At 40.6% G+C, this 233,336-nt stretch overlaps 1 protein-coding gene and 1 long non-coding RNA gene across 13 annotated transcripts; both read left to right on the forward strand.

Moving 5' to 3' along the window:
- The first annotated feature begins 3,637 nt into the window (after positions 1-3,637).
- LOC121135939 lies at positions 3,638-7,147 on the forward strand. Its single transcript, XR_005873054.1, has 3 exons — positions 3,638-3,828; positions 4,681-4,789; positions 6,082-7,147. It is a non-coding gene; the product is annotated as an uncharacterized LOC121135939 (long non-coding RNA).
- A 2,979-nt stretch (positions 7,148-10,126) lies between these two features.
- On the forward strand, positions 10,127-222,166 carry Chd9 (chromodomain helicase DNA binding protein 9). Of its 12 annotated transcripts, none has more exons than XM_021232466.2 (40): positions 10,127-10,300; positions 29,075-29,204; positions 101,724-103,339; positions 122,342-122,673; positions 137,891-138,002; positions 141,826-141,972; positions 142,381-142,449; positions 142,529-142,584; positions 143,563-143,680; positions 148,078-148,164; positions 149,190-149,327; positions 150,936-151,057; positions 154,161-154,404; positions 159,300-159,476; positions 162,290-162,433; positions 162,541-162,796; positions 163,643-163,853; positions 165,669-165,864; positions 168,487-168,654; positions 169,435-169,614; positions 172,626-172,736; positions 174,232-174,425; positions 174,823-175,022; positions 178,339-178,498; positions 179,063-179,152; positions 184,285-184,388; positions 185,334-185,451; positions 186,037-186,094; positions 188,234-188,276; positions 191,379-191,598; positions 197,599-197,801; positions 201,979-202,866; positions 203,512-203,672; positions 204,763-205,035; positions 205,855-206,023; positions 208,771-208,910; positions 209,435-209,590; positions 212,806-212,934; positions 216,800-216,904; positions 218,750-222,166. In XM_021232466.2, exons 3-40 carry the CDS (start codon positions 101,885-101,887, stop codon positions 219,623-219,625), a joined length of 8,610 nt encoding a protein of 2,869 aa, XP_021088125.1. In that variant the 5' UTR covers positions 10,127-10,300; positions 29,075-29,204; positions 101,724-101,884; the 3' UTR covers positions 219,626-222,166. The 12 variants fall into 12 exon arrangements, with proteins under 12 accessions (XP_021088125.1, XP_021088120.1, XP_021088126.1 ...); XM_021232461.2 differs by having other exon boundaries at positions 10,130-10,300; positions 209,396-209,590; XM_021232467.2 differs by having other exon boundaries at positions 10,130-10,300; positions 204,763-204,987; positions 209,396-209,590.
- Positions 222,167-233,336: the final 11,170 nt, after the last annotated feature.

Genomic DNA, 233,336 nt, shown 5'->3' on the forward strand with positions numbered 1-233,336 from the left:
TCCCCTCACTAATCTCCATAAGGAGAATGTCGTAGGGGGCAAGGACTCAGATCCCTCTTTTCGTAAAAGTCTATGAAGATCACGGTGAACCTCCTCCCAATCTGGAATATTTAAGCTTCCCCCCAGTAATGAACCATGGACTGGCTCGTTCGATGGATTTTAGAAAGCCTTCTAGGGTTTTAGACTTGACTGCAGTCCCATGTTCTTTAAGTAACTTTTTTAGTTGATACTGTAATGATTCTAGCTTCCCAGAACTATTCCCCATAGTTTCTTAACCCCGTCCACTTACCTTGCTTTCACGATCTCAGTGGGACCTCCAATTGTCACGTCTGCAGCGTGGCCTGTGTCCGAGAACGTGCGGAGGGTGTCGGGGATTGACAACACAGAGACTCGTTCAACGATATAAAGAGAACTTTAAACAGGCTCCAAAAAGGTTCAAGAAAAACTTCCTAAGAAAAGCTCCCACCAGAGAAGCTTCTGCTCTCTCCTCTCCCCTGGCTGGTTCTGCTCTGACACCAGAGGTGGATGTGTGTGGGTTTTTGAAGATGCGTTTAGTCTCTGGACAAGGTCGAGGTCAGGGCGGTTTCCGTGGGAAGGCCTTTCCCAGGAACTTATTGTATCATTTTTAGTAAACATGTTTTTACTAAACATTGTCTTACAGCTGCCTACTCCCAGGCAGAAGGGGAAGTGGCCAGGAACTTATTGTATCGTTTTTAGTAAACATGTTTTTACTAAACATTGTCTTACAGCTGCCTACTCCCAGGCAGAAGGGGAAGTGGGTCTCTGCTCAAGGTCTGGTGTTCCCACAGCCATCCTGGTCTATAAGCAGATGCCAGGTCAGCAAGGACTGTTACACAGAGACACACAGTCTCAAAAACAAAACAAAACAAAAAAGAAACCACAAAAACAACAACAACAAAAAGATATCCTTAAAGTACCTAGGTTGGATCAATTAAGCAGTCCTGTTCATAATCCCATGTCTGTCAGCAGCTGCTGTTTGCTCATCAGCATTCAAAACATTCAAAATTAACTCAACATACAGGATCCAGACTCCCTGGGTATTTCCCATCTATATGTGGCTTATTCTTTTTTTTAAATATATATTACTTTTACTTCTATCTTTAAATGCTTTATTATTTACAAACTATTTATGTTTTTCTGACTGTCTATATCCTTTCCCTTTTTTTTCTTTAACATTTATTATGTAGTGTTCTACCTGCATGTTTGCCTGCACGCCAGAAGAGGGCACTAGATCTCATTACAGATAATTGTGAACCACCATATGGATGCTGGGAATTGAACTCAGGACCACTGGAAGAGCAACCAGTGCTCTTTTTTGTTGTTGATGTTTTGCTTTGTTTTTGTTTTTCGAGACAGGGTTTTCTCCGTATTGTTTTGGAGGCTGTCCTGGAATTCGCTCTGTAGTAGACCAGGCTGGCCTCAAACTCACAGAGATCCCCCTGCCTCTGCCTCCCGAGTGCTGGGATTAAAGGTGTGTGCTACCCGGCTATGGTAGAATTTCTTAAAGGAACACTCTCTCTCTCTCTCTCTCTCTTTCTCTCTCTCTCTGTGTGTGTGTGTGTGTGTGTGTGTGTGTGTGTGTGTGTGTGTGTGTGTGTCTCAACTTTCTCAGGCCTTAGGTGGATATTTGAGCCCCACACTGGAACACCAAAATGTACCTGGATTTTTACTCTTTGAAAACCCACCACCCAGCTCCCAAATAAATCACCCAGAGACTTTTTTCTACTTATGAATGCCCAGCCTTAGCTTGGCTTGTTTCTAGCCAGCTTTTCTCTGCCTGCCAGCCCCACCTATCCCTTTCCTGACTCGCTATTGGCTGTTCAGCTCTTTATTAGACCAATCGGGTGTTTTAGACAGGCAAAGTAACAGCTTCACAGAGTTAAATAAATGCAACATAAAAAGAATGAACACATCTTTGCATCACTAAATAAGACCCCACCCAGCTAAGCTTCCAACTTATGAAAAGGAATTAAAGAACAGTTTAGGTCCAGGCATGGTGGTAAATGCCTTTCATCCCAAAACTCACAAGGTAGAAGCTGGCAGATCTCTGAGTTTGAGGCTAGCCTGGTCTACAGATTGAGTTTCAGGACAGCCAAGTTTAGGCAGTGAAGGAAACCATCAGAAACAGAAAGCTATCTTGAGTGTTATAGCTGATGAGGGCCAAGGACAACTCTTCCACTTATGACTTCAGGTCCAGCTTTCACACCTCCTCAGGCATTGATGGGTATTGGTAGGAGAGAAGAGCATTTCCCCGCCACCCATGCCACCATAAGACAAATGTGTAACGGGGACAGCTCTACCATGCTCACAACGTCGGGGCCGGCTCACCCACACCTCTGCCAACAAAGCAGACCCTGTACCTCACCTGGGAAGCACACTAGAGCCAACCCTGTTGGTAGAGGTGTAGGTGAGCGAGTCCTGAAGTTGTGAGCAATGAAGAGCTGTCCCTGTTGCTCATCAGTCAGGTGGCAGCATGGGTTGGAGAGAGACCACTCCCCAGCAAAGCTTGAGGCACGTGGAAAAGCTGGCCCTGAGGTCATAAGTGCAGGAGAGCTGACCCTGGTCCTCATCAGCTGCAGCACTCATGATCAGGAGAGTGGCCCCTACATCTCTCCTGGGCAACACAGCAGAACTGGCCCTGAAGGTGCAGGTGTGGGGGAACTGACTCTGAGGATCTGAAATCTGGAGAACTGGCCCCACCCCTTGTTCATCCTGCAAGGGCAAACACTGGAGGGCCCACCCTGATAGTAAAGACCGGGGAGAGCTGGAGGGCTGACCAACCCTGCAATTACCCAGGCCCAGAAGCAGGGTCTACGTCCTGACCACCCTAAAATCCACCCGGCCTGTGATCTGCTGGAACCCTTTCGGTGGGGGAAGTCGTTCCTGTGGACCCAGGGCTGCAGGATCCTGTGACACAGGACAGCAATGGGATGTCCAGGAAGAGTCCCTGTGAGGAACCTGCATCAATGGTGTAGCAGAGACCAGGCGTTTCAAACCAGACCAACGATTCTTTTCAATAAATGCCTGCCTGTAAAAATGTATGGATAAGAGGGTTTATAGTGTGACTCACTTGTGTCATACTTCAACTTCCAGGAGGAAATTTCCCCCTTCTTCTGTTTTTTTCTCCTTAAGATTTATTTTATTTTATTGAAGGTGTGACATAAATCGGGAGACATAATATGAAGATATGAAATACACAAAGAATAAATAAAAACAGTTTAAAAAAAAACACACACAGAAAGCTGATGAAGATGTAATTGAACAAGGGGGCCATGTTCCAGCCCCAGCAAGCAGCAGCTTTGACCACATGGTTCTGGATTTAGAGTCAAGGATACAAGAAAGGGAGCTCTCTGCCTAAGGAAAGCCGCAGAGACATATTATTTACATTTCAATGTTGTCTTATGAAGAAACACCATGACCATAGCAACTCTTATAAAGGAAACATTTAATTGGGGCTGTGTGGTGATATTTTGCTTATGACACAACAAATAAAGCTTGCCTGGAGATCAGAGTGCAAAGCTAGCCACACTAGTCAGCCATAGAGGCCAGGCAGTGGTGGTGCACACCTTTAAGCCCAGCCTTTGGGAGACAGAGGCAAACAGATCTCTCTTAGTCCAAGGCCACCCTGAGCTACATGAAATAGATCCATTCTAAAAGAGAAACAGAGCTCACACAAAGGTGATCTCAGCACTTGGGATCCCACACCTTTAATCCCAGGAGGAGACATGAGCTCAATGCAGTCTGAGTGGCAGTGCAGTCGGGAGCAGTCTGAGATTCAGTGGATCTTCAGTCTGAGCATTAGTAGAGGTGAGAACTCTCTAGCAGCTGGTCACTTTGCTTCTCTGGTCTTCAGCTTTAACCCCAATACCTGTCTCTGAGTTTTTATTATCTGTGCTACAGGCTGGCTTACAGTTTGGGGGTTTTAAGTCCATTGTCATCATGGTGGAACATGGCATCATGTAGGCAGACATGGTACTGGAGAAGGAGATGAGAGTCCTACATCTTGATCTGCAGGCAACAGGAAGTGAACTGAGGGTCACACTGAGCCTGATCAAAGGAGACCTCAAAGCCCACCTCTATGGTGACACACTTCCTCCAACAAAGCCACACCTCCTCATAGTACTACTCCCTATGAGCTTATGGAGGCCCGTTACATTTACATATGTATAATACATGTTATATATAATGTATAATTTCATGTATAATGTGAAAAGGCACAGTGGTAGTTTCCTTGCCTAGCACATGTGAGGTCTTGGGTCCAACCTCCAAGTTCTGGTTCATCTTCACATCAGCTCCCCTGGTGTGCTATCCCGCCTGAGCGTGTCTGAGAAAGTGTATCCAGACAGGATTAACTGAGGAGAGGAAGTTACCCTGAATGTGCATAGTACAATCACCAGTGCAGGGATCCCAGGCTGAATGGGAGGGAAAAAGAAAAACGCCAGCTGAGCCTCAGCATTTGTCACGCCCTGCTTCCTGACTGTGGATACAATGTGACCAGCCACCTCTCACTCCTGCTGCCATGCTTTCTAGGCCACGGTGAGAAAGGAAATGAAGTCAGAACAAAACAAAGGGAGGAAACAAATGCAGAGACCATCTGCAGAAAATAGCTACTCACCGTTATCTGGTAAAACAGCTGCTGGCAATTACCCTGTTTTACAGAAGGGACCAATAGCCCGGACTTTCACATTCCTTACCTGCCTCTGGAGACAGGCCTCCTGGCCACAAGAAAGGAATTTCTCCTTTGATCTCAGCCTTGGGATCTTCTAAGGTCAGTAGACACATAAGCCCACCAATGATGAAACCGTTTGTAATAATGCTGAAAAGCCTCGTCAATACCATAAATACTGGAGCCTCTGTGCAGTTGCTCAGGTACAGAGACAACTCCATGGAGCCCATTGACGTAATAAACTTCCTGATCCTCCACTCCATTTCTGGGCAGCTTCCCTCCGTCAGTTTCCTGTGACAAAAAAAAAAAAAAAACTCCTTAGGCCATGAGACAAATTAACCTGCCCTTGAGCTTCTGTCACATATATTTTGTCACAATGACAAGAAAAATTACTAACTCACCCCAGAACAACAGAAGAAGAAGGGAGAGGGGGAAAGGGAAAAGGAGGGGAGGGGGACGGGAGGGGAAGGGAAGGAAGGAGAAGAGGGGAGAGCAGGGGAAGTGAAGGGAGGGGAAGGGAAGGAAGGAGAAGAGGGGGAGAGCAGGGGAAGTGAAGGGAGGGGAGGGAGGGGAAGGGGAGGAAGGGGAGGGGAGGGGAGGGGAGGGGAAGGGAAAGGAGATGGGGAAATTCCCAGCCTAGGGCCCAGGATAAAGGCAAGGTCTGCTGGATGGACCTTCTTTTTTTTTTTTTTTTTTTTTTTGGTTTTTCGAGACAGGGTTTCTCTGTATTGTTCTGGAGGCTGTCCTGGAACGCGTGCTGTAGACCAGGCTGGCCTCGAACTCACAGAAATCCGCTTGCCTCTGCCTCCCGAGTGCTGGGATTAAAGGTGTGAACCACCGACGCCCAGCTGGACCTTCTGAATGGCCTTCAGCCTTTGCTTAAAATCCCAGTGAGTTTTCTCATCAGTGGAATGTGCTAATAACAACTGTTCCCTGGGATGTGGGGATGAATTGATGAGGCCATGCCTGTGACAGCCTGCTCTTTGACCTTGTGACACATGAAAGGAAAAGCATTTTTAAAGGGGGTGCGGTTCAAGATATAGCTCAGCTAAACCAGACAACCTGAGCTTGGTTCCCGTGAGCCACGTAGGAGGAGAACTCCCACAAGTTGTCCCCTGATTTCCACACACACACAAGAAACAAATGCGGCTGTAACAAATGCTAAACATGAAAGTCAGGTGTAGCCTTTGTTATCAGTTACTTGTCTTGTTTCTGTGATTAAAGCAATTTAAGGAAGGGTTTGTTTTGACTCACACTTTGAGGGTGCAGTCTGTCATGGCAGGGAATGCACGATGGCGGGAGGGTTAGGCAGCTGCTCACATCACATCCACAATCCAGAAGGAGAGAGATGAATGCTGGTGCTCAACCCACTTTCTCCTTTTTATTCTCTCCAGAACCCCAGCCCATGTGACGCTGCTGCCCACAGTTAAGAAAGGGTCTTCTCTCTTCAACCTAATCTACAATCAATCATTCATAGCTTGTCTCCTAGGTCCTGTCGAGTTGACAACATTAAGTATCACAACCCCAGACCAGAAGGTGTCCTGTCAAGTTTCAGCCATTTATAAACACACTGTGACTCCCAAAGTCAAGTTGTCATCCAGCACACTGGACCTGACTCACAAGGGCCAAGCACACGTCCTGGGATGGACACCCAATCCCTCGCTTCCTTCGTCCCTTTGGTGTCCCTGATGTCTCAGGTCCTGCTGTCCTGCTGCCTGTGCCCACAGGGTCCCTATTTCTACACCTATCCATTTTGGATAATAGTGGGTTTCCCCCTACCTCCCTGTGTATCATCAGTTTACAAGATGAATTCATTGTTTCTAACATCAAAACTGGGTAGCATCTCAGAGCATAATGAACTTATTTTAAAAAAAAAACAACAGGTAACAAAATTATCCACAGGAAATAATGAGCCGAACAAGAAACTGAGAATTAAAGAGCCTGGTCCCTCGATCAAGGTCTGCTGTACACACCAGGAGTTGATCTGTGTGTGCAGGTGCTCCTGAGTCGAGCCTGGGGTACACAGTTACTTCAGCATTACAAATCCTACTTTCTTCACTGCTAATATGAGAAAAATAGTAGTGCCTACTGAATAGGATTATTGTGAGGGTTAAATTAAGTCTAAAGTCCTTAGTGTCCAATACAGTATAAAGATAGTGGGCTTGGAGAGGTGGCTTAGCAGTCGGGAGCACTTACTGTTCTTCCAGAAGACGCAAGTTTTATTCCCAACATCCATGTCAACTGGCCTACAGCCTCCTATAATTAACTCCAGCCCTGAGGGATCAAAAAGTCCTCTTCTGGCCTCTGTGGGCACCCATACAAATATGTGGGTGGGAAACATTCATAGGGACATAACACCCATATATGTGGGAAATATGTTGGTTTTTTTCTACAAAGGTAGTAAGCCTAACTGACAAAAGAAACTGCCTTGCTGAATTACTCTGGTTTTGTTCACCAGTGACACACACATAAATAAAAATAAATCTCTTTTTAAAAAGTTATTGTTACTGTTTGGTGTTTGTGGGATTTTCATTTGTGACAAGGTCTCTTGTAGTTCAAGCTACTTCCTCAACTTCCTGCATCCTGCATCCTGCTGGTACTAGAGGCGTGAGCCATCATGCCTGGCTCTATTCTTACTACTACTGTTGACATTATTTCTACCGAGCAAACTGTGCCATCTCCCAAAGAAACCACAACCTAAGAGGAAACACATTTGTTGATAGCTGCAGTTTCCAAAACAGCATGGTTCATAGAATAGGAAAATGCTAGGACACCTTCCAGGGGAAAGCCCTCGGTGCTCCAACCGCAGTAGGTCATGTCAGGCATCAGCCTCCCTCCCAGGGTGAAGCTGTGATCTAGGACTTTGCCCAGGCATGCACTGGGACATGGCAGAGAAGAGAGAGCTGTGGTCATGACCAACCAGGGCAGTGGAAATGACTCAAGGCATTTGAAAGTGAAAGAATTTACCTGCCAGCTGGTCCTCACCACCGCTCAGCACTTCTCTCTGACTTGTTCACCTTCCCCATGGCTCTACCCCCCACCAGCCCCCCACCCCCCCAACCCCCCCACCCCCGGCAATGAGCAAGCTGGGACTGGCCCCTCTACGACACACCTACCACCTCCATGCTGCTCCCTGCCCTTCTAGGCATTGCCCACAGGTCTCTCCTTCTTACTTCTGCCTTTGATATTCACTTTGGCCAGATTACACCAGCACAGAGTCCACAGATAAAGGAGGCACACACGAGCGCGCGTGTACACACACACACACACACAAACACACACACACACACACACACACACACACACGGTGACTGCAATGACGACAGGGTGGGGTGACAGGATGCATGGCCTAGACTTTACATTTTGAAAATTGCCTCATGGTTCCACTGGTGACACTATCACCAAATGTCACAGGGATAACCGCCAGGAAGTTTTCTGTATAACTTAGCAGCTCAGGGATCTACTGTCCACCCCTTCTGCCTCTGGGGCCCTGAAAATAGGTACTATTTTATAAATACTGTACTTGACATTGAAGAACTCAATTGTATCACACTGAGTGTGTGTGTGTGTGTGTGTGTGTGTATACACCCGTAAAGTATGTTAGCATAGGGCAGGTATGTTAACTCGGGGTAGAGAGAGTACTTGCCTAGCATGCTTAAGGCCCTGGGGTCCATTCTAACCACAACAAATCATTTAGATATTACATTAAATGTAAATTGGAAAAAGGCAGAATTTTTTTATTTTAATAATTTTTTTATAACTTTTCTAAAGCTGGGCGTGGTGGTGTACATCTTTACTCTCAGGACTCAATTTTAAGGCCACCCTGGTCTTCATAATAAATTTCAGGTCAACAAAGGGCTACATAGTGAGACCCTGTCTGGAGTGTGTGTGTGTGTGTGTGTGTGTGTGTGTGTGTGTGTGTGTATTTGAATTTCCAGCAATGTATTTTGATCATATTCATCACCCAGCGCTTCCCAGATCCTACTCATACAACTTACTGTTGGTTGTCCCGCTGTCCCGTCAGTCCCCAGGTCCCCCCACCCCACCCCTCCCACCCCTGCCAGTTTGTGTAGGTTTGCTATTCTTGGATGTGACCCCTGCCCTAACAGTATGGCTAATATACTATGGTGTCAAATCATTTAAAGAAAACTGACTATCCCTCTCCCATTGGCTATCAAATACCAGTAGCTCCTCGGGTGTAGACCTTCGGGCCCACCTTCCCACTCCGAGCTGGAACTTAGTCGGGCTTGTGTTTCCCCACGGTTGAGTTCAGGTGGGCAACCGGGAGGCCGAGGTTTTTGTGTTCTTCTCGAATGGATCCCTGGTTTGCACAAGTGTCTGGTGTACAGATGCTCAGTTCATATTCACTTAAAGAAGACTAGATGAGACATAAGTGTATTAGATAATCGACCACTTAAAAACTATATACCGTGTGTGGCAAGCACCTACATTTCTGAGGCCGATTTGGAGCTCATTGTGTAAACCAAGCAGAGAACTCACAGGTCTGCCTGCAGTCTGCCTCAGAGTACAACCAACTCTCTACCTCCATAATTCTTTGTTTTTGTTGTTTGCTTGCTTTTTGGTTTTGTTTGTTTGTTTTGGTTTTTGCTAAATCCACTATTTTTGTAACACTCTTCACCATGTCTTCATTAGAAAATACTGAAAACCCTGATGGGCCTGACGATCCCCTCAGCTCTGCCAAGCGTGGTAACAGGACTTCCGTGAGACAGTGGACTTCATTTAGTGTCATCTGATCTTAATTATCAGCTAATTAGTTCTCAGCCTGGAGCTCTTCTCCCTCCAACCGGGGAGACATTTGGAAATCTGAAGGGGTGTTTTTGGAGCCACAGTGACGAAGGGGGTGGCTGCGGGCCTGTGAAGCTAGAGTCGGAGTCGGGGATGCTATTTGACCTCTAGTACCAGCCAAAGGCATGCTAATGAGGTTCCGGGAGAAACACCACCTGGGTGGCCAACTCCCAAGGGTTCTAATTGTGTCTCGCGGACTCCACCCCCGCACTGGCACCGGCTGGGTGTTTTATACAGGTCAGCCTAGGGTAACAGAAGGATCAAAAAGCAAGGGAACCGGTGGGAAGTGAAAGGGAGGGCTGCTGATAGGGACCCGCTTCCCTGGACTTGAAAAAACCCCAGTCCCGGACACCTTCGGATGCTCCCAGCGCGTTTAAAGGAGAAACCATGCCACGCTAGGCTGTCCTCAAAGCTGATGGTGGAAGGGAAAGATCCACGAGCCCTGCCAGGAAAATCCCAAGGTGGATCCCAGGTCAGAGGCCCAGGCCTGACCACTCCTCCACGCCTCCAAGAAAAAGTACAACGAATTCCGTTCCCCCACGCTCCCCAAGGGGTGAAGGTGGTCCGGCCCAGGCCGGATCTGCGCCCCCGGGCTCCGCCGTGTTGGAAGCCGCCCACGTGGGAAGGCCCAGCTGCATTTCCGCCCTGCACTGCGCTCGCACCTCCCAGCCCCTGCCCGCGCTACCGGCCCGCAGCCACTAGGTGGCGCCTGCGCTCTAGTGGGCGCCTGTCTGGAGCCGGCGAGGGAGACAGATGGAACCAGAGTCGTAGGGTTCCGAGGACTGGAGGACAGCGCCGGCAGCCAAGGTAGGATTCCTCGGGCGTGTCCCTAGAATGTCTGAGGCTGGGGTGGGCTGGCGGTCGCGTAGCTCCGTTTGAGGTCTGCATTGATGACCAGCGAGGACAGAGCGGCCCATATGCTGTTGCCTCAAGAGCACCTGGAGCTCCTGCAGTCCCAGAGCCGGGCCTAAGCTGAACAGAGCCCCAGACATACTCCACGAGCCTGGGCCTCTGGAAGGCACGCCCAGCCCCCACACAGCAAGTCCCCAACCCAGAAAGGAGGTGCTGCTGTCCTAAGGTGCCTCCAACCTGAGCTGAGGGGTGAGCAAAGTACCTAGCACTTCTCAAACTTGGGCATGCATTGGCTGTTGGTTAGGGAGCAGTAAGACGTGCTGCTGTGTGGGTTCCACAGCCCACCCCCACCGCGAAACCCAGATGTAATTGTTTTGAGTTGGACTTGGGAATCTGAATATTAAGAACTTCCCAAGGGATCCCAGCTTGCAGCCAGATTCGAGGGCCCTTTGACCAAAAGAGTTCGAGAAGAACCAAGGGTGTCTATCACAAGCCCCGAAGGCTTCTCCTCTTCCCTGTCCTCCCTCTTGCCTTTTCAGCCAGCAATTACCTCTGCCTTTGGGCTGACAAACTCAGTGTGACAAGCCAACACCCCACCCCGAAGGATGGAACTCAGAGAAAAAGAGCCAATCGTGCACAGTGTGAAAGGGCTCCCCGAGTTGGTAGGAGAGTGGGGTTCTCCTCCAGGCTAATCCCAGATAAGTGCCTGAGGTGACCCGGGCTGCTCACATCATTCTGAGAAACGGAGCCAAACCAGCCAGGAAGAACCTCTCTACCTAGTAAAAATGGCCTCGTGCATCTTATGTAACAGCCAAGTGTTAGTAGTGAGAGTCTGGAGTCTCCAGAGCCAGCCCCTCCCTTATTCATGACCTTAGATAACTCACTGAACCACCGCGCCTTCAGTTTCCACATCTATAAAATGGGTACAGCAATATAAAACTAGAGTTGCTGTGGGAACCGTTAAGCCTGAAAGCCGGTGTTTACAAAGGATTCTGTGCTGGGCACTGCACTTCCTGTGCACTGTCAGCCTGAACCCTCACCGTGGTTGAACCCACAGGGTAGCAGGTACTGAACAGAGAAGTGCCCCATCTGACAGCTCAAGTACCATAGATACCCCGCTCTGGTGTCCTAAAGCTGGTTCCCAAAGGACTTGCTGAAAGTTATCAACATGATCAGAGGCAGATTCGGGGCTAGGAATGTGGCTTGCCAAGCATACATGAGGCACACACATACGCCCACAAGAAACAGATCCCATATTCGTGCTCTGGGCAGCCTGAGTCTAGCCCATGTATAAAAGGAAGTCTGGTGCTGAGGAATGTGAGGACAAACCCCTAGACCAGGGTGGACCATGCAGCGTCTCCAGATCCCTTGTGGGACAGGAGCCAAGCCGTTCTATGAAAGTTTCTCAATCCCTCAGTGGAACTATGATCGTTATCCAGCATTTACTGTGTTCCAGGCAGGTTTTCTGACAGTAACAATAAATGTGGGTAAGACGGGGAAAAACCAGCCGTCAGTGAACTCACACCCAACAGCGAGAAAAGCTATAAGTGCACCAGGTGCGCATTGTTTTTTAACAAGCTCCAAGGCTTGCTAAATCCTGTTGTGCCCCCGAAATCAATATCCCTGGTACTTTCATGGTCGTAGATGAACTTTTCACAGCGTCAGAAATGTCACGCAACACTCCTGTCCTGAGCTGAGGTCCAGCAAGGAGGTTTGCCATCTCATTTCAGCTCTCGATCTGCAAACAATTGCTGGCTTATGATAGCTCAACTTCTGGTTTTCTGGCTTTACTATGGCTGTACAAGAGCCACATGTATGTTGTGCAATGTGAGCTCTACTTCAGTTTCGATCTTGGTCTTTCCTTGGACTAGCAGTTTGCAGAAGGTCCCTTTCTTGTTATTCAGGCCAGCAGCAATGAGCTGCATCTCTCAGGCAGCCGTGTGATCAGAGGAGGAAACACCTACAGGCTCCAGCGTGCCCTGTTGCTGAGCTGGCATGTTCAACAGGTTGGGTGCATGCAGGATACCACTGACCTACAGTGTCTTCAGCTTCTGATTGGATTGTGGGTAGTGAGGTCCATCACAAGTAGAGGTTATTTATGGAAATTAGTATCTGTTCTATGGTCTGTTGGGTACCACAATGTGTGTGTGTGTGTGTGTGTGTGTGTGTGTGTGTGTGTGTGCTTTTTCTTGGTGACTTGACTGATTACAGTGGTCGCTGATCCTAGCGCTAGAAGGCTGACTGATGCCCCAAAGCACAAGAAGTCAGTCTTATGAGAGAATTCATGTTGGAAAAATCTTCATTGGGACAAGGGTTGCAGGGTTGTGGGCAGAGCCCAGCGCTAAGGAAACAGCTTATGTTAAGTACAGTCTCTTTAGGACCGGGAAAGTCACCTGGCAGTAGAGTCCACCTAGCCCTGAGTACAAGGCCCTGAGTTCCATCTGTAGCACTACATACACGCACAACAAGAAAGCATAAAGCACCCACCATTGTGGATTGATCTCAGATGGGGGGAAAGTGGGAGATGAGGTACCCCAGGCAGGAAGCACAAATGTGTAAAGGTCTGGAAGCAGCCAAGATGGGGGGAAGGTTGGAGACTGGTGCTGACCCACGGGGGGGTGGTCAGAGGGAGCAGGGTTACGCTGAAATGGAAATAATGCTGGCGGAAGTCTGGGCCAGGTGGCATTGTGTTTGGTGGTGGCCAGATCTTGTTTCATCCGATTAGTACAGTCACCCTGGCAGGCTGGTCAGGACCATTTCCACCTTTGACAGATGACAGAATCAATGTCCTGTGCCAGCAAGAGAATTACTTGCCGAGTGTGATGGCGCACGGCTTTAATCCCAGCATTCTGGAGACAGAAGCAGGTGGATCTCTCTGAGTTTCAAAGCCAGCCTGGTCTATATATTGAATTCCAGGACAGCCAGGACTACATAGGGAGACTCTAATTTAAATAAATAAATAAATAAATAAAGTACTCAAAAATTACATAGGTGGGATGTCCCAGGGTTAGGAGTTATGACTGTAATCCTTAGCCTTGGGAGGCAAAGTCAGGAAGATGGTAAATTCAACGACAGCCTGAATTACTTAGGGAGTTCCAGGCAAACCTGGACTAACCAGTGAGACAATGTCATTCTTAAAAATGTTACTCTGGGGCTGGAGAGATGGCTCAGAGGTTAAGAGCACTGACTGCTCTTCCAGAGGTCCTGAGTTCAATTCCCAGCAACCATGTGGTGGCTCACAACCATCCGTAATGAGATCTGGTGCTCTCTTCTGATGTGTAGATGTACATGGAGGCAGGATGTTGTATTCATAATAAATAAATCTTAAAAAAATGTTACTCTGCTGGTAAGTAGCAACACCCCCCCATACACACACTAGTACCCCATCTTCCCCCACCACACACCAGTACCTCACTCCCACCCTGCAGCCTGTCTGTTAAGCAGACTTTCAGGTCAGATTCAGGGCACTTCTGGAGGTTTAGTTTGATTAGGGGAGGCATCAACGACTAAGTGCCAACAACAAACATGAATGAGATCAGCAGGACAACAGCAGAAAACCGAGTTTGTTTTTTTTTTTTTAAGTAAAAGTATTCCTGATATAAAGACATCAGTGCCTCATTGCAAGACTCTGGGGTGGCTGCCTTGGCACACGGATGTACTGTTTGGAAATGAAGCTGTGATCTGAGTGTCCCCGAAATGACTGGGCTTGGCATTCAGAACCCCCATCCACAAGTAGCCAGGCCTGAGCCCGCCTCTTGTCCCTGATTATGAACCATGGTTCTGCCCACCTTTTCTGTGAAGGTCTTGACCTTGGCGAACCATATGACTCTAGTTGTAGTTATCTAGGTCTGTCTCTGTAGAGTGACTGTAGGCACACATTGGGGTTAAAGAAATGAATCTAGCTGGGTTTCAGCTTCATAGTCACTGAAGTTTGGGGTTTGTATAATTGGAAAGAAAGCGTCTAAAAAAATTGGGAGCGTGGGCATGGTGGCTCATACCTATAATCTTTGCACCTAGGAGGCCAAAGCTGGAGAATCCTACACATTTAAGGCCAGCCTGGGCTTGAACAACAAAACCAAACAAATAAAAAATTTGTTTTTGTAGTGAACAAATTCAGACCCGGCAGTGGTGGCACACGCCTTCGACCCTAGCACTTGGGAGGCAGAGGCAGGCAGATCTCTGTAAGTTCGAGGCCAGCCTGGTCTACAGAGTGAGTTCCAAGACAGCCAGGGTGGTTGCACAGAGAAACCTTGTCTCAAAAAAACAAAAACAAAACCCAAAACCAAACAAACAAAAAGAGCAAATTCAGGGCCTTTCCTGTGTTAAATAAGTCCTCTACCACTGAGTTACTAATTTCCCCAAACTCACCCCCCAACACCCTCCCCACCCCCATGTCATCCAAGGTGGCCCAAATTCCTGGGATCAAGTCTCAGGTTCCTAAAGATGAAGAACCGCAGTCATGTGCCCCCCCTCTGGTTGGCTTCATGGAGTTTTTAATGTATCTTAAAGTATTACCCTTTTAATCTTTTTTGTTTTGTTTTTTGAGACGGTCTCTCTGTGGCTTTGGAGGCTGTCCTAGAACTAGCTCTTGTAGACCAGGCTGGTCTCGAACTCACAGAGATTCGCCTGCCTCTGCCTCCTGAGTGCTGGGATTAAAGGTGTGTGCCACCACGCCCGGCTCCCTTTTAATCTTTTAACCTTTGCAAAGGTAAAAATCCTTAACTTCCAGAGTATACAAAAATGGACAGTGTTTGAATATGAGCTAGGGTTGTTTTGTAGGCTATTGATCCAGAATTTTAGGACCTGAAGGTCAGAGGGAAATGGTCCATGAAGAGACGAGGTAGCCTAGGGTGTTTCCCCTGGAGTCTGCTATTGGCTCTGGGTTGCTGAGAACTCATCCTCTCAGACACATCTGGCTGAGCAGCTGCTAGGCTTACTTTGTGGCCAGAAAATGACCTACGGCAGAAGGAAGTGGGAGGCACCGAGCATCTGGGTGCTCTGGGGAGAAGGGACAAGGCAGCCACAGCTTCTGCTACACAGGGTGTCTGACCTTGCCCTCTAGGGGTGCTTCTCATTGGCTGGGTATCTTGTAAGATGATTTGGGTGGCACTGGAGATGGGGAATCAGGACATAAAGGGCTTTCCCGGTCTACGGTCTCCCTCTTGTCCTGCCCGCCTCGCCACCCTCAGGCCACCTTTCTTAGAGGAACAGGTGCTCTACCGCACAGGCCTTTCACTTCCTTGACTCGCCAGATTCTTCTTTCTGACTGCAGTCAATTAGTGGAAGGCTCAGGGAAGTACTAGAATGTTCCAGGGCCTCAGACACATTAAGCAAGAGCTTCTACTCCCAGCCCTCTAGAATGCTTCTGTGATACTTGGCTTCTCCTTTTTTAGTTGGACAATACTTCTCCAGTTGAGTGTTTAACAGGCCGGAGTAATTGGGATTACTTAATAGCATTGCTAAAGTCATTACAATTTTGAACAATCCCCCAGCACCTAAGCAAAACAAAACAAAAGTAACCAAGATAGTTACTTCCTCCTCTTCCGACCCAGAATGCTAGAGACTCAGACAAGAGGATCCCAGTCTGCAGCCAGCCAGGGCTAGATGTGGAAACTGTTTCAAAAAACAACAGCAACAGTAACAACTGAACCCCTCGAAAGCAACAATTAAAAAACATTGTTTCATGTTTATCTTTATAGTTGCCATCCACAAGGGCCAAGCCTAAATGGTTTGTAAGAGTAGAAATAATACAAAGTTTCCTTTTGAAATGAATTACTGTGGGAGGACTCTGGCATGAAGACGGGAATCCTGAAGAGGCAGAGGTCCAGGCTGTGGCAAACTCCTTTAGTCCTAGTCCTCAGGAGGCAGAGGCAGGGGCTGGAGGCCAGCCTGGTCTGCATAGCCAGTTCTTGGCCAGTCAAGGCTACCTAGAGAGACCCAGTCTCGAAACAAAACAAAAAAGCAGAGGCAGCCTAGTAGCCTAGTAATCCCAGCATTCTGGAGGTAGAGACCTGTTCAGCAGGACAAGCTGCCTAGCTGGAATCAGCTAACTCCTGTTTCAGCCAGAGATTTCACCTCAATAAAGGTAACTGTGAGTGAGCCAGAAAGACACTTGAGGTCAGCTTGGGCATGCACATGAATGGGCTCCTGCACACAGCTGTATGCAGCATGCATATGCCCATACACATGAAAAACCCAACCAGTGGGGGGGGGGGGTAGTAGTGGCACACACCTTTAGTCCCAGTACAAGGGAGGCAGAGGCAGGCAGATCACTGAATCTGGGGCCAGCCAGCCTGGTCCACAGAGTTCCAGGATAGCCAAGACTACATAGAGAAAAACCCTGTCTTGAACATCCTCCCCCCCAAAAAAAAATTTTTTAAGAGCAACAAGAGCATAAACGGATAGAAAGGACATTTTAATTAAGGAAAAGTATTAAATAGCAAGGTAGGTGGTATAGAGTGCAGAGAGATGGTTCAGCAGCTTAAGAGCCCTGACTGTTGAGTCCCTAGCACCCACATGGCAGATCATAACTGTCTGTACCTCCAGTTCCAGGGGGCTCGATACCCTCTTCTAAACGCCAGGCAAGCTCATGGTGCATATGCATACATGCAAGCAAAAAATTTCATAGGAACAAAATAGATAATTTTAAAAGATAGGTGGTATAAGAATTTACCAGCTGCCGGTCAGTGGTGGAGCATGCCTTTTGCATGCCTCTGCCTCCTGAATACTGTGTCACCCACCCTACCAGACCAGTCCTAGTTTTAGTTTTTTTGCTTGTTTGTTTTGGTTTTACGAGACAGGGTTTCTCTGTATTGTTTTGGAGGCTGTCCTCGAACTCACAAAGATCCGCCTGCCTCTGCCTCCTGAGTGCTGGGATTAAAGGCGTGCGCCACCACCACCCGGCCCTAGTTTTGGTTTTTGATTGTCTATTTGTTTGTTTGTTTGAGACAAAGTCCTGATCTCAAACTGAGTCTTCTTGCTTCATTCCTCCAAGTGATGAGATAACAGGCCTGTGTCACCTCACCTGGCTATTTAATTGTCACATAGTAATTAAGCATGTTTATGGAACGTGGTATACTATTTCGATATTCCTTTATAGTATATGATGATTAAATTAAATCTCTCTGTAAGTATTTACCATTTCTTTGTGATCTAAGCATTGGTTCCAGGCCAGTCTGTGTTACACAGTGAGACCCTGTCTGAAAACTACCTTGAGAAACAGAACAGTGGTTAAAAGCTCTAACCATTCTTTCAGATCTCTGGGGTTGTGTTCCCGGCACCCAGCCATAGGGCTTCTCACAACTGCCTCTCATTCTGCCTCCAAGCGGATTGGATGATTCCTGCCAACAGGCACTTGAACTCACATGCACATACACGTAATTAAAATAATAAAAATAAATTCAAAACAAGTAAACAAAGTGCGTCTCCTGTGAAACTGTACCACTTAAACTCCTCTCTACCTTTGTCTACCCTGCCCCTGTCACCGATCTCTGCTGTTTATACCCTACACCTGCAAGACTAACATTTAGGGTCTGGGTTTTTTTTGTTTGTTTGATTGGTTGGTTGGTTTTTTAGCTTTATATACCAGTGCGAACATGTAATATTTGTCTCTCAGAATCTGACTCATTTCACTTAGCATAATATCCTCTGGGTTCATCCACATTACCATAGTGAATTAATTAATTTCAACAGGGTCTCCTGTAGCCCAGACAGACCTGACTTTATTATAGCCCAGGTTCTCTCAAGACCAGGAATTACAGCTGTAACCCACTACACCCAGCAAGTAGCAAGAATGCTACCACTATATTATTATTAATCTACCTCAAATGGTTTTTAAACACTTCCTGAGATAGAGTCTTCAAGGCAGGCCTCAAACTCAGGAATCCTCCTGACACAGCTGCCTGAGCAGCTGAGAATACAGGGCTGGGCCACCAGGTCTATTTTCAAACGTAGGGCCTCTGGAAGGTTTGCAAGTGTTCTATTCCTGAGCTCAGTGACAGCCTGACTACTCTCCATTGCAGGGCTGCACTGCTCTAAACAGAGTTGACCAAAACAAGGGGAAGGGGGGAAATGATACTTGAATGATTGAAGTAAAATGTGATTTTATAAAGGTTCCTCCTTTCTCTCCCTTCTTGCCCTCTGGGAGCCTGACCACAGGGGAGGCCTGGCTCACCTCTGCCTTCCCCTCACCTCCTTCTATCTCGAAACTGAAAAAGAAAAAAAGTTACTTTAAAAAAAATTAAGTTGCATTTTGTTTGTTTTTGAAACAATGTCTCACTATATAACCCTGACTGGCCTAGAACTCACTATGCAGACAAGGGTGGCCTAGAACTAGCTATGAAGACCAAGCTGGCCTCAAACTCACAGAGATGTTTATCTCTGACTCCCGAGATCTGGGATTAAATGATTGCACCACCCACCATACCTGGCTGTAAATTTTTATCTTTATTTATTTAATTTCCGAGGCAGGGTTTCTTTGTGTAGCATTGGCTGTCCTGGAACTAGCTTTGTAGATCAAGCTGGTCTCCAACTCACAACGTATTGGCCTGTGCTGGGATTAAAGGCATGTGCCATCACTACTGGCTTTATGCTATTTTACTTTCTGTCATCACTGTGTATGTGTGGTGGTGGTTGTGGCAGGGACAGTGGCAAGTGGTGTTTAGAAGACATTTGGCTTTCTCCTTCCACCATTTAATCAGAGGCTCAAGCTCGGGTTGTCAGGTTTGCGGGGAGGCTGGTGAGGCAAGCTGCTAATCCCATACTGCCCCTTCTCTTCTTGTCTTTCTTTGAGACTGGAATTCACAATGTAGTCCAGACTGGCTCTGAGCTTGAGGTAACAATCCTGCCTCTGCCGCCCTAGGACTAGATTGCACATGTGTGCCACCAGGCAGGCGAGGCGGGGCCCCTGGTTCATTTCCCGTCCTCTGTATCTTCTCCCAAGAGGCTTTCTCCTGCAGCCTCCGAGTATAACCTCTCCACCTTCAGTCACACAAGTGCTGATTTCCACGTGGTGACAGGACACCCTGTTCTCCTGGATCTTTGCGGCTGTAGCTTGAACATTGTTCTGTTCTCCATCCTTGGCCCTTTCCCCCAAGCACAGGGGCTCCTCCTTCCTTATTACTTTTCTTTTAAGTTTACAGTGTTGGTTTGTTATTGATTTGTTCTTTCTCTCAGCTGTCCCCAAATTCATCCTGGACCAGGGAGGAGTACTATGGCTGGGTCACAGATGTACTGAAGGCTAGTTGCTTAGTCAAGTCAAAAGGGAGGCAAGGCCGGGGAGAATCTCCCAGGTAGAATGCCTGCCTGTGCTTGACCCTGGTTTCAGTCCCCAACACACTGCTCGTCATTAAAAAGGATGGGGAGCCATGCTTTCCTATGAGGGAGAAATCACTCCTGGTCCATGTCACACAGGCTAGAGGTTAGTGGTCCAGAACCTTTGCACGTCATCAGGAGCGGAGATTCTCCTGTGTACTCAGAGATAATCAGACAGAAAGGGAGAGACCAACCAAACTCACCAGAGGCTGGTGAAGAAGCCAGACCAGGAACATTGAATCACAATGGGAGAGGGAACTGCAAAACAGCCTGACCCCCTTCTGTGAACCTTGTCAGCACATTCCTTCCCCTGTGGGGAAGGCCGGATGGAAGGGCTCATTCTAGTTAGAAGACTGGCATTCATGGAATCAAACCAAGGTGAGCAAGACAAATGATTTCATAGCCAGGATAGCCTAAGATGTTTGTGTCCCCTTAGAGGAGCCCAAAACTGCAGCTCCCCTGCTGTTATTCACCATCCCTGGGCCTGTGGCTGATTGGTCAATTACTGACCTGTTTCCTTCCTGTTACTCCAGCCTGAAGATCCTTAACAAAAGAGTATCCTGAAGGGGCTAGGAGGTGGGTGACTCAGTGAGTAAAGTCTGCAGAGCAAGGATTGAGACCAGAGTTCGGATACCCACACCCACCTAAAAAGTCAGACATTCCTGTGGGGGGTGTGTGTGTGTGTGTGTGTGTGTGTGTGTGTAACTCAAGCCCTGGGAGTATATGGAAATGGGCAGATCTCTGCAGCTTGCTTCAAGCTCCAAATTCATTGGAGAGGATGGCTCAATAAATAAAGGGGGGGAGGGACTGTTAAGTGGCTAGCAGGTAAAGGCACCTGGCCAATCCAAGCCTGATGATCTAGATTCAATCTCTGGAACCCACATAAAACATGGAAGGAGAGAACTGACTCCACAAGGGTGTCCTCTAACCTCCACATGGTGTCATGGCACACCCCCCATGATGATGATGATAATAATAAATAGACATGAATTCATGTACATATGTGTACATTCATATGAGCATTTACATTCAACACGGGGGGGGAGTAAGGAGGCATGGTAAGGAGAAAGAGAGACTTCCTGGAAGCCCTGGCCAGACCTCAGAGTTGCCTGTGTTGCTTAACGAAGTTTCCAGAGCTGCTATTAGCCTGGACAATGTGAGACAACACAGGCTCTCAGAGGCGTCCCTTGGCTTGCTTTTGAGCATCTACCGTATTATTTCAGTCTGCCTATTATTTCCACAGCTTTCATTAATGCAGCCTGCCTGCTTGCTTTCTCTTTTCTCATTGTTAAGTCTTGATTTGATTTCCAGGCTTGCTTGGCCGGCTTTGTCCCGAGACACATCCTGTCCCGTCCTTAAGGACTTTGGCAGATCAGTTAACCGTGGATGTTGTATGTGTGGCTTCCACTGGAAAATTACACATTTTAACCAAATGTATAACTCCCAGCAGCAACTTTTTGCAGTCAGGAAGTGCTTTGCTAGCTGAGGATGTAGCTCAATTGTTACAGTGCCTGCCTAGCATGCACAAAGCCCTGAGTTCCATCCCCAGCACTGCATAGAACCATGTCTGGGATTCCAGCTCTTGGGAGGTGAAGGTAGGAAGATCGTCAGTTCAGGGTCATCCTGTCTAAAAACAAGAAGAGGAGAAGGAGGAGGAGGAAGTTTATTATGATGTATGCTTTGTTCTGCTATTGAGATGGCAGCATTGTAGGGGTTTTAGGGAGGTTTTGTTGTTTTATTTTCAGTTTATTTGTGAGCATGTGCATATGTATACAGACATGTGCAGGCCACATTATGTGTGTTGTGGACACGGGAGACTACTTCGCAGAGTTGGTTCTTCTCGTCTACCTTGATACAGGGTCTCTCTCTTGTTTCTGTTGTGTTTATGTGCACTCTAGGCTGTTTCCTATCTCCTCCTCCAGGCAGGACTGGGATTACAGATGTGAGCCACCTTTTGGTTCTGGTTCTGGGGCTCAAATCAAATCTTCAGATTTGTAGCAGTGTTAAACTCTTTTTTTTTTTTTTTTTTTTTTTGGTTTTTTCGAGACAGGGTTTCTCTATGGCTTTGGAGGCTGTCCTGGAACTCGCTTGGTAGTCCAGGCTGGTCTCGAACTCACAGAGATCCGCCTGCCTCTGCCTCCCGAGTGCTGGGATTAAAGGCGTGCGCCACCAACGCCCAGCCCAGTGTTAAACTCTTAATGACTGCTGTCTTTCATCTATGACCTAGGAACAACATACAAGGGGCTACTGGAGAGCACTAGAATCTGCATTTGTGTGCGTGCGCGCGCGCGTGTGTGTGTGTGTGTGTGTGTGTGTGTGTGTGTGTGTGTGTGTGTGTGCTAAGGATTGAACCCTAGGCCTCACACGTCCTGCATTTGCTGCTTTTGAATATTGTTTTTGCCACGGTGGCCTTCTCATATATTCCCAGTCCTTGAGGTGCTGAGGCTTGAAGACCCTGAGTTCAAGGCCAATCTGTCCAGGTATGGGGCAAGAGCCTGTATCAAAATAAAAATCCAGGCAGACATAAATAACAAGGGAATTCAAATTCCTATTATTTTGAAGCAAGAAGACCCTCAGCCAACCGTAGGGTCTGTTCAGGGCTGCATCCCCAGCGTGCTTGAGGCCCCGGCTTCCATCCCTAGAACTGCACAGAAAGCACATGCTGCCACAGTTCTCCCTTTTGCTCACATAGAGACCCTCTAACTGACCCAAATGGAAGAGAAAAGCATGTGAAGAATCTGAGCAGGTGGCGCTCTGGGGGCTTCCAAGCCTCCTTGAGCCCTCTGAGAAGAAAAGTGACCCCTTGGTCTAGTGGGCAGGCCAGTCTAACAAGCGAAGCTGGGTTCTCACCCTGGGAAGGCTGCAAGTCCAATGGAAGAGGTACTGTTCCTGACCCCGGGGAGCCTGGTAAAGGAGAACACACACTCTTCCCGCTGTGACTGTTGTCCCCTGCCAGGCAGCGGGCAAGACAGGGAACCGCTTCAGCCAAGCTCCACTGTTCCAGGACAGGAGCAGCTTCTGAATGGGCTTTTTGTCTATTTGTCTCAAAGGTTAATTTTCATTTTTAATTATGTGTAGGTGTGTCTGTGTCTGCCAGTGGGTATGTGTATGTGAGTGTAGACGTGGGACCAGAAGAGTCAGAAGCTCCCCTGAAGCTGGAGTTATAGACGGTTGTGAGCTTCCTGGTGTAGGTGCAAGCAGGGAGCCAAACTCTGGTCCCCTGGGAGAGCAGCAAGCGCTCTTAACCACTGAACCATCTCTCCAACCCAAAATTTGCTTGTTTTTAATAGAACACATGCTGCATGTGCACGTCACACACACACACACACACACACACACACACACACACACACCTCTCACTGTATGGACCAGGCTGGCCTCAAAATCACAGAACCTGCCTCTGCTTCCTGAGTGCTGGAATTAAAATCTCATGCACCACCATGCCTGGCTTTATTGCCTCTTTAAAGATCGATTCGTTGATTGTGTGTGTCTACATGAGTTTTGTACACTACACCCCTTCAAGAACCCCCAGAGGCCAGAAGAGGGCATCTGATTCCTTGAAACTGGTTGTAAGCTACCATGTGGGTGCTGGGAAACAAACCAGGTCCCCTGCAGGAGCACTGAGATCTCTTAACCACTGAGCCATCACTCCAGTCCCGAGAAGAGACCTTTGTGGGGTTGATTGATTCTCTCCTTCCTTCCACTGTGTGAACCCCAGATACGCTCAGCTCATCAGGCGTGGCAGCAAGCTCCTTTACTCACTGAGCCATCTCTCTGACCCAGAATGCATGTGGTCTTTTTAGGTGGTTTAAATGTACAGAATTGGTACAATAGTCCAGAGTTATCATATAACCCCAAAGTTCCCCATTTCAATGTCTTACATTACTATGGTACATTCTTATGGTTATCCAGCAATGATATCCTATACAGTATATTTTTGTAGTAGTGGTGATAGTGCTGAGCTTCAACAAGCATCCTAGCTAACTCCAAGTCCAAATACCGACTTGTTTGTTGTGGTTCTGGGGACCGATCCCAGGTCTCGTGCATGCTAGGCAAGTGTTCTCTCTAGCATTAACTACACTGCTACTACCCGTACCACTACCACTATTCTCTCCAACCCCCATCGATGCCCTTCAAACGATTTCTTTAAAATGTATTGATGCTCAAGACCCCTGTAAGGCTGGGTTGTTGGTGGTCATTTATGTCTTGCCCACCGGTTACCAAATAACTGACACAGAGGCATAATATTATTCATAAATGCTTGGCTGATAGCTCTGGCTTGTTACTAACTCTTACATTTAAATTAACCTACATTTCTTATCTGTGCTTTGCCACCTGGCTCATGGCTTGTTATCTCATTTTTTCTATACATGTCCGGCTTCCTCAGTGTCTGGCTGGCATCTCTCTCAACTCCACCCTTCTTCACCCCAGCATCCTTGGTTTGGCCTTCCTGCCTATACTTCCTGCTTGGGTACCCACAATTCAAGTGACAAATCTTTACAGTGTGTTCCACATCACTGGTGTATACCCCACATCCACTTCTTGCTGCCAGACAGCGCTCCTGAGCAAGTTGGTTAACCTCTTGAGCCTTGGTTTTTCTCAGTTAAGGAACAGAACCAATATTTCCACCTGACACGGAAGCCTCTTGGATACCGTGAACATACCATGGTCCATGTAAGCATCACTTGTTACTAGTGTTAGTCTGGCCTGCAGAGTCCTTCTAGATTTCCTTCTAAGGTAACAAGCCTCGTGGCAGTGAGTCACCACCTCTCTGGTCACCTCCTCTTCCTTCCCACCCAACACTCTCACCTACCTCCTGCCTCCCATCACATCACACTCTGACAGACAAATTGCCTTCTCCGTGGTGTGGCCACCGCCAATTCGCACCTTTTATTCATTCTCATCCCCTAAGAGCAACCACTTGTGCTGGTGACACTACTCCAGAGCCAAGCAGCAAGGCCCCTTTCTTCCTTGGAACAGCCAGAGCCACAGACACTCTCCTGCCTTGCAGCACTTACCACCTCAGACTCTGTGATAGCCAGGGCCACTGGCCTCCCTCTGAGCAAGACTCCTCTCTTGTCTCTCTCCTGCATGCTCTCGCTGACCTCCTGGTGCAAGCTGGTGGCTTGGCACCTGTGGTGAGCTTTGACCGGACAAAGACCCCCACATCACTTGCATTATGTCTCCATGAGGCTGTAAATTTTCTGGTGGTAAAATATACAAGGCACAGAATCTACCTTTTTAGTTCTATTGAGGTGGTCACTGGGCCCGTCTACTTATTTCCCATTTGAATGACTTCTTTGAAGACATAGCTGTTCAAGTCTGTTGCTCCTGTTTTATGCTGTGTGTGTGCACGTATGTGTGTGTTGTGTGTGCATGTGTGTGTATGCACATGTGTATATGGGGTGTGTGTGTGTCTGTGGTATGTGGGTATCTGTGTGTGTGTATCTGTGGTATGTGGATATATCTGTGTGTGTGTGATATGTGGGTATGTGTGTGTGTCTGTGGTATGTGGATATATCTGTGTGTGTGTGTGATATGTGGGTATGTGTGTGTGTGTCTGTGGTATGTAGATATATCTGTATGTGTGTGTGTGATATGTGGGTATCTGTGTGTGTGATATGTGGTATGTGGATATATCTCTGTGTGTGTGTATGTGTGTTATGTGGGTATGTGTGTGTGTCTGTGGTATGTGGATATATCTCTGTGTGTGTGTGTTTGTGATATGTGGGTATGTGTGTGTGTGGTATGTGCATATATCTGTGTGTGTCTGTCTGTCTGTCTGTGATGGATGCATGCATATGAAGGATAGAGTCTGACTTCAGTGTTTTGTCCAATCTTCAACTTTTTTCTTTTTTATGTCTTTATTTATTTATTTTATGTGTTTGAATATTTTGCATGCACATATATGTATACCACATGCATGCCTGGTTCCCACAGAGGTGAAAAGGGGGTCAGATTCTCCAGTTACAGATGATTGTGAGCCATGATGTGGGTGCTGGGAATTAAAACTGGGTCCTCTGCAAAAGCAACACTCAGCATTCTTAACTGTTGAGCAATCTTTACAACCCTTTCACCTTGTTTTTTGAGACAATGTCTCTCTCTGGCTCTGGAGCTCAGCAATTGGCTTGACTGGCTGGCCAGTGAGCCCCAAGAATTCTCCTATCTCCACCTCCTCAGAGCTGGATATGGTTGGGTAAATGCCAGCCAGCTTTTTACATGGGTCCTAGGGATCTAAACACAGGTCAAGCCCTCATGTGTACAGAGCAAGCATTTAACCAAGCGAGCCCTCTCCGTAGCTTCATTTGCCCACGTTTCCATTGAGCTGGGTGTTTTGTTGTTTTTTGTAATTCTATCATAATTCTGGATTATCAGTTCCTTGTCAGTTAGATGAACCCCCATCTTACAGTTGCCTTTTCAGTTCTTCATGTTATTTGAAATAGACAAGTTTGTTATTCGTGGTGCTTGATTACTTTTTTTTTATTATTATTTTGAGACTGTCTTACTCTGTAGCCATTGATGGCCTGCCTGGAACACCCTGTGTAGCCTAGGCTAGCCTCAGATGTTCAGCAGTCTTCCTCCCTCAGCTTTCCAGGTGTTGAGACTTTTACAAGTGTATGCCACCACAACTGGCTCAGAAGTTTTAATATTAATTAATTAATTAGAGACAGGGTTTGTTGTAATTCAAAACAGCGCCTGTCAAGAGCTTGGGTTGAGAGATTTTCTTATTGGGAAAGTGAATGGTTAAAGTGGTGAGGGGAGGGGGGAGACCGGCCTCTGGAAACAGGAGCAGCAGAAGAAAGAGAGACAGAGACACATGGATAGAAAGAGACAGGGACGGAGAGGAGAGAGAGGCAGAGAAGCAGAGAGGATGATGGGAGGTGGGCAGGGCCCTTTTTAAAGGGAACCCAGTAAATGGGCACAGGTGATGCTCTTAGTGGTTGCAGCTGAATATGTAGCCTGTCAGAACCCCAAGGTCAGGCCAGGACAGAGCCTGAATACTAACAGGGTTCATCTGTGTTAGAGCTCTGACTGTCCTGGAACTTGCTCTATAGTCCAGACTGGCCTTGAACTCAGAGATCCTCCTGTCTCTGCTTCTCAAGTGCTGGGATTAAAGGTGTGCATCCTCACTCTTGGTTTAGAAGTTTTAAGTTTTGATGAAGCTTCAGTTCATCTCTTCTGTTCTTTTGCTGTCTGTTCTTGCAGTGTTGTGTCTAAGAAACCATCACCAGGGTCATGCTATAAAGCCTATCCTCATCTCCTCTGAGGGTTTTAGTTTCCACTCTAAGATTCAGACCTTTGGCATATATTAACTTCTTTCTGTGTGTGATTGTCAATCAGGGCCCAGAGTCAGTCTTTGTTATGTGGGATGTCCCGTTTCCCAAATCACTTGTGGAAGAGACCATCCTTTCTTAGGAGTTCTAGGGCCATGCTGAAATCATTTGACCAACCCTGCAAGGGTTGGTTTCTAGGGTTGCTCTTCTGCTCTACTGGCCTAGACATCCTTCTCTACACTGCTACCCTATTGTCTTGAGTACTGTGCATTCAGTTTGAAGCCACGATATGCATAAGCCTTACAACCTTTTCTTGATTATTTCAGCCACTTAGTCCTCTGAGATTCGTTATGAATTTTCGCACAAATATCTCTGTTTTTGCCAAACACTACTGGGGCTGGTATACACTTATCCCAGTTCAGTTCTAAGGAGACTAAGCCTGGAAGATTGGGGTTTGAGGCCAGCATGGAAGCAAGATTCTGTCTCAAAGTGAAAATTAAAAGGCATGGCTGTGTAGGTCAACTTTTGCCTAGCAGGTACAAGGTTTGGATCCTTAGAACTGCAAAGCAAAGCATTATGCCTGGTATCTTTATGAGACTCAGTCTGTAGGTTACTTTGAGTTCTATTAGTATCTCAGTATTGAGTCTTCAATGTCTGGGACATGGGGTTCTTTCCATTTCTTTCTATCACATATGTGTGTGATATACCCGCATCTGAGTATGCAGGTATATGTGTCTTGTTTGCACACACAGACTAAGAGGAGGGAGGATATCAGGTGACCTTGGAAAACTGGGTCTCTTCCTTTTGTGGGTGGCGGTGAACACAGAAGGAGCTCCATGAAGGCTGCTTGTCCACTCCCAAGTGCCACCACTGTACCAAATGTGCATCTCCACACCCAACCATGTGATGGCCAAGTCCCCCTTCTGGTGTTCCGTGTCTCCGCTGAAGATGAGGAAGTCATCAAAGGAGACAGTGTACAGCAAGAAGGCGGGGAGACTGGAGAGGGCCAGTGCTACCCGCTGGCCATCAAGCAGCTTCACACTCCACGATCAAGTTCCTGCTGCCCCACCTTGCCTGGTGGCTCCAGCACAAGCTGTGTTTTGCCACCAAGGGGCTCAACACTTCCTTCTAGACCCAGAGACCCCCAGAGAGTCGAAGACAAAAAGAAGAGGAGGAAAAGAGAAGGATGAGGAAGGAAGAGAAGGAAGGAAAGACAGACAGACAAGGTTAAGTGGATTCAATATGTAGTGCTCAGCTACTTAGGTGACTAGGGCTTTTTGAACCATGAGTTCAGGACCAGCCTGCCTGCATAGTTCAATTCCCATTCATATTCACTCTCCACCCGCCTGTCTTAGGAAAGCTAGGCAAGTATCCTTCCACTTAATCACACCTCCAGCCACCCAGCTACTCCTTCTCTTTTTGAAAACATTGATTTATTGTGTGTGTGTGTGTGTGTGTGTGTGTGTGTGTGTGTGTGTGTGTGTGTGGCAGGGGTGCTCTTGGGGGAGGGGTGTGGAGACCAGAGGTCAGTCTGCAGGAGTCTGTTCTCTCCTTCTATCACATGGGTCTGGGGATTGAACTCCAGTCCTCAGGCTTGGCAGCAAGTGCCTTTATGTGCTGAGCCATTGCAATTGCCCCCCTTCCTATCAGAAAAAGATAAAAATCCCAAACTTGAGTCCCTTTATATTCTGCAGTCATTTTGGCCGCCCACCCAGCTCTGATTTCAAGAAACATCCGGGGAGTTTGTCTTTTTGGAATAGGAATGGGTAGCATACCATTGCCTCACACAGACCCAGCAAAGGGATTTCAGAGGCCCATTATTGCTGTAGACCTAAGACACCTATCTCCCCAGGACATGCCATTGAGAGCAGTCAGAGCTGTGAGTCCTCTGGAAGCCCAGCATCAAAGAACCCTTCCAACCGCCACAGGAACAACAGAGAACAGAGGAAGGAGCAGACCAGGTCCCTTCTCCCACAGCTCTGTTTGAAGACTGTGCTGGGGACAGAATTGAGGGACAGAGTGCCTCCAGCCCCCGTGCCTGGGAGGTATCCTCTTGTCACTCTCCGGTCTGGAGCTTCGTGACAACAGACACACTTCGAGTTCTTTTCCAAGCCCTGGGTTTATTTTGCTTCTTGTTTTCCAGGCCTGTGGGATACTTCTGTAGCACAGCCACACACACACAGCCTGTTCTGTGCCGCTCCCAGTGACTGCAGAATTCATGGGCTCCTGAGTCTGAGACAGTGTCTGTCTCCTTTCCTACCTCGTCCTTCCAGGTAAGCCTGTCTCTTATCCCGAGCTGGAAGCCCCCTCTGCCACAGGGCCAGCTCCCAGGCTGCTTCTTCCACCCCAGCTGCAGCTCCTGCAATCCCCAGCCAACTCCCATTCCCATTTCCATGGCAACCGAAGCACATTTCCCATCCCTGCCTTTCTACTTCAGAAAGGAAAGGGATGACATGTCTCCTGTTCACGCTCCTGCTGGCTCTCTTTCTTTTCTGTCTGTTTTTTTTTTTCCCTTTGGCTGGCCCGCCCTGTGGACTAGGCTGGCCGGCCTCAGATTTATTGGCATTCCTCCTACCTGGTTTCCAGAGTACCAAGATGATTGATTACAGTCATGAGCCACCATGGCTGGCTTTTTACTTCTTTTGTTGTTGTTTTGAGACAGAGGCTATACATAGCCCTGGCCTTGAACGCACTACGTAGACATAGACGAGGCTGGTCTCAAACTCAGAGGCCCCCCCTGCTGGGATTAAAGGTGTGTGCCACCGCTGCCTCTTTCGACTTCGATTTTGTTTCTTTTTTGTGTTTTGAGTCAGAGGCTTATTTTGTAGCCCAGTCTGGACCCAAAGTCATAGTCCTCCTAGCTCTACCTTTTAACTTGCAAATAAGGCAGCCGTGAACACTTCTATATTAATGCCTCTGTAATTTCTGGACTGGAGTAGCACAGGTGATAGAACGCTTGTTTGCTTAAGTAACATGCACAGAACCCTACGTTTGATCCCAAGCACCTTTCTTTTTTCTTTTCTTTCTTTTTTTTTTTTTCTTCTTTTTTTTTTTTTTAAGACATGGTTTCTCTGTGTATCTTTGGAGCCTATCCTGGAACTTGCTCTGTAGCACAGAGCTGGCCTTGAACTCACAGTGATCTGCTTACCTCTGTCTCTGCTGGGATTAAATGTGTGCACCACCACCTGGCTCTTTTTGTTGGTTGGTTGTTTTGTTTTAATACAGGCTCTCACTATGTAGCTCTGGCTGACCTGAAATTCACTGTGTAGATCTGGCTGGCCTTGAGCTCACAGAGATCTATCTGTCTGCCACTACCTCCTGAGTTCTTTCAGGGTTTAAATCAGTTTGAAGGGTGACTTTGTACTTTGCCAACCCAGAGGAGTGTGAGGGCTTTTGTTGAAGTGCTCTGATGGTGCTAACTTGTAGCCCTGGGGTGTCTGTTTACTCACCATCTTGTCTGGAGAGGCCAGAGGTTGCCTGGCTATATCATTGTAACATCTCTGGAAATGAGGCCCTCAAGTAAAGCATGATTCTTCAGTTGTTTGAGCAAGATTAGTTAGATGTTCACTCCTGGCATTAGATAGCTCTCCCCACTTGCCTTAAGCTCACAGAACCGTGGTGTGTGGCGTGACGGATCTGGGAAAGCTTTCCCTGGGCACAAGCTTGGTGTCTAAAGCTTTTTTATTGCATTTGTCCCCATGCATGCACTCAAGTGCCCGGTGCACATTGGAAGTGAGAGGACAAATTACAGGGGTTGGCTCTTTTCTTCTACTGTGTGGGTCAAACTCAGGTCATGAAGCTTAGCAGCAAGTGCCTTTACTCACTGAGCCATCTGGTTAACACAGTTCTATTGGCTATGCATGCCATCGGACTTTCATTCTGTTGCCTGTTAAAAGTGTAAAGTTCAGGCCTAAAAGCTGTCTTCTTGCATTCATGGGTGCACCGCGTGACGTGCACCCCTGTGCACATGCGTAGGCATCATGCACAAGTGCAGACATGTGCACACACTAAATATTGTTGGTTTGTCGGGTTTTTTTTGAGACAGGGTCTATACAAGCCTGAAACTCACTCTGTAGACCAGATTTGCCTTGAAGTCACTCACTGCCCCGCCTGCCAAGTGCCAGGGTTAAAGGTGTGTGCACCACCATGCCCGGCTCTAAATGCTTTTATATTTAATGAAAAACAAACAAGCAAGAAAGTGGGGGATGGACAGTGGCTAGGAGCACTTGTTGCTCTTGAGGAGGATGCAGGTTCAGTTTCCAGCACCCACATGGTCATTCGCAACCATCATTCATTATCTCTAGTTTCAGGAGACAAGACACCCTCTTCTGACCCATGCAGGTGCTGTATATGCTTGTGATATACACACATGCATATATGCATACATGCATGCATACATACATACAAGCAACACACACAGAAAATTAAATAAATACACCCAACTTATTTTTTAGTGAAAAAAAAAAAGCACAATGCAGAGTTGGGAGTACCTACCTAACATGTGTTCACTCTCTAGTCCTGGAGAAAAAAAAAGTTGATTGTGAACTGTGTTAACCTCCACCCTTAGGGCACATAGTATCTTGTGTGTTTAATTCATGTGATTGGTTTCGTTGTTGTTGCTTTTGGCTTTTTAAGACTGGGTTTCTTTGTGCAGCCTTGTCAGTCCTGAAACATGATCTGTATATCACGCTGGCTTCAAACTCATAGAGATCCTCCTGCCTCTGCCTCTGCCTCTGCCTCTGAAGTGCTGGGATTAAAAGTGTGTGCTACCGCCATCAGACTTGAATTCATGTATCTGCATAAAATACTTCCTCTCGTGGCATCCAGGAGTGCAATTAGTAGATGGGCTTTGCTTTGGTTCCTAACGCTAAAGTACTTAAAGCCTTCAAATTTCCTGAATGACTGTAGTTGTTATGTTAATGAAAGCCCCCTTCAATCACACCTGTCAGTATGCTAATGTCCTTAAAGTTAGGCCCCTTGTCAGGCTGGTCACTGAACTGTTAGAGCCTTGGAACTTTCTGGAGCACTTGGCCACCTTTCTCTGCTCTGTAGATCATCTGGAAGGAGGAGAGGTAGAGAACATGGGGTTGAATTGAGCAGGGCACCGGGCAGTTGGCTGACCCACAGAAAGGCAAGGCACTGTTCGATGTCCATTTGCCTGGTGCATGTCTCTCATTTGGCTGTCTGACTTGTATCATTTATTACAAATTGGCAAATGCAAGTAAAGTGTTTCCCTGTGTTCCAGGAGTCTGTTAGTCAAATGGCCACCTTGAAGGGTTTCTGGGAACTCCTTGATTTTGATTTGTCTGTTTGGGTTTTTTTGGGGGGGGGAGTTCTTTTTTTTCCAAGAAAGGTTTTAACTGACCCAAATAATCATGGCCAAATTAATTAAAGCAAGTTTTTTTTTATTGTGTTCATGGGGGTCTCCGCCTAAATGGGGCTCAAGATGTCAGCACTGGATATGGGGAAGGTAAAGATTTTATGGATGGGGGTCTCCAGATGGAGGGTTTGGCAGGGAAATAGGTGGTCTTACAGTAGCATGAACATAACAAGGTAGTCATAAGAAGGTAGTAGTAACAATAGGCAGTTATAGTAACCTTTTAAAACAAAGGTAGGGTTGGAAGATGGTCATAACAACTTTCTGAAACAAAGACATGGTTGTGGTTTCCTGAAATAGGCAGTAGGGAGCCATTTGTAGTTAAGGTTACAGGTGGGGCACAGTCCAGTCATAAACAGCAATGAGCCTACTTTGTCTTCACTATAAAATGGCTTTCACGCCTAAGATGGAGGTGGGCTAGTTCATCACAGGGTTTCTCTATGTAGTCCTAACTGTGCTGGAACTCACTTTGTAGACCAGGTTGGCTTTGGACTCACAGAGACTGACCTGACTGCCTCAGGAGTGCTGTGATTAAAGTCATGCACCACCTCACCTGACATTATTTATTTATTTAAAGACAGGATTGCTACATACTCTTGCATTGATCCTATCTCTGCTTCCCAAGTACTAGGATTACAGAACCATACCATGCCCTGCTCCATGTTAGAGGTACTATGTATAACTTGGTATCATTTTTTGAGGGGTACTCGGAGTGCATCTATTTCTCTTCATTTTCTTCAAAAAATTTTTAGATTTATTATTTATGTGTATGAATGCTTTGCCTGCATGTATTGGACTGGAGTTATAGATGGCTGCAAGCCATCCTATGGGTGCTAGGACTCGAACTCTGGTCCTCTGCAGGACTAGCAAGTGTTCTCAACTGCTGAGCCAATTCTCTAGCCCCGCTTTGTTTTCTTGAGACAGTATCTTGCTGTGGACTTGGCCTGGGACACAGTTCTCTGGGGACTGCAAGGTCCATTGTGCGAAAGAAGTTCCTGAAGTATAGGTGGTCTTTGGAACTGTGCCTTTAACCTGTGGTCTCTAACGCCAACTCCAGGTAGTCAGTATTAGAACTGAAACACACCGAAAGCACCAGCTAGTGTTGGAGAATTGGTTGGCATGGGAAATGCACATACACACGTTTACTATTAGGATTCTGTGGGTAGAAACATTTGGGGGAGCACATTCTGGCAAGAAAGCATTTTAAGAAATCAACACTCATTATGTCTGACCCTACCTATGCCCTTAACAATGTAGATAAGAAAGAGACAAGTGTAAAGCACTAGAGTTGGTTATTGGTATAATATTCTTTTCTCTTAAAAAGGAAAAAAAAGTGTGTGTGTGTGTGTGTGTGTGTGTGTGATGGGAAAATAGAGTATGTGCACCTCCGAGGGAGAGACAATGTTTGTTTAAACCTGGGTCTTTGTCTCTACAGCACGCCACCCCACCCAGCCCTGCTGTCCAGGCGAGCGGGGCCTTTTTAAGTGACTCGTGATGTGTTTTTTGAACACAACATGGGGGAAGAGCCCCCACGGTCTGTTCAGCTCTCCTCATGAAAAATACAAGCTGGGTTTGAGTGAATGACAAAGAAATCTGTGGATTCAGGAAGCATAGTAAATACCGTGACTCTCTGAAAATGTGTACAGCCCAAACAGCTTTTTCCAGTCTGGAAAAATGAAGAGATTTTGTCTGTGCAAAACCAGCCAGGGCTCCGCCCCTCCTCCCTTGCTCCTGCTCCACCCCCCACCTCCTGGCAAGGCCTCCCACCCTGCCCCAGACATTCAGTCATAGCTTCATCCTGTGTGACTTGTAGTTGCCCAGGAAATAACATTGCCCAGGCTCTGGGGACAAGCACCAGCCACTCCCAGACAGCTTTCCGGGATATCTGTCAGGGTGGGGTTTGCCAGGCATCCCTGATCTTGGCCAGGGCTGGCTCACAGCAAGGTTGTGTGGAAGGTAAAGTGGGTTCAGGGTCCTTTAGTTTATTCCCCTCCCCCTTCCTCCTTTGGGTTGGAAACAACCTTTGTCTCATTTCTACTTCTATGCATTGGTACTTGGTGGGGGTGGGGGTGGGGGTGGGGCAGCTAGCCAAAGGCGGTATCGTAAAAAAAAAATTCACAGGGTTGAAGATGGATTGAAAAAAGCTCCCAGTGGCCTTGAATGGCATCCAGGTGGGAGCGAACTTGATACGAGCAGAATCTCTGTTGAGAAGTATGCGAGGTCTGGTTCCGCACCTCGGCTTGACGGCACATTTGCATAACAATTACTCTGCTCTCTGGATGGTGTGCTGTGGGGGAGGTAGAGCAAGAAGGCGCCCACCCAACCCCTGGAAATGACAACGCCAACCTGAGGTTCTAGGTGCTGGGAATAGGAATCAGAATTTCAATTGGTTGAAGGCTGACTCCCTTGAATAGGAAATGTTGGTTTTCCTCGCTGGTGGAACCACAGCACCTAGCTCAAGCCTGCCCAGGCAGGTAGTAGCTGTGTCAGTGACTGAGAGAGCTAATAATCCTGGATACTTTTCTTCTTTGTACCTCTGTTTCCTCTATAAAAATATATATGCAAAATCGGGCATGGTGATGGATGCCTATTATCCTAGCCATTTGGTTAATAAACCAAGAGGATTAGACATTCAAGGTCATCTTCTGCTACTGCGACAGCTGGAGGCCAGCCTGGGCCCATCTCAGTAATAATATGACTTAGGTTTGGCCTGTGGCTCAAGACATATTTAGATATAATCCTAAGGAAGTGAACACAGGAGGAGCAGGAGTTCGAGGCCAGCCTCATCTGTGTGTGCTAGTGGGGTGCAGTGGCAGAATGAAACACATGAATGTCCTTTGTAAATGAGAATTTAATAGGCAGTTTGTCTCAGACTCTTTGCTTTTGATCTTTTGTTTAGTTGCATCAAGGTTTCCTGCATTCTCTGCTGGTCTTGACCCTTACTAAGTAGCCAAGAATGACCTTGAACTCCTGCTTCGCAAATGCTAGGATTAGAGGTTTTTCACACTGTGTCCCTATAGTGTGTTTGTGTTAGTGTGCCAGTGTGCATGTGTCTTTCTTTGGGGCAGACCTCACAATCCTACTCTTGCCTTCTGAGTGCTGGCATAACAGTTGTGATTATGGTCGCATGCCACTATGCCTGATTAGGGAGAGTTTTATTTTTTAAATGCTCTTAGGTAATGTTCTCAGCCATGGCTGATATTCACTACCGTGCTGGCTGCATACTTGGCCTCGGGACTCCCAGGCCGAGCTTGCCTTACCTACAGCAATAGATTTTGCTGTAGCACTGGGGGACCCAACCTCCAGGCCTTTGTCAGTGCTGTCTCCTTTCCTGACCAGCTCTCCTTCCCGTTTACCTGTCCTATCCCAATCCACCCTTCAGATGTCACCTGAGATGACTTTCTCTAGGATCCAGTCCCAGCTCCTCCATTCCTGCCTCTTAGAGTGGCTTCCCTTGGGTCCTCTCTGCTTCCTTTTTCAGAGTGCTCACTCTGTTGAATGACTGTGTCCATCACTTGGCAGCCTTCTTTTTCCCCGTGGACCCCTGAGGACAAGCTTTGTCCTTCCCCCTTTCCGTTTTACTGGGGATTGAGTTTAGGGACCTACTTACTTTAGGCAAGTACTCCTCCACCTCTAAAGCTATATCCGTAGCCCTTACTAAGTAGCCCAGGCTGGCCACGAGCTCGTGATCCTCTAGGCTTAGCTTCTTAAGTAGCTGGAATTATATCTGTAAACCATCAGGCCTAGCATTTTTGGTTTTGGCAGTGCTAGGGATCAAACTCAGGTCTTGTGCATGCTAGGCAACCGTACCATTGAGCTCCAGCATTGCTTCGAGTTCCACTGTAGATCGTAGTGCTGGATAATAAAATTCCTCCACAAACACATATTGAATGAGTACAGCGTTGAGTTGGGAAATGGGCAGTGAGTGGCTGGAGTCACGGAGGTAGCATTTACTGAAGTATGAGAAAGAACACTTCTACCAAAGTGGCCTGCATACAAGCCAGGACTGTAATACCGTGTTCCCACACCCAGGCATGTCTGCATGTTCTCTGCTGAAGGCAAACACTTGTGCAACACACTCTCCCTTGCTCTGAAATCTCACCTCTTGTCATCTCCTCCCACTCGTCTTTCTCATCCCTTAATACACAGAGAATTGCTACCTGGCAGCAAAAAGGTGATAAATAATACCAATAATATCAGGAGCTCGCCCTTGCCTGCTTGCCTACGGTTTTGCCTCATTCTCTTACTACTCATTTAATTTTTTTGGTGGGGGGGTAGGGTAGGGTATATAGGGCCTCACTCTGTTACACTGGCTGGCTTGGCTTCGAACTCGCTGTGTAAAACAGACCAGGGTGGCCTAGAACTCAGAGATCTGCCTCTGCCTCCCCATTGCTGGCACCACCCCATGCTATCTGACACTTACAGGCTGCCAGGAACTCGCTATATAACCCAGGCTGGTCACTGCTTGGGATCCACCTGCCCTACTACCGCTTCCCATACCACCACAGTACAGCACAGTACCTCCATCCCTGAGTTCATTCATAGTCTGTCTCTCTCCCTCTCCTGCGCTTACACTCCAGCGCCATTCCATCATAAACACAAAACAAGCAAAGAAAAACTTACTCTACATGGGCATGGTGGCATGCACCTTTAATAACAACATCCAGGAAGGGAGGCAGAGGCAGGCGGATCTCTGAGTTCGAGGCCAGCCTGGTCCACAGAGAGAGTTCTAGGACAGCCTCCAAACCTACAGAGAAACCCTATCTGGAAACAAACAAACAAACAAACGAAAGTGTTGAGGCCAGGAATGTAGCTAGCATGTATGAGGCCCTGAGTTTGATTCTAAACACCATTAAAAGAGGAGGAGAAGAAGCTGCAGCAACTAACAGTTTAAAATGTGATTCCCCAAACTCTTTGCTTTGGTTTCCTTCTTTATTCTCTCAGATATGGGAAACTGTTTTTCTTTTCTTTAAATATATTCTTTTTAAAAAATAGTCTAAGTCGCCCGGCTTTGGTGGCACACGCCTTTAATCCCAGCACTGGGGAGACAGATGCAGGCGGATCTCTGTGAGTTTGAGGCCAGCCTGGTCTACAGAGCGAGTTCCAGGACAGGCTCCAAAGCTGCACAGAGAAACCCTGTCTGAAAAACAAAACACAAAAAGCAAAACAAAAAGCCCAAGTCCTGTTGCGGTGCACACCTGTAATCCCAGCAAGACCCTGTCTCAAAAACGAAAAACAAAAGCAAAACTGAAGAACATCGCTTTAAATATGCAGATATTGGCCACTTCTTGGAGTGTGAAAGCAAAGAGGGCATCGCTTAGATGTGCAGGCGGGCAGATCTTACAGTGTGGTCAGGGGTTGGTGACGCCTGCTGCTCTTTCTGAAAGGAAGTGTTCTAAACTGGCTTGGGAGAGGAAGAACATTCTGATGAGTGGGGGTGTCATTGGTTAGCACCACTGGCAAGGATACCCTGTGATAAAATCACAGACGTGTGAAGGCGGGTCATGCGGGGGCCAGTGAGGAGCCCAGCCTTCCTTGCTGCTGAGAACCCACCTCAGCAGCATTCTTCATTCAATTCCCCTGGCCTCTTCTCTCCAGCTCCCTGAAGTCCTGCAGACTCAGCAGGTAGGTCAGCCTTCAAATGGTGGGGTATTCCAGAGCGCGCAGTCTGCTGTACAATTTGGTTTGCTTTGACTCACCATGCCAGCCTTTGGAATCTCTTTCATTCAGCTCTGTTCCCAAGTTAGGAGATGTCATATGTAGTCTTGCTCTGCTTCTGGAGGAGACGGGGGACCTGGCAGCATGGTTCTCCCACTCTTCCATAGTTACAGCTAGATCTTGGCTCAGAAGTCACTGCCTGTGTGAGGCATCCTCTTTTTTTCTTTTTCTTTTTCTTTCTTTCTTTTTTTTTTTTTTTTTTTTTTGTTTTGTTTTTTGAGACAGGGTTTCTCTGTATTGTTTTGGAGGCTGTCCTGGAACTCAGTCTATAGACCAGGCTGGTCTCGAACTCACAGAGATCTGCCTGCCTCTGCCTCCCGAGTGCTGCGATTAAAGGCGTGCGCCACCAACGCCCAGCTCTTTGTGAGGTTTCTATTGCTGTGATAGACACCATGACCAAAGGCAACTTGAGGAGGACAGGGTTTAGTTCACCTTAACAACTCTCTCAGGTCATACTCCATCACTGGGGGAAGTCAGGGCAGGAACTCAAGGTCTCCTACAGAGACCACAGAGGTACACTGCTTACTGGCTTGGCTTGCTTCCCATGGCCTGCTCAGCCTCCATTCTCATGCCATCCAGGACCAGTTGCCCAGGGATGGCGCTATATCCAGTGAGCTAGTCCCTACCACATCAATCATTAATCAAGAAAATGCCCTTCCCTAAACACTTGCTTTCAAGTGCAATCTGATAGAAGTGTTCCTCTCAATTAAGATTGCTTCTTTGGCAGGGCCGGTTGTACACTTTTAGTCCCAGAGCTTGGGAGATAGAAGCAGGCATTCTACATGAGGTCAGCCTGGTCTACGTGATGATTTCTAGGCCAGTCAAAGCTACATAGTAAGATCTTGGCTTAAAACAAAATAATCAGCCTGGCGGTGGTGCTTTAATCCCAGCACTCTGGAGGTAGAGGCAGGCAGATCTCTATGAGTTCGAGGCCAGCCTGGTTTACCGAGTAAGTTCCAGAACATCCAAGGCTACACAGAGAAACCCTGTCTCTCAAGAAAGGAAGAGAGAGAGAGAGAGAGAGAGAGAGAGAGAGAGAGAGAGAGAGAGAGAGAGAGAGAGAGAGAGAGAGAGAGAAGAAATCAATCCATCAATTAAGTTTCCCTCCTTAGATATATCTGTGTCCAGTTGACAAAAATCAACCAACACCCTACCCTCTGTGGAAACCACTTAGTCTCTAGTCCCTACCCCAGCTGTCTGTCTTTTATATCTGTTATCCCACCCCACCCCCAGACATTTAAGTGGCCTACTAGATCCCTGAGGGCTTCCGAGGCCTCCTGACCTCCGTCTGGGAGGAGTACCTTCTATCCCCAGGGCCCCTGGTGCTTGTACATCCTGTCTCCATCCCCCTCACCACTGATGTGTCTGGTGTTGCAGTGCAGAGAGCTGGTCTGACTTCTCTGAGGGGAACGTTACCATTAGATGAAGATGTAGGGTAAGAAGCAGGCATGGACTTGCTCCTCAGTGCCCAATGACACACCCACTTCAGGAGTAACCCTCTGGGAACCCTGCCCATGTCCTGCCCCCGCCCCTTCCATTAGTGATTTTCAAAGGGGAAGTCTCAGCCAGCCGGAGGGAGCAGATGGCTGGGCTTCGGGCCCCCGGCATCATGAATGATTGGAGGGAGACAAGGCTTTCCTGTGCTGAGTAGCTCCGGGTCCCTGCACGCCTCCATCGCTCAGACTGTTGAGGTGTGCTCTCCTGAGAGTCACCTCGGTGATTGAAAACTGCTCTCCTTGCCCTTCTTTCACAAACAAGGAAGCTGGAACAGAGCTAAAAGAGGCTTTTTCATGCACTTTGGGAAAGAGTGAGCAATGGAAAAAGGAAATTGAGAGCTTTGGGGAGTTTACAGCAGCCCAGCACTGGAGTTTGAAATAGGAGCTGGGAATCCATATGTTTGGGAAAGGAAAGAAAGGAGCAGCCACACGCACAGAGCTTCAAGGGTATGTGCGGAAACAGTTATGGGAAAGGGGGTAGGGAAGCCCACGTGGGTCCCCCTTTATCAGACCCAGATGTTCAGGCAGCAGCTCTCATGATGCCTGTGAAAGGGTCCAGAGCCTGCTGGGCTAGACTGTATTTTCTTAACTACCAAGAAGCACGTGAAATCAGTGGCTGGGCGCTTTCCACTGTGCGCTCAATGACTCCCTGGGGTCCTGCTGGGGTCTGTGCCATACCAATTATGTAGAGGCCTGGCTGCCTAGGATCAGGGCTTAGAAGTGAATAGGACCAGGCTCCCCGGGGAATGACAGAGTCCCTAACAACCAGGAGCTGCTGAAGCTGCCTCAGTTGCCTCCAGGAATTGGAAACCCAAGGTCCAACTCAATTCTGTCCTGCATCAATGACTTAGCCTCTCTGAGCTTCTGCTTTGCTTTCTTTAAAGTAAGTGTGCGTGTGCGTCTGGGTATCTGTATCACCTGTGAGGTGTATACAAGATGTGTAAGAAAGGCTCTTTACAATAAATAAAGCCCAAAACATGATATTAAAGATATTCACCATAGCAGTTCATGGTGACTTGAGCCTATGATTGAAACTCTTTGGGAGACTGGGACAGGGGAATTACTGAGCCTAGGAATTTGAGGCCAGTCGGGGCTTGGGTGACAAAGTGAGGTTGCATCTCAAAAATGAAATCATGAGCTGAAGAGATGGTTCAGTGATTATGAGCACTGATTGCTTTTCCAGAGGCCCCAGGTTTGATTTCTAGCACCCACATGGTGGCTCACAGCTGTCTATAATTCCATTTCCAGGGGATCTGATACCCTCTTCTGGCCTCTGCTGGCACCCATGTAGTACACAGAGATACATGCAAAAACAAACAAACAAAAAACACCCAAACACATAAGTAAGTATTTAATTATTTGGTCAGGGTGGTAGTGGTACATGCCTTTAGTCGGGAGGCAGAGGCAGACAGATCTCTGTGAGTTTGAGCCAGCCTGGTCTATAGAGCGAGTCCCAGGACAGCCCAAGTTACACTGAGAAACCCTGTCTCAGAAAAGAAAAGGGAAAGGAAAAGGAAAGAAAAACAAAATTAAATTATTTGCTACACTTTAAATTTCGCTATAAGGCCAGCGAGACGGTGCCATGGATGGTGCAGTTGGTAAAAGACTCTTGCCACCAAACATGGTGACCTGAGGTCAGTCCCCAGAACCCACATGATGAAGGAGAAAGCCAATTCCTAAAAGTCCTCTGATCCTCACATTCATACATACATCCCAAATAAAAAAAATTATTACCATAGGTCATCAAACACGCTCAAGCAGGCTGCACCCCTAACATAGCTTCCACAATTATGAGTCCATGTCAGTTCTATTCCATCATCCCCCAATTTCTTTGTCTCTCGGTTATTTTGAAGCAACCCTCTAATATTCTATTACTTCTCCCAAACACTCTTTTTGTTTCATTTCTCAGTGGAGACCTGGCCATCCTAGAACTCACTCCTGTAGACCTTGCTGTCCTAGAACTCAGATATCCACCTGCCTCTGCCTTCCGACTTCTGGGCTTAAAAGTGTGTGTTATCCCCACTTGGTGTTTTATCCCATTTTCAAAGTCATGTGGCTGAGTTACAGCCTCAGCCACTTGATATCCCTTTTTTTTTTTTACCATCCCCTTTTTAAACAGTGACATATCTCCTGTCCCTACCATGTACCCTAGTATTCTTTTTTTTTTTTTTTTTGGTTTTTTATGAGACTGGGTTTCTCTGTATTGTTTTAGAGGCTGTTGGTCCAGCCTGGCCTCAAGCTCACAGAGATCCGCCTGCCTCTGCTTCCCGAGTGCTGCGATTAAAGGCGTGCGCCACCACCGCCCGGTGTAGCCTAGTATTCTAACTCCTTACTACAAGGCTATCATGACCAACAGTAGTCCAGGATGTCAGCCCTGAGAGACCTGAGTAGTGTTTGTATCATTTTTGGGGGGGCAGGGGTCGAGACAGAGTTTCTCTGTGGCTTTGAAGGCTGTCTTGGAACTAGCTCTTGTAGACCAGGCTGGTCTTGAACTCACATATATCTGCCTGCCTCTGCTTCCCGAGTGCTGGGACTAAAGGCATGCTCCACCACTGCCCACCTAGTGTTTGTATCTTATCAGGTCCTCTTATCTTATCTCCATGGTTTCCAGTTGTTGAATGGGTTCGTAGCCAGACACGGTGGTCTACACCTGTGATTCCAGCTCTTAGAAGGCAGAGGAAGGAAGATCATGAGTTTAAGGCTAGCCTCAGCTATATAGCAAGTTTGAGGTCAGCATGGGCTACATGACACCTTGTCTCAAAAATAAAAAACGAAGCATCTCTGATGAGGATTGAGTGATGATCTGACCTGTGGGTATAGGAATCTGTCACTAAGAGTCATTTTATTGGTGTTTCTTTAGCAGAGTAAACGTAGTAAGTTTTCCCCGGATCCCATGACCTATGTAGTCTCAGGTCCTTGGCCACTTAGCAGTGTTAGATAGGGGATCCATGACAGGGAGTGGGCCTTAAATCCAATCAAAAAGTGCTTGGTCCCTACCATAGCATTAGTGCCGCCGTTGAGCCAGCATATCTTGCAGCCAGGTCACTGTTAAAGGTCACAGGGTTTGTACCTGGGCGATGCTGGTTACCTTTTTCCTCCTCCTGGCACAGTGAATGGTAGTTAGGCACCAGCTCAATTTCTCCATGTTCTATGTGTCTCTAGCGACAGAGTCTTACCATCAGAGTATAAAGAGTGACCAATAGCCTCATCAATAAGCTATAATGTTTGAAAGGGGAGTGTATGGGATCCCTTTGACTCAACCAGATGTAACCCCAGTCCTGGCGCTGATGCTTTTACCTGTCGGCTTGAGATGTCTAGTTGGGGCATTCTTTGAACTATTACGTGGTGACTCCACTTCAATGCTTTTCATATATGTATGTATTTTAGGAGGTTTTACAGTAGTAGGTTTGCATATGGCTTTTCCAAAGGCCTTTAGTGTTTGTTGTCCCCCCCCATATTCCATATTCCCTCCTCCCTTCTTTACTCCTACCTTCCCACCCCTTCCTCATTGAAGAAATGCAGTCGCAGTAGCTCACCAGGCCACAACTGCAGCTATGTAAGTCTGTCTGCATTTCCAAAAAGTGTGTTTTCCTCAATACTTTGGGTTTTCTCAGTATTTTAGACTTCCTTACTCCTTCTCTAGAACCTCCTTCCCTGACATGTGTGTGCTTGTCTGCAAGTGTCTGACCTCCATGGCATAGCTTTTTCCTTTTCTTTCCCATCCTCTTTCCTCTGGGCAGCTACTGAAGTTCATGACTGGCTTGCCCTCAGGGTCTTAATGCTAATAAAATTGTCCTTGAACTTCCAAAACTATAGTAAAAAGTAAAGGACTAATATGGTAATTTACAGGATTCTTTTGGTAGCAAGTGACAGAAAATTCAACACAAAATGTCTTTGAGGAAAATGTCAGCTCAGGAGCTCATCTATTTTTTTTGGGGGGGGGTTGTTAGGATTTCTCTGTGTAACAGCCTTGGCTGTCCTGGAACTCGTTCTGTAGACCAGGCTGGCCTGAAACTCACAGAGACCCACCTGCTTCTGCCTCATGAGTACTGGGATTAAAGCTGTGCATGAGTCACCACTGTAGGGCTCCAGGATCTCATTTAAGCAGGGGCCTAGAGGCTGGCATGGTGGCTACGCCTTTAATCCCAACAGCATTCAAGAGGCAGAGACACGCAGAAGAGGCCAGCCTGGTGTATATATAGTGAGTTCCAGGACAAGCAGCACTACATAGAAAGACCCTAACTTTAAACAAAAACAAAAACAAAAACAAGGATTTATTGGTCGACTTGGTGTGCATGAGATCCTTGGTTCTATTCAAAACAAAACCTCCATGGATGGATTCAGAGTTCAATTGTTTGATCAGAACCTGAATTCTTATATTTTGTTTATTAATTTTAATCTTGGGCAGTTGTAACAATACGACAGCATCAGTGCTAGCCCATGTGTCCTTACATGTTTCAGGTAGAAGGGGGTTTTCTTTCCCAAGAGATCTAGAAAAAGGCTCATTGACCATGTCTGGGTCCCATGATCTTTCTAGTAGCCAACAAAAATGAAGCCCCCTTAATGTATGTTGGCTAGAGTTACTGTGTCTTCCCTGAACTGGGAGATTGAGGGTGGCTCACACAGGGGAGGTGGGTGAAAGCTATGTTATGGTTTGAATGTTTAAAACTCATAGTTTTGATTTTTGGTGCTGGAAATGAAACTTAGGGCTTCTTTGGCGGCCAGCAAATTCAATGCCATAGAGCTACATACCCAGCTTCTATGTGTTGACATTGAATTGCCACTGTAACACTTTGAGAGGTAATTAGGTCATAAGGGCTCTGCGCTCCTAAGGGGTTATCAGGAGAGCCAGTGAGTTATGGAGCAGGGCCTGAGCATGATGACATCTTTAGTTTTAGCACTCAGGAAGCAGAGGCTGGTGGATCTCTGTAAGTTCAAGCCCACCATGGTCTACATAGCATACCTAGGAAGCACCAGGCCAGGCCTGTCTCAAAAATAAGAAAGACAGAAAGAAAGAAAGAAAGAAAGAAAGAAAGAAAGAAAGAAAGAAAGAAAGAAAGAAAGAAAGAAAGAAAGAAAGAAAGAGAAGGAGGGAGGGAGGAGAGGAGAGACGAGGAGAGGAGAGACGAGGAGAGGAGAGAAGAGGAGAGGAGAGAAGAGGAGAGGAGAGAAGAGGAGAGGAGGGAGGAAGGAAAGGAAAGGAAAGGAGAGTGAGAGTTTAGCTGGCTTTTACCTGCCCATGAGTGATATTACAGCAGCACAGATGCCCTTCTCAGAGCCTTATTCTTAGACTTTTTATCCTGCAGAACTAGGAGGCAAACAGATAGATAAACCCATTGTTTTTTGTTTTCAAGACAGGGTTTCTCTGTATTGCTTTGGAGTTTGTCCTGGAATTCACTCTGTAGACCAGGTTGGACTCAAACTCACAGAGATCCGCCTGCCTCTGCCTCTGAGTGCTGGGATTAAAGGCGTGTGCGGCAAATGCCCAGCTTGATAATCTTATTATTTATAAATTACCTACTGTATGGCATTCTGTTACTATGACAGCTATCAAAATGCTTGTGGATGGGTATAGTTCGCCAAGCTAAGATGCTACTGCAAATGCCTAGTGGCACCTCATGAAATTCTACTTCTCTCCTCTCACCTTCGGGTTAGCCAATGTTTCAATTTCTTTGTTTTTCAAACAAACCTGTGTTGCCCTTGTTGGCCTGGCACTCATTCTCCTATCTTCAGCTTTTCCAGTGGTGGGATTTAGAGGTATGCCACAGAGCCCGGCTACTCATATTTGTATTGCTGTAACAAATGTCTGGCCAAAACAGCAGAAAAGATGTGTGCTTTTATCATTCGTTTTTGTCTTTTGGTCCTGGGGACTGAACCTAAGGCCTCACACATGGTAGGTTAGAACCAGCCACTGAGTTCAGACCCTAGTCCAGGAAACATTTATTTTGTTCATTATAGTTCATAGTCAGCTGGCTCTATTGCTGTGGGCCTGAGTGTCATGGTAAAGGAGACTGCTCACTTCATGGGGACCAAAAAGCAGCTTCATGGAGACTAGAAAGCAGACAGACAGACAGACAGGCAGGCAGGCAGGCAGACCGGAAGGGGCCAACACCAAGACAGAACTTTCAAAGGCACATTGCCAGTGACCTCTTCCAACTAGTGCCACCTCCCACAATTCCACATCCTCACAGCATCAAGGTATTTCCTGTGGAGTGGGGGAGGGACATGCCAAACACAACAAGCAGACAAGCAGGGTATGGTGGGGCACACCTGTAGTGTCCCCACGGGCTACTACTCTTCTTTTTTTCACTATCAAGTCTTGTTTAAATGTTGAACCCATCAGTGGATTAACAGTCGATTACAAACACCCATTGTGATCCAATTGCCCCCTGGAAATGCCCTCCTACAGACCTGGAGCTGAGCTTAATTAGTCGCTCAGGCGTTCCTCTATTTAGGCAAGTTGACACTGAAAATTAATCATCACAGTCATGGAGTACTCCAACCCTCTGAACCATCCCCACCAGCCAGCCAGCCCCATCTTTCCATTTTGCAGGGAGGAATTCAAAGCACAGAGCTGTCACACAGAGGACAGTGTGGACTTTGCCAGCGCTCACCCAGCGCTACAGCTGGTTCAGAATTCTCTGCAGATCTGATGGGATACACAAGGTCTGACATTGGGTTTAGGTTAGCTGCCAGGGTGTGTTTCCTGAGTAAACAGTCTGGGGTGGTAACAGTCGGTCATGTCAAGGACCCGTTGTTAATGCCCTGGCAGGTGGCAAGGGAAAGAACTGGTGTATAGGCAGGACACTGTCACTCCAGAAACACCCTCTCATGACTGGCTCTTTTTATTCCAAGTAGCTGAGTACAAAACTCGGTTTTCCTTGTGGGGTCGGGGAGGGACATGCCAAACAAAATAAGCACACAGGCTGGGGTATGGTGATGCACACCAGGAGGCCTAGGTGTACTGTTGAGGGGGAGGCAGGCCGATCATGAGTTTGTAAGGGGACTTTGTCTAAAAGAACAAAACAGAGCCGGAGGAGGCAGAGTTGCCTTCTGCCTTCTCCCAAGAGAACTTGGCCCTGAAGCCAAGAGCATCCCTCACCAGGATGTAGAAAGAAGGTGGGAGGTCAGATGGAGGTGGTTTGTACAGAGCGTAAACATCCTCCTGAGTATGTTTGAAATCTCCAAAGAATCGTCCAGAAAAACTAGCATCCCTCTTCTGCGTCCAGGTTCTGAACACATAGAGATGGCAGTGAACCAAAGTACACCTTAATTGCCACCTAACTAATGTGGAGAAGGGAGCATATTGTGAGAGCAGAATTAGCTTCTTTTTTTGTTTGTTTGTTTGTTTTTTTGTTTTTGTTTTTCGAGACAGGGTTTCTCTGTATTGCTTTGGAGCCTGCCCTGAAACTCGCTCAGTAGACCAGGCTTGGTCTCAAACTCACAGAGATCCACCTGCCTCTGCCTCCCGAGTGCTGGGATTAAAGGCGTGCGCCACCACCGCCAGGCCAGAATTAGCTTCTTGGTTGAGCCTTGGAGAAGATCATTCCAAAGGCTTCCTGAGTTCTCCATTCCATTGCCTTGCATAAGGAGTTAAAGATGGAAAGTGTGCTCTGGGAAAGCCAGAAGGAGTGCACAATAGTGACTGTAGTATGCTATTAATCTTTCTGCCCATCAGTTCGTTATGGGGACAGGAATTGCCTTTCCTCTATCAAGGAGGTGGTCGGGGTTCAAGCGTGATCATGTGTCTCAAATCTGGGAGGGTGGGAAGGCAGGCGAGGCTCAGAAAAGGCCGACTGTTTTTGTGTCCAGTTCAGTTCATAGCAGGTGGCCTTGCTTTTCTCCAGGCATGAAGCCCAGGGCCCCAGAGGGCTGCTGTGCTGTGTATCGCTCTTGCCTCCAGCTGTAAAAATTTGGGAGACTGTGGGTGTACAGCAGCTTTCTGGTTTCTTGGCTGCTGCCCAGTCTATGTTCCCCCACTTGGGGGGTAGGGGGGTGGCTGACATCCTTTTCATGGTAGTGAGTGCCACCCCATCCCAACCCCCATGTCCTGTTCCTGCAGAGCCTGGCTCAAAGTTCAAAGCTGAGATGGCTCTGTTGAGTAATTCAGGGACACTGCCTGCCTGCCTGCCTGCCATGTAAGGGGTAAGTCGCACTCCCACACAGGCATTTGCCGAGCATCTGTTGCCCTGTGTTTTGTGGTGTTCAGCCTGGGAACAGGCTAGCCACCCCAGCCGACCGCAGTAGGGCCGCGCTTCCTTCCTTTCTCTGCAGCCCCTGGGCTCTGGGTCTCACACACAGCTCTGTACCCGGCAGGTTTCAGATCCACTCCCAGGCCGCTTGGCGTGGACTGCATCTGGATTCACACCAACCCCTTCCTCCTGGGGGTTCAGAGTGTTCTTGGAAGGAAGCCTGGGAAGGGAAAGGCCTTCCCCAGCATTCCCTGGCCAGGGGTTGGCTGACAGCATAGAGCAGAGCTGCCAGGAGCTCTGGAGTCAGACAGGGCTGAGTTCAAATCCCTGGGTGACCTTGGACGAGCTGCTCTCTCCACTTCGGTTTCCTCATCTCTAAAAAATGTGACAGTAACAAGACCGGCCTCCTGGGACCGTCATGGGAATTTGACAAGATACTAATTGGCCCATATTGCCCTGCATCTGGCCAGTAGGAAGTGCTGGAGAATTCGTACTCTTGATCTTCATGGAGCAATTTCTGCCATCCAGGAGTGTGGCCACAGGAAAGAGAGTGACCACCACTTTTACTGACCCCAGGTCCTCTGGAAGAGCAGTGTGTGGGAGCCGTTTCTCCAGCCCCCACCACAGTGTTTCTAACCTGACCAAGATCCAGTTCTATACAAGGAATCTTGCTTCTCTTCTCTTAGAAGTCCCTGCCTAGTGTGCTGGTGCTTCAAATGGGCCAAATGGTTGGAGCAAGTAAGTACAGGGTGAAGGAGCAGGGAGTCTGGCCAGCAGTGTGTTCCAGGACTGTTTCCTGAGCTCTAGGCAGCTATTTCTGCCCCTCCATCCCCCCTCCCTCCTGACGTTCTCCCTGCTCTCACTGGATTTCATCCTGTCTCCCTCCCTCCCTCCCTCCCTCCCTCCCTCCCTCCCTCCCTCCCTCCCTCCCTCCCTCCCTTTCCTTTCCTTTTCACCTTTCCCCCAGACCTCTTTCTCTCTCTCTTTGCTAAAGGGAGATTGCCTCCCTCTTTCCTTTCCTTGTAATATCCAAGCTGCTAGACCATCCCTTGAGAGCCCTTCACCCAACTCTGAGAGCAGCGATTCCTCTTTCAAATTGAGTCTGTCCCCTGACTCATTCATTAAAATGCATAGGGCTTGTGAGCAAACTGCATAATGATTCTCCGCTGAGGAAGGCTGAGAGGCAGGCAGTGCTGCCAACTGCCAAGGCAAACACTTGCCCCCAGCTGCGAATCAGGCTCATTGGCTGTCACGCCCTGGGAAGGTTGGGGGCTGCCGTTCATCTCCAGTAAACCAGTCAAGCTCTGGAGAGCTGAAGCCTGGCCAGACTGTAGTCTTGGAAGCAGTGTTGCTGAAGAGAGTTCAGCCCATGACCTTTTCTCAACCTCCCTCCGCCCCCACATCACATAGCTCATTCATTCATTCATTCGTTCGTTCATTCATTTTAGAAGCAGGGTCTTGCTTTATAGCACAAGCTCGTCTTGAACTTAGGTTCCTGCTGTCTCATCTCTTGGATGCTGGGATTACATGTGTGCATCATTTATATATTTTAAAACTATTTACTTCTTTCAATTATGTGCATTTGTGTGTCTGTGTGGTGCCTGTATGTGTGTGAGTGCAGGTGCCTGTAGAGGCCAGCTTGGTTTTCTGGAGCTGAAGTCACTGGGGGTTATGAGACACACAGTGTGGTTGCTGGGAACAAACTGGGGTGATCTGGAGCAGTAGTGGACATTTTTAACCAATAGGCCATTTCTCCAATTCCTTAAATTAATATTTCAATGAATAATATACAATGCATTCTTTTTATCATTGTTTCAGTGCTGGTCAGAACATTTTCCTTTTTCAAAATTTTATTTTACATGTATTCATGCATGTATGTCTGTGCACCAAGTTCATGCAGTGCCCAAGGAAGCTAGAAGATGTTGAATCCCCTAGAACTGGAGTTACAGAAAGGTGTTAGCAGCTGTGTGGGTGCTGGGAACTGAACCCAGATGCTCAGTAAGAGCAGCGAGTGCTCTTAACCCCTGAGCCATCTCTCCAGCCTGAGACAGGTGCTTGCTGCCAAAGCTTGAAGCCTGACTTTGATTCCCAGAACCCACATAACGGAAGTAGAAAACCAACTCCCATAAGGTGTCCTCCAACCTCCGTGCAGGTGCACCCCTGTGTGTGTGTGTGTGTGTGTGTGTGTGTGTGTGTGTGTGTGTGTGTACACAGTTCTCAGCAAAACTATCAACATTCATCTTGTATACTTCCTCAGCTTCCTCTACCAGGTGTATCCCACACCAACCCAACCAGGCATCCCCCCACCCCCACCCCATGAATCTCATTATTTGAAAAAAGTCCCTACTGGCTTTTTCTTAGGAAGCAAACAGGCCAACAAGATTGCTTCCTGTATACAGGTTGAAATTAGTTTCCCAAGGCATGTGCCCTTTAAGTCTGCAGTCTTAGTAGGAGGAAGACACCAAAATCCAGTGCTTCTTTGTGGCTGCCTTGGGCACTAGGCCCACATGTGTTCTACTTTTAGGTCCTGGATCAATTCATAAAACTTGCATAATAACTTTTTTACTTGGCTGTGTGACCTTGGGAAAAAGTACTGACTTCTCTGAATTGCAGAATGGGACTAATAACTATAGGGTCCCTTTCATTGAGTTGTTGTCAAATTAATTCAATTGAGATTACCCATTAAGGTCTAATCAGCATCTTTGGCAAGATGCAGTTAATGTTAGTATCATCATCATCAGTCTTACACCTCCTATGCTCCAGACACTGTCCTTGGTCCTCATCATCAGTCTTACACCTCCTATGTTCCAGACACTGTCCTTGGTCCTGAGGGTGAAGCAATGAAGCATTGTTTGTTTGTTTCCTGTTGTGTTACATGGTTCTCATTAATGCATTTCACTTAAGAAAGGGCGATATGGCACTCGGGAGGCAGAGGCAGGCGGATCTCTGTGAGTTCGAGACCAGCCTGGACTACCAAGCGAGTTCCAGGACAGCCTCCAAAGCCACAGAGAAACCCTGTCTCGAAAAAACCAAAAAAAAAAAAGAAAGAAAGAAAGAAAAAAAGAAAGGGCGATATGGTAGCTGCTGTTGTTCAACTGGAAAGCAGAGATTTCCACACTTAAGCTAATGGAAACAGCAAGATTCTGACCAGGACTCTTCCTGGCTCCAGCACTCTCAAGACAGGCACTAACGATTGTTTTGGGGTACAGAGGAGGAGTACAAAAGCAGCTGCCAAAGCCATGAGAGCCCGAGCCCAGCAGACTCCAAAGACTGTTCTTTGTTGACTTGTCAGAGCTCCAGCCCATGATGCATGTCTGTCAGCAAGAACTGACAATGTGTTCCCTTGTCTGGTGCTAACTTCATGGGTCCTAAGGAACCCTGCTTGTAAATATAAAGAGAACGGGGGGGGGGGGGGCAGTGTCATCACAGCAGGCAGCTGGCTCCCTGAGAACTCTGCCCCCTGGGCTGATCAGAGCAGGAGAGAAGAAGGCTAGGACCCCAGGCTCTACAACCCCTGCTTGATCCTTCACCACGCCAGCTGGAAGAAGCTCTATTGTCCACACCAGTGTCCCCCAGGCAATGGCCGAGCAGGACAAGACTAGCACTAACTGAGAGTACCCCTTAGAGGAAATGAAAGTCTTGCCAGGGGAAGTGACTGGGGCAAGACGGGCAAAGGCCAGTACAGCATTTGCATTTAATCCCAGCCCTGGGGAGGCAGACACAGGTGGATCTCTGAATTTGAGGCCAGCCTAGTCTGCAGAGTGAGTTCCAGGGCAGGGAGGGCTACACAGAGAAACCCTGTCTTGAAAAACCAAAAACCAAACCAAACCAAAACAAAACAAGAAACAGAGAGATAGAGATAGATAGATAGATAGATAGATAGATAGATAGATAGATAGATAGATAGAAGATTGATAGTATCATTTTGAATGACCAGGCTTCTTGATCAGTAAAACTCACTCTACTTCCTGACCCCATGTGACAGTTCTGAAGTTTCACAGCATCATGTAGCTGATGAGGGACCAAAGGCTTCCCACATCTAAGGTCAGTTTTTTCCCACTTCCAAAGGTAGGGTAGGTTTTTCTTGTGGGGGGGCAACTGAAGACAAGGTTTCTCTTTGTACCAGCCAAAGCATCCTGGAACTCACTTTGTAGACCAGGCTGACCTCATACTCACAGAGATCTGCCTGCCTCTGCCTCCCAAGTACCAGATTTAAAGGATTGTGCCACAAAGCCTGACGTCCTTTTTCTTTTTATCCCTCCGTGTTTGATTGAATCCTGCACAATGCATACCTGATCATTTAGATTTGCCTATATGCTTAGAATCTGTTGAGCTCACTGTAGATCCCCCACCACCTATTGTCCTGCTCCATTACCTTGCCTTTCCTACCCATCCTGAATCTTGGATTTGCTATTTCTTTGCCTTTATTTCATACATTTTTCTAAAAGAAATTCTGGCTTTTTTTTCTCTTAAAATAATACCCTGCTACATGTATCCTTCTGCAAATTATATGTAGCCTTCTGGAACGTACTGCTTCCCTTATACTATTATGTTTCTAGAATCCATGCGTGTTGCTGTGTGTAGCTGCACTCTATTTGTTCCTGCTGCTATATTGTAGTTCCCTTTCTTGTGTCCTATGCATATTTATTCTCCCGCCAGTGGACAGGAGGGCTGTTACCAGCTTTCTGCTACACTGAATGAAAAGATCTGGACATTGTTATACAGGTCTTCTGGAAAACAGTATGAATTCGCCAATTTACAATCCCCACAGCAATGACCTTGGTGATTTGTATCTTGCTATTCTTCCCAGCTGGAAGAGTTCTAAAGGGTAACTCATTGTGTTCACATTGTGCCTGCTGACTGCCTGAGTAAGGTTTGTAGCTGTTTGGTAGTTCAGTGGGGACCTTGAGGACCGAATGAAGTACAGTGTGCCTGTGAAGTGTCTCTCCACTGTCACCATTCCATTCTCTTATGTAATGAAGAAGGCACCAAACCACCTGGTCACCGAGTTAAAGGCGGACACTAGGAACTGAACTCAGGTCCTCTGTAATAGTGGCAATCACTTTTAACTGCTGAGCCATCTTTCTAGCCCTATCAGTAAATTCTTTTATGAAGTTTCTCCTGTTCATAACCATAGGAAGGGCCATATCAAATATCAAATATGTTTTAGATGTACTCACAATTTTGCTTATAAACAAAGCTTAAGGGGGCTGGAGAGATGGATCAGTGATTAACAGCACTGTCTGCTCTTCCAGAAGACCCGGGTTCCATTCCCAGAACCCACACGACAGCTCACAACTGTCTGTAATTCCATTTCCTAGGGATCTGACACTGTCACACCAATGCACATAAAATAAAGAAAAAAAAAACAAAGCTTAAAAACTTTTAAAATGTTCAAATATAGCTCATCTAAGTCATAATCAGTGATGGGTTCTCAGTAGATGTGTGGCAGACTTGAGGAGCTCACTGTGAGACAGACCTAACCTACAGATTATTCTCAAATGTCAAGAGGTATTCGAGAATTCCTTCTTTATTTAAAAAAATACCCTGTTACTATTTTTCTGTTATTAATCACAATTACTACCTCTATTGTACTGTTTATTTATTTATTTATTTATTTATTTATTTATTTATTTATTTGACAGGGTTCCTCTGTGTAGCCCTTGCCGTCCTGGAACTACTTCTGTAGACCAGGCTGGCCTTGAACTGACAGAGAAACAGCCTGCCACTGCCTCCTGAGTGCTGGGATTATTATTGCATCTTTTACTGACTTGTATAATTGTCTATACCTTGTTGACTTAGCACTCATACATTCTTGATGCCTGGCACACAGATCGCCCCAAAAATGTCAGTGGGATGACTGAAATCCAAGAATGAATGAATGGGTGAATGAATGAATGGGAAATGGAGCACATCATGAGAACTGACTTTAGTATTCTGATTTTGTGCTTTTTAAATTTCGTAGCCAGCTAGTTTTTCATATTTCACACATTTCTCTAGATGGGTCAAGAAGCTGAGAAGACTGAGATTTTGTGCTTATTGGGGCTAAAAGATAAAACAGCCTTAACCTGGACACCCAGAGCAATGTCTTACTCTCTTTTCCTTTATCTCTTATAAAGCAGCACTGAACAGTCTGCCTCATCAAGTATAGACTCTGGCAAAGAAGCAGAATGTCTTTGTATCCTAAACAAAACAACAGAAAACTCCTGGCAGCTTGCATATAGCTGGCATTATCAGCCTTAGGTGTCCCGACCCAAGGCACCCCATTACACAGGCAAAACATCGGATATTTGTGTAACAGGTCCTTAACCCCTGGCAGTTATGCTTATTACCAGAGGGGTGGTGGTGCACTAGATGCAGAAAGTAGAAACTTCCCTCCCAGTGAGGCATCATCATCTGTGGCTCACTCAGTTCTCAGAGCTGGGCCAAACAAGTAATTATAGCTTCCCTCTGTGGTGAGCAGGGCAGGAGGCTGATTTAATAAAGGAAACCTGCTGTCTGTCTCCAGCCTGGCTGTGACTCATGGAGCCCGGGAGTCCCAGCAGCACTACCCGAAGAGGGTGGTGAGCGGCTGGGGGTGGGAGATGAGGGTGGCTAGCACAGCAGCCAGAACCCCAAGAATGAGGAAACTCCCTGCTTGGCGGGTAGGAACCGGCAGCTGGAGCCAGAGGAAGTGAGTCTGGGACCGAGCAAGCAGCTGCTGCCTCTCCCCGGAAAGAAACCTCCTGCCATGTGGACACCTACAATAAAATGGGTTAGTGATTTTCATATTCAAAATCGGGAGAGAGCAGGGCACAATCAGATTGCCGCCGATAGGGGTAGCTGCCTCTGTGTGATATGCCAGTGGCCTTGGTTTCTCTGGAGGTCTGGGTGAATGGAGTCTGGATTGATCCAGGATGTTAATTTGGTTTCTCACTTTGGCTGGGAGGTGGCTAATGAGGTGTTCACAGCCGCAGAGACAGTGGGAGGCGGGTGGTTTTAGCTGCTCGTGGGATGACAGCTGCTTTGGAGAGGATTTGGATGCCACCTCAGATAGGTCACCACAGGTCATCTTATCCTTCCTTCGGTCTCCAGCAGCTTCTTCCTCCTCTGCTGATAATCAGCCTTACAGGCAACTTGACCTCCTCTTTCTCCTGCAGGCCCCGCCGGGAGGGGAGATTCCAGAGCTGCCCCTCCCTCCCCATCCTTCCCGCTGAGTCACCACACCTCCGGGTCAGGTGATCCTCCCCTGGGTCCTTTCGAGAGCACCTTGACCTATATTCCGAACTCGGGGACAGTAGAGTGTAATTGTCCAGAGACCAATCCGCCAGGCAATGGGCATGGTGCCCTGGCAGCCCAGGCTGCAGACTGGCGCCCCGGGCAGCGGGAGGGGCACTCCCTCCCCGGGAGCCAGCAGCCGAGAGAGGCCTGGAAATGGAAAGTTAAGAGGTTGGAGGCGGGTGGGTGGCCCTAGAGGGTGGTGGCCAGCTGAGTCAGCTGGGAAAGCTGACAGCCAGCCACTAGGAGCTGCTTGAAGACTTCCTCCTTGTGTGCTGCCAGCTCAAGGCCAGGCCTGCTGTGAGGAGGTAAAGCGGTGCCGGACAGATGCCATTGTGGCTAGTGACATTATCACCCACCCAAAGGGGAGAAGTGAGGAATGATGCAAATGATGGGATAAACCTCGATGACTCATCCAGTCAGTCAGCTGCCCAGGAAAGCTGCCCCTCCACCCCACAGAGAGGCTAGTTCCCATCCCCACAGCACCCACAGAACGGCCTCGGCTTATCTTGTGTATGGGTTCTTTGTGCAGTCCTGTGCGGTCTTTTTGTCCTCTGGATGGGAGGGTGATGGGGGTGCTGTGGGAAAAAGGACTGAGAGAGAAGCGTTCAGAGTCAAACCGAAGCCCTGTCCCCGGGCGTAGTGCCTGAAAAAGGTGGCAGCCAAAGATCACAGTCCCTTTTTTGAGTTGGAAAGAGCCCTGAACTCAGGCATTCTTTAAAACCTTCCTTCACAGCCAGCAGTACCATTCGTGACCTTGCAGAGTTAAGTCCTGGGTGTCCTTCTTCATCAGTAGGGTGGGTATTTTAGTAGAACCCCTCCACTGAATCACAGTGTCCATATTAAATTAGACTATTCCTGTAGGGTTTATTTCTTCTGTGTAACAATTAGGTTCCTGAGCCAGCTCTTGGCGGTGGCAGGCCTGGAATGCCAGGTAATTGGAAGGCTGAGACAGGGTGATCAAAAATTCAAAGCCAGCTGGGGGTAACTTAGTGAGACCCTGTTTCAAAATAAAAAGTTAAAAAAATTAAAATGAAGAAGGGCTGGAGAGATGGTTCAGAGGTTAAGCATTGGCTGCTCTTTCGGAGGACTCAGATTCAATTCCTGGCACCCACATGGTGGTTCACAGCTGTCTGTAAATCCAGTTCCAAAGGGTTCTCTCCAGGCCTCCAGGGACACCAGACACATGCATGATACATAGACATATATGTAGGCAAAACACCCATACACAAAATAACAAAAATAATATTAAAACAAGAGCTGAGATCCAGGTTTGGTGGTTTACACCTGTGATCCCAGTACTTTAGAATTAGAGTGGGGGAGAGGGTCAGAAGTTGATAGAATTCCTCAGCTACACAGAGGATTTGAAGTCAGCCTGGGCTACATGAAACTGTCTCAAAAAGGGTAGAGGGAGAGGACAAGAGAAACTGTCATCACCAGACAGCTCTACAGGTTAGTCATACATTGTTTTATTACCTTATATAAAAATGCTGCACGTTTATCACAGTTTAGGTAAAAATCTGCAGATGAAGCACAATCTTTAATTTTGCTTTTTTTTGTTGTTGTTGTTTTCCCCTACCAAGCCATGCCCTCAGCCCAAGCACAGTTTTCATTTATTTGGAGACAAGGTTTCATGTAACTCGACTGAGCTTGAACTCACAAACAAGATGGCTTTTGCACATGTGTTCTTCTGCCCTTCACTTCTCCAGGGCTCGGATAACAAGCCTGTACCATAATAACTGGTTTATGCTATGTTCAGGATCAGCCCCAGGTTTTCATGCATGCTACGTTAGCACTCTTACCAACTGAGCCATATCCCCAGCCCCCAGCTTTTGTTTCTTTAAAGATATGTTCTTTTTTTTTTTTTTTTTTTTTTTTTTGGTTTTCTGAGACAGGGTTTCTCTGTATTGTTTTGGAGGCTATCGGTCCAGCCCGATGTCGAACTCACAGAGATCCGCCTGCCTCTGCCCCCCCCCCAGTGCTGGGATTAAAGGCGTGCGCCACCACCGCCTGGCGATATGTTCATTTTTTTAATGTGTGAAGTGTGTGTGTGTGTGTGTGTGTAAGCGAGTGTGTGTGCATGCATGGTGCCTGAGGAAGTAGAAGATGGTATCAAATCTTCTGGAACTGGAGTTACGGATGGTTGTGCACCACCATGTACATCCTGCAACTTGAACGCTGGTCCTATATAATAGCGACAAGTACTATTAATCACTGAGGCATCTCACCAGCCCCCATGTTTTAAGTATGGATGTGAATTTAGGAAGTTAATGCCTCAAATGTAGTGAATGCTAGATGGTAGGGATGGAGCTAGTTACCTGGATTGAAAGGATGATGAAGGAAAGAAATTAGACAACTGTCTTAGGGTTTCTATTGCTATGAAGAGACATCATGACGATGACAACTCTTCTAAGGAAAACATTTAATTGGAGTAGCTTGCTTACACTTTCAGTTCATTGTCAGCACGGTGGAGAGCATGTCAGCCGATGTGGTGCTGGAGGAGTAGCTGAGAGTCCTACATCTTGCAGGCAACAGGGAGTCAGCTGAGACACTGGGCAGTATCCTGAGCATAGAAAACCTCAAAGCCCACTTCCACAGTGACACCCTTTCTGTAACAAGGCCATACCCACTCCACAAAGCCACGCCTCCTAGTAGTGCCACTCCTATGAGATTATGGAAGCCAACTACATTGAAACAACCACAGCAACCTTAGATTTATCATGACACTATGCCCGAAGTTCAGGGCCCTTTAGTTGCATGCCTTCTCAAAGTCACACACTTTGTTTAGTTCAAAGTATTACTGAGCTGGTGAGATGGCTCAGTGAATGTCTTAAAGGGTTAGGATTCTTGCTGTGATAAAAAAAAAAAAAGCCTTAACCCAAAGCAGTTTGTTGAGGAGAGGGTTTATTTGGTGTCATGTTTTCAAATCACAGTCCATCATAGAAGGCAGTCAGGGCAGGAGTCCAAGGCGGGACCCTAAGGCAGCAGCTGAAGCAGAGCCTCTGGAAGAGAGCTGCTTACTGGCTTGCAGCTGCCTTCTTACAGCATCCAGGACCACCAGCCCAGGGATGCTGCTACCACCAGGCCCTGTGGAATGGACCCTCCCACCTCAGTCATCAATTAAGAGATGCCCCATAGGCTTGTCCACAGGCCAGTCTGTTGGGGGCACTTTCTCAGCTGAGGTTCCTTCTTCCTGAACGATTGTGACTTATGTCAACTTGTGACAACTAGCCAGCACGGTGGGTATGGTGACTTGCTGCCAAGGCTGATGACCTGAGTTTAGTTACTGAGACCCAGACGCTAGAAGGAAAAAACTGACTTCCAGAAGTAGTCCTCTGGCTTCTACCCCTACCACATACACAAAATAAAGAAATAGTAGATAAATGTAATTTAAAAATGAAATGAAAATTCCAGGGGAATGTAGGGCCTTATACATGCTAGGTAAGTAACTGCTTTATCACTGAACCATCCTAAGTTTGTTTGTTCTTGGACATATAATCCTGGCTGCTGGTACTCACTATGAAATCCAGTTGCCTCGGCTTCCCAGGTCCTGGGATTATAGGTGTGTTTCTCCACACTGAGCTCTGAGCCCCACCTGTTAGACATTTCTTTATATTCTTTTCTAAAGCTAGTCCCCATTGTAGTCCCCAGAATAGTCTATACTTGACACCCCACCAAGAGACCCTGGAATTGTTTAAGATTTATAAGCAGTGATGCAAATGCTAGTGGCTTAGGGGACACGACATTTTCCTATTAACTCCATCCTGCCTTCCAGATGTGACATTTGCTGAAAGAACCATGTGTAGGCCAGGCAAGGACAACGTCATAAAGAATGACAGCTTGGAGATGATGGAGTTCAAGAATTATTGGGCTAATGCTAGTTGACTTTTAGAGTGTACTCTGCTGCTACAGGGCTCTAAAGTTTTCAGAAGGTCTGGATCTGGCTGATGCTGGTTGCAGAATAATGGAGAAGCTGTGGTTTCTACCCTAAAGCTGTCACTCATCCAGACTGGTCTTTATTGATGCTGTGCATAGTTTTGGCCTTTTGTGTTGCCTTTTAGATCTATTTTGTCCAGCCTCCCATGTGATGTGTAAATGCAGCACCCCAGTCAAGTCCTTCCTAGCTCTTCATTTAATTTACTTAAGTCTTAGTTTCTCTGCATTTAGGATAAGTGGTATATGACTTTAGGCCTGTTTAAGTTTGATGAAGGAACGGAGAAAACCCACCCTGTTCACCAGTTTTAAGTCCCTTGTCTCAGATGATAACAATTGCTGTAGTTTACACTATTTTTTAAAAGGATTTCTCTGTGTTACCCTGGCTGTCCAAGAATTCCATATTTAGAACATGCTGTCCTGAAACTCACAGAGATCCTCCTGCTTCTGTTTCCTGAGTATGAGAATTAAAGGCCTGTGTCACTATACTTCTTAGCCTTTTTAAATTTTATTTTCATTTTGGTTTTTTAAGACAGGGTTTCTCTGTGTATCCCTGGCTGTCCTGGAATTATCTTTGTAGACCAGGCTGACTCTGAAATCTGAGATCTGCCTGCCTCTGTCTCCCCAGTGCTAGGATTAAATATGAGTGCCACCATACCTGACTTAAAAAAGTTTCTATTGTTTCAAACCCCATCTCACTCCTTAAGTCTACCTTGGTCTTGTCCCTTTCATTAACTTACCTCAGCTTCCTGAGAGCTGAGATTACATATGGCATTAAAACATTTCCATTGAAAACTGGGCAGTGGTACCTGCCTGTCATCCTAGCATTCAGAGACCAAGGCAGGAAGATGGTGAGACAGACTCCATATACCTTATCGGAGACTGGCTCCATATACCTTATGGGATAAGGGAGTAACTTGGTGTAGTGCCTGGTCAACATGAGCAACCTAGCATGGGAAGAAGGAAGAGAAGAGTAGACAGGACAGGGAGTGTGATGAGTGAGCCCATCCATGAAGTGTCCCTTGTTGAAGCAGGATGACTCAACGCTCAGGACAGAAAATGCCAGCTTGGGAGTTTGCTCTGTGAACAGCACTTCGTGTAGCTGTCCTTACTTAATTCTCACAGCATCTTGTGGCTAGTGTTAACCCCATTTTTTCAAGCAGATAGCTAAGGCTCCAAGAGGCTAGGGGACCTGCTAAGTTATCCAGCAGATGAGGAGATAGGACTAGAAAGCTCTGACCAGTTTGCACTTCTGAACACAAACAGCTATCAAAAGACATTTTGCACAATGTATGTATAGTGGCTAATGGCTATAAGTCACACACCACTTGGGAGTCTAACATAGGAGTATTATTGTAAATCTGAATGCAGCCTGGCCTATGTGCTCTTACATTACCTTGTCTTACATGAATCATATTAAACTGGGTGGTGGTGTCACACGCCTTTAATCCCAGCACTTGGAAGGCAGAGGCAGGTGGAACTCTGTGAATTCAAGGTCAGCCTGGTTTACAGAGCAAGTTCCATGATGACCAGGGCAACACAGAGAAACCCTGTCTCAAAAAAACAAAAATGAATGAATGAATGAAGATGGGGAGATGGCTCAGTTGGCAAAGTTCTTGACCTCAGCTTGTAACACTAGCACAATGTAAAACCCTGGTGTCTTAGTATCACATGCCTGTAATCCCAGAGCTGGGTAAGCAGAGCTTTAGGAGGACTGCTAGAGAAAGCTGGTCAGTCTAGCCGAGCTAGCAAGCTCCAGGTTCAGTAAGAGGCCATGCTTCAAAATGCATGGTGGAAAGTAATTGGAGAAAACAAGAATACTGACCTGTGGCCTTCACATATACGTCCATACAGAAACCAAAAACAACAATAAAGACTAAAACAAAGGTGGATTCCTTGTTCTTCTCCTTCCTGATGGTAAAATCAGAGCTTGCACTGCCAGGATGATGGGCTGTTTGTTTCCTGATGGTAGCTAAGAAAGATGTCATGTCTGCCACTGACTGTATGACCAAATTAAGCACGCCTCTGAATCAGCCATCTCCTTCTATAGTCTGTATGCCAGAGTACTAGACTGTCATGGGAGGAAAGAGTTGAAGTTCTCGTTTATTGACTTGTTGTGTCTTATGAGATAGTCTCTTTGACCTGGACTCTGTGATCCTCATGCCTCTGCCTCTTGAGGACTTGGATGACGGGAGTGAGCCCCTGCTGAAAGCAAGACTTGTTGGAAATTCTCTGGAAAAGGTGAATGTATTCCCTCCTTTTCATCTCCTGAATGAAGAAGAACTTCATTAATTTTAAAATATCGTCCAATTTAATATTTTGGGGAAAGGAACTCAGGGCCTCACGCATGGTAGACAGATTCCCTGCTACTGGGCTGCATGCTCCCAGCTTTGTTTTTTTTTCTTTTTTTTTTTTTTTGTTTTTTTGTTTGTTTTTTTACATGAATACGTACACACACACACACCTGTGGAGGTCAGAGGGCACTTTCAGAAGTTGTTTTTTTTTCCCTTGTAGCTTGTTCTCTCCTTTCTTCTGAATTACATTCTCCAGACTCACTGGATTACAAGATTCTTGGTTTTTGTTTGTTTCCCCTTGTTAAAACACAACGTCTTTTAAACCCTCAACTCTTGTCTCACCCTCTTGAGTGCAGGGTTATAGGTGTGTGCACTACTATGCCTGAGTTATTTAGTGTAATTTTCTCTTTAAAGGACTGATTTTTCAAGCCAGGTGTGGTGGCACAGCACTTTAATCCTTGGTAGATCTCTATGAGTTAAAAGCCAGTCTGGTCTACGTAGTGAGTTTCAGGACAGCCAGGGCTATATAGAAGAGACCCTTCTTCAAAAGCACAAAAATAAATAGCAATAAAATTAAATTTTCTTTAGTTTGAATAGGAATTATATTTTCTTGCCTTAAAATTCAAAAGGATGACAGGGAGACTGGAGACGTCCCTTTAGCCCATCCCAGTCATCCAGTGTTACTTTCTACAAGCATCAAATCATTGGTTTGTTTTGTTTCATTTTTTTACATTTTTAAAAATTAAAATTAAAATATCATTCACCTTCCCCATCCTTTCAACCCTTCCTGTGTCCCACCCTCAAATTCATGGCTTCTTTTTCTTTAGTTACTATTGTTACCATTGTGTGTGTGTGTGTGTGTGTGTGTGTGTGTGTGTATGTGTGTGTGTGTGTAAGTAAGAAATTATACTGGGGGTGGAGAAATGGCTCAATGGTTCAGAGTACCTGCTGTTCTTCCAGAGGTCAGTTGTCAGCACCCAGATGGCAACTCACAATCATCTGTATCTCCATTTCTAGTGGATCTGACCTTTCTTCTCACTTCCATGAGTTCCTGCACACATGAGCACATTCATACACCCAGGCACACATTAAAATAAATATTAAAAAAAGAAAATAAAGCTGGATGTTGTGGTGCATGTGTTTAATCCCGGCACTCAGGAGGCAGAGACAGGCAGATCTCTATGAGTTTATGTTCAGCCTAGGCTGGCTAAGGATACTTACTGAGTCCCTGTCTTAAATACATACACACACACACCCCTGAAGAAAGAAAGAAGCTATAAACTTAATTGTGTGTGTGTGGTATATGAGTGTGTGTGGTATATGAGTGTCTGTGGTGCGTGAGTGTGAGGTATATGAGGTTGTAGGGGGGTACTTACTCTTACGGAGGACTACAGTAGGGCATCACTCTGTTCCCTTGAGTCAATGTCTCTTACTGAACCGGAGGCTCCTTCTTTTGGCGAGGCTCCTGGCTATTCATCAAGCTCCCAGGATGCAGCAGTCTCCGTCCCTCAGCTGTGGGGTTACAGGTGTGCATGCTCAAACCCTGTTCTTTCATGTGGGAGCTGAGGAGTCCAGCTCAGACTTCATGTTTGCACAGCAACCATTCTTTTCCCTTTGTGCCATTTACCCAGGTCCAGAAACTATATATTCTTAACTTATGCCCCACCCCTTCTCTGGTATCCTGCAACCTGATTTTCTCATTTGAAACCCATTCTGGTTTATTTTGTAGAGTGTTTCTATTTTGTTTAATGATGTTGTTGTATTCTGTTGCTTGAGTATTCCATTTTTAGGTTAATGAGTCCCCTAAAGCAGTGGTTAGCATGTTTCCCAGCCTTAGCTGATACTTAACACTGTAACGAAGCCTTGTGTGAATGTGATTCTGTAGGCTAGTTTGCAACTTTTTTGGTTGTGTTTTGCTTTGGTTTATGTTATTTTATTTGAGACAAAGTCTCTCTGTGTAGTCCTGGCTGTCCTGGAACTCTACATGTAGACCTGACTGACCTTGAACTCATAGAGAGCTGTCTGTCTCTGCCTCATGAGTGCTAGGATTAAAGTTGGGCACCGCCCACCATCCACACCTTGCTACTTTGTATGTATGTGTTTTAAGATCTCACAGTCCAGATTGGCGTATAACTTCCTATGTATACCAAATGGCTTCAAATCCTCCTGCATCAGCCTCTCAGGTACTGGGATTCCAGGCATGCTCCACTACAACGGACTTAGTTTGCAATTTATAACTGAGACTAGGTTTGAGGTTCTGCTGAAAGCTGTGTGCAAAGGGACTGGAGAGTTTCTCTCAACCTCTAGCGGGACTGGAGAGTTTCTCTAGCGGAAGGCGCCTGAGATGGTTCCGTGACAGAGGGCCTGTTTAGCCTGCACCAGGCCTTAGTGTAATCCCTAGCACCAAAAAAGTATGCAGAAAATTTCATAAGTGCAAGTATTTCAAAGACAGATCCACTTTTGTGTTCTGACTTCTTTTGATGTGTTAGGTCCTGGGTTTTAAGTTTCAACCGGCAGTGTCTATCTCTGGTCTCAGCGGTGATCAGAGCTGTTCTGAGTAGAGTGTTTTCGCTGGGTCAAAGTGGTCTTACTGTTCCTTACTGTCCACCTGTGCCAACATCTGGCCATGCTGACCTGAGGATTCCTTAGGCGCTTGTGTCTGACCTTCATGCTGCGCTGGGTTAGTACACTAGAACCAAAGGTTATGGTTCTATGAGATTTGCATTTGGGAAATGTTGCAGAGTTCTCTAAGTGGGACTTGCATACGTAGTAAAAAGGCATAAACACCAACAAAAATACTGTGGTAAGCAGCCATTTCCCAATGGATGGCTAGAGGCGGTGTTGTAAAGTAGTTAAGACATCCTCTGCAGCTTCCTGGAGTGAGACAGGATCTCCCTCTATAGCCGACTCACATCCAGGTTTGCTCAGAGGAAGGGAAGGATCACAGTCTGGGTAAAGATGCCCCTGATAAATACAAGCCACAGTGTATATGTGGGGTAGTTCTGTGTGCCACCCTTCACCCCCCCCCACCCCTACCCTCAATGCTGGAGATATAGTGTAGTATTTGGGGAAGGAAGGAAGGAAGGAAATCATCACATTCGACATCCTAGACTGTTTCACGTCTCTTCTAGACTCTTAAAAATAAGGCTGATCCCTGCCAAATTGCTTCCCTGTTCTGCTTCTGCGTCGTATATTTAGCCAGTAGGTTATTTCAGAGAAGCTAGCAGCAGTGTAATGGAGGAGAAAAGGCTAAAGCAGGAAGTCCTCAGCTAGGGCCTGGCATTGGCTCTACAAACTCCCTGCTCCTTTGGTTCTTATTCCTAAAATAGGAAAGGAGCCATGCGCATTTACTGCAAAAGATAGGTGCATGGCTGAGCCCAGGGATTAAGGCCCATGATTGCAGGTAGAAGTTGGAAGCCTGACTAGGATACAGCATGGTCCAGGCCAGTCTGGACCATTTACTGAGATCCTATCCCATAGTTAAGAAGTAGGACTCGGGAGGCAGAGGCAGGTGGATCTCTGTGAGTTCAAGGCCAGGCTGGACCGACAGCCTCCAAAACAATACAGAGAAACCCTGTCTCGTAAAACCAAAAAAAAAGTAGGAAACCGGGAGGTGGTAATGCACGCCTTATGTAGTAAATGAAACGTAACACAGATAGATGTACTCACTACCACCATTCAGAAACTACCAAACCTTTTGAAATAATGGTTGCTCTGTCACATGGGCTCGGGTAGGACAAGTTCATTTGTTTAACAAACATTTATTGAGTACATACTGTGAGCCCGGGTACTGTCACAGTGCTGAGAATATGGCGATGAACAAATAGAAAGTTTTATGCCCTGGAGCAGAGGAGGGAGAGAGAGCAAGAAAAGGACGACCCTGGAATCCAGCCTGTTTTCACCACAGAGCTAGGAATGGCGTGCTTTGGTGCAGGAAACAGGCTGCTGGGGGTTTGGTTTCATTGCAGATCAACCAAGGCAGCTTGCATAGGCTAGGTAAGGCCCCAGCCCTGAGCTAAGCCCCACCTCTCTGCTGTGTGGTTTAATCTTGCTCCTTGGAGGAGGAGGGAGGGAGGGGAGGAGGAGTTGGGCCTGTTAGGAAGTGTGCTGCTGTCTGTGGTTGGTGACATACAGAAAGCAGAGTCAACAGCCTCAGCAAAGCAAGCAAGGTGGGAAGCCGAGTCTTCTACCCCTCTTTCCTCTCTATCCTTCTTCTTTTGTTTGCGTTTGTTATGATGGTTTGATTTGCTTTTAAGAGCTGGCTTCATGGCTAAAAGCAGGAGCACTGACTTTCTTCCATAGGGCCCGGGGTTCAATTCCCAGCACCACCTGGTGGCTAGCCTTCTGTCATTCTGCTTCCAAGGACTCTAACAGTTTCTTCTGGCCTCTACTTCATGTGCATGGTGTGCAGATAAACACTCAAACAAAGCACCCAGCACGTAACATAAAAATAAACGTTCATGTTGTCCTAGAACTTCCTCTGGAGCTTGGACTGGCCTTGCCTTGAACTTGCTCATTTGATTTGTTTTTCTGTTTTGTTTTGTTTTGTTTTTGGTTTTTGTCTGTCTTGTTTTGTTTTGGGGTGGTGGTGGTGGTGGTTCAAGACAGGGTCTCACTATGTAGCTCTGGCTGACCTGGAACTCATTATGTAGACCGGGCTGGCCTGAAACTCAGAGATCCGCCTGCCTCTGCCCCCAAGTGCTGGGATTAAAGGCGTGGGCCACTACACCTGGCTTTAGGCTTGGCATAGTCCTTCTGCCTCAGTTTTCCATGTGTTGGAATTACAGGGCATGTGCCAGTGCCCTGGAGTTTCCTTCTCAGCTGCAGAGGAAAACGGCAGAACTTCTGACAGACCGCACTTCCTCCATCTTGGAGATCGATTGGACCCCCCATACCCTTGATTTAATCTTTGCTCTAAAATTCACTTCTTCCAAAAGCTTCCATGGCTATAAACTTTGGACCACAGCGATAAACATAGGTGTTCACAGGTTCAGACAAAATGGTCCCAAGCAAGTGTAACCCAACAGAAACAGGTAGTCTGTGACAATGCAATAGATGTGGTGGCCTTCACTCTGAGGATGGATTAAGAGCTCAGTGTTACCAGATTTCTAAAAAGCTTGAAGTCTAAACTTTTAAGTAAAACATTCTGATTTTTAAATGTTGGCAATTCAGGTGTGCAGGTGAGTTTATGATCTTTGACATAAACAAATTAGTTTTGCATAACAAGGAGCATTATTAAGAAAAGGCAGGCAATCCCTCAACTAGATGATGGGACAGACTCAGTAGACTTCTTAGGGGAGGTCTAACCCACTCTGAGGAGCAGATGAGAGAGGTGTGTGCGTGTGGGGGGGATTAGGGGAACAGGAGCAGAGGAGGAAGGAGAAACTGGGATTGGAATGTAAACAATACATTAATAATAAAAAAAGGAACCACAAAAAATACCATTAAAAAAAAAAAAGGCAGGCAAGTGAGAGGTATGGTGGCATATGCCTTTAATTGAAGCTCCTGGGAGATCAAGGCGAGAGTCTTAGGCTTATGGCCAGCCTGGGCTACAAAGAGAGTCCCTATTTCACAAAACAAGGAAGAAGAGGCAGGCAAAAGGCAGAAATTTGATCAAACTGATAGTTGGAGAATGTGAATGTATTAGGGAGTTGACCCGCTGCCAGGGTTCTGTCCCATCTGCTCAGTCCCCAGGTTATTTTGGAGAAAGTAGCAACCTGTGAGTCATTCTAGTAGAGTGGGAAAGATGTTCCATGGCGGGTGAGCCCCTCCACCCAGAGCTCTGATTTCCTCTTCTGCAGGGTGGGCTGGACTCAAGGGCTTTCAATATATGTCCATCTAAACCCAGCCAGTCTCCAGAAAAGCCTCCCTGCTGGGGAATGGTGGGGGACCCCCAAGGCTTTCAGAACCTCAGCTCAGCCTTTGTTCTGGTTTTTCCTTTGGTTTTTTTGCTTTTTCGGTTTTATATCTTGGACTTCTGCCAAAAGTTTAAAAATAAAATCTTTCTGAAGAGTTTCCCTGCTTTTCTAAAGTTTGAAAATCTGGATTAGAGGCTCAGCTCTACTGGAAGGTGTTATTAGCTTTTCTCAGTTTGTCTAGTGGTGCTTGTCTGCTTCCAGCCAGTTGTCACCAGGTCTGTCCCCAGGCACAAATGAAAAAGTAGCTATCAAATGCTATAGGGAGAGCTGGGGTGCAGCTCAGTGGTAGAGCAAGGGCAAAGTCATTTCATACACCCACACATACATGCACACATGCGTGCACTACACACACCATACACACATGCATATGTACGGATGCATAAACATAAACATGCACACAGACACATGCAGAATTATAGGAAGATTCTGAAACATTAGTTCAATAGTTTTTTTGTTTTTTTCCAAGACAGGGTTTCTTTGTGTAGCCCTGGCTGTCATGGAAATAGCTCTGTTGACCAGGCTGACCTCGAACTCACTGAGATCCTCCCGCCTCTGCTTCGTGCTGGGATTAAAGGTGTTCACCATACCACCTGGCTTTTTTTTTTAACTTTTTAATTGGAAAACAGATATGTTCTCATTTCTAGCATTATGCTCTTTATAAGCAACATAACCAATCATGTTTGCTTTCCTGGCCATACATGGCTCTGTATCCATATGGTGGTGTATCTGTCTGGATGGTGGTATATCCGTCTCTATGGTAGTGTATCCGGCTGTGTGGTGGTGTGTCTGTATGGTGGTGTATCTATCTATATGGTGGTGTGTCTGTATGATGGTGTATCTACCTATAGTCCTTGTTACTTGAGAGGCTGAGATAGGACTTAGATTCAGGAGTTTGAGGCCAGCTTGGGAAACAACAAAACCTTGTCAAAACAAACAAATAAAAACATAAGGAGCCACCATCAATGAGAGAAACAAAGCCACTAGCAGCAAAGCCTTGTGGAGACATGTGATTTGATAAAACACATCAACATTTCCCAGAGATCTCCAGCCTCCAGTCACTCTGTTCAATCTAAGCAATACCAATAATCGCTTTAAAGTGTTATCTAGACAGCTGGGTGTAGTGGACCCCGCCTATAACCCCTGCACTTGAGAGGCCCACAATAGGAGTATGAGAAGTTCAATGCCAGGCTAGACTGTGCTTTAAAAAAAGAAAAAAGAGCTATCATTTGTTGATAACAATATGTGGTGGCTATGTATAAGATTCAAAATATTAACTGTGTAAAAAAAACAGATATATTTTTGTCTTTGTTTGATATTAGAGAAACTAAGGCTAGGTGAGGTCCAGGCTTGTCTGGGCTACCCAGACTGTAACGCATGCCTGTCCGACATGTTTTCTCCTGCTTCCCTCTGAGGTTTCTGGTGACTTTGAGAAGTCAGGTGGCAGGAGGACTCTTGTTTGAAGCTATCTTCAGATCCTCTAGCCAACTGCTTTCAACTTTGGCTTCTTAGCTACTGAAAACACCTTGAATGGAAGTTGCTACACACAGCTGTTTTTGTTTGCTTCCTTAATCTTGACCGATCAGAGGATCCATGAATTTAAATTGTCCCCTCCATTGACCTGGATTTCTTCTGTGGAAATGAAAGAACTTTAGATCTGGGGTAGACTCCATTATTCCTGCTGGGGTGCAAAGGAGCCTGTTTTCCACACCTAGTTTAAGGGCTTCAGGGTCCCTCCTGGTGAGTATATGTGGAGAAGATTTCATGAAGCCACACAATTATTGATTGCAGGACTTTTTAAATTTTATTTATTTTTTTAAACTTAGCACTAGCTGGGCACAGGGGATCCTATCTAGTGTCTTTCTTCAGCTGTTAATCTCCTAACATGTAGCTGCTTCAGGCAGGGTGGGGCAATATAATTAGCTTCCTAAATTATGGCCTTCTATTCCATCTAGTAACTTTTTCCCCCCCTTCAAGACAGGGTTTCTCAATGTAGCCCAGGCGGTCGTGGAACTCACTCTGTGGACCAGTCTGGCCTCTGCCTTCTGAGTGCTGGATTAAAGGAGTATGCCACCACCTCCTGACTCCACCCAGTATCTTAACTAACCTGTTGAACACAGAGACACGGTCTCACTATGTAGCCCTGGATGGTCTGGAACTCTCTATGTAAACCAGTCTGGTTTCCAACTTACCCGATCTCCATTTGCCTCTGTCTCCCTAGTGCTAGGATTAAGGTGTGAGCCATCATTCCTGTACAAGACACCATCCCCTCTCCCCCAGTCTGTAAATTTTAGGGATTTTCTTTGCCCCCCCCACCCCCCCTTGCTGTTGGATCTCCACTGTATTCTAGCTGCTTCTGCTGTGAATGGATGGTGTTTTCAGATCAGAGGACTTGATGAACCTGAAGCAGGCCTCAGCACCTATCTAAGAAACCCGAATTCCAGCCCAGTTTTCTTTCCCACCAAACAGTGAGCACTGTTGTTTTTTTCCTTTAAGTTTGCCTCCAAGACAGGAGACTACTAATTTTCACTTGCACACGCTAGGACTTTGAGAGAATGCTATGAGTGTGTTTAGAAGGAACAACCAGGCAGGCAGCATAGGTGTTTTTCTCACTTCATGGGTGAGAAAACTTGCTGATCAGTTAGTCAGTGACAGCTTGCAGTGTGGTTCAGATAACTCTCTGTTCATCCTGTATCCTTTGCATTTTATTGTAATCCTCTGGCCTTTTGATATTTGCTAGTTTGTGTATTGTTGCTTTGAGACAGTGTCCCACTGTGGAAACGCATAGGCCTGGCTGGCCTCTACTCACTCTTTGGCTAAGGCTGGCCTGAGCCCCATGAGCCTCCCAAATTCTGACATTAGTAAGGCATTTGTCCTTACTAATTGGAAAAGAAGGGCTTCTAGTTTCATCCCATTGAAGGCCATTTCACCCCTCCTTCTCTCCCCTTCTTTCTTCTTTTTTCTTTTTCTTTTTAGACACAGGATCTCACTTTGTAGCCCAGGCTGACCTAGAAATCACAGTCCTCCTGTTTCTTGAATGCTGGAATTATAGACATGCTTCGTCCTGTCAACCACGTGGGGCAAGGGCGCTGCTACCCAGCGACACCCCTAAAGCAGCCTAGAGTGGTATTTTCCTGTCTTGTCTGCACAAGTCACCATGTGAGGAGTCTTCACATCCTGATGCCAAAACCTGTCACCTCCAGGTGTGGGTAGAGTGAAGACAACGTCCAAGTCTCTCTCAAGATGCTATTGTGCCGTTTCTTCATCTGTTTTCTGTTGCTATGACAAAACATCTGAAACTGAGTAGTTTAGGAATTTATGTAGCTCGTGGTTCTGGAGGCCAAAGGCATAGCACTTGTGGCTGCTTAGTCATCTAGTAAAGGTCCTCTTACAACATCATGATGAGACAGTGGGCACCACATGGTGAGATAGAGCAAATTAATTGGTCCATATCGGTCTTATAAAGCCATCGGCACCATCACAGAGGCCCCCAATCCCATCTAATCCTAGTTTTAAAGGCCCTGTCTCCTTCCTAATGCCATCAGCATATGGAGTTGAGGAGTATCTATCCTGTGAGCCTTTGAGCGACATATTCAAAACATAGCCCACAGCAAGGCTTTTAAATGTTTCATTGTTTTTGAGGAAGGGTCTCACTATGTAGCCGGACTGGCTTTGAAATTATTATGTAGCTGAGTCTGATCTCAGATTTTTGATCCTCCTGCCTGAGGATCCTCCTGCCCATGCTGAGATTATAGGTTGGAGACAGAATGTTTGACTCACAAAATAAGGTTTGAGGGCTTCTTAAAATTTTTTTTTTACTTGTGGGATTTGGTGGCATATACCTTTAGTCCCAGTACTTAGGAGGCAGAGGGTGGTAGATCTCTGTGTTGTCCACACAGTGAGTTCTAGGACAGCCACAGCTGCACAGATACACCCCATCTAAGAAAACAGAAAAAAAAATTATTTTTATATGTTAGGGTTTTGCTTTCAGGCCTGTGTGCGCACCACATTTGTGTCTGGTACCAGCGGAGGTCAAGAGAGGGCATTGGATTCTGTGGAACTGTAGTTACAAATGCTTGTGTCACCATGTGGGGTACTAACCACCCAACCTGGGTCCTTTGCCAGAGCAACTAAGTGTTCTTAGCCATTGAGCCATCTCTCTAGTCCTCCCTCCCCACCCCACCCCCACCCCCACCCCCACCCCAGGTGAGAAATGGTTTTTTTGTTTTTGTTTTTGTTTTTGCGGGGGAGGGGGGTTTCGAGACAGGGTTTCTCTGTTTAACTTTGGAGGCTGTCCTGGAACTAGCTCTGTAGACCAGGCTGGCCTCGAACTCACAGAGATCCGCCTGCCTCTGCCTCCCGAGTGCTGGGATTAAAGGCATGTGCCACCAACGCCTGGCCCAGGTGAGAACTTTTGATAGAAGTTTGTTTTTCCCATTTCTGAGCCCAGAGCATCAAGCATGTTAGGCAAATGCTGTACCGCCCAGGTATCTCAGCAGCCCTGTAGCAGCAACAGTTGTTCTGCTGGGACATTGATGAGTCTTAAGGAACAACTCATTTTGTGTCAGCCGCACATTTATGGAAAAGTGGCTGCTGGGAAATAGAAACTGTCTATGCCTTCAAGCTATTTTCTCTTCTTTGTTTCTTTTCTTTTCTTCTTTTGGTTTTTCGAGACAGGGTTTCTCTGTTTATTTTTGGAGCCTGTCCTGGAACTCACTCTTTAGACCAGACTGGCCTCGAACTCAAAGAGATCCTCCTGCCTCTGCCTCCCGAGTGCTGGGATTAAAGGATGTTCGCCACCACCGCCCGGTTATTTTCTTCCTAGTAGATTTAGACAAATAATACATAGGTACTCACCATGAGATACGCGGTAAAAAGGAACTCGGACAAAGCGAGGCTGACAGGAGGAACCAAGTTCCTCTCCAGACCTGGGGATGGAGGAGGGGCATCTAAAGCTTCTTTAAATAGATGAAGAGGCCCAGACAAGGAAGGCTGTGTGCTTAAGGAGGCAGAAAAGACTCATGCTGCTCTCAGTTATCTAGAAAGGGATTAGCAGATAGTGAGAAGTGGCAGCCCGACCTTTCTTATCATTTACACAAATGACTCAGTATGTCCTTGCCAAATAATATACATCCTCTAGGAATCAGGGTAATGTGTGCTAGACAACAACACTGTCACTTTAGTAGCCTAAAATTGCCTCTGATGAGAAAAGTTTCGACATTCCGTTAAAGGGGAAAAATGCATTACAGATTTGATATTCAGAGGATTTTGTCTAATCCCTTAGTCTTTTATCCTCTTGCCAACCATCACCTGGAAATAGGCTGTTAGTGTGCAGGGATACGGAATGCATGCTATCAAGTGTTGGGAGTATAGCTCAGTGGTAGAACAGGTGCAAGACCCTGGTTTCAATTGTCAGCACTGAGAAGAAGGAAAAAAAAAAGAATACAGTAGAATCCAGATTGTCAATGGCCCTAGACATTTGGATTTGGTTCTCTGATATACTCCCCCCATTGTGTGTGTGTGTGTGTGTGTGTGTGTGTGTGTATACCTTTCTGTCTCTGTGTGTCTTTATCTCTCTCTCTGTCTTTCTCTATCTGTCTCTGTTTCTCTGTTTCTCTGGCGAAAGTGGTTGTGATAGTAGACCCCACCAGGGTATCAAGCATAGGGTCTCATACAGATGTAGCTCAGGCTGGCCCTTAATTTGCTGTTATTAAGACTGACTTTGAAACTTGGGGTCCTCTCACCTCTACTTCACCGTATCCTGCAATGTCTTAGCCAAGTTAGCCCCACTTAATCTGCCCCACTCTCGAAAAATCCTGAAAGGACACCAATAAAACTTTTTGTTGTTAACTTTTTTAAACATTAAAATAATTTTTATTTTATGTGCATTGGTATTTTGCCTTCATGTATGTTTGTGTGAGATCTTGGAGTTACAGACAGTTGTGAGCTGCCATGCGGGTGCTGGGAATTAAACCCAGGTCCTCTGGAAGAATGGTTAGCCCTCTTAACCTCTGAGCCATCTCTCCAGCTCTTGTTGCTTTCGTAAAAAGTTTAAATTGTATTCTATGTATGCTTTGCCTGCATATATGTCTGAGTACCACTTGTGTACCTGGTGTCTACAGAGATAAAAGAGAGCATTGAGACAAAAGAGAGCATCAAGCATCAGATCTAGTGGACAGGAGTTACAGGCAGTTTTGAGCCACCATATGGGTGCTGGGAATTGAACTCAAGTCCTCTAGAAGAGCAGCCAGTGTTCTTAACCCCTGAATTGTCTCTCCAGCCCCCAAAGGAATTTTCTTTCCTGCCTGTCCTTCCTTCCTTCTTTCCTTCCTTCCTTTTTCTGTTTTTGAGACAGAATGTTGCTCTGTAGGCCAGACTGGCCTCAAAGTCACCAAAAAGTCCTCCCAGTTTAGCCTTCTCAATGCCAACCAAGATTACAGTAGGTCACAGTCCCCAATGTTCAGAAGTGGTAATTATATAATATTACCTGGGTTGTGGTGATGGTGACATGAATATACATGTATATTCAAATCACCAGGTTAATTGTCACTAACTGTGCATTTTTTAATATACTGGTTATATATAAATAAAGTTGGGGGAATGAGTATAATTTAAAAATTGTTTTTCACATTAAATTTGCAAATACAAGAATAAAAGAAAAAATAAGTAATTATGAGGCAGGAAAAAGACTGATGCCACTCATGGTGGCACTTGCTTTTAATCCCAGCACCTGGGAGGCAAAGACAGGATGAGCTCTGTGAGTTAGAGCCCAGCCTGGTTTACACAGCAAGTTTTTGGACAGCTAGCACTATATAGAGGGACCCTTTCTTAACCCCAACCAAACAATATTGGCCCTATAACTGAAAAAAAAAAGGGGTAAAGGGTAGGACTATGGTATGGTCATTGTTAGAGAAAAGGACGTGGTTTTTGTTTTTCGTACCCATGAGAATCCAAGCGGAGAGCTTGTACATGCTAAGCAAGTGCTGTCCTGCTGAGTTACCCTCCAAGCCCATGTGTGTTTTATTATTAGCTAATATGGACGAGTTTTGGGAGTTCTTCCTTAAACTAGATAAAATCGAGGTAGTGATTCCATGGAAAGATGGTGACTGAATTATGAATCCTCCAACCCCTCACCCCCCCCAATAAAAATGAGAGAGAGAGAGAGAGAGGGAGGGAGGGAGGGAGGGAGGGAGGGGGAGGGAGGGGGGAGGGCTCCAGGTTCCATTTCCTCTTGTTCTGAGTGATAGAAAAGACAGGGTGGAGTAAGATGTGACTCAGTTGGTAGAAAGCTTGCCTGGATTACATCCCTAGTACTCCATAAAACTGGGACAGTGGCACATGTCTGCCATCACAACACTCTTGAGGTATAGCCAGGAGAACCAAAGTTCAAGGTTGTCCTTGGCTACATGATGAATTTGAAGACAATTTGGGATAGATGAGACCCTGCCTCAATAATAAACAACCCAACTCAGGATGGGTTTTCAGGTGTTTGTTTTTGTTTTTTTTCCTTCTAAAAGTAAGATGACTATAATGCAAAGGAACTGATTAGAAAATTATATTAGTGGGCTGGAGAGATGGCTCAGCAGTTAAGAGCACTGACTGCTCCTCCAGGAGACCTGGGTTCACTTCCCAGTACCCACATGGAAGCTCACGATACTGTCTGTAACTTCAAGATCTGACACCTTCATACAGACATACATGCAGGCAAAACACCAATGCACATAAAATTAAAATAAATAAATTTTATTAACAAAGAAAAATAACATTATTATAGTTTTCATCAGATTTTTATTTTGTTTGTTTGAGACATCTTACTATGTATTTCTATCTGGCCAGCTCAGAAGTTATTATGTAGTCCAGGCTGACCTCAGACTCAGAGAGATCCTGCTGCCTCAGTCTTCCAAGTGCTGGGATTAAAAGCATGTGCCAAGATGCTCAGCTCCATCAGTTTTAGCTGAGTGATATGGATCACATATACTTATAGAGCACAGCAACTACAGTACCTATAAGTGAGGGCTATTGACAAAATTAATTATGAAGAGTTAATGAGCTGATATTTGCTTGCTTTATAAAAAAATTTGCCATGAGGTCAGAGGATGGTGTCTATCATGTTAATTGTTATATTCCTGGCAATGAATATTCCTGTGTCTGACTTACCAATAGGTGTGTTGGATGCATTCATTTTTCAGGTTTCATCCCAATTTAATGAATCTGAATTCCTCCCAAGCTAGATGCAGATCCAACTTTTCCACAGTAGAAGCAAATGCATAGATAGGGAATCAGGTACTCAGGGGTAGCTTCCAAATTTCTTTTTCCTGAAGATCTTCTAAGGCTATGACAAGCAGCTGTATCTAAAAGCTCACAGTGTGAGATCTGAACTGTAAAGCAGGAGGAGGCTTTGAAGTATCTTCCCAGATAGGGGAAGGGCATAAACTAGATAAAGCCTGAGCATTCTAAGATTTGCCCCTCATCAAATGGGCCTAGCAGAAAGAACCCAAAAAGCATCTTCCTGGCTGGACAAGCCCTTTGGTGATTGTCATTATCTGCTGGCACTAGATTGGAAAACAGTGCTAACTAAGCATGCTTCGAAATGATGGGTAGTGTGTTTAATCTACTGCTAACAGCTTGTCTGCACTCTACTAACTTAAAAAAAAAAAGCCTGGAAAAGAAACCTAAAGAGCTTTCTAGTGATATCCTTCACTTCTATCTAAGAAAAGCCCCGTGTTCCTCACTGAGTCAAGGCATTTTCACAACTCCCAGGAAGCTACTGGGAAATGAACATATACTCATTGATGAATCAACCAGAACCCTTTTTGGATTCTTTCTCTGGAGTAGAATATCTGAGTTACTCAAGCTACCTTCAGTGTAACAGAGAGATAGACATGATGGTATTTCCTACAATATAATGGAATAATATATTCAAGTTAGGAACTTATATACAATGTATAAATGTATAGCATACTTAAGAAGCATGCTTGTAGCCTTAACAAGTACTTATTATTTTTGTCTTTTTTGTTATTTTTTCTTTTTTAGAAAATTTATTTATTTTTTAATGAGTATGAGAGCTTTTGGTACCTGTGGAGGTCAGAAGAGAAGTGTGGGATCTCCTGGAACTAGAGTTATGAAAGGTTGTGAATCACTTTGTGAGTATTGAGAATTGAACCTTGGTCCTTGGTGAAAGAGCCACAGCTCTCTCAACTGCACAGCCATCTCTCCAGTCCCTTGTTCATTTTTTTGATGAAACAGGATTTCTGTCTGTAATCTAGTCTGTCATCAAACTAACTGCAGTTTTCCTGCCCCAGCCTCCTGAGGGCTGGGGTTACAGGCTGCTATCAGTGAGCGTCACACTTCCAAAGCTTATCCTTGGACCATGTATGGGTGCTTAATTCTCTTAGAGCTGGATAATAGATCCCACATACACACCATGGTTTGCCCTTTCACCAGGTAATGGACAGTTGGATTAGTTATACTTTGAGATTCTGAGAGTGCGTTCTGCTGTGGACATTTGTGAACATGTTTTTGTTTTAACTTCTTCTGTGTTGCTGTGTCACGTGGTAACTGTTTGACTTTGCAAAGACATGTTTTGCATCATTTTACATTTCTGCCATCAATGTAAGGCATCCTAGTTTCTCCAATTCTTCTTATTCTTTTGTTTTTATGATTGTATCTGTCCTAATGAATTGAAAATTGGTTTTGATTTGCATTTTTCTAACAACTAATGTGTTGGGTTGTTTTCAGACTGTCTTATGTATTCCAGGGTGGCCTCATACTCAACTATGTTCACAGAATGACCTGGTTTTGATCTTGACAGTTTGATCACCATTTTTCCATGGAGTCACCAGCCAGTTTTCATTCCATTACTGGGGTTTTAGGAAGAACTTCCAAAACTCATCCGTATTTGCTAATAATAAAACACACATGGGCTCGGGATGTACCTCAGTGAGATAGTACTTGCCTAGCATATATAAGGCCAGAATGCATCTGATTTATCTTAAGACAATATCCCTGAAATCAGAGCTGCTGGTGATAGTTCCATGTATGACTAATGGTTTTTACCTATTACAGTTTGCTAGGACACCAGGCATGGAAAATGGACTAGAAACAATTAAGACTCAAGACTGGTAAACTGAATCCATGTATAATGGAATAGTCATAACAGCCTTGTGAAGGAAGACAGTTGGAGAATCCATACTCCTAATTACACAACTTTCTCCAAAGCCATAGTAATTAAGAGCGTATGACAGTGATGTAAGGACAAACACAGGGATCAATAGAACAGATCAAGAAGTCCAGAAATAAACTCTTCCATGTATGTTCACTGAAGGGTTGAGACATTTCAACTGGAAAGCACAGTCCTTTAAACAAATAGATACTTGGGCACACTCATTCTAGAGAATAATGTTGACTCCCCCCTCAAACTACACCAAGAAACCAAAGGGACCACAAGACTGTAATTAGGAAGATGCAAACAGGAGTGAGGAATAAAGTCTTTGGGACCTTGGATTTGACAGGGGTTTCTCACAAATGTCGTACAAAACAAACTGACAGTTTGGAAAATTTGGAGTCCCAATTTGAGTAGATAAACTGAACTTCATCAAAATAGGAAAACTTTTGTTTCTAAGGAAACCAATAGAAAGTGAAAAGAGGACCCCAAGAGATGACTCAGCAGGTAAAGCACGTTGTGTTAGCTTGAAAATCTGAGGCTGATCACTGAAACTCATGATAGAAGGGCAGAACAAACTCCCTTGGGCTATCCTGACCTCTAGCCTACCCTCACCCCACAATAAATAAATAAATAAAGATAATTCTAAAACATCTTAAAAAAAAGAAAGAAAGTGAAAGGAGGCCTGAAGGTATCACTCAGTTGGTAGAGGTCTTACCTAGTAAGTACAAAGCCCAAGGGGCCAGCCTGGACAACAGGAGATCCTGTCTTAACCTATAGAATATTGTGGGGGGTTGGGCACCATGGTTCATACCTGTAATCCCCATATTTAGGAAGCAGAGGCAGAAGGAAAGGTCAGGGATTCAGTCATTCTCAGTTACTTAGTGAATTTAAAACCAAAAGAAAGGAAGGGAGAGAGAGACAGAGAGAGAGAGAGACAGAGACAGAGACAGAGACAGAGACAGAGACAGAGAGAGAGACAGAGAGAGACAGAAAGTAAATTTTGGGGACCAAGCTGTCTTGCTTTGCAAGCAAGTGTCCCAATAAATTTCACTCTGCAATGATAGATCGGTGTCTCTCTCATTCTTCCATGCCATGGCAGAAAGGGACCCATCCTTGTACTCTAGGACTGGGGCATTTGGGAATATATGGATATCACTATTCAGGGTCTACTAAAATAAGTTCTGATCCCGAGTTTTGTAATTTCATGCTTGAATGAATGTATCAGTTTACTCCCAAACAGTACTAAAAGGAGGTACTAATGAAATAAGGTTTTTGTTTGTTTGTTTGTTTGTTTTGTTTTTGAAACTTCATTTGTGGTATCAAGTACAAGAAACCAGTACTCAGTTTTGGAGGTGTATCTGGAGAATTACCATTTTTCAAAATCTGCAGAAAAAGTTTACCAATTTGCTTTGTGGGATATTGTTTTGATGACCTAAATTGAAATGTCTTTGCAGGGAATTCTCCCTTCGAAGGTGTCAAGTTACTTACTCACTCCTTCAAAATAAAAGTTTTTATAAAGATGGAATTGGAAATTCAAGCTAAAGGATGGATGCAGTATGATTAAGAGTTATAGGCATTGAGACCAGATAGTTCTGTTTTTAAATATTTCTGTCAATGACTGTGTAACTAGGACAAAATTCTGAACCTTCTATTGTGTATAAAATGAGAAAAAGAATAGTTTCCTCATTCACCAATTTTAAAGACTGTTAAAAAAAAAGTAAAGGTAAAATGAAATAATCACTATCAGCACAGTGCTTGGGAACAGTTACATTTCAGTAACTGGCATCTGCCGTAGGATGCTTCATTAAGAGAGTGGAAAACAGCTGTGTCATTGCACAGGCTTCCTAGTGATCTGGATCATTGTGTCTATAGGTGTGAGGCCTTTCTGCTTTAAGATGCACTGTGTGTAGGAATGGAGCTGTTCTTTGGAGTGAGAAGGGTTCCCTGCCTAGGTTCATTGTGGTTATCACTTGGCTTTGAACATCCCATGGCCTGGTAAGAACAGTCAGCCGGTATTAGTAGATTTGGTTTTGTTCTTGTTTTGTTTTGTTTTGTTTTGTTTTTTTGAGACACTGTTTCTCTAATGTAGCCCTGGTTGCCCTGGAACTCTCTGTAGACCAGGCTGGCCTCAAATTCCTAGAGAGCTGCCTGCTCCTGCCTCCCAAGTGCTGGGATTAAAGGTGTGCACCACTATCAAAACCCCTCTGTTACTAGGTTTTGATGTTGTTCATATAATGGAATCTTCCTAACGTCAATTAAAGTGTAGCATGGACCACATTGCTTCAGAATCATCCTGAAGTTTTGGCGTGTCCACATATCAAACTTTATCACTTCGAGAATCGACAGGATTGAATAGATAAGTTGGCCCCACTTGTGATCTCAGCAATTGGGAGATACAGGTGAGGATGACCACAAATTCAAAGCTATCCTAGACTATATAGCAAAACCCTGTCTCAACAAAACAGAACCAATCAGTGAAAACCAGTTAACTATATAGCCAAAATAGGTATCATCATAGATGAACCACACCAGAAATAAGTTCTCCAAAACTTGATAGTTTAGGGCCAACAAGATGGTTCAGTTAGGAAAACATGACTTCTGGCACGTCTGATGACATGGTTTTGATCTCCAGAGCCCATATGATAGGAGAGAATTGATTCCCTGGAGCTGTTCTGTGACTGCTACACACATGCTGTGGCAAACCCATGTGGTCACACAATAAATATGTGTAATGGATTTTTAGGTTTTTAATAATTTGAACTTTAATATCCTGTATCATAAAAACACCAAAAAAGTAAAAACTAAAAAGGAAGTTATTTGGTAGAACTACGGAGAAATGTCAGTCTTACAGTGATGGAAACACACACACACACACACACACACACACACACACACACACGTGCGCGCGCGCACACACACAAACCCAGACTAAGTTAGAAAATAGACAGTACTGTGGAGACTTGTATTATACGGATAAATTCTACACATATTTGAGGGCACTCACAGATTGTAATGGAGTACAGCAATGGTGATAATTATTGATGCTCTTTAATCACTAACTATGCATAATTTCCAGAAAGCTATGTTCAGAAGACCATGAGTTTTCCATCAGAGATGGGGAGGAAAGTAGCCAAAAATTTTCATCTATATGGAATAACTTCTGCAATACCAGACAAATGGTACTGACCTTAAATTTGATGCACATTAAGTTTGCAAAATACAACACGCTACAAATAAACAGTGTAGGGAGTTCAAAGTTCTGAGAGCATGACTGCTCATCATCGTATTTTGTCAGTGTGGTTCTTGTTGTTACTAAGTATCCTTTAGGGGAAGCATAGCTGTAACTATAACCTTTCTTTCTGGTACCTTTTCCTTCCAGCCATCAGGATCTCAGATGGGAGGATTTATTCTGGAGCTCATGAGTATTCCCTCATCTAAAGAATGAAATGACTTAGGCAGAAGATGTTGCTCCCTGTAGAGTGTTGATTAGCACGTGGAAGGCCCTTAAACACTTGGCTTTAGTGATGACTCAGCTGGCAGGAGCGCTTGCTGCCAAGTCTGATGACCCTAGTTTGGTCATCGGACTCCACATGGTGGAGGGACAGAGCTAACTCCTGCCAAGTTGTCTTCTGACCATCAGATACCCCCTCCCATAAATAAATGTCTAAACAATTTTAATTAAAAAAATAAGTCACTTGACCATGTACACCGCAGCTCTCAGGTCAGACACAAAGCAGAACAGTGTTCCTGTATGAAGAAGCCTCACAGTCAGGAGATTTTGGTTCACTGGAGGATGCATGTTAAGACCCACCCACACTGTATTTGAAATCAATAAGCATTTTTGAACAAACATAGGTAGGTTTACTGAAGTTCAAGCATTCGGTTATTTTGTCTATCTTAAACCTAAATATGGGTTGAAAAAAATTAGGTTATAAGGTCAGGTCTGGGTCTCAAAGTAGAGACTGATAAAATTTTAGAGCCAGAAGGCTTTTAGAAGGTGTGTCTAGCCTCTTCGTTTTACAGAAGAGAAAACCAGGGCCCTGAGACATATTGAGACAATGTAGGTCACTCAGTTAATTAGTGACAGAAGGAACTCCTGTGTCCCAGAGCCTTCCGAAGACAGTGGTTTTCAAGTGCATGCTCAATTCCTCGACCAGTGTGGCACGCCTATCATTTATTTATGCAACCCCTCTTTCGTTTTCCTTCCCCTTTCTGGTTCGTGAGTCTTGAACCAGGGACAGCCCTCTCACTCGGGGCACGCTGTGGCGTAGACTGGGACTCGGTCCTGGTGCCCTTTTCGCAGCAGGTGCTCCGCACCTGGCTTTAATAGCTGCATCATCGGTGGCGGCCTTCACGGGGCTCCGGATTTTACTGCACACGCGAGTCCCGGGAGACTCAGCGCGGACGGAGGACATGGTGGGTCGGAGCCCACGCGGCTCAGAAGGGCTTCCAGAGCCCGCGTGAGTGACCTCGGCGCTGACCCCGCGGGCCGCCGGCAGCCGGGGCGTGCCCGAGGGGCCTGACGTGGCGGGGCCTGACGTGGCGGCGGGGGGAGTCGGCTCTGCACTGCCCCACGCTCCGGCCAGAGGGCGCCCGGCCACAGCCCTTCCCCGCCCCGAGGCCGCCCGGGGCTGCGCGAAGAACGGCAAAGCGGGCCGCCCTGGAGAAGAGCAGCAACCCCGCCTCCCGCTGCCCTTAGTCCGAGGTCGGGCCGGGGGCCGGGGACCCGGGGACCCGGGGACCCGGGGCGCGGAGCTGCGGAGCTGACCTCCCTTCTGGGTAGCCCTAGCTGGACCGAGCGACGACCCGAGCTGCACCGGTCACGGCCACCCCTACGCGCCCGGGCCAATCAGCGGCGCGGGCACAGATATGCAAATGAGGCGCCGGTTGCTGCGGGAGTGCCGCTCGCAGGGGCTGGTGGGGTCGCGCTGGGGGAGTGAACCGGGCCAATCAGGCGGGTGCGTGGCGCGCGGGGGGGCGGTGCCCCTGCTCGCCTCCCTCCTTCGCTCCCGGCCGGGCGCTGACAGGGGGGGCCTGGCCGCGCAGCCGGTAAGTGCCACCTCTCGCCGCTGCCGCCCTCCGCCTCCGGCGTGGGGAGGACACCCGGGGCGCCCCGGGACAGCGAACACCGCTCAACTGGTAGAGACTGGCGGGGGAGGGTCTGTTAGCCCGGTGGTCGCCAGAGGCCGCCTCCGCCCGGCTGGTCGCGCGTGTCAGTCTAGCGAGGCGAGGCGAGGCGCGGCGAGGCGACGGGCAGCGGGGAGCTTAGCTGAGGCGGTGAGTACGTGCGCCAACCGCCTGCCCGCCCGCCCGCCCGGAGCCCGGGCTCCCCACGCTGAGTGAGGGGTGGACAGCCGGGGCTGGGCGCCGGAGAGGGGGTGCTGCCCGCACGTGCGGCCGGGCGCACCGGGGCCCGCCCGCCTGTCATGGCTGCGGTGCTGCCCTCGCCCCCGGTGGGGGACCCGGGGTCCGGACCCGGCGCCGCGCCTGTTGCGTGGGCCGGAGGTGAACCCCGATGGGCCGGGCGCTGGGCGGGCGCTGCTCATGGCCTTCCCCGGGGCCGGTCCCCGCCTAGGCTCGGGTTCCCTCGTCCCGCAGCCTTGTCCCCCCCACCCCCACTAGCTTGTCTCGCCTCTGTGACTTGTGACAGGGCATTGCGCGCGCGAACACTGGGTGCCCCCGGCACTCCCCAAGCCTCGCCTCTGGGTTCCTGACACTGCCTTCCCCATGGTCCGGGGGCCACCTCTAGGGCCTCTCCGCCTCTGCTGTGGGTCTCCGCCAGCTGGGGCTTCTGCTTTCTTGGTGTCTGTCAGGGTGTGGGACATGTTGGGTGGCTCCAAGGCTCTACTCACGGACATCCATCCTGAAGCCAAGCACGGACCCGGAAAGCCTGGGTGTCTTCCTGGCCTGTCACAGCTGCCAGCTCAGAGAGTGATTTGCTTGTTCCTTTTTTGGTTTTGTTTTGCCTGTTAAAAAGGGAAAGCAAAAACTTTTCAGGACAAAGTAGACACGAATTAAAGTTGTGACACATTCGAGGTATTAACAGTGCTGCTGTACTGTTACTTTCCTGGGAGTTTGGTCCTGATACTGATGTGATTTTTATCCATTTACTTGAACTTGCCCTATGCAATAAAGTTTGTTAATGAAAACCACCATCCCACTGGGTTGGAGAGATGGCTCAGTGGTTATGAGTGTGCCCTGCTCTCTCAGTACCAGAGTTCAGATCCCAGCAGCTACATCAGGCACCCCACAGGCATGTGTAACTCCAGCTCCTAGCTGACTTTTGTGGACACCTGTACACGCACGTAGGCACACATATAAATAAAAAATTTTAAATCTTAAGAAAAGAATTGCACCGGGCGGTGGTGGCGCACACCTTTAATCCCAGCACTCCGGAGGCAGAGGCAGGTGGATCTCTGTGAGTTTGAGACCAGCCTGGTCTACAAGAACTAGTTCCAGGACAGCCTCCAAAGCCACAGAGAAACCCTGCCCCCCCCAAAAAAAGAAAAATATTGCTATCAGAATTTAGTTTTCCAGTTTTGTTGCCGCTTTTTTTTTTTTTTTTTGGCTTCCAGTTCTCTAGTTCTTCCACTTAAGATTTGAACAGAAAACAGGGCTTATATTATGTAATGTTACTCAACTTAATTATACCTGAACGGTAGTTCATTGTGAAAGAATCACGAAGTCTACAAACACGTGCATACACAGAATACAAACTTGAGAGAATTTCACATTTTGAGGATGGAGCGAAAGTTTTCAGTGTAAAGGATGACCACAGCCTTTCTCTTGAATTTACAAAACTTGAATTTAGATGTCCCTTTTTCCTAACAGCAGGCAGCACAGAGCCTTATGCTGGATGTTGGATAAGCGTTACATGAAATTCATCTATTGCTCTGAGCAACTTAACCTGTGTTATATGTTTCCCCAAAGACTTCTGTTTCCAATGTTCCTTTAACAATTCACACAAAGAATTGGGAGTGTACAGAACTTTTCTTTTTCTCACTGGCTTTAATAATTCACTAGTCCATGAGTGGTGGCATAAGACTATAATCCAAGTACAGGAGGATCCTTGCAATGAAGTAGGTTCCAACCTAACTAGGACTACATAGCAAGTTCCTCTCTCAAAACAAACAAGCTGTGGTGGCTCATACCTTTAATCCCAGCACTTAGGAGGGAGAGGCAAGCAGATCTCTGAGTTCAAGGCCAGTCTGGTCTACTGAGAGTGAGTTCCAGGACTGCCAATGCTGCATAGAAAAACTCTGTCTTGAAAAACAAAACTAAAAAAACAAAGACAAAACAAACAATACAAAAATTCACATTAAATACAACAAAGTATTGACATGTGTCAGCCCTTACAGTTTCTGAACTACAGACTGTGTAATACGAACAAATGCACTGCGGAACAAATTAGTTGTCACTCAAAGTTGATTAAGAGTAACTTTATCATTCTCTGATTAAGAATAACTATCATTCTGGAATCATAAATATCCAAGGATACGGATATTGTAGTAAAAAGAAAACATCATACACACTCTAGCTTGTGATTGATGTTTTAATGGCACAGAAATACCATTAGAAAATAACCAGGTGCTGGTGTAACATTAAAACCCACTTCTTGGAGCACTTGATGGAGAGAATGAGTCAAAACTATGTTGTGTCTTAACTAGCTAGCTGTGTAACTATAGTCAGGTGTCTTTACTCTTGTTAGCCTTATATTTTTTCAAAGGTTTATGTCTATTATAGGTATTTTGTCTGCATGTATATCTAGTGCACACCAGAAGGGAGCACTGGAATTCATGAAACTACAGTTGTAGACAGTTGTAAGCCAGGATGTAGGTACTAAGAATTGAACTGAGCCATATCTCCCGCCCCAGCCTTATATTTCTGTTTCATCTAATTTCTTGGCTGCCAAAAGTGGTAGTATATACATTTAATCCCTGTACTTGTGAGGCAGAGGCATGTGGATCTCTGAGTTTGAGGCCAGCCTGGTCTACATAAGAGTTCCAGGTCAGCAAGGGCTACATGATGAGACTCTGTATCAAAAATGAAGTAAAATCTGTTTCCTCCTACTTTAGAATTTTAGGATTCTAAGTACCCCATAAGATCTGTCACCTGAAACACACACACACACACACACACACACACACACACACACACACACACACACATTTTGTGTTAAGAGCTCTTACCTCTGCCTCCCAAGTACTGGGATTAATGCCCATTATGTGTGTATTTAATTTTTAAGCTTTGTTTTATGTGTACAAGTGTTTTGCCTACATGAATGTAGGTTTACCATATGCCTGGTTGGTGCCTGTGGAGGTCAGAAGGCATTAGACCTCCTAGAACTGGGCTTATAGATGACTGTGAGCTACCATATGGATCCTGGGAACTGAATCCATGTTCTCTGGGAAGCAAGTGATCTAACTGCAGAGCCATTTCTATAGCCCTTTTAAAAGATCTATTATTACTTTATGTATATGAGGATTTTGCTGGCATGTATAGTACCATGGGATGCCAGAAGAGGGAGTCATATTCCCTGGCGCTGGGAACTGAACCCAGGTCCACTGGAAGAGTAGCAAGTGCTGTTGACTGCTAAGCCATCTCCAGCCCGAAGATTGTATTGCTTTGGAACCTGTCCTGGAACTCGCTCTGTAGACCAGGCTGGCCTCCAACTCACAGAGATCCGCCTGTCTCTGCCTCCTGAGTGCTGGGATTAAAGGCATGCGCCATCAATGCCTGACCTGAAGATTTTTTCTTTTTTAAAGAAGCTGATCTAGTGGGGGGATTTTATCAGGCAATGGAATAGTAAATAAAGGATATAGGTAAAAATATAGAAGATTGATGCAGTTAGTTAGAGTGAATGGATGTTGATTAGTGTTTGAAAAGGTTTAAAAGCTAAAAATTGCAGAAGAAATTTGTGAACATTTCACGGAAAGATTTTACTTTTAACCTTTTAAAGCTTTGTAATTGTAGTCTCAACATGGGACATAGATTTCTTATATGATTAGCATTTTTATGCTTACTTTGCCATTGAGAATTGCCCATTAACCAGCTTTATACCTGTTTTTGAGAACTCTATTTACTTCCTTATTGGGACTTCATGCTATAGCTTTCCATTTCTTAGAACTTTATCGGTCTGGAATACTCAGGTTTAGATCTATCTTATAAACGAAGTCCTCTCTTGTTATTGTGACCCTTGAGATTTCTCCTTCCAGTTGTACATTTGTCTCACTTATTTGACATACTACCCATGACCTCTTGACTTTGTATTGCCTTTACGTTTTCTGGAACATTTTTTGTTAAGAAACATGGAAAAGCTAACCAAATGGCACTGGGAGAAAGGGAGAAGGGGCAGCCACTTTTAGTTGTAATTCATTCTTTAGATGCCAATGGATTTGTGTCCATTCACTCATTAAGCAGATTTTGCTCCCTTAATGTAATTTATTCGATATGATACAGTAAGTGATAAGATGCACAGTGATTTATTTTAAAGATTTATTTATTATGGATACAGTCTTTTGCCTGCATGTATTCCTGCACACTCAAAAAGGGTACCAGATCTCATTATAGATGGTTGTAAATCACCATGTGGTTGCTGGGAATTGAACTCAGGACCTCTGGAAGAGCAACTAGTACTCTTACTCTCTGAGTCATCTCTCCAGCCCCACACAGTGATTCTTGCCTTCATGAAATAGAACAAGTAAATAATTGTAAAGTAACAAATTTTGATGAGTCCAATGAAGAAAAAGGACATTGTCATGAGACACAGTTGTGAAGGATTTTAGATTCTGTGGTTAGAGAGTATCCTATGTAGTGGCATTTAAGTAAAGACATTAAGCAGTGCCAACCTGATCTATAGAGCAAGTTTCAGGAGAGCCAAGGCTACACAGAAAAACCCTGTCTTCAAAAACAAAAAGAAAAAAGAAAAAGAAATCAGAAGAATAAAAAGAGAAGGGAATTTTCTGTGAGAGAGAAATATGTTTGAAGACTATAAGGAAAGAGCTTTATTTTATTTTTATTTTTTTGAGTACTGTTTTGGAGCAAGTGTGGTAGCATATCTCTGTAATCCCAGGACTTGGAGGGTGGGGATAGGAGGATCAAGAGTTCAAGGTTAGTCTTGACTCCACAGTAGTGTGAAACCAGCCTGGCCTACATAATGAGAATTTGTCTCAGCAAGCCACTTGGAAGATAACTTGGAGAAAGACAGGAGTGAAAGCAATGACACTGTAGAAGTGTAGTTGTCTAGGTTAAGGCATCTTGGTAGCTGGTACTAGGGTAGCAGCTGTTAAAATAAAGCTGCAAAGCAAAGTAAAAGGTAAACATACCCTCTGAATGTTTTATAGATATCTTACTGATGTATGTATTTGAGAGAACGTGAACAGCTGATGTGCTTGGAGGTGGGATGGGGTGGGAAGCAATTGACAGCTTCTTGATGGATTGGATATTAGGAAAGGTGTCAACAATGTTTTCATTAAGGATTTCTGGCTTAAGGAACAAGATGGATGGTGTGAGATTTGCTGAGATGAAGATGAGTTGAAGAAAGGGTTTGACCAGAAATAAGTTTTGAACACCATCCCCAGACCAGTGCTTCAGATGGTTGAGTCTACCTTTATGTGAATGGTAGGTGCCTCGGGATAGGCTGTAGTAAGATATATCCATAGTGTATTTTTTTTTCTGTTGCTTGTTTTTGAAATTTGTTTTGTTTGTTTTAAGACAGTCTCACCTGACTGGTCTGGAAGAGCTGGTGTAGACCAGGCTATCCAGACTCAGCCTGAAATCAGTGCAGTCTTAGCTAGAGGTTTGTATGAACACACCTGGCTTTTTTAGAGAGTATATGTTTATAAAAAGAAGCATCAAGTTTCATATTTATATTAGGATTTTATAACTAGGGGTTGGGGACCTGACTTTGCAGTTGAGAGCACTTACTATTTTCTACCAGAGTTTGAATCTCAGAACTTATATTAGGCAGCTCACAAATGCTTGCAACTCCAGTGCTAAAGGATCCTATGCCCACCTCTGGCCTCCATGGGCACCTGCGTATACACATGTATGCACACATACACACATTCAGTTAGATAAAACTTTAAAACTTTTCAAAAAATCATAACGGAGATGATCGCTTTTTTTCCTCAGATGATCTCTTAACAATAATATACTTCAATTTTTGAATTTTTTTTTTAATTTTGAGACAGGTTTCTCTGTGTTGCCTTGTGTGTCCTGGAACTCACTCTATAGACCAGATTGGCCTAGAACTCTTTAAGATCCACCAGCCTCTGCCTCTCAAGTGCTGGGATTAAATGTGTGTGCCACCACCACCCAGCTGAAAATTCTTGTAATTTTCAAATTATATGATTATATTGGGTGCTGGAAAGATTATATTGGGGGCTTATTTGTTAAGGGCACTGACTGCTCTTCCCATCCTCCATGTAGCAGCTCACAACTGTCTGTAACTCCAGTTCCAGGGGATCTGACATTCTCACACATATATATGCTGGCCTAACACCAATGCACATAAAATAAAAATAAAAATATTATACTAGATATGAAGTTTTGAGGGCTCAGTGGGTAAAGGTATTCACCACCAAACATAACAGTTTGAGTTCAGTCCCCAGGATACACATGGTAGAAGAGAGAACCACTTACAAGTTGTCTTTGCCTCTCCATATATGGTCCCCCCCAACATAAATAAATACAATTAAAAAGTAAGGTAAACAGTAGTAGAATAGTCTAACATTGACCTCTAGTTCCCATACACATGCATACTCACTCATGTGTGTGGACACACACATATGAACATATACATGTGCATAAGTAATAAGTAAAACTAATGTAGGAATGTTTAAAACAACCTTTAAAATTTTTATTATTTGTATGTGTGTGCCTTGGTGTGCATTTAGAGATCAGAGCACAACTTTGCCGAGTTAATTCCCTTCTTACACCTTAATGTGGATTCTTGACAACCCAAAGGGACTTAAGACTACATTTGACATGCCTGTTTAGTTTTACAACTGAAGCAATTAAGGTACAGAAATATTGAATTGCTTGAGTTCCAGATATTAGTGAAGACTGAGAGATTACCTAATTTAATGAATTCACTACTTATCCAAGTCTGTAACAATATGCTTACTGGTTTTACTGTGGTGAAAGTACCTTCAAATCAGCAGTATACAGACATTAGGAAGTCCTTTTGTAGACTGAGCTGTTTGCCCTTTTTTGTTGAGTGAAGTCTACTTCCGTTATTTATAAATATTCCCTTATATTTCACTGTAGTATTTTGTTGTTGATGTTTTGCTTTTTGAGACTGGGTTTCCCTGTCTAGCTTAAACTGACCTGGAACTCACTTTGTAAGCTAACTTGGCCTTAAACTCATGACCTTCTTCCTATCTTAGCTACCCACATGCTGCAGTTATAGGCATGAGCCACTGTGCCCAACTTAGGTAGGTTTTTGAAAAACTATTTTTTCTTAAATTATGACAGATGTGCAGAAAAGCATATAAATCATATGTATACAAGCCTGTGATTTATTACAAGGTAACCACGTCTCTGAAACTACCACCCAGGTTTTAAAAAAATAGCACATTATCATTAGCAGTGCAGAAACTCCCCTCATAGACCTTTCTAATTACCACTCCCTTTCTGTCTTTCCAGTGGGGACCATTATCCTGACTTCTGTAACTATAGATTAGTTTTGCCAGGTTTTGAACTTTATTAAGTAGAATGAGATACTATATATTCCTTTGCATAGTATTTCTGTGAGTCAGATGTGTCCATGTAAGGAACACCACTCTATTTATTCTCATTGTGTTTATTCTGATAGACACAGTTTTAGTTTTTTACTATAATTTGTAATACAGATGTGAATATTCATGATGTTGTCTTGATCAATGTGCACAAATTTGGTTATAGATATGTACATGTGCAACTGGCAATAATGCAGTCTTGGTTTCCAAATGTGTTCCAGTACACACATTTTAAAATGCATAAAAGTATTAGTTTTATGTGGTTTTCTTAACCTACTAATATATTTGGTAAGTCTTCATTATTTTCCAGAGATAAATACCTACTTTAACCTAAGTTAAATGTAGTGTGAAGGAATATAAGATAAAAAATATAAAGATTATTGTAGTTAAAGAAATGAGACAAGGTAGATGGTAGCCTGGGCTATGGGAGAGTTTGTCTCAAAAAACCTAAAAACAGTTAAGTAAGCAATAGTTCAGACTAGCTATGCCTGCTCCCCAGCCCTCTGCCAAAAAAGAAAAGAAAAGAAATGGGAAAAGAAGAGGAAATAAGTCTACCCTAGGAAAGAAGGATAGAATATATTAAAATATCGTATTGGCCGGTCTTGGTAGTATATATCTTTAGTTTCAGTACATGGAAGGTAGAGACAGGCAAATCTCAGCAAGTTAGAGGGTAGTCTGGTCTCCTTAGTGAGTTTTAGACCAACCAGTACCACATAGACAATGTCTCTGTCTTTTTAAAAGATATGTGCCACCACGCCTAGCTTTGATTTGATTTTTTTTCTTTTTCTTTCCTTCACTTTTTTTGTTTGTTTGTTTGTTTGTTTGTTTTGTTTTGAGCCATGGCTGACCTGGAACTCAGAAATCTACCTGCCTCAGCCTCCTGAGTGCTGGAATTAAAGGTGCGTGTACAAACTTTTACTTGAAAGCAAAATCTGTACATTAAAAATAAATATGGAAGGTGAAATCGTGTACTGCTAAAGGGAGGAAAGGAAAACCTACAGCTCTCTCTTTCTTTCAATGGCTACAGATTATCAATATTCTAAGAAACTTCCCTGGAAAACCCCTGCTGTGCCGCAAGGTCTTGTGTAGAACTGACAATTGAACGTGTTCTTTTCATAAGCGATATTTGTGAATTTAAAAAGGGTCACAGGGCTATTTTTGTTAAATGTGGCAAAATATCTATAGCTGTATTTGCCATCTGTATTAGTCAGGCTTTTCTAGAGTAGCAGAATTTAAGAATGAATATATATATGTGTATATATATATATATATATATATGATTTATTAGAATGACTTACAGGCTGAGGTCCACCTAATCTGGACCACTGAAAGTCCAAGGATTCAATAGTTTAGTTGCTCAGTCCACGAGCTGCGTGTCTTAGTTGGCCTTCAGCTTATGCTGGAATTCTGAAGAATTAGGCTTTAATGCTAACAAGGTAAGAGCAAGCAGACAAAGAGCAAAAGCTCCCTTCTTCAGTGTCTTTATATAGACTTCCAGCAGAAGCATGACCCAGATTAAAGGTGTAGCTTCCTGCTTCAAGATCTGGATCGGAAATGGATCTATGTACCTCAAATAAAGCAAAATTCCCTCACAGGTGTGCCCTTCATTTTTGGATTCCAGATGTAGTCAAGTTGACAATCAAGAATAGCCATCACCATCACCTTACTAAATTATTTAGATGTGTATAGTTTTAAAATATATTTTTTATTTTACATGTATGAGTGTTTTGCCTGTGTGCATGTTTGAACACCATGTACATGCCTGGTACCTCTGGAGGTCAGAGAGTGCAGCAGATTTGGAACAACTCTAAGTCAGAGATGGCTAGCTTGTGAGCCTCCAAGTGGGTGCTTTGTGACCAAACCTGGGAGCAACAAAAGCTCATAGCTGCTGAGCTGCCTCTCCAGTCCAAGGTGTTCTTGTTTTTGTTTTATTGTCAGTGTGCCATGGTAGTTGTGTGTAGAGACCAGAGGACAGCTGTTTTCTACCATCTGGATCCTAAGGATGACACTCAGACCCTTGAGCATGGCCTCATGTGCCTTTACCCGCTCGCTGTGTTAGTTTGCCTGCTCCTGTTTCAGTACGGTTTTTGTTCTGTTTTTAAGAAAGGGTCTCATGTAGCCCTGGGTGACCTCGCTTGAATTTTTAATCTTCTGCCTCCCAAATGCTAGGATTACCACAGCTGTTTTTGTGGTGCAGGGTAACAATTTTTAAATCTATATATCAGTGGGGGACCTATAAATCCTGGAGAGAGGTGTTGTTCAAACAAATGCTTTTGCATCTCAGCTTTTGAAGTAATTTCCAAAGATAACAACATTTTGTTTTCTGCTTTAGCATTATTGCATTTCTGAAAATATGTACTTACTATGGGCCAAGAATTTGTAGTATATATTTGGAATTAAAAGACCCACCCATCCTGTTTAATAAAGAAAACAAACTTGCAGGCCAAGAATGATCGTCCAGTGTGTAAAATGCAGAATACATAAAGTCAATGCATAACAACATACACACACTCTGTGTATGTGTGTGCATAAAACTTTGCAAAACACAATGCCCAAATTCAGTCTCAAAGATAGTTGAAATGCCAGACCATGAGTGGTGATCAGACATCATCTAGCAGAACACCCATACACATAAGAACAAATTAAAAACTTAGTTGGATAATAAGTATAGTGTAGTCATGATACTATTTCAGGAGCTCCCCAGAAAATTTTCATTTATACTTAAAGTCCTACAGCCCAATGAGAGTGTCTAATTACTGAGTTACTGTGTTTTCGGACTTTGAATGTATTCTTTCTAAATCCTGTCACTTGTGACTTAGATGGTCAAGTGAGGAAAAAGACTTAGATACTAAGAACCAGCAGATACAGGGCTTGGCAGTGAGGATTTAAACCTGTTCCTCTTCTAACTATGCGGTGACTGACATGTATTTACCAGATATTTTTTCTGATTTCTCAGTAAAATCTGTTGTGGTTTTGAGACAGGGTTTCTCTGTGTAGCCCTAGCTGTTCTGGAACTCACTATATAGACCAGATTTGTCTTAAACTTGGAGATCTGTCTCCTGAGTGAGTGCTGGGATTAAATGCATGGAATAGCACCGCCTGGCAAATCTAATTTTTTTTTACAAGGAAATGTGGATGTGTATGTATCTTATATGTGCCTGGGATGGCCAGAAGAGGGTGTCAGGTTCTGTGGAGCAGTTAGGAGCCACCCTGGCATGGTGTGAGAAACCAAACTTGAATCCTCTGGAAAAGTAGGATGTACTCTTTACCACTGAGCCCTCACTGTGACCCTGAAAGGATCTTAAATTAAATGTTAATTCATTTGTTTGTTTGTTAGTTATATGTGTTTTTGGAGACAGTTTCACTAGTTAGCTCAGACTGACTGGCTACTTGCTTCCCTCTTCCCCTCCCAAGTGCTAATATACTAATGCTATTATATTTAGTTTTTAATGTATCATTTTGTATTTTCATGATGTGTGTGTGTGTGGGTGCACATTGGTGCCACATTGTACTCATGAGGAGGTCAGAGTACAGTTTTCTGCAATCTGTTCTCCCCATCCGGTTTTTGGGATCTGGGATTGAACTCCAGTCAACAGACTTGAGGGCAAGTGTCCTTTAACCTGATAAGCCATCTTTTAGGACTGTTTTTTGTACTAAAGAGTTGGAATTATAAGTAATACAGATTATCATCAACATGTCAGGGATACACAGCAATTATGTAGTTCTAGGAAATTATGAATTATATTTTGAAGAGAAAAAAATCACACCCACCTAATGCCTAACACTTGTCTATTTTCATGGACCTAACTTCATAGTTCCATATTTTTCTTTTATTTAAAATTTGGACATATAGGAGTTTTTGCATGCATATACATATAGTCATAGGACATGGGATCCCCTGGAATTGGAGGTATAAAGGTTGTGAACCACCGTGCAGGTGCTCGGAACAGCACTCAAGTTAAGACCATGTCTTGTGTCCCTGGATGATCCAAGTTTGGTTCCTAGCACTCACACCACACAGTTTACAACAACTCTAGGCAATCCAGTGTTCTGTTCTGGCCTCCTTGTGCACTTGCATGCACACATATACACAGACGTGCAAACATACACACTTAAAAGTATCCTTTAAAAAGTTCATGTCTTTCATCTGATTTGGGGAGTTTTCAATGTCTTCATTGTCTGCTTCACTCTGCTCCAGGTCCCTCACTGTGGTGCTGTCATTGTCTCCAGTCTCAGTCTGTCCACTTCTCTTCGTTTTTCTCTGTATTTTCAGACTGCATGGTTCCAGTGGTCATGTTCTCTGTTCTCCTTTGTTTGGTTAAATCTCCCTCTAGTGAATTTCAAATTTCTTGTTCTTTTCAGCTCCACAATTTCTGATTGGTCTTTGTAATAAATTCTCCTTAAGTATTAATATTTTTGTTTTGTTTATGTCATTTTCCAAGTTGCTTTCACCCTTGAGCCATGACTTCCATTAGCTCTCTGAGCATATTTAACAGAGTTTATTAATTCTTTGTCTACTAAATTCAGTAGCTTTCTTAGGGAACGAGTCTGCATGTCTTTCTTATTTTCTTATATGTATATTAAAGTGTGTGTGTGTGTGTATAAAACAGACATATTCAACATTTGATATTGCAAATCTGTAAATGCAGTTATTTTAAGTCTTGGTCCAGAATTTCCTGTTCTTGATGGTTGAAGGCTGGAGTCCATCCTATGAAGTAACTGTATTTCTTCTGGGTGGTCATTGAAGTCTCATCTTTATCTTGTATTCAGTCTCCCTTTTCCATTATTTCTCTTAGTGCTAGAACTGAACCTAGGCTTTCTTCCTTCACCTTAGATAATTCTCACTGCTCTGCCAGGATTTTAATACAGATTTTTTTTAACGATAGGAATTTACTTTTTGTTACTTTTCTCTTCATTCTCTTAGTTGTTGTAAAGCTTTGGCTATTTCCTAGTTCCTGCTGAGGATGGTTTCCGTGATTCCTGCCTGTGTTTAGAAACAGTGGAGGGAAGGGCGTTTGAAGCTGCCTACTGGGCCCTTTGGCTGACATCACTCTGCTACCATGTGACTGAAGCAAGGGAGTGATCAGGGAGGAGAGCAGGATCTGTGGGCAGAGAGCTGTTCAGGTGGGAGTGGAGGGTTATAGCACAGTCAGAATGAGGAGTGCTGCTTTTATTGTGGGTGCAATGCAGAGTCATGGAGGGTTGTGAGGGAAGTGACCTGATACAACTGGCAGAAGGTCACACCTGCTCCTTCCTGTTTTCATATGTGGCCCGGTGAATATTGGGGTTAGCTTCATACCCATTATACATGAGGACAAGCCAAGTATTGAAGTTGAGGCAGAGATGCGATAGATTTAAATTTGGGAATTACCAACAGGTGTGACATTTAATACCGTGAGACTACTTAAAATTATCTTGAGAGTTTGCATAGACAGAAATGAAAGAATCTAATCATCAATACTGAAGATTAGATCACTGCCAAGTGCCCTCAACACTTTGAGGTTAGAGTGCCCCCAACACCCCTACATTCAGCAGTGGTTTTCAATCTTCCTAATGCTGTGGCTCTTTAATATAGTCCCTCATGTTATGGTGACCCCCCAATCATAAAATTATTTTGTTGCTACCTCATAAGTAATTTTGCTACTGTTATAAATTGTAATGTAAATATCTGATATGCAGGATATCTGATAAGTAACCCCAAAGGGATTGAACCCCACAGGTTGAGAACTGCTAATTTATTGTTTAGAGTCCCCCCCCCACTACTACCAACATTTATAGGTTACAGTCATTTACAGAGTCTGAAGGTGAACATTCAGAAAAAAGGTGAAAAATGAGGTGAATTTCTGTTTCTACCATTAAGCATTTCAAAGAGACCTCATTGGTAACTGAACAAACACTGCTGATAGATAATTTAATTAAGCAGTGAAAAATTAACTGGGCAGGGATGGTGCATGTCTTTGATCCCAGCATTCAGGAGGCAGAGGCAGGTGAAAGTGTGTGAGTTTCAGGACAGCCAGGGCTACACTGTCTCAAAAAACAAATAAACAAATAAATAAATAAATAAATAAATAAATAAGGAAAGGAAAGAAAAGAAAATATCAGTATGTCTTTGGCTGGGTCAATTTAGGTGATAGTAACAAAACTGATTTTAAGAGATTAAGTGGACATGGTAGTTTATATGTATAATCCTGACACTCAAGAAACTGAGGCAGGATTGCCCTCAGTTCAAAGCCATCCTGGGTAGCTTAGATTCGGTCCCAAAAGTAATAAAAAGGATTAAGGATGTGACTGACATATATGATAAGTCCCTAAGTTCATTCCCCATTAACACACACAATACATTTTTTTCCCCTTTTTGAGACAGAATGGCCAGGTGGGCCTCACTCTAGTTCAGGCTAGCCTAGAGTTCATTGTACAACCCAAACAGGATTTGAAGCAGTCTTGTCTCAGTCTTCTGAGTGCTGGGATTACAGGTATGAGTTCTCATGCTTAGGGGAAGAAATATCAAAAACATTATCTTCCCATAATGTCTGTAATGGTTTAGGTGGGGGTTAGTTGGCATACTTCAGTTTGTAGGCAAGAGACTATTTTTCAGTAATGTATATATCTAGCCTATCAGGTAACAGTTTGCAGAAAAGAAGACCAAATCAAAAAGTAAATAGAAATACCTGACAGTTTCTTACATATTTTAATCCTTAATTATATGCAGCTTTTAGTAGTCTTTGTTGCAAATTAAATAATGACACAATACTGACTCTATTTGTAGATTTATACATTTTTATTTAATATTTATTGTTCAAAACTCCCTGAGCCTCCTGTTTTAAAAATTGCTTTGTAAGGGGCTAGAGAAATAATTCAGTGATTAAACCACTGATCTTCTAGAGAACCTGGGTTCAGTTCCTAGCACCCACATGGTGACTACCAACCGTCTATAGTTCCTGTTCCAGGGAACTCAGGGCCCCTTCTTCCAGTTTCTGCATGTACTGCATGTATCTGGCACACAAGCATACAGGCAGGTAAAGCACTCATATCCATAAAATTGTGAGGTGTTTAAACCAAATAAATCACATTTCAGGATGCTCTAAATTAAAATTTCCATTTCTCCTAATATTTTCTGGGTTATTCTGTTACATTCTATCATAAAGTTTTTCTCAGTCACTTATTCTCAGTAATTATAGTAAAGGTGACATCTTCCTTTGATATGGAACAACATTTTAGTATGTATTACATAATTAGTCATCATATCAAGTACTTAGGATAGGTAGTGGGCTTTTTGTTAATTTTGTTATTTTCATTTATTTTTACTAATAAGGAACCTTGTAAATGGCAGTACATTATCTCCTAGAGTTTTTCTTTTATGACAGAATCAGTAAGGATCCTTGTTACTCTTTTTTTTTTTTTGTGGAACCAAATGCTGGTGTCTTTTTGTTATATGTTTGTTTGTTTGTTTTTTTAAGATAAAGTCTAACTCTGTATCCCTGACTAGCCTAGAAGTTATAGAGCTCCACCTGCTTCTGGTTCCAGAGTGCTTGGACAAATGTTCTGTTTGTTTGTTTGTTCCCCCCACCCCCATCCAGACAGGGTTTCTCTGCATAGTCCTTTCTGTCCTGGAACTCGCTCTCTAGATCAGGCTGGCCTCACACTCAGAGATCCACCTGCCTCTGCTTCCTGAGTGCTGGAATTAAAGGTGTGTGCTACCACTACTACCACCTGGGATCCTTTTTTAAATTAAAATATTAATTATTTGTGTGTGTGTGTGTGTCAGAATGTAGATTTGTGTACATGAGGTGCACTGTCCACTAAGGCCAGAAAGAGGCTGTTGGGTCTCTCTGGGCCAAAGTTAAAGACAATTGTGAGCCATCTGATTTGGGTGCTGGGAACCAAATTCACGTCCTCTGTAAAAACAGTACATAGCTCTTAGCAGCCAAGTCACCTCTCTAGTACCCAAGTGTTGGATAGTTGTACCAGGAAAGCAGAACCAATAAGCAAACTTGAAGTCATTTAAAGATACAGAACTCGGGCTGGAGAGATGGCTCAGAGGTTAAGAGCTCTTCCAGAGGTCCTGAGTTCAATTCCCAGCAACCACATGGTGGCTCACAACCATCTACAATTCAATCTGGTGCCCTCTTCTGATATGCAGATAGAACACTGTATATGTAATAAATAAATAAATCTTTAAAAAAAAAAGATACAGAACTCTATTTAGGACAGGCATCAAGAGTCAAGCTTTCAAGTTAGTGTGTGTGTCCTTCACTCAATCTCCAAGTGAAAAACGTTACATCATATTCCCTCTTAGGATGGAAGGGTCAGGTAGATAATAAAAAAGTGGAATACTTAGGACTTTTCCATCAAGATACAATGTATCCAAGCACTAATCATTTCTGCTTTACTGCTTGACTGTGTGTGTGTGTGTGTGTGTGTGTGTGTGTGTGGTTGTTCTGTAAATTGTACACTTGATGTTAGTGAAGAGACTGAAAAACAACAGCATTGTAAATAGTCACTGTGCTGATGGGCAGGGAATTTACTTTGCTAGTCAGTGTGGCCCGGCCTGACTCTGCTTGCCTAGCATCTTTTTTTTTTTTCTCAGAAACTCACCATCTTGACATAAACAAGTCATTCTTAGTGCACATAGCAACCATGCAGGGTATACTTGTGTCAGGTCCAGGAACAGAAATTAAGGAAGACCACTAGGGGAGTGGAGAAAAGAAAAAATTGGCTAACAACACAGGGAAATTTTGTTTTGTATTTTTTCTCCTGGTTTTCTGAGACAGAATTTCAGTTTGTAGCTCAGGCAGCAGCACTCTTCTCAGACTCCCCAAGAGCAGGAATTATGGGTGTGTGCTACCTGGCTAGCTAATTTAAAACTTTGAGTGAGTGAAATAATCACAGTAGCTCAATCTTACCAACACCCCCAGCTTACTTTGAAAAGAATTTTTGTCTTGAGTCATTTAAAAAAAGTTTTTCTTTTTGCTTGAGTGTGTGTTGTGTATGTGTGTGTGTGTGTTTTGTTTTTGTTAGAGTCTTTTTTTTTTCCCCCTGAGACAGGGTTTCTCTGTGTAGCTTTGGTGGTCCTGGAACTCACTATAGACCCGGCTGGTCTTGAACTCACAGAGATCTACCTGCCTCTGCTCCATCCCCCTCCACCACCACCCGAGTGCTGGGATTAAAAACGTGCACCACTACTGATAGGCTAGAGTCCTCTTATGTAGCTGTCCTAGAACTTGCTCCATAGGCTGGCCTTGAACTCACAAATGTGTGCCTCAGACTACCTAGTGTTAAGACTAAAGGCATATATCACTCACTACACCTGACTCACAGTGGAATTTTTTATAGCTTAAAGAAGAATGAAGTTATATTGTTTTAGAAAAACAAGGAAGCAGAGTGCATGTGCACAGGGTGCTATGCTTAAGTAAAGTTTATACTTATATGACATTATGAAGCCTTGTATCATTTAGGATACTATTTAAAACAATTTTGGTGATGTACTTTACATACTATATGATTTAATCTATTTAAGTGAACAATTCACTGGCTTTTTCATCCCCTCTTTTTAAAAATTTTATTACTTATGTGTATCTTGTTTGTACATGTGTATATAAATATGGTATATGTGTATATATGGTTTCACATGTATCATACTTAATAGCAAGCAAATTTATCTGCCGAGACATCTCACTGGCCTCATTCTTTCCACTCTTTTTTTCTTAATTTCAAAGATTTATTTTTATTTATGTGTATGTATCTGTTAGTATATGTCATATTTGTCTGTGTGCCCATGGAGGCCAAAGACAGCATCAGGTCATTCTCTGGAGCCTGAGTTACAGGCCGTTGTGAGCCACCCAAACACAGGTCCTCTAGAGGAGGATTGAGTACTCTTAGCTGCTGAGCCATCTCTCCAGACCCTCTTCCTCCTTTCTAATGACAGAGTCTTTCTCTTTAATCTAGGCTGGCTTCCAACCTATAATTCTTTAAGATTTACAGCTGTGCATTACCACACCCAGCAGTGGTTTCTAGTAATCACAGAGTTGGTTGGTTGGTTGGTTGGTTGGTTGGTTGGTTGGTTGGTTGGTTGGTTGGTTTGAGACAGGGTTTCCGTGTAGCTTTGGATCCTGTCCTGGAGCTCACTCTGCAGACCAGGCAGGCCTGTAATTCACAGAGATCTACCTGCTGCCTGCTGAGTACTGGGATTAAAGGTGTGTGCCACCACTGCCTGATCTCTATAGCTTGTGGCTGGCTTGTGGCAAGCCTTACTAAATCATATAATGTATCACCACACTCACTGATGAGAATGTGGCCTTTAGAAGCTCTTTAAGGTAGCCTTTGAAGCACAAACATTTTTATTTTAATTTATTTATTTTTGAGACAGTCTCTCACTAGGTCACTACAGCTGGCCTTGAACTCCCATTCCTCCTGTCTCAGTATCTGAGTAGATGGTGCTGTTCATTTCAACACCACACTGGTTGGTTGTGGGGTTTTGTTTTTGTTTTTGTTTTTGTTTTTTTGAGTCAGATCTCACTAAGTAACTCTAGTTTTCCTGGAATTCACTCTGCAGACCAGGCTGGTCTTGAATTCACAGAGATCCTCATGCTTCTACCTCCTGAGTACTGGGATTACAGATGTGTCCCACAACACTGTTTTTTTTTTATTGTAATCTGTGTCTTATAAACTTTTCATATCAAAACTTTTCATTTTGCTGAAGTAAAAACTAAGTTTTCTTCTGACTAGTACTATAGGAGCATTTTGCAGCAAATATTAGAGTATATTATAAAGTATAATACTATGAAATCCTAAAGCTACACTGTAACATGGTCTTTCTGTTTTTATTTTTGTTTGCTTTTCCAAAATCAAGGATGAATAAATTGTTGTTAGCTATTATCTCCATTTTTTCCCTTGTTATTTGTGCTTAGTGAATAATTTTCTATTCTGCAGTTAAAGGGCCAACTTTAATATCTAGGTTTTTATTACCAGTTTATTTAGCTCAGGTTCTTGTTTGTTTTCTATTTTGCTTTTGAATTGCAGCATTTGCATAATTCAGTAAATAAAACAGGCACCATGTATATTCATAATGATTTAGCAGTTTCTCTAGAGATGGAGTTATTGAATACAACTGATTATAGGAAGATACTTGAATTTCATTCACAGATACCTAAGTCCTTTGCTGTTAGGCTGATTTTCCGTGGTAGATAAGCAAAGGTACCATGTGAACTATGTGAGGGTATGTTCCAGCATACTTCACAGCACATTTGTGTTAGTCTGTCTGCTAACCAAACCAAATTCATTTCTTCTGGGTCACTTCATGATATCTTGAAAATTGTGCTTTTGGTATTTCTGCATGTACCCTATGGAACTTAGAGCAGGTGATCATAGTCTACTTATTAACCTGAGGACATCTGACACTGGCTCTCTTAAATGTGTAACATTTTAAGGGCAGTGCCTAGTTATTGTAATCATGTAGATATTTCATTCTGTAGTATTCTTAGGGGTTACTTTACATTCTTTTGTCATAATATATTACTTCATAGTAAAGTAAGAATGCATTTTTACTTTTAAATAGTTTTGTCCCACAGGAGTCTGCTTTCTTCTGTATAGAATATTAATGATATGTTTGTAATGAATTATCACACACAAAGTACTGTGTGTTTTATTTATATGTTTAATGAATATCTACTACTAAATTTAAATTACTTTTATTCTTCTTTTCCTAGGATTCTGACACTTTGAGACATATTATGTAGAGCAATAATGAACACTGGCCTGTTTTGGAGTAGTTGATGATCCTCAGAAATGATAAAGGACTGCTTGCCACAGAGAAGCTGAAGATAGTCTCTTTGGAGTAAACAACCCAAATTGTCACTGGAGTTTCAAAATGACAGACCCAATGATGGATTTTTTTGATGATACTAATCTTTTTGGTGAGACCTTAGAAGGCTTGTCAGATGATGCGTTTGTCCAGCCTGGACCTGTTTCACTAGTGGATGAATTGAACTTGGGTGCAGAATTTGAGCCTTTGCATATAGATTCACTAAACCATGTTCAAGGTACTCCAACACACCAGAAGATGACAGATTTTGAACAATTAAATCAGTTTGACTCAATGAAATTTCATCAAGTTAATCAGTCTTTTGGTAGCCCAGCTGAACATGTATTGTCTCCTCACTCTCAATTTAATTGCTCTCCAATTCATCCCCCAAACCAAGCCAATGGCTTGTTTCAAGATGTAGCAGATGGCAGTCCAATGTGGGGTCATCAGACAGCCACTGGCCTTTCTAATCAAAATGGATCTCCTTTTCATCAACAAGGACATTCACACTCTCTACATCAAAATAAGAGCTTTGTGGTGCACCACGATTTTGCCTTATTTCAGACCAGTGAACATCAAACACAGTGTACTTCACTTCGCTCACAACAAAACAGAAGTAATCTTAACCCAGGGCAAAATTCTCTTGGCCAGTCTAAAAATTTTATAGACGTCAATGTTTCTGGTCCCCACAGAGTTAATGCTAACCACCCACCACACATAACTAATGCCTCCTCTTCCCAACAGTCTCTTTCAGTGCACTTTTCTCAAGCAGCAAATCCCCCAGTACACTTCCTCAAGTGTGGCAATCATCAGGAAGGAAACTTTAACAGACCTTCTCCAAGTATGACTTCCTGTTCTGTCAGCAACGCACAGCAGTTTCCTGCACATTACTCCTTCTCCAGCGGTCATGTGTCACCAAGCAGTCTCCTTCAGTCATCTGCGGTTCTTACACCCAGTCATACAAATCAGGCTTTATCTGATTTTGCTGGAAGTAATTCCTTTTCACCTCATAGGGGAATTAAGCAAGAATCTGCTCAGCATATTCTAAACCCCACTCCATCACTGAATTCAAATAATTTTCAAATTTTACATTCATCACATCCTCAGGGTAATTATAGTAATTCAAAATTATCTCCTGTGCACATGAGCTTCCCAGATCCTGTTGACTCAGGACCTCCAATGGGTCATTTCAATGACCATGTGGAAACTAATGGGTTTTCATCTTTAGAAGAGAATTTACTTCATCAAGTAGAATCTCATACAGAACCGTTTACAGGACTTGACCCAGAGGACCTCCTTCAAGAGGGTCTCCTCCCTCAATTTGATGAATCAACATTTGGACAAGATAATTCAAATCATGTTTTAGATCATGACCTTGATCAACAGTTTACTTCACATCTTGTATCACGGCCTTCTGACATGGCTCAAACTCAGTTGCAATATCAGGCTCGGAGCTGGCCTTCCTCATTGTCTAATCATCAGCATTTACACAACAGAAATCACCTATGTTTACAGCGACAGGTATGTAGCATTCTTGTTTTTATTTGGACATCTGAAGATGAGTAGGCTTCTACTCAATTTTAAATGAGACTTATTAAAGATTTCTATATTGAGTGCATATTTTGAAAGGTTTATCTTGCTATTAAAATCATAATAGAAGCAATTCTTTGTATTTTGGAACTGTAAGTTTTAATATGTCTTGTTGCTTTTGTGTTTACTTTTAACAGGTTATTTTATAAAAATTAAACCTTAGTAACTGTGATGATTAAATAGTAAACAACAGTCTGGAGATGTTTTAGTATGAAAATGATAGGCGTAGTTTTGATATTCCTATACAGGCTCATACAGATTTATCAGCAAACTTAGTATCTCTCTGATCACTGGGTAAAACAGAGGAAGAAACTTAGAAAACAGGCACTGTGGAGTTCACCTCTGTGATCATAGCTTCCAGCTGTCTGAGGCAGCCTTGCAAGTTTAAGCCAGTTTGGGTATATTAGGAAAGCTGTGGAGAAACAAAACACACGTTAAAAACCCAGGAAATCAAAAAGTGTAAAGCCAAGGTAATGTGGAACTTTAGTTAAAATTCAGTGTGTCGAAAAAGTAGAACATTTGTTTCATTCATTGGAATGTTCATGCTTTCAAAAAATGACTTTACATTTATTTATTTATTCTGTGTGTGAATGTATGTGGAAGCATGCATGCTGAGGTATGTATAGAGGTTGGGACTCCTTATCTGGATTCTGGGATCAAATTTGTGTTACCAGGCTTGTCAGCAAGTACTGGTACCTATTGTGTCATCTCATCAGTTCTAGTGTTCATGCTTAAATCTGGTATGTTAGTGGGTCAGTTTGCAATGTGCATGGCTTATTAACTGATAGACTCTTTTGAAAAACATTTTGGCACAAGCATAGCAAAAATAATATATCCAAAAATGTATTTGTAAAATGTATTATTTTATTTTATGTGTGTGGGTATTTTGCCCGCGTGTATGTCTATGTTCCATGTGCTTGCACAGTGCCCACAGAGGACAGAAGAGGTTGTTGGATCCCCTTGGGCTGGAGTTACAGATGGTTGTGAGGTATCATGTAGGTGCTGGGAATTGAGAATGAGTTGTCTGAAAGAGCAGCCTGTGCTTTTAACTGCTGATCCATCTCTCCAGCCCCCAAACACATTTCATGTGGAAACATCACGTCTTATTATCACATACTAATTTAATATATTAATGTCGCCATTAAAAGGATCTTGAAGACTAACGCTGAGAAAATGTTAATGATGCCACACGAGTAAGTTATAAATCTAAATTATGATCATAGTAAAATAGTTCAGCGTGCCGATATTTGTAGCAGACTCTGCATTAGACTCTTAGCTCCTCATACTTCAGATGTGTGGCTTTGTTAGTTATATAATTTCTATATTTATATGTTTTCTCATTTTTATGTAAATTTATTTATAGACAGGCATAGTGGCCCACACTTTTAGAGGAGGTAGAGGCAGGCAGATCTCTTGAGCCCAACCTGGTCTACAGAGCAAGTTCCAGGACAGCCAAGATTACATGTCTTGAAAAACAAAACAAGAACAGAAGCAGATTTATTTATGTGAGTGTGTGTCCTCAGAGGCCAGAGGGGGTTACATCAGTATGTGGCATCACAGTCACTGGAAGCCACCTGAGATGGGTGCTGAGATCTGCATTTGGGACCTTTGATAGAGCAGCAAATACTCTTAACCCCTGAGCTTTCCAGCCTGTTTGCTGATCTTTAAGTATAAAATAGTGAGCTAGATTATAGTGGCTCATGCCTTTAATTCCAGCATTTTAGACACAGAGACATCTGAATCTCTGTGACTTTAAGGCCAGCCTGGTCCACATAGAGTTCCAGGACAACCAGAACAACCAGGACTATACCTGTCTTTAAAGTGTGTGTGTGTGTGTGTGTGTGTGTGTGTGTGTGTGTGTGTGTCTGTAATATAAAATAGAAATGTCATCTATATAGCACATGTTGGAAAAGATTAACAAAAGATTTGAAAATATTTGGAACTCTTAGATTATAGTTAGGTACTTAATAAATGCCTTTCTAACTATACTTTTTTATACTAGTATTCTAATATGCAGATGAAAATATACCAGAAGGAAACAGGTTGTTTAAGGTTAATACATTTGTACTTTTTTCTACCTGTGTTCTGTAATTTTTGTCGGGGGAGAATATTACTCTTCTGACAAAAACATATTAAATATAATATTTTGTGAAATATTACTAAATTATTGGATTTTTTTGTGTGACAAGGGCTCAATCTATATAGCCTGGTTAACCTGGAACTCACTATGTAAACCATGATGGCCTTGAATTCACATATATCTGGCTGTTTCTGCCAAGTGATATGTTCCAATATTTTTCCTGTAAGAATGAGTATACAATAAAATATGGATTTTTTTATTTTTTGAAACCAAATCTCATGTTTCACAGGCTGGCCTCAATGTCAAAGTCACTGTGGACAACCTAGAACTATTGATCTCCTTGCTTCTATATCTTGAGTGCTAGAATTATAGAACCATAGCATCACACCTGGTGAATTAACAAAGGACATGATAGGCAAGCACATTACCACTGTGCTTTACCCTTAGCCTTCTTTTTATTTTTCATTTCAAGACAGATTTTTGTTTGTTTTGTTTTGTTTTAAACAGGGTCTATATATCTTGGCTAGTCCGTAACCTGGATGTCAGTGATCTGACTGCCTCTGCCTCTCAAATGAGCTACTACACCTGGCTCACTAAGTTGCTTAGGTTGGTTTTGAATTAACTCTGTAGGCTAGGCAGTCTGTAAATTTACATTCCTTTTGCCTCAGCTTCCCAAGTGTCTGGGATTACAAGCCTTTGCCAACAAGCGAAGCCTTGTTTTATTTCAAAAACACATTTCAATACACTGATTTTAAAAATTTTTATTAGCATATTACACATAACAGGAAACTTTGTTATCATCTCTTCATGCATATAATATATACATATATATATGCATGTTGTATATTCAATTGTCGTGCATATAACTTATTTTGATTATATTAACACTGTTTTAACTTTTCTTGTTTTCCACTATTCCCTTTCTACTATTCTCCTTCCTTTTTTCAACCAGTCTCCCTTTTGCTTTCCTTTGTTGTGTGACCTAATTGTTTTCATTAGCATTGCTTACAGGAGCATGGGTGAGAGATTATTTACAGAGACTTGGACACCTGGCTAGTAGCTGTTACAATGATGAAAATATCTCTCCCTCCCTTGCAACTGCCCGTAGATTCTCAGAGAGGGGCAGGACCTGTGAGCCTCTCCAGCCTTTATGACTGGATGTTGTTGATGGATCTAATCATGTACAGGTTTTGAAGAGGTAATCACAGCTACAGTAGACATGTTATGCCCAGGAGACAACATTCCACAACAGTTCCCTTCCCTCCACTGTGACAGTGTGTATGCTTCCTCTTGTGAAATGTTCTCTGAGCCTTGGAAGGGGCAATACAGAGGTTGCATTTAGGGCGGAATGTTTAGCATTCACTTTTCCTCAGCAGTAGTTAGTTGCTGTCCACCACGAAAATACTGCTTCTTTGACTTAACGCTGACAGCAGCTATAATCTAATGGCATGAACAGGATTATTTAGAAGGCAATTTGGTAGGCACATCATATCCACCTAGGAAACAACAGCAGTAGCTTCCCCAATGGGCTGTAGGCTCTTGGTGAGGTGTGGGGCATGTCAAATCTAATGAAACAGTGGTTGTTTATCTTTATAACAGACCTGTCACTGTTGCACCAGTGACACAGTGTGGTTGGCAGATAGTAGTATAGCACACAGCTATAAAAACCTGTTAATCAGGGCTGGAACGACAGCCTCCAAAACAATACAGAGAAACCCTGTCTCGTAAAACCAAAAAAAAAAAAAAAAATCTGTTAATGACAATTCTCTCCCAGTAGTCTGCATAGCACTTTTTTTTGGGGGGGGGAGGAGGAGGAGCTTCCAGATCAAGTCTGGCTTGCTGTCTCTATGTTCTGTAACCAGAGTATCTACACATAGCTTTTGAAATGTCTAAGATGAATGTACCAAAACTATACTTAGGTGTACTTAAAAGGCACAAACTTATCTTCCACTTTACTTGTTGAGTGTCAGGGTTTTGCTCCCTCTACTGGAGGTAGGGTCAAGCATGTAAGTCAGAAGGACCCTGGAGAAATTCTCCATTGACAGAATTTAGGTTCATCTTGTATATAATCTTTTACTAACTTTGTCTAATTGCTTTGTTCAATGTATAATTAAATTATGAACCATTAAATTTATTTACTTTTTGCTTTCTAAGAACTAGCATGTTTTATTTTTGTTTTCAAATTCATGTTTTTCTAAAGATGTTTCCAGCTTTGAAAGTAGTAAGGACTCTCTTTTATGGATTTTCAAGGTCATATAGATAAGTAATATAGCCTCCATTGCTAATGTATAAACATATAGACATTGAAGAGAAATTCCTTTTTATTGTTTGTTTGGTTTGGTTTGGTTTTTCAAGACAGGATTTCTCTGTGTAACAGTCCCAGCTGTCCTGGAACTATGTAGACCAGACTGGCTTGGAACTCACATAGATCTGCCTGCCTCTGACTCCCAAGTGCTGTGATTAAAGGTGTGCTTACTACCATCAGACAAGATAAATTCTCTTAAAATTCCATTTATAAATCATCTTAGGGCCTGGAGAGATGGCTCAGTGGTTAAGAAAACATACTGTTCTTGCAGAGAACCCAAGTTCTATTCTGACCACTCACATTAGACAGTTCACTAGTGCCTAAACCTCCAGCTCCAGGGGATCTAACACCCTCTGGCCCCCACACTCAAATGCAGATATATAGACACATACATACAAATTAATGATAATAAGCATTTTGTTTTGTTTTGTTTGTGTAGCCTTTGCTGACCTGGACCTCTGTATACCAGGCTGGCCTGGAACTCACAGAAAGATCCACCTGCCTCTGCCCCCTGAGTGCTGGGATCTACCACCTCCTGGCTAATGAAAAACATTTTTAAAAACATCACCTTGATCTGTACTGATAAACCAATGAAGTTAAAAACTACTAACCTTTTTTATTTCTTTCTGAAAACAATGTTCAAAAATTTACAAAAGGCAATCAATTTGGAACATGTTTTTATTTTTTAAAATGTTTGTGTATAGGTATTGTACTTGTATATATGTCTGTACCATTTGTGTACTTGGTGCCTAAGGAAACCAGAATTGGGCATCAAACCCTTTGGAACATGGTTGTGAGCCCATATGTGGGTTCTGAGAATCAAACTTGAGTCCTTTGGAAGGAAACTAGTGTTCTTAAATCACTGAGCCATCTCAGCAGTCCCAGTGTTCAATTTTGTTTGTTTGTTTGGTTTTGTTTTTTTTATTGTTGTTGTTGCTTTGTTTTTTTTCTTGAGACAGGCTTTCACTGCATAACCCTGACTGTCCTGGAACTCATTCTATAGACCAGGCTAGATTTGAACTCAGAGATCTTCCTTCCTATGCTTCCCAAGTGCTGGGATTAAAGATGTGTACACTCACCGCCCAGTTTAAATCAGTTTTGGGGGTTTTGTATGTGTCTGTGTGTGTGGGTTTTTTTTTTGTTGTTGTTGTTGTTTTGTTTTTAAGTTCTATCTCTTGCAATAATTTTGTTTTAGACTAGATTACCAAGCAGTATCACAGAAGTTTGGAGACTTTAAAAAATGAGTGCTTTTTTTTTCAGTTTATTATAACTAATTCTGAGGTATTCCTGATGAGATGATGTAGCAGATAAGAGCACTTGCTACACATGTCTGTCCACCTGAGTTTGAAACAGACTCCTCAAAGTTGTTCTGCATGTGTGCCCTATGGTGCACAGTCATGCACACAAACAAATAAACAAAATAGATTCTGAAATAAATCTTGTATCCTAGACAAGATATTGTTTGTTCTACGTTCTGAAAAGTCAGTGGTGGCACTTCAGTCATTTACAAAACTTTGACAAGAATGTTGGCCTTTTTTTTTTTTTTCTTCTGTGTAGCACTGGCTGTCTTGTCTATAGACCAGGCTGGCCTTGAACACAGAGACCCACCTGTCTCTGCCTCCTGAGTGCTGGAACTAAAAAGCTTGCACTTCCACTGCCTTTGCTATCCCTTTAAGAGCAGTCTTGTAGACTTTGAAGTTTGTATGCATTGTTAGAAACAGTGAAGATGGCTACATTTGACTCTAGGATTTTATTTAATTTTTTGTTGTTGTTGTAACAAGGTCTCACTATTATCTTGACTGGCCTGGAACTCTATGTGGGCCAGGAGGATCTCAAACTTATGGTGAGATCTGCCTCTGCCTACCCAGTGCTGGAATTAAAGGCTTGTATGCCATCAACCTTATTTACCATTTGAAACATAGAAAAAAAGGAAGGGAAGAGATCTGGATATAGGTTAGTAGAGAGAAGGGGCAGGAGAAATCACAGCAAGTGTTTCCAAGTGATTATTTATGTTGCAAGCAGAAAAAAAAATGCTGACTTACTGTCATCTTTTGTTTTGGGGGGAAAGAATTTTGAGAGAATAACATTCTAAAGCATTTAAAAAGAAAACTATTTATGCTATTTTCTATGTCTTTACAAAGTGAGAATGTGTATAAGCTTAGTTTTGTAAATTAAATTCAGTGGGCAAATTCTATAGCATTGAGACTGAGAGTGGCTTAACTACCACTCAAAATAAGAAACACTGTATGTGTGTGTATGTGTGTGTGTGTGTGTACATATATATATTCTGATAGTTTATAAAACATAACATAATACATAAATAAATACTATATGAATAGAAAAATATATATCCTGATAATTTCTTAATTTTGCTAAATTCTTTGATTTTTTTGCCCCCTTCTTTTTTTTTTTTTTTTTTTTTTTGTTTGTTTGTTTGTTTTTCGTGACAGGGTTTCTCTGTGGCTTTGGAGGCTGTTCTGGAACTAGCTTTTGTAGAAGACCAGGCTGGTCTCAAATTCACAGAGATCCACCTGCCTCTGCCTCCCAAGTGCTGGGATTAAAAGGCGTGCGCCACTACTGCCTGGCTCCCCCTTCTTAAGCTATAGAGATATTTGCTGCTTAAAAACTTTAAAAAGTTATTAATTGGTTGGGTTGCCCATGCAAGGCAAATTTTTAAGATAATATTTTCCTGATTAGATTTTGTTTTGTTTTCCTGAGACAGGGTTTCTCCGTGTAATAGCCTTGTAGTTCTGTCTGTCCTGGAACTAAATTTGTAGACCAGACTGGCCTTGAACTCAATGAGATCCACCTGCGTCTGTCTCCTGAGTGCTGGGATTAAAGGTATGTGGCCAATAAATCTGGCTTTCTGATAAATTTAATACAAGATTGCTATAATATAGTTGGATTGTATAGAAGTAAAATATATATAAAAAAAACTGCCACATGTGATATGGAGTAGATATGGGTATGACTGTGATTCCTCACATTCTAGAGATTAAGGCCAGAAGATTATGAATTCTGGGTGAAATGGAACTAGTGATAGAACCCTGTCTCAAAAAGGAAGAATGAGGAGAAGTGAGGGGCAGGAAAAGAATGAAATATGTACCTGTGATGTGTTAGGAAAGATAACCACTATGGATACTTTGTTATAAATAGCCTGAGAGGTCTGTTCAAGGGACAATTTTACAATTTTAAGAAACAAAGTTAGAAGACATGCCTTACTGTGACACTTTGTTACATAAGTATCCAGTGAGATAATGCTTCTATGTTGTGCTTATTGGCCTGGAACTTACTATACAGATTTGGATGGCCTCAACCTGTCTCTGCTTCAGTCTCCCAAATAGGGAGGCACCAGGGAATCTTGCTAAGAAAATGTAATAGCTAACAGCAGTACTTCGCAAAAAAAGTGCTTTATATTCAATATTTGACATATATTAACATACATTAACACATTGGGCCATCATTATTTGGATTTGATGATTTGCACTAATTCTGATGAGAGGAAACTGAGGTTTAGGAAAGGTAACAAAAAACATAGTAAGCAGTAAAGGTTAATTCAACCCCACTTAATTTGAATTCATTATCACTTTATATTAATGCTTTATACTATCTAACAGTACTATGCTAAATTTTTTCCTTATCTTCCCATTCAAAGGTAGCATTACTAGTTCCAAGGAGATGACTTAATGGGTAAGAACACTTGCTATGCAAGCACGAGGACCTAATTTCATATCCTCAACACCCAGAAGCCAGGTGTGCTGTTGCACTAACGCCTGCACTGTAAGGGGCAGAGATGGGAGAATTGCTGGGGTTTGCCCCCAGCCAGTCCAACCAAAAGATGCTGAGCTCCAAGTTCAGTGAAACACTTTTTGGAAGAAATAAGGTGGGGAGTGATAGAGTGGGTAGGCGCAAGGGCACGAGGACACACACACACACACCTCAGACTGTTGAGAACATTCAACTAAGAAGATCATGGATTTCTTCAGGCAGTGTTAGATAATATGCTATCTATTAGCAGAGAGAGAAAAATCCCAAGGCAAGAAAAACAAAAAACTTAAAAGATTACATGTAAGATAACACCAAATGTCCCAAAAGTACACACAGTAATTATCTTCAGATGTTTAAAGGACTTTAGCACCAGAATGAGGCCTAGCAAGAAGAACTGAGATCATGTGTGTTATGTATGGAAGAAGTTTCCAGTAAAGTCTTTTTACTCAAGGCGGGGAAGTGGAATAATAGCCCAGAATTTTCATAGAAGGACCTCTGTAATATTCTGTAAATGTAATTTTTAGGACAGCTTATAGAATATATCATTTATAGTCTGTTTAGCATCTCAGTAGCAATTATAATACTCTGATTTCTTAAGTTAAAGTAGGACATTTAATCTAGAAAATATGACAGAAATACCAAAATCAACCATTAATCCCCTAACTGTAGGCAAATTCCTAGACAATTCCTATTTTGGGGTTTTGGCTTACTCAGACAATCAAGATATTTTTTTACATGAGCACATAGCTGTTCTATATAGTGAAATATGACTGACTAGATTTCTTTAGTTGAATTTCTAATCTGAAAGTATTATATATCAAAGAAATATTTTACTCTGGTATGTTTGTATTGCTCTAGGAAGACATGCCAGGTATGAGTTAGGAACCATGTATTATAACTTTCAGTTAAGTGCCCCCTGGTTAGTACTGTAGACTGTATCTTATACGTTACCGCACAGAAAGTACTTTACACATCACAGAAAAAAGGAGAGTATTTGAACAGATATTTCCCCCCACAGTATAGCCCAACACTGATTTTTCCACGGATTCATGGATTTTTAGCATTAGACAAGCTCTTTCTATTGTCTCACATACTAAAAGCAAACTGAGTAATAGTCATCGTTTCCTTTTGTAGATAAAATTCTGTAGTGTTTTTAAAAGTGACCAGAAATGAGAGCAGTAACCATCTATGGTGAGATATATTTGAAACACTGTTACAGAGAACAGTTATAATGTAGCATGCAAATGTTTATACCATTTTAAAAATATAAGGGACTAAAATAGTTACAGATTTTGGTATATTGGCGCTTTATGAAAAAAAAAGTTCCACTGTATCTTGTGCTTTCCATACACTCTTGATTTAACTCATAGCTGTGTTTCTTCATGCAGGAATTAGGCCTTAAATACAGGTAGTTAAATTGGTCATCAGCCTTGTTATTTGTAAAACAGAGCAATAAATGCTTTCCTCTATTTTGTTGTTGTTGTTGTTGTTGTTGTTTGTTTCTCTGTATAATAGCCCTGGGTCTCCTGGAACTCGCTCTGTAGACCAGGCTGGTCTGGAATTCACAGAGATCTACCTGCCTCTCCCACCTGAGTGCTGGAAGTAAAGTGTGCCACCACACCTGGCATCCTCTATCCTTAACAAGTCATTTGTTCTTAAATCTTAAGAAAATATTTATTTGTGTGTGTGTGTGTGTGTGTGTGTGTGTGTGTGTGTGTTGCCACCCTTGGAGGCCAGATGCATCAGATCCCCCTAGATCTGGAGTTAGACATGGGTGGTTGTGATCTGCATGATGTGGTGCTGGGAACCAAACTCTAGTCTTTTGCAAGAGTAGTACAGTCTTAAACACTGAGCCATATCTCTAGCTGACTATTTATTTGTTGTTAACAGAATGAAAAGTTTGTTTAGTACATTTAAAGATACCACATACTGAGCTGTACTAACAGTACAGCCTACAGCCAGATTTTTTAAAAATCTGTTTTAGAAAATCAGTTTTAGAAAAACCTCAAATTGACCAGACCCTGATACTTAAAAAAAAAAAACAACAAAAAAAGAAAAACAAAAACAAAAAACCCACAGGAATTTGAGCTGTAAGAAAGAAAGCTTGCTAGCTTAATTGAATGAAGTAGTAATTTAAATGATGTTTTATAACATATGTTCTTGTGTGTATTATAAGACACATTTTTGGGGCTAGTGAGATGGCAAAGCAGGGAAGGAAACTTAACCACCCTGCTTAACAACCTGATTCCCCAAACCCTTTAGATGAAAGGAAATGCCCACAGGTTGTGCTCACACCTCTAAAAAACTCCTCCCTCCACACACACAAAATTGATTGTGTTGGATTTGAACTTCCCAACAAGACCAAGGATTTTAAGTTAACATATTTATGAATATGTAATTTTGCATGTATTATTTGAAATTAGGTTAGTAGCTCACAATTAACTTTACCTCCAGGAGATCAGATGTCTCTGGTCTTTGTGGGCACCTGCACTCATGTGCCCACAAAGACACACAAACAGAGACACATGAAATAATAAAACATTTTTAACAGATTTATTTATTATATACAGTGTTCTGCATGCATGTTTGCCTGCACACCAGAATAGGACACCAGCTCTCATTATAGATGGTTGTGAGCCACTGTTTGGTTGCTGGGAACTGAACTCAGGACCTCTAGAAGAACAGCCAGTGTTCTTAACCTCTGAGCTATCTCTCCAGCCCCCAATAAAAATATTTTTAAAATATAGAGATTGTTTTCTTCTGTTTAGTAACCATATAGACTTGAGCAGATTTATCTTTCCAGACTCAGGGTCTTTCTCCATAAAGTGTGATTGGTATTCACTAGCCATGGAAGATCATTGTGCTGAGAAAGAAATCAGGAAAAATATCCCATTTACAATAACAAAGAAAAAAATCTAGTAATAAATGCAACCAATAAGATGAAACACGTCTATGGGGATAACTTCAGGACACACACACACACACACACACACACACACACACAAGAAAAAAGAAGGAAATTGAAGAATATAGCAGATGGTTGAAAGACCTTCCATACTTCTAGAACTGATATTGAAGCTGTTTATATAAATATCTCATCCATGACTAATCCCTCACAGATGCTTGATTGATCGATCAGTGGAGTCTCTGCATTAACTGCTATCAACTGTAGTAAGAAGGTTCGCTGAGCCAGGCATGGTGGTATACACTTCCATTCTAGTACTCGGGAAGCAGAGGCAGGAGCATGCCAGCCTGGTCTCCACAGAGAGTTCAAGGAAAGCCAGGATTACATAGATCGTCCCTGTCTTAAAAAACAAAAATAAAAAGTAAAAGAGAGCAACAGCGGCTTCTCTGTCCAAGGTTAAGAGCAGCACAGATCTCTGGCCATAAGTACAGCATCTACCCCGAGTTCATCAGGAAAGGAAGTGAACTACCTTTACACTCTGTCTCACTTGAGTCAGAGTTCCTGTTAAGAAAGCAAGAGATGGCAGATGTTGGAGAGCACATAGAGAACGGTGGCCTTGACTGCTATTGACAAGAAGTGTGAAGTGGGGCAGCATGTGTCACTGTCACAAAAACTAGTTAGAACTGTCATATGACCCAGCTCTACTTTCCCTGGGCAGTACTCACAGGACTCCTACCGCAGATACATTGATAGGCCAAGTGTTTTTAAGACACACATTCTGTGTTTCACCATGAAACTTGATACTTGTGGGTTTACATAGCTGTCCTATTTAGAAAATTGTTGGCTATTCTCCTGTTTTTCTTTCTTTCTTTCACCACCAAGATCCCTAATAGCATTCTTGTATAACTACATCTCCCTTCCTCCCATTTCTAACCCTTACCAGCCACCAATCTGTTAATTAATCTACTATCATTTTGCTGCTTCAAGAATGTTATACAAATGAAATTATATAGCTTGTACTTGTATAATTAGGCCAAGCTCCTCTCTACCTAGTTTATCTCCCGTTGATTAACTCAGAAGGCTGGCTTAGACCTGAATAACTGTATTTGTAAAATCAGTTCCCTTTAAAACATTTCTCTGTAATGGTTTTTCATTGACACAATTTCAGCCTCCTCTTAAGGGGGTGTGGTTAAACAGCAATGAGGGTCTCTGATGATAAACATTTGAATTGTGTCCACTATAATAAGTGATCCGTTTTGGTAAATATATAATGACTCCCTTTTGAAGTTAGCATGTTTGGTAGAAAAGTAAAGCCCTAATATATATTATAGCTGGCAAAGGAAGTAATGAGAATTGCTTGTGAACAGTCACTTGCTGTAATAAGCACTGGGCAAAGGCAGTCGCTCAGTGGCAGAATGCTTGCACAGCATTTGTAAACACAGGGCTTAGTCCTCAGTGCCATAGGAAAAAAAGAAGGAGGCAGCATTCAATCACAACTGAGCTGTTAATGAATACATGTAAAATAGTAATGAATAAATGTTGACATCAGTCTTCATGTGATGATACCTTAAATATAACGACTAGTTCTAATTTGAGGTGAAACATTTTGTAAATTGGAGGGCAATTTTAGAACTTTTGTAAGTCAAACACATTTTATGTCATTTATATCCACAGCGAAATTAAATTTTAGTTTCTAATATATGAATTATTACTATTGGTTTTTCAAGATGGGTTTCTCTGTGTAGTTTTGGCTGTACTGGAACTTTCTCTGTACCAGGTTTGGCTCAGACTCAGAGATCCACCTGCCTCTACCTCCTGATTACTGGATTAAAGGTGTGTGCCACCACAGCCAGCTTTTTTTTTTAAAGATATTTTTATTTTAAAATTTTCTGTCTGTAAGTCCAGAAGAAGGTGTCTGGTACCCTGGGGCTGGAGTTATCTGCTGTTGTGAGCCACTCAAGTGCTGGAATTAAAGGTGTGTGCCACCACCACCAGGCTATTTCTTCTATTTTATAGTAGGAATAATAACTTCTATCACAAAAACTGTCTTTTGCGATGGATGATTTAATTAAGGTAATACAGATTGAACTACTCTAGTAATACAAATGTTAGCTTTTATCTCTAAATCTTGTGTTCATAATTGTAGCAGTACTTGAGTAACATTCTTTGCTCAACAGTACATAAGGAAATTGGTATTTGTATGATCAGCCTGGTCTTGGTTTATTGAGGTTTCAGTTGAAAACATAACTTTCCAGAAAACCTCAGTCTACCTATAGTAACTAGAAAGTAATTTTGTATTGGTACTATAGTTGTTGTTTTTGTTCTTTCTCTTTTGACCTTTTTTTTGGGGGGGGGGGAGGGACTACCACCCAGCTCCCAAATAGCTAAGCCATGAGATTTATTCTTAGTTGTGAGTGCCCTGTTTTAGGTTGGCTTGTTTCTAGTCATCTTTTCTTATCTTAAATTATCCTGTTTACCTTTTCCTTTTGGGCTTTTACCTTTCTTCTGTATATTTTACTTTTCTTTTTATTCCATAGCTGGCTGGGTGTCTGGGTGGCTGCCCCCTGGCGCCTTCCTCTCCTTGTCTTCTTATTGGTTTCCCCTTCCTCAATTCTCCTTCTATTTATACCTCTGTCTGTCAGACCTGCCTATTCTTTGCTCCTGCCTCTCTATTGACTGCTCAGCATAGTTCTAGACGTCCTGGAACTCACTCTGTAGACCAGGCTGGCCTTAAACTCACAGATATCCGCCTGCCTTTACCCAAGTGCTGGGACTTAAAGTTGTGTGCTACCATACCTATCACTGTTATTTGTTAAGTTCAATGCTTAAAACTATCTATTGCTTGAGCAGTCAGCTGCTGATTAAAATAGGCACTTTTTAAAATGCACTACCATATCACTGTAATCTGAAAATTCTAACCCTAACAAAAAAGCCGTGTAATTGTTAACTATTGAGGAAACCTAGCATTTTAATTTATTACTATTACAGTTCACAGATATGAAGAGAATGCAACAAAATGATTTCTCCACTTTAGGTTAAAAACTCTGAAAATAAATCAAGACAGAACTCAAGGAAAGATTGACTTGAGTGTATTTTCCCTTCTCTCAAAGCAAGTCTTAGCTGGGTGTGGTAGTTTGGCACACATCTATAATCCCAGGAGTTTTAGCTGGGTGTGGTAGTGTGGCACAGACCTATAATTCCAACTCTGGATATGTCTAGGGCCCCTAGTTAAGGCCAGCAGTGACTAAGAAACTAAAGCAAGGACATCAACTTACTGTTAAAAGCTCAAAGACCTTATAAATTACAGTATCAAGTTATTGTGGGATATTTACTTTTTATGTTTATTTGTTGTGTCTCTGGAGAAATTCATTAAGTTGTTCATTCCCTGATGTTTGGCACTGGGATTGAACCTAGTGTATCAAGCATGCTATGCAAGTATTATATCACAAGCCTACAGAAAAGTTGCAGTGGATTAAAAGAAGTTCTTTTTCCTTACCTCATTCGAATAACAGTTGAAGATCAGATGTTCCATATTCCCAAATAGTTAAATAAATATTTCCACCAATTAGGGATATTTTCCAACATAACCCCAATGTAAATGAGAAATTAGTACAATGGAGGCTGTAGAGAGGAGGAGGAGAAGAAACTATAATTAAGGAATTTCTGATAGAATTTGATTAATGCTTGGAAGAAGGAAGTAGTAGACAAGACAGTAACACTGTGTTTGTGGTTTTTTTTTTTTTTTTTTTTTTGGTTTTTCGAGACAGGGTTTCTCTGTGGCTTTGGAGGCTGTCCTGGAACTCGCTCTGTAGACCAGGCTGGCCTTGAACTCACAGAGATCCACCTGCCTCTGCCTCCCGAGTGCTGGGATTAAAGGCATGCGCCAACAACGCCCGGCGTGTTTGTGTTTTTATATAAATTGGAAAATAACTTTTTACCTTGTGGGGATATAGTGTAAACCCTGAATTCCAGTAGCAGAAGAACTGCTTGATCACATACTCACTACCCTTCTGTTGGGATAAATCGTTAAGCAGTCACTTTGTTTGAGTAAGGAGAAGCTTTGTTATAAAGTGTGATGGTTTGGGGAGGAGGAGGCGAATGGCAGGGAATCAGGAGTTTGAATATGGCCTTGCACATGCTAGTTAATGTCTGAGCCACACACGAGGACCCACACACTATCTTTCAAACTTGACTACACTTTGTTTATGGATCCAGCTCCAATTTTTCAATGTTAGTACTCACTATTTAAAACTCATCATGAAAAGAGTTGCACACACATATACTTTCTCAACTAGGTTTCCTATTTCTTTTACCTTTTCATATGCCAGAACTTCTTATAGCTCAGCCATGTTCCATCCATACTTTACTGATCTCTGCATTTTGATTGGGCACTAGAAAGAGTAAAAAAAATTACACTAGCTTTATTATTGCCAATCTAACATTGAGAAAGCTACTTTTGAGAAAGCTACTCACTTTTATTTGTGTTTAAGTTGATGCCTATAATCCCTATGATTGAATTATATGTTATAAGACATAGCTAAAAGGCTTGGTCTCTTTAAGGAGGTTTATTTGTCTTCTTTTTTTTTTTTTTTTTTTGGTTTTTACGAGACAGGGTTTCTCTGTATTGTTTCGGAGGCTATCGGTCCAGCCTGACCTCGAACTCACAGAGATCTGCCTGCCTCTGCCTCCCGAGTGCTGGGATTATTTGTCTTCTAATCCATTTTCTCTTATCCATCAACAATGGGATCTTATATAAAAATGTATTTTATTTTGTGTGTGTGTGTGTGTGTACCATGTATGTTCCTAGTGCCCATAGAGGCCAGAAGAGAGCATCAGGCCTCTTGGACCTAGAGTTTCAGGCTGTTGTTAAGGACTGGGAACTGAACCTGTTCCTTTGATGAGTAGCCAGTCAGTATATGCTACTGCTCTTAAATGCTGAACTGTCACTCTACGAGCTCCTCTCGATGGGATCTTAAGCAGGTCATTTCTTTTATTCAGGTGTCCTTACCTGCAAATTAAGGAATAAAACAGCAATAAAGAATTAAAACATATCTGTCTTTAATGCTTACTAGGATAATGTACACGAAATATTAGCAATTGTAAGAAGAGTACTTGATGCCAAATAGGCAGTTTTAGCTCTTATATCAATAATGTTATATTGTTTGTCTCTTCTGTCATTCTGTAACAACAGCCATAAGAGTGTCTGTCCTCTTCTGTTTGCTATCCTCCTTCTCTTTGTTGATGTTATTACCTGTTTCTCATTCAGGGTTAAATTAGTTAATATCCGTAAATACTTAGGACAGTGCCTGGCACTGACTAATTACTAAGTACATGCTAGCTCTTAATAATGCTATAAATGTTTGCATCTGTAATCACTGTGGTCACTGTGATCTTTCCTTGAGATCAGACGTTCCTGCTTTCACACTCCTCTCACATGCTGCCTGACTTGATCAGCCCTTCTAGGCCTATTCAGAGAATGTGGCATTTCTCCTGGGACCTTTTGTTTTTCCCAAAAGGAACAATAATGAAACACTTTTTATACTCGTATCAGCTGACTTGCAAAGAACAGCTGGAAAGGGGGCATTAATAAAGAGATGAATTTGAGTTTTGAAGCAGTGAAGTTTTAACTATTTAAAGATGCCGCTTACTAAAATATTCCCTTTTTTTAAAGAAAGGGAAGTTTTATTGTGTTCAGATTCAAGAGTCAGGCATATGTCTTTAGTCCTAGCACTCCAAGACAGAGGCAGGTGGATTTCTGTGAGTTCCAGGACAACAGAAGCTGACACTGTCTCAAACAAACAAAAACAAAGTGAATTCAAATCAACTAGTTGTTTACTTTTAACAAGATATGAAACTTCCATTTCTTCTGAATCATAGATTTAGTTAAAACAATATGAAGAATAAAGACCAAAAAGATTAAGATTTTTGTTGGGAAATCAATGTGTCCATGGAGATAATGAAAATAGTTTCATTTTTTAACTTAAAAAAAAATAACAGCTTTGTTATTGCTGTCTTTAGATGATACATAAAGGGACTTAATTTCTGAACAAGTCATTTAAGTATTCATTTACATGACCTTCTCTTTAACCCATTGTTCATTGGCAACTACTTTTTGTAGTTTAAATATTTTATTAGGATTTTTTGAAGAAATGTATTTTTCTTCAGTAAAAAATGCATTGGATTAAAAAGATACTGAGCCACATGAAGCCATTTTCTCTACTGTTTTAGTTTCCAGATGATTAAAAAAAAAACCTGTGTTTTTATGTGTATTTTTAAAAACTTAACTGCAGAAAGTGGCAGATTGAGAGTTAATGTGTTTCGGAGGGAAGAACAGTCCATTGGGGGTTAAACTGCAGAGTCTAATGGAATAATAACTGGTAGCACCATCTGCTGGCCTACTTCCGCAGAAGGAGTCAGTATTTTTAACGACATCTCTAATATTCATGCTGATGCATTTTGATGCTTTGTGCATTCATTTCTTTCTGTGCTTTGTTGGAATCTGGCTATCTGCTTAGAGCTATTGAGGAAACAGCTTTTAGGAGGGCTTGCAGCCTTTATCAGAGCTGAAGAGGATGAACAGTGGATATAAACTTGCCAAGGCAGGAATGTGTTGATAAATCAAAATGTGTGTTTGTGGACGGTTGTGCATCTCTTGGTTGCAGCCTGCTAAATAGGCCATTTAGGAATCTTCTTTCAATGCATTTTTCTTGAGCACTGCCTGGGGTGGTGAAAAAGCAGAGGGCAAGCCTTTGTCTGACTCCAAAAATGTCTTCAGTGAAGAGGCCAAGAGGAAGGGTAAGTGAAAGCCTGAATGAGTGGGAGGAGGAGGGGTTCTTTGGGCTAAAAGGCTAATGGGATTGAATAACCCTCCTCGTTACTGGCTGCTGCTGCGGGAGTCGCACTGCATCGCCATCTTGAGCTTGGTGCTGTTTTCTCAGTCTTGGTTATTTGTTGTAGCCTGTAGGCCTTAAGGTGGCATTTTAGTGATCGTGTCTTAGCCTTCCTTCCTTTCCCAGTGCTGTAGCACTTCTCTGAAACCTTGATGAGGCAGGTATAGAAAAGACACCCAGTAAAACACACTGGATCGGCGTGAAAATGTGTTTGGAAATTCCTGTTTTTTCTCTTTGCTGTAGTCAGAGGCATGTTTACGGGTAAGAATATAACAAGACTGTGATCTAAGCTTATATGGTTGAATGCATGTTTGGAGAGGAAATTCTTTGAAAATGGTCTTGGTCTGCTTCCCGTGGGGTTGCTAAAATATTAGTAATTGTAATATAAAACTGTAAAATTTGTTCCTTTCCCAAAATGTTTGAACAAAATCATGGTAAAGAAAAAAAAAAACAGAAATCCCGTATTTAACTCTTTCATGGGAAAATGAAAACTTTCTTTGATTTTAGATGTGAAAATGTCACTTTACTAACCGATGTGCCTATTTTAAGATGATTTTTGTGTTCTCTTCCTAGCCTTAAAACAGGGCCTTTATTTCTCTAAAATGATTTTAAGTTACAATTTACCTGAGTTTTGGAGGAAAGCTGAAAGAAAGACTTTCATCCTAAATGCAAATAATAATTATAAGACAGTATTAGAAATAGCTCTATTTATAGGATAAAATCTGAATCACCTAAAGAGTGCTGTAGAAAGATCAACATCTGTATTATTCCCTAACCTCTGTTTCCCAGTCAGTAGCTGAGCTGTTTACCTTTATATTAGTTTGCAGGTAAGCAGACTGTCTTACATGTACAATTATTTGCAGGGCTCATGTATTTGTTTATGTAATTTTAATGCACTGTTAAATTTAAAATTTACAGATATTTATGTTAGGTTTTTTATATACTTTGATGTATTCTATTAAGAAAATTTTGTTTGTTTCTCTAGCCTCCGTCTTCCAAGAAGAATGATGGTTCTGGGACATATACTAAGTTGCAGAATACCCAGGTGAGGGTCATGTCTGAGAAAAAGCCAAGAAAAAAGGTGGAATCGGAGAGCAAACAAGAAAAGGCTAATCGTATAATATCGGAGGCCATAGCAAGAGCAAAGGAACGTGGGGAACGTAATATTCCACGAGTAATGAGCCCTGAGAACTTTCCTAGTGCTTCAGTTGAAAGGAAAGAAGAAAAGAGAGGTCGTAGGATGAAATCTAAGCCAAAAGACAGAGACAACAAAAAAATAAAAACTTGTTCGAGGTTGAAAGAGAAGACAAAAATTGGGTAAGTTGATTATTAGTTAAATGTAATGTTTTCCTGTTTTTGTTGAAATCTAACCAGTGTGACTTTTTTCTGCTCTTGAATATGATATATGGACTCCTTTAAGAGAGCTTTATATTGCTAGATACCAGGTACACTTTATTTCCAATTTCAATGAATTATGTATTACTGTGGTCTCACAAATTTTCTTTTCTATTGACATAGTATTTTGTGTATTTGTGTTAATAAAAGAAAACATGCAAGGGAGAAGAATAAAAATCTATATTTTTGTGACATTTCAGAAGTAACTTTCTTTAAAAACACTTGAAATTTTTTCAAGGTTGCTTTACCTCTTGAGAGCATTGTACCTTACAGGGTACCTAATAATGTAACAGCATAGCATAGAGTATTTTCTCAGAAAACCCAACCACATAAAAACTCTGGATTGTCAATCAGCAATTACAATAGACATTTACTGATTTATTTTGTGTAGTAAAGAGGCTAGGTGTTAATGCTTCAAGAGAATCCTAAGAGCAAAGAAATATCCACCAATTCTATTTATCTATTGAATTTTATTATTATTATTTTTTGAGTGCTAGGGATCAAAACCTGTCTTTGTTTTTTAAAATTTAAAGCCAAGGTCTTAAATTTTATGCTAGACAAACACCCTGTAGCTTACCATCACTCCTAGTGCCAATTCTATGTATTTTAATTTGGTTGCTTATTCAGCTTCAAAAAAATATATATATGTAGGCTTTGTATGTAAAACTAAGCATAATGTAAGCCCATAATAGCTAACAATTGCTCTTGAGGACTATTTAGTCATTTTAACGAGTTATATAGGATTTTACATAAAGCACTTTAAGTTAATGTAAGTCTTTTGCTACTCACACACACAGAACACTGTAAATAGAGAATTCCTGACTTCTGTCATTTGCTTACATTACCGCTATATAGGTTACCAATGAATTAAATTCTTTACTCTCATTTTGATGCAGTCAAATAAATGAATTCTGTTCTCTATATAATATATCAATAAATAATATTATTGATTGTACAATATTTGCCAACAACCAAAGTGAAATTCAAAGTTAAAATCTTCTCATTTTTTACAAAACATTGTCCTTATGTTAGCAGTCTTCATAGCCAGCATAAATTATGCTGAGATTCTTTTATTTTCTGTGTATGCCTGAGTATATGCATGTATAGTAGGTTATGGGCTTCCATGTAGATACTGGGAACTGAATTTAGGTCCTATATAAAAGAAATAAGTATTCTTAACCATCGAACCTTCTCTTCAGCCCTTATTCATTTTTTAAAAAGTTTTTGTTCATTTGTTATTAACGAAAGTGCCTTTACTCCCAATATTATATCTATTTTAAACTTAGGAAGGCTACATTTCACCATTCACTATGCTAAAAGTTAGTAGTCAAGATTTTTTTGGAGGCAGGGATGTTTTAAGACAGGGTTTCTCTGTGTAACAATCCTGGCTGTTGTGGAACTTACTGTGTAGATCAGACTGGCCTCAAATTCACAGACATTCATCTGCCTCTGCCTTCTGAGTGCTGGGAATAAAGGTGTACGCCACCACTGCCTGACTTTTAAGATTTTTCTGATTTTAACTTGGTATACATGGAGAAATGTAGTATTTAGAAGGATAATACTTTGAAAACAGTGACGTTGAAATTGGTAGGTAAGCTTCAAAAGCTATAATAACTGTTGTTTGCTTTAACTCTGAGGATGAAGGAGACACAAGCACCTAGAGACAAATAATTCTAGAGCTGAGTCTGATTTAAGAGAAAAAAATTTAGGCACAGGAAGTAAAGATAGAAATAATTAAATCAAGAGATACATATATTTTTTAACCGTGAATTAATATTGTTGGAAATAGTAACGTTGCTATGGACTATTTGGAAGGAGAGTGAGTTTGTTGTTACTACTACTACTACTACTACTACTACTACTACTACTACTACTACTAATAATAATAATAATAATAATAATAATAATAATTATAATTATCAGGTTTTTTGAGACAGGGTTTCTCTGTGTAGCCTTGGTTGTTCTGGAACTCGCATTGTAGATCATGGTGGCCAAAAGAGATCCTCCTGCTTCTGTTTCCTGAATGCTGGGATTAATGGTGTGAACTACCACCTCCAGGCCACTTCTTTTTTATTTTATGAGACTTGCCTGGAACCCATTATGTAGACCAGACTGGCATCAATCTTAGTGTAATCTTTCTGCCTCTGGCTCCTTAATTCTGGGATTACAGATAAGAATACTATGCCTAGCTTTGAATTATTTTTAAGAGTTGTATTTTCGTTAAAAAGCACATAGATTATTTAAAATACAGTGTAATATTACATAATCAATTGATTTAATGTCCCCCCCCCATTCTCCCCTCTGGCCCTCAAGTAGGCCAATCTTTAGTAAGCAGAAAAAGAAAAATGTACTGAAAGCTTTTTTTTTAAAATAATTGTAGCTTGCTTTTCTTTCTGTCTTGCTTAAGTACATGTCAGGATACTAATAGTTGTTACAAAGAAAAACTTGAGAATGTATAGGCTTTGTGATAGTTTTTTGTCAGGCTGGACATTAACTCAAGGCATTGCATATGCATAGGCAAGCGCTCTAACACCGAACTACATTCATATCTCTAGGCTCTTTTGATAGAGGAATTGATAAGTGACAGACAAGTAAGTAAATTTGAATTTCACCTGCTTATTATGAAATTATTGCAGTAAATAATCTCGATTATCTTCATCATCAGAGATTTAAAAATACTGTTGTATATCAGGAAAACAATAAAAATTTTTAAATTACATTTTCACATGCGTGTGTGTGTGCGCACGTGTGGACGCGCACGTGTGTGTTAGAGGACAGCTTGTGGTTTTTGTCTGTTCTCTCCTCTCATCACATGGGTCCTTGGGTTCATGCTCGACAGTAAGTACTTTATCCACTGAATCATCTTATCCACATGGGATAAAGTATATTAATATTTCATTATTATGTATTCTAATAAGGCAATGTACTCCATTGTTTTTATTGCTTAGTTCTTAGTATTTATTGCAGAGTTGGAGGTCAAGCCCAGATCCTTTGCATGCTAGGCAAGCACTCTTCCACTAAACTGCATTCTGAATCCTAGTTTTGGTTTGTTTTTGTTTTTGTTTTTTGAGAGAAGGTCTCACTATGCATCTCTTGTTGGCCTGTAACTCAAAACAATCAGCCAATCTCTGCCTCTCTGGTGCTGGTATTAAAGGGCTACAGTACCATGCCCAGCTTCCAGCTCTAGTTTTTAATAGTTATGTGAGGAGTTATTCAATTTAAGAACAGTTTATATTGTTTTAACTAGTGTGAATAGTTCCTTTTGAGAAAATAAGATTTCCTTATGATTTTAGAATTGCTCTACTAGTATCAAATTATTGACACCAATAATTTTGAATATAATTCATGCTTCATATTAATCCCTTTCTCACTCCTACAGTGTTAAGTATAAATTTAAAAAGTATATTTGTAGGCTGGAGAGATGACTCAGTGGGTAGGAGAGAGTAACCGCTCTTGCAGAAGATGCAAGTGCAGTTTCCGGCACCCACATTGGGAGGCAGACAGCTGCTTGTAATTCCAGCTTCTGGGAGTCCATGCTCTCATCTGGCCTTGTGGATAATCATTGCTTTAATATGCTTGAATCTTTTTCATTTTTATAGGGTGAGTGTGTGTGTGTGTGTGTGTGTGTGTGTGTATGGGTATGGGTATGGGTATGTGAAGGAGCATGTGTCTACACATGATATAGATGTGGAGGCCAGAAGTCTTTGTCAGGTGTCCTCCTCAACCATTCCCTACCTTGTTTTTTTTTTTTGAAACAAGACTCATTACACCTGGAACTCACTCATTTGGCAAGGCTTTCTGGCAGAGGGTTTCAGGGACTTGCCTGTATCTGCTGGTGAGAGTCACTTATGCAGCAAGCACTTTAGCAATTGAGCTATCTCCCAAGTCTGAGTTCTTAGACTGATTTTATTCATTTGTTTGTCTGTATGGTATGTGTTTTTGTGGTATGTATGTTTGCATGTGGTGGGCACTGTATGTGAAGGCAAAGTTAATATCATGTGACTCTCCACCTTTATTTACTGAAGCAATTTCTCACTGAACTGCAAATTTGCCAGTTCTGCCAGTGTAGCTAGCCAGATTGCCCTGGATATCTGCCGTCTCTTCAGTAACTGGATTGCAGGCAGGCCACTGCACTGCCTGGTTTATGTTTGTGTATAGGATAGAAGGGGGGCACTCATTGTTGTATGGCAGGTATCCACTAAACCATCTGCCAAGATCCTAGGTGCCCAGAGTGGCCAGAGGGCATCAAATCCTCTAGAACTGGAGTTACAGGCAGCTGGGAGCCATCTGATGAGGGTACTGGTATTCTTTGAATTGTTGAGACATCTCTCTCTAGCCTCTAGATTGATATGTTCAAAATATGAGCAGTAGAATGTTCTTTTCAGAACACATCATATCACGGTGTCATTTAATCTTTGTAGTAATTCTGAGACTTAGTTTGGGCGTATGGCATGTTAATGTGATTCAATTGTTTGACTTTGGAACCAATAGTATTTAGTTACAAGCAGTTAAATCTGTACAAATACTTACCTGCCATCTTTAGAAGAGGGATAATCACAATGTATGTCTCATAGTATCATTTTGAGGAAGAAATGGGTTAACAAATAAAACAATATCTAGAATATATGTAGTGATCAGTAGGTATAAGCTGTTATTATTTTCTGAGTCCATAAATTTAGGAAAGAAATCTAGGCCAGGAACTTCACATCTTCCCAAATGTTATACTGATTCACTACCTTAGTTATCTTTCTTTCTTAAGCCTTTGTTCCTAAACAAGATCAGTTTAAAACCCAAACAGAAAAAAATGTGAAGAAACAACAGCAAGGAAACTTAGTTACTGCTTTATTTTTTGTTTGTGATTTTCTTGTGTGGTGTTGTGGGTTGACCCCAGGGTCTCACATGGGGATGTATGCTAAGAGGCACTGTTGTACTCTTGGCTCAACTGTTGCCACTTTGTAAGGTCTCCCTTAGTCTGGACTTTTTTTTTTTTTTTTTTTTTTTTTGGTTTTTCAAGACAGGATTTCTCTGTATTGCTTTGGAGGCAGTCCTGAAGCTCACTCTGTAGACCTGGCTGGCCTTGAACTCACAGAGATCCGCCTGCCTCTGCCTCTGACATTATGAAAGAAGGCAGTAAGACATTAAACCTCAATGCTTTTATATAGTCTTGTTGGTATGCTTTGATGTGGTTTGGTTTGCTTTGGTTTTGGTTCTAGTGGGGCTCAAACACAGGGTCTTGTTTGTGCTAGGCAAGGGCTCTACCACTAAGTTCTATCATTAGCCTCTTTTGGGCCTTCAAGAGCATGAGATCAGCCCAGCAATGGTGGCACACATGTGAGAGGCAGAGACAGGCAGATTTTTGTGAGTTTGAGGCCAGCCTGGTCTACAGAATGAGAAACCCTGCCAAAAACACTGGGGTTGAGGGGATGAGAATTTGAGATTAACTTGGCCTACATAGAAAGACCCTGTCTGAAATGATGTCAGCTTCAAATATATAAAGGGGTAAATTAGTTGTTGTGCCCAAGTTGCAAAGTCCCCAGAGAACACCAGGAAGAAAGGCCCACTAAACTGCAAAAGCAATGTTTTAATTGTTCATTCAACCATGACAGGGACCCTGTCTAGCAAGCTGACACAGTAGCCTCCAGAGGGAGTAAAGTTCCCTATCTATTGCTAGGTTTTAAAGACAAACAGTTCCCAGAAACCAAGTATCTAGGAAGCTAGAGGGAGTCTGGAGTTTCTTCATGTTCAGTTTTGGCCCTAGGCTCTGGGAGGCCAGAGGATCTGCAGTTTCCTTGTGTCAGAAGCCTACATGCCTTTTCTGTAGCCTGTCATGGTTACTAAAGCAGGGGGCTGAGTAAGGGTCTGCTCCCTTTATTTCTAAATTATTATAAGTGAAGCCTTTGAGTTTAGTTTGCCCCTTTCACTAACTAAAATAGTTATAAAAGTATATGACATAAATTTATTATATATTCCTATTATACCATTAATAATCTTTGTAAAGCCAAGCATACAAAATGCTCATCTAATTTTCCTGTTTAAATCTAAATTATAAAACTCTGATAATGCCGGGCCGTGGTGGCGCACGCCTTTAGTCCCAGCACTTGGGAGGCAGAGGCAGGCGGATCTCTGTGAGTTTGAGGCTGGGCTGGACCGATAGCCTCCAAAACAATACAGAGAAACCCTGTCTCGTAAAAAACCAAAAAAAAAAAAAAAAAAAAAAAACAACCTCTGATAATGTGGAACAGGAATCTGCAAATGAGTAGGTATACATGATACTTAGGAATTTCAGCTAATTCACTTCTCCCTTGGTAAGAATTATGCCTTTACAAGACTAGTCAGGCTTGTCATTTGCAGAAAAAGGTGTCCTACTTCATTGTATACAAAATGCTATTGATCATGAGGCACCCTCATTTTTTTGTGTCAGAAAGAAAAATGTTGCCAATTAAAGCTGTGGCAATTTCCTAAAAGAATTCTGATTATAGAGATGTTACATGTTTTTCTCTATTTTGTTTCATTTTACGTGTGTGTGTATATATATATGTGTGTGTGTGTATATATATGTACATGTATATTTTTTAGAATTAAAATTCAACTCTGCTGTCAGTCATGATGGTGTATGCTTTAATCACAGCACTTAGGAGAAAAAATTAGGCAGATCTCAGAGTTTGAGACCAGCCTTTTTATAGTGAGTTCCAGGATGGCCAGTGCTATATAAAGAGACCCTGTCTCAAAAAATAAAAACAAGCCGGGAATTGGTGGCGCGCACACCTTTAATTCCAGCACTCAGGAGGCAGAGGAAGAGGCAGGCTGATCTCTGTGAGTTTGAGGCCAGCTTGGTCTCCAGAGCGAATTCCAGGACAGCCTCCAAAACAATACAGAGAAACCCTGTCTCGAAAAACCATAAATAAATAATTAAATAAACAAACAAATACTGTACACGAGTGTGTTGCATGATTGTGTAGATTCTTAAAAGTTATTTATATGACACACTCAGGTAAAACAAGTAACATTCAACTCTGGATAGGAAATAATAAGAAATTAAAGTTATCAAAAACTTACTATACAAGGATTACTGTTGTTTGCTTTTGTTTTGTTTTGTTTGTTTGTTTCAAGACAGGGTTTCTCTGTGTAGCCCTGGCTGTACTTGAACTTACCCTGTAGAACAGGCTGGCCTTGAATTTAGAGAGATCTACCTGCCTGTTCGTCCAGTGCTGGGGTTCAAGGCGTGTGCTACTGGGATCCAAACTCACATCTTTATACTTGTGCAGCAAGAATTTACTCACTGAGCCATTTCCTACCCCCAAATGTGCTTGTTTATTTGTTCATTTATTTATTTAGAGTTGCTTTTGTTTATCAAAACAGGGGTCGTTTCTCTGTATAGCACTGGTTGTCATGAAACTTGCTCTGTGAACCAGGCTGGCCTTCAATTTAGAGATCTGCTTGTTTCTGCCTGTAATACTAGGGTTAAAGGTGTGTCCACCATGCCTGGCTAGAAAAATAAATATTTTTGATGCCTTTAAAAATGACCTCCCTTTCTTTGTATTTACCTGGCAAAAACAAAATAATGTAAAACTACTATTTTTGCCTGTTTTCTATGCTTACAGTTATATGGGTAGAGCCTGGCAGTAGTGGGTCATATCTTTAATCCCAGCACTCGGGAGGCAGAGGCAGGTGGATCTTTGTGAGTTCGAGGCCAGCCTGATCTACAAAGCTACACAGAGAAGCCCTGTCTCAAAAAAACCAAAACAAACAAACGAAAACCAATTATGTGGGTATTTCTTGTTTTGGTTTGGATTGATTGAGACAGGGTTTTGCTGTACAATTCTACCTGGCTTTGAACTCATAGTACTTCTGCCTCATCCCCCTTGATGTGAGGATCACAGGCATGAATCATTTATATCCAGTATGATGGGTGTATTAATCACAGCATATGAACCAATTGAGTAAGATTCATTGTCCAATTGTTGCAATGAGAGAATCAACAGGGGGCAATTACAAATTGACACAGGGTTGAGCTTAGCCAGTTAACAGAATCTACTAATAATGAATAGGCTGAATGTAGATGAGTTCATAAATTACACTCAAAATTAAATGTAGACACATTAGTTATAAACACTATACTTAAATTGTTCTTTTCTGTCAGAAACTGTTTGGATATTTAGGGGTGTTTGGTTGGTTTTTCCTAAATGTCTGTTTCTTGTTGGTGGCATTAATAACAAATCCTTTTACTATTGTTGCTGAGAGAGTGTCTCACTATGTGACTAGTTGACCTGTAACTCCCTCTGTAGATCAGGCTGAACTCACACTTAACAGAGGTCCACCTGCCTCTGCCTCCTGAGTGCTGTGATTAAGGGCACTAGGCTCCATTAAAGTTTTTTTTACAACCAAAAGTTGCATAAGAAATTTACTACTAAGTTGTTTTATACTATGTTGCTTTATTATGTGAATATTTCTCCTTGAATTACATTTACAATGATCTTAATTTGTTTGTACACCTTTAGTCCCACTGCACTTTGGAGGCCAGTGCAGGCAATTAAGAGAGATGGTTTCAAACTTACATATTGGAATGGACTGGGAACCTAACTTAGTGGAAGTGCTTGTTAGCATGTGTGGAGCATGGGTGTCAATCTCAGTTTAATGCTCTTTTAATTCCTAGATTTGACCCCTTAGGGTTAGAATCCACAAAACTAAGGTTTATTGTCTTTGCTTATTTTTATACATTTGTTGTGATCTGATTTTTACTTTTTAATTTGAAATAATTTCAAATTTGTGAAACTTGATTCAAGTTCTTTTAAGTTTTTCTCTCAACTTTCTCAAGTGTTGACATTTTATGTAACCATAGCACAAGGATCAAAACGAGGAAATAAATATTTGTTCAATCCTGTTAACTGTAGGCAGAGTTTCTCTGTGTTTTGGCAGCTGCTCCCAAATAACCACAAAGAGGCTTAATATTAGTTATAAATGCTCATCTGATCTCTCAGGCTTATTACTAACTAGCTCACACTACTTCAGTTAATCCATTTCCATTCATGTATGTGCTGCCACGAGGCTCATGGCTTTTACCACTCCAGCATGTCCTGCTTCCTTCCTGTCTGACTGATGACTCCTCTGACTCTGCCCTTCTCAGTGTTCTGAGTCTGGTTCTCCTGCCTAACCTTATCCTGTCCAGCTATTGACTAGTCAACTTCTTTATTAAACCAGTCACAATGACATATATTCATACAATGTAACGGAATATTCTACAGTTAACGAATTCACTGGCTTCATTTCCAATATTGTTTTACTTTTTGCCTCCTTTTAAGAGACACTCAAGACAGGGTCTTGCTATGTAGCCAAACTTGCTTCAATCCCCAATCACCTTCCACTGCCTCCATATACTGGGATTGCAGATTACTTTTGCACTCTTGACACTCACTGGCCAGTTCTTTCTAGACTTTCATTTTTACTTTGCTGCTACTTCTCATGAGGAATATGCATTTTAAATAGACTACTTTCCATGCTAATCTAATACCACATTAGTAATTATTCCCATTAGTAGTATTCTATAGATACCCTTTTAGAACAGAAAATAAACTAATGCAACTTAACAGTTTCTAATCAGTGTTCCATGTAAGTAACCATGGCTTTAAATCTTCAAATATGTATATGCTTCTCCCCTTGCCCCAGAATTAAGAAAGTCAAAATTTGTCAAATATCAGATTGGTTTTTTTTATCATGAAACTGTGTCTTTTGTAAGTAGAAAAGATATGTAATATTTTAGACTTAAACTTAATAAACTTCTAGATCTGAATATCTGCTACCACAAATATATATATGCATGAATATATCTCAAATGCTTTTTTTTTTTTTTTGAGAGAAGGTTTCTCTGTGTAGCTTTGACTGTCCTGGAACTCTCTCTATAGATCAGGCTGGCCTCTAACTCACAGAGATCTGCCTGCGCCTGCCTCTGCCTCTGCCTCCCAAGTGCTGGGATTAAAGATTTACACTACCACTGCCTGAAATGAAGGCTTTTGGAAACCTTTGTTCGTGGTACTTTTGTTTGTTTCCATACCAAAAACAGTTTCAGATGGATTTGGTATTGTATAGTAATTAGTATTTAGATGATATAACTCTGTAAAAATTATTTTTAAACAGCCTAGTACTTTGTGACTCTGATTGTTTTTAGGCTCTTTGACTTTTACTCTTTTGGGGACCCATTAATCCAACTCCCAAATAAATCACATATGGAGGCTTATTCTTACTTATAAATGCCTGGCTTAGCTTGGCTTATTTCTAGGCAGTTTTCCTTAATTTAAATTATCCCATCAACCTTTACCTCTGGAATTTTTCCTTTTCTTACTTCTGTTTATCTTACTTTCACTTTTACTTTGTGGCTGGCTATGTGGCTGGGCAGCTATATGACTAGGAGGCTGGCTCCTAGCATCATCCTATTCCTCGTTCTCTTCTCCTTTTTCTTCCTTCTCCCAGATTTATTTTGCTTTTTATTCTCTTGCCTGCCACCCCTGGCTATCTATCCTTTCTCCTGCCTCGCTATTGGCTGTTCTGCTCTTTATTAGACCTTCCTTTCTAAAATCAGGTGTTTTAGAAAGGAAGGTATCACAGCTTCACAGATTTAAACAAATGCAACATAAAAGAATGCAACACATCAATTAAACAACTGTTCCACAGCATAAACAAATCTTAAAATAATATTCTACAACAAGAATTTTCTTTCAGTCTGCTTTGGAAATGGATAGTACAACTACTTCACAGTCATTTATAATTTAAAAAATGAATGTCTGTCTGTCTTTGTTTAAGGTTTCTTTCTGTTTGTTTGTTTGTTTGTTTGAGACAGGATCTCACATGTATCCCTGACTGGTCTGAAACTCACCATATAGACCAGGCTGACCTCACATTCACAGAGATTTGCTTGACTTTTGTCTCCCAAGTGGCACAAACTTGATGTAAGAGGCTGCTGCTAACACGTGTATTGTTTTCTAGCAAATATGTTCTTTAACTACGTTGGTCATTTATTGCATGAGTACATGTATACCACAGAATGTGTGTGGATGTTAGAGAACGAAGTGAGAGCTTCAGTTCTGTTCTTCCACTGTGTGGCTCCCCCGGATTAAACCCAGGTTGTTAGTCCTGTCAGCAGATGGCCTTCATCCACTGAGCCATCTTGCCAGCTCACATTTTTTTTCAAATAAGTAGAAGTACACTAAATAATAAAGGTACCATAACTGTATCAATCAATACATTTTTTACTGCTGTCATGGAGAATTATATTCTGTGTACAATCACAGTGCACTGCAGCACAGTAGCTTGTTTATACCAGTGCCACAAGCATATATCATTGCAAAGACCCTTTACATCAGTATGCAACAGGAATACTTCAGCTCCTAGAATCTTAGGAGAACTTTTTTGTCTGAAGTGTTGCATGGTTTGTAACTAGATTAGATTTAGGTTAAACAACAGTTTGAGGAAGATGAAAGCTTCCAGGACTGGCAGAGATGCGTTGATATACACTAAATCTCACTGAAAACCAACATTTAAAGACTACATAGAGGGGGAGGAGGTCTCTTTTTTAAGGCTTATTTTATTTTATATGTAGAATTTTTTGCTTGCCATGTATGTCTGTGTATCGTGCACATCCTAGAACTGGATTTGTTGGTAGTTGTGAGTTGTTAGATGGGTGTTAGATATTGAACACAGATCCTTAGTAAGAACAAGTGCTCTTAAACACTCACTGACCATCCACCTGTTCCTGCCTTTTCAAGAGCTGGGATTAATGGAGTGTGCCATCACCACCCAGTTGGTTCTTGTATTTTACAGGTCATTTGCTGCTACAGATTCTAGTACTTAATAGAGTGGGTAATATTTAAGTTTTGTCTATTAATTATAAGTTTTTAAAATTTCACTTATTTGGGTGGAGCATACAAGAATGCCGTGGTGTGCATGTGATTTTCATTGTACAACTTGAGAATTGTTTCCTTCTTCCACACTGCGGTCTTGGGGATTGAACTCAAGCTGTCAGGTTTGATTGCAAGAAGCCTTCCTCACTGAACCATGTTGCCAGCCCATCTCTATTTTTTTCCTTTATGTTTATTTTATATATATGAGTGTATGTGGGTACACAATGTGTAGAAAAGGTTGTCAGTTTCTCTGGGACTGGATTTATAGACAGCAGTGAGCTGCCATGATGGGTGATGATAATTGGTTCTGGGTCTTCTAACCAGTGAGCTATTGTTCTAGCCTTCCCTACCTCCCAATTCTCTATTCTTAATCTATAGCATTTTGAGCAAATTATTTACATTTTCTAAGTTCATGTTGGTCTCTTTATAATAATACTCCTTGCCCATGCAATTGAACACCATAACATGAATAATCAAAACCCAGAGACAGATATTGGGGTTCAAGCTGAAGATCAGGAAAGCAAAGCAGCCAAGCCAGTAGAGAGTTCTCACCTCCAGCAATGCTCAGACGGTAGGGGCGATTCACTGAACCTCAGACTGCTACCCACTGCACTGCTGCTCAGACTCACTGAGACTGCATTGCGTTCCTGTCTCCTCCACCCTTGTATTCTTCTCTCCACCCTGCCATATCACTCCGTGTCCACCTCCCTAGTGCACAAATTAAAGGTGTGAACTCCTTTAGACTGATTCCCTCTCTTGTAGCCCAGGTTGGCCTTGAACTCACAGAGTTCTTTCTGCCTCTGTCTCCTGAGTGCTAGAATTAAAGGTGTGTGCCACCACTGTCTGGCCTCTATGGCCATGACTAGCTTTACACTGTGATCTTCAAGCAAGCTTTATTAGATCATAAACAAAATATCACCACAGAACATCAAATAAAAGAGATCATTTAAAGTTGGTAAAGACGCTAACCCACCGCCCTGAGTATATGGAAGCTGTGAATATAAACCATAGTTATTTTGGATGGAGAAATGAAAATGGAATGTCATTGAAACTGTAGCTGAGGAGGAAGAACCAGATCATGTCACAAGAGATAGCCAAAATGGCTTTCAAGCAGATTTGTATTTTACAAGGGAAAACAGAGTAAGAAAATTGACTAAATGAAGGAAATAAGCAATGAAAGTGGTAAGACAAAAGGAGTATAACTATAGCTGCTTCCTTCGTTTTGTTTCAGACTATTCTTCATCCCCTTTGCTTGCTCCAAAAAGTAATTATGCTTTCCTTCTTATTTACTCCCTGCCCCCTACATACTCCCAAGAGTGCAAGTTAGAAGACAAGTAAGAATTAACATTATCTTGTTGAAGATGTCAAATCAGAGGGAAAAAAAATCATCCACAACTTTTTGTTAATGTCACATCTTTGACTGAGAATATCTAATCAGTTTCACGTCCATAATAAAAGGTCACACTTTCTTCACTCTTCATTCACACTACTATGACCCTAGATTGTTGTCTTCTTTACATGAATTGTCCTTTACCTTTTTAATAACTTCTCTGGCTTGTACTTCACTTCCTTCTAGTCATACTGCTCCCTTCTTTAAAAATTCTTACTCCTCAATACTTGTAGTGCCCTATTCTGTGGATCATAAAAGCTGACTTGAACTTTAAAATGTTAGTCTTTGTCTGTCATTACAAGGCCTTCTGTGGCCCTCACTTCCTCTGTCTATGTTCCGCTCATTATTCCTGCTGCACATTTACCTCTGTTTTCTATGTTCCTCCTGCCTGGGATGTGCCATAGCCTTCACCGTCTGCTAACCTCCATTCAGTAGTTACCTCAAAATTTACCTTTTCTGTAATGCTTCCTCTAATCTCCCATAAATATAACACTTCTAAAATAGTCACACTGAATTCTGTGCTAACCTCCGTTTTAGCTTTTTTCTTGTGGCCCTTGCCTCACTATAATGCCGTAAGGTTAAACTGTCATTTTGCTACTGATATAATTTGTAGTTTCTGTTAGTTGAGATTTACTATCTGTTAGGATTATGTTATTAGCTAATATATGAACTTTTCATTGCTGAGACAAAGCATCTGAGATAAGCAACCTCTTGCAATGATAGATTTGTTTTGTCTCATGGTTTCTGAGGTTTCAGTCCATAAAGACTGACTGTTATGGACCAGAGAAGAGGGGCAGCATCATGGCTAGGAGCATGTGTGAGAGGAAGCTGCTCATGTAGAGGACAGGGCCAGGGTATCAGTGTCCCCTCTTAAGTAACACCTCTAATGATAAACATCACATTATCTTTATAGTGCAATTAGCTGAAGACCAGGACTGACTTTAATATTAACATTTGCAGGACATTTAAGATTCAAACTATAAAATACATATTGTCGCTTATTTAACAGTAAGGGAGGCAACAGTTATACTTTCTCTGTCTTGTAGGTAGAGAAGTAAAGCCAAGAGAGATCAGGTAACTTACTCAATGTTGAGGGTCCAAATTGCTGAATCTGTAATCTTATCATGCTCATAACTAGGTATTAAGGATTTGGATCTATTGATGTACCATATGAAAATAGTGGAGGACTTTTTAGTTTTGCAAATAGAGATATCTAAAAGAGAACTTTGCTGATTAGTAACATGGTTTATGATTAACATGGTACTTTCTTAATGATGTTGTTGAGACAGATAATGAAATCTAGAATCCTAGTATTTATCTCACATGAAAACAGACTTTTAATTTAGAGATATATATTTGATACATCCTATAAGAAACATATAAATAGTATTTCTTATTCTTATGTGCCTATGGTATAGCCTCAATAAACCCTGACATAAAACTGTAATGTTAACAAATAGCTGGTTTTCAGATTGTCTGAAGTATAGGGGACATTCCTTAAGGGTAGAAAGAATCCAAGGCTTTTAGGGAGGAGGGCATTCAGGTGCAATGAGCACCATCTCTGTAGCAGGAAGTAAAGAAAAGTCCCTGTTTCTGAATCTGTATGATAATAAATTCTTTTTATTACTAAATACATGTGTGACTTGAAAATGTTCCCATGAAAATTACATTCAGAGCCTAAGAAGCAAAGTTAGGATTTGACTTCTTGCCTGTGTTATATTAGAAGAGTTTGTTTTGAAAATACCTATATGGATTTCAGTTTAATTAACATATTTGGTTAGACATGTTCAGGCAACCTTATTCAACAAAAATGGAAAATTCAGAGTTCTGAATATTAATTTCTTTCTTCTTGAAACAGCAAACTGATCATTACATTGGGTAAGAAACAAAAAAGAAAGAATGAGTCTTCAGATGAGCCGTCTGATGCAGAGCAGCTGTCCCAGCACACATTCAAAGACCAACACTCTCAAGTGAGTATTCATTATTATTCTGAAAAGTGGAGCACTATTAGAATTGCTTAGGGAGTATAATATTGCCTCATGGATATTTACACTCTATCTGAGTGATAAAAATGAAATTTATTATATAGTAAATCCTGTAAGATAGCATTATTCCAATATACTTCTAGAGTATTACCATATAATACTAGATGTGGGAGGAAATTGATCTGCCTTCCTCAAACCCCTCATTTTTCAGTAGTGGAACTGAAACTCTGAGAGGTTAAATAACAACACAAAGTCCTGGATTGCTTTTAACGTAAAGCAGTAGCCTGTGGTATCTTGGACTTACAGAGCATTTAGAATGAAATTAGTGGCAGAGATATTAATATTAACAATAATACAAATCACAGAACAAATGGATTGACTCATTCCTAGAGTCGATACTCTTTGTCTGCTTGTGTGGAAGAAAAGACAACCTATGATATCCAAAATCCAACAGACATAAATATTGTGCATTTTTGCCTTTAAAAAATAGGTAGATGTCAAAATAATCCTATGGGGATATATATGTTGATCTCTCTATATAAATCTATTGTGAAGGTCATAATAATTCAGGCCACCCTCTGCTTTCTAATATTTAAAATACTACTGTAGGCCGTAGGGGTGGTGGCAACTGTTGAATTATGGGGCCAGAAAGCCCCTGAATGGCCTTTCTTCTTCCTTATGCAGCTTCTTATCCAATGGGAGAGTAGTGGCTCAAGGCTCCTGGGCTGCTGCAAGAGTTGAGGTAAGGGCAGTGATTGAAGCTCCTAATATCATATGGCCTGGCCTTTTCTTCATATGCTATCTTTAACTTAGGTAAACTTATGCTTAACTTATCCAGTATCAGGTTTTTTTTAGTTTATTTTTTACTAGAATAATGCTGGCCATTTACCACTTTGTAATTTACCAAGCAGTGAAACAGTAGTATAGTTCTCTGTAAATATATCTTCCTTTTTTCACTGTAGTGTTAGGTTGCTTTGACAAGTGTATTGCTTTAACAAAATAAAAAGAGAACACATATTTTCTAATAAGTATAAATTGTTATTATGGTATATTTGGTTTTGTCATTTCATAAATGAGGGAAAGCTCTATAGCTTTCAGTGGCAATAGTGGATTGTCAAGATGGCAATAGTGGATTGTCAAGATGGACTCTTAAAGTTGAATTAAATTTTAGAGACAGAGAAATCTAGAATTGTCAATGTGATGTTTTAATTTTATATCATTAATCTTGATAAAGAGTGTTTATGTAGTTAAATTTACATACCTATATGTTTTTGTAAATGCCCCTGTAGCAGGTTAGGCTAAATATTTATAGGAAACTAGTTTCAACATAACAAATTCTTAGTCACTTAAAAACATAAATTCTGTGCTTTCTTTATTCATAGTGTAATGCACTACTCTGTTAAAGCCTTTCATAAAGGAGGATAGAAGATAGACATAAGCTAGAAGAGAGAACATGTTACTGTTTTAAAAAACATGGAGAAATCTATAAAAGGAACATTACCAATTATGTGGAATTCAGATTAGTTTCTACATTTATAAAACTTTAGAAATGTTGTATGGTAGGGAAAGAAAGATAACTTCACCTAAATATGCTGCTGAATACTTCACCTAATATGATTTAGGATGAGATCATCTGCAGTCTTTTATCTACAGATTTTCAAATCAATTAATGAAGCCTATAAGCTCTTTGTAGGATATAATAAGTAGCCCTCACTTTATCTTGTGACATTGTCTGAGTGTATATTTTTGTGAGTGTAAAGGGAATTTTCACACCATTCATTTACTTTTTTACTAAAGATCAGTGGGCATTTCAGAGTACCAATAAGTGGCCAAGTAACCAGAAAGAAACTATGAGATAGTTGAAAATATATCATAGAACCTTACAAAAATATATTGAATGATTCTAAAACTTAATAATTTAGAAATCATATGTAGTAAAACTTTGATAATTCATTCATGTTTTATAGTAAATATCAAGTTGAGTGCTTATTTAAACTATTTTGAATATTATATCTATCTTGTGGTTGTAATAGAATTCTAAACATACATTTAGCTTAATAAGTTCATAGTACTGTCCCTCCACGGAACAATAAATATTTCATGTGTTTTTCAAATTAGTATTTGAAAAAAGGAGATTTCTTGTAATTTTTTTAGTATGGTCCTGTCTCTTACATTAACAAAGTATTACTTTAATGTTAGAAAATGTAAATTTGAGGCCGGCTGTGGTGGTGTACCCCTTTAATCCCAGCACTTTGTAGGCAGAGTCAGGAGGGTCTCTGTTTGAGGTCACCCTGGTCTATAGATCGAGTTCCAAGCAGTCAGGGCTATAAGAGAAACCCTGTCTCTAAATTAAGCAAACTAAAAACATAAATGTGTTCATGTCCAACGGGAGTGTTTGGTCACAGAGTACTTGCCTAACATTGAGTTGATTCCCAGTAGACCCCTTTCCCACCAAGAGAAAGCATAAGCAGATGCTGACCCATCCTAACAAAAAGGCATGGAATTTGGCTACCCACATATTATCTTGCAGTATCCCGCATCTCAGAAGACAGAGGCATGATCTTACACAGCCACAATCACTGCAAACTTAGTGTAAACTTGGTGCAACCACTGCAAACTTGGTGCCTCACTGCTACACAGACTCAGCTGGTTCTCTTACAGCTGTTTTTGTTATAGTTGTGAAAATAATGAAAAAGTTCTCACACAGATAATATTACAAAAACCATGCATGGACTATATTGGCTATTTTCTGGTTCCAATTTTGGGGAATGTCAGGAAATTTACTCTGCATAAAAGAAAATGGAGCAGGTAAAGCAAGAAGGGTTGGATTCCTTCAGTAGATCGCTACTGCCCAGTAGACTAGTTGGCTGAGACCCCTCCACCCCAAAGGGTTTATGGAATTGAAAGCACTTAAGTCCTGTTGTATTCTGAAACCAAGCTGAGCTTTGTCTTTTGTTTTGTTTTTTGTTTTTGTGAAAACATCAAAAGTTGTGTAACTCTGTTTTGAAAAATTGTCCTTGAATTATAAACTCTTAAAACAGATATTAGATAATTAGGTAGTTGGTTCTTATTTAAAATTACACTATTAAGAAAGCTGTTACTGCAAGTACTACCTTTAAAAAGGCTTCTGTTGTATGGTTTTGTCCTTTTTATAATGTTAAACTAGTAAGCTAGTGAAACACTTAGTACTTAATCTAAATTTAATTAAACAGAATAAATTTATGTGTTTAATCTAAAACATTTTATTTTCTATCATAAACCTTTTCACATGCTTTAGAGAACACTTAATTTCTTCTGCATTTACTCCCCAAATAATTATTTAACAGATAACCATTTGATATAACTTTTAGGTTTGGGGCCAATGTATAAAATTATTTACAGTTTAAAATGTGTATTGCATAACGAGTAAGTTAATAACTAAAGATAACTCTTTTTCTTTTCTGTAGTTGTTTCTAAAGGAAACTGACCCAGCAATAAAGGTGTTACTAGTAGAACACTGCGTTTCCAAGCTGTGAACTAGCTCAAAAAAAACCAGATCTTTGTTTCTTAACTTATAAAGAAAAATAAACAAAGGTGTCACTAAACTTTCATATTTGAAATTATGCAAGGTAAAACTTTGGAAAGAGTATGACCTCATGACCATGGGCATGTTATAGCCTTTAGTCAGAAAAAGACAAAGATATGAACGTTGCATATATTTTTGATTTTTTTCTAAGAAATCACCAACATTAAGAGTAATGTTTTTTTAATCTCTGCTAAAGATTTTAAAAATAATTTATATAAATCAGATCCTTATGGTTCATTACAGAAAAGAAGATCAAATCGACAAATTAAAAGAAAAAAATATGCAGAAGATGCAGAAGGAAAACAATCTGAAGAAGAGGTCAAGGGCACTATAAAAACAAAAAAGAATTCAGTTCCTCTGCCCGGCGAACAGCCTTTGCAGTTATTTGTGGTAAGACTACAGTTTAATCTACCACATCAGAAATTCACGTTTCCCTGTCTCCTTATTTCCTTGTGTAAATTATTACCACAATGTCTTCATTTCTATTTTTTATTTTTATCATATGTATTCTGAGTCAAACATTTAGCCACCATCTGTTTGAGTTGAAACCTTGGGCAGATAGGAGTTTCCTTACTGGTACAGTGGAATTCATGATGGTGGGGGGATCAGAAATGAAGAAGCACAATGTAGTTCATAAAATGGTAATGCAAATGAAGACAAGGGAAGTGACTATGAAGCTTCTTTCTTTTTTCATCCCGAACATTCACATAGTGCTTAATTTCAGTGCTACACTGATATTTTTTTGAATGATTCATTTTTTTGAGAATACATTCTACCATATATTTTCCCTCCTTATAGGAAAATCCAAGTGAAGAAGATGCTGCAATTGTAGACAAAATACTATCTTCTAGAATTGTAAAAAAGGAAGTAAGTAATGTTACAATATACTATAAACTTTGTATCTTGTGTCCTACTTGAATCACAGTTGTTTAATTTAATTTTTTAGATATCACCTGGAGCTATGCTTGATGTAGAAGAATTTTTTGTGAAATACAAAAATTAGTAAGTAGTTGAATTTAAAATTTTCAAATGGTGTTTATTTAAGTATGAAGTTATTTGTAAGTATTTTGGGTTACAATGAATACATTTTCATTTTATCTACATTTTAATGAAAATGTTTATTACTTACAACTATAAGTTATTCACTCTTTAAAAAGTAAAAAGGCTGTATTTGAAAACCTTTTATGGCATGGTAGCACATGTCTTTTAATCCCATTACTTATGAGTTGGATATCTGAGTTCAAGGTCAGCCTGGTCTATAGAGCTAGTTCCAAGACAGCCAAGACTACACAGGGAAACCCTGCTTCTAAACACACACACACACACACACACACACACACACAAAATCAACAAACAAAACAAGAAATAAAAATTTTCATGTTAAGATTGAGTTTTTAATTATATCAAAATGTAAGAATCTTTATAAAATATGATTTTATAAACTATAGGCATTTATCTCTTTTCTGTTTTGAGCTTTTCAGGTTTTATTATTTTTATGTACAGTAGTTGATCTATAAGTTGCTACATCAGTTGTATACAATGATGACTTGACTTTTAAGGTTTTAAATTTCTGCATAGTAATTAAGTCAATGGAGTCAACATTTGTATTCCATTTGTAGAGTTTCCAGTTTTTTTCACACTTTGATTGCATCTCTCAAAGAAAATTATATTAAGTTTAATGCACATAGCTTTTTGATCATGAAAAAAATCAATATAATAAAATAGTAAGTCATGTTGCAGAAACAGTTTTTGGTTAGTTTATCACTGTTTCCATATGAAAAACTGTGACTCCTTCTTTAGCATTCAGGGATCAAAATGGCTGTTCTAGCAGTCTTATGAAACCTATTCAAAATGAATGTATTGATAACATATATGCAAAATTAAAAGTAATACTTTTATATTGGAAATTATAATTAAATATACATATGAAGAAACTGTTTTCTGTATCATTATAATATATTGTTTTTATAAAACTTTCAGCTCTTATCTCCACTGTGAATGGGCCACAGAACAACAACTTTTGAAAGATAAAAGGATCCAGCAGAAAATCAAACGATTCAAGATAAGACAAGCACAAAGGGCTCATTTTTTGGCAGACGTAAGGAAAAAGCTTTACCGAATTTGGTATTAAGGTGAAATTTTAAGGAAGGAGCTAACAATGTAGTTCAGTAGTAGAATATTTGTGTAGCATACACATATTCCTGAATTCTAGTCTCAGAATTATAAAACAAAATAACTGTTTTATACTTCCAGTGTCACTAGTTGAATATAAATGTTATCTACATGTAGTATGTTTCTCTTCCCAAAATTAGCTTGAAAATTCCGGAAATAAGAGCCCTAATAGATAGGCATAGTGATACATGTCTTTTATCTTAGGAGGCCAGAATACATACATTTCTGTGACATTGTGGTCAGCCTTGTCTCCATAGCAGTTTCAGGCTAGCCAGGGCTACGTAGTGAGGACTATCTTTTAAAAGACAATAAAAAAGCACTGATAATTCAGTGGCAGCTAATGCATGTATTTTTTTAGTTGATTAGAGTTGAATGTGGATATGCTACTATCACAAATCATTTTTCAGTATGTTCTTCAAGTACTGGAAGTAATAACGCAGCAAATAAGTGGGAAGCATAATTTTTATTATTACATGAAACATATTGCATATTTATCATGAACTTTGGTGTTGGTATATATGGCCTCATTGAAAAGGGTTTGTTCAATTCTAGGCCATGATGAATGGCCTGATGTCCTTCTCTAATTTTGTTTCTATTTCTTTTATCTCTTCATTTTTAGTAAGGTCTCACTGTGTTGCCCCAGCTATCCTGGAGCTCACTGTGTTTATACTCATTTATGAGTACACCAGAATTGTCTTGAGCTTCCTATGGTCATCCTGCCTCTGTGTACCATTACGTCTCAGCTTTGTGGGCTTTTTTGTTTGTTTAAGGCTTCTTACACGTTAAGCTTTTTCTTGGACAAGATAGTTATTAAAATAGCACAACAGATCCTAACATGCATTTTAACTAGTTTTTTTCATATTTAATTTCTGTCATTTTCTCAGTATTTTCCCTATCATACACTTAAATTTTTTTCTTCCTTACACATTTGAACATATTTATAGTGTTTGTTCTTTTATATAAACATAGTATAATCATTATTTCATCAGTAGGCCTTATTTGTATTACTCTAATTATTGTACCGGTACTTTTTTTTTTTTTTTTTTTTTTGGTTTTTCGAGACAGGGTTTCTCTGTATTGTTTTCGAGGCTGTCGGCCCAGCCTGGCCTCGAACTCACAGAGATCCACCTGCCTCTGCCTCCCGAGTGCTGGGATTAAAGGCGTGCGCCACCACCGCCCGGCTGTACCAGTACTTTTATAGCAGAAATGTCTAAAATGTCCCAGAGTTCAGTCCAACGCTGAATGGTACATTTCGTTACTATGCTTCTTTTAATTTGGGTTTGTTTTTCATTCTTGAACTCCCCCCTTATTTTATTTATTTATTCATTTATTTTTTCCAGACAGGGTTTCTCTGTGTAGCTTTGTAGACCAGGACAGCCTCTAACTCACAGAGATCCACCTGCCTTTGCCTCCCGAGTGCTGGGATTAATGGTGTGTGTGTGTGCTATCACTGCCTAGCTCTCCCTCTCTCTTTTTTGTTCTTGTTTTTTCAAGACAGGGTTTCTCTGTGTAAACATGGCTGTCCTGGAACTCGCACTGTAGACCAGACTGGCCTAGAATTCAGAGGATTACCTGCCTTGACTCCTGAATGCTGGGATCAAAGGTGTGTGCCACCACACCCAGTTCATTCTTGAACATTTTAGAAGAGTCTATTTTGTTCTTATTCTTTACTTTAAAAAATGCCATGGGAATGATTAATTTTCCTTCTTCATGGATTGTATTACATAGTGCATAGTAGCTATTTGTTCCATATGTTATACCTGGCCATAGTGTGGCTAGATCATTGCTTGAAGATGGGTACTTGCCAGGTGTGTCGTGTGACCTGGAGCTTGCTGTTTAGACCAGGCAAGCCTAAGATTCCAACACCCACATGTCTTCCCATCTCTATCTAGAATGCTGATGTTAGGGTTAGCTATCACATCCAGTTCTTTCTTTGCAATCATTATAATTATCTAAAAATTTAGTTACTCTGAAGACATGTAATATTTTATAGATGCTAGGAGTTTTTCCTATTTCTCAAAAATCTCTGACTTTCAGTTTGGAAATTTCAATAGTTGGCCATCTTCCTTAAATATTGTTGAATTTTTAACACAGATAATTTTTCTGACTTAGGTGCATCATAATTAAGATCTATGTGATTTTTTTCTTTTAAGCATTTGAAATTCCGTGTTATTGAGCTATATTTGGTAAAATTGCATATCCTTAATGTTTACAATTTGATGTTTATCTATATGTAAGCATCCATCATTAAATAATCACCTCAAATAAATGGATATACCCATCATAAAAATAATAGTTACCACTTACTCTTTTCCTTTTTTCCATTCTGAAAATACTTTTCTTGTGTTAGGATACACATTGTTATAAGGTAAACCTATTATCAAGAGTCGGTTGGTGTTAAGGAAAGCATAGAGCAGGCTACTTTTGCATTTTCATTTAAGTAACTAACAGGCATTTAAACCTGAACTGGCTTTGGAAAATAGGCTTTCAAAGATGTGTAGGAATTGCTCAAGCAGATGAAAGAAACAGCAGCAATCTAGTCAGCAGAATGGAAGCTGAGGGTAAAATTATAAGGCTGTGATAGAATATGGAGTGCTTTGTCACTTTGGAAAACATTGTGTTGTACTTCTGGAGCATGAAATCTGGCTTAAAGTGTTAAGCTTTAGAAAGTGATGCTTCAGGAAAGTAAAGATTCTGTTCATTCTCCAAGAATGAATGCGGTCTTTTTATGAATTCGGATCTTACCCTCAAATGGGAAGAATCAGTGAAGGATTTCAAGTAAGGGAGGCAATATATGTTTGAGAAAGATTATGGACACCAGGAACAATAAAAATGATTTTAAAAAATTGTTTTTAAAAGTTAAGGCCGGAGTTTAGGCCTCTTTCGAAGGATTGGAGGTTCCATGTTAGCGGAAAGAGAAATGGCTCCTCCACTAAGAGGACTTGTGCTCTTGCAGAGGGCCCCAACTCACCTCCTGGCACCCACAGATTTTACAACTATCTTTAACTCCGGTTCCTGGGGGTCTGACTTCCTCTTTCTGTTATCTGCAAGTCCCAGGCATGCACTTAGTACATATACATATGTGCAGACAAAACCCTCAGACACACAAAAATCAATGAATCTTTAAAAGTTTAAAAGATACATGTAAGAATTGACATAGTGAGGATGAGAACGAAGGTCCCAGTCTGAATTAGTTTTAAAAGGAGAAACTAGCTGCATGGTTGTGCATACCTTCAGTCTCAGCAATTGAGGGATAGAAGCAGGTGGATCTCTGAGTTCAGGCCGGCCTGGTCTGCAGCGTGAGTTCCAGGCCAGCCAGGGCTATACAGAGAAACCCTGTCTCAAAAAATAAAAAAATAAAAGATGAGACTGTGTGATATATATGTATGTATATATACATATATATTTCATTGATAGAGTATATGTAGTACATGCCCAAGACCCTGAGTTTGATCTTTAGTACTGTATACACATAATGAGGATCATGTGTTTGAACAGAATTGGGGCAGTTAGCGGAACCCAGTTTTACACATGTACCCACGTGTGTGTACACATGTATGCATGCTTACGCACATAGAATGTACAAATCACCAACTTACTGATTTATCTATTTTGGGGGCAGTGTTTCTCTGTGTAGTCCTGACTGTCTGGAACTCTCTCACTAGACCAGGCTGGCCTGGAACCCAGAGATTCCTATACCTATGTCTCCCAAGTGCTGGGATAAAAGGCAAGCACCACTATGTCCCACTCCAAATTGCCCATTTGTTAGCTATCACGGGGTAAAGGAAGGAAAAGAAACCTACCATCGCTTCTCCATTTTGGCAGCTGCAAATGTGGAGCAGAGAGAGCTGTGTTTCCACTTACCCAGTTAAAGAATACAGTATGACTCACACATGGAAGCAGTGCAGTTGATTCTGAAGTAGCCACAAATGCAGTTGGAGTTGAGCTAGAAAAGACCATGCATGAAGGTGGAGAGTACGATAAAAGTGACAGCTGCAATGTGAGACAATATGTGGAGTCACTGATCTTTACATCTTACTACCAAAGGAGAATTGCACAGGAAAGACGCACAGGCTGCTTTAGAGCTTTCAACATATCTGTTATAGTATGTCATTATCTGGAATATATTAGTTTTTAGTTGTATTAGTTTCCTTGTATTACTTTCAACATGGTGCTTCATAATACCCTTTATAGCTATTAGAAATTAAATTGGAAGAATTCTGTATATTAGAAATATAGTTACAGTTAAACAGATGTATTTGTTTTTATTTGCATCTTTCCACTTTTTCCTCAGATATCATTAAATTTACTTTTTAATTTTAGATGGAAGAAGAACCCTTTAACCCAGACTACGTTGAAGTAGACAGGATATTGGAAGTTTCCTTTTGTGAAGATAAGGATACTGGTGAGGTAATTATTCAGTAAAAATAGTTTCTAAGAGCTGAGAGATGGCTCAGCAGTAAAGAGCTCTGTTTGCTCTTCTAGAGGATCCAGTTCAATTCACAGCACCCACACGGTCATTGTGGCTATCACTATCTATAACTCCAGTTTCGGGGATCCAACACCCTCTTTTTTTTTAAGATTTTATTATTTATTTTATGTATGAGTGCTCTATCTTCATGTATGCCTTTATGCCAGAAGAGGGCATCAGATCCCACTATAGATGGTTGTGAGCCACCATGTGGTTGCTGGGAATTGAACTCAGGACCTCTGGAAGAACAGCCAGTGTTCTTAACCTCTGAGCCATCTCTCCAGCCCCTCCAATACCCTCTTTTAACCTCCAAGGGCACCAGACACACTTATGGTACATACATAAAGATTAAAATATACATTAAAAGAAATAAAAATTGGGAAAAAAAGATTCTAAAAGATGAGGAGGTAAGGCTGGTGGTAAACACTGGGTGGTGGTAACACATGCCTTTAATCTCAGCACTCGTGAGGCAGAGGCAGGTGGATTTTTGTGAGTTCAAGACCAGCCTAGTCTACAAGAGCTAGTTCCAGGACAGCCTCCAAAGTAGTTGTGCACTTGGAGCACATACATATGTATAAGCAAACACTCATAAATCTAAGAATCTTTTTCTTAAAATTTCTAAATATTCACTCCCAGTATACTTGTTTAAAAAAACAACAACAAAATCTAAGGCCTAAACCACAATGAGAGAACCCAGGTTCAGTTCCCAGCAAACATATGGTGCCTTAGCACTGCCTAAATCCAGTGTCAGAGGCTCTGATACCCTCTTCTTATCCCTGGAGGCACCTAGCATGCACATGCTGCCCATACATATATGCCCGACCCAGACATACACATAAAATAAAAAAAAAGTTTTCTTTATTTTTATTGATGGAGGTTAGTATATATTTAAGTTGTTCCATAAACATTTTTTAATTAAACTATTCTTCACAAGTGGTAAAATGAAAAACAATTTCTCTTTTAGTCTGTTATTTACTACTTGGTAAAGTGGTGTTCATTGCCATATGAAGATAGCACCTGGGAATTAAAAGAAGATGTGGATCTTGCAAAAATTGAAGAGTTTGAACAACTGCAAGCTTCAAGGCCCGACACACGGCATTTGGTGAGAGCTTTTCTTAGACTGATTCTTAAGATCATAGCATTTTGTATTTACCAGGTTTAAGGTTATCTTCAATTTCTGTGTTTATGTGGTTAAACAGACTTATTATCTTTTCACTTTTTCCTCAGATATCATTAAATTTACTTTTTAATTTTAGATGGATTCACAACCAAAGCTTTTTGCATCTAAGCCACACACTTCTTTCTTAGATCCACAGACCTAACTTTCAGTTAATATAGTCGTTGGTGTACAATCAATACAGTATTCTTTTAAATTGCTGCATAATATCCTGTGAACTGGTTTTAGCTCTTTTCCCCTGATTATCCTGGATTTTGTTTTCATTTTTCTATTATAAATAACAATTAATTTAATATTATGTTCTTACATAGTTTTTGAGAGATTAAAAATGTAATTTATTTGAATAAATGTACACAAGATTTACTATGTATCTCTTTACAAATTCTATTCCCACCAAGATGTTCCAGTTATAAATTCTCCCTTGTAGTGGTGTTGAACATCTTAATCCCAGCAGAGGCAGAAGCAGGCCTGGTGGGTCTACATCGTGAGTTCCATGACAGCCAGAGCTACACAGAGAAACCCTGTCTCCAGAAACAAAGCAATGCAAAACCCCACACAGTTCTCCCTGTCTCTGAACTCAAGTTTCCTATTATTTTTCTCAGATAATTTATATAAACATTACTGTCAATTCTATCTCTAACATTCTTAATTCTCCATTAAACAAAAAATTCAAATCAAACCTACTTTTTCATTATTTTCTCTAAGTCAGCCGTTACTCATAACTATGTAGTGTGTCTATTTCCTTACTAACATTATTTCCTTTTAGGAACCTAAAATGTTTTTATTACACGAGTTACTTGGATTAACTGTGCTGAATATTGCTTATATTACCATTATTGCTAAAGTATAGTACTATTCTGGAGTTCTATCCATTATTCTCCGGCAGTCTGCATTCTCCCTCTCCTCTGCTCACACACTTGGTAACTGAGGCACTTGGCAGTTAAGCGTTGTGGGGAAGCCCTTGCCTGATTCTGGCACGCCTTGGAAGCAGTCACAGAACCCTCTGTAGGCCAACTAGTTAGTATTCTGTAATTCCCATTTTGATGACATCTTTCTTTTCCTTCCTTAATTATACTTGATTCAGCCTACAATACAGTATTGATAATAGTTTGTTACAAAAGAGCATTTACCTTTTTTAGGTGCTTATTCCTGTATCTACTAAAATTTCCTTCATTTCCTTGTTTTCTTAATCTGATTGATTTAAAACTTTAAATGTACTTGGCTATTCCTGTAAAAATACTAGTTTAATGTTTTGTGCTTTTAAAACTTTGTACATTTATTGAAAATTATGGTAAGACAACTGACTTTAGAATCAAGGTATCACAGAATGAATTGCAATGTGAGCTTTACTGTTGTATTTTCTGGAGGCATCTGAGTAGAATTAACTTGATGTTTAAGTATTAGGTAAAACTTCATCATGTACTGTATGCTTTGGCTTCTAGGTTTTTTAAAAGCAAGGTTTCTTGCCATGAGTAAGTTGTGTGGAAGATAAACATCTGAAATGCATCATTCATTTTATTTTTGTTCACAAAGGATCGTCCTCCCTCTAATATTTGGAAGAAAATAGATCAATCCAGGGACTATAAAAATGGTAATCAACTCAGGGAATATCAACTAGAAGGACTCAACTGGCTTTTGTTCAATTGGTATAATAGGTATGTAGCATATCGTAAGAAGATTTTACTGTATTCCTTTTTTTCTATATGCCAAAATATGTTAATTAAAATAGATACTTTTGTAGCCTTACTCTTTTTGCCAGGAAATCTTTATTATTTAAAATGAAGATACCTCAGAAAAATAATGTAATTTATGATTTTGGATGCCAGTTTCAACATTGCTTCCTTTATGTATGTATCACTCTCATGTTTGTTGATTAATAGTTAAATTTGGAATACCTTTCCTGTAGTCTCAAACTATCCAGTGTGTTTTAGCTTTTCGATATATAATTTATGTCAACAATTGTATCTGTAGAATGAGCTGTATGTTAACACATGTAGAAATTATGTACAGCTCTAATATTTAATTTAAGTCTCAAATGACATAGACTGTAAATTAATGAGTAAACATAAAATTATGGGAACATGACAGTGATTTTCCTTTGGCTATTGTTCATTTTCTATGATGTTCAAAATGCTTTATAGGACATATATCAAGTAATTTATTGAGATAAAAATTAATTTCAAAGGAGTTAAAATAGTACTATGTGCAGACTATCAAATGATTCTTGTTTGAAAATCCATTTTCCCTGCCTTAAGCCTCATCTCTTTCTTCTAAGTTGTGAATTATGATGAGTTATGTGATTCAGTTAAGTTGCATGAGAATTACCTACTAGCCCATGCAGTGTTCTTGTCTCTGATTTATATTTTCTCACTATTAGTCATTATTTCTTCCAAGAGAATCATCCAGGTAAAATAATAATACATTTTAAAAATTGTCTTCTCTCATTAGTACCCCTTTGCATTTCTATATTGCCTGGTCTAAACTTTCACCTTTTTCCTCTAATACCTTACCATGATTCTGTTGTGATCACTTTCTCTATGTGACTGCTTCATAAAGAACCAGAGACAACAGACTTAGAATTCTCAAATTCTTGCCTACTTTAATATCCAATCCTTCTAGCATTTTTGCAAATGTAACCCTTCATAGCACTAACCTCATCTGTCACAACCATGATTAAATCACACTACCTTCTCTCTTAATGCTGTCTTGTGCCATTTTCAGTAAGCTCTCTCCTTTTATATCTTCAGGCTTTGCTGGAAGGCTTGGTTGCCTAAGTATATGGACAATTTGCATATTTATTCATAAAAATGAAATAGAAAACTGTAAATCCTTTGACTCTGCCATTCCTACTAAGTACCTCAAGCTCCCTTTGTATCTTCTCTGCAAAACTAGAGCTCCCCCCTCACATCCGCTTCCCCAATTTTCTTTTCAATATGTCACAGTCTAGATTTCTATTGTTTGTTCAGTTGATAGCCTATTTTAGTTGAAAAGTCACTGTGTAGAGCAGGATAACCTCAAACTCATGATAGTCCTTCTGAATTAGTCTCACCAGGATTACAGGCTTTGTGCTGTATAGCCAGCTTTGGATTTTGTTTCTCTTGCTTCTCAGAAGTTTCTTATTTCCTAGTTAGTGGAATATTCTTAGCCTCAATTCATGTCTCCTGTGTTAAAAATATACAGTTTGCCATTTCTCCCTTTAAACTTCTCATTCTTATTTCCAACACCTTCTACAGTGTGACTCCAAGATCTTTAGCATCTCTATGACTATTACTCTCAGCGGTTTGTTCATTCATCTTCTATATTTTATCTGTTACTTTTCTCCCCTTGCCCAAGATTTTATCTTATATTCGTTTCTCAGATTCCATAGTTTTCCTCTCTTAGACTTCACAACACTATACCCACTCCCAATTTAGACTATCCAATATTTTAATGGCTCCATAACTTTATCCCTAAGTCTTTGAACCATGATCCCATATTTTTTGTCTTTAGTTGCCTGAATATGTGATTCAACAGTTTCTTTAGATATATAATAAATTCAAATTAATCTTGATTTCTATTTTCTACATGTCAAACTTGTTCTTTCCCATAATAACACAATTCATTTACTCATCTAAACTCAAGTCTGACTGTTACCCCATACATATAGTTGGTGAACAGGGCCAAGTCATCATAACTCTGGCATATGCTGCCTTAACTTTTCTTTAGTCTCTGTGCCTGAACTTTCTTCCCTGTATTATTATAGTACCTTGCTATTTATCTTATCTACCATAGCACTGTCATAAAACTTACAATACAAACTTTGTTTTTTCTGTTTTTAATAGATTTTTAGTGCCTGACTTTGCATGACAGAATGACATCTAATCTCTTCTATTCAAGGTTCTGACTTAACCTCACTAATTTGTCATCCATTCTCCTTTACCTTGTTGATCATATTAAAACAACTTTTGGTTCCCTAGTTGGAACCTTTCTTTTACTTCTACTTCTAATTTTGTTTTTGCTTTGCCCTTTGAAAAACCTTATTAAAAATGGACCTGAAGCTTCCTCCTTTGTTCTAGCCAGTTTATTATTTATTGTCATGTCCCTCTGGTTTCCATAAGAACATCTACTGGCCACATAGCAAAATCTTCTGTGGAATTTATTTTAGAAATTGCAGCTGCTTAGATCTCATTCCATACACACTGAATCAGAATGTATAGTGGAAAGACCTAGTTATCTGTTTGTTTTTTTTTTCGTTTGTTTGTTTGTTTGCTTGTTTTTCAAGCTCTGTGGGCTCTTCTAACACAAAGCCACAGATAAAAGCCAGTGCTAAATTTGTTCTACAATAGCACATTGCAAGACTACTTATTTATGTATTTGCATATCTGCTTCTCTAATAGATACAAGCCCCTGGAAGGCAGAGAACATGTTCTCTTTCTTTTGTATCCCATCTTCTCATACTGTCCTGAGATAATAGAAGGTATTTAATAAATGCTTCCTGAATATTTGACATGCCTTGCTCTTGCCATTCACTCTTAAAAATCAAACACTTACTGAGCAATATCTTTTATTTGAAGCTATAACAGTATTTAGTGTTTCCTTACAGGATTATAATAAAATTGTAATCTTGAGCTTACTCTACATTAGCAATGTTTTATGTCTTTATAAATACAAGTAGTTTCATTGGATCTTTGCTTCTTTTTGTATGTTTATCTTTAAAAACAATAGTATTCAGGAAAGCCCAATGTGCGTATGCATGGATAATATATTTATTTATTTCAGACGAAACTGCATTTTAGCAGATGAAATGGGTCTTGGCAAAACCATTCAGTCAATCACATTCCTCCATGAAATCCTTCTGACTGGTATAAGAGGACCTTTCCTGATTATCGCACCACTTTCTACCATTGCAAATTGGGAAAGAGAATTCCGTACATGGACTGATATCAATGTTGTAGTTTACCACGGGAGCTTGATTAGCAGACAAATGATACAGCAATATGAGATGTACTTCAGGGATTCACAGGTGTGTTATTACTGATTTTGTTTATTTTTTTAAAAGACTACAGCTGAATAAGATAGTATTACATGTTTATAATTTATAATTTGATATAAATTTTAATTGTATACTTAGTTTATGTTAAGCTCATTCATATTTATATTGTGATAGATTTAGTAGCTGAAAAGCAATGAGTAAAGCCAGTTTGATATTTGTTCGCTATAGCATAGTATTGATTTATACAAATGTAAAACTTGATTGTTGTTTATAATTTTTAACTACAATAATTTATTTTTCCAATTCCATTTAAATATACATTATTTCTTGATATAACTGTCTTTGGTCACCCTCTTGTTCCTCCACTATCCTCTCTTTAAATGTTTACTTTTTGGTGACTAGTATGACATTCAATGCATATTGAAGTGAGTCTAAGGTTCATTTTCTTGTTCAATATATGTTGACTTTAGAGTTGTTTATCTGTTTAATTTGGTTTCTAGGCTGGCAGGGGAATCTCCACACTAAAGCTCCTGACTAGTATGTATGATTCCCTCTGACCACCTAGCATGCATGTTTCCCTTTGACCGCCTAGTATGTATGATTCCCTCTGATCATGAGAGACTCAGGAACAGAGACCAAACAAAATGTAAGACGTAGTATTCCAAGTTGTGGTCTTGAATGTTAATATGAATGTTTCTGATTAAAAAAAATCATGCAGAAATAAAAAGAAATCAATAAACATAGTTGAGACAGAATTATATTTTTAATTGGAACAGGTTTGGCTAGCTATATAAGTCACACCTAAACATCCTTCCTTTCATTCATTACTTTGTCTTAAAATAATTACTATGCAGTATGGCCATATGATGACAATAGAAGTCAAAGCAAGATAGTATGCATAACCTGTGCTTTTCTTTCCAATTATAATTGGTTTTCTGTTATATTTCCTACTGAGAATGCGTGGCATAGCCAGATTTGCTTGCATAACATCACTTTCCTGCTTACAAAGTTGAAACTATTGCATGTGTATGAAATTAAGCATATATACAATCATTTATTTCATTGTCAGTCTAAAACTACCCATTTGCACTTTTATAATGTCTATGGCATCTTGGATTCTAGTTTGATTCCTTTACATACTATATTATCCTTAGCAAATAAGTGCAGAATTACAAAGCCCTATAGCATCATAAAAAGTAATCGCATACCTCTTATTTTCATTTATTTTTTAAGATAGGAGTCCTGCTGGATAGCCCAGTCTGTCCTTAAACTCATGGGAGTCTTTCTGCTTTAGCTTCCAAATACTGGTATTACAGGCATATGCTTCCATGCCTAGTTTCTGAATTTACTTTTTAAGAAAACACAACTAAAATTGTGAGATATTAAGAGGTGTTTATATCTAAGCTATAACTTTAATATAAACATGATAGTTTAGTACGTAGTATGAAGCTAAGAGACTCTTAATGTACAGTAAACTGAGTGCTATATATCAAATATTGTATTTTATGATTAATGTTAAAGCTTCCAAAATATTAGCTGAAGAGATTTTTAATTTCAAAATGACTCATAATGAACAAAATAGACCTGCTCTATAAAGTAAGTGTAGATACAACTTTTAGACTTAAGTCTCACAAATATATTTTAAAATTAGTTGGATATTTCATAATGTTTTTGATTTTTTTTAATAGCTTAAGAGTTGTAGTAGTCACAAAACTTTGCTGTATTTTTCTCGGGAAAGAATAACATAAGGAAATCATATCTATAAGCAATTATTTACTGTGTGCCAAGTGTTTTTTTTTTTTTCATTTGGTTTTTTCAAGACAGGGCTTCTCTGTAATATTTTGGAGGCTGTCCTGGAACTTGCTCTAGCCTAAGACTCACAGAGATCCACCTGCCTCTGCCTCCCTAGTCCTGGGATTAAAGGCATGTGCCACCAACACCCAGCACCAAGTGTTATTTTAAATAGTTTGCATATATTCTTTTACCTAATCTTTATAATTGCAACCTTGTAAAATAAATTTTAATGAATTAGCTTTATACTTGAGTGAAATGAATCATAAAGAAAATATGTAGATTATAGTAAAAGAACATGGCAGAAGTATAATTAATCATACATAATCTGATCTCAAAGTCGTTAAATGCCACAAGTTTGTACTTTGTACCTATGGTAGTACTACTCTATTGGAGCTGCTGTCTAACTTAGTGGACAGTATGTAAAACTAGTGTAAGATAAACTACAAAACAAACCAAAAATGAAACTAAGTAAGAAGACACAATTTTTCTTGACTTTTGTTCTTTTCATACCCAAGAGTTTTGTCTCACTTGCAATTAAGATTATTAGGTTCTTTGACTTTATAACTCCCATCCCTCTAACCTTCTGGGATAGTTGACTAGTCTAATTCGCTCAGAGATTTCATTCATGAGCATAATTTTAGATTATGACAGAAACTCCCCCAAACTATATCTAAATGCATTCCTAAATTTCAGAGTCCTGTAAAATATCTAGTTATCATCTCCACTTTGCATATAGCTAATGCATATCCAAAACTTAACATGTACAGGACTACAGCTCCATCATCCAGCTATTCAAGCCAAAGCTCTAGAGCCGTGGTTCTCACTCTTCCTAATGCTGCGACCCTTTAATACAGTTCCTCATGCTGTGGTGACTCCCAACCATAAAATAATTTTGCTGCTACTTCATAACTTAATTTTGTTACTATTGTGAATCTTATTGTAAATATTTGATATTCATCATATCTGATATGTGATGCATGTAGGGTCTTGGCCCAAAGGTTGAGAACCACTGCTCTAAAGTTTTGAGTCTTTTCCTTGTGCCATTCTACACTTGTAACATAAGAGAACCTGTTGTTGCTTCCTTCAAGAAGTATCATATCTGGCCACTTCTGACCACACCTTCAGTTCTTATGACCCTGTCTGTGGCATCTTTATACCATTTTCACTGTAGCAGCCACAAATCCCTGACCCTGTCAGATGGCCTCACCAGTTTCTTGTTGGTGGATTATTCCTTGCTGTCAGTGTCCAGGTACATTGACGTCTGCCTTATGCTCTTACCTTTCTAAACTACTTACAGCAAGGCCTCACTGTCATCTGAGAATAAACAGAGATACCTTAAGCCCTTTGTGCTGGTTGCTTTTATCAGGTATGCATTCTTTCCAGATTTCTAGATATCAGCACAGGTCTTATGTATCACCTCTCAGTTATCATGTGTAAGGTTGCAATGATCATACTCTTATTCCATACCCTATGTCACAATACTTACTCTTTTTCTTACAGGGATTGTCCTATATTAGGAGCATTAACATGTAGGTTCCACTTGGATAATACTTAAACTTGTTTTACTTCCATTTATACCAACAGCAAGTAGAACAAGACTAGTACATATATACTAATATATACTGAATAAATTATTTACATGGCTATTATGATGCTCATTTTTGTTTGTCTTTGTAAATGTGAATACATAGATGTAAATACTAAACATTAATACTGAAATCTCCTTGGCCAGATTTTATAACGATCAATTTTTAAATTGACTTAGTTTCCCCTCAACCCTTCCTATCTCTAACTATGGAGCCATGAAGATTTAGGGCTCATTATGTAGACCAGGCTGGATTCTAACCTATAGAGATCAGCCTACTTCTCCCTTCTCTTCTGGGATTAAAGATGTATGCCACCACACTTGACCTCACATTCTTTTTTTGTTTGGTTTTTGCTTTTCGAGGCAGGGTTTCTTTATGTGTAGCCCTGGCTATCTTTGAACTGACTCTGTAAACCAGACTGGTCTTCAGTTCAGAGATCTGCCTGCTTCTGCTTGCTGAGTGCTGGGATCAATGGCATGAGCCACCACCACGTAGCTTTTGGCTTCAATTCCTTTCTTGGGACATTTTATTAGGATATGTTTACTTGGATAAATGTTTAAATAATACACATGTATAGCCGTGCTTTGTGTGTGCGCGCACGTGTGTGTGTGTGTGTGTGTGTGTGTGTGTGTGTGTGTGTGTGTGTGTGTGTGTGTGTGGTCTTTCTTTGGACTGCCAGCTACTGAATAATGACATGGAGACTTGTTATGAAAGCTTAACCTTAGATTTTGTTCCCAATTATAACATATATATATCTTATAACTTACAATTTATATATAACATATTAATCTATATTCTGCCACATGGTTTGTTACCTGTCCTCCATACTATACATCCAACTTCCTCTACATCTCTCAGGTGAATGTCTGCCTTTCTGATTCTTTCCTATGAATTCCTTTTTCTCCTTGGAAGTCCTGCCTTATTCTCTCCTGCTCAGTTATTGGCCATTCAGCTCTTTATTAAACCAATCAGAATGTGCCTTAGGCACATGAGGTAAGACAGACACATCTTCACATTGTATAAAAAGATTATCCCACAACGTGCGTGTGTGTGCGCGCGCGTGTGTGTGTGTGTGTGTGTGTGTGTGTGTGTGTATACATGGCATATGAAAGCTGGAGAACAACCTTGGGTATCATCCTCCCTTTGAGATAGGTTTTCTCTTTGTCCTAGAATTCAATTAGGCTAGACTCATCTTCTATACCCAGGCTGCCTCTTGACTACTCCTGCCTAGTGAAACCACACTGAGCTGACTAAACTGACTTTTTCCATAGGTGCTAGGAATTGAACTGAGGTTCTCAAGCTTGCCAAGGAAGCACTTTACTGTCTGAGCTATCCTTCCAGCCCCATAAGTATGACTTTTTGACAGTATTATTGAACAGCTATCTAATATATTTCAAATAATGAAACTTTTCATTATCTGTATATGTAAAACTATTAATGAGAATTGGTTTATAACAAATGTTATTAATACATTTTATGCCATCTAGTAGAAATAAAAAGTGAAATTAAGATATTCTACCAATGCATTGTATTTGTAATTTCTAGGGGCGCATCATTCGAGGAGCTTACCGATTCCAAGCCATCATCACTACCTTTGAAATGATTCTTGGGGGCTGTGGAGAACTTAATGCAATTGAATGGCGGTGTGTGATTATTGATGAAGCACACAGGTTAAAAAATAAAAATTGTAAACTTCTGGAAGGTCTGAAACTCATGAATCTAGTGAGTAGCTTAAAGTATCATTTTGACTTAGTTTACTAACTATATAGTAAAGGACCATGAAGATTCAAAACTAGTGCTAAATCATCATTTTCTATAGAATTGAATTTAATAGAATTGTAGTTTTGAGAAGGGGGGTTGTTTTTGTTTTTCAGTTTTGGTTTTTCAAAACAGGGTTATTCTGGCTATCTTGGAACTCATTATGTACACCATGCTTGCCTCAAACTCAGATTCACCTGCCCATGTTTTCTAAGTGCCAGAACTAAAAGCATGTTAATTCAAGTATTTAGCTCATTTTGCCTTACTTACCACTTTCTTTTAAATTTATTTATGTTGTGTATATGAGCGTTCTATCAAATTTTTGCTTTAAAAAGGTATAAGATCCCTCTTATACCTTTTAAAGATGGTTGTGAGCTACATGTAGTTAACTCATGACCTCTGGAAGAAAAGCCAGTGCTCTTATTCACTGAGCCATCTCTCCAGCCCCTAATAATTTTATTTTTATTTTTATTTTTTGCATTTGTCTTTTGCCTGCCTGTATGTCTGTGTGAGGGTGTCAGATCTTGGAGTTACAGTTGTTAGCCTCCATGTGGATGCTGAGATTTAAACCCAGATCCTCTGGAAGAGCAGTCAGTGCCCATAACCACTGAGCTATCTTTCTAGCCCCACCATACCACTTTTTAAGACAAGATTTAATTATAGAATTAAAAGAAAGGGGCCTGGAGAGATATCTCAACAGTTTAGAGCATTCGTTTCTCTGACAGTAGACCCAGGTTCAGTTAATAGCATCTACATGAATATCAGTATCTAGTTCTAGGGCATCCTACATCCTATTGTAGCCTCTGTAGCACCAGATCTGCATGTGTTACATATTCATTCAGATAAAACACCCATACACATAAAATAAAAATGAGAAGAAGAAACCTGTAGATATGTACTATTGAAAAGAAAAATAAGCCCATGAAATTTCAAACCTTAAATTCCATAATTAAAAGTCTATTTCTATCTCCACATCAAGGAAGCTTCTCTTTGCAAGAAATGGAAACCTTTATCAAAAAAACCACAACCAATCAAAATGCCTAGTTGTGAAGCCAAGCCCAAACAGAGATACATGTACAATAGAACTTAATCTGAAGCGCTGGGATCTTTTTGGAAGAGGGGGCTGGAAAAATTGTAAGAGCCAAAGGAACAAGGGAGTTTGCTGTTAATACAACTGTATCTCTTAGGCCAGGCTTTGGTGGCGCATGCCTTTAATCCCAGCACTCGGTAGGCAAAGGCAGGCAGATCTCTGTGAGTTCGAGGACAGCCTCCAAAACAATACAGAGAAACCCTGTGTTGAAAAACCAAAAAATAAAAAACTGAATCTCCTAGTAATGTCAAACTACACTGAAAAAGTTATACCAACATGACTGCCTAAACACGAACTGAACAAGTGATGGGGAAGGACCCTAGGCCTCAACCTTACACAAAGAACTATAGGTAGCCTTAACTAAGGGATACTCAGGGTGGGAGAAATAGTCTCCTTCAGGGAAGAGCATAACAATTGGTTATCCAGTATCAAATCGTCCCTCTGAAAAACAAATGCATCCAAATAACCTTGAATGGAGTGAGCATGTTGTACTCTTATGTATAATGAGAAAAGAGCCCCTGAATTTGAAAAAGAGCATGGGGAGCATATGGTAGAACTTGAAAAGAGGAAAGGGAATAGAGAAATGGTATGATTATCCTCAGAAAATAAAAGAAATTATTTAAAAACAAGCCATTTCACCAAATTTTTCGTATCATTTATGTTTGAAAAACCCAAACCTATTTTTCTTCATGGCACTTATGTAGAGCCAGAGGACAACCTGGAGAAGTTAGTTCTGTCTCCTTCCACCATATGGATTCTAAGGATCACACTCAGGTCGACAAGTGTAGCTGCAAACACCTTTACGCTCTGAGCCGTCTCACCAACCCAAAAAAACCAACTCTTATATGTTCATGGTGTTTGCTGTAATGAATAATAAAGGTTCTTAAGGTCATTATTGTTTGCATGTTTACTTCTTTTAAATGTGTTTGAAACCATTCTTAATTTTTAATTACTTACATAATTAGTGCTTCAGTACTTGAACAAATATTCAAGAATCACATACAATAAAAATTAAAATGACCCTTTTTTGCCCTTATGTATGTGTAAACCTAGTTCAAGTCCTCATTTAGATATTTGCATTTCTCTGTCTTTTGAGACCAGTTCTTACCAGATACTTAAGTGGAGATAGTGACACACACATACATATATATGTATATATATCAATTTTTAAGTTATTAGCGAATAATATTGTAAAAATTATGTTATTAAAACATTCTTATTTTCTCTTAAAAATTGATGGAGTTCAATAGTTGGAAGCATATTCCTGTCATCCATTTACTTATTTGGGTTATAAAGCCTGAGTGATTCAATAATTGAATATCAATATGCAAACTTAAAAAATGAACTTCATTTGAGTCAAAATTTCTCACATGATGATTAAGTATAAACAGAGAAATAACCTTTTCATTCGTAAAAATACCTGAAATATGCTTCTTCAAATGTTCAGAATTTTTACAGGCATGAATAGGTAAAAATATCATAGAAAGTGATAACTCAAAAAATTGTTAAAGAGTTCTTTTAATTGGCTCAATTGGTTCAATTAATATATTGCTGAATATCTTGGGGATATTGTTACATTTTCATCTATTTGTGAATATTATAGTTAGAAACTACTTACTTGTAGTACAGTGAACCAGTGGTAACCTATATGAGCTTCCATTTGTTCACTTGTTCTTGTTTTCTGTAGGAACATAAGGTGCTCTTGACTGGCACTCCTCTCCAAAATACAGTTGAAGAACTGTTCAGCCTTCTTCACTTTCTTGAACCTTTAAGGTTTCCTTCTGAATCCACATTTATGCAAGAATTTGGAGATCTGAAAACAGAAGAACAGGTATTGTTCTTTTAAACAAGGTCAACAAATCTTTTGTTGTAATTCCTTTCTATGGATAATTATATGTATCCTGATATTTCATATAGTTCTATCTTGCTTTTATTCAGGTACAGAAACTTCAGGCTATCCTTAAACCAATGATGTTAAGACGATTAAAAGAAGATGTGGAAAAGAAATTGGCACCTAAGGAAGAGACTATTATTGAAGTAGAGCTTACCAACATTCAAAAGAAATACTATAGGGCTATCTTAGAGAAGAACTTCTCCTTTTTATCTAAAGGCGCTGGGCAGACTAATGTACCTAACTTGGTCAATACCATGATGGAGCTCAGGAAATGCTGTAATCACCCATATCTTATCAAAGGTAACTAAAAGCAATTGCAACAGAAATCTTCCTTTGCAACAAATAGTAATCAATAAGTAAGCAAAGCACCCTGTTTGCAGCTGTCCCAGTGTTATTACTTTTTTAATGCTCTTCTGAAGGCTTAAAAGTGTCTTAGCGTCAGAGACAGTGTGACTTTTATTGTAGTCTTCTTTGAACATACCAAGTCACAAGATTAGGAGTTCAATCTATCTTAGAGATCCAGGACAGCTAAGGCTATGCAAAGAAATCCTGCCTCTAAAAAACAAAACAAGCAAACAAACAGTGTGTGTGTGTGTGTGTGTGTGTGTGTGTGTTTGTATATATAAGTGTGTGTGTGTGTGTGTGTGTATATATATATATATATATATATATATGCATGTGCATATTTAAAAGTATATGCATTTTTTTTCTTGTGTTAAGGCCACAGTTGTTTTGCTTTATTTTGGTTTTGTGGGGTTTTCTTGTTTGTTTGATTCAGTTTTGATTTTGGGGTAGGAAGTAAGGTCTTGCTGAGTAGTGCTTGGCTGGGACAAACACTCCAATAGTCTTCCTGCGTCAGGTTTCCATGAGCCACCGTACCCTGCAGGCCCATCATTTTGTTCATTCTTTCCTAGAAGCACCCATTTACTATTTAGCAAACAAAAGTCTGTATCAAGAGTTTAAAAGACTGAAGATATTCTGTGTATCTTCAGTTAAAGTAATAGTGCCATTTTAGTGTGAGGGGGGGCTAGACACAAGCTTAAATAATTCTAGTAAAAGCAATATAGCTGCCACTACAAAGTTTGTATCAATTTTTATTTAAACTAAAGCAGCTGGTAATTGCCTTACTTCATCTTTCTCTAATAGGTGCTGAGGAGAAAATACTTGGAGAATTTCGAGACACATACAATCCATCTGCTTCTGACTTTCACTTGCAAGCAATGATCCAGTCTGCTGGGAAATTGGTTCTCATCGATAAATTACTTCCCAAAATGAAAGCAGGAGGCCATAAAGTGCTTATCTTCTCTCAGATGGTACGCTGCCTTGACATCCTGGAAGACTATCTTATCCATAAAAGGTACAAAGGCCTACTGTGTATTTTACCTGATTCATAAACTTTGGTGTTTATGTTTTATTTTTTTGTTCTAACTAGAACTTGTAAATTATTCCTAAACTCTCTATTACATTTTTTTATATTTTTATCTTTTCTGATTTGTTTAATATGAGTTTGTTATTCCATTTCAGTTTTTGGTTCATGACAATAAAATAATATTGAGTAATCAATATTTATGTAGAGAAATAAAAAACCCTTAGAATATTTTATGTTAGAGATTCAATTTCATCAACATATTATAAAAGGAAATCAGAAATTTTAACTGTTCATTTTACTATGAAAGATTTTTGTCACTTTACCTTAGTAAAGGTTCATATTCATACAATTATATAGTTCATTTTTACTGCTAGTTTGTGTAGTGTGTGTATACTATGTATGTAAAAAATGTGTATGTGTTGATACCTGGAGCTCACTGATTGTCTAGAATGGCTGTCTTATAAGCCCTAAGGATCCTATCTCCTCTTCCTAGCCCTGATCACAGGTACATGCCACTATTCCTGGATACCACTTTTACATGGATACTGTGGATTGAAACTTAGGTCCTCATATGTATATAGCAATCACTTTTACAACTAAGGAAATCTTCCAAGCTCCATTATGACTTTCTTTTCTCCTTTGCAGTACTGTGGTTTGAACCTGAGGTTTGCATTTCTAAGAACTCATACTAAAATGTGTACTGCTCTCAGTTTTATACCATATAAGATCATTGTTTTACAATATTGCCCTTAAAAATTCTTACATTTTCTTTTTTGAATACTTATTTGCTATTCATGTATATACAGTGTCTGTGTGAGTTTATGTGTGCCATAAACCATGTGTGCTGGTTTCCAAGGAGGCCCGATGGAGTCGGATACCCAAGCATTGCAATTAGGAGCAGTTGTGAGCCATCTAGTGTGGGTGTGACTGCTTAGAATTGAGCCTGGGTTTTCTTAAAGAGCAGTGAGAACTCTTAACCATGGGGCCATCTCTGTAGCCCCTCATAGGTTTTCTTGATGGCCTTATATAAAGGACCTATGAGGAGATAAATATGTGCAAACAAATTTCAAATATCCTAAGTGATGAATTTCATGGAAAATCCTGGGTTTTTTTATTTTGTTTTTTAAATTATAAGTATCTTTAGAAGTCATGTTCTGTTTTGTACTGAAGAGTAAGAAATATGTAGAAAGAACCAGAGAAAGTATGACAAATGAATACTATTTAAATTCCTGTGATGGCTTTCGAAATGATACATATTTGGTATCTTGCAATTTAAAAAATTGAACGTTATGGCCTGGAGTGATGGCTCAGTAGTTGAGAGTGCTGTGCTCTTTCAGAAGACCTGTGTTTGACCCCCAACACCCACATAATAGCTTATGAATGTCTGTAACTCTAAGAACTAAGTACATGAAGGGAAAATACCAATGCACATAAATTGCTTTTAAAAATTGATGGTAAAATGGGGAAGGATAACAGAAGTTATAAATTATTGCTTTGTATAATGACTCGAAAAGATTTGTTCAGTGTTCCAATTTGTCCTCTATAAATGTGCTGTATCAGTTGAGAGAACATTTACAGTTTCTTGTGAGGTTCTGTCAAAGTATTGTGTACATCTAGGAATGAATACATTTATATCTGTATATTACTTTGTGTTTCATGTGTAGAAAATATGTGTTATGATGCTGTTTCTCAATTTTACAGCAGACATAGTATGGTAAAGGGGCACTAACTTTGCCATTGATAGACCATATCTTCATTTTCACTATATTCAACATTTAAAATTTTTGCTTTTCATTTAAATAGATATTTATATGAGCGAATTGATGGGAGAGTCAGAGGAAATCTTCGACAAGCAGCTATAGATCGATTTAGTAAACCTGACTCAGATCGATTCGTTTTTCTCTTGTGTACCCGAGCTGGTGGTCTAGGCATCAACCTAACTGCAGCTGATACATGCATAATTTTTGATTCTGATTGGAATCCACAAAATGATCTCCAGGTAATAAATTTCTTGACTAACAAGGAGTGTAATTCTTTAAAAATTCATGCTACCTTTTTGGTGATCTTTTATTTTTATACAGACAGATTAACATGTGATCTCTTATCTTTATACAGACAGATTAACATGTGTTTCTCTTGAGAAAACCTGTGTGTAGTAAAACTTTTAATTATCATTTAATGATAATAAATATAGTAAAATATACATTTCAGTGTTTCTTAATAGCTTATGAAAATGTATGAATAATCAAGTATAATATTTGTGTTCTTTAAAATATGGGACAGGCTAGGTATGATTGTGCATCCTTTTCAATCTCAGCACTCCCAAAGTAGGCTGCTCTCTGAATTTGTGGCTAGCTTGGTCTATCTACCCAGCCAAGACTATAGTGAGACTTTCCTCAAAAAAGAACCAAACAAAACAAAACAAATAAATGGTCAGTGGTGTACAAGCCTGGCAGTGGAGGTGCACTCCTTTAATCCCAGCACTCAGGAGGCAGAGGCAGGCAGATCTCTGAGTTTCAGGCCAGCTTGATCTACAGAAGCCCAGTCTTGAAAAACTAAAAATAAAATAATATATGGGGTAAAAAACAAAATATTGGGCATGGTCACCTAGCTTAGTGAAAGAATGATTCCCTATAAAAGGTGATGTCCTAGGCCTGAGTTCCATCACTGCCACCCCCAAAATATCATATAAATGTAAGAGACTTAAGCTCTACTTCTAACTTACTCATGATAAAATAAAAATGTCAGAATTTCATTTCCCTTCACTTAAGTATGTTTACCTGGTATAATCTAAACATAATATAGCATATATAAAATGAGCCATAATATACCCATGTTCAAAATACTATAGATAAATGATGGCTTGATAGTTAAGCTTTCTTTTTTGTTTTTGTTTTGTTTTTCGAAACAGGATTTCTCTGTGTAGTTTTGGAGCCTATCCTGGCACTTGCTCTGTAGACCAGGTTGGCCTCAAACTCCCAGAGATCTGCCTGCCTCTGCTTCCCGAGTGCTGGACTTCATAGTCCAGAAATGTTAAGGGTGATTGGGGTTAGGAAGTAGCTTAGTAGTTAAGATCCCTGGGTGTTTTCCTAGAGTACCTGTGTTTAATTTCTATCAGGCATGTGACAACTTACAGTTATCTGTAACAGTCCAAGAAAACTGATGATCTCTTCTAGCCTCTGAGGGCACCAGGCATATCCATGGTGCACATACATACATGCAGGCAAAAACTTACACACATAACATAATAAAATAAGCAATAATAAGAGTGTCCAGAGGCTGGGTGTGGTGGCACATGCTTTTCATCCAGGACTATGAAGCAGAGGCAGGGAGAGCTTATACTAGCCTAGTCTATACTATAAGTTTGAAAACTACTATCTCTGGAAAAAAAGAAAAGGTGACCAGAGAGAGTCAAAATTTTCAGAAGATACATAATTAGGAAGTGATGAGATGTGAAAACAAATTATAAGTGAAATTAGTTTAGTAGCCATGATAATCTTAATTACATTGTAATTATAGTAATACTTTAAATAGCTATGAAATACAATAGATTATTAAAAATATACCAGTCTTAATTAAAGATGATCTCTTTTAGACTTATTTACATTATTTTATATGTGTGAGTATTTTGCTTCCGTGTAAGTGGGTCCCTGTGCCCTCAGAAAACTGTGTGCGATCCTATAGAACTGGTTGTGAATTATCATGGGACCTGGAAGGTCCTCTACAGGAGGAACAAGTGCTCTTAACCCCAGAGCCATGTCTCCAGTTGGCTTGGAACTGACTAGATAGACCAGGCTGGCCTTAAAGCTCACAGAGGTCTGCCTGCTTCTGCTTCCCAAGTGCTGGAATCAAAGGCATATAGCACCACACCCAGCATGATTTCTTGTTTATTTTGGATTTGTTTGTTTGGGGAGTGATGGGGGTGTGGTGAGGGTGGTATTCCTCATTGTGGTCAGGCTGACCTACAACTCACTAACCTTCCAAATGTAGAGATTACAGATGTGAACTACCACACTCAGCTAGGATTTTGGATTTCTGATAAGGGTTGCCAAACAACATCCCCATTAAAATAGAAGAATCCAGGCTGTCAAGATTGTCAATTGGCCGGGCGGTGGTGGTGCACGCCTTTAATCCCAGCACTAGGGAGGCAGAGGCGGATCTCTGTGAATTGGAGACCAAGCCTGGTCTACTGAATGAGTTCCAGGACAGGCTCCAAGAGAAACCCTGTCTCGAAAAACCAAAAAAAAAAAAAAAAAAAAAAAAAAAGATTGTTTAGTTGATAAAGACTCTTGCTGTCAAGTTTAGCAGCTGGATTTAATCCCTAGGACCTATATAGTAGAATGGAGCCAACCCTCAAAAAGTTGTCCTCTGACCTCTATACTTGTGCCTTGGCTCACACTTGCCCACATACATACATACACACAAATACATTGATTTAACTTAATTTTAAAATGTAATAACACTTAAGGGGTTTACAAGTAGAATCTTAAAACCTTATTTACTGCCTGTTGTGGAAATTATTTCTCATCATATCAAAAACTTCTCATATACTTTCTTGCTCTCTCTATATAATTTGTATATATTTTGTGAAAGATAATCTATAACTTTTCACTTTCTGTAGGCCCAAGCTCGTTGTCACAGAATTGGTCAGAACAAAGCAGTTAAAGTCTACAGATTAGTAACTCGTAACTCATATGAGAGAGAGATGTTTGACCGAGCCAGCTTGAAACTGGGCCTAGATAAGGCTGTTCTACAGAGCATGAGCGGGAGAGACGGCACTGTCAGTGGTGTATGTACAATTTTGCTTTACTTGGGGTTCTGTGTTACTTTGACTAACTTATTCACTGTTTGTACACAAGGACATCTTCAGAATGGAGAAATGTTTAGCTAGTACTTTTGAGTGCCTTTTCTTCTGTCTATGTAGCTTCAGAACTGCTGGACCTTAAGAATGTTTCCAAGACAGACAGGTTTACTATCTTCTGAGGTCATCTGTATCATGGCTTAACTTAGTAGAATTCAGGAAGATCTTCAGTTGTTAAAATTTACCAACTTCTAACATTGGCTATGTCTTCTTACAAATTATGGGTTGTAGGTTCGCTTGTTGTTTTGTCTTTAATATTTTGATTAATATAGCACCACACTACTAAAATGGAGGTTACCAGGCACTTTCGCATTGGTTTAATTGAAACCATTTTATTTAGGTGGTGATTCATATTTTTGATACAATAAAAAAGTCATTAACTTCAATATATTACTTTAGTGAGTTCGTTTTTTTTTTTTTTTTTTTTTTTTTTCGAGACAGGGTTTCTCTATGGCTTTGGAGGCTGTCCTGGAACTAGCTCTTATAAACCAGGCTGGTCTCGAACTCACAAAGATCCACCTGCTTCTGCCTCCCGAGTGCTGGGATTAAAGGCATGCGCCACCAACACCCGGCTCGTGAGTTCGTTCTTATACATGATCCAAGCCTAAAATAAGACATAGTATGTTTTAAGCATCCTTTAGTGGAAGTTTCCATATTTTGTGGCCTTTAAAATGCTGTGACTCCTAGAATTGCCTTTTTTCTGTTCAGATTCAGCAGCTCTCCAAAAAGGAAATAGAAGACCTGCTGCGAAGAGGTGCGTATGGAGCCATCATGGAAGAGGAAGATGAAGGCTCTAAGTTCTGTGAAGAAGATATTGATCAGATTTTACTCCGTCGAACAAAAACTATTACAATTGAAACAGAAGGACGTGGGTCAACATTTGCTAAGGTAATGTTATGGGGTCTGCTTGGAGACAACATAACTTACCAATGTAGAAAACAAAAATATATTGTAATCAAGTCACTCCTGATCCATCAGTGCCACAGAACAGACTTGGGAACTGAAGTTTGTCCCCAAGCAGAATGTTACAGAGAGCTTAAGCCTGAAAACCAAAAGCATCCCCCTATGTGGTACACTTATCTTGTTCTCATTGGTTAGTTTGATCAAGTATGGCAGGGTGGCTTGCCCCGCATGCAATGTCTCAACTTCCTAACCAGGATGCCAGTGATGTCAGTTACCAAGAAGTCTTGAGAACTTAAAATTTATTTGATCCCTAGTCAAAATGGCTTCAGTTTCTGATGTCAATTACCAAGAAGTCTTGAGAACTTAAAATTTATTTGACCCCTAGTCAAAATGGCTTCAGTTTCGTTTCTTACAGTAACACACCATGAGGTTTTGTCAGGGTTCTCTAGAGCAGTGGTTCTCAACCTGTGAATCATAAATCATTTCAGAGTCAACATATCAGATATCCTGAACACAAGATATTATATTATTATTCATAACTAATAAAATTATACGTATGAAGTAGCAACAGAATGATTTTTATGGCTGGGGGGTCACCACAATACAAGGAACCATATTAAAAGATTGCAGCGTTAGGAAGGTGGAGAACCACTATTCTAGAGTAACATGAAGCAGATCGGAGGAGAGGGGAGTGGAGAGTGTGGGAGGGAAAGAGTGAGGGGGAACTGGGATTGGAATGTAAAAAATAAATTAAAGAAAAAAAGTTCTGAATGAATCTTTCCACCTCAAGGATCCAGATTTAATTAAGAAAAAAATCCCTCACAGGCATGTCCAGCATTTTGTGTTCTGGTTAATTCCAAATGTAGTCAAGTTGACAACCAGTTGCAGCCATCACAGAGTCCTGATTTATAGATGTACAAGTAGTGTTCACACATTACCTTCTGAAAATATTTGTATCTTTTTCTTATTTGAACATACTAAATTAGCTTCAGTAACCACTTGTGAGTTTTTCCTTTGTTTTGTTTTGTACTGAGATAGGCTGTCTTGTAGCCCAGGCTGCCTTCAAACTTATAGTGTAGCCCAGGATAACATTGAATATCTAATTTTGCTGCTTTACCTCATAGAGTATTGTGATCATGGTGGTATGCCACCACCAATATCCAATTTTATGATATGCTAGGTATTTATCCCAGGACTTTGTGCATGCTTGCCAAACACTCTACCAACTATAATAGATAATCTTTTCTTCCATTTGTTCTAATTTTATATCAAGTTTTACATGTCTTTGTCTTATCCCCGTAAAATGGAATATATGTAATAACTAGAAACAGTTGTACCCATTAGTCAGAAAAAACATTTGAAATACAAGGCATATAGGAAGTAAAGATTATGTATAATAAAGACAGAACAAAATAGCAGGTTGGGTAGAGGAATGGCCCAGTCAATATAAGTCAATGTAAGCACAAGGACCTAAGTTTGATCTCCAAACCACACAAATATGCTTGTCAACCTGGCATTGCTAGGTAAAAACAGGTGTGTACAGATCCCTAGGATTCACTGGCAAGCCTATTGAGACTATTTGGTTAGCTTCATGCTGGAAGATATGATTCAAACGATGTAGGTGGTGTTTTTGAGAATTTCATTTGAAGTTGTCCTCTGGCCTCCATACACGTGTACCCTCTTATACATATACATATACATATACATATACATATACATATACATATACATATACATATACATATACATATACACATACATATACACATACATATACACATACATATACATATACATACCTACATACATACATGAACATATAAAATTTTAAATTTTTGTCTTATGTGTATATGCGTAATAATTATGGAGAAGAGTTAATTATTACATTGACTTTACTATATAAAGAGAATCTGAGTGATTGCTCAGTAATTAGAGTGCTTGTTATCCAAGCCTGAGAGCCTGAGTTCAGGTCTCCATCTCCTACATTAAAGCAAACAACAACAAACCAGGGCATAAGTGGTTTCCATTTGCACCCTTAGCACAAGATGAGCCTTAAGCTAGCTGGTTAGCCTGCCTAGCTCATCAGTGAATTCTGGGCAAAAGGAGAGCTCCTGTCTCAAATAGAAGGGGCCTGGAGAGATGGCTCAGAGCTTGGGAGCACTGGCTGCTCTTCCAGAGGACTTGGGTTCAATTCCCAGTATCACATGGTGGTTCACAGCTATCTGTAACTCCAGTTCCAGGGGACCTGACACCCTCACCCAGACATACACACAGAGAAAGCACAACAATGCACATAAGATAAAAATAAATTAAAAAGAAAAGAAAAACTAAATAGAAGGTGAACAGTAGCCCCTGGCCTCCACATACGTATACCTTGCAGGCCACAAACACACACACACATATTACATAAACATAGCATACAAATATATAATTTTGAATTTTAATTATTTATTTGTTAAAGTGGGAGCAAAGTGCTGTTTTGCCAGCCCATAACCAAATTCTACCATAATTTCTTCTTTTTTCCTTTTTGTTTTTCTCCTCTCTCTTGCTTTTGTTTTTTGTATGTTTCTTTGAGACAAGGTCTCCCTACATAGCCCCAGCTGTCCTTGAACTCACTATGTAGACCAGACTTGCCTAAATTTTAAAGGGATACCTGCCTCTGCTTCCTGATTGCTGGGATTAAAGGTGTGTGCTACCACGCCTCTTGATTTTCCTGTAGTATTTCAGAAAGTATAGTTCTGTTTATGCTGTTTCCTATCAAAAGTTAATTATTATCCTTGTTTATTAAAAGCTTTCAAGTTAACTCACAATACTAACTTATTCTGCTCCTAAACTCTACTCTATAATGGCATTAAAAACACTGACTTTAAACAAATCTTGTATGCTAAATTCAAATTTTGTGCATAGTAAATGCAAAGAGAGATAGGTTTATTTTCAATTTTTTTTTTCCTTTTCAATGTCTAAGTATTTTAAAAGTTTGCTATTATGTTTTCCAGGCAAGTTTTGTAGCATCTGGAAACAGGACAGATATTTCCTTAGATGATCCTAACTTCTGGCAAAAATGGGCTAAAAAAGCAGAAATAGATATAGATGCCATCAGTGGCAGGGTAAGTATTCATGAAAGTGACATCAGGCTGGTTTACTGTTTGTAGCTGATGTACATATGAAAGGTCATATTTCTCTGCTCAAGATTCATCGAGATCTTAAAAGATTATGAACAAAATACATCTGAAATATTATTCAAATACAAATCATTTTTAAAAAATAAGAAAAAACTTGAGAAAAGGGAAATGGACAATTCTTCCTTACAAAAATTCTAATTAACAAATATAGAAGAAATATGGAAATGTAAAATCACCACAGTCCACTATGATAATAATTATAGTCGGTAAAACCTGTAATGATTTTTTAATTAGTGGGTTATTTAAGAAAAAAATGGGGCTGGAGAGATGGTTCGACTCTTTCAGAGGTCCTGAGTTCATTCACAGCAACCACATGGTGGTTCACAGCCATCTACAGTGGGATTAGGTTACTTTTTCTGACATGCAGAAAGAGTACTTATATACATAAATAAATCTATCTTTAAAAAATAAACAGGAAATTTCTGTTCTCAGTGTAAATCCTCCAAAATGTTAATTGGGCAAGCAAAAATATTAGCTTGATATTAGAGAAACTTAGCAAAGCTTGCTGTATATAACAAGAGATACCAACATTATACATTCCTGGCTTCCTCTGCTACTATGTATCCTTTTCTGCTCTGGGGCTTTCCTAAGTAGCTGATGTTATTTCTGGGACCTTGTTTCTTTTCTTGTAACGATATTCACTACCTTGCACAATTTCAATTCTTTAAACATTCCTATAACTTAATTCTCAAACAGCTTTTGTAGTCTTCTCATATTGTAAAACATTACATCCTGAGTAATATTTATTTGTAGCACATTAATTTGACTGCCAAAATTTTGTATTCCTTTTAAACAGAAACTATATCATCTTTTTATAAATAGTACCTATATTAAAGATGCGGACACATGAGTTGCATTGAATGAGTTAAACTGAATTGATCATTAGGAATTGAGACACTGCCTCTCGTTTGTATATTAGTATAATTATTCTGTATGGAACTAAACATGTTTCTAGTTCTGCAAAATATTCACAGCATTTTACCAGTATTTCAACTCCTATATGTTTGATTTTCCTTTTGTCTTTTAAATAAACTTAGATTAAAAAAAGACTTATTTCAGCATTATTTATTCTTAGGTTGAAAGCAATCCAAATTAAATTATTAATCAGTTTAAGGTAAATAATCTGTGAAGTTGAAAGTGAGTCTAAAAATATTATGATTATTGTAGAAACATAGTAATTTTTTACTAATCACAGAAAATACCAATTGTTTTTAGTCTATGAATATAATGCCACAAAATTATATATCATAACAGTTTTAAAAGAAAGTATCTTCACTTGACTTGATAGGGTAGTAGATCTGTTAGTTACTTATTTTTTTTCCTTCTACTATTTGTTGTTTCTATAAATTAAAAGGTAAAAATAAAGTTTTATTGTAAATTGTTAAAGTACCTTCCTTAAACATAACATTAAATTTTACAGAACAGTTTAGTTATCGACACCCCAAGAATTAGGAAGCAAACCAGACCCTTTAGTGCCACAAAAGATGAATTGGCTGAATTATCTGAAGCTGAAAGTGAAGGAGAAGAAAAACCCAAACTCCGGAGACCCTGTGACCGGAGTGGTTACGGAAGAACTGAATGCTTTAGAGTTGAGAAAAACCTCCTGGTTTATGGGTAAAAATGTTTTTTTAGTATTTGTCATAGGCAATTATATATAAACTTAAATACATACTATTTTCAATCTTATTAGAATCAATAATATTTATAAGTATCCCTAATTTCTGTTTAGCATGTATTATCTTTCTGTATTTACACTGATTGAGTGAATCACTAATGTCACGCTCCTTGTTCTGAAATCTGCACACATTAAGTAATTAAAGAAGATAATGCCACTATCTGCCACTGAGTAAGATGTACTAACAGATAATATTCCATGCCTCTTTGCTCTATACACAAGAGAAAGCTTTAGTAAAACTTTACGATGGCAGAATTTTTCTTTTTCTTGGCTTTTTTGCATGAGTTTACATTTTGCTCATACTTAAGTCAGTATTCCTGTCCCTTTTTTAACCAGGTGGGGCCGATGGAGAGAGATTCTATCTCATGGGCGTTTTAAACGGCAGCTGAATGAACAAGATGTAGAAATCATTTGCCGAGCTCTTTTAGCCTATTGCCTTGTTCATTATCGAGGTGATGAGAAAATTAAAGGTTTCATATGGGATCTCATCACTCCCACTGAAGATGGCCAGACACGTGAGCTACAAAATCATTTAGGCGAGTATATTTGTTTCTTTAAAAGAAAATCTTCTTGTATAAATAATTCCTAATGTAAAATTTAAAGTAATACAGATAGTATTAATGAACTTAAGATTTATACTAAAAAATCTAGCTTCAGAAAGTGCCAGTATCTTAGATATGGATTTTTTTTCATATTACTGTTAAATTTGTATCACTTTGCAAACTGTTGACATCACAGTATGTCAGAATATGTCCCTGTAACTTGTCTCATTTCTTAGCTTTTTCTTAGTATTCCATAGTATCAGTGTTTGATAATTTTTGGCTTGCATCTCTTTTAATTATGGGCATTCTGGTTCCAGTTTGACACAGTTGAAATTAAGTGTCAGTAGGGAGCTCTGTACTATCTTTCTCGTGAATATGGGTAAATCTTTCACCATTGAAGGTATTGCATCTTTAGTGCCTTAAATATGGTCTTTGGGTAGATCATATCATTTCCTGTAAGTGTAGAATTTAAGACCTCGGACTTAACGAATCACAATCTGCTTTTTATCAGAGTCCTCAGCAATTTGTATATCTGTTGAAGTATGTGACACATCAGTAGTTTGCTGTCCAAAGTGACAGGTTTGCAATACTACCATTGGTATATGCAAGAAATGTTCTCCACAGCTTTGCTAACAGAATGTTCAGTTCAGCATCAAATAAAGTTTGGCCATAAGACAATTGCATTTTCTACAAAAATGAAAAATTACTGTGCTTTAAAGTTACATTATATTTTTGTTCTTCTGAGTCACAAAGTATTTATTGTCTGTCTAGTGCATATTCTTGTACAATATACATGTGGTTTTAATGAAATAGAGAAGACTGCTGAGCTCCTCTACCTTACACTGTAGGTAGGTAGACAGACATAGAATATAGATGAGTTAAGTAAACAGCTACAGGTTGTAATAAACCCTGCAAAGTCATGCTGTAGCCGTTGAAAATATACACAGCAGCAAGCATTTGTTTTGGATGTTTAGATAAAGATGAAAGAATCACACAAATGACTATGTTCTTTCCTAAAAACTGACGTATAAAATAAAGGAAAAAATGTAAAGCATTAAGATTGCTCAATTCTATAGAAGTCTTGACTTTTTCAACAAATTAATTGTAAGACTGAAAATGATTGGAAGAGAGCGGTTCTCAACTGAACATGATCCTGTGTCCCAAATTGCCTCCCCCCATAATTTATCTCAACTTTGAGCATGTTGCTGGTATTTAATTTGTGGATTCTAGATGTGCACAGACAGTTCCTCCCATTGAAGAACTACCTTTAATTCCAGCCTGGTCTACAAAGCGAATTCCAGAATATCCAGAGCTGTTATACAAAGAAACCCCTGTCTTGCAAAAACAAAAACAAACAAACAAAAAATTAGTAGAGCTGAGGAAAAAAAATAACTGTTAGTTAAAAGAGTTGTGGCTTAACAACACATTGCATTTTTTTGTTGTTGTTGTTTTTGTTTTATGAGACAGGGTTTCTCTGTATTGTTTTGGAGGCTGTCAGTCCAGCCCGGCCTTGAACTCACAGAGATCCGCCTGCCTCTGCCTCCTGAGTGCTGGGATTAAAGGCGTGCTCCACCACCGCCCGGCAACACATTGCATTTTTGGGGCCTTAATTTTATCATGACTGAGGTAAACAATACAAGGCAAATATATTGTCTTTACTAGATGGTTGTACATTAGAATACTCAATATTAAGAAACTATTTATTAGTCTATGCCTTTGATATTTACTGGCACCTAACCTTTTAGTTAAAGGTAACTAATAGATTCGTAAATTAAATGATAGGTATCTTAGATTTATGTCAACAAATTATGAAGAATTGTGGAAAAGAGTATAGATTAAACAAATTGGTCATGCATTAATGGTTATTGAAACTGGAAAATAATTGAATGCGGGATCCATTATGCTGTTCCATCTACTTTTGTGTATGCTAATAGTCCATACTTTAAAAAATAGGCATTACCCCTCAAAAATAGAAAGAATATGGGGACTATAAAATTTTGGAACTTGTAAGCAAATATTCTGTACTGACAATTTATTAACTTCGAAGGAGTTAAATTTTGGCTCACCAATTCATCTAAAAGTGGACAAGAATAGATAAAGGCTGTAGTTAAAGTAGCTTAAGTTAATCTGATCCCTAGTACCCGGCCTCTTACAGTCAGGTTCTAACTGGATGATGCTTTCCTCTGGAGAGTGAAGATCTCTAGGTGTGAGTTGGAAGGTCATAAAGTGTGTGTGCCACACACTGCTTAGTGCAGTCCTTGGGGAAGAAAACTAAAGATCAGATGCAAAACTAAATATGGCTGCAAAAACTCCCAGAATATTAACCTCCTTTGATCCTATAGTCACAAGCTCTGCCCATTCAGTCATAATGAGGTGCATAGTTTTTAATGCTAAAAAGTACTTTTTACAAAATTAAAAAGAAAAAAATATTTTAATGTACTGGTTCTGTTTACCAATGAGGTAAAAATCAGATGATATAGTCCAAATTGCATCACTTGTAATTGTCAAAAACTAAGAGTGAAACAAGTCAAACTTCCTAGAGATTAATGAATATATGACATCTCTGGTCACTTTACATTACTACGTTGTGTTAAAAGTTGTTGAACTAAAGCCTCATAATACACCCTACAGATTCTTTGATTAGTAAGTAAGTCACAGAACGTAGGATCTAGAAACAAATGCCAAAATTTTCATAAGCATATGCAGTGATAATAAGCAAGGAATAAGCATCGATTCATGTGTTGCTTGTTTCTGGGATAGATGAGTAGATTAGCCAGTAGAGGACAATGTAGACTTTAGTTGTAGTTGATTTCCTTTCCTAGAAAACTGGGCACATGTGACCCATGTGACCAACCTGAACAATGATGCTTTTTTATTTAAAGAAATTCACAGTACAACTCTCAAGGACATAAAAATTACTTTAGCTGTTTAAGTCTAGACCATCCCATGTTGTTTATTAATAAAGCAAATTCTGGAAAGCAAAGGACAGATACAGTTCTGATGACAAGTGAATCAGCAGTAAAAGAGGGGGATAGGTTATAAAGCCAAAGGAAACCAAAATGAGTATTGTAATTTGAGGTGAAGTATTGTCTCATTTGTGAAATTTGACTTAATTTTTATAAAACCATCTAGAATTGTGTTTGTCTTGTGATTGTGTCAGTTCTATTGCCATTATTGTGCTAAAGACCTCTGTGTAACCTACAGAGACCCCAGAAAGTCTCTAGCAATTTCTTGCATTGTAAAAGTCTTACAAATCATTGCTTTTTATACAAATTATTTCTGATTTCATGTGTACTTCTTTTCTTAACAGGCCTCTCAGCTCCTGTGCCCAGAGGCCGAAAGGGGAAGAAAGTAAAGACTCAGACAAGCTCTTTTGATATACAGAAAGCAGAGTGGCTTCGAAAATACAATCCTGAGCAGCTCCTTCAAGATGAAGGCTACAAGAAACATGTAAAGCACCACTGCAACAAGTAGGTAGAGGGTATTGTAGAAGCACTTCTTTAAACATTCACTTTCGTGAGTGCATTGATCTTAAGACCTAGGCTAGTGATAGTGTGGTCTAAGGTTTTAACTTCATATGGTATCTTCAAGCAATCATCTTCAAGCAATCATGAAATATCTTATATATTTTTATCCTCAAATAAACTTAATCTCCAGATAAACTCCCCCTTCCCGTGTACTAAATAGTCACCATTTTGTAGATTTTGCAGTATATTTTGTGTAGCGTCAGTAATGAGGGTCATTTGATCATATATAATCATTACTCTATTATTGACTTTATATAAACCAGGGGAATACACATGCCTGTACTCTGGTGCTTGGAAGGGAATGCAGGAGACTTCATCCATGTGTTCAAGGCAAGCATGTTCTATTCATAGAGTTCTAGGCCAGCCAAAGGTACATACAAATCCTCTTGCAAACAAACAAAACATAAAGCTAATAAACATGTACAGATATTCCTCCCCCCCCAGTTTCTTTGCTTCAGTGACTAATATCTTTGTCTCCTTTTGTTTATTTATTTTATTTATTTTTAGAGTTTTGCTTCGTGTAAGGATGCTATACTATCTAAAGCAAGAAGTCATTGGAAATGAGTGTCAAAAAGTATTTGATGGAGTTGATGCAAGGTAACTTAAATATCTATTTATTGAGCACAGGACCAATTCTGAGTATGCTCAGGCACTGTGAAACACTGAAGATAAAAAGACAAAATGAATATCCATCCTTAAGCAGTTTATGGTATCAGTGAACAGAAGTAAGCATGTGCTTTGTTGCATGGATAGGATGCCAGTAGGAATTTTCCATTTCTAGTTTCATTTTGCCTCTTGAATTATATGTGTTTCAGTTTCTCCTCTATGAAGCATCCATTTTAGACTTTTATACTCCTTAACTGCCTATTTAGCTCCTTTTTCTCGGAACTAAATGTAAGCAAGCCCTTTATGAGATCCTAGCAACGCTCTGGGCTCATGGACTCTTGACTTGTTTCTGTTGAACCGTCAGTCATCTTTCTGTCTGTCACATATTCACTTGTAAACTTGTTCCTGCTATTTCACTCAGTGTGACTTTTAACCATTGCTCCCTCCTTTCCAACTCACTAACACTTGGGTACTTATCATTACAACTCGAACCTCATCACAGCATGTTCTTACCCTTCATTCACTCGACATTATTTTGTCATGCCACTCCCCTCCCCATCATGGAGTTTTAAAAATTCCTGAATCCCATTGCTTGCCTGTCTCTCTGTATCATATACCCATTGTAACTTCAGTTTAACCTACTTTTTGCCGCCTTCTAAGCAACTAAATAAGGCTAGAGAAAAAAAAAACATGCATTGGGGGAATGAATTTACTTCAAATTCATGAGTTTTCAACATCAAATGAAATGAAGTACAAACTAACCACTTTGGCTAATAAATTCCTTTTCTTCCTTTTTATTTATTTACACCTGTCTCCCCAAACTACCTTTCAACTCACCAGCATTTTCTTTTTTTTTTTTTCTTCTTTTTTTTTTTTTTTTTTTTTTTTTTTTTTGGTTTTTCAAGACAGAGTTTCCCTGTATTGTTTTGGAGGCTGTCCTGGAACTTGCTTTGTAGACCAGGCTGGCCTCGAACTCACAGAGATCCACCTGCCTCTGCCTCCTGAGTGCTGGGATTAAAGACATGTGCCACCAAAGCCCCCAGCTCACCAGCATTTTCTAATAATCACCTTGAGACATATTTCATAAAAAAAATCAGGTTGAGAGCTCCTTGTCTTCATGTCTACCTGTTTGTCTCCTCAGGCGGCAGTAGAAATGTCTTTCCTTTGCCAATTCATTGTCTTAAAGCACATCTCTTCTGTTCATGTAAGAACCTTATCTTCCTTTGCTGAACTCTTTCCTTTCTCTCTCCCCCCTTCCCCCGTTTTCTCTCTCATGCGTACACATGTGTCCATGTTACTCACCATAAAAAGTAAAATAACTTCCATAATATGTCTTTTCCTGCTCTGTTTTAATGATTCCCTTCTCAACAGACTCCTGTGTTTTCTGTTTTTTATCAGCCTGCTGTAATTAATCTTTCCTTTCCATGATTGCACAAAATGTTTCTTAGAATAGCCTTTGTCCATAGTCATCAATTATTTCTTTATTTGGTTCTTAAAATATTACCTTCCATCGATATCTAGGCTACTTCCTATACCCCCCAATACTTTCTTCAGTTCCCATATGTAAGACTACTCCATCATACTGAATGTACCACATATTTCTCTGGTATGAGTCTTGAGTCCTCTTCCCCCATTTTAATGAATAAAAACCCATTGGCCCCCTGAAAAATGTGCCAGATGTGAGCACTTTCTTCTCCTCTACTAAACCTCTGGTCTAGCCTCAATTGTGCTGAGTCCTAATAATTGAATAGCCTTGCTTCCACAAAATTCTCTACACTCTGTCCTTCAAACAGCAGTTAGAGTGATTTTTCTCAAAGTAGTGGCCCATCTCTTCAAGATGTCTTAAAGCAGAATTCAGATTCTAGATCATCTAAAATATCCCTGACTTTCTTCACTCTGTCCCTTACCTACAGTGTTCCAGCCACTCTGTTGTTTCTGTTCATCCAACAGGTGAAGCTCATACTGTGTTGTTCTGGTCCAAATATGCTTTGTTCAGATCTCCCTAAGAACTGTCCATTCAAGTGCCTGGAGAGTTTGCTCAGCAGTTAAGTGCACTGTCTGTTCTTCCAGAAGATCCAATGTTAGAGTCTAGCACATGCATAGCATCCCACAACACTCTAACTCCAGTTTCAGGGGATCTGCCACCTTCTTCTGGCCACCAAGAGTACACAAGTGGTACATAGATGCAGGCAAAGCACCCATATACATAAAATTAAAAGAAATCTCCATATAATTTAGATTATCGGTTACCCTCTCAAGTAGGCCTTCCTGTCCACACCATCTAAAGTAGCCCTCCAGTTATTCACCACTACTTGATTTTAATGCCACTTGGTTCCTTTACTATTCAAAACTTTTTCTTCCATTGCAATTTAAGTTGATGTCTTACTGATCATTGCATTTTCATCCATTATCATCTGTTGCTGGGGTTATAGTTTGTTATAGAGCACTTGCCTAACACATGAGGCCCTAAGTTCAATTAATTCCCAGCACTCCCCTTCCCCAAATGAAACTGGGAATCTTAAAATATTAATCATTAAATAAGTATTTATTTACTAATTGCCTCTTTTCCTTTGGCTTATGACTGATCTACTTTTGTTTTCCTACCTACTGTTCTGTCAATTATTCCTCTACTTGTCTTTGGATTTTATCAAGTTTACATCTCCATCATCTTAAATATAAGTTTGTATACCAATTGTGTCTTTTGAACCCAGTATCTCTTCTACTATATTATACTCTCTTCAATTCTATAGACTACCTTTTTTGTTTGTTTGTTTGTTTTTCTAGACAGTTTCTCTGTGTAAACAGTTCTGGCTGCCCTTGAACTTGCAGAGATTCACCTGCCTCTACCTGCCGAGTGCTGGGAGTAAAGGCGTGCGCCACCGCCACGACCAGCTTTAAAAAACGTATATTCATCATGTCAAGTATCAACACATCACTTACCACTTGTCTTCAATTAATTGGGGATTGACATCTTGGTGGCTTAAATTTTTATTTCTATGTTAATCTGTTCAGATCTCTGTCTCAAGCCTGTGTCTCTTTCTTCAAAACTACATTTCTTGCAGGTCCCATGGTTGATGACTCTTGCTTAGAACATTCTCTCTCTCTCTCTCTCTCTCTCTCTCTCTCTCTCTCTCTCTCTCTCTCTCTCTCTCTTTATTTTTGTTGGGCCCCTCCTTTTCCTTAGTTGATATGGAGTAAGCCTGTCTTTCCATCTCTCCAAATCTTGCTGGGCACATAGTGTACTAGAACCATATCATTCCATTAATAATAAACTACTTCAGGTACCTCTTTACAAAGGCAGGGGCATCTGTTTTGATTCAGTGCAGTTAGTGGTACTAAATGTTTTTGGAATGAAGGATATGACCTGAGGAAGTTTAAGAAGACTTTATGAAGAAAATATCACATGATTTTTAAAGACAGAAATCAAGTTTCAGGTCAGCCTGATCTATATAGTAAATTCTAGTCAATCTGATCTACATAAGAGACTGCCTTCAAAAAAACAAACAAAATAGAAGAACAAAGAACCACCAAAAGTCAACACCAGATGTCAGATGGACTTGTATCCCTTTTGCTAACAGTATACAAGCACCTCATGATCATGTGACACTCAAATTTGAACCTTGCTTTCACAAACAGGAACATTTTTCAATCTCAGTCTATCACAATGGCCTGGACTTCAATCGCCACCTAGTGATGGACAGGGGAATCACTGCTCTGGGATCTAGAACAACTTGGTCATTGAGTCAGAAACTCCAACAAAAATAAAGATTCCCTTAGCTACGTTCTTTGTCTCTTTCTCAGTTTTTGACAAATAGCAGAAAAATCATTGTCTCTCTTTCTCTACTAAGCTAAAAAATTTTCAGTTTTGGCTTATTCTGTAGCAAAGGTATAGTAAAATAGTTGCTAAAAGTGTTGACATATTACAGAGGTCATTTCACCCACATTCTCACTATGGGCTAAAGGCTTCTGGAAGCAACTGTGAACAACAAAAGTGAGCTGCTCATCCTTTATTTACTAAGCATTTGGAAAACTTTTTCCATTGTCCATGTCTTTCAAGGCAATTACTGGTCATGTGAAGGGTTGTTTGCCTAGTCCAGGAGCACATGGACCATTCATCAGCTTGTTTTTATATGATAGCCAAATTTAAAAAGAACTTTTGTCATAGAACTCAATTTTCATCGGAAAGGTCAGCATGTTAAATCTAAAGGTCTTTGCTAATTAACTTAGGAAATTATAATGACAAGAGAGAGATGACATTACTTTGTATTATATTATTTCTCTGATTCCTTAGAAATTGACAGCTTCATGAAATCAAACAGCAAAATTCTCAGTCTATTTTATTTTCTGCAGCATACTCCATTCTGTTTTTCTCCTTTGTCTATTGAATATCAGAACACACATGCATACACGCACGCATGCATGTGCACACACACAATGCATGCTAATAATCAACATTAGGAATATATATACACATATATATATATATAACATTTTAAATCACTGACAAAGAAATGATACCTATAGGTGACATCACTTTAAGGAGTCACCTGTATAATTTGGAGAAAGTTTCAGGGAGAAAACCTCAGATGGTGGGAGGGAATAAACTTAGGCTGTCACCAGTTCTTTCTTATTCATGAAAACAAACAGCCAACTTGCCAAAGCATTGTGGGTTATTGTCAGAGTTTGTAATAGTCTGACATTGCCATTTTATGTGAGAATACTGGTTATAAAAATATATAAGTAGTGTTCTGTATGGTTTAATTGAATTGTGAATTTAAAAAAAAAACTAACTTTTAAAGTGTCATCTTCTTAACAAAACTGTTCAGAAAAGACAACCTTTTTTGGAACACAAAGCACTTCCTTTGCCATTTTAGAACCCAGTTTTCTCATATACAAAATGTTTCAACCAGATGATATTTTACCAAGTGGTTTGCTGCCATAACATTCCATGGGCGAGAAGACTATGCACTATGAGACCAGGCAGTAACCCTTGTTGAAATGTATTTGTTTTTCTGAGTGTAATGTTAGTTATTTTATGGCATCTCTGTTGCTGTTGCATCATTTATACCTTTTGCCTCTTTCATACATATTTATAAAATTCATAATCTTGTGCTGTTTTTAAGTGACATTGATGTTTGGGTACCAGAGCCAGACCACTCCGAGGTTCCTGCTGTGTGGTGGGACTTTGATGCTGACAAGTCATTACTTATTGGGGTCTTTAAGCACGGTAAGTAAGGAGTGAGGGTGCAGAGCACTTATGGATAGCGGAATCCTACTGTTCCTTAGTTTATTGGTTTCCACTTACAATTTTATTCCAGTAAAACACACATACACATAAAATCATAGATTGTCAAACTAAGTTTGCATTCACTTCAAGTCCTCATGGGAAGGTGCCATATGTGACTTGCCATCTTCGCTGTCAGTCTTACAGAGTCTCCTCCCTTACGAAGAGTTACATGAACTATGTGTATGATCAGTTTTTTCTACTTTTCTTGTTTCATATGTCATTTTTGTTTGTTAAGATGTATTTATTTTTATATTTATGAATGTTTTGTCTCCGTGTATGCATGTGCTCTACATGTGTGTCTGGTACCTTCAGATTTCAGAAGATGGCACTGATCACCTGGAACCAGAGTTAATGATGATTGTGAGCCACCATGTGGGTGCTGGGAACCAAACCTTGCTCTTCAAGAATAACAGTACTCTTAATTGCTAAACCATCTCTCCAGCTCTGTTTTTACTCTTATCATTAGTTTGTTTTTTAAGACTTTCTTTTTTGTTTAATGATGTTAGGGTGGGAGGATGTGTGTGGTAGGTACAGTCACTTGAGCATACATTTTCCAAGTGGTCCAAAAGAGAATGTTGGAACATCTGGAGCTGAAATTACAGGCTGCTGTTATCAGCCTAATATGTGTGCTGAGAACCGAACTTGGGTCCTCTAGGAAAGCAGGAACACTTTTAGCCATAGGACCATCCCTTTATTTTTCTTTGTAACAGATACATTTAAATTTTTGTAAGTACTATTAAACTATGTAATATTTGAGATGATTCCAAAACAGCGTATTTAACTCATATTACTTAAATAAAATGTTCCTTTAAGGCCAAAATATCATTCACGTATTTTCAAAATTTCTTTCTGTCCTCTGTACCTTTTAATTGGTGATGCTTTCAGGTTATGAAAAATATAATACCATCCGAGCAGACCCAGCCTTGTGCTTCTTGGAACGAGTGGGGAAGCCTGATGACAAAGCTGTTGCTGCTGAGCAGAGAGCAAATGACTACATGGATGGGTATGTGCATTTTAGACTCATTCTTCATGTGTGCTTTGTTTCCATTCTTAGTGCGGTTCATCTTTTTTCTTTAGATTTGTTTATCTTATTATTTGTTGGCTGCTTGCATGTCTGTGTGTATACCATTTGTATGCCTGGTGCCCTCAAAGTCAGAATAGGACTTTGGCTCTCCTCAGACTGGATCCAACAATTGAGAACCACTGTTGTTGATGACAGGAATCGAACCTGGGTCCTGGGCCAGAGCAGTAAGTGCTGTAATCCACTAAGCCAGCTTTCCCACCCAAGGTTCATCCTTGGGTTTGTTTGAGCATGACTGTGTGCATAGAGGACATGGGTCAACCTCAGGTATTATTCTTTGGGACTTGCCTTTTATTGAGAAAGGTCTCTCATTAGGGCCGCACTGGTTAGAGTAAGCTGGTAAGCAAGCAAGCCCCAGCAATCCCCAATCTGTGCCATCCTGTCATTGGGATCACAGGTGTATACCACCACACCTGACTTTCTTTATGGTGCTTGGGATCAATTTGATCTTTAGGCCAAGAAATCATCAGTCTGTTAACAATAATAGAGCACTTGTTATCCAAACAGGGATGTGGAAGACCCAGAATACAAACCTGCCCCAGCCATCTTTAAAGATGATATAGAGGTATGTCTGGGATCACTTTTTTCTTTTCTTTTCTTTTTTCTTCTTCATCTTCTTTTTTTTTAACAAACTTTACTATCCCTAAAAAAGGGGACAAATGGCTCCTATCTCTTCTGTCCATTACTGTTTGCTGTTGCCATTGATGGGATGGTTCTGGGGTCACATTTTTAAAACCTCAATATTAATTATTCCTTGTAAATAAGTGGTTAACTTAAGTTGACAAACATCACAAATAATCATTTAAGATTGCCTAGCATGCCCTTCTAGCCAAGATGAAGACTCCCTTGGACATGTGTATATAATGCAGTTTACCTTATTTTATAGTTGTTAAAACTAGGAAGTACAGTATCTTGGGACTAAACCTGAAATCTGAGTAAAAGTCTATATACTAAGGTAAACAGCAAAAATAGATGTTATACCTCCATGAAAAGGACTGCAATAAAGGATAGAGCCTGTAGGGATCCTAAGCTACCGTAGTAATTTAAACAAGGATAGTTAGTGTTAATAATTACTAGTAACAGTGGGATTTCAGTAGTGAGAGTTTGGCTTATAAAAAGGGAAATGAAGATGGGAACATCAGATAAAAGGGGGGTGTAGGGCTAATGAGATGGCTCAGCAAGTGTGATACATGCTGCCGACTCCAATAACTGAAACCCCAATGGTGATCAGACAGAACAAACTCCCTCAAGTTTTCAATGGCCTACACATGTACACCATGGTTGGCAGGCACATACTAACAAATAATTAAAATAGTATGTAAATAAGTGTAAAAAATTTAGGAGAGAGGGTATCTACCATTAATAGCACTCAGAGCCCCCAAGGAAGATTCCCATCACAGTGCGGACTAAAATCTAGAGATACATGACCTTTGCTCATTACATGGCCAATGAGTTATTGTGCTCCCACATAGGAGCACCTTACTAGAAACCTCCCTGGAAGTGGCCGGACATATGCCTTCTTCATATGCCAAGGACTCTTTCTCCAAGGGCAGTCTCACTATAGACATTCTTCAAAACGCTGTTCTAGGTAGAAATTAGTAGGAAGAGCAACTTATATAGCAAGAGCTCGACTCTGGGAGAGGCTGTGGTGGAGTTGAGTCGTAGAGGACTTCCCCCGCAGGAGGAAGTAAAAGTTTTCCCTTTTCTCCTATGTTATCTGAGTTCATTCTACTGACAAACCTTAACATCACATTGACTATTAGAGGAAAAATAAAAGTTGAGGGACAGGATAGCATGATAGTACCTGCCATCTGCCTAGAAAGACATTCCAAATGGAATGAATGGCTATCATGCAGAAGGAGCACCATCTGAAGGGGGTATCAGGTGAAAAGATATGAATCCTCAGGATTAGTAAAGTGAAATATACATCCTGATCCAACTGTAGATGTTCCAGACAAAGACAAGGTAAAAGCAACCCACGCAGAAGAGCCTCACCTGCAATGAGCAGTTGCCTTGCTTCTAACTACAGTATGTTCTGCAGCAGTAGAAAGGAGTGGTTATTGGAATCAACTGCAGAAGTTTTCTCTACACACAAAATAGTCCAAGCTAAAGAAGATATTTGCAGTTTGCTGAATAGGACAATGAATAAGTGTATCTCTGAGGTGATGCAGAGCACGTGAAAAGCAGCTCACCGGCAGACTTCTGGCATCTCAGAACAAAGGGAGGTCAGAGGAGGTGAAACTCTGAGAAGCATTCATAGGAAAGGAGTCAATAGTAAATTGTGACTGATTTTAAATGTCAGAGAAGAGAGCAGTGGTAATTGTGAGAACTAAGCCAAGAGTGTGTTTTGTATTTGCTAAGTAGATTGTTACAAATCATTTTGTGGGGTGAGACTATAGTATTAGCTCAGTAAGTTCTGGGTTAAATCATAGCTCAGGTTGTAAAAAAAACATGTGTTGAAAGAGAAGTCTCTATTTTGTTTGTTTGTTTGTTTGTTTGTTTTTGGTTTTTACGAGACAGGGTTTCTCTGTATTGTTTTGGAGGCTGTCAGTCCAGCCCGGCCTCTGCCTCCCGAATGCTGGGATTAAAGGCATGCGCCACCACCGCCCGGCTGAGAGGTCTCTATTATAAGAAGGTTTGTTTGGTTCTTTTTTCTGTTTATCTTGATTCTGTTACTTTATGACAAATGTCTGTCTTTTTAAAGGATGATGTTTCCTCACCTGGAGATCTCATCATAGCAGATGGAGGTAGGTTGTACTTTTTTCACTTAGCAGTGGTATAATTTCACATCCTTATGAACTATGAGATCAACAAATCACATTATTGTATTTCTAATTTCTATGAGTAGTATTGAATATAGTAATGCTTGTCATAGAAACTGTTAGTTGATTGAAAATTTAACAGTACTGTTAATGTTTGCAAATACTTAGCTCTAAATTTATAGACTAGATACTTTGACTGTGACTTGGTTATAAAACTTATCTGAGATTAAATCATTAAATAATAATGCAATAATAATTTATTAACTTCATGTGTACATTAGAGAACAGCCTTATCACTCAATTCTACAAAGCTAGCTGAGCAAGGTCTGCTTTCACTACTTTTTTTGTGTTTGCTGGTGTTTTGTTTTGTTTTGTTGGTATTTGTCTGAGTTTTTAGAGAGGATCTGATGTAGCCAAGGCTAGCCTTGAACCCCTCATCTTCCAAGTAAAATTACAGGTGTGTGACACCAGACCCAGCATTCCTTTTACCAGTTTTTAACACTAAAACAAGAAACACATTGTAACTGAAGTTCACTTATCCCCATCTGGTATTCAAAGGAGCAGTGTGCCTCACCCTAGGCGAGGGAAGCTGTCTAGTATTCATGAGCATGAGCACAGCTTATGAAATATATAGGGATGCTGTAAGTGATCTACTATTGAGTTACATGACCAGCTCTAGGTTTTGAATGAATTAAAATTTAAAAACTGTATCATTGTCATGGTGATTTGTTTTGTTTTGCTTTTGATTGGAACAATGTGGGGTTGGGATAGACAGGATGAGTTTGAAATTAACTACATAACTAAAGATGATATTGAGTATCTGATCTTGCCAAGTGATAGGACTGCAGGTACATTTCATCACTCCCAGTTTTATACAGTGCTGGGTATAGAACCCAGAGCGTTATACGTCTTAGGCTGCAGTAGTGCTTTCTCATCAGGACCACCAGCTGACAAATAATGGCATGGAGACTTATTAATTATGAAAGCAAGGTCTTAGTTTAGGCGTGTTCCTAACAGTTCTTATAAATTAATTTAACCAATATTTTTTCATCTATATTCTTCCACGTGGCTTGTTGTCTCATCTCTGTACTGCCCATCCATGCTTCCTCAGTCTGACTGGCAACACCACCTTTGTTCATTGCAGTTATCTCTGGAAGTCCCATCTATACTCTCCTATCTAGTTATTGACCATTCAGCTTTTTATTACACTAATCACAGCAATATATCTTCACACAGTGTACAGATATCCCACAACATCCCCTCCCCTTTTTTTTCTAAATAAAAAGGAAGGGTTTTCTTTATAACTCTAACATAGTAAATCTATATACAATAAGAACAATTATCAGGTAAGAATTACATTTGCAATGTCCAGTCCATTTGTATTTGGTATATTTGGAGAAAATACTCTATTATCTATCCTGTTTTGATGAATTTAAAGTTATACACCTAAGCCATTTTTACCATAACTTGTATTACAACCCTAAAAATATCTTTTTAGACCTTAAAACCATTTTCTTAAATAAATAACTGAAGCTTTTACATCTTTCAACCTTATGCAGTTTACGTCTCTTATGTAAGCTTTTCTAAATTTGGTAACAAGGAAAACTGTAACTATAACTCTCTAGTATTTAACCCCATCAGAGATCTGAGAAGGATATAATATTACCTGAATGAACAGGAAGTGTAGAGCAAGCAACTTCAAAAACTATAGAAATGACAGAGATATTTGGCTGTCTAGGCAGTTGCCCAAGGTTCCTCTGTAATGTTAGGGCATTTATCTTTGACCTACAGGCCTAGAATATCTGGCAGACTTTTTTGTAAAGTATGACAGTTTTGAGGGACTGTCCTGTCTCACCTTGACAAAGTCTAGCAGTCACCTTCTTCTGTGTTCTGGTTGTCCAAACTGGACAGCATACTGTCAGAAGTCATGACGGTGTCCGTTTCTTGCCCAAATATCTAGCTTTACCACATTGAAAGAAAACTCCATATTTTGAAGTAAATTGGTGCTGCCAGAGAAGATGTGTCTCACTGTCATGAAAAGCCTTATATTAGTAAAACATCTTAAATGCCATATTCTTTAGGTCTCTGAAGTGTTTGAAGACCACCTATTGAATATATATGTATATCTGTTTGATCTTGAAAACATACCTACATGACTACAAGTGTGATTGTTATAGATGAATAACTACTAACCTACATTTTCTAGTTATCCTAAACAGTTTGAAATAATAGCCTTTAAGGACTAGAACTTTACATTTTGTTTTTGTTTTTGTTTTGTTTTGTTTTATTGAGACAGGGTTGCTCTGTGTAGGTTTGTCTGGCATTCTTGGAACTCTCCCTATAGACCAGACTGGCCTCTAACTCCCAGAGATTCCCTGTCTCTGCCTCCTGAATGCTGGGATTAAAGGCGTGGACCACTACTGCCCCAATATTTGAATTTTTATTTAAATCATTGAATATTTGCAAGGCAGTATCATTTTTATATCTGGAATTCCAGCAGTTGTATTTTCTTTGCAAGAAAAATTCTATTCAAATAGGTAACATCGTGGTGCTACTTTCATCATATTCTTCTTACTTTGAGCATTTATTTATTTATTTATTTGGATTTTTCAAGACAAGGTTTCTTTGTATAGCTTTGTAGATCAGGCTGGTCTCAAACTCACAGAGATCCCACCTGCCTCTGTCTCCCAAGTGCTGGGATTAAGGGCATGCACCACCACTGCTCAGCTGCTTTGAACAATTCTTTTTTATTGTCATGCTTTTTAAAACTATAGACTTTCTTTTCTTTTGAGGCAGGGTCTCACTTTGTGGCCCTGGATGTCCTGAAATTTTACTGGTTGAGTACACTAGGCCGGCCTCAACATAGGGATCAGATAGTCTCTGCCTCGCAAATGCTGGGATTAAAGGTGTGTGCTACCATGCCCAGAATTTTTTTTCTTTTTTTGAATGATAAATTATTTGTCTGGTTTACTTCGTATAATCAAATTAAAGGAAAATATAAGCATAAAATTTTTTACTTTTGTGAGCTTTATCCAATATCTGCTTAGGTTTTATTATTGTTATTGATATGAATTTCTTTAAATATAGATGGTCAATTGATGGAAGGGGATAAAGTTTATTGGCCTACTTCATCAGCTCTGACCACACGGTTAAGACGTCTGATCACTGCATATCAGCGAACTAATAAAAACAGAAACATCCAGCAAATACAGCCAACCTTCTCAGTGCCTGCTAATGTAATGCAACCTGTTTATGAAGAAGCCACTCTTAACCCTAAAATGGCAGCCAAGATAGAACGACAGCAGAGGTAAGACAATAGAACTAAGTGCTTATTCTCTTTACATTTGTGTGTGTAGAATTATGAAAAAACTAGCAAAGATTACTTTCTTATATTTACAACCTATATTTAATATATAATCAATTTTGTCATTTTTACTAACATTGATAAATTTAAGAATGAAGGCATAGATGAAGTTTATTCATAGCATTTTAAATTATCAATGTATCCATGGCTTAAATTGTATTAAAAGAGCCTTGTCTATCTTATTTTATATTAAAACATTTATAAATTTTAAGAATGGATGGAAATCAAATGTACATCAACTTTATGAAAAGGTGAATTGTTGTAACTATTGTTTTTGAGGAGGAAACATTGTAGGAGATGTTAAGCTAGGGGACTTGGAGTGGTGGCATAGCCCTTTAATCCCAGCACTTGGAAGGCAGATCCAGGTGGATCTCTGTGAGTTCAAGGCCAACCTGGTCTACAGAGCGAGTTCTAGGACAGTCAGGGATATGTAGAGAGATCCTGTTTCAAAACAAGGCAAGACAGGGAAGCTCTCAACCACAAGTTCCGACTTCTTAAAATATGTTTTCAAGATTTATTCATTTTAGCCAGGCATTGGTGGAGCATGCCTTTAATACCAGTACTTGGGAGGCAGTAGGCAGATCTCTGTGAGTTCAAGGCCAGCCTGGTCTACAGAGCAAGTTCCAGGACAACATCCAAAGCAATACAGAGAAACAGAACCCCTGTTTCAAAAAACAAAACAACAACAACAAAACATTTATTCATTTTATTTTTATGTGTATGAGTGTTTTGCCTATATGTGCCTGATGCCTGAGAGGATCAGAAGGGGGACTTGGGTGCCCTGGATCTAGAATTACAAATAGTTGTGAGTTTTCATATGGATGCAGGGAACCGTCCTCCAAACTGCTGAGCCCGCATTCCAGTCCTATGAAATTTGGTGTGTGTGTGTGTGTGTGTGTGTGTGTGTGTGTGTGTGTGTGTGTGTAAATTTTTGTGTCCATGTGTGTGCTCCCTGGAGACTGGAGATCAGCTTGACTCCTTTTACTCAGGACACTGTCTACCTTCTTTTGAGTCTAGCTCTGACTAAGAAGCCCTAGACATCCACACATCTCTGTCTGTCTTTCTTTTTTTGTTTTTACTTATTTTTATTATCTTAATGCAGAGCACGGTATATGTACATGAATGCAAGTGCCCACAGAGGGCAGAGGTGTCAGGTTCCCCTGGATCTGTCGTTATAGGCAGCTATAAGTCACCTGATGTGGGTTCCAGGAATTGAACTGAGGTCTTCAGGAAGCTCAGTATGGGCTCTTAACCACTGAGCCATCTCTCTAGCTTCCCTCCCTGTCATTCTAATGCAAGTATGATGAACCTGCACCACCTTTCCTGGGTATTTTTTACATGGGTTCTGGGGATCAAACTCAGGCCCTATCCTTGTAAGCTAAGCACTTTATTGACTGATCTGTCCCACCAACCCCAAAAACTTCAATTTCTTAAATATGATAAAAATAAATGGAAAAGAACAGAGTATGTCTGTAACCAGGGCTCTTTGTGAAATCTGGGTCCTTGAATTTTCTCTGTTACTGTTCTGTTAATTTTGCTTAATTTGAAGAATGTTCACCTTAGAATTTATTTTGTATGAAATCCAGTATGTTAGCTAACCTTGTTAAAACTGCAAATTACTATGACATCTATCAGTATCTCCTTGTAGTTATCGGTTGTTGTACAACAATCATCCCCACACAGTATCTGAAAATAGTGTCTGGTTTTAGGTTTGCTTGCTCTTTAGATTCTGATTAGGTAGCTCTTCTCCTTCATGAGCTGTTGCTTGGATTCTAAAACAGGTGAGGAATCAAAAGTAGCATTGCTCATGTGACTGGCAGTTGGTGTCAGCTTAGAGCTCACATTCAAGGGGAGCCTTCCCAAGTGGCTGAGGCTGATGTTACAGATCATCATTGTTGTTGTTTTTTTCTTCTTCTTTGCTGTCAGCTCCTATAATTTTAAAATTATTTAAAAATAATTGAAGCTCATTATAGAAGTTCTTAAAAATACAGAAAGTTAGGCTGGAGAGATGGCTCAGTAGTTAAAGAGTACTGTAAGCTATGAGTTGCCTGTAACACCAGCTCCAGGTGATACGATACCCTCTGAACTACACACACACACACACACACACACACACACACAAAAATAATGAGGAAGGTAAAAATGTGGTAGAAAGAACATTTGTCTTAGAAATGATCAACTAGGCTATCTTTTAAATCAAAGTTGAGTTCTCATCACATTTCAAACTTTCTGTCTTCTTTTCTCAAAAGAAACAATTCTTGATGCTATAAAAGCATTTGCCAAAATATTTAATTTTGGCGTGGTGTGGTGGCATACACCTTTGCTTCCTGTACTTGAGAGGTATTGTAGGTTGATCTCTGAGTTTGAGGCTAGCCTGGTGTATACAGTGAGTTTCAGGTTAGCCACGAGAACATAGAGAGGCCCTGTCTCATAAAAAATGTTGGAGTTTTTGCACGTGTGTCTGTGTATGTGCATGCATGAATTTGTGTGTATAGAAGCCGTAGGTTCAGTGCTTCTGGCCTTATATATTTCTCACTTGAACCCAGAGCTTCCCTTTTGGCTCTTATAGGTAGCCAATTTGTGCCAGGTGTCTCCACTCCTGAGCATTGTAATTACTGCAGGCTGTATAGCAAACACTTTTTACACAGTGAAGTATTAGTAACTGTTTAACTGCCTATTGCACAGAAATTCTATAATTTACAGACACATTACTCTTCAGCAGACATTAAGTTGGTTTTCTGTGGTATACAGCACCTCAGTAAAAGTCATGTACATGTTTTTATATTTGCCCAGACAAGTGTATCCTATAAACTAAATGTGATTATAATATAAGTAAAACTCATCTTTGAGAAACTTGCAGTATCCCCTGTCTGTTGGCAAGGTATATATAATAAACTGTTGGTTGACTTAGGAATAGAAGCTGCAGATTTCAAATCTTTTCTCATCAGTTACAAATGTCATTCTGCCACCTTCCTGTGGTCAGTATTGTCACAGAACCAACCTAGGCTAGGTTTAAGGGAAGAAACACAGATTTGTAAACAGATGTTCCCTGTCCCCGACTGCCAGACTCACATAAGTGAGTCAGCGGCTGAATATGAATTATAAATGCCCATCCAATAGCTCACACTTGTTACTAGCTTACTCTTACACTTAAAATTTCTGTTTATGCTTTGCCACATGACTCATGGCTTGTTACCTCCTTTTTTACACATCCTGCTTGCTAGACAGCCTGCTGGCATCTCCACCCTTCCTCATCCCATCATTCTCAGTTTGGGGTTGGTAATACAAGTTAGGATAGAAAGTGATTTAGGTACAACACTTTGGACTCACCAAGATAGTATAGATAATGGAGTATTCTCTCTGAATTTGTCAAATACACGTGTACTGGACATTGTTGATGTAATTCTTACATGTATATATTTGTATATATTTATTGTACTTCTTGTATATAGTTTTACTGTATACAAATAAAACTTGCTTGGAGTCACAGTGTGAAACCAGTCACTAGCTGAACATAGGTTTAGAGGACTGTAGAGAGAGGGACAGGAAGTGGTAAGGCGGGGCGGAGACAGGATGTTGGCCCTTTTGGACAGAGGAACAAAAGAGGTGGAAAGCAACTAGCAGCTGCTCTTACCCCAAAATTTGACTCCCGATTTCTTATTGGGAAGATTAGTTAGATTAACACTTCACAGATTCCGTCTCTACTGGTAAAGACTCGTAGTCACTGTTAATTTATTTTGCCCTTTCCTGTAGTTTGTTAGATATGGATTAATTTCCCTAGGACATTGATTGCTCATTATTTTTGCATGAGTATAAAAATGTTATGTTCTGAAGTCTAAATTCAAAGGTCCCTAAATTAGAGTTTCTTGTTTTTAAAGATTTATTATTTTTTAAGATTTCTTATTAATTTTGTGGGTGTGTGCATGTGAATGCAGGTGCCTTAAGAGGTGAGGTGTGTTGGGTCACTCAAAGCTGGGATAAAGGCATTTATGAACCACCTAATGTGGGTTCTGGGAGTCAAACTGAGTCCTCTGGAAATTTAGTGTGTGCTCCTAACCACTAAGCCATCTTTCCAATGTTATTCTATGTGTATAGTCGTTTTGACTGCTTGCATGTGTGTGCGCCATGTGCACGCAGTGCTCACATAGGCCAGAAGAGGGCATCACTCCCCTGGAATTGGAGTTTCTGATGATTGTGAGTAAATGATTTGAGTGGAGCCGTGTTCTCTATGAAAGCAGCTGGCGTTCTTTACAGATGAGCCATAACTCCATCCCCTCTTCTTTTATGGTTTACTTTGCATTTCTAACTTTACTATTACTTCCTCAGCCAAGAAAATTTTAGCTTTAGTCCCCCAATTAATGTTGTCTCTGTTACATGAAATACCCTTCTTCATATCCATAATACAGCCTGTCTGTCAGAGGTAACACATGGCCCATGTGGTTTGTTTTTACATCAGATCACAGCATTTTCTCCTTTTTCTGTGCTCATAGAGCATGTACCTAACTAAACTGTGTCATTATCACAATAGCACATAAGATACTGTGTTGATATTTTTCTGTATCTTGTTCTAGGTTGCAATTTTTGTGATGATAATAACTGTCACCTTTTGCTTATTTCTGTCCTGGATAATCTTTTAATACACCCTTCATCTTCCAGTATATTCTATGTATTCAAGTCTGTAATTCATTACTCAATTAGTTTCTCATGCTGTATTTTATGTCATAATCACATTATATATGAATGCTGTGCCTGCACATATGTATGTGGACCCTGTGTGTGTCTAGTATCCACAGAGGTAAGAAGAGGGCATCAGATCCCTTGAAATTGAAGTTACAGATGATTATAATCAACCATGTGGATGCTGCGAACTGAACCCAGGTCCTCTATAAGAGCAATACATGCGCTTAACTATTGAGTCATTTCTCCAGCTCCCCACATTAATCTTCTGTTTACATGGGTTCTGGGAATTGAACTCAGGTTGATGTATTATGATCATTAATGCATGACTATGGTAAAAATGTGCCATTAACATTTCACAGAAGCTTTCCCAATGCTTTTTCTAAGTATCAGAAGCACTCACCTGAAAAGAGATTACTTTTAGCCTGGCGTTTAGAGCTTTTGTAACTAGATCCCAGGTTTCTTTGTTCTCAGTGTAAGCTTTATTGTTGTCAATCTGTGATATTTACCAGCCCCTGAAGTGAAGAGTACTCCCTGTTTTGCTTATTCTGTACCTCTCCCTCCACCCAAATTGTAGCCTTGTCCCATCTTACTCTGCAGTGTGTTACCCACCCTTGATGCAGTGATGGTTCTTTTTACCTTATTTTTTTGTGGGTGGTGGTGGTGGTGTATGCATGTATATACACACACGTGTTTGTGTGTGCATATGCACATGTAGGAATTACAAAATAGCTTCCAAGAGTCTCTTCTCACTTTCTACCATCTGTGTCCTAGGGATCCAACTCCAGTCAGCATAGTTGGTGGAAAGCACTGTTTTATCCGCCAAACCATCTTGTTGGCACATTGATACTCTTCTTGATCACTCGAACTGAACTGAACTTTCCTTCTGTCTTCTCTCCCCTCCTGAAATTCTTTCTTTCTAAACTAAACAGTATTTCATATTGCAGATGTGATTAAAAAACACTTTGTCGTTTTATTTAAGAACAGGGACATGTAATTTTGTATTCCATGAATGATTTCTCATTTAATAAATATGTAGAAGCCAGTTTGCAATGTCTGTAGGAGCAGAGCAGTATGTATCAATCAAGCTATGAATAGATGAATCAACTAGAATTTTAAAATTATTTTCAAGACTAAAATGTGGATTTAATCCTGTAAAGTATTTGGCACTGTAGTGTTTTAAGTCTGTGTTATAGACATTATTTTCGCTATTAGTAAATATTTTAGTGACTTGTGTATTTTTTTTCTTAATCTGGTTCACTACAGATGGACAAGGAGAGAAGAAGCTGACTTTTATAGAGTTGTATCTACATTTGGAGTAGTTTTTGACCCTGACAGAGGCCAATTTGATTGGACGAAATTCAGAGCTATGGCTAGGCTACACAAGAAAACTGATAACAGTTTGGAGAAGTATTTGTATGCATTCATGTCCATGTGTCGGAGGGTTTGTCGTCTTCCTTCCAAAGAAGGTATGTATAAGGTTTTCTTCCCCCTTTGTATGAATCAAAGAAACAAAATTATCAAAATTTAGAAATTTCTAAGTTTTAAAAATCTGTTATTACAGTGAGATAAAGAAAATAAAGATAAAGATACACACCAAATTTGAAACAATTTTAAACCAGCTGTTTTTCTTGTTTAATCCTAGTACTAGATAGGCAGAGGCAGGTGAATCTCTTGAGTTCAAAACCAGCATGTTCAACATAATAAGTTCCAGGTCAGCCATGGCTATCTAGAGAGGCCCTGTCTCAAACAAAAACCAAAATAATAATGATAATAATAATAATTTGTGCTGTGTCAAGAAACCTCTGTGCTCATCCACTACCTCTGGCTCTTACACTCTTCCCAGTTCCTCTCAGTTGTAACGGCACGTATAAGACCTGTGCAATCTCAAGACAAAACCCCAACATGGAGAGGGGAAATGGGCAGGATGTCCCATCCCTAGCTAAGGAGCTTTGGACAATTGAGAGTTTTCTTTAAGGATGTAGCCCCTGATAGGTCTCCCATGCTCCAGTGACTAGCCATGCATCTAAGAGCATAAGGGTAGTACAAACTGTATTTGACGGGCTTTAGAAAAAAAAACAGGACACAAATTGAATTCGTACACAAGCAAGTAAGATATGGGAGAATTTTGAGTAAGAACGAAATTCTCAAAATGAATTAAAAATGGGGAATAACATATGTTTAACAATAGCTTTATGATAAGGACAAAGGGAAAGTTAAAGGATAGATTTTTTTGTAAACTGAAATAACATATTTTGAGTCCCTCTTATAAAAACTGTGAAAGGGGTTGTTGTTCACCTAATAATTTGCAGAGAATGAGACATTTCAAAGAATTTTAATAGGATCAACTAAAGAAGATGACAAGTAAGCTAACTTACTCTTCAACTAAGCTGCTCTTCTGGAGTATCTGCTGCGAAGCCAGAGAAAGTGCATGTTGCCAGTGTGTCAACACTTCCTTTCAGCATGTGATATGCTGTGTGCACTCCTCCTTTTCTTTCGTTTGTTTACTCTTCATATGAGCCCAATATCTGTAGATGTTGCTTTTCTTCTGCCACCAAGTACGTTCTTTGGGATTAAGCTCATGTCATCAGGCTTGTAAACAAGCACTCTTACTCATTAAGCCATCTTGTTGTCATTGGTGCGTGTGTGTGTGTGTGTGTGTGTGTGTTTTGAGCAAGCTATCACTGTGTAGCCTTGGATGGCATGGAACTTAGTTTGTAGACCTTGAACTCACAGAGACCCACAGAGGCTGGGATTGAAGGCATGTATCCCCCTCTACCAGCCCTCTATTATTTATTGATTATGATCGCTAACTACTAAATCCAATAGTCTCTTGTTTCTCAGTAAAAATGTAAGTAGCTTACTAAAACTCCACATGAGTTTCTGCTTACTTTTATTTCCTAAAAGATTTATTATCAGTTTGCCAAATAATGTAGCAAATCTCTTGATTACCTAGTATCAGGAAATTCGGGGTAGTTTCATGTCTGCCTTTACTTCTATGGCTAACACAATATAAGTACTAAATAAATAGTTATTCTCTGTTGTTTGGGAAATAATAACAAGGAAAACAGACTGCACATATTCAACACAGATAACAGTTTTACCTCCTAGTTATGCTAGCTAAATCATTGCATACTCACTGTTTGAATTTAACGAGTTTTTTTTAACCCCTATTCATTTGTGTGTGGAGTGATCCTTGTTTTGAAACAGGGTCTTGCCATGTATCATGGCTGACCTTGAACCCACTTATAATCTAGACTGCTCTTGACTCACAGTCCTCCTTTCTCTTTTTCCTCGTGCTAGGATTAGAAGCATCACTACTACACTAGGCCTCTGCTGATGAACAAACACCCATGTGGTACTTGAGTATCCTCTTCATAACATACCTTAACGTCTTTGAAAGTATCATCAGTCATTTTTCCATGTTTCCTTCTAATTAGATTTGAGTTTTCATATGATTGGATTGTGTTCATTTTGGCAAGAGTAACAAAAAACATGCGTCTGTTTCTTTTTTATTTTTTTGAAACAAGGTCTTACTATGTAGACCATGCCAGTCTATCTCACAGGCATCCTCCTGCTTCTTCTGCCTCCCCAGTGCTGGAATGAAAGCCATGTGTCACCATGCCCACTTTGTTGTATCTTTTTTTTTCTTCTTTTTTTCATTATTTTAATTTTAAATAGCTTGCTTCACATGTCAATCCCAGTTCCCTCTCCCTCCCCTCCTCCCGCACCCCCCCACCATCCCCCCCAGCCTCCCACCCTATCACCACTTCCTTCAACATAGGGGATATCTAGAGTCTGTCATTTCACTCAGGGCAGGATCCAGGCACTCCCCTAAGAGTCCAGGCTGAGAGAGCATCCCTGTTTGTGTTATGGACACACAAAGTCCATTTGTATGCCAGGGATAAACACTGATCTACTGTCCAGGGCCCCATAGGTTGCCCAGCCCTCCTCACTGACTCTCACACTCAGGGGGTCTGGATCAGTCCAATACTGGCCTCCCAGCTGTCTGTCTGGGGTCCAAGAGCTCTGTTGTATCTTTTGTACAATGTGTTAATAATGCCACAAGGTTTGCCAGGCGTTGGTGGCGCACGCCTTTAATCCCAACACTCAGGAGGCAGAGGCAGGCGGATCTCTGTTAGTTCAAGGCCAGCCTGGTCTACAGAGCGAGTTTCAGGACAACCTCCAAAGCAATACAGAGAAACCCTGTCTGGAAAAACCAAAAAAAAAAAAAAAATAAATAATAATAATGATAATAACAATAATGCCACAAGGTTTGTGCTGTCAGAACAATACTCATTTGAATCATTTGGTCAAAGTAGTTTATGATGTATTTTTTTTACTTTATCTTTTCCCACATAATAACAAATAACTTCCAGTCTCAGAAATCGTGTTTCTGCTCAGACTTTCAAAAATGTATTGGAGCGCTGGAGAAATGACTCAGTGGTTGAGAGCACTGGCTGCTCTTTCAGAGGACTCAGATTTGATTTCCTGTACCCACACAGCAGCCAATAATCATCAGTAACTCCAGTTTCAGGAAATCCATATCTTCGACCTCCTGTGGCAACAAGCACACATGGTTGCACGCATGTGCATGCAGGCAGAATAATCCACACACTTAAAATGAAAAAGTAAAAAATGAATCAATTGGTTTTAGTGCCTGTTACATATTCAATCTTGTGTGTAATAGTTTTTTCTGTGTAGTCCCACTGCAAGGAAGAATTCTTCCTCATCTAAACTCATTTGTAAAATGTAATCTATCAACTATGATCTCAACACTTTATTTTTCTATTTATTTATTTTGTTTTTTTAGACAAGGTTTCTTTATGTATCTCTATGAGTTGGTTCCTGCATTATTATGTTTAAGACATTTTAAAAAGTGATTTCCAAGAGCCATTAACCAGATTTACAAAGATAGAACTCATCAAAACATATGTACTATGAGCTAATGCTGAAGCTGAATTCCCCGTCTTCCAGTAATTTATGTGATGTTTGACTGATAGATGATATTTTCCTTAAACATGAAAAATTCTGGGTATGGTGGCATACACAGGAGGGAGAGGCAGGTGATTTGGTGATTTGAGGCCAGCCAAGTCTACGTAGTGAGTTCCAGGACAGCCAGGTCTATGTAGAGATACCCTGTCTCAAAAAACAATCGAAATCTCTTTGTAACCCAAATTACCTTACACACTATGAGATATGCCAGTTTACATTTGTTTATTGGATATCATTGAACCATTCTAGTTGTATTTATAAGTGAGACTAGAAAAATTTTTTTTGAATTTTCAAGATGGGTTTCTCTGTGTGACAGTTCTAGCTATCCTGGAACTCACTTTGTAGACCAAGCTGACTTTGAAGCCTGCCTTTGCCTCCCAGGGATTAAAGGCATATGCCATCAATAGGCAAGAATTTCTTAAAAGTAGATTTTTCTTTATGGTAACATATTTCTGAAACAACCATATATTACTCATTTAAAAATATAGATATTTTATGTTTTGTGAGTTTAGTAATTTAAAAAACTATTTTCATATATGCAATTCTGGAAATTATAATGATATTGTATAGAGTTATATTTTAAATTTACCTTACGTTAAATCTCCCATAGAGCATTTTTGAATTAATATTTTGGTCTTTTTTTCAATGTAGAATTGGTAGATCCAAATATTTTTATCCAACCAATCACTGAAGAGCGTGCTTCTAGGACTTTATATCGCATTGAACTTCTAAGGAAAGTACGTGAGCAGGCCCTTCGACACCCACAGCTGTTTGAACGCTTGAAGCTTTGTCATCCAAATCCAGACTTACCTATCTGGTGGGAGTGTGGCCCACATGATAGGGATTTGCTTATTGGTGCTGCCAAGCATGGAGTGAGCCGGACAGACTATCACATTCTGCGTGATCCTGAGCTCTCGTTTATGGCAGCTCAAAGGAACTACAGTCAGAGTAAGGTGGCTCATTCAAGGACTTGTGCTCCACTTTTACAGCAATACCAAGCAGCACTTTCTGCTTCTCCTCTTACCTCTTTGCCTAGGCTGCTAGATGCTAAAGGTACTGTTCTAGAGGATGTGAAAGTTAAAAATGAAAACCTTAAGGAAGAGTCTTCTGAAGAAGAATCTATGTCTTCTGTGGAAACAAGGACACGAGTTAAATCTGAGCCTGTAAGTCCAAAGAACGGTGTTTTATCACAGGCTACTGGAGACCAGAAATCTGGTGGGAAAAGCGAAACAGACAGACGCATGGTTGCAGCCAGAACAGAACCCCTAACTCCAAACCCTGCTTCTAAGAAACAGAGAGCCCACAAAAGAGGGCCAGAATCCAGTTCTGACTCTGACTCTGATTCTGAGCGTTCATCGTGTTCTTCCAGATCCTCCTCTTCCTCTTCCTCTTCCTCTTGCTCACACTCTCGATCAGGCTCTAGTTCTTCTTCATCCTCATCTTGTTCTTCAGCATCCTCTTCCTCCTCTTCCTCCTCTTCCTCCTCATCTTCGTCATCATCTGAAGAAAGTGACAGTGAAGAAGATGTCCAAAAGCGAGGTACATGCATGATTTTGTTATTTTCTGACTGTTTTCAGATGGAAATGGATAGAACTTGATTTAAATAACTGAAGCATGCTTAAAGTTTTAAGCTTAAATTTTTATGCTTATAAATTTTCTTAGAAAAGTATGATTGGGGAAGCTAGAGTTATTTACATAATCCTCTTCTGTATTCAAGGCACTGCTAATATGCCTTGAATACAGTTTGAAGTTTTACATAATTGCTTATGTTCTTTATGATTATCTTAAATTTATTTACTGTTTTCCTCAGAACAAGTTTATTAATGAACAAGCAAAGGATGTTTATAGGAACTACCAGGAATCTTAGATTAAACAGACAAACAAGTATCAGTAACAGGATGTACTCTCAGCTGACTAGTGCTGGGTGGTCCTTTTCTGTGGGTGTCTGCAGCAGGCCAACACTTCAGGTACAAGAAAATGAGTCAGCACCAGGCTTGTTCAGGAACCTCTCTGGCTTAGAGAGCCTCATCTTCCACTGGAGCCAGAGTCCCTTATCCAGGTCTAAGAGTTACCTTATTTAGAGACTTGTGGAGTATTTAAGAAATTACAGAAGGTTGTGACAGTATGCAAAGTATGTAAAAGTTTTATATGGATTTTAAAGGTGATTATAATTGTTCTCATTAGAGGGTGCCCCTCATGTGAAAGCCTATGATGAAGAAAGTGTTGCATCACTGAGCACTACCCAGGATGAGACCCAGGATAGTTTCCAGGCAAACAATGGAACACCAGAGTCTGCTTACCTATTACAGGGTGGATATATGCTGGCAGCCTCATATTGGCCAAAGGTAAACAAATAAGTTATTGTTGACATAGGTCATTTTAACTTTTTCTGAATAGCTCTAATAGTAGATATTCTTTAGTTTGTTTTTTCTTTTTTTGGTTTGGTTTTGTTTTGTTTTGTTTTGTTTGTTTGTTGTTTTTTTTTTTAAGACAAGGTCTGGCTATCTGGCCCTGGCTAGTAGACTGGCCTCATACTCCCAGATATCTGCCTATATCTGCCCCTCCATCCAGAGTCCTGGAATTAAAGATTTGCACCACCACATCTGGCCTAATGGTAGATACTCTTATATGAAAAAATTAGTCATTGACATTTGCATCAAAAGTATAAATTATTACTGCCTATTAAATGAGTTATACTTGCATGTATATGCTTCTCAGTGTAACTTTACAGTGTTTAGAATGATGGACAGTAATTGTCTTTTGCAGTTGTAACCTACCAAAGGGTTCCTTTTAAGATAGGTACATTCAGTGGTAAAAGCAGCTACAATTGGATTACTATAATCCTCCATATGTGACTATACTAGTACAGGATACCTTTAGGAATGAGGTTGGGAAGTGAGAAATAGAGGAGCCTGTTCTCTTTCTATATGTCTAAGTTGCTTTTTTTCTTTTTAAATAATGAACCCCTGTATTGCATTTGTTATGACAAAGAAAAAAAAAAGGGCTACAGATGTAACTCCATTAATAGAGTATGTGCCTAACATGGACAGAGCTTCATTCAGGTTTAACTGGGTACTGTGGGACACATCTGTATTATATTTCTTTAATTCCAGCAATTAGGAAGTAGAAATAAGAGGATCAGAAAGAAGTTCAGGGCCATCCTTGGGCTATTTAGTGTGTTCAAGGCCAGACTTTGTTGTAGTAATAAAATATTAAAATAATAAAAATATCTTTGTGGTATAATGCTTTTGAACTTCACCAAAGGAAATTTGTACTTTAATAATTTATAGAATTATAAGACATATAAGAATATATATGCATACTACCCACAGAGTTGTATGTGATATAAGTCATCAAAGCTCTTAGATTATTTGATCTCTAAAGGTCTGGTCTAATTACTAAAAGAGTATGCCTTATTGTTACCTGCTTTTGTAGGATCGGGTAATGATCAACCGCTTGGACAGTATTTGTCAAACAGTTCTGAAAGGGAAGTGGCCTTCAGCTAGAAGAAGTTATGATGCTAATACAGTGGCTTCTTTCTATACTACAAAACTGCTGGATAGCCCGGGAGCAGCTACAGAATATAGCGAGCCCAGTGTCCCTGCAGCCCCAGCTGTTGCTGTCAAAGAAGATCATGAACAGTCAACACAGATGTCAAAGGTGAAGAAGCATGTACGCGAAAAGGAGTTTACAGTGAAAATCAAAGACGTATGTGCATTTTTATTGCCCTAGGGCCTGGTTGCGATTGCGGTGTGCAGCATGCTTTTCCTGCAGATGGCTGCCTGCTCTTACTCTTCCTTCCTTCACATACTTGTTCCATGGTATTTGGACTGTTTCTCTTCTCATACCTAGGTTGTTCAAGTTGAATATCCCATTAAAGAGCTCATCATTAAATATGTCTCTCTTCTGATTATAGTTTTGCTGAACAAGATGTTTCTTTAAAAATGTGACAATTTCTGTTCCGGTCTTTTTATATAATATTTATGTGGTATATCAGTACACTTTCTCTCTTAAACATTTACTGTGCCCCATTATTATTTCAACATGATCTTTGAAACTTAATTTTTTGATATCTAAAATATGGGTAAGATTTAATGTGGAGGACACACATGTAACCCTGGCACCTTAAAGGCTAAGAAAGGAGCAGGGAGAAATTGAGGGCCACTTAAGGGCACACAATAAGACCATATTTCATACATTAAAAGAGTATATTTGTACATATATGTATGTGTGGGTGATGTCCTTAAAAATGTCATGAATAATGCACCTAGAAATGTCTGTCTGAAGTTAAAAATGTTACAGCTATCATGTACTTCTCACTTGAAAAAGTATGGTTTGTATTCATCATAAAAATGATTAATGTGTTTTTTCCTATATTGATTTGTAAACAGGAGAACCTCAGTAGTATATCAGGGATTTTGCCTTCACTCTTCTAAGTAAACTATTTTTCTTGATGTCCTACAGCAAGGTTTTTCTTAGCATTTTCTGTCTTAATAATGGTTTTGGTTTGTTTGTTTGTTTTAATAGGAAGGTGGTTTGAAGTTGACATTTCAGAAGCAGGGGCTTGCCCAGAAAAGACCGTTTGATGGCGAAGATGGTGCCCTGGGCCAGCAGCAGTACCTCACTCGACTTCGGGAGCTCCAAAGTGCTTCAGAGACGAGCCTTGTTAATTTTCCAAAATCTATACCAGCATCAGGTAAATATGCAACTAGTAACCTTTTATTAACAAGATATTCCTTGTCATTTCCAAATCTTCTTTTATAGACTTTTAAAATTAAAAATTCATTTTTCTTTAGTGTTGAAGACCTTCTTAACGCCTGTAAAGTAGTCAGCATAATTTGAATTTTATTAATTCCTAGGATGTGTTTATATGGTGTGTGTGCGTGTGTTTGTGTGCATGCACACACACTGGAGATCAAACTAGGACCTTCACTTTACCACTGAAAGCTCTGTCGGGACTTTAACATACTTGGCATTTTGAATCAGCAGTTTGGAGCAGTTTTTCAGGTTGATTTTGACAGATTCAGTTAGCGTTTTGGTAAGACATTATATTTGTGCTTCAAAAAAAGTCACATGGTAATAGTTGTTGGTAGAAGACTCTACTTAGGTCTGCATGGCAAATCATAGCATTTTGAAAACAGTTACCATATTAATATCTTTTCCCTTGAGTCTTCACTTCTTCTAACGTTTTGGCAACTTGAATCAACACATTTAGTGAATACATCATTTATGCCATGTGTTACATGCTCTTTGAACAATGAGGAATGCATTGGAGGAGCTGGAGAGATGGTTCAGTAGTTAAGAGCATTTGTTCTTTCAGAGGCCCTGGCTCACAACCATCTGTAACTCCAGTTCTAGAGGGATCCCTGCACCCTCTTTTGACCTCCAGGAGCACCAGTCATGTAAATGGTTCATATACATACAGACAGGCAAAGCAACATACCCATAAAATAAAAATTAATAACAAAAAATGTTTTAAATGCACTCAACACTTTTTTGTCTTGCTTGACCTCCTTCTCCTGTATTCTTCTGAGAATGTCAAGAATTATGAAGGATGTTTAAGATCAGTTGAGTCTGAAGAGTATTCATCAGCTTTACTTACCCCCAGAAATATAGTTCTCAATTAAAGTAAACGGATAAGTTGAATTTTCTTTATACCTTCTTTATTTCAGAAGGCTAAGGACTCTACTTTAGTAGGAACTAAGTCTGGTTGCCACATAAAACTTGGGAGCATTTCAAAACTGTTACTGTGCATGAGTATAGTGAGTGGGACTCCTACGGTTTGGGAATTGATTGCTGTTTTCAATTGATGCTATTTCTACCCTTTAAATTATAGATTAGCTTAGCTTCATTGGCACTAGTTTGGTCTCCTGTGGATTCATGAACCATTCAGTATAATTTTTAGTTACTAGTTATCACACATGTCAGACTTATAACTGAAAGACAGAGGCTATAACTTTGTGGATAAAGCATGTGCCATATAAGCTTGAAGATCAGCCTGAGGAACCCTGGCACATCATAAAGGCTGGGCAGGTGTGGTAGCCCATTTGTAATCCCAGTGCTTGTTAGCTAGCACCAGGGATCCTGAGATAAACTGGCTATCTATACTAGCCAAATCAGTGCACTCTGTATCCACTGAGAGACTCTGCCTCATTAACTAAAGTGGCGAACAATTGAGGAGGATATTCAATGACAATCTCTGGCCTTCACACACACATGCACATGTGTATGCACAGCTGCACACATGTGCGTCCATATCTACCACATGTATATTCATATGTTCCCCTTGCCATTGGAAGAATATTAAAGGTGAGTGTTTGTGTTCATGAAGTTTATGTTTTCCAAATATGCTTTACAATGAGAGTTTTGAAGTTAAGAGCTCTTTTTTATCCAATAAAACATGAGGGCAATTGGAGATCAGCTGTGGACTCTCTTGTCTGCTCTATGTGGGTTTACTATTCCCACTCTTCACCTGAAAGCCCTTTTATAAGATACAGTCAGCACTTAAATCACATGAAGGTTTCAGTGCCACTGCAGCTGAAGATGGTCCTGCGTTTACCTATGAGTAATTCTTTGATGAATAATACTATACATAGTACATAGCAATTATATATAAAATATTATATAGCAAATATAGTTTCTGCAGTTATTACTAGTATATGTTTCTTTTTATATTAACAATATAAATTAGAGCCTGAGCGGATGGCTCAGTGATGAAGAGTACATACAGCTCTGGCAGAGGACCTGCCTCTGTCACTCACATCAGGCAGCCACAAATGCCTTACCTCCAGCTGCAGGGGCTTCAGTGCATGCTTCTGAACTCCACCTGCCTCTATGTGTATACACACACACACACACACACAAATTAAAATTAATAAAATCTTAAAGAAAATGATAATATGTCTAATAGTATACATAATAGTAATGATCACACTAGTTTTGAAACTGTATAAAACCATGTTGAAGTTGGCAAGTATTACTATTAATACTATGTAGTTCTCTCAGTATTTTATTATAATACACTTTTATAATTGCAAATGTGATCTGTCTTCCTTCCTGGTCTTTTTGGAAATCAGTTAACATTAGCATTTTGAGCCTTCTATTGTCTGTAAAATGAAGTGGGAGAACAAAGAGGTGTCACATTTTGTGGTGAATTAAGTAAAACAGGATGCAAAGTGGCAGTAGGGATTTTATCACACATCAAGGGAGTTGATGCATGCCCATAATCCCAGTAATAGGTGGCAAACACAGGACGTTTGGGATTGGGGAGCTACCGAGAGACCTAGATTACAAATTTCTAGGTTTTAAATTGAGTAATTAGCATGTTTTTAATATTAGAACTTCTTAGTTTAGGGTATAAAAACTAATTTCTTATACATTTAGAAAAGTTGTAATGTGCCGTTTAAATTTTAAGTCACTATTTTGCATTTTTAATTTGATTAGGTACTTCCATTCAGTCAGCTCTTGGTGCCAATGGAGTGATATTGGACAACCAGCCTGTGGTGAAGAAAAGACGAGGAAGGAGGAGGAATGTAGAAGGTGTTGATGCCCTCTTTTTAAACAGAAATAAGCCACCTAATCATGTAAGTACAACTTTTCAAATTACTTAAACTTAAGTTTGAAATTCAGTCCTAATAAGTATATAATTGCTCTCTTATATTTTAATAAAATAAATAATATTTAATAAAATAAATAATAAGGAAGTTAGTCTTCCATACTTTAAATTGGATATTAATAGAATTTAATATTAATAAAAAGGCATAAAACATTTTTTGCTTAAAAGACTTGGCAGAATTTTAGACACTGCTTTCTTCTTCTTCAAAAAAGAATGACTCTGCTGAATCTGGGCATGGTAGAGTACTTGTATGAGCCCCTGTATTCAATATGCAGAGGTAAGAGGGTCACTGCCAGTTTCAGGCCATCCAGGTGCAATGAGGAATTTATCACAAGGCCTGAAGTGTGTGTGAGAGACAGTTACTGTGTTGAACAAAATTAGAATAATAAAGCATGAAAATAAAATGATATTTGATATCTTCTGCAGTTTTCTTTAGACTTAACCACCTCACAGATTTTCACAGGGATAAACCCAGCACTGTCCTATACTCAGCCGCAGAGAATCCCTGATACAGAAAGTCCAGTTCCAGTTATTAATCTCAAAGATGGGACAAGGCTCGCAGGAGATGATGCGCCAAAGAGAAAGGACCTGGACAGATGGCTTAAGGAGCACCCAGGCTACGTGGAAGACTTAGGAGCTTTTATCCCAGTAAGTATATTTTAAAATCTGGATATATTTTATTCCTTTGATTCATCAAACCTATAATGATAAAGTACAAATTCTCACCCATTTGTGCTAAATATGTGTTCTGCCAAAGATTTAGGGAAATTATCAGAAAGAAATAATTACCATCTTTCCCAAAATATAATTCCATGTTGCTTTCCTTTCTGCATATAATAAATATTTAATTATGAAAATCACTTTAGGCCAGGTATGGTGGCACACACCTGTAATCCCAATGCTAAAAAAGAATTTTAAGATCAAAGCTGTTCTTGTTTAAAAAAAACAAAAACAGCTGGGCTGTGGTGGCACACGCCTTTAATCCCAGCACTCGGGAGGCAGAGGCAGGCGGGTCTCTGTGAGTTCGAGGCCAGGCTGGCCTCGAGAACAGCCTCCAAAACAATACAGAGAAACCCTGTCTCATAACCCCCCCCCAAAAAAAGATAAAAACAAAAACTTTTGATGTAAAGTACTTTCTCATACCCAGTAACGGTTGTATAAAACTTCTAACCTTTTTTTCTCAAGAAGTTTATTTTAAAGTAATAATAAATACAAAGTAATAAAATTATTGAAGTATGAGCTTGCCTACCATAATACTTAATATTTTACATTCTTTATCTCATTTAGTATAACATTATTAAGTTAGTAATGTTAATTTTTTATTTATATTATTTATTTTTAGGTTTTTTTTTTTTTAGAGACAAATTTCTCTGTGTAGCCCCAATTGTCCTGGAATACTCTTTGTAGACCAGGCTGACCTCGAACTCACAGAGATCTGCCTGCCTCTGCCTACCTTGTGCTGGGATTAAAGGTGTGTGCCACCAACGCCCAGCCTTTTTTGTGTACTTTTTAAGGCAAAAGAGTAAAGCCGTTGTCCCTACAGTGAAGGTAGCAGGTTTATTTTATCTGCCTCTATTGTGAAGTTCATATGGATTACATCAGGGAAACTGCGCTACCAAGTGGACAGCTTGAGAACTATATATTATTCACCTGGTTGTCCCAAGGCTCGGCAAATGAGTCCTTAAACATAGAATAGTAGCTGCCTATCTGTAAATTTGTTGTTGTTTCAAGACAAATTTCTCTTTGTAGTTTTGGCTGTCCTGGAATTCACTCTGTAAATGATGCTGGCTTTGAACTCAAAGAGATCCACCTGCCTCTGCCTCCTGAGTGGTGGGATTAAAGGCATGCACCAATACACAACTTGTTTTCTTAATCTATGATTTTTAAATTTTGAAAACTTTTCTTGCAATGTGAAGGGAATGTAGTTATTACTATTAACAGAATAAAATTATTTCTTTCTTTTTTCATATGATGCAACTAAATAATCTTTATAGTATTTCTTTTTATCACCAAAAAACAGCCTAGTAGTCTAAAAAAGAAAGCCTTAGTCTTGGATTTTAGATGCCTTACATATCCCTAGTTTGTGCACCAGTTCCCACAAATTATCTTTCCTTTAATTCCTTTCTATTTTATTGTCAAATCCTTTTATAATTATGTGAATAGAGAATTTCACTATAAATACCAGGCTATGAAAATGAATGTTGCATTTATGAAACCTATGAATTCATAACATGTTAGAAAATAACATTCTTGTATTCAACCAGCATAATTATATTGTGTGACACTATTAAGAACTAGTTACAATTTCAGTAACTAAAGACAGAAAAATAAAAATGCAAAGTTCTTACCCATGTGACACTGTCTAGCCTCTAAAGGATTTTCATACCTTTTTATTATCATTGTAAATGAGATTTTTATTAGCTTTCTCTATAGTTAAATTGTTATAAGGTTACCTTAGAATGTAAGAGACGAGGTGTACATATAGTGCCATGAACAGAAAGATTAGAACTGCCTAGGCAGAGTAAAATACATGGAGAAAATAAGAAAGTTGTAATAGTAAATGAGAAAAAACTAAATGATATTGACTCCTTGAACATAAGAGGAAGATATTCCAGGCATTGTAGAACAATCATGAAGAACGTTAAAGGATGGTATGCATATAGAGCTATTCACAAAGTAGTGACTGATATGAGGGTCCAGAGTATGGCAGAGAACAAGGGAAGTAACTGTGAAGAGAAAAGATGAGTTCCATAAACTCAGGCTGATGTGAGACTGTTAGGCCCAGCCAAAGAGTTTGAGTAATTGATTTCTTGGAATTTTATGATTGATTGGAAATAACTCCAAACATCAAAGCCTTCCTTGTCCACAATTGAAGAAACAAATTTGATGCGGAAGGTTTTTTTATTATTATTTTTTATTGCCAAATATTAAGGTTTGGATTTTGTGACCTTTATTTTTATTTGTTTATTTGTTTGTTTTTGAGATAGGGTCTTTCTTTGTAGCCCTGGTTGTCCTGGAATTCTTATTATAGACGAGGCTGGCCTCAAACTCACAGAGATCCACCTGCCTCTGCCTCCCTTTGCTGAGATTAAAGGTGTGCGCCATTATACTCAACCTGCTTTTTTACTTCATAGCTGAATGACTTTGAAAATAATAACCTCTTCATGTCTTGATTTGCACTATAAAAATAATACCTTTATTATTGTGAGGATTATGAGAAGAAAAAGTAAGAGAGATTAAGAGAAATGAATGTCCCTAGCATAATTATGAATTGTTGTAGCAGGAATTGGTGGCATATACCTGTAATCTCAGGATGTACAAGTCAGAGACAAGAGGGTCACCAGTTCAAACACACCCTTCATTCAGAATGAAATGAGGGCCAGCCTGGACTACATGAGACCCTGCCTCAAAAACAAACAAACAAACAGTCATAGAACAGAGGGAGTTCTCCTGGAATTTACTAGATGAGGAACTTATCAAATGAAATGTAGGTGATGGAAAATAATAAGCTATTTCAGAAGAAACTGTTCCATTAGCACCCATGACCCCTCCAGGTGTCAGGGGTTACTCTGTAGGTTTGCTGTGACCTGTAGAGAAGAGCTGGCAGAGGCTCACTGCAAGAGTCATACTTTCATATAGAAACAATAGTGATCATCACAGAGACCTTGAGTATATTTTCAAATATAAAATTAGGAAAAACTGTAAATTTAATTAAAATATTGAAAGTTTAAAATTTTAAACTGACTAACTAAAGAGTGAGAACTTTCAGCTCATGCAGGGCTAAGCACCTGGGTCAGCTCATGCATCATTCTGAACAGTGTTGAACAGAGCCACAAGCTTCAAGGTGTTTCTTGGTGTTTTAGAGGGTGCAGCTTCACGAGGGAAGACCCAAACAGAAAAGGCATCGGTGCCGAAATCCAAACAAACTGGATGTCAACAGTCTCACTGGAGAGGAACGTGTACAGCTGATTAACAGAAGGAATGCAAGAAAGGTATGTCTCTTGTTACCGTTTTGCACCAATGCAGCATTTTAAACAAACTGATTGCACTATGCATTATTTTCTAAGAGACTGGAATGTGGTGAATGTAACACATTTGTGGGAAAAGACATGCATGATAATTTTATGTAGTCTAATATCAAATCCGACATTATTGATGAAGCAAGCCATTCCACAATTCTGGCCAAGCAGTGTTGTTACGTATGGTTGTGCAGTGTACAGGACACTATATCTTAGGCAATAGTTCTTTTCAGAGCATAATTTTGTTCCCTCAGGGGACATTTGTTACTGTCTGAACACAAGTTTGGTTGCCACATTCAGCATAGTAGGAAAGGGGTAAGAAGGGAGAAAATACTTCTTTCCTCTACAAAGAAGAGTACGTCCTTCTTACAGAACTGTGGTACCAACCCAAATGTCTTATTGCCAAAAGTTGAGAACCTTACTCAAAGGTGACATCCTTTACATTATAATAATAAATTTACTGTATTTTTATCCGTGTAATATTTGTCAGATAACTCAAGTTAATTTTGTTTTCCCAATTAGACATATTATATAATGCCCTGATGGAAATAAAATGTTTCAAAATTTACTTTTATAGATGAATGGAACTTCTATGCTTAGTTTGTGCTAACTGTTCACAAATTATTCATAGTTGAGCCTTTTTTTTCTTGCTCAGATATTGTTATTAATACTAACTTTGGTAGGTCTACCAAATAATTATTTCTAGTGACATTTTCATGTATATCAATTCACCTCTGTATTACCCTCCTTTGTTCAGCCTACTCCCAACCCCATTGATATATTTCCTATCCCTAAATAGTCTCCTTCTACTACATGAAATGCTATCTCAAAAAATTGAACCAGGCAATAATAGCTCATGTCTTTAATCCCAGCACTTGGGAGGCAGAGGCAGGCAGATATCTGTGAGTTCAAGGTCAGTCTGGTCTACAGAGCAAATTTCAGGACAGCCAGGCTACACAGAGAAACCCTGCTTTTAAAAAAAAAGCAGGCAGGGCACCTTGGGAGATTGTTCAGTTGTCAAAGTAGTTGCTGGGTAAGTGTAAGGACCTAAGTTCAAACCCCCAGCACCCACTTGAATGTCAAATGTAGCAAAACATCCTTGTAATCCAGGGATCACTGGATATCCAGTCTAGCTGGACTGGTGAACTCCAGGTTCACTGAGAAAATCTATCTCAAAAAATAAGATGGAGAATAATTGAGGAAGACATGTGAAGCTGACCTCTAATCTCCACATACATGCACATACATGTGCACATATACCCATGTGCAAACACAAATACAGAATGTTATTTTTTAAATCAAGTAATGCTAATTGCTATAGCAAATAACCATAGAAAAGCAAATGTCAAAATTACATAGAATTTATGAAGTTAAAATTATTACAATGCAAATAGAATGAGTTGAATAAAGTAGAGGAAGTAGAGAAAAACAAAAGAAAAGAGCAATCTGTTAAATAAAAGGTAAAACAAGCAGAAAATAAGAGAAGAATATTTGGAAGGAGAAAAAAGAACAGGATATCTGGGGGAAATGATTATATAGTTGAGCCTCTCAACAAACAAAATTTCACATTACTAAATATTTTAATTTGCTTCAGCCAGTTTGGAGTTTTTGTTTATTTGTTTGGCTTTCTTTTGGGGGATTGTTGATGATTTTATCTTTTGAAACTGGGTCTCATGTAACCCAGCTTGGCCTTAAAACTCACTATCTAACTGAGGATGCCCTTGATATCATGATTATTTTGCCTCTGCTTTCTGAGTCTTGAGGTGATAGGTGTGTGTTACCATACCTGGCAGCTTCTTAGCCAATTTTAAGGAAAGGAATGCTTTTTGGTTTTTTGCTTTTAAAATTTGTTAAGTTTAATACTAAACACTTGTGTGTGTGTGTGTGTATGTATGTGTGTGTGTGTGTGTGTGTATACAACTATCAAAGGACAACGTGCACATGTGAGTTCTTTCCTTCCACCAAGTAAGTCCTGAGAATTGAACTCAGGTTGTCAGACTTAGCACAATGCCTTTTTCTGCTGGGCCATGTCTCTGGCAGCAAATATTCTAAATGTTAATGTTGTAAGTTTTCTGGAATTCTGTTCATTTCCCTTGAGTTGTAGGGTTCTCTTTTGTCTTGTCTCCAAGATATAGGGTTAGGTTGATTAATTACTTAGAAAAATAGATCCAGTTAGTTTTAGGGGAGGAGGTTATATTATGCTGTGTTATATTTTGTTTTGTTTAAAACAGGGTCTCACACTGTACCTCAGGCTGACCTGGAATTCACTTTGTAGGCTGGACCAGCCTCAAACTCAGGGTATTCTTTCTGCATTAGCCTTTTTGAAGGTTGAATCTTGAACCTGAAGCTTAATAAAGAGCAGAGTGTACCAAAGATTAGAGAATATAAGGAATATTAGATGAGAATGTTTATAGGTATGGGTGATACACTGACTATAATAAATGAATGTACATCCTATCAAGACACATATTTATCAGTTGGGGATGTAGCCAGTGTTAGAATGCTCATGTAGTTTTCACAGGTCCTAATTCAGTCCCCAGTACCACTCAAGAAAAAGAAAAAAAAAGATATAGTGCATATGCTTTTAAGGGGATATGGAAGAAGAAACTGCTCAAACAGCTTTTAGAGAGCAAAGACACATTAAATGGATAGTTCAAAATCACTAATCTAAATATTATTAATTTGAATCTTGAATTTATCATATACAAAAGATATTTATAATTTAATAGTATTTAATTTAGCTAATATGTATAACGAATAAATAAAAGTATGGTATTCTGAGACCTAGGTTTGACTCCTTGACATTATTAAATGGCTTTATAAAGCTGACTATAACTTTTGTGATGTTCGGGTCCTTTCTTTTGAGAAATACTATCTCAAAAAGATGTTTCTGAGAACTCAAATGAAGTATACATGCAATGCTCTTAGTCCAGTATTTGACTTATTAAGCCAGATATTATTGTAAGACACTTAGATCATCTCATTTTATCTTCATCAAACACTGTGAAGGAAATATTATTGTCACCCTATTTCATTGATCACAAAGGAGATTCAAAGAGACTTACTGGCTTACCTGAGTTTTCATAGCTTGGAAATCTGACACCGAACGGTATACTTTCAGGTGTGCTAGACTGCCTGTCTTGCCTTTTAAGTGCATTTTCTGCTCCAGTTATTCCACTTAAAATGTCTCAAAAAAATTGGTTTACCTCATTTCTGTTTCCGTTCATTCCTGTCACTGTGACAGATACTGTGACCAAAAAACAGCTGCGCAAAGGAAAGGTTTGATTTCCAGTTATAGGTTTATCATCAGGAGAAGGTTAAGGCAGGAACTCAAGCAAGAAATGAAGGCAGGGCTGCTTGCTGTTCCACAGTTATCCCTGACCAAGCATCTCAAACCCAAGGAACTACAACAGAAATCATGGAGGAATGCTTTTTCATACAATGCCAAATCACCTCTCTAGGGAATGGTGCCACCTACAGTGGGCTGAACCCTCCTACAGTAATTAGTAATCAAGACCATCCTTCCATGGACATGCCCATAAGCCAGTGTGATCTAGGCAGTTCTTCAGTAGAGATTTTCTTTATCAATTCTCGGTTGTGTCTACAAGTTGACAGTTAAAGATCATCAGAGGACAAAAGCAAATAAAAGCTAATATATTTGTATAGTACATCAGTAGTCTGTGTAGATTGGAGTAATCCTTTCTGATGTCATTATACAGATTGTTAAAGGTTGTTCAAAAAACATATATTTTAAAGAAATTCTATATCAGAAATCCAATAAATAAGCCCTCACTTAATAGTGTTAACTGTCTAACTATCCCCATTTGTTTGTTTACAGGTTGGAGGTGCATTTGCTCCCCCTTTGAAGGATTTATGTAGATTCCTGAAAGAAAATTCAGAATATGGAGTAGCTCCTGAATGGGGAGATGTTGTTAAACAGTCTGTGAGTATCTTAAAAACACACCATTTTAGAGATTAGAGCCACTTGATGATGTCTCAGGTTAAATGTTCTTTTCAGAATAAGAATTTCATGCACATGTGACAATATTTTCAGTTCACAGTTTTTATTTTTCAGAATGTGTAATTGATGATAGGTAGGGTAGAATGCAGAACCAGAAATGTCCCTCCCATCCCCCCCACACTTTTTTTTTAAGTGCAAACATTGTTTGGATAGTGCCACAAAGAAAATCAAGTAGGTTTTCTAAGAAATGTATATAATATTCATCAGAGACAGGATCTCTGTAGATAGTCCACATTGGCTTTGAACTATAACCCTGCCTCAACTTTCTGAGTACTGGGATCACAGATATGTGCAACTGCCTGGGTTTATTATGGTATAGTAGAAAAACAATGGCTAATAAGCCAATGGATTGTCTATATATTGGGATTTTTACAACTACTTAAAAAGTGTTTTCTAGAAGTATATCTGAGCTGGATGGTGGTGGTACATGCCTTTAATCCCAGCACTCTGAAGGTAGAGGCAGAGGCAGCTCTGTGAGTTTGGACCAGCCTGATATACAGAATGAATTCCAGGATAGGCAAAGCTATATAGAGAAACCTTGGCTCAAAAACAAAAAAAAAACCAAAAAACCAAAAAACAAAAAACCACAAAAACAAAAACATCATATGCTTTAAACATTAGCAACACTGTGGCTGAGAAGTAAGAGAAACATGGATTCATTCTCTTTGTATTATTATTGTACAATCTTCAGTGAACCCTAATGCTTTTAAAGAGGAAAGGAAGGTGACCAATTAAAACCAAACAAAAAATACTTCCATTAGATTTCTTCTTAAACTACTTCCTACATCTGCACCTCCACAGATCAGCCACTAAGCCCTGTTTAAAATACACACTTTTGGGGAACTTGGAGGCTTCGTTTGGAGAAATATAACACATCTCAATCTTTATACATTACATAATGAAGTGAAAATATTTAGATCATGTTTTATTAGCTTATAATACTAAAATTTATGTGGCTACTAGAAAATCTTAGCTATGTGTGTGACTTGCATTTCTACTGGACAGTGCTATTGCAGAGGTTATAAAATAAAACTTAAGGGAGAATTACATGAAAGCAACACAGATGGCCATTTGTCTTATGCTTGGTCACTATCCGCAGGTACTACTGCTCTTCTCAGCCAGGTGTTAAGCCCTCATCTTCCTGTTTTTTTCTAAGTGCTCATTACCAATATGTGATTATGCACCAAATATATAACCAGCTATTTTGAATATGATGTAAATTCATGAAGTCTACTGCCCATCATAAACATTTGTAAGCGATAGATGTATACACAAGCATTGAAGCCTCCATGGTATCCAGATAATAATGAATAATAATGCCTTTTTCCTTTTGATATATTTTTCGTCTTGACTGTGAATCCCAAGGTGACCGTCAAGATTGGTTTAAAGCATCTCAGTTTAACCTCAACCTTTTGCTTATTTTCCCTGTACTTCCTGTATCACTTTCCCAGATCAGAAGGATCTGAACAAGGGATGATGTACACCAGGAAAGGGTTATGAAAATACAGATTGATAACATTTCTTTGGTTCTTAAGTTTTCTGTCCTACAAACTTAACTTTACAGTACAAAGAAAACTAAATGCCTCTTTCCATTCTCTTTCTTAGGATTAAAAAAATGGTTGAAGCTACAACTCAGATTGAAGTTACATTTTTCATAATTAGTATCAGTGTAGAATAAGTTTATAAATAACTACCTCTTAATAGGGTATTTGATAAGTTGATTTTATCTTCATGTAGCTGTTATTAATGAATATATATTTTCTCTAGGGGTTTCTTCCAGAAAGTATGTATGAACGTATTCTCACTGGTCCTGTTGTGAGAGAGGAAGTAAGCAGGCGGGGGAGAAGACCTAAAAGTGGCATTTCCAAGGCTACAATAGCGGCAACTGCCCCTGCCAGCAGTATGCCGGGAAATCCTTTGTTGACCAACGGATTACTTCCAGGTGTGGACCTTACAGCTCTTCAGGCCTTACAACAAAATCTACAGAACCTGCAGTCATTGCAAGTGACTGCAGGGTTGATGGGCATGCCTGCTGGTCTTTCTTCTGGAGGAGAAACTAAGAACATGGCTGCTATGTTCCCCATGCTACTGTCAGGGATGGCTGGATTACCAAATCTGCTAGGCATGGGAGGACTCCTGTCAAAGACTGCAGAATCTGGGGCTGAAGAAAAAAAAGGAAATGACTCTAAGGAGCAAGAAGGAAAAAAAGAAAGGACAGAGAGCCAAAGTTCAGAGAATGGAGGGGAAAGCTGTGTGTCAGGTTCTCCTTCAACTTCCTCCACGGCTGCATTGAGTCCAGCTGCAGCTGCCAAGCCCATAGCTCTTAACCCACTATTGCTGTCTAACATACTTTACCCAGGGATGCTGCTCACTCCAGGCCTTAATCTTCATATTCCAACCTTGTCTCAGCCCAATGCTTTTGATGTACAGAAAAACAAAAATAGTGACTTAGATTTATCTAAGTCAGTAGAAATAAAGGAAGAAGCTTCCAGAGTGAGAGATCAGGAAGAGAAAGGGGGAACGGAACCTGAACCTAGTCTTCTCAATGAAAACAGCACAGATGAGGGTTCAGAGAAAGCTTCTTCTGGGTCTGATAGCACATCGTCATCATCTGAGGATTCAGACTCAAGCAATGAAGATTGATTGGGGACTCTGCACTTCATCCTAAACTGATTTTACCTTTTCTTTAATTACTAGCTGTAAATATCCTGGTGTTGAGTGCATCAATAACTTACTGACAGAACATTTCAGTTGTTTAGAAGTACAAACTGCTTTCAGAGACGTTTTGCATGTCCTATTTCTTAAGATCCATAAGTTTCTGAACTCGGATGTACTATCAGATACATACACGTATAAAGTTACAACAAAAGGCATTATAATTTTGTTGGGGGTTAATTTTATGAAAATGATGCTCAATGAGAGTTGTATATTTAATATATTTGCAGTGAACACAGAATACTTTATGCATATTACTGATTTAATTTGAATATAGTTTTACAGCCTCCTTGACACCTATAATTTACAGATCAAAACTCAGCAATAATTTGGGCAGCTAATGAATGTCATGAAAGCTGTAGACTCTACATCACCATCCATTGCTTTAATTACATAAAATGCTCTAGTGTCGTGATGCACTGCTGATGTTTCCAATTCAGGTACAAGTGTGTTTTAAAGAAGAAATAAGTTTCCCAATCAGCCAATTTATCTGGCTACCTGTTACCTCAGCTGAGTTAGTTTAGGAAGTTTACATTCGTTTCTAATTCTGTACTTGTTTTCAGGGGTTTTTAAACACATCCTATATATCATGTCAATCTGGTGAGGAACATGACTTGCATTTTACTGTGCTTAACTCAGAAATCAGTAAAAATGAAGTCATAAAATAATCTTGCGTCATATGGCTTTGGCACCCTGTACACATACATTAAAACTTTTCAAAGTTTGGCCTCCTATTACAAATAATTATGTCTCAGATAAATAATGTCTTCTTTCCAGGGTTCAGAAAGGCAAACTCATGAAATGCCACTGAGAACTTTGAACACAGCACCTTTCACATACAAGAAAGTGTTGGTTTGCTTTATTTGCATAGGTTTCTGTTTGTGTCTTATGTCCTGGAGATATTCCAAAATAACAGGTAATAGTAGTCAAGTAATATGCAGATAGTTTGAATTAATTGAGTTTCTAGGAGTAAGAAGACAGCATGTTACCCAGAATCAGTGTTGGGCTATCAGTTTATAATAAACACTGAGCTGCCCACTTTGAAAATGCACTTTGACTAATCTCAAAAAGATGTACAAACTATACCTATGAAGTCCAAGGCTTCTGTTCTGTTTCTTATAATCCTTTATCATGTACAATTTGTCTGGTATTTGATTTGTGTTATCATTTCTCCTGCTAAAGCTGCTATCATTCTGACACGGTAGAGGTCCAAGGTTTACCTTTATACACATCAGAAACAATTAGAACGGACTTAGACATTCTAAGGAGAGATAAATATTAGCATTTTCCTGGTGTCTAAATAAATCATGGTAAAGTTTGCAAGGTAGTAAATTTTGGAGGAGCTCCTCAGTTTTCTCCTATAGGAAAACTAACTTGCAGTGTGTTTTAATAGAGCTGTTGTTTGTCATGGACTAAGTGATTGTACTGGGTTTCCCAAGACCTTTACCAGTAAATTATGTTTCTGTATGTAAAAACGTAACCCATTATTAGACAATGTTACATGTATTTACCAAATTATATAAGTTCCATTGGGATTGTATTATTAATTTTTGTATTTTCTCAAATTAGTACTTTGAATTGATAGTTCTTTATGCAATGTCTTAGCAATAGTCACTGTAATGCCCATCCAGGAGCAGTGGGTAGTAATCCTTCACATGAAAATGATATATTACATATTTAGTGTGTTCCCTTTGCAGTATTGCACTTTTGTTTACCTAGAACACACCTGTGAGATAGCCAAAGTTGTTCAGGCAGTTACCTTGGTTTGCAAGTGGAGTGTTTCAGTGCCACCCCATACCCCTCCTTCTTCTAGGCCTACCCATATGATCTTTATTCCTGTCTTTCCCAATTAAAAGAAAAAAATGAAGTTAAAAAAAACTTGTCATTAAAATCTAATTTATAGCAAAATCTATGAGATAAAGTATTTTCCTAATAATGATCTAATAAATTTGGTAACACCCTAGTGATTCTCTTTCTATATATAATAAGGCAGTTACAGTTTTCAAAGCATAAAGGCTAATGCTAATGTAAACATTTTCTTGGGTTTCAAGACACTTCTTTGTAGATTGATTGGGGGAAATTTGTCCAGGTGTCAGTCAGCTAAGAAAAACATGCAGATACAGAAATGTAAAGTTAAGGGTTATAAAAAGAAGTCGATGCAATTACATAATACTGAGCTTACAGTTGAAAGGATATCCCAGTATGTGTTGGTAGTTACTGAAGGAATTAGAACTGGTGTTGCCTTGTATTTTAGCCCTTGTTTCAGGTTTTATGATTCGAGTCTTAGTCCAATTTTTCTTTTGGACATTTGCAATATTTACCAGTTGTGTTTTGTGTAGTCTAAATTTGCTTTCTGTAGTTGAGCAAACGTCTTAAAAAGTCATTTGTAATTTATTAAATTACTTTCTATGATGTTCTATAGAGCAAATGGAAGTTTAATTATTTTTTATTAAACATATTCTTTGACTACCCATGATGTCAGCCTCCATACATGACAGTACTTTTTCACTTGAGTTTTACATATAATTTAGCTCACTCTAGTTATGAAAAGAAAACATAGTTATAAGTCTTCAAAAACACTTTAGAAGAAATGCTTGTTATGATGGTGGTGTTTATGTGTGTTTTTGTTAGGCCTTTGTCACCCAGACAGGTCCCAAACTCAGGGCTCAGTGACGTACAAGGGTTTGGAATTTTCTATATTTATATCTATAATAGCATCTTAAATGTCTGATCATCACTTTCAGTTGATTGTTTTTTTTTCATTGATATTATGTCTGCATAAAAGGGAAATAGCTCTTTAGGAGCCTTAAGTGTTAAAGCACACGTCTAGAGAGCGCCCTATGCCAAACATTGTTTTTTCTTTCTTCCCCTTGCACCCCTAAAACTTCCAAAGGACTAAAAAGACAAACCTCACGTCTTTGTTGTTGTTGTTGTTCCCTTCCCTGAGACAGGCTTTCTCTGTGTAGCTCCGGCTGTCCTGGAGCTCTGTAGACCAGGCTGGCCTCAAACTCAGAGACCCTCCTGCCTCTGTATCCCAAGTGCTGGGATTAAAGGCTGTGTGCCACCACCGCCCAGCTAACCTCACCTCCTAACAGTTCATTTAGTCTTGGCCATACGAATTTTTTTCTGACTCACTGCCATCTTTGGCAATGTGTTTCGGGAACATTTAACAAACAGCTTCTCTCATTATGGGAGTAAAACTGGGGTCTTGTGCCTCCATTACCCTGAACACCTAGAGTTGTACCGACTCCGTATTGCATAGCACAGAATGCATAAGCCAGCTACTTCATCTAGTGCTGGCCCAGAGGAGCAGTCACTACTCCAAGGCTGCAGGCAGAACTGGCTGAATTGGGTGTTGTAAGTGTATAGGTGCATGGAGTAGCATAATTCAGATTTTGTGAAGAAAAGGTAATTGTGACTAGATAATGGTCATACTGGTTCAGGGTGTCCTTTGGAGAAAAGAATCCGACAAAGACAGGCACAGAAGATGGCGCTGTGCCAGACAGTGCCAGCCGAAGAACACCCACTGGGCCCACAGCCAGGAGCCGCGAGAGGTGAGCGTCCCCAGGGCACAGTGCCAGCACCTTGATGTGATTTTGCTTCCAGCCTCGGCAGTAAAGTATTGATTTCTCTTGACTTCCACTTTGTGGCATTAGAGAAAAAGCACACTCTCTCATACTCAATCGTAGTGCATAATATTAGTATAGCGTCTGTAAAGGACTGGCCTCTGCCAGGAATCCTGCGGTGTAGAAATAAAACCCGTGCACTCGTCCCTAATACTTTGCTTGGTTTCTAGCACTGAACATGCTTCCCTTTTCTGTTACTTGAGGCCCTGAGAGTTGAACCCAGAGCCTTGCAAGTGCTCTGCCACTGAGCACATTCCCTGCTTCCTTATATCTAAGGATCTTAGTTTATGTTACCAAGTCCATAGGGAAACTATCACTCATGATTTTTACTGTCATTAGAAATATCCATTTATCCCAGTTCCTTAACAATACTGTAGTACTAATTTTTGTAAACAAATTGCCTAATTCATATTATTGCCTAATTCAATATTATTATTTCCTTTAAATTGTTCTTTTCCTTGGTGAAAATAAGACTGGATATTGGACAATTGGGAGGGGGGAGGCAGAAGCACAGAATAATCACCCAGAGTGCTCACACTCGCAAATGCCTGGTCCTGAATGACCTGCTACCTTTCTGTGTACATTTACATATTGTAATAAGAGTGGCGTTGATAGCCAGGTGTGGTAGCTCATGCCTCATATAATCCCAGAGCCAAAATGAGGCCCTGCCTCACTGTGGAGGGAGAAGAGAAGGTACGCGTAAACTACATACTATTTTTTCTGCCCTTTAAAGGCAAGGTCTCTGTAGCCCAGGCCAATCTGGAACTTACTACACCTGCCAGGGATGAACTTGAACATCAGAACCTCCTACTTCCACCTATCAAGTGCTAAGATTATAGGCATGGGCATTGCAACTGCATTTATCATGCTCTGAACTGAACACAGGGATATTCTTGCATGCCAGGGGGGCATTCTACCAACTGAACCACATCTCCCTGCAACCTGTTTATTTCATTTACTTCTCTTGTCATTAAAGAGTCTTACAAATTGTAAGGGCTTCTGCTGTTCCACTACACAGTTCATTTAATGCCTACTCACTGAACATTTAAACTGAGTTTCTAGTATTGGGCTAGTTAAACATAATGTATTCCTAGTTCAGTATTTAAGACTTCATTACCTCTCGTGTTTTTTGGTTTTGATTTGTGGGTGTTTTGTTTTTATGGTGCTAGGCCTCAAAGCCAGGGCTTTGTACATTCTAAGCAGTCACTCTACTACTGAGCGACATGCCCAGTGCCTTATAGTTAAACAGCTATTTGCTTGGGGGGATTTGTTGTTTGTTTTTTGAGACAGAATCTTGCTGTGTACTTCTGGCTGGTTTGATACTAAGATTGGATATAGCCCAGGCTACTCAGGCTACTTGCAAGCTCACAGTAATCCTCCAGCCTCAGACTCTCATTTTATCCCTCATTTTTGGAAATGCTTTTCACTAGGTAAAATTTGTTGATTAGTGATACAAGTTCTGTTCTTGTGCTGTGGGTTCACTGTCCAGGTTCTGTGGCACTGTCCTGTAAGATGTAGCTTATTTTTCACAATTTGCCTTTTTTGTATATGGTGCTCATGTTGCTGAGGGTGAAACCAATTGCTGGGATTAAAGGTGTGCACCACCATTACCCAGCTCAGCCTCTTTCTTTTTTAATTAATTTATTGTCTATTAAATGTTTCATTTATTTTACATACCAACCACAGTTTCCCCTTCCTCCTCTCCTGATCCTTCCCTCCACTTCCCATCTACCCCCCCCCATCCACTCTTCCATCTGGGAGGACTCCTCACCATGGGAGTCAACAAGCTGAAGGAGAACCATGCTCCCCCTTGCATCAAAGCTGGGTGAAGCAACCCAGCATGGGGAATAGGTTCCCAAAAGCTAAGTGCCAGGGGACAGGTCCTGATCCCACTGCTAGGAGCCCTACAAACAGACCAACCTACTCAACTGTCACCCACATGCAGAGGGCCTGAGTCAGTCCCATGCAAGCTCCCTCGCTGTCTGGCCAGAGTCCAGGAGCTCATGCCAGTTGTCTCTGTGGGTTCCCCTGTCATGACCTTGATGCCCTTGGCTCATAGAATCCCTCCTCCCTCTTCAACAGGAATCCCACAGGTCAGCCAGTGCTTGGCCTTGGATCTCTGCATCTGCTTCCATCAGGGGTGAAGCAGGGGAGAAGACTCCCTGATGACAATTAGGGTAGTCACCAGTCTGATTACAGGAGAAGGTCAGGCACCCTCTCCACTATCCGTAGGATTCTTCGCTGGAGTCATCTTTTGGGGGCAGGGGAGTATCACCCGGCTCCCAAAGAATTCACACTCGGAGGCTTATTACTTACAAATGCCTGGCCTTGTTTCTAGCCAGATTTTCATGCCTTTTCTTCTCTTGTCTTCCCTTTCCATTTCTTTTTCTCTTGGTTTACTGAAACAGGGTTTCTCTGTATAGCTTTGGAGCCTGTCCTGGAACTGGCTTTATAGACCAGACTGACTTTGAACTCACAGAGATCCACCTGCCTCTGCCTCCATGTGCTGGGATTAAAGGTGTGTGTCAACACTGAGGGTTTAGCCAGTTTTTCTTAAATTACCCTGTGTATCTTCGCCTCTGGGCTGTTATCTTTTCTTCTGTATATCTTACTTCACGACTGACTGTGGCTGGGGGGGTTGGCCCCTGACATCCTCATCTCCTTGTTCTTTTTCTCCTTTTCCTTGATCCTCCTTGTTCTCCTAATTATTCTCTCTGCCTGCCAGCTCCACCTATCAGTTCTCCTGACGCTATTGGCCATTCAGCTCTTTATTAGACTCATCAGGTGTTTTGGACAGGCAAAGTAACACAGCTTCACAGAGTTAAACAGATGCAACACATCTTTGCATCATTAAACAAATGTCCCACAGCATAAGCAAATGTAATACATCTTAAAATAATATTACACAACAGTCATCTTTGTGAATTCCTGGGAGTTTCCCTGGCACCAGATTTCTCCCTAACCCCAAAATGCCAGCCCCTATCAAGACATCACTTTCATTACTCTCCCCCCTCTATTCAACCCCCAAACCACCCAACTGAACCCTTCATTTTCCCAGCCTCTTTATTATTTTTATTTAAATCAGAAATAAGCTTGCTTCACATGTCAATCCCAGCTCCCTCTCCCTCCCCTCCTCCACCACCCCCCAACCAGGTCCCCCAGCCCTCTACCCATTTCCTACTCCATTCCAGCAGGGAGAGTGAGGCCTTCCATGGGGAACTCCAGAGTCTGTCATTTCATTCAGGGCAGGGCCTAGGCCCTCCCCCCAAGAGTCCAGGCTGAGAGAGCATCCCTCATTGTGGGATGGGCACCCAAAGACAATTTGTATGGTAGGGATAAATGCTGATCTACTAAACAAGGCCCCATAGATTGCCTAGGCCTCCTTACACCCACATTCAGGGGCTCTGGATCAGTCCCATGCTGGCCTCTCAGCCATCAGTCTGGGGTTCAAGAGCTCCCTCCTGTTCAGGTCAGCTGTTTCTGTGGGTTAAAGCAGCCCAGTCTTGACCCCTTTGCTCATCAGTCCTGCCTCTCAGTCACTGGGCTCCATGGGTTCAGTTCAGTGTTTAGCTGTGGGTGTCTGCCTCTGCTTCCATCAGTCACTGGATGAAGATTCTGTTTCCCAGACTCTCTGGCCATGGGATTGTAGGCTGGAACTCCCCTGATCCATGTCTAAAATCCTTACATCAATCTCTTTATTTTTAATGTGCAGCTATTTTATTTATTTTATGTTGGTTTTGATGGTTTTTGAAACAGTTTCACTAGGTAGCCTATGCTGCTAAGTAATGGGTTGTAAAATCACATGCCACCACCCTCTGCAGTTTGTAAGCATTTGTTTTGTGTATGTATGTGGGTTACATGTGTATGTATGTGGGTCACGTGTGGATGTATGTGGGTTACATGTGTATGTACATGTTCCTGTTGGGAGTGCACAAGCACAGGTGCATGTGGGGGCCTGAGTTCAATGTGAACTGTTCCTAAATCATACTCTGACGTGGGATAATGCTCTTGTACACTGTAAAGATTGGTTATTCATATTGGTTTAATAAAATGCTGATTGGCCAGTAGTCAGGCAGGAAGTATAGGCGGGGCTACCAGAGTAGAAGAATTCTGGGAAGAGAAAAGGCAGAGATGCAGTCGCCAACCAGATGCAGAGGAAGCAAGATGAGAATGCCTTACTGAGAAAAGGTACCAAACCACATGGCTAAACATAGGTAAGAATTATGGGTTGATTTAAGTTGAAAGAGTTTGTTAGTAATAAGACTGAGTGGTCCTATAGCTCAGGGGTTAGAACACTGGTCTTGTAATAAGACTGAGCAATAGGCCAAATAGTTTACAATTAATATAAGCCTCTGTGTGTTTATTTAAGACTCAACAGCTGCAGGACCTGGCGGGACAGAAACTTCCATCTACAATCCTCCACCTGGTCTGTGTGTGCGTGTAAATGTGCACACACATATGCTTGTGAATGTCAGAGGTCAGTACTGGATGTCTTCTGTGACCCCTCTCCACATTATCTTTTGAGGCAGGGTCTCCCACTGAACCTAGTACCTAGTGACTGGACAGCAAGTGCTAGGGAACTGCCTCTCTCAGCCCTCACTTCACTAGGGTCACAGGTTCAAATGACTATGGCTCTCTTTGCTTGGTGGCTGCTGGGGATACAAGCTCAGGTCCTCGTGCTTGCACAGGATGAGCCACATTGGTCCAGCTTTCTATGTGAGTGCTAGAAATTCAAAGTCAAGTTCTCACGCTTTCAGGGCAAGCATGTAACCGACTGAATTATCTCTTCAGCCTCAGTGTTTTGGGCGTATTTTTGAGAAGGGCATCTGGTGCATTCTGGTCTGGGACTCAACTGCCTCAGCTTCCACAGAGCTTTTGGCTTACTTAAGGCAGGGCCTCCTGCTTTTGCCCACTCCTGAATTAATTACAGTTAATTCGCACATTGTGATTCATTTAAGACATATGTATATAATTATGCTTCTTTTTTGCAGTGTTAACAATGCTGTAAAACTACAAATTACCTGTACCAGAATCCAACACAACAATAAAAAAAAAAAAAGAAAGAAAGGGACAATGATTTAAGAAAAGGTGGAGGGTTTTCTTTGTTGTTTTTGTTTTGTTTGTTTTTCTTTTTTGTTTTTTGTTTATTTTGTTTTTCAAGAGAGGGCTTCTTTGTGTAATCCTGCCTGGACTGGAACTAGCTCTGCAGACCAGGCTGGCCTTGAACTCACAAAGATCCTCCTGCCTCTGCCTCTCAAGTGCTAGGACTAAAGGCGTGTACCACCACCACCTGGTCAAAGTAGAGTTTCTAATATCCTAGTGTCAATCATGAATAGAACAGCGAGGCAAATTACAAACAAGGCTTGAACAACACCGTGAACACCACTACACTCTGGACCATCGAACAGTCTCTAAAATTTTAAGAGCAAAACAGCAAAGGTGCTTTTTAACCACAATAGAAATTAGAAATCAGTAACAAAGCTTTGAAATTCACATGTAAAAATGAAACAATGTTTTTCTAAATAACCAATGGGTCAAAGACATAATCTCGAAGAAAATTAGGAAAAAAAATGAATGAAAATACAACATACCAAAGTGGAAATGTATAGCTTTAAGTATCGATTGGAGAGATGACTCAGAAGGTCCTGAGTTCAATTCCCAACAACATGGTGTCTCACAACCACCTGGTGCCCTCTTCTGGCATGTAAGCATACATGCAGGCAGAACACTGTGTACATAATCTTTAAAAGAGAAAAGAAAAATGGAGGAAGGTGAAGAGACTCTAGCCAGCCTGAGCATGGCAAACATGTCTCTGGAAGGTCTTATCCTTCTCCCCTATTCCTTCTTCCTTGCTAAACCACTCCCTTATTTGGCCACTTCCTCCTCCTCAGGCCAACGACCAAGGTCCAGCTATGAAAGTATTGAAGTCCAGCAATCAAAAGCCCAGTTTGTCTCACCTAACGCCCAGTTAAAATTAAACACCTCATCCTAACATGGGTTTCCTCCAGTGCCTTTATAAGCCACCATTTGCCTTTGGGCCACGTCTGTCTCCTTTCTATCCAGAGGCAGTTCTTTGTCCCCCTCCGGGGCAAATACCCCTTCCCCCTCTCCCTGGCCCTGACAGCATGAGTCCAGTCCTGGGACCCGCTTGGAGAAAAAGCAACTCCCACAAGATATCTTCGGTGACTCACATACACAGACTCACATACACACATGCATGTAAGTAAATATAATAAAAATTAAAAAATAAAAAACAATGAGGCTCTCAAGATACTGGTCTGCTCTTTGGAGTACTTACAAAGCATTTGAAAAACAAAAAAAATGTTTTTGTCATAATTTGAGCAAAGTTTGTCAGGCTTTTAGCTGTAGATAACAATCTGGGAATCAAGTCATGAGAAAGTCCGATAATGACTAAGCAATGTCTAAATGTTATACAAAAGCTAAAAATAAAATCCAGTGCTTCTTCAAGACTGGTAAAGCTTCCTTCCCTTCTTGGGTATTCAACAAACAAAGCTCGGAGACCTTAACCATTGAGGAGTAAGAGGCTGAAAGGACAGGGAATAGTTGGACCCTTCCCTTCCAAGGACAGTCAGGAACTAGGAGAGGTTGGACCCTGTTAGAAATTTTCCTCACTAGAGGAAAATGTCCCTTATGCTCCCAAGTGTCTGTGTCAGCAGTTCATTGGGATGAAGAGAGCACCATGACCACAGCAACTCTTACAGTCAGAGGTTCAGTTACTCTGGTGGGGTTTCTTATTCTGCCTTCTTCACTTTTTTCTTCCAAAAATCAAGTGATGACATTTCACATGGCTCTAGAACAAAGGTATGCCAATCACTCCTGGATCAGATCCTAAGACGTCATACCCTACACTGGATTAATTTGACACAAGCAAGGGTCATCTGGGAAGAAGTAACCTCAGTTAAAAAGATGGCTACATCACGTTAGCCTGTAGGCAAGTCTGGGAAAACTTTTTTTTTTTTACGATTTTACGAGACAGGGTTTCTCTGTATTGTTTTTGAGGCTGTCGGTCCAGCCTGGCCTCGAACTCACAGAGATCCGCCTGCCTCTGCCTCCCGTGTGCTGGGATTAAAGGCGTGTGCCACCACCGCCCAGCGGAAAACATTTTCTTGATTAGTGGCTAATGTAAAAAGGCCCAGGCCACTGTGGGGAATGCCATCCCTGGATAGGTGGCTCTGCGTGGCAAACTCATTAAGTGTAATTAATATGTCAATACAAAACGGTAAGACCCAGTAATTATCTGAAAGGCTTGAGGCAGGATGGCTAATTATGACAGAGAGGGGACACAGAAAGGGGAATGAGCCCCATTACTCTCCTGGTCTGACTTCAGTTTATTTCAGGCTGACACTCAGAGATATAGACCAAACCAGGCCACCTGAGAATGAACCGAGCTCCCCTTACAGAGAAACATCACAAATGAGAACTGGTTTTAATTTATTCATTTATTTTTTGAAATTATATATATATATATACACATATGTATGTATTTGTGGGGGGGGGTGTACATGAGTGCAGGTGCCATAGATGCCAGAAGAGGGTGTCAGCTCCCCTGGACTGGAGTTCTAGGTGGTTGTGAGCCTGACATGGTTGCTTAGATTTGAACTCAGGCAGAAGAGCAGTCAGTGCTCTTAACCACTGAACCATCTCTCCAGCCCACAAGTTTGTTGAAATGCCTAATGGATGATGTGTTAAATCCAATGTCCTGGTGACTTACGTAGAAGTAGGTATGTTGTTCTTTTGTAAAAGTTTAAAAATTAGAAATTAGAAAGGCCGTGAGATGGACTGGGACCAGCGCGGTAGAGCATGAGTCATAGAGAGTATATGTTTACTACAGCGCTGGGAGAGCGAGAGGGGAGAGCAGGAGGAGAGAGAGAGGAAGACAGAAGGGAGAAGTAAGAGAGTGGGGAATGAGGTGTGAGAGAGAGAGAGAGAGAGAGAGAGAGAGAGAGAGAGAGAGAGAGAGAGAGAGGTAAGAGAGAGGTGAGTGGGTGGGGGTCTGTTCTTTAAAGGGGTTTTTTGCACCTGCATGCTGACTGTACTCATGGAACCCTGGGCTGACCAGAGTACTGCCTGAGTGCATTCTGCCAGGTAACTGGGGCAGGCCAGCGTAATGCCTGAACCTTTCATTCGCACTTTTACTTATTATTAAAAAGGTGAGGAGTTAGACATGGTAGGTTAGGGTCAGGACATTGAGTTCTCAAGACTACTTCCTGCTGACCTGGGGGGCACTGACCATCTTTGAGGGACCTGAGAAAGTCGGGGTGCTGCCATGTCCTGGGGTAGCTGGTTGTGCCATCACCATCCAGGCTGTATGGTACTCTCTGGCACCTCTTAGACCCGGCAAGATGTTAGTAGAGTAGAGGAGAAGGTTTACAAAAACATTTTTTTTTCTTAGGTCCTGGTGTTTGAGGGGAAGACTGTAAAATGAGGGAGGGGTTCGCCAGGGGGTCCCAAGATGAGGGAAGGGAGTCCTGGGACCAGGGAGAGATTGAATAATATCTGGAGTGAATCTGACCTGTTTGGGTGGGTCTAATTCAGCTCCCTGAACTTAAAAGAATCCTTTGAGTTTGTGGAAACATAAGTTTTAGACACATTAGCGGCATATTTATGTTAGAAGCGACTTGGCTGAAAGCATTAACACTTTTAAAACTGACAGATTTCTTTAGCATAATAAAAAGTACCTTCATCTTGACCTTGCAGTTATGACTGTATAGTTGTTATAGTTTGATGTTTAGTACTCTATTGGAGTTGGATTAGTAGCTTATCAGAACTTTATTAACATTAAGACTATGAACAGTAGCATAATGAAAGAGAGAAATCTGGAACATATTTCATTCTTTTTAATGTCTCACCTCACTTTATTTGTCATCACTTAAACCTTTTTATCCTTGGACCTTCATAACTTTAATTCATACACCTTACATTACTACCTTATATAGATAAACCTTAAAATACCTGTTCCTGAAATCTATTTTGTGACAGTTAGAGCCTTGTCTGTTATTTTAAGCTGGCAAAGCTACCAGCCGCCAAAAGCATCAGAGTTCTTGAGAAAGATAAAATTTTACCTGATTAAAGAATAACAGAGACTTTAAGCAGGGAAAGCCACCAGTTGCCACCTGTCAAAAGCATCAGAGTTCTTGAAAAGAACAAAATTTTACCTGAGTTAATGATCAGAGAATGAGAGAGACTTGCTATCTGGCCATATGGACAGCCACCCCAAGGTCCTCTATAGTTGTTGAAGTCAGAGGCTTCCAAGGACACCTGCCTTCTGCTGATAGAGTGAGACCTGTGGATTAGGTTTTCGAGGAAGACTTCCTTACCATTGGCCCAAGCAATGCAGAGAAAAGTCGATTCTACTGTCCTCTTGTCCACCGTCTGAAGAGTCCTTTGCAGCAGTTGAGGTGAAAGACAGGATTGGTCAGTGGCCAGCTTTGCCACCTTTGTGGGTGGAGTTTCTTCAGTGCCCACCAGTCTTCTTGGAGGAAGTGGGGTGGGCCAGCAGCTGGCTTGTCTCTCTAAAAAGCTTCTTAATAGCTGGGCAGTGGTGATGCGTGCCTTTAATCCCAGCACTCTGGAGGCAGAGGCAGTCAGATCTCTCTGAGTTTGAGACCAGCCTGGTCTACAAGAGCTAGTTCCAGGACAGTCTCCAAAGCCACAGAGTAAACCCTGCATTGAAAAACAAAAAACAAACAAACAAAAAAGCTTTTTAATAAAACATTTACTGAAAAAAGCCGGGCATTGGTTGTTCACACCTTTAATCCCAGCACTCTGGAGGCAGAGGCAGGCGGATCTCTGTGAGTTTGAGGCCAGCCTGGTTACAGAGCATGTTGTTCCAGGACAACCTCCAAAACAATACAGAGAAATCCTGTTTCGAAAAACCAAACTAGATAGATAGATAGATAGATAGATAGATAGATAGATAAAAATAAAGCATTTAAATACCATGTTCTCTAGATCTTTGAGCATTTGAGGGCTGTCTGTCTGTCTATCTAATA

Source organism: Mesocricetus auratus, unplaced genomic scaffold (assembly GCF_017639785.1).
Source record: "Mesocricetus auratus isolate SY011 unplaced genomic scaffold, BCM_Maur_2.0 Super-Scaffold_100045, whole genome shotgun sequence".
Lineage (NCBI taxonomy): Eukaryota > Metazoa > Chordata > Mammalia > Rodentia > Cricetidae > Mesocricetus > Mesocricetus auratus.

What these genes read in the sequence shown, in the direction of transcription:
- Chd9 (XM_021232461.2), top strand. Translation starts at nt 101,885, where the DNA reads ATGACAGACCCAATGATGGATTTTTTTGATGATACTAATCTTTTTGGT. An exon ending in GGCCCGACACACGGCATTTG is followed by an intron (nt 149,328 to 150,935) that starts GTGAGAGCTTTT and finishes TTGTTCACAAAG; the next exon opens with GATCGTCCTCCCTCTAATAT. An exon ending in TGTACTTCAGGGATTCACAG is followed by an intron (nt 154,405 to 159,299) that starts GTGTGTTATTAC and finishes TGTAATTTCTAG; the next exon opens with GGGCGCATCATTCGAGGAGC.